Raw genomic sequence first — 254,975 nt, forward strand, 5'->3', positions numbered from 1 at the left:
AGTGCAGTGAGTCCCCCAAGGCTCAGTGTTGAGCCCAGTACTCTTCAACATCTTCATCAGTGATTTGAATGAGGGTGTTAGGTGTGTAAGCTAACATTTGGGATAGCAAAATAAATGCCATGATAGTAGTACTGTTTCTTTAAGAACTGCTGTTATCTCAAGCGGTCATGAGAAGGAGCCAGAATGACTGTTAGCTCTCTGTTTGTTAAATGCTGATGGGGGGGGGGGGGTCATCAGGTTAGCAGGTGACCCCAAGCTAGCAGGAATAGCCAACACTTCAGAATACAGGCTAAAGATACAGAAGGATCTTGGTACCCTTGAACATTGGGCACTACCTAGGGAAATGGGATTCAAAGAGGTAAGGTTCTACCTTTAGGCAACGAAGGTGAAGTGCACAGGTACAGAATACCTTGCTCCACAGTAGTAACTGTGAAGGGGATCTTGGAGTCCTGGTGGACCACCCTTTAATATGAGCCAGCGGTGTGCAATAGCTGCCAGAAAACCTAACACAGTTTTTGGCTGCATAAACAGAGGAATAGAATCAAGCTCCCGTGAAGTGTTCATCCCACCTTATTATTTCCAAGGCCAGATTGGAATTCTGCATTCAATTTGGTCACCATGATGTAGAAAGGATGTGGGGGTTCTAGGGAGAGTGCAGAGAAGAGCAACAGAGGGATCAGGCTGGAGGCTAAAGCCTATGAAGAACGGTTGCAGGAATTGGGCAGGTCTAGTTTACTGAAAGGAAAGACTAGTGGAGACGTGATAGTAGTGTTCCAATATCTCAGGGGTTGCCACAGGGAAGAGGCAACCTGATTATCCTCCAAGGCATCTGAGTGCAGAATTAGAAGTAATGGGTGGAATCTAATAAGGAGAGAAGCAACTTAGAACTGGGGAGAAATTTCCTGACAGTTAGACAATTAATCAGTGGAACAACCTGTCTCCAGACGTTGTGAATGCCCCAACAGTGGAAGATTTTTAAGCAGCTGTTGGATGGTAATAGCAATAGCAGTTAGAATTATATACTGCTTCATAGGGCTTTCAGCCCTCTCTAAGTGGTTTACAGAGTCAGCTGTCAACCATTGAGCTACAGGGCTGACTAGTAATGATAGCCATTTGTCTGAAATGGTGTAGGAATTTCTGCTTAGGCGAGGGGTTGGGCTAGAAGACCTACAAGGTTCCTGCCCCCTCTGCTATTGTATTGCATAGTATTGTATTGTATAGCATTTGCTCTTTGCCTATTCACCCCCACCCTTGCCTAATGCCTCTGCGATGGTTTCTCACCTTTCAAGGGCTCCACAAGCCTCCGGTTGTGGCTGGAGGGCTGAGAGTTGAGGCTCTGCCTGCCTCCTCTGAGCTGCTGGGGGCAGCCATCTTTGGACCATGTGGTTTCAAGATGGCCCCGGCTCCAAATTCAAACGGCTCCTCCTTGCTGGAGCACATGGAAATGGCTTTTGCCTTTGCAGGCTTGCCATGGCTGCAGCTCTCTCCCCTGTCTTCCGCAGCTCTTTTTAAGCCTTTCCGGCTCTCACCTTGTCGGCTGCCAGCACAGGTGTTCCAGGGTATTTTAGCCAGCTTCGTGGCTCAACCCGAGGGGAGCAGAGGAGCGCTTCTGCTCCTGATTAGCCTCTGCATCAAGGGCTGCTTCTAGGAAGCATATTGCCCTCTCCTCCTGCCTGCCCGGCAATTGTCCTCCCTGAGTGACTCCGTCTCACTCAGTGGCCAGGGCAGCGTGCCGCCCCAGGGGGCTTGTGGCAGTCCAGTCCTTGCAGGAGGAGGCTGTGTTCGATGAAGGGAGGCAGGATTCGCCGGATCCAAGTTTATTTTCCTTACTCCTTTGTAAATTACTGGAGTTACTGAGTAGTGCAACTTTTCCTTGAGGAGATGAGTCAGAAGAATGGGTAGTCCTGCTGGCCAGGGGGCGTTACCCAAAGAGCTTATCTGACTCATCCAATCATGAGAGGACAAAGTCAACACCCATTCTGGATACTCCTCCCCCCTCACTATGGAGAAATCCCTACTCCCTGAATTCGCAGCCCCTGAGCAATGATGGGGACATCCACCACTTGAGAGACATCAGCACCTGTGGCGTTGCTGGTACCTTGAGCGTCGAGTTGCTGGAATCAGCCCTCTAATTTGGAAGCAACCTCCATTGGAGCGCCCTGGCATGTAGTCGCGCCCACGGCACCACCTCGATACAGGAGATAAACTTCCCCAGCAAGCTGGAAAGGAAGGCTACGGGAACACAACGATCCTTCCGGATCTGCTTAATTAACTTCAACAAGCAGGACCTGCGATCCGGGGAAAGAAACACTCCCCCCAACAGGGAATCAATAATCGCCCCCAGATGGAGGATTGGAATGGCTGGAAAGAGAGTACTCTTCTCAAAGTTAATTGTGAACCCCCAAGCCTTGGAGGGTGTCAATGACCTGCTGGAGATCTGACCTAGTCTGGGCAGGGTATGCTCCCTGGACAAGAATGTAATCCAGGTAGCAATAAAGCCTGATGGGCATCTCTCTCAGGTGGGCAACTGCTACTGCTAGAACCTTGGTAAAGGTCTTGGCAGCTGAAACCAACCCAAACGGTAGAGCCCTAAACTGATAGTGAACCCCTAAATAGGAGACGGGTAGGAAACGCCTATGTTCTGGAAAAGTGGGGATATGCAGGTAGGCCTCCGTGAGGTTGATGGATGCCATATAGTCCCCCTCCTGAATCCCTGCCAGGATGGACTTGAGAGAGGCCATTTTAAAACATCTGTACACCAAGGATTGGTTCAGGAGCTTTAGATCCAAAATGGTTCTCCATCCCCCCCGATGATTTTGGCACTAGGAAAAGGTTAGAGTAGAAGCCCTTGCCTGCCTGGTCCACTGGGACCCGTTCTAGGGCCGCAATGTCGAGCAGATGCTTATGAACTTTCTTGGCCGGGGGGAACACATGGAAACAATTGGGAGAGGGGAGAGGAATTCCAGACGGAGACCATACATTACAGTACTGAGGACCCAAGCATCAGTAGAAATCTCCGCCCAGGCGTCTGCAGAGTCAGGCGACCACCAATGGGTGGGGTCGCAGGTGACCTACTTGCCCCAGCAATAGGGGCAACCACCACCACCCCAAAAGGTCTGTTTGTTCTGGGGCTGGAAGCGGAATCTGTCCCGACTGAATCACCTGTCGGACAGCCTATCTGCCCTGCCGGAAGGGTACCTGCTCTAGTGAGTTTCCTGCTCCTGTGGTCGCTGTGCTGACCTGCGATAATAAGGCATGGTCCTCTGCTCTGCCTTCTTGGTCTATGTTGGTAGCACCTTCTTCTTGTTCTTGTCCTCCACCAGGATGGGGTCAAGGGAAGTCCCAAACAGGGAGCCCCCTGTGTAGGCTGCTGAAGGTAATTGCCACTTCGCCTTGTTGTCCGCCTGCCAGCCCCGGAGCCACAGAAGGCGACGAGACGCGACGGAGGATGACATAGCCCTGGAAGCAAACTTCATACGGTTTTCATCTGCACTATATTTTTCTTGTTTTGTTGGCTGGTCCACTTGTAGCCCACTTGTCGACGGATGTCCAGGGACCCCAACATCCACCGTGGCCCTTGTTAACCCGTGCGACGACCGATGCGGTATAAATTTTTTATTCGTTTCTTTCACCATATTGTATGGGTTGGCGGGTTTTTTTTATGGGGCCAGGTTGCCAACCTGGCTTCAACCCTCCTCCTTTCTCATCCGGGCTTGGGACCGGCAACGGTGGAGTTGTTGTTGTTGTTATTATTATTATTATTATTAATTAGTTTTGTATGCCGCCCACTCTCGGAAGACTCCGAGCGGCTTCTCCCGGCAATGAGAGCTTTGCGCTCTTCTCCGCGCTCCCTCTGCTCACTGGTGATCCATTTAGGGGTTTAGGGGCTGTTGGGCTGGAAACCAGAGCCCATTAGCCCCCTCCTGTGCCGATCACAAAGGATCAAGGCTCCACGTAGTTGCTAGCTAAAATGGCCGCCGGAGCAGCAACCCAGCCACCGTAGCCTTCCAGATCTGAAATTCAAACCCCAGGCAGCTGGAAAACTGCAGCCACCGACGGGGACTTACAAGAAGGAGGAGGTAGGATCCCAGGAAGGCTGGAAGCCGCGCTGCTTTAAGGAGGGTCCAGTAATGGTGAATATCTTCAGGAGTCAGAATTTTTTAATCTCTACATTGGTCAGACTGGGTTGAAACTGGAGTCAGAGGAGAGGAGCTCAGAAGCATGGCTTCAGCTTCAACCCAGTCTCAAGATCAATTGGCTGTGATAATACAATCAATGGACCATCCTGCAAACCCACTTTGGAAAAATTAAAAATTCTAAACAGAAAGGGGAGAAAATTACAAACCAGTTTTTGATGTCGGTCAGTTGAGATTTACAAAATGACACAAAATATCATTAACAAGGGAAATATTAAAGGAGAGCTTTGAAGAATGAGCTGCAGTGGTACAGTGGTTAGAGTGCAGTACTTCTGCTGATTACAGAGGTTTGGCTGATTGAATCTCACCAGACTCAAGGTTGACTAAGCCTTCCATCCTTTCGAGGTCGGTAAAATGAGGACCCAGATTGTTGGGGGCAATATGCTGACTCTGTAAACTGGCTGTAAAGAACTATGAAGCGATATATAAGTCTAAGTGCTAAGTGTTAAGAACCCAGTGTCAGTAATAATGTCTGATTATTAATGTCTGATTATTAATGTCTGATTATGTCCAAAAGATCTCAATGGGGAATGACAGATATGGAACAATTTTTTCTGACAAGATAAACTACTGAAAATAGAATTACAAATGACAGGCCAAAATAATGATTTGGAAAAGGGTGCTTTATACAGATTTTTAAATACATGTTAAGAAAATATACCCTGATAGACATGGCAACTCCCATTAATGATAATTTCTAATTACCATGCCATGCTACCAGTCTTGAAAGACCATTATAGTGATCTCAAGCCAAATGGGTTGCTGAATGCCCAGTTATAGGAAGAACATATGACCCTACAAAAAAGGTGTTAGGCGTTGAACTACCACGTCAGCAATGGACAATCCTGAATAGGACTTGAACCTCACTCTCTGTATAAATGGGGAAAAGCATCCTCCCCTCAGCGGGACTTCAGGGTCCCACATCAAACTGTAAATCACATTGTGACCGGCTGTGAGCTGAGGGCCTATACCAGCCCAGTAGCAATAGCATTTAATGTCACTTCACAGTGCTTTACAGCACTCTCTAAGACGTTGACAGAGTCAGCCTCTTGCCCCCAACTATCTGGGTCCTCATTTTACCCACCTCAGAAGAATGGAAGGCATTGTCAACCTTGAGCCTGGTGAGATTTGAACTGCCAAATTGCAGGCAGGCAGCAGAAATAGCCTGCAGTACTACATTCTAACCACTGCGCCACCATGGGTCTTATCTGATTTTTTAATTTTATAATTTGGACATAGATCTTTTTAACATTTATTTTTTATTGGCTTCCATTAACCTACCTGAAATGTTAAAAAGATATTGCTAGTCCATGTATAATAGGCCGTACGCTAAATAAATAGTGCTCTCAAGTTGAATGTCACCAGAGCCTAAGGCCAGGTGCTCATGCCAAAAATGAATAGATACTTAGAGTAGACAAGATCTGCACCAAGCTGTGTGTAAGGTTCTCTCTGCATTCTCAGATAGGCTCACAGCTACCAGCCTATGCCAATAAAGGGCATTTTGTGCCATAGAAGCAATTTGGAATTCAAACAACACATAGCATCTTTCCTATCAATATGCATCAATTATGGTCAGATACAAACGTTTGTTCTCCATAGACCAGCATTAACTTGCAAATAATTGGAACCACATTTTTCTCTATGAAGAACCATTTCAATACTCATACTGTATTGCACGCACACTGTATTTATCACAAAGGAAAATAACTCTGAATTAAGACAACCCTCCTGTCTTTAAGTCTTCATTAAGATTAACAAAAAAAGTTATAAATGGATTTTAAAAAATTCTGTACTTTGTTCAATTTCTCGTTAGCTATGGTTCTCAGTACCCAAAGAAACCTACCCTGTATATTTTTGAAACAATTGTGAGCATGTGATCCAGACAGATAGATTGGCGGGCAGGCAAACATGTACATGACTGGCCATTTCACACTTTCACACACACAGACCAAACCCTACCGCCCACCTAAAAAATGACCAAGACCAAAAATCAAAATTAACTGAAATGATGTGACTGAAATAAATTAGCATAAAATAAGGCATGTCATTTGTAAATTAACTGAGCTCCCTTAGCCAATACAAATATTACCTAATATTCAATCTCTCTTTTGAACAGACAAGTTCATGAACAGAGAAACTACTGTGAAAGCAAATATGAAGTTCTGCACTATTGTGTAATAAGTCCCATTGCAACATGTAAATATGCAATTCTCTTGAGGATGAATGCATGCTGGCAATGTAAAAGATCAGTAAAACTGGGGAAGATATCCTTGGGATATCGATCTGGTTTTCCTTTATTCTCCTCCTGTGTTTCTCTTGATACAGCAGATAAATATCCATAATGAAAATGCCCCTATGCCATATTCCAACATTACAAAAAGGGTTAAAAATCACTATGCAAATGAAGTGTTTTTAATTTCAGAAGGTGCCACATTACTTATAGCTGCAGAGTTGATCATGTGCAAAGGAAACAAGTACAAAACTATCTTATTTGTATTTGGGAGCCATGGCATAATCTGGTTTTAGACTCCAAAAAGTTATTTCAGCATTTTCACCTAGATCTATAATGTTCTGAGTGATCCATTTTCAGAATGAATTTATCCTATTGTTTCATATGGTTTCTGATTATTTTTTTTTGCATTTTAGGTGAAAGGAGTTATTTCTTTCTTTCTGAAGAGCTTACCAATGGTTCCTTTGCTCCTCAGAAACATACAAAAACATAGCCATGGTTATGGTTTCTGCATAAGCTTCTCACTTTTCTGATGGATATGCTGAAGCGAAGACCGGCTCTACTGCCTCCCTTGTGATATACCACAGCTAATAGCAACTAATATTATTATTACTACTAATTGGATGTTTAGAACACCTTCCCGCCTAGCAATGTCCCTCATGGCATGTTGAAATGCAGCAAAATTTAATAAAAAATATAATGGACATGATTATGAATAAAAAACTTCAAGCAATAGCTATACTTAAAGAAAAAAATCAATATTGAAGTCAAGGAACATTAATTTCCTGATCAATTCAGGAAACACAAGTATAAGCGACACCCAAATTCTTCCCAGGCACAGTGAAGCATAATAAAAAGTTTAATATGTCTGGAGATATATGCAAGTATACAGAGACAGAATCCAACTGTGTCCAGCCAGGCTAATCCATTCTTCATTTACTTTTAAGAACTACGCCATCACAAAGCCAGCCTATGCTGTAAGCAGATTACTAGGGCAGCTTTTAAACTCAAAACATAAGACAACCGCAGAGCCAAATATAAACCCATCACAATTAAACATTTACGTCAGTTATCAGCACACCTATAAAGTATGGAACTATGTTATCTATATCATATATAAACTTGGTTTAAACATGCACACAAAATTTCTGATTTATTTCAAGCCTGAAATAACACAGGCCACTTCAATATGAGACTTGAAGTCTCAGGAAAATATTTTTTGAGTACAGGAAGTCTTCCACAATTAGGTCCAGAATCTCAGTCACTGAGCAAATTGGACACTAAGTGAGAAACCATGTGACCACTTCGCTTAATGACCACAATCTCAGCTCTTCCAGTTGCACATCCTATGGATGACTAAGCGAAGTTCCAGAGACAGGGCCCAGGCCTCCCAGGCTGGAGTGGGTGGGGAAAGGGCATTTTAGGGAGAATGATCATGAAGACCATCATTCTGGATGGCTCAGGACACAGGCATTTGCTAGCATTTTAGCGAATGCCACTGCTTCCAACTCTCTGAAGGAAGAAACAATAGCAAACAGCTGCATTCCCAGGCTTCCAGAATGCTGGGATTCACTAGTGTTTTTGCCAGATTTCATGTCCCTTCTTCCAGTAGGTGGGAAGAGAAATCCCTCAGCTTGCCGGCGGAACAGACATCAACTCCACCATCCCATCGACTTGCCAACTTTCCCACTGGCTTCTCCACTGACTTTCTGGGGAAGCTAGCAGAGAATTACCTGCCAATTACCTCCCTGCGACCAATAAGATCCCATAGACTAGGCCTCCTCCGTATCCCATCGGCCAGCCAGTGTCGGCTGGCAACCACAAGGAGGAGGGCCTTCTCAGCAGTAGCCCCGGCCCTTTGGAACGAGCTCCCCGTGGAGATTCGTACCCTCTCCACCGTCCAAGCCTTCCGCATAGCCTTGAAGAACTGGCTCGCCCGTCAGGCCTGGGGATAAGGATAGTTACCCCTCCCGAATGATGAATGTATGTTGCCTATTATTTTATTATATGTCTTCTATCTTGATGTTTGTGTTCCCCCCTTCCCAGTTTTATGTGAGCCGCCCTGAGTCCCCTCAGGGAAAAGGGCGGCCTACAAATTCTAATAAAACTATAAACTATAAACTAAACTAGAAGACTGCAAATGGCAAATATATGGTTGATTGAAGGGCACCCAAATGTGGTCATCTGACTAGGGGATGGGGCGGATGTTTTATGACAGCCATAAAAAGGGTGTTGGTACTTACCTGATACACCACTTCTCATAGTGGGGGGAGGAGTATCCAGAATGGGTTGACCTTATCCTCTCATGATTGGATTGAGTCAGATAAGCTCTTTGGGCAATGCCCCCTGGCACCAGGTATTCCCCAGTTTTAATGACGAAGACCTCTATCCAACTCGTTGGACCATTCACTCCAGACTCTCAATTCAGTTCTTAGCTTTTATTGTCTTCAACATCAATATTTATAGAACTTCAGAAACAATGAACATAACACTTAGTCATACAACATAGTCAGGGAGGGACTGGATACTCCTCCCCCCGCTATGAGAAGAGACGTATCAGGTAAGTATCAACGCCCTTTCTCCATAGTGAGAGGGGAGGAGTATCCAGAATGGGACATACCAAAACCTGCACGTCCCTAGAGAGGGAGACCGCTGAGGCCCCATATTCCCCGCTCAAGCCTGTTGAGGCGTGGGCCCCGCCCTGTGAACCTCCTGCAACACCCTGCGGCCAAACGAGGCTTCTGCCGAGGCAAGAGTCCAGTTTATAGTTCCTAACAAAGGGAGAGGGGGAAGCCCACGTGGCTGCCCTGCAAATTTGGTGGATGTGGCTGCGCTCCGTGTGGAGTGAGCTGTGATATGATTTGGTGTCTGTAAGCCCTGCGATTGGTATGCAGTGGCAATGCAGGTTCGCAACCACCTGCCTATAGTGGTGGAAGTTACCTTGTTACTCAGGGACCCTGGTTGGAAGGAGACAAACAGAGCTTCGGATTTCCTGTTTGGCCTGGTTCTCCTGAGGTAAATCCTCAGAGCCCTCCTTACGTCCAGAGTGTGCCACTTCTTCTCCAACGGGTGAGAAGGGTCTGGAAAGAAGTTGGGCAAATCAGTTCCTGGGCTCGATGGAAGCAGGAGCACACCTTGGGGCTGAGGACGGATCCAGTCGTAACCCCACCCTGTCTTGGTGGAAGACGCAGAGATCCTCCCTGGTGGACAGAGCTTGCAGCTCGGATATCTGCCTGGCGGAGGTGATGGCCACCAGGAAAGCCACCTTAAGAGTCAGGAACTTAAGGGAAACTGTTCATAAAGGCTCAAAAGGAGCACCTGTTAGAGAATCCCCTACCCTGTGTAAGTCCCAGGACGGGTACCTGAGTACTGTGGGCGGTTTGGGACTGGAAACCCCCTAGAGGAATTGCCTGACCATAGGATGGTGAGTCAAACTCTGGTTCCTGCCACCCAGGAGAACTGATGAGATGGCTGAAACCTGTCACCTAATCGTGTTAGGAGCTAACCCTCTTTCCAGGCCTGCCTGGAGGAAGTCCAGAACCTGTGGCACCGTGGCCTGGATAGGATTGTACCCTAAGGGGGTTACACCATGAGGCAAAGGCCTGCCACATGGAGCCATAGGTACGCTCCGTTGAGGGTGTGCCGGCAGTCTGGATAGTCTGTATCACCCTGGGGGAGAAGAGGTCTTTCCCCCGGATGCACTGCTCAAGTGCCAAGTGGTCAGCTGGAGCCATTGAGGGTCTGGGTGCTCCAGCAACAGCTGGTTGAGCGATATCGTCTCCTGAGGGATTCTCCAGGGCCTCTCCACTGAAAGCGACTGGAGATCTGCAATCCACAGCCTCCGGGGCCAACAGAGCCCCTTCCGCCACCTCCCGGGAAATTTTCCGTATGACCCTGGGGATAAGGGGTAAGGGCGGAAAGGCATACAGAAGACCCCTGGGCCAGGGGCTTCGCAGAGCGTCTACCCCTTCTGCCCCCCATGTCTGGTGCCTGGAGAAGAACCTTGGGAGCTGAGAGTTGAGGGGTGTGGTGAATAAGTCGACCTCCAGGCGTCCGAAGCACTCCGCCAGCTCCTCGAAGATTGCTGGCTGCAGCTTCCGCTCCAAATTGTCCACCTCGGTCCGGCTGAGGCAGTCGGCTCTGATATTCTCCACCCGCTATATGTTCTGCCCTCAGCGAATGCTGTCTAAGATCATAGGCTATCTGAAGTGCTTCTGCAATTTCTCATAGTCGGACATCCATTCTGAGTTTGTGGTGGGTTCTGGCATGGGGACCGGCCTGTCTGACCCTTTTCCCCTGGCTATAAGGGTGCTATGATTCTATGACTAGGATTAGCCACATTAGAGTGCGTGTGTCAGCCTCTGCTTTGCTGCTGCTTCGGCTGCCATTGAAACGGGGAGGGAGGGCATGGTATTTGGGAGGGGTTTACTAATTGTGCTGGAGGAAGATTCTGGAGTTCTGCTGCCTGTCGGACTGCGCATGCGGAGGAGGTTCCCGCCAAGGCCAACGGCACAGACATTCCATCTTGGTGATGCCTTTCGAAGTTATCTCACACCTGACACTTGGGAGAATTATGATTGGACTGTAACTGGGATGCCAAGGGGTGGGGAATGGGTTATTTTATATATCACTCGCTTTCGCGCCTAAATAATTAGTCTTCGCTTTGCTACGCTTCTGATCATTTATAATTAGTAAAAGTACACTTGATTTCTATCAATGGAGTCTCGTGGTTTCTTCTCAATGAAGGAGTGCTGACAGCGTGTAAAGTGAGGGAAGCTAAGGATCACAATAAAGAAAGGCCTGCCACAAAGGTAAAAATAATAATTAACTCCGCCGTTGCTGGTCCCAAGCCCGGATGAGAAAGGAGGAGGGTTGGGGTCAGGTTGGCAAACTGGCCCCATAAGAAAAAACCCGCCAACCCATACAATATGGTGAAAGAAACGAATAAAAATTTTATACTGCATCGGTCGTCGCGCGGGTTAACAAGGGCTGCAGCGGATGTTGGGGTCCCTGGACATCCGTCGACAAGTGGGCTACAAGTGGACCAGCTAATAAAATGACAAAAATATAATCCTCTATCAAGGTAGATAACTATACGAAATTGCTACAGCAGGTATCTAAAGATCTGACTAATTGGAGTGGTAAACAACTGTCTTTGATGGGCAGGATTGCGACAGTTAAGACATATGTATTACCAAAATTTTTGTTTGTTTCAAACGGCACCAACTAAATTGGACAATTTTTTTTTAAAATCTTTGGAGACAATAGTGGCTCGATTTATATGGCAAGGCAAGAAAGCACGAATTAAAGCCCAAATATTGCAAAAACGTAGAGAACTGGGAGGCTTCGGAGTACCCAACTGGGAAGCATATTATAATGCAGCAATTATGACATGGGTGAAGGATTGGGTGATGTTGAGGAGAAGGCGCCTATTGGCTATAGAGGGACATGACCTCCCTCAGGGATGGCATGCCTCCCTCTGGCAAGAAAGAGACACCCCCCATAGGTACTTCATGGGACATTATATTCGGAAGATTTTGATGGGGGTCTGGGAAAAGATGAGGAAAAAATACTATCTTAGGGTTCCCTGCTGGTTGGCACCGTTAAGAGGCCTTAACGCTTCCCAGTGTATTTAATTGGACAAGAAACATAACATATAAAGACATCATGACAGAAGATGGCAACATGAAAACAAAGATGGAATTAGAGCAGCAGGGCAGGAATCTGGAATGGTGGGAATATTTACAGGTTAGAAACAGGTTTAAAAGCGATAAGGTACGGTTTGGGATCTACCCAAACCCTCAGGGGCTATATAAGATTCTGTTTGGCGGAGACAAGAAAATGTTATCGAAGATTTATCAATTTTTGACCTGCCAAGAGGCTAATGAAGAGATGGATAAAAGCCTTCTAATAGCATGGGAGAGAAACTTTGGCTATGAGATTGAAATGGGCAAATGGTGGGATCTATGGAGTAAGACCATTAAACTTACAATATCTACAGCATTCAAAGAAAACATATACAAGATGGTTTATTGGTGGCACTTCCCCCCAACGAGGTTAGCCAAATGTTTCCTGGGTTATCTCCACTGTGTTGGAAATGTGGAAGAAAGGATGGCACATTCTACCATATTTGGTGGTCCTGTACTGAGGCCATGAAATACTGGAAAAGGATTAAAAAATGGCTAAAAGAGGTTACCAGGGCAAGCATGGAATGGAGACCTGAGAACCTTCTACTAAGCATTAAACCAAAAAACATGAGTAATTCAATATGGCATTTGAGCCTACATATAATTGTGGCCGCAAGAATAACTTATGCACAATTTTGGAAATCCACTACCATACCGTCGGAAGATGCTATAATTAAAAAGATCTATGAATGTGCAGAAATGGACAGAATGAAGGGTTGGCTGAGGGACAAAGGAGAAACAGAACATTACCTTAGCTGGAACTTATGGTATATGTGGGCGACAAGGAGAACAGCAGGGACTTAAAACGGGGAAAGTTAAAAGTGAACATGGGTATTGTAATAGATCCCTGAATTTTGTAATGAGAAGATGTGGCTTAGAGACCTAACAATGAAGAAGGAAAAAAAAGTTGGGCTGTGAATGACTGTTACCACGGTAAGGGGGGGGGTTGTATATTTAAAATTGTATTTGTATTTGTATGTTTTACTCTTTAAAAAATGTATAACTAATAAAGATTACATATATATATATATATATATATATATATATATATATATATATATATATATATATATATATATATATATATCTGCATTATATATATCATCTGCAATATATATATATATATATATATATATATATATATATATATATATATATATATATATATATATATATATATATATATATATATGTGTGTGTTTTTATTTGTGCTGATAAATAAATAAAGGAAGACTAGTATAGATCTATTTCAAGCTATTTAGCTCTCATCAGCTATATATATATAATGCAGATGAAAACCGTACCATAATGGCCTGTTCCTACAACTCAGAGCCAGAAAAAAGAGGTTATTTAAAGCGAATGTATGAATTATGGAAACAACAATATCCAGATTCAAATGTTAGTGAACGACTAGCAGATCAAAGGCGATTTATTATACGGAATAAAGTATTTAGTGAAGTTGAACTTGAGGAAATTCAGACAAATTGCAAAATCAAAAAAACAATATCACAAGCAGAAATAACTGATATTCAAGACACAACTAAAGACATTATAGTAGAACTCCCAGAAGAAGCTCTCGGGGAGGAAATACCACCACCACCACTAGAACCAGTTATCACTGAATCAACTGATGAACTAAGTCAAAAACAAAAAGAATTGAAGGATAAGATCATGGAGCATTTTCTGCTTAATGAGGAAAGGCAATGTTTACCATCACTAAAAACTGTGCCTAAGAAAATTTTGGCCCCTATCATGAAAATGGTTAATGCAGTGTTTTCAACAATTGAATCGGGATCCATCTTGGAAACGAACCAGTTAATGTACAGCGCAGCTGTAATAGTCACTAATGAACTAGGCATTAAAATCAAAGTACCTAGTCACACAACAGAAAAAGCATCAAAGCCAAAGTGGAAAATCCGATTAGAACAAAAAGTCAAAAAATTAAGGGCAGATGCTAGTAACTTAAAGAACATGCATGAGCAACGGCTTAAAAACAACAAAACCATAGATCGGCTAATCAGAAGATATGGATTGGATACAAGAAACATCAATGAAGCTGTAGAGATTGTAAAACAGTAGATAACAGCAACAGCTAGAAAAATTGAAAGATATGAGCCACGAATCATCCAATATAAACAAAATCAGCAATTTTGATCGGACCAACGGCATTTTTATCAAAGTCTTAATGTGAATGGTGACACCAAAAGTGAAAAACCAGAAAAGCAGGCCACAGTTGAATTCTGGAAAGAATTGTGGGAAAATGCAAAGGACTACAATAAGGAAGCAAAGTGGATACATGACTTTGAGAAAAGCATTGGCAACAAACAAATGCAAGTATTAGAAATAACAACTGAGATGGTCAAAAATCGAGTAAAAAAGGTAAAGAATTGGACATCACCTGGAAAGGACCAATTACATGGTTTCTGGCTCAAATATCTGACCAGTTTACATGCAATATTGGCCAGGCAACTGAATGAAATTTTCCAAAGGACCAAATTGATGAATGGTTGACAACTGGAAAAACATACTTGATTCAGAAAGATGCAACTAAAGGAACAACACCTGAAAACTACAGACCAATAATATGCTTGCCAACAACCTTCAAATTACTCACAGGCATTATTGCAGATAACATGATGGATTATTTGGAAACAAACAACATCTTGCCAGTAGAGCAAAAAGGCAACAAAAGAAGGAGCAGGGGCACAAAAGATCAGCTCCTAATTGATAAAATGATATTAGAAAATTGTAAGAACAGAAAAACGAACTTGAATATGGTCTGGATTGATTACAAAAAGGCATTTGACTCACTGCCACACAGTTGGATCATAAAATGCTTTGAAACAACTGGCATTAGCAAAAATATTACGTCCTTTACTGAAAAGGCGATGAAACAATGGAGAACTGAGTTGGCAATAGGAAATGAGATCTACGGAATGGTTAATATCAAGCGAGGAATTTTCCAGGGTGATTCACTTTCACCTCTTCTCTTCATCATCGCAATGATCCCACTATCAGTAATCTTTAAAAAAATGAAATTAGGCTACCAAACAGCCAAAGAAGCTGAAAAAATTTCGCATTAACTATATATGGATGATTTAAAACTCTATGGAAAGTCAGAAATAGAAATCCAATCATTGACAAACACAGTCCGAGTATTCAGCACCGATATTTCAATGCAGTTTGGCATGGAAAAATGTGCCACTGTATCCATAAAAAGGGGCAAAATCACTGCATGTGAGGGAATTGAAATGCCCAATGCCCAACTAATTAAATGCAACGAAAATGAAGCCTACAGTTGGATAACATCAAGCATGGAGAAGTAAAAACTATTGTCAGGCGAGAGTACACCAACAGAGTTAGGAAAATTGTGAAATCTAAATTGAATGGTGGAAATAAAATCAAGGCCATAAATACCTGGGCAATACCAGTTATAAGATACACAGCTGGTATAGTTAACTGGACACAAGCTGATTTGGACATTTTGGACCGAAAAACCAGGAAACTAATGACAATGCACTACAGTTTACATCCCCTTGGTGATACTGATAGATTATACCTGCCCCGAAAATCAGGTGGCAGAGGATTATTACAAGTGAAGCAAACAGTTGAAGAAGAAAAACATGCACTGGCTGATTATTTAAAAGAAAGTCAAGAACATCTATTAATCGAAGTAAAGAACAAAAATCTACTGAAGGCCCAACAGACGAATCAAGAATACAGAAAAGATGTGATAAAATCAAGAATGGAGAATTGGCAGAACAAAGCACTGCATGGCCAATTTCTGGAAAAAATAAAAAATAAAGTTCACAGTGAACAAACTTGGTCATGGTTAACAACAGGTACATTAAAGAAAGAAACAGAGTCACTAATCCTGGCTGCGCAAGAACAAGCTATCCGCACAAATGCCATTAAGGCCAAAATCGAAAAATCCTCTGATGATGCCAAATGCAGACTTTGCAAAGAAGCTGATGAAACTGTAGATCACATACTCAGCTGCTGTAAAAAAATCGCGCAGACAGATTATAAATTGCAGCACAACTCTGTAGCACAAATGATCCATTGGAATTTGTGCAAAAATTATAATATTAAAACAGCAACAAACTGGTGGGAACATCAGCCTGAAAAAGTCACCGAAAATCAGATGGTTAAGATCTTGTGGGACTTCCGTATACAAACGGACAAAATACTGGCGCATAATACACCAGACATCACACTGGTTGAGAAAAATAAGGTCACAATCATAGACATCGCAATACCAGGTGATAGCAGGGTCGCCGAGAAGGAACATGAAAAAAATCGCAAAATACCAGGACTTAAAAATCGAAATTCAACGACTATGGCACAAACCAGCAGTGGTAATTGGCACACTGGGTGCTATTCCAAAAGTACTGGAATTACATTTAAAAGAGTTAAAAATTGACAAAATCACCATCAGTCAAATGCAAAAAGCCGCACTGCTTGGATCTGCATGCATATTATGAAAATACGTTACGACGTCCTAGGCCCCTGGGTGGGGCCTGACTAGTAACCAATGCCAAATCCGGCAAAACAACTGGCCGCTGTGATACAATTGTATAATAATAATAATAATATAAAATAAAATAAAATACAAAAGGGGGCATCTTCCCACATGTTAAAACAAGAAAGATTAAGGAAACGATTGGTTCCTTGCTGGGGGAAAGTGGCGAGAAGGTGACAAGCAGCAGCGGTAAAGCAGGACTATTTTACTCATGTTTGGCATCTGTCTCTACCCAAAGGGATAAAACAGTCTAACCTGTCATGAACAGCACCCCAAAAATCAGATTAGGAACCCAAGTTGAGATAGGGAAGAAAATGGTAAGTGAGCACTGTGTACCCTAGCCAATGTCCAATTCCCAGGACCGGATGGATTACATCCCAGGGATCTGAAGGAACTGGCAGACGAGATCTCCAAACAACTGAACTATATCTTTCAAAGATCCTGGAGTACCGGGGAACTACCATAGGATTGCTGATGTGGTTCCCATCTTCAGAAAGGGAGAAAACAGATAAAGAGCCCAAAGGCAACATGGGTTTGTCAAAAACAGATCATGCCACACTAGCCTTATTGCCTTCTTAGATAAAGTGACAAAACAAGTCACTGCAAGTCCTGATAAGGTAGACCATACCCTACTTCCAGATAAAGTAGAAGAATGTGGGTTAGACGGCATCACACCAGATGGCTTTGTAACTGGTTGACCAACCGCACTCCACGTGTAGTCCTTGATAGAACTGCCTCTTCATGGAGGGAAGTATGCGGTGGAGTAAGGGCGTTGGTACTTACCTGATACGCCTCTTCTCATAGTGGGGGGGGGGGAGTATCCAGGATGGGTTGACTTTATCCTCTCGTTGATTGGACTGAGTCATCAGAGCTCTTGGTATAAGCCTCTGGTCCACCAGGCTCCACCCAGTTTGTAGACGAAGAACTCTATCCGACTCGTTGAACCATCCACTCCAGACCTTGTTAAGGTTTCTACTTTTTATTGAATCCTACTTTGATCATGTTATTACAACCTACAACCTAGTAAATGTTACCTTACCATGACAGGGGGGGTCTGGATACTCCCCCCCCCCCCACTATGAGAAGAGGCGTATCAGGTAAGTACCAACGCCCTTTCTCCATAGTGAGGGGGAGGAGTATCCAGGATGGGACGTACCAAAGCCAAACGTCCCTAGGGTGGGTAATAAGTTGAAGACCCCTGGCCAAACTAAGCCTGGTGAGATGTCTCCCTTGCCCTGTGGACAGCCTGTAGTACCCTGCGCTCAAACAAAGCCTCCACCGAGGCAAAGGTGTCCAGCTTGTAGTTCCTCACGAAGGGTGAGGAAGAAGACCGTGCGGCTGCCCTACATGTCTCCGCCAATGAGGCCTGTGTAGCCCAGGATGCTAAGGTGGCTGCACTTCATGTGGAATGTGCTGTGATGGGGCTTGGTGCCTGCATGCCCTGGGATTGGTAGGCTGTAGTAATGCAAGTCCTCACCACCTGCCTATTGTGCTGGAAGTCACCTTTTTACCCAGAGACCACAGATGGTAGGAGACCAACCGGGCCTCGGACTTTCTCTTTGGACAGGTTCTGTCTAGGGTATGCCACTTCTTCTCTAGGGGGTGAGCAGGGTCCAGACAGAAATTGGGCACACCCAAGTCCTGTAATTTGTGGAAGCATGAACCCACCTTAGGAATGAAGGAAGGGTCCAGCCGTGGCACCTCTCTATCCTGGTGAAAGATGCAGAGGTCGTCCTCCATGGACAGGCCCTGCAGCTGTGATGTCTGCCTGGCAGATTTGATGGCCACTAGGAACACCACCTTAAGGGTTAAAAACTTTAGAGACATTGTTCGCAATGGTTCAAATGGAGCCCCCTTAAAGCATCCAGCCCTTTATGCAGGACCCAGGAGGGGCACCTGTGTATCGTGAGTGGTGTGAGGTTGGATGCCCCCTTCAGAAACTGCCTTGCCAAAGGTTGTTGACTGAGTGCCTGGGCTCTACCGCATAGAAGCGCTGAGAAATGGCCGAGACTTGTCTCCTAAATATGTTAGGGTCTAACCCCTTGTCCAGGCCTGCCTGAAGAAATCTGAGCACTAAGGGCTCTATCCCCTTGATGGAAAGTCTTTCCTCCTTCAGGATGCTCCGCTCAACCGCCAAGTGGTCAATTGGAGCCATTGGGGTTCCTGGTGTTCCAGTGACCCCTGCCTGAGGGAGAGCCTATCCTGAGGAATCCTCTGCGCTCTGTCCCCCAATAGCGACTGAAGGTCTGCCAACCATGGCCTCCTGGGCCAATAGGGGGCAACCAGTACCACCTCCGCCCCCTCCCAAAGAATTTTTGGATGACCCTGGGAATCCGGGGCAAGGGTGAGTAAGCGTAGAGCAGTCCCCGAGGCCAGGGGCCTAGGAGGGCGTCCGCCCCTTCTGACCACAGGCTTTGGTACCTGGCGTAAATCTTGGGAGCTGGGTGTTGTGGGGGGTGGCAAATAGCTCAATTTCCGGGTGGCAGAGGTGGTCCATCGCCTCTCTGAAGATCGCCGGGTGCAATCTCCACTCCGAGTTGTCCACTTCTGCACGGCTGAGCCAATTGGCTCTGATGTTGTCCACCCCCACTATATGTTCCGCCCTTAAGGAGAGAACATTCCTTTCGGCCCACTGACCCAGGCTTTTGGCCTCCCGCATGAGGGCCTTCGACTTGGTCCCCCCGTCTGTTTAAGTGGGCCTTGGATGCAATATTGTCTGTGGGGGGCTGGAATGTGTCTGTCCTTGACAGAGTGGTGAAATTTTTCTAGGGTCAAGCGAACTGCCCTGCGTTCCAACCAGTTGATATTGTGAGTCAGTTCGGTCTGGTTCACTGTCCCTGCACTATCTAGTCTTGTAGGTGGGCGCCCCCCACCCCCCTGAACAGGTTGGCACCCGTGGCTACTGTCACCCGGTCTGAAGTTCTGAAGAATTCGCCCTTGGTTATCACCGGGGACGTCCACCAGATCAGTGAGCGTGGAACTATTGCCGGGAGAAGAACCCTGGCCTGGGAGTAGCTCCTGTGCCTTTGCTGGAATGGCAAGGGAATCCTTGTAGGTCTCTGATGTAGAGACGGGCCCAAGGAATAATGCCAAAGGCTGAGACCATGGTGCCTAACCATCTAGACCATGTGGCTAAAGGCACCCTGTCTCCCTTGATTACCTGGATGACTAGTCGTCTTAGCGAGCACTGTCTTTTGGGTGACAGGAATATCTTACCTGCCACTGAGTCTATCAGAGCCCCTAGGTGAATGAGCCTAGTGGAAGGGTAGAGTTGGCTTTTAACCGGATTCCCCGAGAACCCGTGCTCCCTTAGGAATGGCAAGGTGATATCTAGATCCCCTAATGCCCCTTCAAAGGAGGGTGACTGTATGAGGTGGTCATCTAGGTGGCCTAGAATCCTAACTGGAATCGGCCTCCAGTTCGCTGCTAAGGCAGCCATTACCTTGGTGAATTCTTGCGGGGAGGAATACCGGCCGAAGGGCAAGGCCTGGTTGTGGAAGTGCTGCCCCAGGTAGCTGAACCTGAGAAACCTCCTGTAATCCCTAATGATAGGAATGTGTAAATAGGCCTCTGAGGGGTCTATAAAAGTGCGGAAGTCTCCCTGTCTGATTCCCTCCAAGATGGAGTGGAGGGAATGTATTTTGAACCTCCTGTAACCATTGAAGCGGTCCCGCCACTTCAGATCCAGAATTGCCCTCCATTCCCGAGGTCTTGGGGATTACGAAAGGGATGGTGTAATGCCCTTGGGCCTGCTGTCTAGAGGCACTGGCTGGATGGCTCCATGTCCAGCAGGAGTTGTATAGCCTCCTGCATCAGTAATCTCCGTGCCGGGTTATTTGAAACCGGGCAGCTCTGGAAAAACCCCAGGGGTTTAGACAGGAGTTCCAGAGCCAGACTGTGCCTCATGGTGTTCTGAACCTATTTATCTGATGAGGCACGGTCACAGCAGTCGGTGAAGTATGCCAACCGCCCCCCTAGGAGGGGTGGGGTGACTCAGTTCTGGCCTTAGTTTTTGCGGGAGGGGCATCCCCCCCGCCACATCCTCCGCTCCCTCGGAAGGGTCGCTTCTGCTGCCTGCCCCTCTGCTGCCTATCTTGGCATCTCTGCCTGCCGGAAGAGCCTCCTGGTAATGCCTGGCACCTGAGTACCCCGCCCCTGAACCCCTGAAGGGATCCTAATCCCAGAAGGAGGACCCAAAGTCTTGTCTCCGGGAACAGGGCCGTCTGGAGTAAGGCACCATCCTGAACTGTCCCCTCTTAGGGCCTGTGGGGAGACCCTTCCTCTAGTCCTTATTCTCGACCAGATAGGGGTCCAGAGCGGGTCCAAAAAGGGACATCTCCTGTGAAAGGAGTGGATGCCAGGTGCCACCTGTGGTGAACCTCCGCCTGCCACTGTCTCAGCCACAGCAGCCTGCGAGATGCAACAGTGGAGCAATTGCCCTGGAGGCAAACCTGGCTGCAGACAATGAGGCATCCGCCACAGATTGGATGACCGCCCCCAGCTTATTGATGTCCTGGTGCGCTCTGACCTCGGTAATGGGGATGCGTTGTTGTAGCTCCTGCAGCCAGAGCAGAGGAGACCTGTTGAACAATGAGGCGGTGGTGGTGGCCTTCACCGCCCAGGTGGCTGCCTGATGCCTCTTCGGAGGGTAAGGTCCGCCTTCCTGTCTTCCAACGACAGAGCCTGCTCAGGTTCCCCTGGCAAAATCAGGGGTGTATGCAGAGCCAATGCCGAGGCGCCCCTGGTGGGTGGGATAGCACCCCCTCCATGTCTTGATCCACATTGAAGAAGGCCTTGTCTGTGGATGTGAGCATGGGAGTGGCCCCTTGGCACTTGACCGATTCAAGAAAGGCCCTGGGAGTTGGCACTGTGTCGGTCTCAATGGCCTGCTCCTCAAACCTGGTTTCCGCAGAAAACCCCTGCTGCTGAGGCGGTGCCTCTGCTGTTCTGTTCCCAAGCCTGGCGGCTGCTTAACCCTTAAAAAGGAGTGATTTATATAACAAAGGCTGGAACAACCCGGTGAAGGTCAGCTTAGGAGGGGGCAAGCCTATGTCATCGGATAGGTCATCCTCCCTGACTTCCCCCCTCCTCACAATCCAGCTCACTCTCCTCCCGTGATAAGGCTGAGGAGCTAAAGCTGTCCTCCCTCTGGGTTTCCAGCCCTTCAGGTATCCTAGGTGAGGATGCCACTGAGGCAGCATTTGAGGCTGCTGAAGCAATGTCAGGCATTGCTGGAAGCCCTTCATCATTATGTCTGAAAATTGGGGGGCCCTGTGGGAGCTTGCTGGCTGGGGGCCCCTGCCTGTCTGGGGGGGGGGGTGGCGGCAGAGGCTGATCTCAGGGAGGCAGCATGGGGGAGGGGGATTGCCACCTCTGAGGGAGACCCCCAAGGACTAGGGGTGTCAAAGGGGATTCTTGCCTGCAAATGGTTGTCTCCTCTGCAGTCCCACCTGCTGTAGGGCCTCCAGGAGCCTTTCTTTTCTTTCCCTGGCATGGGATGCATTTGAGGCCAATTGCCCTCTTGCAAATCTGTTCCAGTCTTTAATGCCTCCTCCTTTCCTATTTAGATTGCTTGGGAGGCTTGTGACCCCCACTCTGCTTCCAGCTCTGCCCTGGGGGAGAGGTGCTTCTTTTTGTCTCTGCCTTTCCTCCCCCCCCACCTGCTTCCAGCTCTGCCCTGGGGGAGAGGTGCTTCTTTTTGTCTCTGCCTTTCCTCCCCCACCTTCTCTGGGCCGCCTGAGGGATGGTCACTAACCTGGTGGGACTGCCGGCTGTTGTTGCCAGTACCTGTGTCCTGCCAGTCTCCTGTTGCCTCTGGGCGCCGCCATCTTGGAACACATGGTCCCTTATGGCTTCAAGATGGCACCTTTGCCAGGAGACGAAGGCGGCCCTTTTGAATCTTCTGGCTGGGCGGCTTGTGCTCCGAAGAGCTGCGCGCGTCTCTGCTGCCGTTTTCTTCACTTCCCATGCTGGAGTCCTTGCTCTGCCCGTGAGCCCCCTCCAATGAGGTGGGTCACGTACCAATGGGGCGGGCACTCCGCGTTTGCAAGGCTCCCTTCCAGGGGGCAGGGGGGCTCCGCGCCGTCCTAGCCTGTCCCTTCTCACGATCCGCGGCTCTTGGGAAAGTCTCTGGCGCTGCTGCAGTCCTTGCAGCCGGGCGTGCCTGCCAGAGGCTTCTGCCCTCCGTCTCCTGCTCACCCGGAAAATTCCTTTCTGAGTGTTGCTTGTCTCACTCAGAAGCCTGGGCGGCGGGCTGCCCCCTGAGGGGCTTTTGGCCAATCCTTACAGTCCAGGGAGTTGCCAGCTCGCCTGGGATGCTGTAGGAGGGAGACACTGGAATTTTCCTTCCTTTTCTTTTTTGAATATCTTCGACCTGTTGGAGATCCAGGATGGTCAACTGTCCATTTGAGTGGACTGAGTCTAAAACTGGGTGGAGCCTGGTGGACCAGAGGCTTATACCAAGAGCTTATACCATTTTCCTCAGTGATTTGGATGAGGGTGTTAGGTATGTCAGCTAACAGTTGGGTTAACACTATATATGTCATGATAGTAGTGCTGTTTCTTTAAGTACTGCTGCAAATGTGGTTGGATGCTGTTATCTCAAGAAGGAGCCAGAATGACTGTTGGCTGTCTGTTTATTAAATGCTGATCGGTGGGGGGGCTCATCAAATCTGCAGATGACCCCAAGCTGGCAGGAATAGCCAACACTCCAGAATACAGGCTAAAGATACAGAAGGATCTTGATACACTTGAACATTGGGCAAATTCAATGGTAAGGTTCCACCTTTAGACAATGAAAACAAAATGCACAGGTACAGTATACCTTGCTCCCCAGTAGTAACTGGGAAAGGGATCTTGGAGTCCTAGTGGACAACCCTTTAAATATGAGCCAGCAGTGTGCAGCAGCTACCAGAAAGACCAACATAGGTTTAGGCTGCATAAACAGAGGAATACAATCAAGCTCCTGTGAAGTGTTCATCCCACTTTATAAGGCCTTGGTAAGGCCACACTTGGAATTCTGCATTCAGTTTGGTCACCATGATGTAGAAAGGATGTGGAGACTCTAGGGAGAGTGCAGAGAGGAGCAACAAAGGGGATTAGGGGACTGGAGGCTGAAGCCTATGAAGAAAGGTTGCAGGAACTGGGTATGTCTAGTTTACTGAAGGGAAGGACCAGGAGAGACGTGATAGCAGTGTTCCAATATCTCAAGGTTTGCCACAAAGAAGAGGCAGCCCCACTATCCTCCAAGGAACCGGAGTGCAGAACAAGAAGCAATGGGTGGAAACTAATCAAGGAGAGAAGCAACTTAGAACTGAGGAGAAATTTCCTGACAGTTAGAACAATTAATCAATGGAACAACTTGCCTCCAGAAGTTGTGAATGCCCCAACACTGGGAGTCTTTAAGCTGTTGGATAGCCATTTGTCTGAAATGGTATAGGATTTCCTGCCTAGGCAGAGGGTTGGGCTAGAAGACCTCCAAGGTCCCTTCCCACTCTGCTATTGTATAGTATAGTATTGTATTGTATTTTGCTCTTTGCCTAGTCACCCCCACCCTTGGAAGCGCCTTCAGGGGTAATCTCTAACCTGATTGGAGGCTCTTCTTTTAACCACTGAGCCAAGGTGGCGCAGTGGTTAAAAGCAGCACTGCAGGCTACTGCTAGATCAGCAGGTCAGCGGTTCAAATCTCACCGGCTCAGGGTTGACTCAGCCTTCCATCCTTCCGAGGTGGGTAAAATGAGGACCCAGATTGTTGGGGGCAATATGCTGACTCTCTGTAAACCGCTTAGAGAGGCCTGAAAGGCCTATGAAGCGGTATATAAGTCTACTGCTATTGCTATTGCTATTGCTATATCTTCTGTCCCTCCATTGGAGCTACAGTTGCAGCTGGCTGCCATCTTGGGCCACGTGTGGCCTCTCCTCCCCCTTCTTCCCAAATGGCTCTGCAGGGCAAATACCATAGCCCCGCCCTCAAAACTTAGCAACAAAAAAACACAGCTTGTGCTACTAAGAGCTGCCGGCCTCCTGCTCAGAGGCTTCTCACCCCCCCCCTTACTTAAAGGGGAGTGTTCTTAAAGAAGAAGCCTCTGGAATTCCCCTGCGACTCCGGCAATCAGAAAGGGGCAGAATAGGGCTTGCATAAATCATGATAGCAAGGTTGTTGGAACACCGGATGACTGCCTGAACATAAAAAGACCATTGGTTCTTACCTGAGGGGTCCTTCTCTGCACACTGCGGAAGAGTCCAAGTATGGGTATTATCACAGTCTGCTTGCCCTGGACTGAGAAGTCTTTTCCCTGGCCACGCCTTCTTGCGTGGCCACATCCTCCAGAAAAAATGGAAGTAGTCAAGTCCGTGAGGATGTCACACTAAGGTAGAGTAGTAGTCCGTGAGGATGTCCTGATAAGAGTCAAGATCAAGTCTAGAGGACACACAAGAGTCACAAAATCTGAGTCACTAGATGAAGCCACCATCACCACCACCACCACCCCCGGGACAGCTGGGTGGGTTGGACTCTCCCGCAGTGTGCAGAGAAGGACCCCTCAGGTAAGAACCAATGGTCTTTCTCCTGCACACTGCTTAGAGAGTCCAAGTATGGGACATACCCAAGTTACTGTCCATCAGGGTGGGCAGAAGAATTGTCCCAGGGCTCATCCGTCTGAACAACCGCCTGGAGCACCCTTCTGCCGAAGGCCGCCTCAGCAGAGGCAAAGGCATCAAGCTTGTAGTATCTGACGAACGGAGAAGGTGAAGACCACGCCGCCGCCCGACAGATCTCTTTAATCGAGGCCTCGGAGGCCCAGGCTGCGGAGGTGGTGGCGCTCCTTGTTGAGTGGGCCGTGATGTTTTGAGGGACCGGCCTGGCCTGACTTTCATAAGCGGAGGCGATGCATGCCCTCAGCCAACGTCCCACGGTGGAAAAGGAGACCTTCTTGCCCAGGGAGCCAGGCTGAAAGGAAATGAACAAGGCCTCAGACTTCCAAAATTCCGACATTCGATGAAGGTAGGTCTTCAGCGCTCGCCTAACGTCCAAGGTGTGCCACGAACGCTCCCGAGGATGGGAAGGACGAGGACAGAAACTTAGGAGGATGACCTCCTGCGCCCTATGAAAGAGGGAGTTGACCTTCGGGACGAAGGACGGATCAAGCCGTAAAACGACCCTATCGGGATGGACGATGCAAAGGTCCTGACGCAACGACAAGGCCGCCAGCTCGGAGATGCGACGAGCGGAAGAGATAGCAATCAAGAAGGCTGTCTTCAGCGTCAGATGGCGAAGAGAGATGGATCTGAGAGGCTCGAAGGGTGGTGCGGTGAGTGCCTGGAGCACTACGGACAGCCGCCAGGAGGGATATCGGTGGACGGTGGGTGGGTGTAGATTCGAGGCGCCCTTCAGGAAGATGCGCACCCTAGAAATGTTGCCTAGAGGTAATGAAGGATCCCCGGCCCAGACCGTCGCCAAGGCAGCTACCTGGCGACGCAGAGTGTTGGGGGACAAACCTCTATCCAGGCCCCCCTGCAGAAAATCCAAAACGCGCCTCACGGGTGCAGTGACAGGGTCCAATAGTCGTTCCTCGCACCACCTGGCAAAGGAGGCCCACGTGGCGTCATAAATTCTCGTTGTGGAGGGTCGATGAGCGGCCTGTATGGTACGCACTACCTCAGCCGAAAAACCTTCGCTCCTTAACAGGTCCCCTTCAAGTGCCAGGCGGCCAACTGTAACCACTGGGGGTTGGGATGGACGAAGGGAAACCTGACCCGGAGGGAAGCGCCACGGAGGAGACACCGATGGACTGACCAGGTCGGCGAACCACGATCTCCGGGGCCAATGAGGGGCCACGAGAATCACCTCCGCTTCCTCCTCCATGATCTTGGAGATTACTTGTGGCAGAAGTGGAAGCGGAGGAAAGGCGTATAGCAGGCCCCGGGGCCAGTGGCGCCGCAAAGCGTCAATCCCTTCTGCCCCCTGAGTCTGGAAACGGGAGAGAAACCTCGACAGCTGAGCGTTCTCCCTGGAGGCAAACAGATCCATCAGGGGCAGGCCGAACTTGGCAGTCAGGCGGTGGAAGAGGGCGAGGTCGAGTTGCCACTCGGCAGGGTTGATGGTTTTCCTGCTGAGCCAGTCCGCGCGGGTGTTGTCTACGCCCGAGATGTGGTCTGAGCGGATGGACTCTAGATGACGCTCCGCCCAGCAGCCTAGGGCTTCCGCTTCCGTCATCAGGCGCTTGGACCTGGTGCCACCCTGGCGGTTGATGTGCGCCTTGGTGGCCATGTTGTCCGTCATCAGAAGGATGTGCCGTCGATGAACCGTCCGGTGGAAATGACGGAGAGCCAACCTCACTGCTCTCAGCTCCAGGAGGTTGATGCTGCAGCGGGATTCCGATGCGGACCACTTCCCCTGAACCACGAGGTGGCCCAGGTGCGCTCCCCAGCCGGAGACTGGCGTCAGTGGTGACCACCACCCTGTCGGGTTCCTTGAAGAGGTGGCCTTTGCGTATCGCCGGTGACGTCCACCATCAGAGAGACCTCTTCACAGGCGGAGGAACGGTGATCAACATGCTCGAGTTGCTCCTGTTGGCCCTCTGGTGGGGTAGAAGCAGCCACTGCAGAGTTCTTGAGTGTAGCCTGGCCCAAGGAACAATCGACAGGCAGGATATCATCTTCCTCAGTAACTGCGACAGGAGAATCACCTGAGACTGCCTTGCACGGATCACCTGGTGTGTTAGAGAACGGAGAGCCTCTACTGTCTGGGGAGAGGAAGACCCTGTAACAGGAAGAATCTATCACCGCCCACAGGTGGTTGATTCTGGTGGAGGGGGAAAGGTGGCTCTTTTCCAGATTTAGGGAAAACCCGTGATTTCTGAGGGTCCTCATGGTTATGCGCAGATCCCGCACAGCTTGCGGCCTGGACAACGATTGGATGAGAATGTCGTCCAGGTAGCATTGGAGCCGTATGGGTCTGCGCAGGAGGTGAGCAGCCACTACCGCCAGGACCTTCGTGAAGGTTCTGGGGGCCGACGACAGGCCGAATGGAAGGGGCCGGTATTAGAAGTGTCGGCCGGCGTAAAAGAAGCGCAGGAACCTCCTGTGCTGCGGATGGATGGGAATATGGAGATACGCCTCCTTCAGGTCTATTGATGTCAGGAAGTTCCCCTGGCGGATCCCCGCCAGGATGGATTGGAGGGACTGCATCTTGAACCTCCGATAAGCGATGAACCGATTGAGGTTCTTGAGGTCCAAAATGGCCCTCCACACCCCCCCCGAGCTCTTGGGGACGAGAAAGAGAATGGAGTAGTAACCCCTCCCCTCCTGCCCAGGGGGCACCTGCTCTATGGCGTTTATCTCCAGGAGGTGAAGGACCTCCTGGTCCATCCGCTCCTTCTTTACAGACAGGAAGGAGTTGGGCACCTGATGAAATTCCTGGGAGGGGGGGGAGAGAAACTCCAGAGAGAGCCCCTCCCTGATGGTCTGAAGTACCCAGGCGTCCTCCGCTGTTCGGACCCAATGAGAGGCAAACAGCTGGAGGCGACCCCCTATGGGAGATGACATCGGGGAATCACTTAGACTTGCGAAAGCGCCTGTTGGAAGCCCCGCCACGGTTAAACTTGCGGAACCCGAATTGCTGCCCCCCCTCCTGTCGCGAAAGGAGGATCTATCCTGCACCCTCTCCCCTGACTGACCCGAGGACCGGTTGGCAGGGTTGAAAGCGGTGGAGGTGGAAGGCTCTGAGGCATGAAAGGACTGCCTCCTACGAAAACGAAAAGGCTTGCGATCCTGCTTCTTAACAGTGGAGGGTAAGACTTTCCTATTATCCTTGGATTCGATAAGGAATTTGTCTAGCACCTCCCCAAATAATTTGGCACCCTTGAAGGGAGCTGCAGCTAACTTCCACTTATCCTGCGACTCAACCTCCTCGGCCAACAGAGCTGCGGGATCCTCTCTGGGAGGGGAAGAAGCCAAGGGAACCCCAGGGTTAGAAGGGAGAGCATCCCTCTCCGCCAGGCGCCTGGCTTTCTCAAATTGCTTGTCAAGGGCCCTTTGACGCCTTTCAGCGTCCCTGGCCTCGGCCACCGAGTGGGTCTTGGGGTGTTTACCCTTACTGACCACCCGCACCCTGCCTGAACCATCCTCCATAGTTGGGGGAGAACCCACGTTCAGAACCTGCGGGGGACCCTGTCTACCAGCAAGGGAACCTGAGACAGAGGAATCCATGAGGAAAACACACAGGTTGATCAGGCAATTGGCAGAAAAGGACAGGCAACTCTGACAGACTGCTCTGCAATAGAGAAAAGTGAGAGAAATCATGATTAACACACTCCACAAGTAAAAGGAATGCACAACTAATGAAAAAGGGGAATACATGAGCAGAGCAGAGAAGGAGGAGGCTAATGAGGTTGTAGCTTGTTAGGCCAAAACATCAACCAGGATCTTCAGGGGGCCGCCCAGGAGCCAGCAATGAGGAGGGAAAAAACCTCTCCCATTTTTAAAACTATAGCCAATATGCAGGCCCGGGGCCTCCCTGTGCCAGGACTCAGGCATGGAGGCTCTGAGCCAGCACCGCTTGGAGATCGATGAAGGTGGCCCAGGGGCAGTTGAGGGATGGAGAAGGCCCCCGCTGACCCCGGTGTCCACCCAGCGGCCTCCCGGCAAGACGAGGCTGAAGCAGAGGCCAGGGCCTTAAAAGGGCGCGAAACTCCCAGCCCTAAAATGGCCGCCGCAACAGCGTGAGGGGAAAGAGAGAGAGAGCGTGGGCACGTGCGCTTAAGCCTGCAGGCCCCGCTTGCCTCTGCGGCAACGCTCCTCAAATACTAGGGCCAAGGCGAAAAAACTTCATGGAAAACAATAAAAGTGACAAACGCAGCCTCGCTGCAGTCCCTGGAGCCTCTAGCCGCCCGCTGCGCTTTTAAAGAATCAGCGGCATGCCTCCGAAACCAGCGACAGGCGTGCGGCTTGGAAGCACCCCCCCCCCACTGCCGTCTACCTCCCAGCCTCGCACGAGGCTTCAATAACAGCAATCCAGGCTGCCACAGTAAGAGAAAGGAAGAGAATAAAACGAATAGAATTAAAGGGAAAAGACAGTTGGAGAGTCCAAGTTAGGGAAAAATAAGTCAAAAAAACCTGGAGGTCACAGAAAGACAATCCGATCGGGCTGGACTGAGAATTTTTTCTGGCGGACGTGGCCACGCAAGGAGGCGTGGCCAGGGAAAAGACTTCTCAGTCCAGGGCAAGCAGACTGTGATAATACCCATACTTGGACTCTCCAAGCAGTGTGCAGGAGAACTAGTAATCTTTCCTCAGTTTCCAGGCGCATGGGGAGGGGTGGTTTCAAGATGGCCCCTGGTTCCAAATTCAAAAAGCTCTTTTTTGCTGGAGCACATGGAAATGGCTTCTGCCTTTGCAGGCTGCTATGCGGCTGCCGCTGCCACTGGAGGCTCTCTCTCTCGCCTCCCCCTACCTCCCGCAGCTCTTTCTGAGCCTCTCCGGCTCTCACCTTGTTCTCTGGGGATCGCTGCCAGCGCAGGCCCTCCAGGGCGTTTTAACAAGCCGTGGTTCGTGGCTCAACCCCTGAGGGGAGCAGGGGGAGCGGTCCTGCGCCTGTGAACCCTACAGCAAGGGCTTGCTTCCAGGAAGCTTGTGCCCTATCCTCCTGCTGCCCGGCCAAGGTCCTCACTGAGTGTCTTCAGATTCACTCAGTGGCCAGGGCAGCGTGCCCAAAGAGCTTATCTGACTCAATCCAATCACGAGAGGATAAGGTCAACCCACTCTGGATACTCCTCCCCACTCACTATGGAGAATGCCTGTTCCAAGGCCGCCATAATTGCAAACGGCCATTAACATCCAGCCATAAATCAAGGACTACTTGTATTTATTCCAAGCTCAGAACAAAAGTTCAATTTTTAAGATATTTTAAGATATTTTCTATTATCAACACTGTTGGAATAACACTCTTCAGAACCAAGTTCGTTTTGAGATCATATTCTATTTATAACTTATAATACAGAAAACAGCCCTTATTAGGCACAAATATTTTGAGGTGTTGAACCCTTGATTTTTCTCAATATAGGAATAAAACAACAAACAGCAACAATCCCAAATGCTCTCATTCTTTTATACCTCATGCAAACTGGAAGCATCTGCTTCTAATTTTAAAATTAAATACATCTCAGTGACATTCCAAACTCAAGGAACTGTGATTAATTTAAAGCTAGAATTAGGTAGCACACAGCTATTCTCATGTGAGACAGAACAGAAAACAAACTATACAGTCCTAGAACAATGGATTGCAACAATATGGCTCATTACTAGCCGCAAAATTCCTCCATATAAGACTGCCATCTCCTTCCTGGAATGAATGATTTACAAGTTCATACATAAATACATTAGGTGAAAATGTGGGTTGTCTGGTTTTAGCTTAGTATGCTGTTTAAACTCAGTTCAGCGAGATTTGTAAACCAGAATCTATGGATCAGCATTATGTAAGAAAACAAAAAGCAACTATGGTTTACTAAACCCTATTATGGATAAAACAAACCTAATTCTGAAGTACCGTCTCTTGCCAGTCACATCTACCCGACCCACCACAGCAGGGAGCCAGGGAATGCTGCGGGTCCCATCCCCAAAGAAGATACACCTGGTGGGACCCAGAAGAATGGCCTTCTCCGTGGTGGCTCCCTCTTTCTGAAACATCAGAGATTAAAACAACCCCCACTCTAATACTCTTCTGGAAGGTGCTGAAGACCTGGTTCTGGGGAACCAGGGGAAGACCTGGCCTGGGGAACCCAGAGCAGGATGGAGCCCATTCAATGGCTCTTGTCATCAACTGTTGCCGGGATGGGGGATGGGGAGGATTTTTTAAATGATTTTATTATTATATAAATTTATTTGATTTTTTAAATTAGTTTTATTGTTTTAAATGTGTTTTTTATATTCTGTAAGCCACCCTGAGTCACAATGAGTGAATAGGCACCAATATAAATGTAATAATAAATAAATAAATATTTAAAAAAATCAAAAGTGAAATCCTAAATTGGCTCAAAACATGGTACAAGTTCCCACTTCTGCAAATATCACTAGTGATTTAAATATCAAAAAAGAAGATGGCAACTATGTGCATGATATTTCTAAAGAATCTAGTATGAAATATAAGTGTCAGCTTCTGCCTTGCTGTTGTTTCAGCTGCCATGAAACGGGAAGGGGGGGCTGGTATTTGAGAGGGGTTAATTGATGTGCTGGAGGAATGTTCTAGGATGTACCAGACGTTGGGATTGCGCATGCGTGTGTGTTTCCCGCCTGCATCAACGGCCCCGACATTCCATCTTCGGCCGTCTTTTTGAAGTTATCTCACACCTGACACTTGAAGGACTTATGATTGGACTGGAGCTATGATCCTAAGGGGGGGGGAATGGGCTATTCTATATATCAATTGCTTTCGCGCCTAATTAAGCAGACTTTGCTTCGCTACTGCTCGCTTACCATTTATAATTAGTAAAAGTACTTTTGATTTCCAAGCCATGGAGTCTCTTAGTCTTCTTTCCTAATTATGTAATGGAGCGGTGCTGACAAGAAGCAAAGTCTGAAAAAAAAAAACCTTTCCAGGAGATTTACGTCTACCGAGAAGGGAGATAATGTCTTCTCCGATCAGAGAGGAGGAGGGGGCCGTTGGAGGTGCGGATTCCAGTGGAGTAGGACCTCCCGACCTTTCTCTACACGAGCCCAGCCCGGCCGACCTCTCCTTACACGAAGATTTATTTCAACTGCAAATTTCCAGCCAGCCTGAACCTCCCCCCCCCACCCCGATGGTCAACTTCGGTGGGACAAAGAGAGACAGAGACAAGCTGGAATGCTGGAATCACCCAAAGACCACCCCGACAACCATCGCTGGAGCCGGGTGCCGTGAGAAAACCCCAGACGAGTGAATTCCCTGACGATTGGAACCAAAGGTACTTTGGGGAAAGAAGGGGAGGCGATGAAGGAGACTGGAAAAACTGGCAGCACCAGGGGCCCATGAGAAGACCCCAACGGAGTGAATTACCTGATTATTGGGGTCAAACATTCTTAGGGGAAAGACGGGGGGAGGAGGAAAAGGACTGGAGAAATTGGCAACGTTACCCACGCCCGCCATCTCCCCCTCCCCCTCGGCCTGCTTCACCCCCTGCGGCTAGAAATTTTGCTGACCAAGGAGGGCCTCCCCCCCGAAGACATCGGATGGCTAAAATCCCTCCCTTGCCTGTGCGTTACAATGGTGATTCTGCTAGCCTGGCCTCTTTTCTTATGCAAGTGTTTAATTACATGGAGATTTATGGCCGAGACTTTGAAACTGACATCATGAGGGTCAGAATGGTTCTTTTGTCATTAGATGGTGAAGCGGCTAAATGGTCAACTGCTTTGCATATGTCTGGCTCTCCCCTCTTGGGGAATTTCAACCGCTTCATGGAGGCTTTCCGCCGACGTTTTGATGACCCGTTAACTGAGAAGCGGAGCAAATTGAAGTTTTTAACCTTTGAACAAGACGATAGACCTGTCGCCCAATACATCCAGGAATTTCAGTGTCTTTCACAATACATGAGAGGTTGGGGGGAGGACGCCCTACTGGACAGATTTGCTGAAGGATTAAATGAAGACATTTATCAGCAATGTGTCAATCGTAACCTGCCTAGACGTTTAATCACATGGTTTGAGCATGCAGCGGATGCTGAACTCGACTTAACCCGTCTCCGTTATGCTAAAGAGGAAAGAAGGAAGCGGAAAGAGAGGGCGGCCAAGTCCCTCCCCCCTCCAGCCACTCAATCACTCTTCAAACGACAAGGTGAAGCAAGGGGGCCCCCTTCCGGCCTCTCCAGGCCTTTAACATGCTTTCGTTGTGGCAAATTAGGGCACACCGCCCCCGAATGTCGTGCTAAATTACCCCTCTCTGCTCAACTCCCTCCCAAACGTGAGGAAAAGCCTGGAAGGGGCCCTGAGAAGAAGAAGAAGGAAACGGCTTTCGCTGTGGAATCCAACCCCCCTCCTTTTGCCCAGCCATTAGAGGGAGACGCGGACGCTAACTCCTCTTCTTCGGAGGACTCCGATGACGACACATCGCCTCACTGGGTGAGTGCAAACAAGGGGCCCCTGCTAATCCCTATTGAGTTAAAAGTTCCTCCTGAGGGGAAACCTGCCGCCCTCCTGGCCTTACTTGATTCAGGCTGTTCCCGATCCATGATCAACCCAGCCATGGTGGAAAAATTAGGCCTCAAATTGCGCACTTTGAAAACCCCAATTGTGTTTTGCCAAATAGATGGATCCATTGCGGGGGGGGGCGCCCATTTTTTTACGGAGCCTTTGGAAATGACCATGGGTACCCATACTGAATTAATCTCCTTTGTGGTCGCACCTGGCATGGACAGGCCACTCATTTTGGGCATCGCATGGCTCCGGAAGTGGAACCCTCACATAAATTGGCGGACAGGCCGCTTACGCGTTCGCTCGAAGGTGCCTCCAGTGGGGGAGGGCTCTCCGGACCAACCTATCACTGACGTTCCTGAAGTGGCCGCTAGTGGGCAGGAGAGGATTGCAGGAGAGGAGAAAATTCCGAAAGAATATTTGGATCTTAAGGAGGTCTTCAGCGAAAAATCTTCGGACATTCTGCCCCCCCACAGGCCTACTGATTGCTCCATTGACATTTTACCCGGGGTTAAACTCCCTAAACCCCAGATTTACTCCATGTCGCCCAGGGAAATGGAGGAGATGCGTTCTTTCATTGACAAAAATTTGAAACGTGGTTTCATTGAACCGGCTCGACCCAAGGTGTACTTGTACTGTTTCGTGAAAAAAAAGATGGCTCTCTTCGTCTATGTTGTAACTTTAAAAATCTTAACGCTGTATCAGCTCAGAACCTCTACCCACTCCCATTGATGAAAGACTTGTTGGCACAGCTAGGGAAGGGCCGCATCTTTACTAAATTGGACCTCCGAGAAGCTTACTATAGAGTACGCATTAAGGAAGGGGACGAATGGAAGACTGCTTTCAACTGCCCTCTTGGCTGCTTCCAGTTCCGGGTTATGCCTTTTGGCCTACAGGGGGCTCCTGCTGTTTTCATGCAACTTATTAATGAGATCTTGCACGATCATCTGTACAAGGGCGTTATCGTGTACCTGGACGATATCCTCATTTATACTCGCAGTTATGACCACCACGTCAATCTGGTGCGCACTGTTTTGAAAAAACTCCGTGCCGCTGACCTTTATGCAAAATTGTCTAAGTGTGAGTTTCACCAAACTAAAATTGACTATCTGGGCTATCGCATCTCCCCTGATGGCATTGAAATGGACCCTGAAAAAGTGAAGGCGGTCACTGAATGGGACGCGCCCAAAACTCGTAAACAATTGCAAAAATTTTTGGGTTTCGCTAATTTCTACCGTCAATTCATTCCCTCTTTTGCTAAGATTGCTCTCCCTATTACTAATTTGCTCAAGACGAAAGGCGACCCGAAGCCTAAACCTAATAAGCCTTTGGACTGGAACATGGAATGCCAGGCGGCATTCGAGAAACTTAAACGCCTTTTTGCCGCTGAGCCAGTTCTTAAGCATCCTGATCTCGACCGGCCTTTCGTCGTCCAGGCTGATGCCAGTGATGTCGCCGTCGGAGCCATTCTGCTGCAAGCCAACGACCAAGGTAACTTGCAGCCTTGCGCATACACCTCCCGAAAACTCACTGACACGGAGAGGCGTTGGGCGGTTTGGGAGAAGGAGGCTTTCGCGGTCCGTTGGGCTCTCGCTACTTGGCGCCATTTCCTGGAGGGCGCTAAACACCCATTTGAGGTTTGGACTGACCACAAGAACTTGGAAGCGTTACGAACGCCTCGTCGTCTCTCCCCTAAACAAATGCGATGGGCCCAATATTTCAACCGTTTCAATTTCACTCTAAAGTATATCCCGGGCGGGAAGAACTTCATGGCGGATGCTTTGTCCAGATTACCTCAATACAATTGCTCTAAACTGAGTATCGTCCAACCGCTCCTGGCAGCTCCGGTACTCACACGTCAACAGACCCAGGCTCAGAGGGAAGTGCCTCAAGATCTCCTTTCTGACCTACAAAAAGCTCTTCCTCACGACGACTGGTTTCTGAACCATCGGGACGAGTGCACCATGAGAGACGATCTACCGTGGATTGGTGCTAAATTATACATCCCCGCCTCCCTACGGCTTGTCGTCCTTCGTCGCGCTCATGACTCCAGATTGGCGGGTCATTTTGGGTTCGTAAAAACTTTGCATCTCGTGAAGAGACAATTCTGGTGGCCCTCTTTAAAAAAGGACATTGAACTTTATGTGGCCAGTTGCCCAGTTTGCGCTGTCGCCAAAAAACCGCCGGGGAAACTGCAGGGACTCCTCCAGTCCGTCGCTCGCCCGGTTGCCCCTTGGAAGGAGATTTCTATGGACTTTATTGTTGAGCTTCCCGAAAGCCAGGGGCACACCCTTATCTCTGTGGTCACTGATTTGTTTTCCAAGCAAGTTCATTTCGTGCCTTGTCACAAAATTCCTTCCGCCAAGGCATTAGCTAAACTGTTTATTTCACACATCTACCGTTTGCATGGGGTGCCCGACCGTATTATCTCCGATCGTGGGGTCCAATTCACATCTAATTTTTGGAAGGAATTTCTCAAGTGCATTGGGTCCGCCCAGGGCCTTAGCTCCGCCTACCATCCTCAGACTAATGGCGGCTGTGAACGTACAAATTCCGTCCTTGAGCAATATTTACGTTGTAAATTCTGTAAGCCACCCTGAGTCACAATGAGTGAATAGGCACCAATATAAATGTAATAATAAATAAATAAATATTTAAAAAAATCAAAAGTGAAATCCTAAATTGGCTCAAAACATGGTACAAGTTCCCACTTCTGCAAATATCACTAGTGATTTAAATATCAAAAAAGAAGATGGCAACTATGTGCATGATATTTCTAAAGAATCTAGTATGAAATATAAGCCAGTTTCCCAGATGTTCTTTAAAAAATTGTTTCCATATTTCCCAAGAGTCACTCTGTGCGAGTTGGCTGGCTAAATAAATTTAATAATGAATTAATAATAATAATAATAAATGTAATAAATATTTCAGAAAGCACCATTTTTAGAGAAATTTTAGGGAAAGAGTCCTCAAATCATGTTAATTCCACAATCCACAATATATTTTTATGTGGCATAAAAACAATGCAGGTCATTTATTTCAATATGGTATAGACTTTATACATCCATTTTCAAGAATGACATCATCATCCCACCAGTTACTCCCCACTGATTTAACACCCATACATATCATACATATCAAACCTTTAGTATTTACCTTAATTGATAGTGATTTTTTGCAAGGACAAATCTTGTAAGTTCCTTCTATAAGAACAAAATAAAGAGGAGGAGGAGACCACCACTAAAGGAAGCATAGATGCCTGAAATAACAATCTGGAAGCCAAATGTTTCAACTTATGAACCATTCTGCAGTTTAATATTCTAGTTTACATGACAATATAATAATCTATGAAATCTTTTCTGCCCCTGGCAGGGAGGTCCTCTCTCTCTAAGTATGTTAAATTGAAAAGTAACCAAACAAACTACTTTGCCTATTATGGTTATTTGCTTTCTCCTCCTTAATCAACCCTAATGTCCCATCAGATGAAGTACATGCTTAAGATTTAATACATTAGTAACTTTAAAGGTGTGATAAAATTCTTTTTGCAATAACAGATTTTTAACAGCTTGACGACACCTAAATTGGGCTTACTATGGCGACTACCAACTATAAATCTGTTTTGATGGCAAAGTAAGTATAATTAAAATGCATTTAGGGAGAGTGAAGCAACAATGCATCCAAACACCAATTGCAGGAATCCCCAACCTTTATAGCCTGGTAGGTACACCTGGAATTTTCAAAGCATCTAATTTTATGTATGTGTTTAATTTCAATAGCCACCCATTTCAGAAAATGACTCTGGGAGGCAAGGAACTTATAAAAACTTGCATAAAATGGTTGATATAAGCACTGCCAGCCACAAAACTCCTATTTAGGCAAAACTCCCAAAGGCAAGCTATTGAAGTTGCTCCTCAGGAATGTCTCTAGAGCTTCTCTCTTCTCCAGCTACTGTGTTTCTGGGCAGGTGGGCACCTCCCAAACAAAACTCTAGGCAGCAGCCACTTATCATTTTTATATTTTGTATTTTACATATGGGAGCTGTTACAGGTCCAGAGGAATTCTTGGAGACTGAGATTATGTTAAACTTAGGTTTTGCAGTATACTAGTTTCCATTTTTTGTGTTTTTTAATTAAAAGAATCTGAAAATCAGGTGTGGCAGAGAGCTTGGCAAAAACCCACTGGCATTACATTGCTGTTTAATGCCTTTGTAGCCAAACAGCAATGTAATGAATGCAATACAAGTTACATTTGAGGAGTAGAATGCTTACAGTATTCTATATTTTAGACAATATTCTTCATGCTGGTGAGATGTTCCAAAGTTGGGCTCCAACTACAAGAACCAGATTCAAGCTCACATTGAAACCCAGAAGCTCTCTGGGGGACCTTAGGATTCAGCCTCTCAGCATAAAGTCCCTCACAGGGTGCTCGCAGTACAGGCACAAAATAAGGAGCGTGTATTTTGTGTGCAATTTGTAAGGCATGTTATAAGCTAAAGCACCTTCACTTTTTTAAAACAGCAATTTAAGAGAAACAAAACATTGTTGAGTTTTGACACAATTGTCAGTCTCACGAGGCAGATCGGATCTGACTCCACAGAAAAACTGGATTAGCAGATCGGCGGGGTGGGTGGGGAGTGGCAGGCACCTGCATGAATGTGCACACCTCCATTTGCACAGGGGAACCCACATCACTTGCACAAATTGAGCTTTGTATGCAAGCGCCCACTGCCCAGTTCCGAACAGGCTGCAACACGGTAATGGGCTATGGCCTGAGATTTGGGACCCCTGTTCTAGAATATACTATATTGAGATAGGCTACAGTAACAGAATTTTGCATTCTAGTGTTTACTTTCTGTCCCTCTTAGACCTGACTGAGTCAGGAAGGAACAACCAGAGCCACTTCCTAACGCTAACACCTCAATTCTGCCCTTCTGGTTTCTGTAAGAGCTTCAGAATATTCCCTTCAAGGCCATTTCCATTCCAAATTTATTACAAATCAGAGTTTTAAACAAAACACTATAAAATAAGAATTAAAAATACAAAACAGAACAGGGTTGAAATTGACAGCAGATTAATTGATGTGTAATCAGTGTGCTGATTTTACAAGCCATATAGAAGAATTTGGCTACATCAAGGAAACTAAATCATACTCATCTCATACTAGTAAACAAGCATAAAAATGACCAGAATTCCTGAGGCGTGTTATCAAGAAAGGAGATATAAGGCTGTTCTTAGGATACTTACAGAGGGTATAGTACAGGGGTCTCCAAACTTGGGAACTTTTAAGACTTGTGGACTTCAACTCCCAGAAATCCCCAGCCAGTTGTTTAAAAAATCTCATTGGTTTTTAAGCAAATGGAGTGCCACATAAGGAGGATGGGGTGCCTCAGGGGAATGGAGGAGACCACGGGAAGCCTGGCACAGATTATCTCTCCACTCAGGAGCTGAAAATCGTCCCTCACAAAACCCATGCTTTAGGAGTTTTAGCCCCTAAGTGGAGAGGTGCAAGCAGCGGGCACTGGGCCTCTCTACCCCCTAAGGCACACCATGCCCGTTACCTCATCCCACTGCCTTTCAACTCAGGGATTAAAATCTCTGCTTGGATTTCAACTTTCTCTTATTTCTGGGGGCTGGTTGAAAAAGCGAAGACTGATCATTGAGTTACTTTTTCATCACCATATTAATTGCAAATGATTGCTAAACAAGGCAGTCACTGAATGAAACCTGTGTTTGCTCTAACTGCAGTGGATGTCCTCCTAGAAAAACTGACATTTCTGAGACTCACACAGATTGTCCTTAAATTATGATCAGTGATCATTCAAAATTATGACTGACTTACTTGAGAAATACTTACAATCTGGATTCCAACAGTTGCTCTCCCTCCACAGTCATGTTCTGCACTTCAAGCCTTGACTACAAGGCCACAGATGAGGACAGTCTGCAACATCCCACAATCACATCACAATGTTTTATGATGATTTTGCTGAAATCTGGATTGACTTCTCATTTATGGTGAAGCTGCCTATAGCGAACCAAAGGTTCACTTAACAATTGTGGTGGTTGTTCATAATGACTGCCACAATCATTATCACCAAAAAATGTCATTATGACTCTCATGAGGAGTATGACTCATGATGGGCATACTTCATTATCGGCATAACTCGAGGACTACCTGTAAAACCGTCTCAGTCTGTCCTGATTCTTAACTGTCCTCAATATTCATGTATTTATTTATCAAACACGTATAGCCACTTGTCTCACCAAAACTGACTCTGAGTGACATACAACAATGAAGTAAACCAACAGATATAAAAATATAAAGATTTCCATTATAAAATATATATGCAAACCCTAAGTGGAGAGAGGATCAGAATGGCCTTTTCAACAACAGAGCCATACAAGCAGGTCTCAGGTTTCGTGGGAAGCCCAGGCATGACAACATAACCAGATCTTGAGGGATTTCTGAAATGGCAGAAGGGATGGAACTAATCTCATTTGGGGGGGGAGATGTTCCAGGAGGCAGGTGCTCCTGGGACCCACCAAATGTAGGCAGAGGTCTTCTTGGCCAGATCTAATAGGATGAATTGATGTGACCAAGGCTGGAATATGGAAAGAACTCATCAAAACCTATGAGTTTTTTCAGCCATCTTGTTATGATGTGTGTTCATGCACCCATTTCAACTTAAGTCAATACTGCCTTCCAACTTAATATACTTGGAGCACAAGATACTCGCTGGAACATAAGACTTAGTAATAAAAGAAATGTAAGGTTCCAACTGGGCACTGAACAGTAGTTACACATGAGCTTTATCTATAAAAATATGCCAATAAAAGTTCCAAGGAAAACTTCTGTGTTTTAAGTATGGCATTAACTCAAGGCTGAGTTGCTGGATGTCAATAAGTATCCAGCAACATTGGTTCCACTAGTCTGTCTGAATGGAGATACCCTCCCTCTGAAGGAATTTGTTTACAGTTTGGGAGCCCTCTTGAGAGTCATGTTAAAGGGGTCTTTTGCCCAGGTTCCTCAGGGTGTTAGCAGTGACCCAATCTGCTTCTACCACTACCCAGCTGATTGCTTAATGTATACTGCATAAGGCAGCCCAGAATGGCATCTGATCCAAAAGGTAGCACTGGGATCACTGCAGAGTTAATTGGGAGGTAAATGCCAGTGCAGTGATTTTCTAATATCACTGCACTGACCGTCAGTGGAATTTGGGGTCCAAGAAAAAGTGTCATTATTATCTACAGATCATAAAGCACAGGGATAGATTCAGTACCTCCTGGCCAAGATGGAAACTTCAGAAGGCCCACGATGACTCACCCTCCCAACAGAGTTTGGTAGAGAAGTTGTGGCCCCCACACTTCAGAAATCTCAACTCCCAAGTGACTACCCAGCCCCCTCCCCCCATTCGTCCTATTCCACTGAGCCTTTTACATTCATTTACAGAAACATTGGGGGGAGGTATTTTAGTTTTTATAAAATATTTGTACTCTTTCATATTTGTACTATTAAAAATTTACCCAGAATCCCAATGGTAAATAAATGTTTCATCAAAGTACAAGTAGTCCTTGACTTACAACATTCATTTAGTGACTGTTATAAGTTACAACAGCATTGTAAAAAGTGACATGACCCTTGAAACATCCCCATAGTCATGTGATCAAACTTCAACTGTTTGACAACTGACTCATATTTATGGACAGCTGCAGTGTCCTGGGGTCCTGTGATCCCCTTTTGTGATCTTCCCACAAGCAAAGTCTATGAGGAAGCCAGATCCACTTTACAACTGTATTACTAACTTAACAACTGCAGTGATTCACTAAACAATTGTGGCAAGAAAGGTCGTAAAATGGGGCAAAATTCACTGTCTTGCTTAGCAACAGAAATTTCGGGCTCAAATTTGATCATGTCAAATGTATTGCAGCTTAATACTGAAAGTTGATGACATTCAGCTACTCACATTTGAATCTGCTTCTGTGGTCATTTTCAGTCACATAATAATTTTGACGCAATTTTAAAACAATGTACAAAAATTTCAATAATGAAATGTCCACATTTAACAAACACAAACAAAATCTATTCAGCATAGTTGATTTTCTATAAGAGCTACAGATTTTCAGCAATCTAGAATCAAAATGACAAAGTCCCCATTTTCTGATTTGGAAGGAAGCGTTTTTTTACTGTGGATACAGTAGAAAAACAACAAAAGCAAGTTTCTACAAGGAAATGAGAGAAACTCAAAATCTGAACCTGAACTCTGCAATATATGTCCACAGCTGCCCAATGCAATTTTTAATTAAAAGACCAATTTGAACCACATTTTCTCTGTCCAAAATATCACATTAGTCCTACTATATGTTTGTGAACATATAGCTTGGGAATTCTCACCTCTTGGATCAATTACATCACTGTAAAATTCAGATTGCAGTCTAAGCACACTGACACAAAAATTAGAGAGATTACTAGAGCAGGTCAACTTCATCTAATTTAGCATTCTAGATCACAGAGTGGTCAATCGAGTATTTGAGATCAGCCGATCATGATTTTTGGAAACAGAACATAAAATAATATCAATAATAATTGATTCTCTGTGACTTGATCCAATCCCCTAAACCAGACACAAGCTATCGCATCAGGATACAAGAGCTTCTATACTTTTAACCATGGATTATGTAAACAAATCCTCCCTTTAAATATTGTTGAATTTCCCTATGTTTAATTTTAATAGATAAACCTATGCTTTAATATTGTGAGAGGGAAAATGAATGCTCACATCTTCCATAATTTTCATAATTTTACCTTTATCACCTATGTTCCCTCCCAGGTCACTGCTTTTCTTCACTGGGAAGGTGTTCCAGCCCCCTAATCATTTTGGATGCCTTTGTTGTCTTTTTTCCCTTGATAAAATAGCCCGTTTTTCAAGTATGATGATGACCAGGGTTGCATGTAACATTCCAAGTGTGGTCCAATCATATTATAGTGGCTAGTTAATTTTTGGTTGGAACTTAACTTTTTCAAAGTACCCATAATACTTCTGGCTAATAATTACTATGTCTGTCTTCAAGAACCTTTTCCTTGTCACTCATCACTAGTTTGGATCCCATCATTGTACACATGTGAAATTTTTGAGAAAAAAAATGTGCCAGACACTTTTTGCAATGGGAACCGCATCTTTCATTATTCATCCACTTTGGAGAGATCATTTTGAAGTTCCCAGAGTCTTCTTTTGATTTTACAACTGATACCACTGGCAAATTGGCCAATTCTCTACTCGATTCTAAGTCCAAATAAATTAAAGGTAACTGTCCAAATACTGTGCCCATTTTGAACATCTACGGCAGGACCTGCTCTTTTATTGTATGGTTTTAAGATTTTATAAGAGCTTTGGATGAGGGAAACCAACAAAAGCTTTTTGAAATATCAAATATACAATCTATTGACTATAACCAGTCTACATGCTTGCTGACTTCTTCGTAGAAGCCATGTTGGTTCTTTAGAGCAAACTTTTACTGCCTCTTCAATAATGCTTTTTATCATTTACTTAGAAAGAATATTATAGGCCAGCCAATCCTGCCTCCTCCCTACATCCTTTTAAAACCTGGAGTTAATGATTTTTGAGTTTTCACAAAAAGATGTCAACTGTAGACAGAAACAGAATAACTCTACGAATTTCCAAGTGGATATTGTTGTGACAATATATTTTTTAATTTATCAACTGAGAACCGATTTGGGGTAGTGGTGAAAGCATCAGGCAGGAAACCAGGAGTCCATGATTCCTAGTCCTGCCTTGGACACAAAGTTGTGTGGGTGACCTTGGGCACTTTCTCTCAGCCCTAGGAAGGAGGCAATGGCAAATCACTTCTGAAAAAAACTTGCCAAGAAAACCACAGGGACTTGCTCAGGCAGTTCTCCAAGAATCAGATACAAGAAGAACAAATGAGGGAACCTTAGTGCTCCCTGTGCTTGGTTGCTTGTTTGAATCACCTGATGATGTTAGCTAGACATCTGCAAGAAAAGAAGTTCAGCCCCAAGGGCCCCTCGTTTGAACCCTGATACACAAATATTCTCCTCAGTCGAAGAACAAATGCCATTAGTTAACATGGGAATTTAGGACTGAAATCTCAATTAGGATGTTAGCTACAGGTCATTTTAATTGGTATATAATGGCCAAAACATAATATTTCAAGTCAAATATCAAGTATTTAGTTATCTCAATTTAACTACAATTAACTCTAACAGTTATACTCAGGTCAATGGTATCACTGCCTCACAAGCATCCAACTTTGGAATTAAGCCTACATTGCACTAATTTTCAGACATGTGACATCAGTTTAATTTATTTATTTTTATCAATAACTAAGGCAGCAAACATACCTAATAATCTTTCCTCCACCTATTTTTCCCACAACATCCCTGTGAGGTGAGTTGGGCTAAAAGAGCAGCTGGCCCCAAGTCACTCAGTTTCCATGCCTAAAGCGGGACTACAACTCCCAATCTCCAGGTTTCTATCCTTAACCACTGGGCCAAAATGGCTCTAACCAAATAACTGATTCTAACCTTACAAAAAGATCACCAAAGGAATATGAAAGAACACCACTTAAGACAATAGCCATTCATACTTTTCCATTTACTGCTTTGTGTGAGAATCTTATATAGGAATACCAAATTCCCAACCTTACTTAAAAACATGGTGTAATATTGTGTCCATTCACTTTCAAATAGAGCCCACTAGATCTTAGCAGTTTCCACACATTACACTAAACAATATACCATCATTTACAAAGTACAATGCTTGGGTTTACAGGATCCAATCATCAAAATATATACCTACTGTTTTATCAATTGTTGTGCCATTTATCCAAATTTGATCTTTTAACAGGAATATTCTAAATATTCTAAACCACTGGGAATTTGTTGGACTATAGCAGTCTGTAAGATCAGTAAATAAATAATAAAATTAAGCTACCTTATGGCTTAGAGTGTGAACTGTAGTATGAATCATGCCTCTGCAAGAGTTCATCCTAAGAAGGCATTAACAGAAAGGACAGGGCTGCCTCTTCTCACAATTGCAGATTTCAGGGAGAACAGCCATTGTGAGGCACGGGCAAAGCTGCAGCAGCTCCCCTTTTATTCCCCACCCATCACACAAGCAAAGCAAGGTCTCCCCCACAACTAGACAACTGGCCAGGAGCCCCATCAGCATGACAATAAGAAAGCCCCGCTCTGTGATTAATCCCTTTCCCCTCGGAAAACGGCCTTCATCCACCGCTCAGCCTCTCCTCACAAACCAACCTGTTCCTGGCGGAAGAGCAAGGAGGCACCTCGGAGGCTGCCCAGCCGTTGCCCCGAGAGCCAACGGAGGGACTCGGGGAGCAGCCCGGCGCGAGGCGCCTGCAGGTGGGATGCTCTGCTGCTCCAAGGCCGGAGAGAGGAGACGGTTGCAGCATCCCGGACTTTTATCAGATGTTCGCCCAGCGGGGTTCCCAAGCCTCTCTGGCAACACGGCACACACACACACACACAGAGGCGCGCGCGCGAGGCCTCCTCCTCCATCTTCCACCCCCCCCACTGAGCGCCCCCCAATCGGCCACTTTTTAGGCCAACAACAGGCCCCGAGGCTGGATCTGGGGGGGGGGAAGCGCCCATGACCGAGACCCCCCGCAGACCCCCAGGTGGGCGCCTCCAGGTACGCCCCAGTCCCCACCCCGAGCGCCGGGGCGAGGAGGGGGGGTCGCTCGGCTCCTTTTCCCTCAGGGGGACAAAAGCTCCCAGGCCGGAGGAACCCGGGCCGCCGCCCCCCCCCCGCACAACCGGAGCGCGGCGCCTCAGCAGCTCCGGGCGGCCGAGAAGGGAAGGCTCGAAGCGGGCTCGACCAGCGGGGCTCCCGGGGGCGGCGACGGCGCTCACCAGGAGTAGGTCTGCTCCGCCATGGCGCCAGCCCTTGTCCTCGTCGTCCTCCCGCTGCCGCTCTCGGCTCCCTCCGCGTCTCGCGCTCAGCGGCGGCCCGGCTGCGGCTCCCGGCCCATCCTGGCGGTGATGGCGGCGGCGACTGGGAAGGCGGTCCCCGCCCAGGCGGAGGCGGCGAAGCCTCAGCGGCGGCCGCGCCGCACAGAACCAGCTGCGCTCCAGCGCCGGCGGGCGCGCCTCATAACCGAGCGGGAGAGCGGCGGCGGCGGCGGCGGCGACGGCGGGAACGGAGCGGGCCGGGCGAGCTCCAGAGGGGGAGGCCGCTCGCTCGCTCGCTCGTTCTTGCGCGGAGGGGGCGGGCGCGAGGCGGGGCGGAGGCGCGTCGCACGCACGCACGCACGCTCTCCGCGGGAGCCGGCGGCACGTCACGTGGCCCAAACAGGCTCACGTGCCTCGGCGCCTCGCATCGGGGAAGCCAGCGGCGCCTGGCGGAGAAAGGGACGAGCGAGAAGGCACCGCCCACCCAGCTGCGCGTGCGCACCGTGCGGAGTCGCCTTGGCGGCCTTCTGCGCTTGCGTGGGTTCTTCCAGGCCTGCCCAAGGGGGAACGTGGGGAAGCCGAGTCGGGCCGGTCACCGGGCCGCCCATTGGGCCGCCCAGCGCAAGGAGCACCGGGGTTCCGCTATATCTCGCTTTCCGGGCAGTAGAATCGTCCTTCCTATGTCCAAACAAAGTCCAAGCCGTGTTCCTCACCCTGCTGGTTGGGGAATTCTGGGAGTTGAAGTCCCTCCCCTCTCAGGAGAAATGCGGAGGATGCCCAAAGGGATTTTGGCCGTTTGGAGACAGGCCGGAGAGCTGAGGAAGACCCCACCAGCCCCGGACGTCTCCCTACGCCTTTTCCATTGACTGGCATGTTTTCCTCCCGTTCAGGGTTTTTCAGAAGTGCTTTGCCATTGCCTCCTTCCTAGGGCGGAAAGTGAGTGACTGGCTGGCCCAAGGTCTCCCAGCTCTGCCTGAGGGAGGACTAGAACTCGCGGCCTCCCAGTCTGTAGGCTGACGATGCCTTAAACTGGCTCTCATTTACTGGATTGGTAGTCTGTAGCGAAATGGTACTGAAGGGCTCAGATTTGGCCTCAGGGGCAGTCGATGTGGAGAGCCCATTTGGCGTAATGGTTAAGGCACCAGGCTAGAAACCGGGAGACGGTGAGTTCTAGTCTTCCCTTAGGCACAAAGCCAGGTGGGAGACCTTGGGCCAGTCACTCTCCCTTAGCCTTGGGAAGTAGGTAATGACTCACAATGCTTTTGAAAAATGTTTTCTTGATTAAATGTTTTTAGCCCTTGGTAAACCATTTATAAAGTTGCTGAGAGTCACCATATAAATTTAATAAATTATTATCCTAACATCAGTGGCTCTGCATCAGGCTGGAAGGAAGCGTCAGGTGGCATGCTGCAGGAATCTGTTGTCGGTCTGCAATTTATTACTAAATGACTTGGATGAGTTAGGAAATATGATTTATTTCATTTGCAGATGAACCAAATATTTTTCTTTGAAGTCATCTTTGGTTCATTAGAAGACAGTATCTAGTTTAAACTACAAGTAAACTTTATTTGGTCAATAACCAGCACAAAATAGAGACAAGTAGAAAATAAGTTTAAGATTAAGAGGATCTTGGGTTGTTGGAACAATAAATGGAAACCAGCAAAATGCATAGAAAAAAAAATAAAGGCATGGATATAGCATAGAACCTTTATGGTCAGCTGTACATGTCAAAGGGAATGTGAGTCAAAAGTGTGATCCCAGGAAATAAATACCATCCCAGGCTGTATCAACTGGTACTGATGCATTCCAATCCATACAGGGGTTTAAAACTCAGTATATTAATCCCTGATATTTCAGTCTTTGATAACAGAATAGCAGCAGTGCTGGACTGTGTATAGTGCATCACACAAAAAGCATCTAAGTCAGGAATTCTGCCCATGGAATTCTGCCACAAGGACAGGCCCAGCCTGAGTGGTATCTAATCCAGGGATACAATCCAGCCTGGGGCTATATTTAATTCCTGAGATCACACTTTTGACACATTCTCTGACATCTACAGCTGACCATAAGGTTCCATACTATATCCATGGCTTTATTTCAAGCTTCAAGTCATTGGAAGCTTTCAAGAAGAGACTGGACTGCCATCTGTCAGAAATGGTGTTGGATCTCCTGCTGAGGAGGTTGGACTAGACTAGGCATCCTCAAACTACAGCCGGCAAACTGGATACAGCCTGCCAATGCAAAGTATCTGGCCCATGGAGTTGTGGGATGAAAAGCAGCTGCCAGCTTGTAAAAAAGTGCTTTAAAAGTCTTTAAAAACAACCTTTCAGATGTTTTTCACAGCCATGTGATCCAGGGCCAATGGGAAGGGTTCAGTTCAGTTCAGTTCCTTTATTTGTATGCCGCCCTTTTCCCCGAGGGGACTCAGGGCGGCTCACAAGTCAGGGGAGGGGAGGACAAACAAGTCATGAACAAAATACAATACATTGTTAAAAGATAACAGTCATACCATTCGGGTGGGGGTTAGGTCCTTAGCCCCAGGCCTGCTGGGATAGCCAGATTTTAAGGGCAGTGCGGAAGGTCTGGAGGGTGGTGAGGGTACGAATCTCCACGGGGAGTTCGTTCCAGAGGGTCGGAGCAGCCACCGAGAAGGCCCTCCTCCGTGTAGTTGCCAGATGACATTGGCTCGTTGATGGAATTCGGAGGAGGCCTAATCTATGCGATCTGATCGGTCTGGTGGAGGTAATTGGCAGTAGGCGGTCTCTCAAGTACCCAGACCCAATACCATGAAGGGCTTTGTAGGTGATAAGTAGCACCTTGAAGCGCACCCGGAGAGCAACAGGAAGCCAGTGCAGCTCACGGAGGATAGGTGTTACGTGGGTGAAACGAGGTGCACCCACAATCACTCGCGCGGCCGCATTCTGAGCCAACTGAAGTCGCCGGATACTCTTCAAGGGCAGCCCCATGTAGAGCACATTGCAGTACTCCAGCCTAGAGGTCACAAGGGCACGAGTGACTGTTGTGAGGGCCTCCCGGTTCAGGTAGGGGCGCAACTGGCGCACCAGATGAATCTGGGCAAATGCCCCCCTGGTCACAGCTGACAAGTGATGCTCGAAAGTCAGCTGTGGATCCAGGAGGACTCCCAAGTTGCGGACCCTATCTGAGGGGCGTATAATTTGACCCCCCAGCCTGAGAGATGGAGCACTGGGCCAATTAGTGGGAGGGAAGCACAACAGCCACTCGGTCTTATCTGGATTGAGTACAAGCTTGTTAACCCCCATCCAGTCTCTAATGGCCTCAAGACCCTGGCACATCACGTCCATCACTTCATTGAGTTGGCACGGGGCGGACAGATACAGCTGTGTATCATCAGCATATTGATGGTATTTTATCCCGTGCCATCGAATGATCTCACCCAGCGGTTTCATGTAGATATTAAAAAGAAGGGGGGACAGGACCGAACCCTGCGGCACCCCATACATTAGGGGCCTAGGGGTCGATCTCTGCCCTCCGACTAACACCGACTGTGACCTGTCCGAGAGGTAAGAGGAGAAGCACCGTAGAACATTGCCTCCCACCCCCATCTCCCGCAGTCGTCGCAGAAGGATTCCATGGTCGATGGTATCGAAAGCCGCCGAGAGGTCAAGGAGTACCAGGATGGAGGCGTGGCCTCCATCCCTGGCTCTCCAGAGATCATCGGTCAATGCGACCAAAGCGGTTTCTGTGCTGTAGCCGGGTCTGAAGCCTGACTGGAATGGATCCAGATAACTAGCTTCCTCCAAGGACCGCTGGAGCTGCTTTTAAAGTAGCGCTTTAAAAGTGAGTGGGTGGGTGGGTGGGGGACATCTCCTAGCTTTTTCAAAATCAGCTGAAGTTGGCTAACACTAATTCAAATGCAACTGCAGTATAATGCCTGAAGGAAAATTCACCCACTGCTTTGATTCTTCCCATATATAAAGTACATCAACTAAATTGGTTGCTGAACACATGCCCAAGTTTGGCAAAAAGCAAATAAATTTGTGAATTCTCCTCGAGGCTTAAAAGACCTTTAGCCCTGTAATCCCAAATAAGCAGGCCCACACTTTCCATTGAATTAGTAATATATTTATGTTGGTTAAAATTGTTCTTCATTTTAGATATTGTCTTCTTTCATATTTTTTTGCAATACAAATGAAGAGATGTGCAGTGTTCATAGAAATTTGTTCATGTTTTTTTTCAAATTATAGTCCGGCCCTCCCAACAGTCTGAGGGACCATTATCCCTCCTTAATTCACCCTTGGAGGCTATATGTGTGTATGTGTTGATTCTTGCCTTCTTCAATGTCTCTTAATGCCCATCTTGGGGGGTTTAGTTGCAGTCTTAATTGGTGTAGTTCTCAGTCTGGTTTATTGTGTGGTCATCTGAAACAAGGTCAGGAGTTATTTTGAAGAAAATCCTGTTTGTTTTATTCTTTTTTTAATGACCTATTTTAAGGAGCCTGAAGCTGCTGTTGTAATGAAGTTAGGCAAGTGGCAAGAAAGTTTGTGCTGCTTTTCCCTTTGGGGATGCTTTGCAAAACTTTGGGGTAAAGTGATTCCAAGTTGTTGGTCTTTTCTGATGCTGTATTATGTTGCCTTTGGTTTTGCTCTTATTTGTTTGTATGATTTTAAGTTGGTTAGCCCCCAAAAGTCATATTTGCCATATAAAAAACTTAATTTGCCAAACATTTCAGTGATCAGGCTGCTTAGACTAAATGACTTCTAAAGCATCTTCCAACTGCACAATTCATCCTTGAGCTCACCAGGCCATAACCACAGCTTTGCTTATGTTGTTGCTGTTTGTGAGGAGATCAGAACAATTAACCAGTGGAACAACTTGCCTTTAGAAGTTGAAGGGGCTGGAGAATTTCAAGAAGAGACTGGACAGCCACTTGTGTGAAATGATCTAGGGTCTCCTGCTTGAGCAGGGGGCTGGACTAGAAGACCTCAAAAATCCCTTCCAACTATGTTATTCTATCTTCCATGTTCTAAATCAATTCCTTCCAAGTCCTAGCCAGGTTTTGTTTGCCTTCCTAAATCCCAATAAGGTTGGGGCAAGTCAAATCTTGAGACTATTTCAGAGAATGGAGGCAGTGATTTAAAAAAAAAGACTGCCAACACATTGTAGCTAACATTCTTTAGAAGAGGGATGAAGTCCCTTCTGCAATCTAATAGCACAAGTCAAAGATGACAACCAACTTGAATTTTTCCCCAGAGGTGAACAGGTAAGCCTTGCAAGTCTCAAGCAGTTGTGTTTCATGGACGAATGCGCAGCCAGCTGCAGTTTCCAAGTGATCTTCTGTTAGGCCTAAAGCCAAGAATGATGATGATTCAGTGATGATTCTTCCAAGCTGAATTCTTTATTATTTTGTGACTATAGATAAAATCTTGCCAGATTGAGGATTCTACTTTCTGTATCTACCACATATTCTGGGAAGAGTTTGTAATTAAGTATCTGACAAAATTTTAATAGAATATTTTCTTTTGTCTTACAACATGAGATGTATAATTGTGAACGCAGCAAGATTTTTCAAAATGAGAAAAGAAAGGAAAAGAAAGAATTTCAGCAAATGAAAGGCCACGAGTGGGTTTACCTCTTTGATTAAAAAAAAACCCTAACGTTTGTTTTAAATTGCACACTGTAAAAATATCTAATTTACTATCATGCTTAGAATTTGTATATCTATAAGCCAACAGGTAAACTTAACGTGTCTGAGAAAGATTAGGAAAAATTATTCCCTATTTTGCTATCAACTACCACCCTTATCCCTTGCCACCCCATGAGGTGATCCCTTTGACCAGCTGAGCATATCTCTCAGCAGCCCCAAAATACATCCAGAGAAGTGCAGCCCTCAGCAGATGAAAACATGCTTGTATCTGGCACAGAATACCTGTCTCCTCATGGTCCCATCCAAACATCCATCCCAGTCTGTGAGAACACATGTAGCATGAGTGGAGGGCCTTCATGTTTTTTCCCAAAGAATTAAAGTGATCAGTTGTCATCAGTTAAGCTGAACTGAGGAATGAAGGAAAATTGGATTCAGAATCCAGTAGCTTTGGTTATTTTTTAAATAAATTTAATTTATTTTATGCTTTCACAGTTAACAAAACAATCTTTAATCTTAATGAAAAAATAAAGAATGATCAAGGCAATATATCACAAGCAAATAACAAAGGTGATGGTAAATGGAGATACGACAGAGAACTTTAATATATTAAAAAAGGCACAAGACAAGGATGTCCACTATCCCCTTTACTATTTATATTGACATTGGAAGTGTTAAACATAAATATTAGACAAGACATAGAAATTAAAAGTATGGAAATAAAAAAAGAAAAATATGTTACAGGCATTTACAGATGATTTGTTTTTTATCCTGTAAGATCCACAAGAAACTGGACCCAAAATAATTTTAAAAATAGATAATATGGTGAAGTTGCAGGACTGAAAATAAATAATGAAAACTTAAATATACAGATACACAGAAAAAAGAGCTAATGGAGAGGATAGGCATTCAGATAGTCAAGAAAGTTAAATATTTAGGAATTCAACTAATGGCAAGGTGTGTAACTATTAAAGAAGATAACTACTATAAACTGGTGCAACAAATCAAAACAGATTTGGAGAACTGGAAAAATCTGGAACTGTCGTTGGGAAGAATAGCTACTATAAAATTGAATATCTTGCCGAGATTATTATATTTTTTTCAAACAATACAAATAAAACTGGGAAAAATACTTTGAAGAATTAAATAAAACAATATTAAGATATATTTGGTGAGGGAAAAAAGCAAGGATAAGTTTGAAAATATTGCAAGATTCTAAAAACAGAGGGGGGGTTGGGCTGCCAGGTTGGGAACTGTACTATCAGGCTTTGGTGCTTACCTTGGATAAAAGAATGGATTGGTTTGAGGCACAAAGGATTGTTGACTTCAGAGGGACATGATCTCCAATTGGGCTGGCATGCTTTTTATGGTATGGAAAAAAAACAAAATACATAAGTATTTCCAAAGACATTACATTAGAAACACATTATTATTATGGGAGAAAATGAAAGAACATCACTATTTGAAAATACCAGTCTGGCTCTCCACAATGGAGGCATTGATTCATCCAAATGTTATTGATATGGAAAATATTAATAGATATAAAGACATTCTGAATGAAAAGGGGGAACTTAAAACTAAACAGGAACTAAGTGGTCAAGGGATTGATATAACGTGGCCACAAGTGCAGATACAATCCCGATATGAGGATGCTAAAAGTATGGTTTCTATAAAGAACTAACAGAATTAGATCAGATATTAACAGGGATAGATGAAAAACTAATTAAAAAATATAGCAATTTGTTAAGTATCAAGATGGAAGCTGAGCAAGTAAAGGAGACAATGATAGTATGGGACTAAAATTTTTGGTTATCCAATTGAGTTAGATAAATGGCAGAAACTATGGGATAGAGATTATAAATTAAGGATGTCAACTGCATATAAAGGAAATATTTAGGTTAGCAAAGATTTTTAAGGATATGGCCGCAAAATGTTGGAAATGCTATCAGATACCTAGTATCACATATCATATGTGGTGGACATGCCCAAAAGCAAAGAAATACTGGACAAAAATACATACATGGTTTGAAAAAATTGTAAAGCAACATATTGATCTGAAACCAGAAATATTTTTGTTGGGCATTTTACTGGATAAGTACAGTAAGGGGAATGTATATCTGATTTTACATGCATTGACAGTAGATATAGTTCATACCTTTTTTTAATGAAAATTATCAGTACTTTTGATCAGTGACGTCATCAAAGTAAACAAACCCACGTGCTGATTACGTCACCAGATCATGCCCCCTAAGCGGAAGTGACGTGCACAGCCCCCACCCTCCGGATGTGACGTGCATACCCCTCCTCCCCGGCTGGGGTGTGCATAATTGACCCCACGTGGTGCAAGGTTTCACAAGATCATAACCCTAGCCGAATATGTGTAATGGCCTAACCCCATAATGATGAGTAGCCCTAACAGATAAGTTGTTGTGCAATATCCTAACCCTATGTTTCAGATAGGGTTGAAACTTACAACATCAAGAAAGATGCCAAGACTCTGTGTACATGATTAGTTTAACCCTAAATTAATTCTATGGACATTTGAAACTTACCCCATCAAGAAAGATGCCAAGACTCTGTGTACATGATTAGTTTAACCCTAGATTAATTCTATGGACATTCAAGGGTGGTGGGAGTGGGGTTGTGAAATAAAAAAATGTTTTTTATTTGTAATCAATCTCCTAAGGGCTGCATTTAAACCCACTTTTTTCCCTAGAAGGAATTTATTTCTAAGCAATGTTGGTTTTAATTTTTGTTGAGACATGGGGTCTGCATTTAACCATTTTTTCTCTAAAAGGTATGGGCTGCATTTAAACCCACTTTTTTCCCTAGAAAGAATTTATTTCTAGGCAATGTTGGTTTTAATTTTTGTTGAGACATGGGGTCTGCATTTAACCATTTTTTCTCTAAAAGGTATTTACTTCTAGGTAGGTTGAAGCCAGCCAACAGGAAAAGACAAGGAATATTAACAGGAATTAAAATGTTCACAATAGGCAACCCCGCCAGGTTGCATGCAGTGGATAAGCCTGTTCATTCATGCCTGGGATATGCCCTGACATGCCTTACTCGCCCACCCACCCCACTCCTCTGTGATTCCAGGCATGCGTAAGAGACATGTGTGGGACAGGCCCGGACATGTCTTACCTGCCCCACCCCACCCCTCCCCTGTTATTCTGCGCATGCGCAAGGCACACTTGTCATTAGAAGAGCTGGTTAGTTTGCCTTAATTTCAGCAGTCTCTTGAAGATGGCAACCTCTGATTCCATAGATGTTTTTAAAACAACAGCAAAAGCCACCAATGATGTATTATTTTAATAACACACGCTTTCAGAACTTGCGGCATGCTGACATTTTGGGGCTCCACCATTTCTAAAACAGGAAATAAGGTAGAATTAGATTGGGGGTGTTTCAACTAATCAAAATACTGTTTTCTTAATTTTTATATTGACTTACCATTTGATATTTTGCAGAATCTACAATAACAAAGTTTTATATTCTCTTCAATGAAGCCAGGTCTTTTTCTTATTCTACGCCCATGCTTGGGAGGTTTGGGGATCAAATTTATATCAAACAAATCCCCTTCTGAAGTTGCCATATAGGGTTTGTTGCATTCTGGTGGCAGGGGTCTTGTGTCAGAGCATTCGATGGTGGCTTTTGCAGATAACACACTGTTTAATTGAAAATGGAGTTTTTATATGTTATAAAATAAAAAACTTGATGGGGAAAAAAAAGAAAAAATGCTATCTTTGTTCAGGTAGTCCTTGACACACTTGAACCCAAAATTTCTGTTGCTAAGCAAGACAATTGTTAAGTGAATTTTGCCCCCTTAATGACCCTTCTTGCCACAGTTAAGTGAACCTTGCAGTTGTTAAGTTAGTAATATTGTTAAGTGAATCTCGTATCCCCATTGGCTTTGCTTGTCAGAAGGGATCACCTGATGATGATCCCAAACATGCAACCGTCATAAATATGAACCAGCTGCCACCAGCAGCATCCAAATTTTTATCACATGACAATAGGGATATGCAATGGTCATGTGAAAAACAGCCATAAGTCACTTTTTCCAGTGGTGCCATAATCTTGAAGGGTCACTAAATAAATGGTTGCAAGTCGAGAACTACCTCTATTCAAGTGGTTGGCTTTGCCAACACTAAACTTTGAACTGTGGTGGAACAGTGGTTAGAATGCATTACTACAGTCTACTTCTGCTGTCTGTCAAATACCAGCAGTTTGGCAGTTTGATTCTCACTGGTTCAAGGTTGACTCAGCCTTCCATCTTTCCGAGGTCGGTAAAATGAGGACCCAGATTGTTAGGGGCAAGAGGCTGACTCTGTAAACTGCTTAGAGAGGGGCTGTAAAGCAGTATATAAGTCTAAGTGTTATTGCTATTGTTTTAACTATTTTCTGTGAAACAAGCTCCAAAGATTCATAGAATATTGCCCCATATATGGCAGTTATGAACCCCAAGGAGCAGAAACTAGCACATGTTGTGGTTCTTGTTATGTAGAATGCAGCTGCTGAGTTTAAGAAGGGTGGGGGAGGGGTTTGTACCCTTAGCAACTTTAAGATGGGTTGAATTCCCAAAATTCCCCAGCCGCCATACTGACTGGGAAATTCTGAAGTTCATCCATTTAAAGTTGCCAAGGTTGAGAAATACTGAGTCTGAGTGACAGAGGAAGTCTTGCTAGTTACATTTTGCAATCCTGAGAATTGGCACACACTTACACCAACTGGAACTCTGCAGCAGAGAACTGAACCTGGGGCTTCCAACTTGTCTTCCAGTCCTTCACAATGTTTTTAATATGAAAGAAAGGAACAAATTTGCCAGGATTAGCAGAGATGCTATCCTTTGGGGAGGCATCCAGCAAGGAGCAAATAGCTTGGCAGCATTTAAGTAAATGAGGCAATTCCATTCGTTATGCTTATGATAATAACAGTAATTACATCATTAACCTTTTTACTAACTTTCCCAGGAGAGCTGAGAAGTTCTGCAATGTATAGACATCGTAATGATATGGTGACTTTAGGCTGCAGTCTTCAAACCACTTTCTCTTAAGTAGTCTAATAGGGTCCCTCAGGTACCTTTCGAGAGAAGGAGATGGAGGGGCAGGGGGGAATCAGCTTCTCTGGGTTAGAAATGGCTCTGGTTGCTAAGAAAAAGGATCAAGAATTGGCAGGGAACCACCCACTGCTTGGTACTTGAGAGCCCTGGGTAGGAGCTTTTTTCCAACATGCTTGCAAGATTCCACATGCCGCCTGAGTCTGAGGAAGCGAGGAGGAATCTCTTCTCTTGCAAGATCTTGTGTCAGTCCTGGGAATGGATGGAGACCGCATCTTTCCTCCATTTGCACCTCGGTGTAGGTGGGGCCTTGTATTCAGTTTGGGAAAGTGAGGAGCAGGGAGCTTCTCTCACTCCCATTTGGCCAGGGGAGAGCCTTGCATCTCTTCTACTAGTTCTCAACTCTTTTTTAAAAAAATAATTTTTATTGAACTCATATAAACGTTAAAAAACAAAACACAAATTTCCACTCATTATAGCGAGTCCATATCAGTACCATTAATATTCATATTTACATAAGCTCTATTTCTATGTTCTCTAATATACTCTATATATTATATATATAATAATATATATTATCAGAATATAATAATATTTACAGTTAAATAGTGTTATCATATTTGTTGTAGATAATACTTAATTTTTATACAGTATCTTATGTCTATCTTCCAACCATTTAACTCCGGAGGAGTTAAGCCTGGAAAGAAGAATTTGAGAGGAGCAGGGAACGGTGATTATTAATGAGAAGCTTTCCCTGACAGCCCCATACAGAGCAGCTGTTTGGAATAGCAAGACTGCGAATGGACTTTCCCCCCCCCCTCGGAGGCAATACAGATGACTTGCAGATTAACCAGGTTTGGAGGAAGGAAGGCACCTGGAGTTCCTGAGCTGACTGAGGAGGGGTTGCCTTACTGAGAGACTGCTTTGCTGAAGGGCTGAGAGGGGAACATTGAGAGGAAGATGCTGGCTCTATTGGCACTTTAACATTACTTTAACAAGCACTTTACCATCATTCACTAAGCATTAAGTACCTTAACATCACTTAAGTCAGAGTTGGAAGGCTTAAACTTAATGCTCATCTGCGAGACTAAGATGGCTGTTAGACTTTTTCATCCTGAACTCAGGTGCCCCCATAGCCCTTCCAGACGCCCTTCCCCCTCCCTCCTCCTCCCTCTGCAACTCAGCCCTTGTATTAACTTTATCATCATCTTCTTCAGAACCCTGTTTGGGTGGATTTTTCCCTTGGTGGACTTGAAGAGTTTTTTCTACTGCCTGTTATTGACAGTGGGGAGCCTCAGTTTATCTCCCCCGTCGGCCATTTGGCCCTTTTCCAGCTGGGCCTCTAAACATCTGGGCGTAGGAGGACTCCCGGTTTCACATTACTTTCTTAGACATTTGGGACTTTTTTCAGCTTTACTAGAGGGAGGAAACGTTATCCTCCCCCTCTGTATACCATCTGTGGATTGTGGCTGGATGGGGGAGACACTCCCCCATATATCCTATTTGGACTGCAGCTGGATTCCAGTTATTCTAACCATCCCGAACGCTGAGAGCCAGTTACGTTACCTGAACTTGCACTTTTAACAACTGCGCAATTTATCTTTTCTTCTCTTTTCTTTCTTCTTTTCTTCTTTCTTTTGTATGGGATATGCATGGGATATGTATGTGATTGAGTGAATGTTCCCACTTTTTACTACTTATCACTGTTGTATTTTTTGTGTTTTTAATTACTACGTGGGGATTGCCTGGGTGAGTGAATGAGTATATATGATTCGGAGGACCTGCCGGGGAATGCGGGGGGCACTGGGGTGGCTGGGGGGACCAGAGACACGGGAGAGGGCCGGAGCATTACGGTCGTAACAGGGAGGGGCAGATATGGCGGGGACTTTAGGGCTGGCCATTACCGGGGAAGGAGGGTTCGCTACGTTACAGAGATCCCTCCTTCCGGCCCTATGAGTCCCACTCCGAGGCCAGATGGCGCGAGTAATCAGGACCCTGGTCTCAGGCTGCTGTCGCTAAATGCCAGGTCTGTGGTTCACAAGGCTCCTCTCGTCCGGGACTTAATTTTACACGAGAGGGCAGACCTGGCATGTATTACTGAAACCTGGCTGGGCCCGGAGGGAGGAGTCCCCCTCGTAGAGATGTGCCCAGAAGGATTTCAGGTGCTGCACCAGCCGAGAGCCCAGGGAAGGGGTGGGGGTGTGGCTATCGTTATCTGGGAGTCGTTAGCACCTCGTAGGATCCCTGCTCCGGAGCTTGTCGGGTGTGACTCTCTGCTGGTAAAGTTGGACCTCAAGGGTCAAGTGGGTCTGCTGTTAACGTACCTGCCTCCCAACAGCGTTGCAGCAGCCCTCCCCTCGCTCCTCGAGTCGGTAGCTGAGCTAGCAATTGAGTTCCCTAGACTTATGGTCTTGGGGGACTTCAATTTACCTTCGCTCGGTGAACACTCTGATGGGGCGCAGGAGTTCATGGCTTCCATGACGGCCATGGGCTTGACCCAGGTAATTCGGGGCCCAACTCACTCAGCGGGTCACATGCTCGACCTCATATTTCTCTCGGAGCAGTGGACTTGTGATCTTGGTCTGAGGGGTAATGAGATCATACCCCTGTCGTGGTCAGACCACTGCCTACTGAGGCTCGACTTTCAGAGACCAAACCCCCACTGTAGGGAGGAGGAACCGACCAGGTGGTTCCGCCCCAGGCGACTTATGGAGCCTCTGAGGTTCCAGACGGAGCTTGGGGTTATTCCTGATACTCTCGCCCACAGTCCGGTGGAGACTCTGGTTGCTGCCTGGCACTCGGCAGCATCGGAGACCCTTGACCGGATTGCGCCACTACGGCCCCTCCGAGGCGGCGGATCCCGGAGGCCTCCTTGGTTCACCGAGGAGCTCTGGGAGATGAAGCGCCGGAGGAGACGCCTAGAGCACCTATGGAGGTCCGATAAATCCGAATCGAACCGAGCAATCCTAACAACCAGCACCAAGGAGTACATCAGGGCACTTAGGGCAGCAAAAAGATCTCACATTGCCACCTTGGTTGCGTCTGCTGAGTCCCGCCCAGCCGCCCTGTTTAGGATAACCCCTCCTAAATAGGAGGGATACAGGGGAACCCTTGCAGGGTAGAACTGAGGATTATGCCCAATTCTTAGCGGACAAAATTGCTCGGTTTCGGTCGGATTTGGACTCCATCCCTGCAGTTCCAGCCAAGGCACAAGAGGATGAATTGGTAGACCACCTCTGGGTTGAGTTTCAGGATGTTGCCCCTGGGAATGTGGACAAGGCTATGAGAGTTGTGAGTGCCTCCACCTGTGTACTGGACCCGTGTCCCTCATGGCTGGTTGCTAACAGCAGTGAGGTGACACGAGGCTGGATCCAGGCGGTTGTTACCGCCTCTCTTCGGGAGGGGCACTTCCCCGCCGCACTTAAAGCGGCGGTGGTGAGACCCCTCCTGAAGAAGCCATCCTTGGATCCAGCTGTCCTTAACAACTACCATCCAGTCTCCAACCTCCCTTTTGTTGGGAAGGTTGTCGAGAAGGTGGTGGCCTTCCAGCTTCAATGGTCCTTGGAGGAAGCAAGCTATCTCGACCCCTTCCAGTCAGGCTTCAGACCCGGTTACAGCACAGAAACCGCTTTGGTCGCATTGACCGATGATCTTTGGAGAGCCAGAGATGGAGGCCATGCCTCCATCCTGGTTCTCCTCGACCTCTCGGCGGCTTTCGATACCATCGACCATGGTATCCTTCTGTGACGACTGCGGGAGGTGGGGGTGGGAGGCACTGTGTTACGGTGGTTCTCCTCCTACCTCTCGGACAGGTCGCAGTCGGTGTTAGTGGGGGGGCAGAGATCGACCCCTAGGCCCCTAACATATGGGGTGCTGCAGGGTTCGGTCTTATCCCCCCTACTATTTAACATCTACATGAAACCGCTGGGTGAGATCATTCGGAGGCACGGGATAAGATACCATCAATACGCGGACGATACTCAGTTGTATCTGTCCGCCCCGTGCCAACTCAATGAAGCGGTGGACGTGATGAACCGGGGTCTTGAGGCCGTTATGGACTGGATGAGGGCTAACAAGCTTGTACTCAACCCGGAGAAGACCAAGTGGCTGTTGTGTTTTCCTCCCAATAATTCGATCAGTGTTCCATCGCTCAGGCTGGGGGGTCAAATTTTATACCCCTCAGAGAGGGTTCGCAACTTGGGAGTCCTCCTGGATCCACAGCTGACTTTTGACCACCATCTGACGGCTGTGACCAGGGGGGCATTTGCCCAGGTTCGCCTGGTGCGCCAGTTGCGACCCTACCTGAACCGGGAGGCCCTCACAACAGTCACTCGGGCCCTTGTGACCTCTAGGCTGGCATACTGCAATGTGCTCTACATGGGGCTGCCCTTGAAGAGCATCCGGCGACTTCAGCTAGTCCAGAACGCAGCCGCGCGAGTGATTGTGGGTGCACCTCGGTTCACCCACATAACACCTATCCTCCGCGAGCTGCGCTGGCTACCTGTTGATCTCCGGGTGCGCTTCAGGGTGCTACTTGTCACTCATAAAGCCCTTCATGGTAGTAGGTCTGCGTACTTGAGAGACCGCCTCCTGCCAATTACCTCCCTGCGACCAATTAGATCACATAGATTAGGCCTCCTCCGAGTTCCATCTGCCAGTCAGTGCCGACTGGCAACTACACGGAGGAGAGCCTTTTCAGTAGTAGCTCCGACCCTTTGGAACGATCTCCCCGTGGAGATTCGTACCCTCACCACCATCCAGACCTTCCGCACAGCCCTTAAGACCTGGCTAGCCCGTCAGGCCTGGGGACAAAGATAACTGTCCCCACCCAAATGATGAATGAATGTTGCTTACTATTTTACTTCTATGTATTGTTTGTGTCTATTGTCTGTATACCCCCCCTCATTTTATGTAAGCCGCCCTGAGTCCCCTCAGGGAAAAGGGCGGCCTATAAGTATTAATAAATACTCAAAAATACTCAAAATTTATACCATCTATTCCACACTTTATAATACTCCAATTCTTCTCTATCCTTCAGTTCCATGGTCCATCTAGCCATCTACTGCCCTCATTAAGAAAAAAAAATACTCTTTTTTTTAAAATTATTTTTATTTTTTATTACACAGACAACAATGGGAAAGGGAGAGGATGGAAAAAAGGGGGGGAGGGGAAACCCATCTTCACATACAATATGTCGTTTAATCACAGGTGCATCCCTACTAAGTTTATACATCCCGTATCTCTCTATTGTATATTTAATAAGCACCACAATAAGCTAGGGTTTAAAAAACAAAAAACAACAAAATAAAACAAGAGAGAGAAAAAGAAAAAAAAGGTAGGGGGAGGGGGGGAGGCCAAAAAGGACAAAAAAAGGTCCAAGAAGGAAAGGAAAAGAAAAAAGAAAAAAAAGAAAAAAAAACAGAAAAAAACCATCATCACATGCAGCATGTCATTTGATTACGGTTGTTTTAACATCTACATCTTCAAATAATGTTTACCATCTCAGATATTTCCTCTAATGTAACTAAAGGTCTCATTTTCCTTCTACAATATATATTCAGTTAACATTAGCATTGTTTTCCCCCAGAGAATATACTTCTATTCATTGTTAATCTTGCATTTCATACCTTCAAACAGAGATCTTATTCCTTCATTGTTCAACAAGGCATCGCTGCCTATATATACCAGTTTTCATTTGTTCCCCTATTAGAATTGCCTTATCAGCAGCGAAATATCATTATAATAAGTTCTTAACCTTATACATTATATCACCAGACCTTATATTAGTACTTCCTTATATCATTGTTGAATTATTTCACAGCATAATTATATCATCATTTACTTTTTCCAATTAAGGCATAAGTGTATCATTTTTCATTTCCAAAATTTTGTTTTTTTTCCCTTAGCCATTGATAAAACAAGTCCCATATCTTATAAAATTGTTCATCCTCTTGCTCTCTAATTTCAAATGTCAATTTACTCATTTCGGCACAGTCCATTATTTTTCGAATGATTTCTTCCTCTTTTGGTATTGTTTCATTTTTCCAGTTTTTTGCAAATACAATTCTGGCTGCTGTTAACACATTTACAATCAAATATTTTAAGTCTTTGTTGTAGGTTTCTGGTAAAATTCCCAATAAAAAGACCTCTGGTTTAAAGTCTATTTGTTTGTGTATCATTTTCTCCAACCACATGTGGATTTTAGTCCAGTATCTTTTGGCTTCAGTGCAAGTCCACCACATGTGGTAGTATGAGCCAGGTATTTGGTGACATTTCCAACACTTTTCTGATTTATTCTTGAACATTCTTGCGATTCTGGTCGGGGGTAGATGCCACCTGTAAAACATCTTATACAAGTTTTCTCTATATGCAGTAGACATTGTCATTTTGTAATTTTGAGACCACAATTTCTGCCAATTCTCTAAATCAATCCCATACTTAAATTTTTTCCCCCAAGCAATCATAGTTTCTTTAACTTGTTCTTCATGCAATTTAAACTCCAATAAATATCCATATAGTTTTTTAATTACTTTTTCATCAGTACCTGTTAGAATTTTGTCTAGTTCAGTCATTTTATTATAGAGACCTTTAGTTTTTCTATCTTCATTATATCTAGATTGTATCTGTACATATGAATACCAGTTCATTTCCATCCCTTCTTGCTTCAACTCTTGACTAGATTTGAGCTCACCCTCTGTATTCAATAATTCTATATATCTAACTGTTTGTTCCTTTTTATGTATTATCGGATACGAGAATGCTTCAATTGTTGATGTCCAGACTGGAATTTTTAAATAATGTAATTTTTTAATCTTTTCCCAATTTAACAACAACACCTCCCTTATATAATGTCTTCTAAAATAACCATGTGGTTTAGTTCCCTTATACCATAGGAAGGCATGCCATCCCAACAGCAAATCGTGACCTTCTACGTTCAATAATCTAGAGTTTTTTAATGATATCCACTCCTTAATCCACATCAGGTTTGCTGCCTGATAGTATAGCTCCCAATCGGGTAAACCAAAACCTCCTCTTGATCTAACATCTTGTAGTAATTTAAGCTTTATTCTAGCTTTTTTCCCTTGCCAAATAAATTTCAAAACTATTTTATTTAAGTCTAGAAAAAAATCCTTACCCAGTCTAATTGGGATTGTCTGAAACAGATATAGAATTCTAGGTAGAATGTTCATTTTAATTGTGGAAATTCTTCCCATCATTGATAAATGCAAGTTTTCCCATTTCTCCAAATCGATTGCTATTTGTCGTTTTAATCTGGTATAATTATCCTCTTTAAGAGTGCTACATCTAGGTGATAAATGTATCCCCAAATATTTAATCTTACTTGTGTTTTGAATCTGCAACATTTCTGACAACTGTTCCTTTTGTGTAGCTGGGATATTCTTTGTCATGATCTTTGTTTTATCTTTGTTTATTTTCAAGCCTGCTACTTCTCCATATTCCTCTATTCTTTCTAACAATTTGGGTGCGGTTTCTAATGGATCTTCAAGAATGAAAACTAAGTCGTCTGCGAACGCTTGCAGTTTATACTCTTCTCTCTTAATTTTCATTCCTCTTATTTCTTCTTCTTCTCTGATCTTTCTATTTAAGACCTCTAGTGTTAGGACAAAGAGTAGCGGTGATAGTGGGCAGCCTTGTCTTGTACCTCTCTTTATTTCAATCGGTTCTGTTAGTTCTCCATTTACCATTATCTTTGCTGCTTGTTTCTGGTATATCGTTCGTATACTTTGAGTGAATTTCTTGCCAAAGTTCATCTGCTCCAGTTGCAAAAACATAAACTGCCAATTCACATTATCAAAGGCCTTCTGCGCATCGAGGAACATCAGTGCCAATTGTTTTTCTGGGTGGGCCTCATAGTATTCCAAGGTATTCAAAATTATTCTCATATTGTCTTTGATTTGTCTTTTAGGTAAAAAGCCATTTTGATCTGAATGGATGAAGCCATTTAAGTATTTTTTAAGTCTCTCAGCTAGTATAGATGCAAATAGCTTGTAGTCTGAGTTTAATAAAGAAATTGGTCTATAATTCTTGATTTGTGTTAAATCAGTCTCTTCCTTGGGTAGTAATGTGATATACGCTTCTGACCATGACTTCGGTATTTGGTTCTCAGTCATCACTTCATTCATGACTTGTAGGAGTGGGAGGGTCAATATTTCTTCAAATGTTCTGTAGAATTCCACGGGTAGGCCATCTGGTCCTGGGGCTTTCCCATTATTTTGTTTTTTAAGTGCCTCTGTTAGTTCCATCATTGTTATTTTTCTTTCTAACATTGTTCTAGTTTCATCTGGTACCTGGGGGAGATTGGCATCTTGTAGATACTTTTTGACTCGTCCCTCCTCCACCTTCTCTTGTTCATAGAGTTTAACGTAGTAGTCATGTATAATATATTTTTTTTCGGTATTTCCATATTGAATTTCTCCTTGTTTATCTCTTAGTTGAAGTATTTTCTTTGTTTCTCTCTCTTTTTTCATCTTATATGCTAACCACCTGCCTGGTTTGTTCGCATTTTCAAAATAATTCTGTTTGGCACCTCTAATTTTTTGTGCCAGTTCTTCCTTTTCTAATAGGTCCATTTTGTGTTTAATTATGTCCATTTTTATTTTAACATCTTTTTTTTGTGGTGCTCTCTGTAGGTCTCTTTCAAGTATTTTATAGTCATTGTCTAAAGCTTTATGCATTTGTCTTTTTTTTGAGTTTCTCTTCCTTGTGTAATCTATTGTCAAACCTCTGATAACAGCCTTCATTGTGTCCCAGAGATTCTGCAACGACGTATCTTCTTTCCTATTTTCTTTAAAAAAAAGGACTAGCTCTTTTTCCATTTTTTGTACAAACTCTTTTTCTTTCAATATAGTGTTATTTAGTGTCCATCTAGATCTTGCCCTTTGGCTTTTCCATTTAATTAAAATTGGATTGTGGTCCGCCCAGGTACTTGTTTCAATCTCAATTTCTTTTATGTTGGAGCTCAACTCCGCTGAGACCCATATCATATCTATTCTAGAGAATGAAGAATGTCTATTTGAGTAGAAGGTATATTGTTCTTTTTTAGCGTTTCTTTCTCTCCATATATCTTTTAAATTTAGTTCATCTGTCATCCTAAAAAAAGATTTCGGCAGAGGCTTCCTATTTAATTTTTTTGTTTTATGTGTTTTATAGTCCATATTTTGATTCACAATGCCATTAAAGTCTCCCATCATACAAATATCAGCATAGTCTAGTTCCAAAACTTTTTTGTGTAGTTTTTTGTAGAATTCATCTTGTTTTTCATTGGGGGCGTAGATTCCAATTAGGAGTGTCTTTTTGGTATCCATAATTTCCACAATCAAAATTCTTCCCTCTTCCTCTGCGTATACTACTTTTGTTGGGATGTTGCCTTTAATATAGAAGACCACTCCTCTTTTCTTACAATTTGCCAATGATGAAAACATTTTCCCAAGCTTTGGTTGAGTTAGTAAATGTTCATATTTCTTTTGAATATGTACTTCTTGCGGACAGATTATATCAAGTTGTAATTTCTCTAATTTATGGAATACTTTCTTCCTTTTAGTTACCGAATTGAGTCCATTAATGTTAATTGTAATCATTTTTCTTTCTTCCATGTTTATACTTTATATACAGGGTTTATCGCTCTAGTGGATCTAGGTTCTCGTTTTTCTTTGCGGCTCCCATTCCCTGTCGCCCCTTCTTTCTCACTTCCACCTACTGCTCCTTCTATTTTTTCGGTTGCGGTTACAGGTGGTTCCAGTATTTGTATCACTGCATCGTCTTTCCCAGCTTTCTCCGCCGTTTCTCTAAAGTATTCTTCGTAGAAAGCTTCTGCCTTCTCAGTTGTATCTATCCTGTGTCTTTGTCCTTGCCAAGTACATAATAAACCTTCCGGTATGAGCCATCTGTAGTTAACACCTTTTTTATCAATACTTTGGTCAGAAATTGATATTCTCTTCTCCTCTCTCTCACCTCTCTTGGAACTTGTTTGAGTACTACAATCTCCTTACCTTTATATTCTAATTTTCTATCTCTCATTTTCTGTAAGATTTGTGATTTAATTGTTTTCTTAATAAATCTTACATGCACTTCCCTTGGAAGTGCATTTCTCATTGCATATCTTGTGTATACTCTAAAAGTCTCATCAATTGTTTCTTTTATTTGGTCCTGGGACATCCCCAGAACATCTATCAAAATATTTGAAATTATCTGAACTAAGTCCTCTCCTTTTTCTTCTTCTATGTTTTGAAATCTTAAAAAAAATTCAGACCTGTCCATCTCCCATCTTAATATTCCACTGCTCTCTCTTTCTACATCACTTAGTCTGATCTCTAGCTTTTCAGTTTTCTTCTCTCCTTCTTGAATCTTATTTTCAATTTTTTGAATCCTATTTTCGTATTTCAGCATCCAGTTGTGTATACTTTCTACTTTTCCTTCCATATTATCAACTTTTTGCACTATGCTTTGGTTTTGTTGTTCCATTGCCTCCATTTTTTTTACAAGGGTATCGTTTCCTGCTTGCATTTTCTGCATCATTTGTATAAGTGTTTCAAAGTTGGCTTCCTTCTCTTTTTCCTGATGGGACATCGTCAGTGTTGTCCTCTGGCCTCCCGCAGGTGAGGGGGCAGGGGTTGATGTAAAGCCAGAGGCAGCTGCTTTTCTACTCATAGCCAATTAGTATTAGAGGGTGGAGGGTTATAAGTATGGTGGATTAAGTACGTAAAGTACACAGAGGAGAGGGGGGGAGATAAGAAAAGGGGGAAAAGAGAAAGGGAAGGAAAAGAGAGGGGAGAGAAAAGGAAGGAAAGAAAAGGAAACTTTTTTTTTGTTTCAAAGATGAAATGCAGTAAGAATGCAATAGAAAATATATATATAAATAAGAGAATATGAAATAGTAAAAAAGAAAAGGAAGACACCCCCCCCTCCAAAAAGGGGAGAAGGGGTGCTTCAGATACAAGTGAAAAAAGAAAGAAGCAGAAAAAATGTAAATAGTCAAGAGGTGATCCAAAGGTTAAAAATAATGATCAAAACAGAAAAGAAAAAAAAATGTAAAAGATCAAAAGGTCGATGGTGATGATCAAAAAAGAAAAACTCAATGTCGATGTCTCCACAGCCGGTAATATGAGAATGGTGTTGGGAGATGAAAGGATGCCAACAAGCTAAAACAAATGATTTTTTCCGGACTCTTTTTTTGCCCCCCTAAGATAAGAGTCTCTCCAAGGTCACTCTCAGCTTTGCTGTTTTATCTCACAGGTTCCCAGCTGCGTAAACACGTAAATCAAATGCATTACAGGGGGGATTTTAATAACAAAGTTCGAGTCCACAAGATGGCAGTGTTGGCTTGTAGTTTGTAGTTTACAGCTTGTTTTAGTCCGTTCCGTGGCGTTTGTTAATTACTAATTGTTAAAAAAAAACATCAAAAGGGCTAAAAGGCAACGAAGAAAAAAAAACATCTTCAAAGCACTTTAAGTTTAAGATTTAGTGCCCCATTAGATTCAGAGTTAAAGGTATCGACAACAAAGAGAAGGAACGCAAAAAGCCGATTCAAATTACAGGAAAGTCCAGCCCGGCTTCCAGGAATTAAAAAAAAGGAACAGAAAAATAAACTTCCAAATGGCAAACATTTATCACCGCCGCTTTTCTCACTTATCAGCCTTATTTTAAACTAAGTTTCCAAATTTAGAGTGTTCTCTTTCCAACAAGAAAAAAGGATTTAAAACTCACATCAAACGACATGTTCATATTCAGCTCTCTCTCTGGGCCTTTGCAGTTGCAGCCAGCATCGAGCCGATCCGGAAGTCACTGGATTAGGAGGGCTTTCCTTAGGTTCCCAGAGATTTTGCGAACATCTCTGGGACCACTGGAGTTCCCCTCACGTCACTGTCTCTACGGGACAGCTTAGATTCAAACGAATCGTCCAAAAAAGACTCCGGTATAGATGGTCATTCAGGAAATGCCTGAAAGTCCGTCTTCTCACTGCTAAGCCCAATACTCTTTTTTTTTAAAACAGGAGTTTCTATCTAAAATAAATAGGCAAATGCTTCGTTATTTTGACCAATGGATGACATACATAGCAACAGAACCAATAGGGTCATGTTAGCTTCAAAGAGAATAAATTCAATTAACAAGAAATCACTTGTTCAGTCCAATACAGATAACATATAACATTTCCAAATCTAAACTATAACAAAGATTGAAAGTGAAATGTCTAAGAGAAAAGGGAAAGTTTACTTTTCCACCAGATCCACCCTGTGCCCCTAGCATCCCAGATCTCCTTGCCTCAAGTGGTTCATTGGAAAAGGTGCCACCAGATTCCTTCTGGATTTTCCACGGCAGCTGGAAAATCCTTGTAATAAATTGCTCCTGTTGGAATCAACAGGAGGGTGCATGACAGAGCAGCCAGCCCAGCCTTTAGCCCCATCTGAGTTAAAGGATTTGTGTGCTAGGTTGCAGTCTTTAACCTAAATGTCACACCTGTGTGGCATTTAAAATGAGTTCCCTCTTTATTTTTTTTTACAAATATCTTTATTTCATAAATATTAAAATAGGAATAACAGAACAGATTAAAAAGTAACAAAAAACAAATAAATATAAAAGTGACTTTCCTTTTTGATATAAAGGTAACAGTATAATACAACAACCTCTCTAGTGTAAATGAAATTTCAATATTTAAACTATCTTAAAATATTAATAGTCAACCCTCTTGCGAAACATAATTTTACAGTTGAATTAAAGTCCTTTGTCTGATTATGATACTGCAACATGTTATTTTATAGACCTTAAAGAAAAAATTATAAATATCTTAATCATGTTCTGGAAATATTTCAAATTCAGAGGTAACTCTTTAATATTGTTTTCTTTAAGTTTTATATGTATAAAACTTCAGCAGAAGGAAAATATGCCCCTGTTGTACTTCTGAAGTGGAATTTGTAGGAGCCAAAGAATCCTTCCATTCCTTTGAGGTAATCAGCAGAAAGGGTTTGTTGCTTTGTTGGGGCACAGCCCCTGCCCCCACTTCAGATTTCCTTTCCAATGAACAGGCATTTCTGTTTATATCCCCTTTGCCCATCAAGCTAATCAACAGACCTAAAAAGAGAAGAAGAAGAAGAAGAAGAAGAAGAAGAAGAAGAAGAAGAAGAAGAAGAAGAAGAAGAAGAAGAAGAAGAAGAAGAAGAAGAAGAAACAACAGTCAATACAGGTACCATAAGGTAGAAATTTGACTGTGGATCCCACAGCCAAGGCAGTCCTAGGTTGCATCACCAGGGGGATTTCAGTTTTAAGATCATGTCAAGTGTTAGCACTGTTTTACACTGCACTGGTGAGGCCACAATTGGATTACTGCATCTAGTTTCGGACACCATGATACAGAAAAATTGCTGAGACCCTAAAAAGAGTGCAGAAAAAAGCAACCATGATGACTAGGGAACTAGAAGAGAAAACCTATGATGAATAGTTGCCAGAACCAAGCATGTCTATTCTAACAAAGAGGATGACTAGGGGAACATGATAGCTGTTTTCTGGAACTTGAAAGGCTATCACAAAGAAGAGGGGACTGATACAATGTGCTATCATATTATTAGGGGTGTTATGATAGAAGTATTCCAATATTTGAGAGTCCGCCACAAAAAAGAGGAGGGCAACCTATTCCCCAAAGATCCTGAGGGTAGGACAAGAAGCAATGGATGGAAGCTAATCAAGGAGAGAAGAAACTAGAACTAATGAGAAATTTCTTGACAGTTAGAACAATTCATTAGTGGAACGACTTGTCTCCAGAAGTTGCAGGTGTTCCAACACTGGAGATTTTCAAGAAGAGACTGGGCCACCATTTGACCAGGATGGTATAAGGTCACCTACCAGGAACAGGGTTGGACTAGAAACCTCTGAGGTTTCTTCCAGGCCTATGATTCTATGTTCCATGGCTCCCCCAAATGCTCAGCTCTTTCCTAGTGACAATTTGGCCTCTTCGGACATTCCTTCCACAGCCAATGATTCTATGATTCAAAAGGCAGACTTCAACTAAGCATGATAACAGATACAGAATAAAAGAATAAAAGTTGGAAGGGATCTTGGAAGTCTTCTTCTCTATCTTGTACCTTTTCCAACAAATAAGAGCAATTTGGGAGTAGAGCCAGGGGTGTTCCTTGGACATGTTCAAGTGGAAGCTGAATAGCCATCCACCTGAGGGTACCTTAACACTGGACACCCAGGAAAAACTCTGCCTCATTCTGCCTTCTGCCTTCTGCCTTAATGCTTCTCTCACCAGGATTTCTTCTACTTTCCGTTTCTTCTCTGTTAATGGCCGGCATGTAGAGTCCCAGTGCTTTACTCTGCCTCTATATTTTTTTCTCTTCTGCACCACCCATTCCCTTTGAGAGACAAAGGCCTGGGTTTTTTTTCAGCTGCTTTGTCTGCTTGCCAGTAGCTGCAGAGCCTCCAAAATGAGCACCTCTTCATTCTCCTCCCACACCTGTGTCAAGGTTTCAACTTTATTGGTAACTTTGTCTTGCTGACGCTGGGGAAAATCTCAGACAAAGGAGAGGAAGGGGGGTGCTGCCATTTTTCTAAATTAGTCTGTCTTTCACAAACCTGCAGGACCTCAAAATGCAGCTAAGGTGTCCTTTGCAAGATAGTCATGGCTTAACTCCTCCATCCAATCATGGCTATGCCCACTAAGTTGGAGGTGTGTCATTGTATAAGATGAATGGTTATAATTTCAAGTAGTCAGAATAACAGAATTTTAAGGGATTTGGAGGCCATCTATTCCAAGCCCCTGCTCAAGCAGGAGATCCTACACCATTCTGGACAAATGGCTGTCCAATCTCTTTTTAAAGACCCCCCACTGATGGAGCCCCCACAACTTCTAGAGGTAAGCCATTCCACTGATTAATTGTTCTCACTGTCCGGAAATTTCTCCTTAGTTCCAGGTTGCTTCTCTCATTGATTGGTTTCCATCATTGTTTGTTGTTCTGCCCTCCGGTGCTTTGGAGCATAGGCTGACCTTCTTTGTGGCAGTCCCTCAAATATTGGAACACTGCTATAAGTTCTTGACTTATAACCATTCATTTAGTGACTGTTCAAAGTTATAACAGCAGTGAAAAAATGACTTCTGACTATTTTTTTCGCACTTCAAACCATTGCTGCATCCCCATGGTCACATGCTCAAAATTTGGATGCTTTGCAACTGGCATGCACTTATGACAGTTTTATTATCCTGGGGTCCTGTGATTTCCATTTAGAACCTCCCCAACTGGCTTCTGGCAAGCAAAATCAAGGGGAAAGCCAGATTCGGAGGAGGGCCTTCTCTGTGGCTGCTCTGGCCCTTTGGAACGATCTCCCCGTGGAGATTCGGACCCTCACCACCCTTCAGGCTTTCCGTAAAGCCGTCAAGACCTGGCTGTTCCAGCAGGCCTGGGGCTGCTGAGTCCCATCCCCTACTCGAATGGGTATGCGTGTTGAGACCTTTTAGACTGTTTTGTACTGTTGTTTGTTTTTTTGTGGTTTTCCTTTTTGTATTGTCCTCCCCCCCCCCCTTGGTTTTGTTAGCTGCCCTGAGTCCCTCGGGAATAGAGCGGCATACAAGTCGAATAAAGTCGAATAAACAAGTCAAATAAAACCTTCGCTTAAGGCAGGCATGATTCACTTAATAACTGCAGATATTTATTTAACAACTGGCAAAAAGGTCATAAAATGAGGCACAACTCACTTAACATCTGCCTTGCTTAGCATCAAAAATTTTGGGCTCAGCTGTTCACAAGCCAAGGTTGACAAAGGCCACAGATACAGTTCAAATCATTGGCAGAGAGACCAAAACTTGTCCCTGGCAGCCTTCTTCTCCCAGTGTCACCTTTTTGGTCCCATCCCTCCCTTTCTGAGTCTTATATTGGTAGATTTCAGGGTTATCGTGTTTTCACTTTATGAAGAAAGGGATCAAGCATTGCAGACTGTGTGGTACACAATATCTAGTTACTTGTGGCTTTCTGCAGCAATGAAATAGCAGGTGGCTCTGGAATTCAATTCTTGTTGGTTGTTTCCATCAGGTGGTTTCAAACTCAAAAATGTCCATGTCTAAAAGTCACTGCCTAAATCAGAGGTGTCCAACCTTAGCTTTGCTGGCTGGGGAATTCTGGGAGTTGAAGTCCATAAATCTTAATGTTGCCAAAGTTGGACATCCCTGCCCCAACTTTATGTTGAATTTTCTCTTAAAACATCTCTCTAGTGAACCCCAAGAATTAGTTCTCAAGTGGGACACTACTCTGGAGCTCATGGCCACTTATAGGCCTGTTGGCCACTCCCCTGCACCAATCAGAAGGCAGCCTTCGCCATGCCCACTCCCCCAAATTTACTTATTGCCCCATATAAGCTTCCTGGTGGGTATTATGATTAGTGTGGGTGGATGTGTGACTGCATATTAGAGCTTGGCCACTAGCCTACATTTACAAGAGTTTGGGGTGTCCCATGGTCACATGATGGCACTTTGCTGTAAACATGGGTTTATTTCTGGTTTTCAGCAAAAAGGTCCATAGGGAACAATGACTTTGTTTTATGACCATGGGGTTCCCTTTATGATTCATGCAAAAAAATGTAAAAATGGGTCCAATCATATAATGACCTGCTTTATAGCCATTATGAGTTACTAGGACTAGGGGTGACATGATAGCAGTGTTCCAATATTTGAGGGGCTGCCATAAAGAAGAGGGAGTCAACTTCTTTCCCAAAGCACCAGAAGACAAGACAAGAAGCAACTAAGGAGAGAAGCAACCTAGAACAAAGTAGAAATTTTCTGGCACTGAGAATGATTAATCAGTGGAATGACCTGCCTTCAGAAGTTGTGGGTGCTCCATCACTCAAGAAGAGACTGGATAGCCACTTGTCTGAAATGGTGCAGAGTCTCCTGCTTGAGCAGGGGGTTGGACTAGAAAACCTCCAGCTCTGTTATTCTGGTCAGGCTCTGTTATAGACATAAATCAAAGACTACCCTGTAAATAAAATAACTTTCATTGTTTTCTTTTTCTTTTCGTGGGTGGAGGGAGGCTTATCAATTGTTAAGCCAAATGCCACTACAGATTAAGCCAAATGCCTCTTGCAACTGATTGTTGCACAATTAATTGGTTAACAATAGTAACCGTAACAAAGCCATTGTATAGATACTTAGTAAGAGAAACTAGATCAAAAGAAAAACACAATTATTGAGAAATTCCAGCCAATAATATTAGTTCACAAGTTAATGATTAATCAGTAAAAACCAATATTTTGAACTAAAACAAATCAAACATATCTTCTTACTAGCTTTCAAGGTGCCTTAGGACTATATAATGTGTTTGTTGTTGTTTTATTGCTAGGTTGTTTTTGAGGATAGTAAGAGCACAATTATGCAATTCCATCTGCCACATTTTGTGAGGAAAAAAGTAGTTCAACCCTATGTCTATTCTTCATAGAATTGGAATGGAGAGAAGTGATTTTTCTATCACCCACGACAGAAGTGGAATGAAGCATGATCCATCGGCTGCATTCCTTTCATCCTCATCCCTTATACTGAGGTTAAAGTTGTTTCTTTCCCTTCCTTACAAGAGGAAACAGGGATGTTCCGGCTGAAGTTGGTTGCCAAAGAAGGAAACAGACCAGCAAGGTCTTCAAAGCAGCCTTTTGCTCAAGGGAGAAGGTCCCATGACAAGGCAACTTAGAAAGTCACACCAAGCAGGCAGCAGAGCATGGGACATGCTCCCTGTTGTGCTGCATCTCAACCCTGTCCTGCAACAGGGCCATCTATGCTGGAGATGACCCTCCGTTAACCTAGAGGAGAACGAGAGGAGCTCTGGAGGGCCCATGTGAGATCTCAGTCTTCCATGGAGCTTCTTAGATGAGATCCCTCAACCTCTCGCCTTGATTGGAAACTCCTTTTCCCACAAATGCGAGGGGATCTTGGTGTGGGGTTCTTGTGCGTCCCTGGCCCTTCTCGCCATAAGCCTTTCTCCTCTCTCTTCCTCTCCCACATTTTCCCTCTCCCTCCCTCCCTCCCTCCCTCCCTCCCAACGCACTTTGTGAACTGCTGTCGCAATGCCGAAGTCCAAAGTTCAGCTACTTGCCTAAGCACACAGATAAATATGAACCTTGGAGAATTTGCATTGCTCCAATGTAAACAGAGAGGCGAGGGTCCCTTTATCAGGACTGGCTCAGGACAGTGGTGGGGGGCCTAAAGCAGCTTTTTCTCTCTTTTTTTGGTCTCGGGGAAATTGGGGGTGGGGGGCAAAAGAACATCTACGGCCATTTCTACTCTGCTGACGGCTGGATGGCTGACTTCAGAAGCATGATGTAGCCCCAAAAAAGCAGTTCAGTGGCAAAAGGCGTTGAACACGCAGGCTCCAGGCGAGGCAGACACTCGGGACCATGGTCTCCAAACTGACCCACCTTCAGGTGGAGCTGCTGGGAGCCCTGCTGGAATCGGGGCTCAGCAAGGAGACCCTGATCAAGGCTCTGGCGGAGTCCGAACTGCACCACAGGGAGAGCCAGCCGCTCGGGGGAGCCCTCCAAGTGGAGAAGGGGGAGCCTTGTAGCGAGATGATCCCGCATCTCCCCAATGGAATGGGGGAGTCCAGGATGTCAGAGGAGGAGACCTCGGATGATGGGGAAGACTTCACTCCCCCGATCATGAAGGAACTGGAAAACCTGAGCCCAGAAGAAGCTGCTCACCAGAAAGCCGTGGTGGAGAGATTATTACAGTAAGAGCACTCTAGTCTTCTTCTCACCCTTCCCTCTCCCTTCGTCCCTGGCTCTTTCCCCAATAGGATCCCTCTGAAGGAGGCATTGGCTGGGGATGATGGAAGGTGCAGCCCAATGTGCACGGGCCTGGTGAGAGAAAGATGACCCCCAAAGTAGGTTAGGGATCCCAACTAACCTAAACTTCAGAGGTTTATCCCAAGCTAACAGTGAGATCCAACTTCTACCATTCCATGAAATCCTGAAAGAGGATAGAGGGACAATGGACATTTCAGGCACATCTGAGGGGGGTGGGGGGTGGAATCCTTTCTCAGTCAAAGCAAAAAATAACCTTCCACATTCTTTTTTTTTGTGGGGGGGGGGGCATTTCAAATATTGTTCAGAGGAAACGGTGTGCAGGAACCCCATAGAACCAAGTGGGGAGCAAGCTGTTTGTGAAGGTCGGGTGCTGTAAAGAATTGTGTTGATGGCAGAAGTACCTTTCACCTGTATTAATTGTAACCCATGGCACATGATGAAGCGAGTTGCACAAACACAACTTACAAAGGGGGTTACCCCGCACCTAACCAGCTTAAAAACAAGTAAGTGAATTCTTGGAGGGGGAATAATTCTATACAATTAATTCATTGTATGAGACCCCTCTATTCCTGGGCAACACATTTTGGGGAACACATTTTGCTGCCTGACATTAGCACTGTGCTTGTCCCCACCCCCCCACCCACCCCCGCAGTCATGACTCCTGACAGTTTCTGTACAGGATGGAAGTCCCACACACACACAATGCCTCTTCCCCACCTTATGTTTCCTTCATTATCCTGGATCTTAATGCAGGGGCTGTTTTCTGACTCTGTTTTATGCTGTTTTTAAAATTCTTTTCTAAAGGGCTCAAGACGTTGATAAAGAGTGGGTCGTAGATCTGTCCGAATAAAAAGTGAGGAGTCTCGCACTAGGCATTTAATGAAAGGCTCCCCTGGAAAATGTGAAGCCCACATGAGCCCCTCCAGATCTGTTGGGAGCAGCCATCTCTTTTCCCATGGGGAGGGGGTTGAATGCAAATGCAGACGCCCCTCTTTCAGAAGGAAGGGAATGGAGAGATTGCAAGCTCTTCTGCCCTAGAGATTGAGGGAATGTGCCTCCCTAGTAAAGAACAAGCATGCCCTAGATGGGATCCTTACCTGTGGGGCGAAGCAGACAAGCTTGTGGGCTTCTTCCTTTGCCTCCTCTTCCTCTGTTGCAGCTAGGGAAACCTTCCCTACTCCTCTCCCTTGGCTAATTCCCCTTCTGGGGTTCAGCTTCCAAGCTACCTGCCCTTCAGATGACCTCTTCTTCTCGTCCCCCAAGTCGCCCTGACTCTGCGTGGAGATCTAGGGTCAGCTTGGTTTCCAACGTTTCAGGACTGGACTGGTTACTAATTATCCAGTGGCTTTATTATTTCTCTTTTGTCTTACACATTTATAAACGAAAAGGCTCAGATAAGCCTTTTGATCATTAACTTCTGATGATTTATCAGGTGTCTCTTCTTAGAGGAAAGCGCAGAAGCCAGAGAACACCTGTCCTGCAAGGGGGCCTGGGAAACCAGCAGGGCAGAAGGGGAGAGGGAGGGGAGCAAGGGTCTCGGCCTAGGTCAGCACTAGGCTAGGTGTTAATATATAGAATACTTATTCCATCCTCATGAGCCAACATATTTTAAAACATAACCTATAACTAACTTTTGAATTCCTTGTATGTTACAGAATTGATTACAAGTAGTCCCTGACTTACAACCATTTGTTCAAAGTTACAACGGCACTGAAAAAGTGACCTGATCATTTTTCACACTTACGACCATTGCAGCATCCCCATGGTCATGTGATCAAAATTCAGATGCTTGGCAACTGACTCATGTTTACAACGGTTGCAGAGTCCTGGGGTCACATGATCACCTTTTGTGACCTTCCAACGAGCAAAGTCAGGTTCACTTAACAACCACAGTGCTAACTTAACAACTGTAGTGATTCACGTAACAGCTGTGGCAAGAAAGATTGTAAAAGAGGGCACAAATTCACTGAACAACTATCTCACTTAGCAACAAAAAAATTGGGTTCCATTGTGGTCGCAAATCGAAGGAACTTAAATATTTATATACATATTTCCTTCACACATGTACCATAGTATTATGTGCTTCATTTATATATTTATAGTATTGAGTACTGTATGCCATACAAGATAGATAGATAGATAGATAGATGATAGATAGATAGATAGATGATAGATAGATAGATAGATAGATAGATAGATAGATAGATAGATAGATAGATAGATAGATGATAGATAGATAGAAGAGAGAGGGAGAGGGAGGAAGAGAGGGAGAGAGTTGGCCCAATGACAACAATATTGGCCCTCTGATCTGGCACTATTTCAGAATTCAGAATATAAAATATCTCACATAAATTTACGGAATTAGCTCATTAGGATTTAGCTGAGTTATCATGAAACCATACCAGATGGCTCTGTGGATTAATGAGGCAAACCTTACTGATTGACTTCATTGGGTTTCCCTATAATCAAGTCAGATCCATGATAACTTGGGGTATGGAGTGCAGCAGCCAACCTCAGGGACCTCCCTTCAAAGGTGGGGTCCATCCTCTGCAGAGAACATGAGGTCCTCCATAGTCCCCTCCAGGCCATAGCAACCTCTTGTCTCCCTCCTTTTCTTGCTTTCTTAGAGAACATTCAGAAGAAGCGCCAGAATTATGACACTTTCAGAAGTTCTGGACGGGCCACCTAAAATATAGGTCAGAAAGTGTCTGGAAACACCTTTTAAATCAGTGTTTCTCAACCTTGGCAACCTTAAGTGTGTGGGCTTCAACTTACAGAATTCTCCAGCCAGTTAGGCTTGGTTGAGAACCATTATTTTCTTAGGAGGCACAATATGCCTCGTAAAACCGATAAGCCTTAAAAGGTGTTATTAGCCAAAGGCCTTAGCTAGAGGCTAAGAGGGCTCTATTCCTACAACCTCTTCAAGGGAGCATGGATGTCCTCTGTCCTTCTGGGAAACTCCCTACCAGTTTATGTTTTTTCTCCTTTTTCCCTATGGAGAGCATTTCCTTATCATAAACCATCTGGTCACTTAGTTACAAGAAAAAACACCTTTTCTTTGTCATATTTTCCTCTCTGGGATACCGGGGAAGGAGGGCTTGCTATATCACAGAGATCCCTCCTTCCGGCCCTAGGAGTCCCACTCCAAGGTCAGATGGCGCGAATAATCAGGACCCTGGTCTCAGGCTGCTGTCGCTAAATGCCAGGTCTGTTGTTCATAAGGCTCCCCTCGTCCGGGACTTGATTTTAGACGAGGGGGCAGACCTGGCATGTATTACTGAGACATGGCTGGGCACGGAGGGAGGAGTCCCCCTCGTAGAGATGTGCCCAGACGGATTTCAGGTGCTTCATCAGCCGAGAGCCCAGGGAAGGGGTGGCGGTGTGGCTATTGTAGTCCGGGAGTCTTTAGCACCTCGTAGGATCCCTGCTCCGGAGCTTGTCGGGTGTGAGTCCCTACTGGTGAAGCTGGACCTCAAGGGTCAAGTGGGTCTGCTGCTAACGTACCTGCCTCCCAACTGCGTTGCAGCAGCCCTCCCCTCGCTCCTCGAGTCAGTAGCCGAGCTAGCAATTGAGTTCCCTAGGCTTATGGTTCTGGGGGACTTCAATTTGCCTTCGCTCGGTGAACACTCTGACGGAGCGCAGGAGTTCATGGCTTCCATGACAGCCATGGGCTTGACCCAGGTAATTTGAGGCCCAACCCACTCAGCGGGTCACACACTCGACCTCGTATTCCTCTCGGAGCAGTGGAGTTATGATCTTGGTCTGAGGGGTAATGAGACCATACCCCTGTCGTGGTCAGACCACTGCCTACTGAGGCTAGACTTCCGGAGGCCAAACCCCCACCGTAGGGAGGAGGAACCGACCAGGTGGTTCCGCCCCAGGTGACTTATGGACCCTGTAAGGTTCCAGACGGAGCTTGGGGTTATTCCTGATACTCTCGCCCACAGTTCGGCGGAGACTCTTGCTGCTGCCTGGCACTCGGCAGCATCGGAGTCTCTGGACCAGATTGCGCCACTACGGCCCCTCCGGGTCAGCGGCTCCCGGAGGCCTCCTTGGTTCACCGAGGAGCTCCGGGAGATAAAGCGCCGGAGGAGACGCCTAGAGCACTTGTGGAGATACGATAGGTCCAAATCGAACCGGGCACTTTTGACAGCATGCACCAAGGAATACATTCGGGCATTAAGAACAGCTAAAAGAACACACATTGCCACCTTGGTAGCGTCCGCCGAGTCCCGCCCAGCCGCCCTGTTTAGGATAACCCGCTCCCTCCTAAATAGGAGGGAGACGGGGGACCCCTTACAGGGTAAGGCTGAGGAGTATGTTCAGTTCTTGGCGGACAAAGTTGCTCGGTTTCGGTTGGACCTGGACTCCACTCCCGCAGATCCAGCCGAGACAAAAGGGAATGACTTGGCAGACCATCTCTGGGTTGAGTTTCAGGATGTTGCCTCTGGGGATGTGGACAAGGCTATGCGAGCTGTGAGTGCCTCCACCTGTATACTGGACCTGTGTCCCTCCTGGCTGGTTGCCAACAGCAGTGAGGTGACACGAGGCTGGATCCAGGCGGTTGTTACCGCCTCTCTTCGGGAGGGGTGCTTCCCCACCGTGCTCAAGGCGGCGGTGGTGAGACCCCTCCTGAAGAAACCGTCCTTGGATCCAGCCGTTCTTAATAACTACCGCCCAGTCTCCAACCTCCCCTTCGTGGGGAAGGTTGTTGAGAAGGTGGTGGCCTTCCAGCTTCAGCGTACCTTGGAGGAAGCTAACTATCTTGACCCCTTCCAGTCCGGCTTCAGGCCCGGTTACAGCACAGAAACTGCTTTGGTCGCATTGACCGATGATCTCTGGAGAGCCAGAGATGGAGGCCACGCGTCCATCCTGGTTCTCCTTGACCTCTCAGCGGCTTTCGATACCATCGACCATGGTATCCTTCTGCGACGACTGCGGGAGGTGGGGTTGGGCGGCACTGTTCTGCAGTGGTTCTCCTCCTACCTCTCGGACAGGTCGCAGTCAGTGTTGGTGGGGGGGCAGAGATCGTCCCCGAGGCCCCTAACTTATAGGGTGCCGCAGGGTTCGGTCTTATCCCCCCTACTATTTAACATATACATGAAACCGCTGGGCGAGATCATTCGGAGGCACGGGATAAAATACCATCAATACGTGGACAATACACAGTTGTATCTGTCCACCCCGTGCCAACTCAATGAAGCGGTGGACGTGATGAACCGGGGTCTTGAGGCTGTTAAAGACTGGATGAGAGCTAACAAACTGGTACTCAACCCGGACAAGACTGAGTGGCTGTTGTGTTTTCCTCCCAACAATTTGGCCAACGTTCCATCACTCAGGCTGGGGGGTCAAAATTTATACTCCTCAGACAGGGTCCGCAACTTGGGAGTCCTCCTGGACCCACAGCTGAGTTTCGACCATCACTTGTCAGCTGTGACCAGGGGGGCATTTGCCTAGGTTCGCCTGGTGCGCCAGTTGTGGCCCTACCTGAACCGGGAGGCCCTCACAACAGTCACTCGAGCCCTTGTGAACTCTAGGCTGGAATACTGCAATGTGCTCTACATGGGGCTGCCCTTGAAGAGCATCCGGCGACTTCAGCTAGTCCAGAATGCAGCCGCGCGAGTGATTGTGGGCGCACCACGGTTTGCCCACATAACACCGATCCTCCGTGAGCTGCGCTGGCTACCTGTTGATCTCCGGGTGCACTTCAAGGTCCTACTTACCATTCATAAAGCGCTCCATGGTAGTGGATCTGGCTATTTGAGAGACCGCCTTCTGCCAATTACCTCCCTTCGTCCCATCAGATCGCATAGAGTAGGCCTCCTCCGAATTCCATCCGCCAGTCAGTGCCGACTGGCGACTACACGGAGGAGAGCCTTCTCAGTTGCAGCTCCGACGCTATGGAACAATCTCCCCGTGGAGATCCGCACCCTCACCACCGTCCAGGCCTTCCGCACAGCCCTCAAGATCTGGCTATCCCGTCAGGCCTGGGGATAAGATCCTAATCTCGCCCCTCCCGAATGTTGAGTGAATGTTGTGTTTTACCGCTAATTATTTTTACTCACATTTTCTTTTTGTGTTTTGTCCTGCACTCCCCTCCCCTATTATTGTAAGCCGCCCTGAGTCCCCTCAGGGAAAAGGGCGGCCTATAAATGTTTAATAAAAGTAATAAAAGTAAAAAAAAAAGTAGTTTTCCCACAGTCCAAATCACAATTCATCACCTGTGTTTTAGTCTCAGGCAGAGGATTTGGGAGGAATTAACCAAGCACATGAAACTAACTGAATTCACATGTAACACTAAACCATAGTTTGCTACATCCAGGTTTGTTTAAAGAAGCACAATTTCCAGGTTTAATCCTCATATTAAATGAGGGATAGACAGCTAGTGACTTGAGTGTCATGTGAGCCCTTCAGCTATATTCTTCAGCCCCCAGAGCCCTTAAGACCGGGCTGCTAAAATGCAGCATCGACCAAACAATCTGTTTTCAAAGGATCCTAGAGCTGGATGGGACATTAGTGGTCATTTAATCCAGGAGTCTCCAAGTTTGGCAACTTTAAGACTCGTGAACTTCAATTCCCAGAATTCTCCAGGCATTATACTTGTGGACTTCAATTCTCAGAATTGAGAAATTCTGGGAATTGAAATTCACAAGTTTTAAAAGTTGCAAAGATTGAACCCCCTGATTTAGTCCAAACCCTCCCTGGGCTTGAAAACCTCCAGTGAAAAGAAGACTTCTTCAGGGCTCCATCAAGAGATAAGCCCACTATTAGGAAATAGATTTTCACATTTAACCTGAATCTATTTTTCCGAAGTTTCAGAACTCTGGCCAACATGAATAACATGAATTCGAAGACTGCTATTCCATTTCCCATCAGTCATCTCTTTTGCAGACTCTTTAAATGTGTAGCTTCCAGGGCAAGATCAAAGGAACCCACAATATGAACAAGCTCCAAGACTCATAATGTGGATCTCCACTGATTAACTGCTTGATTAATCAGTGGAACGACTTGTCTCCAACACTGGAAGTTTTTAAGAAGAGATTGGACAACCATTTGTCTGAAATGGTATAGAGTTTACTGCTTGAGCAAGGAATTGGACTAGAAGACCTCCAAGGTCCCTTCCAACTCTGTTATTCTATTCTATTCTGTCTATAGCCCACCGGGAGGGTCCACAGGGTACAGTCAGAAAAGTCAACATGGCAGCCACAACGGAGTCACTGAAGCTCTACTGGTTTTTATAGGCAACAGCATAAAAAATTTCTATCATGCTATCCTGGCCATCATCTTTGCTTCTTTGACTACACCCTGTGGATAGCCCTGTATCCTGCCAAATTGAGCCATTTTGACCCCACGCCACCATTTTGCATTTTGCTCATGCTCTAGCCAGTATTTTGCATCCACCGCTCCTAGAAATAACAGCAGCAACAACAGGGCCCTGGTGCAATACCCAAAGCATGAATGGACTTGACATCCCTCATTTTGCAAAGCACTGTTCTCTTTCTTGGCAATGCATCTGTGGCTATTAGCTCCTTGGTTGAGAACAGAATCACTGGAGTCAAACCCCATTGATTACATAGTCATTTGGATGTCTAGAAAACCATACAATAAAATAAAATCAATCCTGCAAGGCTGAAATTGACCTTTTCCACTCTCTTATCAAAGTGTGGAATGCCAGGAGTCTAATGCAAATCTAGTCTAAGGGCTCTAACGAGCTAAAAAAAAAAGGTGGGCTTTTTAAATGTGTATTTAAGAGCCCCTTTTCAAAACTCTTTAGAGCAGGGGTGTCTTGAAGACTTCAACTCCCAGAATTCCCCGGCCAGCATGCTGGAAAGTTGAAGTCCACAAGTCTTCAAGTTGCCAGGGTTGGACCCCCTTGTTTTAGAGCAGTTGATTGAACTGGTTTTCATTAATTTACACGTTGGTGCAGCTGATTGTAGTAATTGTTCTCTTTCTTGGTGCCTGTTCTCAGCAAAGGGCATTTCTGTGTAAAGGAACTGAAAGAAGAATATTTCCCTTACTCCCCTCCTCTTCCCAGACCATCTCAATGTGACTTCATAAACAACTCCTATTGTTTCTTTCACAACTGCAAATGACTTCTTACAGGAAGATTTTCCCACTTCTTTGGAAAATGGGAGTCTACATTCCCTGGTGCTTTTCTACCCAGGAACCTAAAAGTCCCAATTCTGCTCACTTTCCTTGACTAGCAAGGTGCTTATAGCCACTTTGGTGAGGGGAGGGGGGAAACACCTTGAAATAACTGGCATGGAGAGGGATGGAAGAGGAGCATCATAATCCAGCAGGAAAGACACCACTGCAGCCAACAGAAGCTGGACCCCAAAAGCCTGCCCATCCTTTTGCCTCTGCTGGCATGCCAGGTCTGCCTTGTCGTGTTCCAGGGCCATTTCTGGACCACCTCCAGGCCTTTTTACTGTCCTCTGGGAACACATTGTACTCTTTATCTTGCAAGGGAGGAGAGAGTAAACATGGACTGTTGTTAATTTATCCAGCTTGTGGAAGCACTTCGGACTTTGGCCTTAGGAAAAATACTGGCAACAGCAAAGGCGCAGAAGGTGAGGTGGCTTTTGCACAGCTGAACAGAAACTCTTCCAGCCGAGAGAGAAGGAGGGAGGGAGGGAGGGAGGGAGGGGGAGAGAGAGAGGGAGGGAGGGAGAGGGAGAGGGAGAGGGAGAGGGAGAGAGAGTGGGTGGGTTCTCTCTGGAAGTCCTGGAGAAGATGTGAACAACTCCAGAACCTCCACTGACAGCTTGCTTGCCATTACCATCAGTAACACGGATGTGTTGAGGGCACGAAGCACCCAGGAGGCACCCCTGCCAAATAGCTAAACGGGGGGGGGGGGCAGTAGCCAAGGCTGCGAGGGTTCCCAGAGTTTGAAAAGGGCCTTGTGATAGCTGCCCCCAGATGTTCCACTGAGAGGCAGGGGCTGGAGCCTAGGTTGAGCCTCACTGCTTCTTCCTGAAAGAAAATCCCAAGCCAGATTTCTTTTAAATGGAGAAGAAAGGGTGGATTGGAAATGGAATTCCATTCCAAAAGTAAGAAAACCCATTTAGGCACCTAGAATCACGTCCCGTGGAATAAAAGTAAGCTCTGGGTCCCTCCCTCACTTTTTCTTTGCAGACAGTTGGGCCCATGTCTGACAATTGCAACATCTCTGGTGTTGCCTCAGAGGGCGCAGAATCCAACCTAAGCCAGGAAGGGCCAAATCCACCAAGAAGAATAAAACACAACTGCACACAAGTCTTACCTTTCTTCCTGTCCATCCCCGAATCCCCTGCATTCCACAGAAGCGAGAGAGAAGAACGGTCCCGGGTCAAAGGACAGCAGGGATGGTCGCATCCTTGGCACGCGTGGTGATCTGGCATCCCGTTTGGCCCTCTGCAAGGAGCCTCAGGGAGGTTTCCCAAGAATCCTGGCTGACCTAGGCTAAACTGGGGCTGCCCTAGGCTGGCTTGGCTCAGCACTGAGGGAGGGAAGACTGGAGGGGGACATCTGGACGTGGAGGAGAGTGAAAAGGAGAGAAGGAGATTTCAGCAAGAACGGCGTTGATGGGAGGAACATGGAGTCGTCCCCCCACCTCGAAAGTTGAATTCCCTGTTCTGAGGATTGGGCTTTCTTTTAATGCTAACAACTTGATATTTACTTTCCATTTAAATTTGAGATGCTGCTATAAATTATCAACCAGGCTCTTGTTCCCTTTGAGTTGATAACTAACTACCTGGGTTACTTATTGTTCAGGTAACAAAAGGGAGGTGAGGAAGCCCTTCAGGAATAAGCTCAGGACCAGGCAAGAGAGGAACTTGAACCCCAGGGATGATCCCCATAGGGAGAAGCAGGAGGGCCAAAGGCTGGAGGTCAGGAACTCTGAAGCCATGGGCAGGAAGGGGTCCTCAGCTGTCCCACACCCAGAAGCCCTCCACCAAAGCCTATTTCTCCTGCCCCCAGGAGGGGGGAATGAAGGTGACCTTCTGAATATCTAAGTTTCTTCATACTTTCCTAAGGACCACCTTGGCTCCCCACCTCTGCCCCACATCAGAAGGCCCAGACAGGGCATGGTCTCTAATGCTCCTTTCGGCCTCCCTTCAAGGTATTGGAGAGGAAGTGGTTGCTCCAGGAAATGGTCACACACACACACAAACCCCACATTTCTGATTCTACCAAAGTAGTCTCTTACTCTCTTTACATCAGTGGAGAAATACTGATCTAAGCATTTCAAATTTTCCATCTCTTTGTTCTTTTGTTTGCAGATGTGACAACCATATTTTCTAATCTTTCCTCCAAGTAGTTTATAAATATGTTGAGTGGTAGACAGCCTAGAAAGGATTCCTGCCCCTCCCTGCTTTACCCCTGGCTCAAACCAACTGCTTAGTCATCCGTTCCAGGGTGTTTTCCCCAGGAATAACATCAAGCTAGGTCAGGGGTGTCAAACTCAAGGCCTGCGGGCTGGATTCAGCCTGTGGGGTGCTTAGATCTGGCCCACAGAGCCACCCTGGAAACAGTGAGGGTCTGGCCCCATGGTGCCTCTGCCAGCACAAACGGGCTCCCAAGCTCCATTTTGGGCTGTGACGGCCTCCTGCACCCCTCTGCCAGTAAAAACGGAGCTTGGGAGGCCATTTTCACTAGCAGAGGCACTGCGGGCCGGTCCCTCACTGTTTTCACTGTGGGCATGGCCTGCTCGATGTCACTCATGTCAGGAGTGCTTGTGGCGGCCGAGTACTCAGCCAGCGAAAACGGGCTCCTGAGCTCCGTTTTCGCTGGCAGAGGGTTGTAGGAGGCTGTCGTAGCCAGAAACAGAGCTCAGGAGCCTATTTTCACTGGCAGAATGGTCGGGTTGCCACAGGCGCCGCTGACATGAGTGACATCAAGCAGGCCATACCCGCTCTGGCCACACCCAGCCCAGGCCCCTGAGGTCAGTCACAACCCTGATGTAGCCCTCAATGAAATTGAGTTTGACACCCCTGTGCTAGGTGGTATTTTGCTCTCCATTCTCTCTCCCCCCGCACTTTTTTTTTAATGTGAGGCAGCTTTTTACCTTCTCTGAACTTCTGACATTCTACCTTCCATGGTTCCTCAGATACACCGAAAAGCCCTCCAAGACAACATCCACGGGTCCCTTTGTTCCTTTTGGATGGAACTGACCTGATTTTGGAGCCCTAAATCCATTTGAGGCAGTCAGGACACCTCAACCTTGCTTTACTCTCCTTACTCCCCTTTCTTTCAAAATCCCGTGAAGTGTTAGTACCAATTTATAATGCCTTGATAAGACCACCCTTGAAATATTGCATCCAGTTGCCATGATATAAAAAAGATATTGAGATTCTAGAAAGAATGCAGAGAAGAGCAGCAAAGATGATTAGGGGACTGGAGGTTAAAACATACGAAGAACGGTTGCAGGAATGTCTATTCTAGGGAAAAGAAGGACTAAAGGTGATATGACAGCAATGTTCCAATTCTTGAGGGGCTACTACAAAAAAGAGGGGGGTCAACCTATTTTCCAAAGTTCTTGAATAGCAATAGCAATAGCAGTAGACTTATATACCGCTTCATAGGCCTTTCAGGCCTCTCTAAGCGGTTTACAGAGAGTCAGCATATTGCCCCCAACAATCTGGGTCCTCATTTTACCCACCTCGGAAGGATGGAAGGCTGAGTCAACCCTGAGCCGGTGAGATTTGAACCGCTGACCTGTTGATCTAGCAGTAGCCTGCAGTGCTGCATTTAACCACTGCGCCACCTTGGCTCAAGTGGGCTGATCAAGAAGCAATGGATAGAAACTAATGAAGGAGAGAAGCAACTTAAAACTAAGGAGAAATTTCCTGACAGTCAGAACAATTAATCGGTACAATGGCTTGCCTTCACCAATGGAGACTGGACAACAATTTGCTGGAATGTATAGGGTCTCTTGCTTGTGCAGGGGGTTGGACTAGAAGATCTTTGAGGTTCTGTTATGCTATTCTGTTTTTTGTTTTTTTGCCACTCTCCTTTTGTCCCCCATCCTACTTGCACTTTGAGTGTAATTCCCCTGAGGAGAAGCTGGAAGCCAAGTAGGAATTGGGGCCTCTCCCCATCTTGCCTTCCACTCTTAGCAGCCGCCCACCCCTCCCTCCTCCTGCTTTCACCACCCCTGGAGCCAAAAGGGGCTTTCATTGCTTTCGGCTTCCCTTGTGAGCTCTGCTCCTTTGGCCCTTCAATATAGCAGTAGACTTATATACCGCTTCATAGGCCTTTCAGGCCTCTCTAAGCGGTTTACAGAGAGTCAGCATATTGCCCCCAACAATCTGGGTCCTCATTTTACCCACCTCGGAAGGATGGAAGGCTGAGTCAACCCTGAGCCGGTGAGATTTGAACCGCTGACCTGCTGATCTAGCAGTAGCCTGCAGTGCTGCATTTAACCACTGCGCCACCTTGGCTCTTCAGGGGTCCCCACTTCCTGCGTTAGCTGCTGTCTGACAGGCTTCCGTGGGGATTGACACCCGTCTCCTTGTCCCTTTGGTCAAAAGCTCCTTGGGCTTCTTGGGTGGGTTCCTGAGCTGCTTTTTCCTCCTTAGTCAGCATCTGAGTTTATGAGGCATTCTCTTGCACTCCCTTTAAGAGAAATTTTGTCTGTGGGATTCTGCCTAGTATTTCTCTGAAGTTGTTTTCTTCTTCTTAGTGTTTTTCCCACAAGAGCTGGGTCTGCCTTTTTTGTTTGTTTGTTTGTTTTGCTTTTGATCAACCAAGCGTTGATCAATTGGTTGAGTTGGGAAGAGGATGGACTGGCTTCCCTCTGAGCCTGAGGTCATGGGCTAAGAGAATGGCTCTGGCACAGAGTCACCCACCTGGCTAAGGCAAGACTAGAACTCACCCTCTCCTAGCTGCATCCTTGACTGCTAGCCGGGGTGGACAACCAGAGCAACTTTACGACCTGTGGACTTCAGCTCCCAGAATTCCTGAGCAAGCATGGCCAGTTGACGTCCACAAGTCTTAAAAGTTGCCAAGCATGGAGACTCCTGACCTTGAGGGACAGGAGGAAGACTTGTCAGCAAGACAATAGTCAGAGAGAGAAGAAATCTGAGCCTGGGCCAGAAAGCATCTCAGACAAGATCCTCCTTGGTTTTCTTGAAGATAGTGAGAGGGAGGACAGAAGGAGGGGACTTCAGACTTGCAGGATTCTGTTACTAGGACTTTGGAATAAAAGTTGTCTTCCTAAGCATAAGGCTGGCATGGTCTAATTTAATATCACCGGGCTAAAACAGAATTGTGGGAACTGAGCACAAAGCTGGAGTCTTCACATGTTCCAGGAACCAGAAAATGGAATGTTATTCCTAAAACCTTTACTCATTTGGAGGCAATGTATTGTGTGAACCCAGCAATTCTGAATTGTTTATTCTTGTAAGCTGCTCGGAGTCACCAAGGCTGAGTTGGGTGGCCATATATATTATCTTAAATAAATAAATTCTATCTCAAGATTCGGAGGGGGGCAAGGACCCCTCTCTGAGACAGCCGTTCTCCATCTCTTCCAGGGAGGATCCATGGAGGGTGGCAAAGATGGTGAAATCCTACCTCCAGCAGCACAACATCCCTCAACGGGAGGTGGTGGACACAACGGGCTTGAACCAGTCCCACCTCTCCCAGCATCTCAACAAGGGCACCCCCATGAAGACTCAGAAGAGAGCCGCCCTGTACACCTGGTACGTTCGCAAGCAGCGAGAGGTGGCCCAGCGTAAGTACAGCAACTGGCAGCGATGTGCCCCCTTTCCAAGACCCTTGTAGACCAGGTGCTGGCTCGGATTCTGGGAGGGATCTCTGTTCCAAGATGTCCAGGTTGGGGGCATTGCTCCTCTGAGCAAGCTTTCCCAATTCAGAGGTGGGAGATGGTGCCCTAGGCAGACCCCCACCCCAAGATTCGGGCAGGTCTTCCTCCTTTTGGGTCTGAGGGCTGCTGTGGGCAGAGGGTGAGACGGACTGGGGAAGGCTACTTCTTCCATTGATGAGAGGCTCTGAGTCAGTTCTGAGGCCCCATGGCTCTTTTCTCTTAGTTTCTCATTGACAGTTATCAGCAGGAAATGGTCAGATGTTAGCCACACCTGCCAAAAGGTGGGGAATGTAATATTATTGCCTCTTCCTGGGTTGCAAGCCAAGCAGAAAATGTTTCCTGTGGAAATACAGTAGCATGTCATCCTCTGGATCTGAAATCCTGATCCTTGAAAACTTTGGGAAGGGGGGAATCTGCAAATATCACTCTAGAATCTGTACAAAAAAAGATGATGGGTTCAAGACAAGAGGAATAGGCAGCAAACCCACCACAATTAGGTTTAATTTCATTTAATTAATTGTACATATACATGTAATTAACTTTGTCCTCTTTATCACGTACATAAAATTGCCTAGCATCACTCAGACACTGCAAGAGGTGGGACCTAAATCAGGGCTCCATCAGCTCCCATTATTCCCAATTTCTTATTGGGCTGGGGTGAAATTGTGATTTTTTGAATGTGAATATTTAATGTTCTGCACTGTTGACTTGGGTGGCTATAGAAATGTGCTTAATAAATAAATAATGATGCATAAATTATTTCCCACCATCAATAGCCTTTGGTCTTGGAGGGAACAGATGGGGGGAAGCTAGCTGAAAACAGAAGCCGTCAAGACCCCAAGGAAACCCTCAAAGGAGCAGCTTCTGCTCTCTTTTCCAGAGCTCAGCAACCCTTTGCTTTCCACTCCTGCCCTGTGGATCCCTTCCCAGAGTCTCTTTTTGCCCTTCCAGAATTTACCCACGCCGGCCAGGGCCTCATGGTGGAGGACCCGATGGGGGAGGAACTCCCGGTCAAGAAGGGCCGGAGGAACCGGTTCAAGTGGGGCCCGGCCTCTCAGCAGATCCTCTTCCAAGCCTACGAGAGGCAGAAGAACCCGAGCAAGGAAGAGAGGGAGGCTCTGGTGGAGGAATGCAACAGGTACTGGGGAGGCGGACCCTGTCTCGCACCCGTCCCAGGATGGGCCTCCTTGGGAGGAGACCTTTGGATCCCTCTTGGGAGTCTTAGCTTCTGCCTCAGTTTCCCTTTTCCAATAAGCAACCAAGTTGGAAGAGCATTTAAAAGCAACTTATTAGAGAACTCTATGAGAGGGAACCCCAAGAAATGGATTACATTTATTTTATAGTTAGAACAACAGACAGCTTCAAAGCAAAAGTCCATTGGCTTAGAAAGAGCCGTCTGTTCAGTTACATCACAAGAATCACAGCATACGGAGCCATAGGAAAGAGCATTGTGTTCTCAGTAAAAGTAAAAGAAACATTTGCAAATGCTAAACATCCAAATAGGCTTGGGTAAGATACCTTCTCAGCACTTCTCAAGGATGGGCTTAACTGTTCTCTTTGTTCATGGAGGCTAAAAATGAAACTGTTACCTACAATGTGTTGAAAGCTCTCCTGCCAGTCCCGGTTCCTGAAAGAGAGGCCTTTTCTTGAAGGTTTATGGGAAATTATTAGCAACACCATTGAAAAAGCAAATTTAAAAGAAATACAAGGAACCCCCTGTTAATTACACAGTGCAACAGTATTACAAAGCCATGTTTCAGGTATGATAAAGTTCACCCTCTGTGGCTCTCAGAGCCTCCCACAGGCCACCACCGGAAAGGCCCTGCCAGGCTAACTGCCCCTTGATCCAGCCCCACAAGATGGGAAGAGAATTTCCTCCTCCGTAGGCCAAGTCCGGTCTGCTCCAGACCCCCGTTGGGAGGGAGGGTTGAGATTTCATCAATTTCCCTCAGTCGAGCAAGACCATCAGCTCCGTGAAAAAGGGGTGAATGCTTCTTCAGTCTCCCATCTCTATTTTGTTCCAAGTTAACCTTAAACAACTAAACATCAATTGAGCTTGATGCAAAAAAGAGAGAGAGAACACCGAGAGATTCAGCACAATCATACTTCGATTATAATTAGCAGAGTGCAGAATAAATACACGAGAGCTTCCCTAGGCTATTCATGACAAAAACTTTCAAACTTATCTATTTTTGTTTGTTTGTTTATATCCTGCTTTTATTGTTTTTACAAATAACTCAAGATGGCGAAGCTACCCCACACACCTTCCTATTTTCTCCACAATAACAACCCTGTGAAGTGGATTGGACTGAGAGAGAGGGACTGGCCCAAAGTCACCCAGCTGGCCGTTATTCCTCAGGCAGGACTAGAACTCCTGGTCGCCTGGTGAATGGCCAGAGTTACCCAGCCACCTTTCATGGCTAAGGCAGGACTTGAATTCATGGTTTCCTGCTTTCTAGTCAGGTGCCTTAATGACTAGATCAAACTGGCTCTCTTCCTAACTCTGGAGAAGCAGTTCCGTGACAGTTTGCCTGTTCTGAAGAGCTGAATCTTGCAGAGGATGCTGGGCTCCTACCTAAGCATTTTGAGGTTCATCAGCACCAGCTCTGGCACACAATACTTCTCTGCAATTGCATGTTAGGCTGAATAAGCCATCTTTCGGAATGGTGGTCACCATGGTGTATGTATTCTTTTTGAGGGCTGTTTGAATAGTTTTCCAAAGTGGTGCATCATCTCTCTTGAACCTGGTTCACTTATCAAATGAGCCATAAAGCAGTCTGCTGGGTTTGGTTTGGTTCGATGTGCTAGGTAAATCCAGCAATTGCGGCTGATGGCTCATAATTTATGGTTTAGCAGAAGTGTGGAAACTCTGTTGAAGGAAGCCAATTGTCCTACTCTTGGGTGTGCTTAGCTTGCTCTGAACTGTGATCATTCTGCCTTGAGTACACTAGGAGGATTGCATGAGATACTAACCCAGTTATCAACTTTCCTTCCCTAGAGACAACCACTGCATATTCTTGGAGGTCACTTTAATTTTCCTAAACTTCATCATTATTTCTCAACCTTGGCTACTTGAAGATGTGTGGACTTAAACTCTCAGAATTCCACAACCACAATCTTTAGGTAGCCAAGGTTGAGAAGGTGGAGCTTCCAAAATTCCCAGTTGGTTGCTGAGAACTTCCAGGAATTGTGTTGTGCCATATTGGGAACATATGTGGTTGGGGAGGTTAGGATTGCTCCAGACCTGATCCAACCATGCCCTTCCTTGGCAGGGCAGAGTGCCTTCAGCGTGGAGTCTCTCCATCCCAAGCCCAGGGGCTGGGCTCCAACCTGGTGACCGAGGTGAGGGTTTACAACTGGTTTGCCAACCGCCGTAAAGAGGAAGCCTTCAGGCACAAGCTTGCCATGGACAACTACAATGGCTCCCAGCCCAGCTCCGTGCCCACCTTGGCCTCTCATGGATCCTCCTCTCTCCAACCGGCAACTCCTCTCTCCCCAGGCAAAGTCCATGGTGAGTGCCAGGCAGCGGGTGGCAGGGCAGTGGGAGACCTCCAGGGGCAGGGGCAAATGAAGAACATATGAAGAACTGTGGCAGAAATTGGCTATGTCTAGTCTAACAAAGAGAAAGACTAGAGGTGACATGATAGCAAGTCTTCCAATAGTTGAGCGGCTACCACAAGGAAGAGGGAGTCAAGTTATTCTCCAAATCACCTGAGGGCAAGACAAGAAGCAAGGGTGGAAACGAATCAAATTTCCTGACGGTTAGATCAATTAATCAGTGAAATGACTTGCCTTCAAAAGTTGTAAACGCTCCAACGTTGTAGGTTTTTAAGAAGAGATTGGAGTACCATTTGTCTAAAATGGTACAGAGAGTTGCCTGGAATGCCTGCACAGGGTTGGACTAGAAGATCTCTGTAGTCTAGAAGGTCCCTTCCAATTTTGTTATTCTGTTACTAAGAAGTGTGCATTACTGTATATACATATGTGGGTATGTATCTATATCAATGTGTAGCCCTTGCCTTAAGACCATAATTGGGACCAAAACTTCCATGGCTAAGCAAAGTGGTGGTTAAATGAATCAGATCTGACTTTGCAATCTTCTTTTTGCCATGGTTGGGTAGGGACGAAACTCCCATTTAATGATTAAATGAATCTTGAGCGAATCCAGCTTCCCCCCCCCCCACCCTTGACTTTGCTTCTCGGAAACTGGCTGGGAATGTGGCAGATGGCAATCACAAGACCCCAGGACACTGCAACTGTCCTAAATACATAGCATTCAATACTGTATCTGAAATTTTTTTTTGATAATTTTTTAAATTTTATTTCCAAAGTTAAAATACAAACTTCAACAACAAAAAATAAAATAACAACAAAGCAAAAACTAAACAAGACCCCAAAAGTGACCTAAAATAATGCACCTATATTGTCCCCCCTAGTCGAGTATTGATAATAGCAATAGCTCTTAGACTTATATACCCCTTCACAATGCTTTTCAGCCCTCTCTAAGCAGGTTTACGGAGTCAGCCTCTTGCCCCCAACAATCTGGGTCCTAATTTTACTGACCTTGGAAGGATGGAAGGCTAAGTCAACCTTGAGTCTGGTGAGATTTGAACTGCCAAACTGCAGCAGCCAGCAGTCAGCAGAAGTAGCCTGCAGTACTGCACTCTAACCACTGCGCCACCATGGTTCTAAATATAAGCATCTGAATTTTTATCACCCATGTGACCCCTGGGATGCTGGGATAGAAACATGATTAAGCCGTTTTTTTCAATGCCGTTGTAACTTTCCACTGCAATGAAATGGATGCCTGTAAGCTGAGAACTACCCTATTTTTAGAAGTGTAAGATGCACCGGAGTATAAGACATACCAAAGTTTTAAAGAGGCAAATTTAAAAAAAGCATTTGCACTCTGCAAACCTCCCCAAAACGGCCCGTTTTTTGCGAAAACGAGCCTGTTTCCCCCCCAAAAAAGGGCATGAACAGCCCTTAGGAGGCTTATAGAGTGCTCCTGGGGGGTTGGGGGGTACAATTGAGCAAAAAACAGCCCATCTTTTGCTCATTTCTGCCCTCCCCAGCCCCCAGGAGCACTCTGAAAGCCTCCTAAAGGCTATGCACGGCCATTTTGGTGAAGGGGGAGGGGTTTCGGGAGGCAAAAATGCTGTATTCAATGTACAAAATGCACCCAGATTTTCACCCTCTTTTTTGAGGGATAAATGTCCGTTTTGTACTCCGAAAAATACGGTACCTATATATTCATATGTAAAGTTCTGTTTCTAAGCAGGAAGATGTGGGAGCTTTGCTAAGTTGGAGCATCGGTCTCCTAAGGCAGGGTCCCCAAACCCTCAGTCCGTGGTCTGCTACTGGTATGCAGCCTGTTGTGAACTGGTCCACCCAAACATCCGGCAATGAGCAAAGCTCCTTTTGCACATGCACAGGATTAGGTTGCACACGTGAAACCATCCCCTCCTCTGCCAGTCATAGAGCCAGAAAAGTTGGGGCCCATTGTCCTACGGGGACTGAAACACTTCCTGTACCCCTCCCCCCACCCTGTGCTTAGTTACCAAATACAAACATTTGCCCCTGGCTGAGCAAGAGGATGCAGGCAGCATAACAGAGAGTTATTCTGGGGGCGAAAGCTTGTGGCATGGAAATCCCCTCCCAAGTTTGTGGCACGGGGTTTTTGTCCCTGCCCATCCTCACCATTGAAGCTTTCTCGTTGCTGTTGTCATTTCAGAGCCTTCCCCTCTCCATCAGCAGCAGCAGCAGCAGCCACAAGGCCTCTCCTTCTCGGACCCAGGCATGAGGTATGGCCAGCCACCGGTCAGTGAGACCTCCAACAACAGCCAGCACAATTCCATCACAACCACCCAGACCATCCTGCACCAAGTTTCCTCCCCCAGTCTCTGCTCCACCAGCTCAGGACCAGACACCAAGCTGGTGAGTGAAAAGTGCCTGAGACCCTGGTGGGGAGACTCTGTGGCTACATTCTCAGAGCATGCCAGTGGGAGGGATGCTGCCCATCGAGATGGGGGTGGGTGGGAGCTGGGATGATGGGATCTTTAGGGCTTCCCCCTCCTGGTATGTGGTGTCTACAGACGGCACTAGAGATCGACCTTACACTCTGATCACCCAGCCCATTTATGTCCAAGCTGGGTGTTGAACCTCGCAGGAGAAGCGAAGGACCAGCCAGATCAAGCCAAGGATGGCAGAGACTTTTGACTTAAAGATCACTGGGCTCTACTGTGGTCCCCAGACACCTGCCAGGATCCAATGGGTCCTTAGACCTCCTGGCTTCCTTCCTGTCCCACAGATCTCTGCTCCAGGGGGCTCGCTCCCCCCCGTCAGCACCCTGACAGCGCTGCACAGCCTGGAGCCCAACCCACACGCCCTGAGTCATCAAACACAGAACCTTATCATGGCGTCCCTCCCGGGGGTCATGACCATTGGCCCTGGAGACACACCTTCGCTTGCACCAACCTTCACCAACACGGGGGCCTCCACCTTAGTCATTGGTAAGTGAGGCGGCATTGGGTGTGGAGAGAGGGCTCATTATAGGCAGCATGAAATGAGCTGGCACCCAGGAATATGCAGGGCAGCTCCCTCTTCAGGAGCCATGCCCTCTGCTGCCCCTCTGCTGGGCATTCCTTTCTTATTGGCAGGGGCTGCCCGTAGCTCGAGGCCATCCAGCCGAGATGACATCTTTGGGTGGAAAATATTATGGCCGGAGCTCAGCCTTCACCCAAAGGAACCGAAGAAGTAGCCAAAGGGGCCACACTGAGATTTGTGCTCCAGGTTAACAGGGCTGCAAATGTGGGTGGCTTCATACATTCCAGGAAGCCCCAATTCACCTTAACCAGCATTTAAGTCCATGTATACAACAGAATCCTATAAACCATAGTTTGCCAATCAAAAACATGGCACACCATGAAAAGCCATATCTTTCAGCTCAGTGGCTGGACTCTTAAACTACATTAAGCCAATTTGCACGGTTGATTGTACAAGCCACCCCGTGGCCAGTAAGCTAGTCATCCCATTTTGCACAAAAGAATCTGCTAGGACGAAACCAAGGAAACTGGTTAGCTTGGGTTAGCAGACTGGTGAACTCATCCAATGGTGTGGCGGGGTGCATGGGGGCTGTGGGCTCATGTCAAGGGGGAGCCACTGAGGGTTTGACAGTCAGGCCCCCGGATGCCACAGCCCAGCAAGCTCTGGGTGCTGCTGCAGCCCAGCCTGACGAAGGCTCTCCTGTCTCCAGGTCTGGCTTCCACCCAAGGGCAGAGCGTCCCTATGATCAACAACATGGGCAGCAGCCTCACCACCCTCCAACCGGTCCAGTTCTCCCAGCAGTTGCACCCGTCCTACCAGCAGCCCATCATGCAGCAGGTCCAGGGCCACCTCAACCAGAGCCCCTTCATGGCCACCATGGCCCAGATCCAGGCTCCTCACAGTAGGTTGGGAAGGGAGGACGGCCATTCTGGGAATGCTCCACGCCAGGCAGCCTTCCTGCACCTTGGAGCTGATGGAAAGGAGACCTTCTGTCCTGTCCCACAAGGCCTCCGTTGCTCATGGCGCCTTCTTCACCTCCATTGTTCCCAGCTCTCTACAGCCACAAGCCAGAGGTGACCCAATATGCACATACCAGCCTTCTACCCCAGACCATGGTCATCACAGACACAGCGAACCTCAGTACTTTGGCCAGCCTGACACCAACCAAACAGGTGAGGGGGGGCGGGGGGGGGGTGAGGGGAGCCCAAGGGGCCAGCACCCATGTGGTCCAAGTGTCAACAGAGAACAAGCTGAGCTGAACCTCATGGGAGCTGCTTCTGCATCCACAGCAGACCAAGCCTGGGCCCAAGGGGCAAGTCCTGCAGTTTCTTCTGCGGAACAAGAGACTAGTGTGTAAACCTAGAGCAAACCCCACTCCCTCTCTGGCAGCTTTTTCATCCCTGGAGGCTTTCAAGAAGAGGCTGGATGGCCATCGGTCAGAAATGGTGCAGGGCCAGGATGGCGAACCTATGGCACACAGGCCACAGGGAGCACCTGGAGCCATTTCTAAGAGCACGCGAGGCATTGCCCTGTCAGCTCCAGCTTGTGTGCATGCGCGCACTGGCCAGCTGGTTTTTGGGCGTGATTTCCGCCCGTTTTCTGCCCTCTGGAGGCTTCCCTGAATGTGCAAACCAGAAGTTTGGAAAGAGACGTTTGGTTTGCGCGTTGGGCTGTTTTCCACCCTCCGGACGCTTCAGGGAGGGCAAAAAACAGACCTACCGGGCACACCGGAAGTTGGAAAACAGGCTATTCCGGCCTCTGGAGGGTCTGGGGGGGGGAGCAGGGGAGGCCGTTTCACCCTCCCCGGGCTTCAAGAAAGCCATGTGCATGCATGGGGCAGCAGGTGTGTGTGTATGACACACATGCATGCGCAGGGGGCACAGTGCAGGGCAGCATTAAATTATGGGGGTGGGCACACGAGTGCGCGCAATAGCACACAGACGCATGCTTTTGGCACCTGAGGTGAAAAAGGTTCGCCCTCACTGGTGTAGGGTCTCCTGCTTGAGCGGGGGTGTGTGGGGTGTGTGGAGTAGATAACCTACAAGGTCCCTTTCAACTTTGTTAAACTGTCAATCTCTTCTAGCACTGATAATATGACCTCGTGGGGTAACAAAACGTCTGCAAGAAAACAAACTCAGAGAGCACTAAAGACCCAATAGCTGCAAATACTCTTTTATAAGAAAGTGGTGATTTGCAAAAACAATTAGATAAAACTGCTAGCCAAACACAAGTGTGAGTTTTACAACCAGAAATTAAATCTCTTGTTCCTGCTAAATTTTGCATCCCAAGTTTCAAATGGCAGAACTTGGGGTCATTTCTGGAGGTTTTCTTAGGGGATGAAGGCAGAGGTCCTGCTCTCCTTCCCACCTTTAAGGTTAAACATCCTCCCCGTCCCCTATTGGCCCTGCAGGCAAGGTAACTTTGTTCCCGCAAGGTATCCTCCGGTTCTTTTGTTGGCAAGGAGAGCAGGTTGCATTTTATTCATTTATTAAATGTATCTGCTGCCCGTCTCCTTGTTAAGTCACTCTGCACCCTCCAATTAACAAAAGGTGGCCCACTCTTGCTTAAACGGGCTGTGTGAGCACAGGAAAGTTGCCCAGGGCAGGTTTTCCTTGGCCGTAAAAAGCTGAGATATTTGCCAGAGGGAAGACAAGAGAAAACGGGGCCTCCTCTGTCATGCCATCTAGTTACTTCCTGTCTTTGAAAGGTTTCAGAGCGGAGTCACTCGTTCTTTTCTAGCTTTATGGCCAGTTTGTGCCTTTGATCTTCTCCTCCAACGTTTTCAAGATTAGAAGATCAAAGGCCAAGGGTGGCAAGATTGGCTTTTTTTACTGATTTTATGGTATTGTGAAGTTTAATTTGCTTTTTAAAGATTTAAGGTCTGTGCACGCTTTGAAAATGACTCAGGAGGCCTTTGGACCTCCCGTAAGTAGAAGCAAAACTTCTCCTGATTATTTATTTGAGCAGCCTGTCTTTTTCAGGCTGCAGTCAACTCTTTAAAGCAGGTGCTGCTCCCCTCCTCCCCACAGAAGCTGGGGGTGAGTGGGTGGGAGAACCCAGCTGCTTTAAAGAAGGGGAAGGAACTGGTTGAAGAAACAGGAAAAAAATAAGGGGAGCTTGCCTGCAAAGTTTGGGGCCAGCAAATTGTAAGAAAGAAGAGGGAGTCAAGCTATTTTCCAAAGCCCCCGAGGGCAGGACAAGAAGCAATGGGTGGAAACTAATCAAGGAGAGAAGCAACCTAGAACTAAGGAGAAATTTCCTGACAGTTAGGACAATTCATTAGTGGAACGACTTGCCTCCAGAAGTTGTGAATGCTCCAACACTGGAAGTTGTTAAGAAGATGTTGGATAATCATTTGTCTGGTGTAGGGTTTCCTGCCTATGCAGAGGGTTGGAGTAGATGACCTCCAAGGTCCCTTCCAATTCTGTTATTCTATTCTATTCTAATCCTATTTGCACCTTGCCAGTTGCAGAGGCACCAAAGGCCATTGATGGAAGCTCCAACATCTCTTGACCCTTCCAAGACATTCCCAGCTTCTCTTGCTGACCATTTACTCCAAGCGAGAATCCAGGAAGGCAGAAGAGGTTCACAGCTGTGCTGGGCTGCATGCTAACCAATAGGAAGTTTAGCTGAGGAAATGGAAGCAGCAGGAAAATTAATGGAAATGGACCAGTGAATGCCGGTTCCTGATTTTAACAAATAATAAGTCTGAGCGTAGGCATATGTGTCCTGCACTTTAATGAATTTGAACTTTGTTCAAAATAAAACAATGATAAATAGAACAGGTAGCAGGAGAAATGGGGGGGAGGACTTCAGGATGGGTAGCTGCTCCTAAAGGAGGAGATTTTGAAAGCGCCCTTAACAAATAAATCAAATGAAGGAAATGGAACACAGGAGTAGAGCCCCACAAAAAGGCCGAGTGAAGGTCTAAAGAGGGGGGGGGAGGCACTTTCAGGAAACGGAGAGGCAAGCGGTTCTCATGGAAGAGCAGAGCTGGGAAGCCTCTGACTTTAGAGAGAGGAAAGGGAAACACTGCAGAAAAGAGGAGCTTTGGGGAAGGAGGCAAAGGACAAAAAAGGCTCCTTTGGGTATGCTGGAAATAAAGGAACTGGGTAAGGATAAATTTAACAGCTGCCTCAAACCCTGGTAAACAATGAAAAGCTTTGGTTCAGTCTTCTCCCACAAACAGCCTGAGGGGCAGGAGGGGTCATAAAGGGGCAGGAGGAAGCCCATACAACCTAGGGAAACATTACTACATGAACTGCAGTCTCTAGGACCAAAGACCCTGGATACCGAGCAGCCAAAGGTCAAAGCATTTCTTCTGAACGTCTTGGATCGATGTTAGTTTCTAAGCCTGGCTAGAACAATCCTGCTGTTTAACAAAAATGTCCAACTTCTGCTGTGCTGCGTCTTGCAAGTAGCACGGGCAAGCTTTGTAACTGTCTTTGGGTTGGCCTGTGGTTTCCCCCCAGATCTTCACATCAGATGCAGAGACTCCCACGGAATCTGGGATCCCAACGCCCACCAGCCAACCTTCGGTCCACCTGCAGGGACAGGAAGGCTCCATCCAGTCGCACCTTCAGTCCGGACCCCGCTTGACTTCCAGCCCTGCTGGTAAGCTGCAACTTTTCACTATATGTTCTGTCCCTTAGTAGGTCCTGGAACATTTTATTCAAAGCCGCCATTTGCACTTATGACCACTGGGTTGGCTTAATAACCCCTGCAAAAAAGTTATAAAATTTTACGATCATTATGATTCATGGCCATAATGGACAATCTCCATTATGGTCATAACCTGAGGACTACCTGTATGCCTCCATAATGGAGCCAGAAAAGTTTCCATTTCATAGGTAATGAAAGGGTCCCCCAGGCTAAAATGTGTTTTAAAGCTCTGTGCTTTTAATCTCTTCTCAATTGAACGTAATACCTTAAAGTGTAGCCGTTCAGCAGCCACCTTCAGAGAAATGCTCCATTTGGTTATCTGTAATCTTGGCAAATGAATTGTGGCTAACCATGCAGAACCCCAGCCTACACACAGCCACTCCATCTTGTCCAAGTGTACACAAACCCATGCAGACAGCTGGAGGAGGTCTGCTGAGGTGAGGCACCCCCTCCCCTGGGGTGTTCAGACTTTGAGATACTGGCAGCCCTCTCCCTTCAAAATGCTCTCCCCAGCCCTAAAAGAAAGGGAAAGCTTTGCCTTCAGCGGCCTGGGATGACTGATGGAGACAGAGGCCCTCCTTTGTTCCTTGGGGATCCACTTAGCAATGGGGCATCATCTAATAAGAGTCCCTGTCACCTGCCAGAATGGGAGCTTCGGCTCTTCTGATGTCCCCAACAGTCAGCCATAAACTCTCTAGGAATAAAACATGCTGTCGGTTATTTTAAAAATAATCCCTTCCGTGTTTTTTAATTAGCTGATGAAATAGGGCTTGGATACTTTGGCGGGTAGGGCCTATTAGCCCCTCTGGATTGTGAAGAGCGAAAAGCTCCTTGTGCAATGGGCTCACCTCTTGTTTCTGCTCCCCCCCAAACAGTCTCGTCCGGCAGTTTGGTCCTTTACCAGAGCTCCGACTCTTCCAACGGCCACTTGCTGCCCTCTGCCCACAGCGTGATAGAGACCTTCATCTCCACCCACATGGCTTCTTCCACACAATAACTGGACATTTGGGAGCCCTTGCCTGCACCCCGAGGGACTTCTCCTGCACCCCATCCCTGCTCCTGGGAGGGAAGGCCAGGCTGTGCCCCTGGCTGCCTCCTCTGCCAGGATTTGTATGGCTCTTTCCCCCACCCCACCCTCCATCTCCAACTCACACTGCTATTTCAAAACTCCAAGCAAAACTATGCACCAAGCAAGCAGGAGGCTGAGGTGGAGCTTTTGCACAGCTAAGAAAAGCTAGAGAAAGCAGGCAGGCAGGGTCTGTGGTGGACAATGTTCTTTGATGTGGGGCTGGCTGCCGAGGGGTGAGGGATGGTGGAGTAGAACAACGAGGCTCCTTCTGCTCTTCAGATGGGCCTCCAGAGCAAGGACAAGGCAGAGTTGGAACAAGGAACAAAACAAGGGAGCACTCTTCCTCTGTAAAGGATGTAGAAGAGGCACTCACCTGGGGCACTGCAGGAGCCTGGGGAGAACTTGCTCTCCAGCCAGACTCAAGTGGGCTCTGGTTGCAGTGAGGCCCTGGCTGGTTCTCAGCCCACAAGCAGCCCCTCAGGCTTGGCCCCAGGTGGAAACTGCCAGGAGAGCAGTTCTGCTGCCAAAGGTCTGAACCACGCAGGGGATACTTCCTGGAACCTCTGCATGCTCCTGCATTAGTGCAAGGCACCAGGAATCTGCTCTGGCAGCAATCAAGTGCGACAGCTGCACCCTACATCATAAAAGAGAATACTGTTTTCAAAGTTAAATTAAAAGGAACACTCGTAATAGAGTTAAGAGCCTAAGTAAAATATGGACCTTGAGTTGAGATGCAGAAGGCTGAGTCTTGTCTCCCATTTTAGAGATAAGCAAACCAAATAGCTTGTCCTCAAAATAGTAAAAATTATTTGTAAATAGTAAAAATAGCAATAAATCCCCAAAGAGGGTGAGCATCATTTCTATAAATTGCTTAGCAACAAAGGGATTCTGTTGTTGCTACCCCAAGTCAAAGAATTTGAGACCACCTGCATTCCATCAGCTTTTCCCCCCTCTGTATCTGAACTGCCTCAACTCTCCCTTCCTGGATTCGGACAACACCCCCAAGTGCCAGGTTAGTTATGTACCACAGCCTCTGACTGGACATAATTTGAACCAGTTGCAGAAACAGGCATTTTTTTCCACAAGGGGTTTATTTTTGAAGCACAGAATACTAGCTGTGTTTTTTCCACTAGTGGTTGCTCATTTTAGGATCAGGCTTTGGAGACACCTGCACTGTGGCCAGAGGCAGAGCTGAAGCTGAAGTGTGTCTGCTATCACTGGCAACAACTTAGCCAATTAGACCACTACTCAAAACTTCCCTCACAGTGAACCTCTGGGGATATGCTGGCTTACTCTTGGCCTCGCTGGAGATCAGTGTCTCCACACAGAATGGGCAAAGCCAAGGTCTTTCTCTTGTTAGGAGAACCACAAATTGTTCACACGGAAGAAGCAAGAAGAAAATAGCCAGAGGGGAAATCACTGGTCAAGTCCAAGTGAAAAGGAAAGTCAGAAATGAACTAGGCATAAGTCTAGTCTATGCATCACACTGTACTTATTTCAGGCTCAAAATATTATTCACTGAGTTTTTGAATCATGTAAATCAGTAGCCAAATTTATCCATTTGGAGGTTTCAAGCTCCAGGTGCTGCTCTCAGGCCCCAGAGCACGCTGGAGATTTCCCTTGCAGAATCAAGGGCCTCCTCAGCTCTGTTTTGTAAATATATTTAACTTTTGGTCAATAAAACAAAGGAGACTCTGTACCTAAAATATTGTTTTGTATATTGACTATTCACAAAATGACCATCTCATAGAGACTGGAACCATATCTGCAAAAGCAGAGTCACATCATTCTTCAGATGGACCAGGTAAGAAAACAGAAATTGCTCTGGCTGCTCCCCCAGGTTTCCCACAAAGCTGGTCATCCATGCCCTCTCACCGTCTTCACTGCCCCTCCCTGATGTCCTGCAGCTCCAAGAGCCACTGGGGCTCACTGGAGAAAGCAGCAGTTGGGGTGCCCACTTTGACAGGCTGGCATGCAAACTCCCCTGGCAAATTAAATATTGGGGGGAGGGTCATTCTGTTCCTGCTTCTGTTTTCCTCCTTTTCCTCTTCCTCTTCCTCTGCATTATCTCTGTCCAACTGACAGCCTCTGGACTGATGGGACATGAGGGCTCCTTGTTCTGGCTATTACTTGCTGCTCCGATGGCCTCTGGCTGGCCACTTTCCTCTCTTTTCCCTTTCTTCTTCTTCTTCTTGACTTTTTTCCATCTGGCCTCTATTGTTTGGCCGGAGTCCTGGGCCACTGTTGGTGGCAGACCACTGTGCTTCAGAATGTCTGCTGCTGTCACTGCAGCTTCTTGGCATCTCTGCCACTCTGGGTCACTTTCCAGGCTGCTGGAAGAATCACAAGCAATGCTGGGGAGGAAAGCAGAGTTACATTTTTGCCCATAGTTGGCTAATACATACGTAAATATGCTTATTAATTGTTTACAATTATGAGACTGAAACGGCCCACTATTATGAAAGATACAGATACACATGGGAGTGAGGGGGGTATATTAATGAAGCCATATTAACAGCTGGAAAACCAGGTGTTTCTTTCCTTTATGAGTGAGTCATGCTGACTTATCTTTAATCACGTCATTCAACCAATATTCTTTATACTTCAGCCAACTTTACGTGCTGAGTTTGCACGAGATGCTTGGCTAAAATGTGCTTGTTATCCTGGGTGGACACAATCACCATGTTATGCAAACTGAGTCCATTGATGGTGCTGCATGCTGTGCTATGAGAGGTAACATTTGACTGGCATCAATTAAAATCTACTGCCTTGGTCCATCTCTAAGCCATGGCTTAAAGATGACCAAGGCTATCTCCATTTAATTAAAGACTGTTGCTTGACACAGTATATGAATCAGTTTGGTTTAGTGGTCAAGGCACCAGGACAGAAACCAGGAGAAGGTGAGTTCTAGTTCTATCTTAAGCACGAAAACTGGCTGGGCGATCCTGGGCCAATCATTAGGAGACCGTGAGTTTTACTCCCTCCTTAGGCATGAAGGATGCCTGGAAGACTTTGGGCCAGAAGACAGTGACTTCTAGTCCTGCCTCAGGCGTGAAAGCCGCCTGGATATCTGGGCCAGCCATTCTCTCTCAGCCCAACCCACCTCACAGGGTTGTTGTGGGGAAAACAGGAGGAGGAAGGAGTATTAGTATACTTGCCACCTTGAGTTGAATGAGATATAAATAAATGAAATAAAAGGCACCCAGGAGGGCAAGGCTGCCAGAGCCCAGATCCTGAGCCACCCTCAGAGACTGACTGAAGCCCATTTGCAAGCCAGAAGGCTTCAGTGCATTACATTAGCAGCCGAGGCCGTTGTCTGTTGCCCCTTTTCATGGCAGAGACCCCCCCCCCTCCCATTCCTCACCTGGAGTTGGAACGCTGCAACGCTGACTGTTTCCGAGGGGCAGCTTCTGGTTCCCCACCGTCTCCTGGGACAGAGGAGGAAAAGAGGCGAAAGCCTGCACCATTTCAAGAGGAAAAAGAGGGAAGGTGCTATGTGAGTCAGCTGCTCAGACTGGGCCAGGCAACTCTCAGGCTGCTTCCTAGAATTAAAAGCTAGGGCCTGAAAGGAGGAAGAAGAGGCTCATAGGAGCTGAGTTTCCTACAGCCCACATTGCAAACATCAATTCTGGTGCCGAAAGACGGACCCTTTGAAAGGAATGAACCTCTCACACACACAGCCCATCAATCCCGTGCAGCTCAAGCATCCATCTAGAACAGGGGTGTCCAACCTTGGCACCTTTAAGACCTGGGGACTTCAACTCCCAGGATTCCCCAGCCAGCACAGCATCCCTGTTCTAGAGCCCCAGCAGGCTGAACGAACAGGACACATCTTCCCCCAGGCAGGCGGCTCACCACTGTCTTCTTCCAGGAAGACGCTGTTCTCGTCTCGCGGGAGTCGCAACAGGCATGTCGAGAGAGTTATCGTACTGAAAGAAAAAGCAGGATCAGCACAATGGAGGGAGAGAGGAAGCCAGGGCTGCCACTCTGCATGGTGCCAAGGGTGGCTTGCAGGGAGTTTTCTTGTAGCCTCTCATGCCTGAAAAAAACACAGGCTAAATCTGCAACCAAGAGCTTGCTGATCATTTAACACTCCCAGCTGGCCCAAGTTCCCAGGAGAGCAAAAGCCCCAAAATCTGGGCCCCTCAAACCAGAGATATGGCCCCGACCAGCAGAACAGATTCTGTCCAAATGACTTCAGGGGACACTGGCCAAAGCAGGAATGCAGATGGAAGGAGAAAAAGAGCATAGCCAGAGCATCCAGAGAGGTCTTCCCCTCCCACACACCTAGAGAAAGGCACTGAGAAATCTAGGACTTTAGCACAGCTGATGGGGGAAGCAATGGACCTTTTCACCTTTTGACATCAGTTGTTATTCGATTAGTTTCAAGGAAGGAAAGTCAGGTTAATCATCTCTCATCTTGTTTCAACACATCCAGGCCACTTAACGGAATATTTTAAGTGCTCAGAGTTGCCGGATAGGGAGATGGAGGGCATATAAAAACTTTCCCTTTGATGACATTTATTCAGAATGTTGCACATTTTGTCAGCAAATTCATCTCTGGTTCTTCTGTTATCCTGTCACTGAGGTGTGTCACATGCAAACGCCTCCTGCCTGTCGGTCCCTCCTTTCACCTGCAACCTTCATCACGAGATAAACCTCATGCCTGCTTTCTGACCTGCGTTTTAGCTCTCCTGTTAATAAAACTTCACGTCATCCACTCCAGTCCAAAGGCCTCACATTCTTTCAGATTGATCCTCTCTTATTTTCTCTTAGCTTCATAGACCTGAGTTTTATTTATTTATTTATTTATTTATTTATTTGACTTATATACCGCTTCATAGGGCTTTCAGCCCTCTCTAAGCGGTTTACAGAATCAGCATATCGCCCCCACAGTCTGGGTCCTCATTTCACCCACCTTGGAAGAGTGACCACAATGGGAACCCACAACTCAGTCATCAAACAAAGTGGCCGCTAAGAAGAACTGTCATTGGGCTGATGATTTCATTTCAACTTTTCTATGATCTGCAAAGGCATAAATGCAAGGATTGGATGGAAAGTTACTTCTTCATCATAACTGCAGAGTCACTAAACAAGGTAGTTAATAAACGAGGGGACACACGCAATATATATATGTATGTATGTGTGTATGTATGTAAAATGTATATATTGACCTCTGCTGTCCATCAAGATTTTCAAGGAACATGATTGGAAAGAAGTGAATGTAGAAGTCGGACAACCAGCCTCGGTTGTATCCATGCAACATGAAGCATTCCCTGCCAAGGACCATACCAACCAGGTTGGCACATTTGGGTTAGAAGCACATCATGGAGTTTTATCCCAAGGATGTTCATGTGATTCTGTGCAGATCAGGATGTCTAATTTAGAAACAGCTTTGCAAGCAACAATACTGATACCTGCATATTACCAACCAAGAGGTATCTGCAGTATATCGATAAGTCCCTTGTAGTGGGAATGTGATAGCACAGTGGTTAGAATGCAGTATTGCAGGCTAATTCTGCCAAGTGCCACCAGTTCAATTCTCAGTGGCTCAAGGTAGACTCAATCTATAGAGGGGGCTGTAAAGCTCTGTGAAGGGTATACAAGTCTAGGTGTATTGCTATTGCTATTCAGGATTCTCTATGAAAAGCTCTCACCAGGCCATGCCTAAAGGGAAATGTTAATAAAATGCTTGTGCCTACTTGTCCAGGATGGTGTCCAGTTTTTTTGCAACGTGTGCTCGGAATTCTGGTGTGGTCTGCAGTTCATTTCCATCCTGCTCATGATTGCAGATCTTATCTCTGTTTCAGGAGAAAGAAGATTCAGTTATTTTCTGGTATTCCTTTCGCCATAGGAGTAATCTCTAGAAGATGTCCATCAAACACTTGCCATTTGGATAGTTTACTTTGAACAGAATCACTTGGATGGATTTGGGCATCCCTGAGAATGCTGGCACAACTGCAGTTCATGCCATCCAGGACAGATAATTCATATGAACTACAGTTTCCAGCAGTCTCTGCAATGATTTTGATTGCTGGGAGATGAAGTCCATGCACTTGAGTGGATGTCCCTGGGAAGCTGTGGGAGAAGAAACACTGTACCCGGTCTGATTTGGGATTCCTCTGCTTTCAGTGTAGTAGATCTCTAATTTCTAAATGTGACTTGCAGGAAATGATCCCCCATTCAGTAAAGAAACAGACTCCTCCTAAGTTAAGTACTGCCTACAGGATTTCTCTTCCGGGGCTGTGGTCTCTCCACAACCCTGGTTTTTGGAGGGGGATTACAGTAGGGAAGTGGCTGAACATTTTGATTCTTGACTTTGGGAAGCTGGCATGCCGAGAGACAAGGACTTCAGTCTTCTCTCCTCAAGTGTTCTTCATCCACAAACATATGTTTCTCTTACTTGTAGAGGGGCCACTGTTTAAAAGTAGATTTATGTCTAGTACAGGGGTGTCAAACTCAAGACCCGGTGGGCGGATCAGGCCCACGGGATGCTTAGATCTGGCCCGCAGGGCTGCCCTAGAAACAGCAAAGGACTGGCCTGCAGTGCCTTTGCCAGTGAAAACGGGGCCACGTGTGACCCTCCTGAGCTCCATTTTCACTGGCAGAGGGTTGCAGGAGGCCTTCACAGCCAGAAATGGGAGCTTGGGAGACTGCTGCCGCTTGCAGAGCACTTGGACCAAAGGCACCCCTGACATGAGTGACATTGAGCCCCCCCCCCCCCCCCCCGCCGGTCAAATACCATCCTGATGCGGCCCTCAATGAAATGGAGTTTGCCACCCCTGCTCTAGTAGATGCAGTTGGGGACAGCTCAATTACCTGATGCTGCGTTCACTTGCTCGCTGGTTCCAAGAATTCCAAGAATTCTCTGAAAAGAAAACTCCAAGTTAAAAAAAAAACTTCCAACATGAATTCACAAGAGTTGTGACTAAAGAATGTGGAAATATAGAAAACTGACAGCCGAAAGAGCCCTAGTGGTCCATTGACAGAATTTGACAGAAAGACCGGTTTAACTGACCACAGGAATGCAGCGCACAGCCTCTGCTTGAGCTTCATCAAAGCACTTGACAAAAGTCTCCCTTGAGAGCCAAGTAGAGAAGAAGTCATAAAGCAGAGGTCAGGCGATGCTACCTCCGAGTAGGTGCAGAGCTGGTTACCCCTGAGTAGATGCAGAGCTGGTTGAACTGCTATAACCAGAGAAGGCCCAATGGCTCTGTGCTGAGCTGGAGGGGAGCATCAAGGGGAGGATGGCAGGCTCTGTTTGATAAATGGCTTTGACAAGCAAATAGGTAAATGGTGACCAGTTTACAGACAGCAGACAGCTCGACTGCCTCGAGCAAAACCCAGAAGCATGAATGTAAACTGAGACAAAAGCAAGGAAAAAATAAAGGTATTTTTAAAAAATGCAGGGCGGATGAACCAGACACGTGAAAAACACCTGGATGTCTCAATGGATCACAAGGTGAATAGAAGCCAACTGTAGGATAGTGAAACAAGAAAGGCAGATATAGGTAGTCCTCGACTTACAAGTTCATTTAGTACTATTTGAAGTTACAACGGCACTGAAGAAAGTGACATGACCATTTCTCACAATTATTGCAGCCTCCCCATGTTCACATGATCTACATTCAGATGCTTGATGACTGACTTGTATTGACGATGGTTGCATTATCCTGGGGTCACATGATCCCCTTTTGAGACCTTCTGACAAGCAAAGCCAATGGGGAGACCAGGTTCACTTAACAGCAGCTGTTAAGTGAATCTGGTTTCCCCATTGGCTTTGCTTGTGGGGCTCAATTGTAGTCTACCGAGGACTACCTGTACAATTTTAAGCAGCATCAATAGATAAAGATCAAGAGGCTTCCTGGGAGGAGCTTGCTGATGGTGGCAGCTTAAAATAGCTGCCCCCGAATTCCTGGTCACGTATCTGTTTAGATGATCATCTATCTGACGTCTTAACAGGTTTCTTATCCTTCAGGCAAGAAGGGAAGAAGATATAGTTTTGCTGGCAAATGCCCTTCGATTTTTGCAGCTTCTGTGTCTGCAGAGAGAGGGGGGCCAGCCCAAGGCAGAACGGCGTCCCTGCTGGGAACTTCAAACTGCCTTGTGCAGTACAAAGTAAGATCTCTCCCACTCAGTTCACAGCTTTGATTTATTTGATTTTAATACGAGCTGAATCCGTTTACGAGGACATTAATTGTTTACCAAGATCCTAGCTTCTCTTTTTTTTTACAAGATCTTCTTCTGAAAATCTATTTACTCAGAGGCTTTTAAAATGGCGCCGAGCCAGCTGGATTCTCCTGTAACAATGATTATTTTCTTAATCTCCTTGTTAAACGCTACAGAATTCTAAAACTTCAAAGGAGTGTCTTATCACCCTGCCTCACAATCGGCCAGAAGAAACTTTTTAATTAGTTTCATTTTTACAAGACTTCCTTTCTCTCATTAATCTTGCTTATCTGGAATTTAAATGGTGATGAATCTGCTGAACTGTCTTGTTACAATGCTTATTTTCTGAAATCCTTGGTAAAGCTTTGCAAAGCCTCAAATTTCAAAACAAAGGGAGAAATTCAGCATCTTTTCTTATAGCTGCACAGTCAGCCAGTAGAGTTTTATTAACTGCTGGAAGATAAAATTTGGAATGGCCTCAAAACCAAATCCTAATCTGAAACCGTCGCCCTCTATTCCCAGGGGCACATCCCCAGTGCCTGGCACAAGGTTGCAGCCTCTGCTCCCTACGCCCCCTGCTGGAGATTTGTTAACGAAAGAATTCTTCTTGAGTGAATTAAGTGTGGCTCTCAACGCTCAGACAATTAAAATGGAAGATAAACTTAGAGATCTTAAAGAGGAGATAAAACAGGAGGGAAAAGAAGAAATAAAAGAAATAAAAGGGGAAATAAAAGGACTTAAACAGGAGTTGTATGATAAAATCGATGCCAGGGTTGTTAAAATTAAAGATGAAATGCTGGGACTTGTAACTGTATTGACAGAACATGTTTCCAGAATTGAAGATAGTTTAGAGGATCTTAATGAGGCTAATACCAACTTGACATTGAAAACAGAGGTGGTGGAACAAAAAGTTGAAAATGCTGAAAAAGAAATTATTATGATACAGTATAGACAAATGGAACTGGCATTAAGAGTAAGGGGGCTGCGTGAGGAGAAACAGGAGAACCTGAAACAGATCCTATCAGAAGCCTTTGACCGCCTGGTGGGAAGACCAGGGACTAAGCTCGACTGGCAGATCGACAAAGTTTATCGCGTTAACTCCTGAGTGGCAAAGCAGAAACAGCTTCCTTGAGACATCGTTATATGCTTCACTACAAGAGAGCTCAGAAACATGATACTACAAGAGTCTTATAACACTAAGCTCCAAATTGGCAGTCAAGACCTGATTGTTTTGAAAGAGATACCACCTCAAATGTTAAGAGCCAGGAAAGACTACGCTTTTTTAGTCGAAGAACTCAGAAACTGTCAGATACAGTATAGATGGGACGCACCATTTGGTATTATACTTACATTTGATAGGCAAAGATATCGCCTCAACTCTGTATGGAAAGCCCGAGATTTTTACCATAATATTTTGAAGGCTGGATATCCTGCATCATCTGGACCTGGAGAAAGACCACAAGAAGGACAGGACAGACAGCAAACTACACAACTATCAGATAAGATGGAGCATCTCTCTCTTCTAGCAGCGCAAGGTGTTATGGAACAAAGACCTAGCCGTATGATTACTAGACGAATGGAGAAACAAGCTAAAAGGCAACAACCTCAACAATCACCGGCCATCGATCAAGGAGCTACAATAACAAGTCTGGAAGCAGTGGGAGGAGCTAGGCCTAAGGTTAAACAGGCCATGCAGGAAGCTCTAAAAAAGCTTCAGCCAACCAAAGATGACAACTAAGATCTTAACATGGAATGTCAATGGATTGAATTCTCCACAGAAGAGAAAGAAAATACTTCATTATCTCAAACAGTTTAAGAATGACATAATTTGTTTGCAAGAAACTCATATCAAATCAACTGATCAAAAATATCTGATTAACTCAAAACTTGGTCAACATTTTGTAGCTTCTGCTATGGAAAAGAAGAATGGTACAGTTGTATACTTAAGAAAAGACATGAAAGCTGAATTAATTGAAGCAGATCCCTTCGGAAGATATATCGCGTTAGACCTAATCCTAGAAGGGAAAAAGACATTACTTTTGGGAATTTATGCTCCTAATCAACAACAAGATGGATTCTATAGAAATCTTCATGCCAAATTAGTACAATGGGACTATAGGTCCTGTATACTATTGGGTGATTGGAATGGTGTGATAGACACTAAGAGAGATAAGAAGACTTCTCGCCCAAATACTAAGATGCGAGCAAAGCTACCCAAACCTTTTTTTGACATGATGGACGACTTTGAATTGAGAGATATTTGGCGAGAAAGAAACACAGAGGAATATGATTTCACTTTCTTCTCTGATAGACATCAATCCCTTTCAAGGATTGATTTTATACTAATCACTAATGATTTGCTTTCTAGGGTCAAGAAGACAAAGATTGCGGCTAGGGTCCTTTCGGATCATAACCCAGTTTGGATGGAATTGGGAAGGGTAGTGCAGGCAAGAAGGTCTTGGAGATTGAATGAAAACTTATTTAGATATGAAAAGTATATTAATGATTGTAAAAAATTGTTATCTGAATATTTTGTTTTGAATATGAATAAGGGTACATCTATGGAATTCGTATGGGATGCAAGCAAAGCGTATATGAGAGGAGTGTTGATGAACATAAATAAAACACATAGATATAAACAAGGGCTAAAACGAACAGAATTGGAAGAGGAAATTAAGAGAAAAGATTTGGAGTTAACAACGAATCCAGGCGATACAAAGGTTAAGGAAGCTATCACCATATTAAAATCTCAATTTGACATGTTGATCTCTGACCAGGTAGCCACTAATTTATTATATGCAAAACCTTTTGTAACGCAAACAAACCTGGCAGATGGTTAGCTTATCAGATTAGGAAAAAAAGGAAAACTCGAAATATATCTAAACTGATTTACAGAGGGAAGGAGGTGTTTCAACAGGAAGAGATTCAAAAGGCTTTTCGGGAATTTTTTACAGAATTGTATAAAGGGTATAAATTTTTTTTTAAAATTTTTAATTTAAAACAAGTACAACATCCTTTTTTACATGCTATAGAAATTGTATCAGTCAGTCACAAATAAACTTTGGTATATCTCCTCCACAGTCAACGAACATAACTCCTGTTAACTCAAGTGTTTTAACTCAGATATTCATACATATCACCATCGTCATATATCCATTTTCATTTGACTGTAATTATTTTAAAATATTAATAATAATAATAATACTCTTAAACAATACATGCCCACACTAGTGGGAAAAAAGAAAATAAAAAAAAAAACCCTAACAAAAAGAAAAAACAAAAAAGACAAAGGAACAAAAAGAACAAGGCAGGGAAGAAAAAACAAAAAACACTGGTTGTTTTTTTTTAAAGGGGATAAAATTAATGGTCTAGATATAGACAAATATTTAGATAAAGAGAAAATACCTTCAGTTAGAGAAGAGCACAGGCAAAAATTGAATCAACCAATAACCTCGAGGGAAATTTTGCAGGTAATTAAGCAATTAAAGTTAGGGAAAGCACCAGGTACAGACGGTTTGACAGCGGTTTACTATAAAAATTTACAGTTAGAAATGGTAGAACCTCTAAGAGAATTATTTAATAAGATTCAAACGGAAGGTAAAGTGCCTCCATCTTGGAATACAGCATTTATATCTTTGATACCCAAAGAAGATCAAGATACTACCCAACCAAAAAATTATAGACCTATCTCATTACTTAATGTAGATTATAAAACTTTTCCTAAAATACTAGCAAATAGGTTAATGCTGGTTATTCAACAATTGATACACACCGACCAAACAGGTTTTATACAGGGGAGACAGATGAAAAGTAATGTCAGATTAATTATTAATGCATTAGAATATTTGGGAAAGAATAACCAGATCCCTGCTGCGTTTATATTCTTGGATGCTGAGAAGGCCTTTGATCGAGTTAACTGGCAATTCTGTTGAAGATATTGCAAAAAATGCAGATAGGAGATAATTTTTTACAGTCAATTAAAGCAATATACCAACAGCAAACAGCACAAATTATAGTCAATGGAAGTTTAACAGACTCTTTTCAAATTGGAAAAGGTACTTTGTCCCCGCTATTGTTTATTATAACTTTGGAAGTATTGTTGAATAAAATACGGGGCTTGGATGGTCTAAAAGGGATCAAGATTAGGCAGCAAGAATATAGAGTGCGTGCTTTTGCGGATGATTTGGTCATAATATTGGAACAACCGCAGGAATCCAGTATGGTTTTAATGAATACGATTAATCAATATGGTCAAGTATCTGGTTTTAAAATAAATTTAGGAAAAACCAAAATATTAGCTATAAATATGAATACTAAACAAAAGGAAGAACTAGGAGGGATGCTAGGATGTGAGGTAGTCAAAAAAGTCAAATATCTTGGAGTCAATATTTTAACCTCAAACAGGAAATTATATAAGCATAATTATGAACCACTTTGGCATAGTATACAGATAGAGATGAAAAAATGAGAGAAATTGCACTTATCTTTGCTGGGTAGGATAGCGGCAGTGAAAATGAACATTTTACCAAAAATTTTATTTCTCTTCCAAATGTTACCTATACTTAAAAAAGATGCGAATCTTTTAGAATGGCAGAAGGGTATCAACAAATTTGTATGGGCAGGAAAGAAGCCGAGGGTAAAGATGAAAATAATGCAAGATGTACGTGAGAGAGGAGGCTTGAAATTACCTAACCTAAAATTATATTATGATGCAGTGGCGCTATCTGTAATTAGTGATTGGACTCATTTAACTAATGATAGAATACTGAATATCGAGGGACACGATCTGGTATATGGTTGGCATGCTTACCTGTTATTCAACAAAAAATTGGATAAGAAGTTTAAAAGTCATATTTTAAGAAATGCTTTACTGCGGGTCTGGAAAAAATACCAATATAAATTAAATGACAAGATACCCATGTGGGCAATTCCTAGACATGCAATTGAAAATATGAACATAGCACAAAAACAGGATAAAACTACCTATAGACAGCTTCTCATTTTGGAAAGGGGGGTACTACAACTAAAATCTTTAGAGGTATTAAAAGAGAAGGTAGTTCAAACATGGTTCCAGTATGGGCAATTACAGGCCAGGTGGAAAATAGATCAAAAAATTGGTTTTATCCAAGCTGAAGATAATTTGTTTAAACAAATAAGAGATCAAAGCTTAATGCATATAAAGAGGATATATAATGTATTAATACAGATGGATTCGGAAACAGAATTAGTTAAAGATTGTATGATAAAGTGGGCTCAAAATATTGAAGAACCAATAATATTGGATACATGGGAAAGAATATGGGTAACAAATGTGAAATTCACACAAGCTCAAAACCTGAGAGAAAATTTTTATAAGATGTTCTATAGATGGCATTTAGATCCTAAAAAGCTGGCTTCTATGTATCCGAATGTACAGCCTAAATGTTGGAGGTGTGGTTCTCTCGATGCTACATATTATCATATATGGTGGACCTGCCAAAAGGTTAAGGCATTCTGGATAAAAATATGGTGGATTATGCAAAATATCTTTAAAAGAAGGATAAAGTTTACTCCTCAGTTATTCTTACTAGGTATATGTACTGACTTTACAGCGGTAGAGACTAACTTGATTCTGCACCTAATAACGGCAGCAAGACTGTTGGTAGCGCAATACTGGAAGAAGGAAGACTTGCCTACAACTCAAGAATGGACATTGAAAGTTACAAACTTAGCCGAGATGGCTAAAATATCGGCATATCTTAAAGATCACTCAAATGAGAGATATAAACGAGACTGGAAAAAATGGATTGACTATATACAAAATAAATACGGGACCAAGAAATTCCAGTTAGCCTATGCTTAAGATCAGAAATGATTTAAATTGTTTAAAGTTAGCTCAGCAAGAAGAAGCTAAGATCAATGTGGAGATGTCATTAATTTCTTTATTTCTTTTTTCTCAATAGATTTTAGACTGTGTTTGTTAAAAATCCATACCGTGTACGGGTTGATTTGATTTGATTTGATTGTATTTATAAGCCACCCTTTTCCCACGAAGGGGACTCAGGGCGGCTCACAATTCAAATCAGGGAAGGGGGTACAGACAAAAGTAAAAATGAAACATAACAGTGCATAATTTAAAAACACACAACAGTCATACCATTCGAGACGGGGGCAACAGCTCTTTAGCCCCAGGCCTGTCGGAACAGCCAGGTTTTAAGGGCTTTGCGGAAGGCCTGGAGGGTGGTGAGGGTTCGAATCTCCATAGGGAGTTCGTTCCAGAGGGTCGGAGCAGCCACAGAGAAGGCTCTCCTCCGGGTAGTCGACAGTCGACACTGGCCGGCGGATGGAATTCGGAGGAGCCCTAATCTGTGGGATCTAATCGGTCTAGTGGAGGTGATTGGCAGCAGGCGGTCTCTCAAGTACCCAGGTCCAATACCATGAAGGGCTTTATAAGTGACGACTAGCGCCTTGAAGCGTATCCGGAGACCAATAGGCAGCCAGTGCAGCTCGCGGAGGACAGGTGTTACGTGGGTGAACCGAGGTGCACCCACGATCGCTCGCGCGGCCGCATTCTGGACAAGCTGAAGTCTCCGAATGCTCTTCAAGGGCTGCCCCATGTAGAGCACGTTGCAGTAATCCAGTCTAGAGGTCACAAGGGCGCGAGTGACTGTTGTGAGGGCCTCCCGGTTCAGGTAGGGACACAACTGGTGCACCAGGCGAACCTGGGCAAATTCCCCCCTGGTCACAGCCGACAAGTAGTGTTCAAAAGTCAGCTGTGGGTCCAGGACTCCCAAATTGCGAACCCTGTCTGAGGGGCGTACTGTTTGACCCCCCAGCCTGAGAGATGGAACACTTGGCCAATTAGTAGGAGGGAAACACACCAGCCACTCGGTCTTATCCGGATTGAGTACAAGCTTGTTAACCCCCATCCAGTCCGTAACAGCCTCGAGGCCCTGGCACATCACGTCAACCGCTTCACTGAGTTGGCACGGGGCGGACAGATACAGCTGCGTATCGTCCGCATACTGATGGTATTTTATCCCGTGCTGTCGAATGATCTCACCCAGCGGCTTCATGTAGATATTAAACAGGAGGGGGGACAGGACCGAACCCTGCGGCACCCCATAATTCAGGGGCCTAGGGGTCGATCTCTGCCCTCCGACCAACACCGACTGCAACCTGTCCGAGAGGTAAGAGGAGAACCACCGTAGGACAGTTCCTCCCACCCCCACCTCCCGCAGTCGTCGCAGAAGGATACCATGGTCGATGGTATCGAAGGCCGCTGAGAGGTCAAGGAGCACTAGGACGGAGGCATAACCTCCATCCCTGGCTCTCCAGAGATCATCGATCAATGCGACCAAAGCGGTTTCCGTGCTGTAGCCAGGCCTAAATCCCGACTGGAAGGGATCTAGATAATCGGTTTCTTCTAAGGACCGCCAGAGCTGAAAGGCCACCACTTTCTCAACAACCTTCCCCACAAAGGGGAGGTTGGAGACTGGACGATAGTTGTTTAAAACGGCTGGATCCAAAGATGGCTTTTTCAGAAGGGGTCTCACCACCGCCGCCTTTAGAGCGGGGGGAAAGAACCCCTCCCGAAGGGAGGCGGTAACAACCGCCTGGATCCAGCCCCGTGTCACCTCCCTGCTGTTAGCGACCAGCCAGGAGGGGCACGGGTCCAGTACACATGTGGAGGCACTTACAGCTCCCATGGCCTTGTCCACGTTCTCAGGGGTAACAGCTTGAAAATCAATCCAGTGATGTCCTACCAGATTCTCCCCTGGTGCCTCAGCTGGCTCTGCGCAATTGGAGTCCAGGTCCGTCCGAAGCCGAGCAACTTTATCCGTGAGGAATTGGACGTAATCCTCAGCTCTGCCTTGCAAAGGGTCGCTCGTATCCCTCCTATTTAGGAGGGAACAGGTTATCCTGAACAAGGCGGCTGGACGTGACTCAGCGGAAGCAATCAGAGAGGCAATGTGTGTTCTTTTTGTCGTCCTAATTGCCCGAAGGTAGGCTCTGATGCTGGATGTTAAAAGCGCTCGGTCTGACTCAGACTTACTGGATCTCCATTGTTGCTCTAGGCGTCTCTTTCGGCGCTTCATCTCCCGGAGTTCCTCAGTAAACCAAGGAGCCCTCCTGGATCCACTGCCTCGGATCGGCCGTAAAGGCGCAATCCGGTTAAGAGCCCCTGCCGCTGCTGAATTCCAAGCAGCAACCAGAGTCTCCGCCGGGCTGCAGGCGAAGGTATCAGGAACAACACCAAGCTCCGTCTGAAAGCCCAAAGGGTCCATAAGGCGCCTGGGGTGGAACCACCTAATCGGTTCCTCCTCCCTACAGTGGGGGTTTTTGGTCTCCAAAAGTCAAGCCTCAGTAGGTAGTGGTCCAACCATGACAGGGGTAAGATCTCGCTACCCCTCAAACCAAGATCACAATTCCACTGCTCCGAGAGGAATACGAGGTCGAGCATGTGACCCGCCGAGTGAGTCGGACCCCGAATTACTTGGGCCAAGCCCATGGCTGTCATGGAAGCCATGAACTCCTGCGCTCCATCAGAGTGTTCACCGAGCGAAGGCAAATTGAAATTCCCCAGAACCATAAGCCTGGGAAACTCAATTGCCAGCTCAGCTACTGACTCGAGGAGCGAGGGGAGGGCTGCTGCAACGGGTTCTGGGAAGTCGGGGGGGGGGGGGGGAAGGAGGAGGGGGGTTGGGGGGAGGGTGGAGGGGTATACATTAGGCTAGACAAGAATTTGGTGGTATACTAGAACTATTTTGACACACAAAAAATTGTACTCCGATGTCTTACTGATTGAGGAATGATGAAATGTTTGTTTTAAAATAAAATAAAATTTTTGAATACAGAGTCAAAAAAAATAAAAAATAAAGATCAAGATAAAATAAGTAATCATTTCTTTCTGTCCTACGCTGATCAAATGGCACCTGATATATGAATTCCAGTCCTGGATACTGTACAGGTAGTCCTTGCTTACTGACTACTCATTTAGCAACCATCTGAAATTACGACAGCCCCGAAAAGATGATTTACAATTGTTCTTGAAGTTGTGGCCATCACAGCATCCAAACAGCCATGTGACCATCACCGCAACCTCTGCTGTCATTTCTGACAAGCAAAGACTATGGAAAGCTGGCTGGAAGTCACAAAATGTCATACTTAATGACTGCAGATGATTCACTTAACAACCACATCACTTAGCAACGGACTGTCCCAACTGCAGCCAGCAAATGAGGACTACTTGTACTGCATTTTAGGAGAGGCATTTGCCTAGGGGAGGAGGGACGTAATTGAGACAAGGTGCTTGGAAGTTGAGGAATAGAAGGTTGGTGGCTTTTGGCACATTTAGTCTGGAGAAGAGAACTCTGACCCCAATTTCTCTCCACCATTTAATGCTGAATTCTTTGTCCTTAAGACCTTTCCTTGAAGTGATACATGAAGACAGGCGAAACCTGCAGGTGCTGGGAAAGGCTTTCTCAACAAGTGATGCCGAAACAAGCTCTGCATAGGAATTTTTCCCACTTGGGAGGCAACACCACCAATTCCTGTTTTTTAAATCCCTCTGGAGCTACATTCACTTGCATTCCACCTGTTGCACAAAGATCTGCTCACGTGAGGCAGCTCTCTTCACTCTGTCAGTTGATCCACTTTCATAAAATGTCAGCACATAATAAGGGAAGGCTGGATTGTTTTTGCATGCCAGCCATTTTCTCATCGCTCCCAGTCAACATAAGGAAGAGTGTTGCTTCCTGCCCCAAGTTTTTCTTTTAACCAGACAGAGCATAAATATCTAAAAACATCAGCAACACACACAGGATCAGAATTACTGCAAAACAAGTCTTGGCCACAGAGGGATATATAAGCACCACTACTACCAATTTCTGCCCGTTTTCCAATGCTCCTCCACTTGTCTGAGGGTGTCTGGCTGGACTTTGCTTGTCAGAAGGTCGCAAAAGGTGGATTTCATTAGCCCAGGATGTGGCAACCGTCATAAATATGAACCAGTTTGCCAAAGATGTGAATCCCGACCATGGGTTCCCTCAACGGTAGTTGTGTGGAAAATTGTCGTAAATCTCCTCTTTCAGTGCCGTTGTAACTTCGAATGGTCACTATACGAACCGTTTTAAGTCGAGGGTTACCTGTTTAAATGTTTGTGTGTGTGTACATGTGTTTGTATATAAAACATAGGTATATTTTATGATACACATAACCCCTCAAGACTGCATCGTGGCAGCAAACGAAGCGCCCGCCTAAGAGAAAGGCCGCCGCGGGTGCTAATTCTTCAGGCCCCAAGTCGCCGGGAAAGGCTCGGGCTGCCTCTCGGGGACGCCCAGGGCCGGCGTGGGCACACAGCTCTCTTGGTAACCGGGGCGCCGTCGCCACCAGACGGATCGAGATACCTTCCCGGAGGCCGCAGAGGAGGCCCGGCGCGCTCGGCACTCGCAAGCCAAGAAGCCCTACCGATTGGAGACACGGCTGCCGCTCGGCCGAGCGCCGGATCCCAGGCCGCCTCCCGCAGGCGCTGCCAGGCCGCCGCGTCTTCCTCGCTGTCGCTTGCCTCAAGCGCCGCCATCCCCGAACTGTGCTGGTCGCGGATCACTCTGGGAGTCGTAGTCCGGTGCCGCTGAGGCGCGCCGGCGGTGGGGAGGGAGGGCCTGAGGCCTCCCGCGGGATCTGGATCAGGAAAGGCCGCTGCTCCCTGAACCGCCTCCAGGCCGCGCGGACGGATCCCTCGCGCCGGACCTTTCGCCGCCGAAACCTTCGTCGCGGCGGTTGACGGCGCAGGGGCGAAAGGCGCTTCCGGTGAAGGCCCCACTTCCGGCTGGGAGGGGAGAGAAGCGTACGCCGTCCGGGGAGAAAAGCTGCGGCTGTGGCCCCTTCCGGTGAGCTGAGGAGCGGGCGGGGGTCCGGGCGGGCGCCGAGTCCAGAGTCGGGGCCGGGGGGCTCCGGGAGGAGTCTGGAGCGCTCGCCTGAAGCCTCCGGGGAGAAAGAAGCCGCCCCCATCCACCCACCGGCCCTGAGCGGGGTGTGGGTGGGGGGCCTCCGCCGGGAGGGCCCGGGGGGGGGGCTCGAGGCGGCTCTCCTGAGGTGAGGCTGCCGTGGGAAAGGAGAGGGGGCGCCTTTTGGGGGGGCGGGGCAGGGAAAGATCGGGGGTTGATCCGGAGTTGGGGCTGGTTGTTGATCTCGGGGAGGGAAGGCCGGGAAACGGGGCGCCTGCGTGGGGTTCCTTTTATGCTCTTGCCTCAGAGGAGGCGGCGGCGGCGAGTTCTGGCCCCAAAGGCCCCTGGGCGACTTCGGGACGGGCAGCCGAGGGTCAGCCTCCAGGGGCCAGCCGCTTAGTCCGTCCCTGGGGCAGTCAGTGGGTCGACAGCCGCTGGACCCGAAACAAGAAAACAAACCCTTTCACCTGTGGGGTGGAAATGCTAGGAAGAAGATAATATATATCACGATGAAACACCTTACCGTCTCCATCTCTATCTTACACTTCAAACAAGGAAGCATTTCATCCCACCGGCCACAAGCATCGACCGCATTGTGCTGGTGAAAATCACTTTTCTGAACTTCTAGGACTCAAATTGTCTCACGGGGGCGGGGTATGTGTGATGGACTCTTCACTGCCCAGAGCTCATTGCCTCGAGATGCGGCTTTGCATTTGAAGCTGTTTGTGACTATTTGTCTTGAGGGATGACTGTGCGTGGACTTCCATGGGCATCGCTTCCTGCCCTGACAGGCTTTTGAACTTGATCCAGGGTAGCCCTTCATGGAGTGGGAAGCAGTTTATAGGCCTTGTCTCCTTACTGCTTAATTTTCCAGGTTAACATTTAGAATAGTTTCGCAAGTAAACATATTAGGGTTTTTTAAGAATATAGTACAATTTATAACAAAGTGGAAGGATATTTGAATTTCTAAGATTCACTTTAAAAATCCAATTGCTGTTTATGTAAATCATTATGTTGGTTTTTTTTATTTGTATTGTAAGCTATCCAGAGTCAGGTGGTGCCTAAATATTTCAGCACCAAATACTTTAAGAATAAGAATTGCAGACCCTTGTGTGCCATCTAAGATTTTTCCAGTCTTATTCTAAAATTAGTTGGCTTGCTTCTAGTGAGTTGTACAAGGTTCGCCTAAGAGAATAGAATAAAATTGAATTGAATTGAATTTTTATTGGCCAAGTGTGATTGGACACACAAGGAATTTGTCTTTGGTGCATATGCAATCAGTGTATATAAGGAGAATAAAACAATGTTTTACTGCTGGTATATAAGTAAGTGATCATATTACTGTACATTAATTATTGCTAATGTAAAGATTACACTTAAGGAATAATGCCACTTCTCTTCTCTTCCTTGTTTGTTTTTAAAAACTAAGCTCCAATGCAAATTGAATTTATTTCCAAATACATATCATAGGCTTGCATAGAAAATAGTTTTATGACTCATTGCCTGAATAGCTATCATTTATTTATTCATTCAGTTTTTATAGCTGCCCATCTCAACTGAGGCTTGCAATAATTATTGTACCAAAGAGTCAAATAATAGTAAAATGGATGTAGATATTTCATATTGGGAGCTTCAATTTAAATTAAAAAAAAAAATCTCCCATATTTAAATTTAGAGAATATTTTTTCTGTGGGGAGGAAGCACAAGATGTCATGAATGTTGGCGCTAACATTTTCCTACAGTATTGGCTTTTTCCCATTCAAATTGCACACTTTGATGTCACTAAAGAGAGCTCCGAGCTGTCAAAGCCGGGTCTGTTAGATGCTTGCTGGCAGATTGTGATGCTGTCCTTTGGGGACATTCTGTTGCAATGTTGCATGATGTAATTGAATGAAAAAAATCTGTTGAAATAGAGATCTTCTCTTTCCCCACTTGTGTTTGGATACTGTGGGCATGAAGTCTCCCTGGATTCCTTGTGGCTGGTTGTGTGTGGACATTTTCATCAGAGCTGAGAGAAGATATAGATGTCTTCTTTGCTGCTTTTGTTTTTCTTGGAAATATTTGCATAGGAGGTGAGCAGAGATTGCTTCAGGTGAGTCAGGCCAGAGTTTATTGTTATTACTGTATTTATTTGAATGTATTAGCTAAGATGAAGGAAGTTGTCCATATCCCCAAGTATTTTATGACTTTAAAAGGCTGAAGGTTTGGATGTTACTTGGCTAAGATTTGATCAGTATTTCTGAGCAGCAGCAGCTTTGTTTCAGGTGATGTAGCAACAGCTGATGGCACCCTTCTTTAACTAGGTTTTGGTGTGTTTCCGTAAGGGAGATTGGAAGTACACTTGTTTTTTTCTGTGTGAAAACTAAAAGTAATATATTTTGCAATTCTTCCTGCATTGAGCAGGATTACCTAATGCAATCTACAGGTCAGAAAAGTAAAACACTTCGTAAAACTTAGTAACTTAATAAAACGTTTACTTAGTACACTAAGTAAAACTTAGAGTAAAATTGTCTTATGATGGCCTCATCCCAGCTCACATTTCCCATTAGTGGGTGAACAGTCCAACTGTAGCTCTGTGCCAGTGATCCTTTACATTGTCATGCTGTTGAATTGAGAAACACAATACAAAACTAGTTTCCAAAATCCAGCTTTCCTCTGTAGACAGACAAAACAGTTGATTTAAGCAGTAATACATTTATAAAAAAAACAACCATTAGCAGCATTTTGGCTTTTTTCATTGTTTATTTAATTTATATGCTGCCCATATCACAGTTACAGAGGGATTTGTTAGTCTGTTCTTGAGCATTTTTTTTTGCCTTTCACATTTTATTAAAAGGAAGAAGTTTGGTGAGCTGCAGCTGCCTTTGTTAGAGGCGTTGAGTACGTAAGACAATATTCTGTTATCAGTCAGCTGCCCTTTGGAAATTATGAAGGGAGGTGCAGCTTACCAAAGCTTCTGCCCTGTAATACAGGGCCGTGCAGTCACTAGAGGCAAGGGAGGCGGAGCCTCCCCAGTCTCCTGAGAGAAAGGAAAGAGTTTTAAATATATTTTTTTAATGAATTAAAGCCAGGATAGTTGCTACCAGATTTCAAGTCACAGTGGCTTGGTGTCTGCTCTCAGTGTTAACTAGGAGGAGGCGAGAGAATTCGGGGCCTCTTTTCCTTAAGGAATTTTTCGCCTTTTAAAAGTTAAGGCGGAGTTAAAAAGCAAAAGATTTAATATGCAAAAGAGGCACTGATTCTCCCGCCTCCTGATCTGGGAGCAGCGAATCATGTCTTGCACTTGAGCGACTGCGCAAGTGCAAGGGTGATTCTGGAGAGGTTTTTCTTTCACCAGCCACCATTTCTTCTGCAGCCAGCCCAGCACCGAGCGGGGAGGACGAGGAGGAGAAGAGCGGTGAGCCCTTGTGGCTGGCTGGGGAGAGACTCACCGCTCTTTTCCTCCCAGCCAGCCAGCCAGCCACCCCCACCCGACCTGCTCCCTGCCTGGCCGGCCAGCCGGCACAAAGACAAACCGCTCTTCTCCTCCCAGCCAGCCAGCCACCCGACCTGCTCCCAAGAATGTCAGCGGGGACGGAGGAGACGGGAGGCGAGGCGGCAGAGCGCGGCAGTGGCGAGAAGCAACACCCCCGCCGCTGTGTCCGACAGGCATCTCGCGTTTATGTCCATCATAAACGAGAGACGCCTGTCGGACACAGCGGCGGGGACGTTGCTTCTCGCCGCTGCCGCGCTCTTGCCTCACCAACGGTATCCCTCACCGCACGTCACTGCTGTAATAAGATGTGCTGCTTGGGAAAGGGGCTCTGAGGCCTCTCCTGATTTCTTAATATAGGGAGTCCTCGACTTACAACCATTTAGTGACTGTTCAAAGTTACAGTGGCATTGAAAAAAGTGACTTATCACCGTTTTTCGCTGCTAATGTCCTTTGCAGCATCCCCATGGTCGTGTGATCAAAATTCAGGTGCTTGACAAGTGGCTTATATTTAGGATGGTGGTTGTGTCCTGGAATCATGTGATCACCTTTTGCGATCTTTTGAAAAGTCAGTGTGGAATACAGATTCATTTAACAAATTTTGCTAACTTAACTGCAGTGACTCACTTAACAACTTTGGCAAGAAAGGTTGTAAAATGTAGCAAAATTCACTTAGCCTCTGTCTTGCTTAGCAACAAAAAAGTTGGGTTCAATTGTTGTTGCAAATTGAGGACTACTTATATTTACCATCAACTTAAGCCCCTGCCCCAGGATTGCTGTGTTGCAGGATTTTCAAAGGCTTTGCACTCGATCGCTTATAACAAATTGGGGGAGGGGAGGAGCTTGCCAGAGTAATATATAGATATCGGCCTAGAATTTTTTTTTAAAAAGCTATTAATTAACTAATGTTAATGCAGGTAGTGAAGGGGCCTTAAAGCTATGTTAATTCTGTATCAAGTGTATTCTTAAGAATGCAATGTTTCTCAATGCCACTACTTCAGAAATAGTTATTAGAAATTCTTGGCTTTCAGGTTCTTTCAGTCCTTCTAGATGGAACTCAGATCTGTCAGTTGCCTCTGTGACTGAAGAAATCCCTGTGAGGAATTTCCTCAAGCCAGAAAAATACAAAAAAAGAGTAGCCTATAATTTAGTGCCACATTCTTCTCAATTTAGTCCATTTTCTCCTATTTAAAGATCTATTTACTGCTAGAAAAATGTTGAGACCTGATTGCAGCCCTGTGTGAATTTAAAATAATTCTAACATTCATCTTGGGTCAAGAGACTGCGGCTTCCTTTTTTACAACTGGTAATTCCATCTCTGCTCTTCCCATTTTCTGAATTAAAACAGAAAAGGTGGAAAAATACCTGATGCAGGTGTTTGTCTAGTAGTAGTTATCAAAAGATTTTCTGAGCTACGGTTAGTACTATTTGCAGTTCTGTTCCATCCCTGGAGCCAAGAACTGCTGTATTCTGGCTGCTCAGATTTAGCATCCTGAAACTCCTTCAGGCCTTCAAAATGCAGACTTGCTTCATGACATTCCCAGTGAAAGTCAAGTTCAGACCATTTTAGAAGGTAGAAGACATCTCAGAGTTTCAGCCTATCTATCTACCCTCAGGACAAACAGGAAATACAGAAGGGAGAACCACCACAACTTTCCTAGTCTGTTAGGGCACAGATTTTTGGGAACTGTGGATTTATAGATGGCTGCTACATATAAGCTTGGTTGACAAAATCAGAAATGAGATGATAGGCTGCCTGGGAAAACCAAGGGAGATCATCAAAACCATTAAAAAGCAAAAGTTAGAATATGTTGGACACGGGATGCAACACCTGGAAAAATACGGCATCCTTCTCTTAATCCTCCAGGGAAAGACTGAAGGCAAAGGAGGTCAACTTCATGGCTTCAAAATCTTAAGGGTTTTGATTTGGACAAAACTCAGCAGCACTTTTTTGTGCGGCTGTTGATAAAAATAGAATCACCAAGATGATCGCCACCGTCCGATGACGGATATGGCACAAGAAGAAGAAGAACTGTTTAACAGGAGTTGGCTCCTTCCTGTGTGAACTGTTCTGAATGGGGGAATTTGGGCTGTTCCTCCAGCAATCCAAGGAGCCATCCCTAAGTTTTCTTTCCGCCTCTGATGATCAAGAGCTCTTTCCTGTTATCCTGCCACCCTTCTTTCAGCTGCTGATAGTCTCTCTGCCTAACAAGTTATTTACCAGACTGTTTCTCTAAAGATTTGTACATATCTTACTGAACACTAGACATGCTAGAGAATTTATCTATTTTTCATGCTACTTAGTTAAATCTATATTTCAGCTTTGTTCTGTCACAGATAAGCTCTGCTGGGCTCTCTGGAAAGGGCAGCATGTGGATATGTAATTATTATTATTATTATGTGGTTAATCTTTGGTGGGATTCACAGCCTTTGGGGCTGGTTGGTAGCTCAACAGCTCGAGTCCTAACCAAGTACCTAGGAACTGTTAAGGTAACGTCAGAGGATATAAGTTGTTCCAAGTAGGGTGGTTTTTTGTAGAATCAGAATGTTCAAGTCAGGTAAATTTAGAACGTCCAAATAGCGAGGTAGCCCTTTAAGTATTGCTCCAAGGGCTCCAATTGCAATGGGGACAACACATGCTTTCTTTTTCCACTGTCACTCCACTTCAATTTAAAAGTCTTGGTACTTTGTGATTTTTTCTTGCTGTTTATCTTCAATTCGTGCATCACCAGGTATTGCAATGTGAATGAACCAAACTTTTTTTCTTTTCAACTATTGTTATGTCAGGTGTGTTGTGGGTCAAGTCAGTCTGAATTCTGAAGTCCCACAAGATCTTGACTTTCTCATTCTCTAAAACCTTCTCAATCTGATGGTCCCAGTGGTTTTTGCTGTACTCAAATCAAAACTTTTGGCACAATTTCCAGTGAATGATAGCAACGTAGTCATGGCGTTGTAAGTAGTCAGTTTGTGAAATTTTGCTGCACCCACTTATCAAGTGGTCGACTGTCTCGTCTTTCTCATTACAGAGGCGACATTTGATGTTGGTGGTAACATGTTGAATTTTTGCCTTCATGTAGTTTGTGTAGGCTTGTTCTTGAGCTGCCAAAATAAAGCCTTCTGTTTCTTTTTTCAGTTATTATTATTATTATTATTCGCAACAACAGAATTGTATCACAGCGGCCAGTTGTTTTGCCGGATTTGGCATTGATTACTAGTCGGGCCCCACCCAGGGGCCTAGGATGTCATAACGTATTTTCGTAATATCCGTGCGGATCCAAGCAGTGTGGCTTTTTGCATTTGACTGATGGTGATTTTGTCAATTTTTAACTGTTTCAAATGTAATTCCAGTGCTTTTGGAATAGCACCCAGCGTGCCGATTACCACTGGAATGACCACTGCTGGTTTGTGCCATAATCGTTGAATTTCGATTTTTAAATCCAGGTATGTCACGATTTTTTCATGTTCCTTCTCGTCAACCCTACTATCACCTGGTATTGTGATGTCTATGATTGTAACCTTATTTTTCTCAACCAGTGTGATGTCTGGTGTATTATGCGCCAGTATTTTGTCCGTTTGTATGCGGAAATCCCACAAGATCTTGACCACCTGATTTTCGGTGACTTTTTCAGGCTTATATTCCCACCAGTTTGTTGCTGTTTTAATATTATAATTTTTGCACAAATTCCAATGGATCATTTGTGCCACTGAATTGTGCCGCAATTTATAATCAGTCTGCGTGATTTTTTTACAGCAGCTGAGTATGTGATCAACAGTTTCATCAGCTTCTTTGCAAAGTCTGCATTTGGCATCATCAGAGGATTTTTCAATTTTGGCCTTAATGGCATTTGTGCGGATAGCTTGTTCTTGTGCAGCCAGGATTAGTGACTCGGTTTCTTTCTCTGTTGTTAACCATAACCAAGTTTTTTCACTGTCCACTTTATCTTTTATTTTTCCCAGAAATTGGCCATGCAATGCTTTGTTCTGCCAACTCTCCATTCTTGATTTTATCACATCTTTTCTGTATTCTTGTTTTGTCTGTTGGACCTTCAGTAGATTTTTGTTCTTTACTTCGATTAATAGATGTTCTTGATTTTCTTTTAAATAATCAGCCAGTGCATGTTTTTCTTCTTCAACTATTTGCTTCACTTGTAATAATCCTCTGCCACCTGATTTTCGGGGCAGGTATAGTCTATCAGTGTCACCATGCGGATGTAAACTGTAGTGCATTGTCATTAGTTTTCTGGTTTTTCGGTTCAAAATGTCCAAATCAGCTTGTGTCTGGTTAACTATACCAGTTGTGTATCTTATAACTGGTATTGCCCATGGCTTTGATTGTATTTCCACCATTCAATTTAGATTTTAAAATTTTCCTAACTCTGTTGGTGTACTCTCTCCTGACAATAGTTTTTACTTCTCCATGTTTGATGTTATCCAACTGCAGAATGCCTAAGTATTTGTAAGCTTCCTTTTCGTTGCATTTAATTAGTTGGCCATTAGGCATTTCAATTCCCTCACATGTAGTGATTTTGCCCCTTTTTATGGATACAGTGGCACATTTTTCCAGGGCGCTGCTCAGGAGAGTCCAAGCAAGGGTTAAATACAGCCAAACTGACCAGAACTGAATGGAAACTAAGCTACGCCTCTGGTGCTGAATATCCCCAGATTTTTTTCAATTCAGCTAGCCCAGTAGGACGCGTTTAGAGTTTCTCTTCATTTCTATTACTTTGCTTGGACTCTCTTGAGCTTTTTATTGTAAGTAATGCTTAGTTTAGAGTGTGAACAGGCTGAGTGAGTGTGTTTGAGGTTAATTTAGTCCGTTTACTCTCTGGGCTCACTCTTCGTTCCTCCAGTGTCCTGCTTATCACCCAGGCACTGCTCGGAACTCAGGCAGCTGCTGGGGGAAGTGCGCGGGTCGGAGTTCCAATGCTAGCGCTGCTGTGACCCCCGCTGCGGGGGGGAGTCCCCGCTGAGGCTCTTGTGGTTGGCGTTCGTGCCTTTGGTGGCCAGCATGCAGGTGCGGTGCCTCAGAGCTCCGGATTACTTGGCGGCAACTTTTAAATTAGTTAGTTCTCTTTTGCCCGCCATTTTGGAGCTATTTGCGGTTTTGGTTTCTAATTAAACCGCGTGCTGCAGCTGCCTGCAGCCTAACTCACGGCAGGAGCCGCAAGGTGCCTTCTTTGTCCTGCCTGGCTGGCAATTTGGCCTGTTTCCCTTCCACCTGAGCGGCAAGGATTGGGGCCGCTGGTCACAAGCCTTCATTCCTGCAAGCGCTGGAAGCTGTTAATGCTCGCACTTTACTTCAACTGACTGGATATTGGTGCTGCTACACCTCCCCCCACGTCTCTTCGGAGTGCCTGTTTGGTCTTCAGGGCTTTTGCAAAGTGGTGAGTGGAGGTAGCCCCTGGTTATCAATTGGGCCACAGTTTACCTTATGGCTGAGCAGGTTCCCGAAGATTCCACCCAGGCAGGGGGTCCTTCCAGGGCTTTCTCCAGGCAGGCTGGCATGGCTGCCAGGGAGGCCATCAGGAGCTCCAAACCATACTCCAAGCCCGGGCCTAAGCAGGGATCAGGGCCAAACAAGGACGCATTGCGTCGCCAAAAGGCCCTTGAAAAGGCCCTAAGGAGCCCGCCATGGAGGTTCCTCCGGCCCAGCCAAGGCCTGTTTCAGACAGTGAGGATGAGGGCTGGGAGTTTTCACCCATGGCCTCCATGTCTAGGGCAGTATCTCCAGGGCTTTCAATGGTAGACCAGGCTGATCTTTTCGCTTGCCCTTCAGATCTGGAGGAAGGCCCTGCTCCAGGTCCCTTGGCCCCTCAACATCCACTTCCCATTGAAATTATGATAGCTTGGGGGGAAAACCTTGGATATGGGATTGATTTAGAGAAATTGCAGAAACTGTGGTCTCAAAATTATAAAATGACAATGTCTACTGCATATAGAGAAAATTTGTATAAGATGTTTTACAGGTGGCATCTACCCCAACCAGAATTGCAAGAATGTCCAAGAATAAATCAGAAAAGTGTTGGAAATGTCATCAGATACTGGGCTCATATCACCACATGTGGTGGACTTGCATTGAAGCTAAAAGATACTGGACTAAAATCCACATGTGGTTGGAGAAAATGACACACAAACAAATAGACTTCAAATCAGAGGTCTATTTATTGGGGATCATACCAGAAATATATAACAAAGACTTAAAATATCTGATTGTAAATGTGTTAACAGCAGCCAGAATCGTATTTGCAAAAAACTGGAAAAATGAAACAATACCAAAACAGGAAGAAGTTATTCGAAAAATAATGGACTCTGCTGAAATGAGTAAATTGACACTTGAAATTAGAGAACAAGAGGACAAGCAATTTTATAAGATATGGGACTTGTTTTATCAGTAGCTGGGGGAAAAAACCTGGAAATGAAAAATGTTTTAACTGAAGGAGTTAAATGATAACACAACCATGCTGTGAAATAGATTAAAAACGATACAATGAAAAACTGATATATCTATGAATTGAATATTTTAGAACTTTTTGCTTTAAAAAGGATAAGGATAACAACGATTTTATGTATATTTGATAGAGGTTTGGTGATATAATGTATAACCTTAAGAACATATTACAATGATATCTTGTTGTTGATAAATAATTTTAATGGAATAATTAAAAAATTGGTATATATATATGAAGCGATCACTTAGAATATTTTGTTGAAAAATGAAGGAATAAGATTTCCGTTTGAAGGTATGAGGTACAAGGATAACAATTAACATAAGCATACCTGATAGTTGATTGGTGGAATTATGTATAATGGAAAATAGTGATATATAAATATAAATGGTTGGTAAAAAGAAAAGAAAAGAAATCTTTTTTTTTCCACATGGGGATAATATAAAGATATACTGTTATTAAATAGATAATCAAGAATGTAAGGGAACTATGATTTATTGGGGAAAAAATACTTCATAATTGAATGTATACTGTACAATGAAAGTGAGGTATTTAGTTATACTAAATGAAAAATCTGTGATGGTAAATGTTATTCGAGAATATGGATGTTAAAACACCTATAACCAAACAACATGTTGTATGTGTTGATGCTTTTTGTGTGTGTGTGTATTTTCTTTTTCTTTTTTCTTTTTTTGTGTTTTTTTTTGTTGTCTGTATGTATTGTTTATGTAATAAAAATAAAAATTTATTATAAGAAAAAAAACATCTACCTCCCAGGCCCAAACCCAGGGCTCGCCCCATGGAGGATCTTGGGCCTGACCTTTCAGTTGAGATGCAGGAGGTTATTAACAGGGCCATTTCCCAGGGCATCGAAGTGGGCATGTTGCACAAGGGCAAACGCACCCACAAGACTAAGCATCTAGAGCCCCAGCCAGTTACCAGGGGCGAATCTCCCCCACGTACCTTGCATTCCCCCCATTCCTCTTCGGGTTCCGAGGATTCGGACTGGGAGGAGAGGGAGGATATTCTTCCTGTTCAGGAGGCTGAATTCTCGGGGGAGGAAGGTGCTGGGGCTCAAAAGCCCACTTCTTTGGAGCTGTTTAACATTGCCAATTTCAAAACCATTTTGGACAAGGCCAAGCTGGCTACCCATATGGGCTCCACTCCACCTGTTCAAGCTCCTGCTGAACTGGATGATTTGTCTGGGGATTTGTTTGTGGAACCTGTCTCGGTCCAGGAGATTATTCCTATTCCCAAACTTTTTCTTAATTTGGTTCAGAAACAATGGGCCCAGCCAGCTACCATGGCTACCCCCAGTAGCAATGATAAGAAGCTATACACTGCGGATGCCAGCCTGGAGGATTTGCTTAAGCTGCCACCTATCGATCCTCCGGTCGCGGCCCTCACCTCAACGTCAGTGCTTCTGCCCGATCTCTTAGAGGGTCTTAAAGCTGAGGATAAGAAATCTGAGAATGCCTGTCATAAAATGCACCAGGCAGCTGCATGGGTGATTAAGACATCAGTCTCTGCTTCCTTTATTTCCAGGGCCGCCTTCCTCTGGTTGAGGCAGTTAATGGCGAGGGTTCCAGTTAAGGATACCAAGTTGAGGCAAGAGATTAACAAAATCATGGCGGCCACTGAGTATACAACCGATGCCACCCTCAGTGCGGCTAAGTTCGCTTCTCGGGCCCTGGCTTCTGATGTTACCACCAGGCGTCTCTTGTGGCTGAGGCACTGGAACGTAGACATGCGTTCCAAGTGGAAGTTGGTTTCTGCCCCTTTCCAAAGGGGTCAAGCTTTTTGGGGAGGTCCTGGATCCAGTCCTAGTTGAAAATAAGGACAAAAAGAAGGTGATGCCATTGGTTTCTAAGAAATCCGACAAGAAGGGCTTCTACTACAGGAGGCAGTCCTTTCGGAACACAGAACCTTCCTCCAGTTCCGCTCCATCGCATCGGCCATTCAACTAGCAGGCGGACAGGTCCCAGGACCGTCAGTCCTTTCGGGACAGGGGTCGCCAACAGTACTACTCCAGAAGTCCCTTTCGTGGGGGATCTGGTTCCCGTCCTTTCAGAAAGTATAAGTGACTGTCGGGAGTCAGCTCCCATAGGAGGGCGGCTCCAATTGTTCCACGCCCAATGGGAGCAGGTCACGTCGGACCAGTGGGTCTTACAAACGATCTGGCTGGGTCTCACCCTAGAGTTCCTCTCTCTTCCTCCCCATCATTTCATCAAGTGCCCCGTTCCCTCGTGTCCAGTCAAAAGATCTCTCATGGAACAGGAAGTAAGACATCTCAGGGATATCAGGGCCATAGAACCGGTTCCACCTGGTCAGGAGGGGACAGGGTTCTACTCCATCCTGTTTCTGGTCCCCAAAACCTCCGGAGGGTGGAGGGGGATCTTAGATCTAAAAAGGTTAAATTATCAAGATGCAGTCCCTCCAGTCTATCCTGGGCTGCATCAGGCCGGGAGACATCTTGACCTCCATAGACCTAAAAGAGGCCTACCTCCACGTACCCATCCACAAAGCCCATCGCAGATACCTGAGGTTCACTTACGCCGGTCAGCACTACCAGTACCAGGTCCTGCCATCCGGCCTATTATTGGCCCCCAGGACATTCACGAAGGTCCTCGCAGCTGTGGCAGCTTTCCTCAGGTCGTGAACAGTGCGGCTGCACTGCTACCTGGACGATGTGCTCATCCTGTCATCCCCCCAGCAGGCGGTCAGGGGCCTGCATTACACGATGCATGTTCTTCGGAGTCACAGGTTTTCCATCAACTTGGAAAAGAGCCATCTTCACCCATTGACCAGGCTTCAGCATCTAGGGGCCATCATCAACACCGTCGCCTGCCAGGTCTTCCTCTCACCGGAGCGGGTGGCGAGCCTCAGGGTCATGCAGTTACAGCGATTTCCTCGTGCCAAGATCGTTCAGCTATCACAGCTCCTGGGCAAGATGATCTCGTGTCTGTCCATCGTTCCATGGGCACGTCTTCACTCTCATCCCCTCCAGTGGCTCCTCCTTCCTTATCAGAGGGCCAACGAGAGCAGCTCACCAAGGCTCATACCGGTTTCCGTGACAGGGCGTCGCTCGCTCAGGTGGTGGTTGTCCCCTGCCCTGAAGAGGGAGTCTCCGTTCAAGGAGCCGACCCGGCTCACCATCACGACGGATGCCAGTTTGTATGGTTGGGGGGCTCACTTCCGCAACCAGATAGCTCAGGGCAGGTGGTCCTCGGCCGAGGCATCGCACAGCATCAACTGGCTAGAGCTGAGAGTGGTCCGGTTGGCCCTGATTTGTTTTCAGATGGGCATTCAGGGTCGTCACGTGAGGGTGCTGACAGACAACGTCGCGACGAAGGCGCACATCAACCGCCAGGGGGGCACACGGTCCAGGTTTTTGATGTCGGAAGCCGACGATCTAGGTTGGTGGGTGGAGATCCATCTGTTGTCCATACAGGCAGAGCATATCTCCGGCACGGTGAATACCCAGGCGGACTGGTTAAGCAGGGCGACTGTCGACCACTCGGAGTGGTGCCTGCACCCGCATCTGTTCCAGTACATAGTTCAGAAGTTTGGTTGCCTCCAGGTGGATCTGTTCGCCACAGCGGTCAACTCTCATCTTCCCAGGTTTTTCACCAGATTTCAAGACCCAAGGGCCGAGGGGGTGAACGCTCTGCACATCCCTTGGCCGAAAGAGCTGCTCTACGCCTTTCCACCATTACTTCTCCTTCCCAGAGTCATCAGGAAGATCCTGGCGGAGGCAGCGGAGGTCCTTCTGGTAACTCCCTTTTGGCCCAGGAGGACCTGGTTTGCCGATCTGATGAGTGATTCTTCCACACAAGATCTCTCTCTGCCAGGGGGCCCTTCAACATCCAGAGCCCCAGTGTCTGCAACTAGCTGTCTGGCACTTGAGAGGGATCTCTTGAGCAAGGACAACCTTTCCACCAAGGTGATCTGCACCATCCAGGCGTCACGTCGCCCTTCCACGACCCGGATCTACAACGCTACCTGGAAAGGTTTCGTTGGCTGGTGTTCTTCCAGAGGTGTTTCAGCTTCTTCAGCTTCGATTCCTGTCATTCTGGACTTTCTGCAAGACGGCCTTGACAAGGGTTTGGCGCCTAACACTCTTTGTCGTCAGGTGGCTGCGCTTTCCACCATCCTGCCCTGGTAGGTCAGTTTTCTCATCGTCATCCCACCATTCGCAGTTTTCTCAGGGGGGTGACTAATCTGAGTCCCCGGATGGTTCACAGATACCTGACTTGGGACCTTAATGTCGTTTTGCGGACTCTGGTCGAACCTCCGTTGGAGCCTATCCAATCGGCCAGTTTGAAACACCTGACATTTAAGACCGTTTTTCTCATTGCCATCACTTCGGCTAGACGTATCTCTAAGCTGTTTGCCTTGTCTGTTCGTGAGGACTTGTGTTTGATTCATTAAGACAGAGTGGTCCTTAGACTGGATCCTTCTTTCGTGCCTAAAATTAACTCCTGGTTCCACCGAGCCCAGGAGGTTATCCTTCCTGACTTCTGTCCGCATCTGAGGCATCCTTGCAAGGAGCGCTGGCACAAGCTGGATGTACGCAGGACGCTGCACAGGTATATCAAGCGTACGGCCAGTTTTCGACGTTCTGAGTCGCTCTTTGTATCCTTCCAGCTATCGTCTCAGGGCAAGAAGCTTTCCTTGTCTACGAGTGGCGGGTGGCTTAGGGCCTGCATCGCCCTTGCTCACGTTCTGCAGTCTTGGCCATTTCCCAGTCGCATCACGGCGCATTCGACCAGAAGTGCTGCCACCACCGCGGCCTGGGCAACTCGGGCTCCCATCGAGGAGATTTGCAGAGCGGCCACATGGACTTCCTTATCTCCGTTTGTGCAGAATTACAAGTTGGACAAGTTTGCTTCAGCGGAAGGGGCCTTTGGGAGGCGAGTGCTGCAGTGTATTCATTCCAGCGGAGAGACCCTGTCTGCTTCTGCTTCCCCGCCCTAGTGACATTTAGCTTGGGTATGTCCTTTGCTTGGACTCTCCTGAGCAGCGCCCTGGAAAAGGACCATTGGACTTACCTGAAGGGTCGTTTTCAGGGCGCTACGAAGGAGAGTCCACCCCACCCTGGGGTCTGGCTCCGCTGTTATCACGTTTTCTCCTTGGATGTTCCGGTTGGACTTGTTCCTGTTCTGTTTGTTGTTGATCCAATGTTGGACTTCTCAGCGCGCAACAGTTCCACGTCTTCATTGAAAAATCTGGAGATATTCAGCACCAGAGTCGTGGCTTAAAATTTCAATTCAGTTCTGGGCAGTTTGGCTATATTTAACCCTTGCTTGGACTCTCCTTCGCAGCGCCCTGAAAACGATCCTTCAGGTAAGTCCAATGGTTCTTTTCCATGCCAAACTGCATTGAAATATCGTTGCTGAATACTCGGACTGTGTTTGTCAGTGATTGGATTTCTATTTCTGACTTTCCATAGAGTTTCAAATCATCCATATATAATAAATGCAAAATTTTTCAGCTTCTTTGGCTGTTTGATAGCCTAATTTCATATTTTTTTAAGATTACTGATAGTGGGATCAGTAGTAGGGTGTTCCAAGTAGGGTTGTTTTTTGTAGCATCAGAATGTTCAAGTCAGGTCCACATATATATATGTGTGTGTGTGTGTGTGTGTGTGTGTGTGTGTGTGTGTGTCTTGATGCATACATGAACTTTAATAAGCATTTAGAAACGTGTTCAGTGTTGTGGCAGAAATTTATCTTGAATAAAAAGCATACACGGGATTCTTATTCTCATATTAAGATTTGCTTGTTTCTTAATCTGTCAGGATTTCTGTCTGTTCTAAATTCCTAATATCTGTCATCAGTGCTTTTATTGTACAACTAGCCTCTGGTGGTATCTTTTCCTTGTAGGCATAATTAGCAAAATAATGTTGGTTTTGAATTATTATTATGGTTGGTTGCACAGCCAGCCAGATGTTCAGACTGGATTTGGCATTTTTATCCACCTATTGAGTCCCCCCAGGGACCTTGGATAGGCAAATATTGTTTTCTGATGGTGTTTGTGGTATCTTCACAGGATGTTAGCTACTCCAAGTAAAACTTCCTTTTGCAATTGACTAGCCGGCCGCTGTTGGGCCACAACAGTACCCAATAGTGATAAGTGCCTTGAGGGCAATCCCAAAACATCATTTTCTATTCTACTTTCCTTTGATATTGCCCCATTAATTATCCACACAATTATAGTTAACTCTGGAGTATTATGAGCCAAGACTTTATCAGTTTGAATTTGAAATCTCACAATATTTTATTCTCATCATTTTTGACTACTTTTTCAACTACTAGTTCCCACCATTTTTTCATTACTGGCAAATGAAAATTCTTACTGGTGCTCCAGCGAATCATTTTGGCAACTGTGTTGTGTTGTTGCTTATAAGCCAAGTACATAATCTACTGTTTCTTTGCACAAAATCTGCACTTTGAATCATTTGATGATTTTTTCCCCAGTTTTGGCTCTAACTCTTACTTATTATTATTATTTGCTCTGCCAGGATTCAGCTTCCCACAGACTTCCTAATTGGAAGCCAAAAATGGCCAGCAAAGGACCTGCAGCTTCAGCTTCCACAGAAAGTTCCAGTGCAGGTGGAACCAGTGGGAACAACAGCAACGGGGAGAGTACAGGTCAGGACAGCACATTTGAATGCAACATCTGTTTGGACACCGCCAAGGATGCTGTGATCAGTCTGTGTGGCCACCTGTTCTGGTCAGTATCACTCCCAATTTTCAGCAGGCAAATACTTAAAATCAGGGCTCTTAATGGCTCTGCCCCCCACTTGCTTCTTCTTTCCCCATATCATCCTTATCAGGCAAGTGAGAATTTTAAAGCTCAAGTCTGAAACTCATTGTTGATTCTACATTAGGGGTGTCTAAACTTGCCCACTTTGAAACTTGTGGACTTCATCTCCTAGAATTCCCCAGCTAGCATGGGGAATTCTGGGAGTTGAATCCATAAGCCTTAAAGTGGGCAAGGTTGGACATCTCTGCTCTATATTGAGTAGTCGACTTGCTCCCCGTAGGGTTGGATGACACCATTCAATCCTTGAGAACGCATCAAGGGGTGGAACTGGGAAAGGAATGGACTTAAGGGAAGAGAAATGGTTTCTGGGATCAATCCCAGTTGTGGTTCAGAATGTAGCCCATTTCTGGTGTCCAAGCAACCAACAGAATCCTGTCTCCATTCTAGCCCACCTATTAGTCTTGGAATTGCTTTAAGGATTGGATGCTACAGAGTTCCAATCTTTAGGCAATCATCCTGGCTCAAGAACCCTTGATCAGCAACTTTTGCTGCTGAATGGCTGAGTGTCAGTTGTTGCAAAGAGAGCTTAGGCTAAAATGCCAGGATTAGCAATAGCAATAGCAATAGCAGTAGACTTATATACCGCTTCATAGGGCTTTCAGCCCTCTCTAAGCGGTTTACAGAGAGTCAGCATATTGCCCCCAACAATCTGGGTCCTCATTTTACCCACCTCGGAAGGATGGAAGGCTGAGTCAACCCTGAGCCGGTGAGATTTGAACCGCTGAACTGCTGATCTAGCAGTAGCCTGCAGTGCTGCATTTAACCACTGCGCCACCTTGGCTCTTAGGGGTGAGGCAGGCACAGATATGTGCAGGTATGAACCTTCCTGTCCATGGCTAGAGGTGCTGCTTGGCTTCTAGGAGGCCCTCAACTCAATCTCATTCAGCATAATCTAATTCTTCAAGGCTCTTGGCAAATGGTGGCTTTCTGCTTGCAAAGCCTGCCTTCCATCAGTAAGCTGTGAGCTGCCATCCCGTGTTCTTGATAAACTATTCTATTGGCTGCTTTAATTAGTAGCTGGATTTGCACATTATGCCAAAGCATAACGTGACTTGATTGGGTTTGACTTTGCATATTATGCAAATCTAGCTGTTGTTACACATGGTTTGTAAACTATATATAAGAACATCTAATTACTGTTCACGCAACCAAATTTAAACTGAGTAAATTAATTATGAAATTGGGGCAGCATTGACAGTAGTTGTAAGTGATAAGCCAGTAGCTGAAATTAGAAAAAGAGGGCTTCCTGCATTATTTATTTGTATTTATCACATTTAGATATTGCCTGTCTCATTCTTGGCATTTCTTTTTTGTCACATCCTTACCAATAGCTTTGTTGGGAGCCTGAATTTCAGATGTTGCTTAGTTTGCAGCCAAGAAACTTTTGACAGCATCCATACAATTGTGATTGTATTTGTTCACTCTGAATTAATATTCCAGTTTAAAATTCTCTCTTACCTTTTCTAAAACAAAACTTGTTGAATTTAAAGCAGATAGAACACACCATCTTGTCTTTTACCCAAGCTCCAAATCCAGCCACGTCATCTAGACTTTCTTGTTTTCTCTCGGTATAATGGCCAGAAGCCGCAGCCACTGTTATGAAAGTGAGGAAAAGACAATGAGCCAAACTCTGGGTTACAAAACAGGAGTTCCTGGAGGGCATTTTAAATATGTACAGGTTCTGCCAGAGTATAACATTTCACATCAGTATAAAAACACCCAATCTTAACTAATCCTGGGTTTCCAGAAGTAGTACCTGCAGTTAACAGGGGTGGAAATATCTTAGGAGCTGAGGTGGCGCAGTGGTTAAATGCAGCACTGCAGGCTACTTCAGCTGACTGCAGTTCTGCAGTTCGGCTGTTCAAATCTCACCGGCTCAGGGTTGACTCAGCCTTCCATCCTTCTGAGGTGGGTAAAATGAGGACCCGGATTGTTGTTGGGGACAATATGCTGACTCTGTAAACCGCTTAGAGAGGGCTGAAAGGCCTATGAAGCGGTATATAAGTCTAACTGCTATTGCTATTGCTAGTGACATTAGTACAACAGCTGTGGGTAATGTGAGAATGCATTCAAGAATCTTCCCAGCCGATGATCCGAGATTTGGGGCCACCTCTCTTCTGAGACTTGGCAGAGCAAATAATCCTGCTCTCTTTTTCTGTGCGTGCTCTCATTTAGTTATTCAGGCTGTGAATCACTTTGCATTTCCTAGGGATGGACTATTCTTTTCCTTATTCTGCAGAATTCAGTTAATTTAGAATTCAATTATGCTTTCGTAGTAAGGGGAGTTCCACTTTAGAGTCCCTTAGTTCAAGAAATCTCTACACCAGTTTGTATAAGTGGGAAGACCAGTTATTAAAAAAGCAGGAAAATCCTGCTTTTCTGCTACCTTTTAAAATACTGTGATTGCATTACCCAAGAATTGAATCTGCAGAGCCGGATTCCAGATTTCTGATTGCCCACATCTAACGTGTACGTGTTGGTCTTTCTCCCCACTGCCACCTCTGCGGACCTTCTCCAAATCACTTTGGGAATCCCTGCAGTTGGCCTTGTTTACACCAGGTAAGGCTAGTTCTGCTTTACTTTGTCTTTCATCAGCTTTGGTTACCCAATCCACCTCCTTGGTTTCCCAAGGGACTCTGGGAAGGTGCAATATGCCTTTCCAATTCTAAATGGATTGTGCGTCCTCCCCAAGGCAACTCCGTTTAGTAATTAGCGTTCACCATGCAATTGTTGGCAATCTACTGTTTGGGGGCTTTTATGAGGGATGAGCAGCAATGAGATGCCGCTGTTTAGTAACAATGAGCATCCAGGATATATTCTGGCTATCCTTGCTGTCATTCTGTCAGGTAGGTTAGATTAATACCTCAGATGGCAGTTAGATGGTTTTAGGAGACCCCTTTTAGAATTTATGGGGGGCTTAAATCACATTTTCCAACCACACAAGAGAAGATAACATTCTGTTTTAAAAGACATTGGATCTTTGGTGAAATTTTGGTGCTCTCCCATAAGGATCTTGTGATCTTTCACATTAGGAAGGTGAGATATTGTGGTGGATTGTGGCTACCAAGGGGGAGGGGTGTGATGGGCTATGGAAGCAGCAGCTTAACAGGAAGGAGGGAACACATTCAGTTGAGAAAAGAGGCAACACAGCCCAGCGATGGATAAGAGATGGGGGAAGAGTCGGTCCTAGGAATCTTCCAGGGTTCATCCGCTCGGGTGAGAGTGGCAAAAGTTTAGTCTGACAAGATTCTGCCTATTTGGTGTGAACAAATAAAGAAAGTTCTATGTCGTTCCTGGGCTGGGCCTGACAGACATTGAGATGGTTGGTGTCTCTTGATATTTAATTTTTAATGTCTGAAAAGGTGCTGACCCATCTCCCACTGGGTGAAAGGCTTGAGGTTGCTCTCCAGAATCCTCCTCTCCAAAATCCCACAGTGTAAAATTATGGATGTGCCAAGGCTCTGTCCAGACCAGGATTATTTTACAGTGTTGGGAGCTCTGTGAGAGGGGAAACAGCTGGACACTTTGGGCTCTGCAAAAAATACTGGTAGTCCTCATCAAGCGACTGCCTCGGATAGTGACCATTCAGTTACAATGTAAATAATTTTGCGACCAAAGCCCACATTTATGATGTTTGCAGCATCTCTCAGTCCCTATTCACCATTACAATCTGGTGGTACCTATTGTCCTATGCCTGACCCATTTTTTTCTTTCCCTCAACCCCGAGAGATTGCCTAAAGGAGCTCCTGAGCTGCTTTTCTCTGCAGTGCAGCGAGTTAACAAGCTCAGCTGTGACCTTGGTTAGAATGGTTAGAATTCCAAAATGACTCTGGGTGGCTCCTAAGTGATTATGCTTAAAATAGAAAAACGAAGAAAAAGAATTCAGGTGTCCAGACAAAGTCACATAACTAGCAACCACCCCAGAGTTCCACAGACTCCCTGCCCTGAGGCCTGGGAGATGCAAGGCATTCTTCTGTTGTCGTCCAGGTTTTCACCAGATGCCGTTCCCCTTTTCTGCCTTTCAGTGGCTAGAGACCAGGCCAAACAGACAGGTGTGTCCTGTATGTAAAGCAGGAATCAGCCGTGATAAAGTTATACCGCTTTATGGAAGGGGCAGCACCGGACAACAGGACCCCAGGTAAGACGGCCTCCCCTGGGAACAGCCTTTTGCTTTCAAGTTCTCCTCAAGTGGAATTTATGGAAGAAAACCTGTCTGGCTACTCTTGACTCAGATCAGTCTTCAGGTTTCGGCAACTTTTTCTTACTTGTAAGAATCGCACTATTCAAATATTTGTTACTGGTAATAGATTGCTCCATGTGCTGCTCGTCCCCGGCTGCAGCATTCTGGGTGGCTTCACACAATGCAGCTGGAGACGGGAAATATAGTGTTCCACATCTTCCTTTTGGTGTGTCAACCCAGAAGGCTCACAGGCCAAGAATCAACAAATAAGATTGTCAGGCTTGATTCTGGGGGTTTCTCCTCCCATCCTCTCCCTATCTTAGTAGGATAGGCGAGAAAGAATCTGAAGGAAGGACAAATTTAGCATTAGGTAAGCTTCTCAAGTCGTAGTCCAAATCTGCCATAGGCAGCTGCTTTACTGAACAGTGGAAGGCTTCTCTGGAACTTAGAAATAATATTTTAAAAACCCGATATCCAAGAGGATTTTGTCTTTTTGGGACTTGATGCGGATTCTTTCAGAAGACAGATAGTAACAGTAGAGGCTTTTTCTTGAATGGCTGTTTGCTAGCTCTGCTCATACATGACTCATACCAGCCTATGTGGGGTTCTCATGACCAGGGTCTGCTAAAACATGGAGGACTTGGGAGCTGCTTCTGCATCCCTGGGGTGAACCTTGCTGGGTTTCTTATTCTCCAATAAAGCCATTTTCAGGCTGTGGGTGTCCACTCTGCCCCTGGGTCTCCTTGTGATTGGCACTGTGGCAGCTAGGCCTGCAGCTCTCTTGCATGTCCCAAAGGTGCTTTTTCAAGAGGCATAACTGGACTTTCTTGGTTTTTCTTTGAAGACATTTTGCTTCTCACCCAAGGAGCTTCTTCAGCTCTGACTGGATGGTGGGGAATGGAAGGATTTATACTCCTTGCAGACAGCTGGTCATTTGCATCCTTTTAGAGAGTTGTTGAGGCCACTTGGAGGTTTATTTGTGTCCTCACTGTTGCAGCAACCCTGGGTGGCTTATGAAATGATAAAAAGGTAAAGAATACAAAACAATTGAAATTAAGATTAAACAAATAACTAAAAACCAAGAAGACAGGTGACATAGAGGCGGAGACCTTCTCTGTGCACTGACTGATGCTTTCTCACCACAGGAGTAGAAATGCTGCAACAGGTTGGCTCTTAAGATGAAAAGGAGGGGCTGAGGCCCAGAGGGAGGGAGAGAGAGGCTCTGGGCCTCAGCAATATTTATTTATTAAATTTGTTTGTTGCCCATCTCACTGCAAGGAGATTCTGGGCAGCTTGCAACGTCAAAATAAAGTGTGCTTTCTCTCTCTCTCTTTGGAAGAGAATGTATAGGGGAGAGGTGGGATCTGCTACTCTCCCATTGGGGCCTCCAGCCAATTGCTAAATATCCTCATAATGGATTGTATCTTGCAGGGAGAAAACACCACCTCGACCTCAAGGCCAGAGACCTGAGCCAGAAAACAGAGGGGTGAGTACGGAGAATATGGGAGAGGCTTGTGCTTCTCATAAATGCCGAGTGAGAATGCAGCAAAGCTGGTCCATTGGTGGTGGGAAACTTTTCAGACTTGTCTATTTCGGGTCTTTGTAAGCCAAATTGAACCAGGCAAATCTTGGATGACCACTTATGTAGAGAGAGTTAAATTGCTGATAGAAATAATGCTCTGGTGTAGATTCCTGTCAGGTTTTCAAGCAATACCCCTAAGGAAAGGAGTCTCCGAGGCTTGAATTTCCTCAAAGTTCCATTTTATTAGAGGTGGCATATTGGCACATCTGGGAAAACCCGAATCTGAAAGTGTGACTGCAGTGTGTACTCAGCTGCAGTGTGACTACCCTTAAAACAGGAGTTCCCCATCTTGGCAACCTTAAGGCTTGTGGACTTCAATTCCCAGAATTCACCAGCAAACAAAGCAATTCTGGGAGTTGAAGTCCATAAGTCTTAAAAATGGCAAAGGCTGGACACCTCCGATTTAGGCAGTGACTTTTAGACAGTGATTTCAGAATTCTGGGAGTTGAAGTCACAACTTTTAAACTTGTCAAGGTTGGAAACTCAGCTTTAAAATATAGTGGGTATCAACTTAGCCTGCATTACATGAGGTGCAGCATGTTCTGTCCAAAGAGATTGTGAAGGCTGATTTTATAACTAGCAGACTCTGGAGAAAATGGGCCGTTTTAACCTTTCGTAGCCCTGAGTGGCGGAGTGTGCCTGACCTGATGAAAGAGTTGCCTGTTTCCATGCAAGTCGGGGAGCCTCCAGAGGCTCCTCTCGGGTTTCTTTTCATCAAACAAACAGCTCTGCTGGGGGTGATTAAGGAGCACTTTGGTCTTCTTCTTCCCGGAGAGCAAAAGCCTTATTGAATCAGGTCCTGGGGATGGAGGGCACCTTTTCGGCATGGCTTCTGCCTGAAGCTCCCATGGCAAAGCACACAGGCTGCCTTGCCCAGCCTGGAGGTGCTTTCTGATCTTTCGGCTCTTTTTGCTATGAGGATAAGCTCAGGTTGCTCAGGCATGTTTTGCCGCCTCTGACTAGCAAAGACCCATCGTGCTTATCTCTTAAAGTCTTGGGAAAGCTAGCATGCGATCAACTTGTCCAATTTAAATTGGAAACACGCTGCATTCTTGCACCCAAAACAATCGCATGAGAACACACTAACAAAGCCCTGAAAACCAGGACTCCGGTAGCCCCTTTTACAGCTAACGAATTCTGTTAAAGGCATCAACGTTCATGATCTGTAGCTCAAGCATCGGGAATCTGCAGCACCTTTTCAGATGGACCCATTTAATGAACTGAAATGTAATTATACGTTTGTTGAACAAGGGATTACACAGTCGGATGTTTTACTCCCATGGACTAATGTGACTCTCTTACAAAACCTTGAATGAATCTCCTGTCACTGTATTTCTGCGGAGGTCCCTTACTGCTTCTCTTAGGGAGCCCCCCCCTCTTATTGAAAAGTTTCAGAATAATAGTAAAGGCAATAAAGGATTGCCACCTGAATGGAAGGAGGCAAGGCCAAAGAAGCATGGATGATGTTCCCTAGTTGGGTAATGAAACGTCTACACGCAAACCACTAAGCTTGAAGAGCAGCAAGGATTTCACAGTTCATCCCTGAGCTATGTTTATTCTCTTCTGTTGGAAGGGAAATGGAGCGAAGTCCATCAAGTAGTTCGGTCTGGGATGCTACTCTCAGCACATAATGTTCTCACAGCAGCGCACACTGCGAAGTCCCTCTAATCTACTGAAGGAGACTGCAACCAGCCAGGTTTTAGTCTATAAACTAGGACATATATACACGTTGATCATTTTTTTGTTTCTAGGGTTTCCAGGGTTTTGGGTTTGGCGATGGAGGCTTCCAAATGTCATTTGGAATTGGAGCATTTCCATTTGGCATATTTGCTACAGCCTTCAATATAAACGATGGGCGGCCCCCTCCAGGTAAGGAATTAAATAAAGTTACCCTGGCTAATCGTGACTGGGCATTGCTTCATTGAGCTTCAGTTGTTGTGCAATCAAGTATTCTGATCTGGTTTGCTTAACTATTCGTCCCTGAATCAATACTCATCTGCTCACCTTGCCCAATGAGCATCTGTACTGTATATGACCCTCTTCAGAGTCATTATCTGATCAATTGTAGCAGGCTCTAGAGCAGGGGTCTCCAACTGTGGCAACTTTAAAACTTTTGGACTTCAACTCCCAGAATTCCTCAGGCAGTGAAGCGAAGCTGCTAAGGAACTCTGGGTGTTGTAGTCCATAAGTCTTAGAGTTGCCAAGGTTGAAGACCCCTGCCCTAGAGAACAGGGACATCTCCTTTGGGAGATCTTTGCGATACCTGGAAGAACACAGAATAACAGAGTTGGAAAGAACTTTGGAGGTCCTCGACTCCAACCTCCTGCCCAAGCTGGAGACCATACACCATTCCGGAGAACTGGCTGTCCAATCTTTTCTGTAAAAACTTCTAATGCTGGAGCACCCACTCCTTTTGGAGACAAACTGTTGCACTGATAGTTTTTATGGCCTTCCTGAACAGCTAATGCGCAAAAGCCTTGCATTGGGATGGCCTCTTCAGTGCAGCTTCTGCCATGGCAGGGATCCACAATAAAGCACTCTCATCTGATGTCCATCCAGTTTCCCCTTGGATATATCCAGGGAAGGGATGCTCATTGTCTCTCTGGGTCATTGGCTAAACTCTTTAATGGACTTGTAGATATTTTCTCATATTTAATTGAAATCTACTTCCAGTGATTTAATAATTTTTTACAATGCAGGTTATCCTTGACTTAACTATAGTTTGTTTACTGACCATTTGAAGTTACAACAGCATTGAAAAAAGTGACTTATGACAGTTTTTCACACAACCATTGCAGCCTATCCATGGTCACACGACCAGCATTTGGATGCTTGGCAAGTGGTTCATATTTATGACAGTTGCAGTGTCCTTGGGTCACGTGATCACCTTTTGCAACCTTCTCAATGGGGAAACCAAATTCATTTAACAACTGTATTACTAACACAACAAGTATAATGACTAAATAAGCAGGGAACCTATAGATCCTTTGGAAGAAGTTCTTCCTTCCAAAATGCATCTATTTCTAAGAAGACAAGACAGTTGTAGGGACTGCCCATTTTAAGGACTCTGGGAAGCCGCCTAATAAAACAGCTTTAGAGGCTGATTCCACACCTAGAACTCCAACTCTCGGAAAACATAGTTTCATTTGTAAATTCTAACAATCAGGTGATAACTGTGGGCTTTGTTTTCGCTTTCCTTAGCTGTTCCAGGGACTCCTCAGTATGTGGATGAACAGTTTCTTTCTCGCCTCTTCCTGTTCGTGGCCCTCGTCATCATGTTCTGGCTCCTGATAGCTTAACTTTGCTTCATACCTTGCGGAACTCTGAACCAGCCACAGACTGCTGCTTGTCTCTCTGTCTGCCTCTTGGTGTCCAATTCTTCAGCTAATGATGGGCTCCTGAAAGCCACTGGTGTCTTCGTGTGAGGAGGAGTCTCTCTTATTTTTCCAGAGCTACCGAATTAACAATTTAAAAAGTTTTCTGAAGCTCAGCCATAACTCACACAGCAAGGATCTGGCTGGAACTGTGACCCTAGCTTTAAGCTCCGCATCTCAACGAGGAGCATTTGAATCTTGTGCCAAACATCTGGAAGAGATGCTGCCCCAAAGGGAATCAGGCATGGTGGCTAGCAGTAGAGCCTCTTGTCATATACCCCACTATCTTGTGTCTCAAGAGCAGTGAGAAGAAGATCAGTGGACTTCAGAACCCAGCTGTACATCTTGCCCAAAAGCCAACTGACTCCAGGTAATATCTTCTTTAGAAGGCAATATCTTCTATCTGGTTGAAGAGGATTGTGTCCCATTCCTGCTGTTACATACCCAATTGATAAAAGACTATATTTGTTTTTCCAGCAATCACAAAAATGAAAGGATAAAAGACTCTAATCTAAAACGGTAGCATATCTAAATTTACTGGAATCGGGGAGGGGGGAGAATCTCTCATCTCAGGGTTTTGAAGGGGCTGTTAGCTGTCATGCAGCACACTTCCTCACTGATAAAAGCAGTGTTTTAAAGAGTTTGTAGCAGCTATCAACTTTTAATTTAAGTAGACATAATTCCAGCTGCTGTTCTTATATATCTACATCTCTCCTTCCTGAAATGTACATTTTTTTTGCCATATTTGGAATAGGTTAACTGAGACGGGGATAATTTGCTGAGTATTTTATGCCTCCCCACCTCACAATTATGATTATTACACAAATGGGAATCTGTACACTTTTGACAAAGTAAGGAATTCTGCTTAAGCGCTTTGTGTGTGGTCAAGGGGCCATTGGTGTGTGAGCTTTTTCAAATTACCAAAGACATGATTTTTTTTTGAAGGGTAATCATGGGCCCAATGCAGCAGTGGTTTGAACAGTGCTTTAGCCACAGAGCATCTCACATGATGGTACTGGGTGCATTTGGAGAACTCTTTACAGAAGGGGCGGAGGAGGAATCATGCTTTAAAAACATTGCAGTTGAATCTTTTGGGATGCGACACTCGCTTGACCGACTGCCAATACTCTTGTAAGACGTATTTATTTTGTGATTCTTTTGGATGTTAACCAAGGCTTGCTGGTCAGACCCCAGTGACGTTGAGGCTTATTTTTCCTGTAGCTGTGATGTGGGGGGTGAGGTTGGAAATCTCAAGAGCAAGATGCATGTCACCACCATTTCCTTTCACAGAAGAAGCAAGATACCAAATGTGAATTTTCTTGTGGTCCAATTTCTATCCTGGCTCTTGGTCTTTCAGGACAGGAGGCAGACCTAGCTTGATAAGTCAGGCTTGGTAACAAGAAGGCTCCATTCCTTGAAAATCAGCGCCACCTACTGTCAACAAAAAAAAAAACCATTCAGTTGCATTGTAACATAAACAAATATATTTTATTTTTCCCTTTGCTAGAAATTTTTATCACACTGGAAAAGCCAGATTTCTAAAATCAATCTTATACAAATGGTCAAATGGGTGTGATGGTGGGATAGTGTTGAATTGTCAGACATTGACGGTTGGATTGGCTATGCTGGCCAAAGTCCATTGTCTTTGGGGGTGGGGGATTTCGGTCTTGCCTGCTTTTGAGGGGAACAGAATTGCCCGGCATCTGAAAAAGTTTCTGGCAGCCGATTGTGGCAGATTCTGGGCTTCCTTGGCTTCAGGGAGCCACTAGCCCCTCTGGTCATGTTTGCTTGATAAGCAGATCCCCCCCCCCCAACTTCCTCTAGTCTTAAAGACCTTCCCTGCCTCACACTCTTTGTAACCCCCCCCTTTTTTTTTTCTCCACATCATCTATCCAGATTCCTCTTGGCTTGTGGTTAGCAAAGTATGGTACCACTGTGCAACACTGCTGTTCACTAATTTTCACTGTTGTGAAAGTCAGAATAAACACCTTTTTACATTATCCAACTGCTGTGTGGAGTTCATTTCCTAACAAATGGCTTGGAGAGGCGCTTCTACTACGGAAGAGGAGCCCCATCCCAAGGCTGGGGATGCAATTGTTGGATCATCGGAGTCCCAGGGTTTTCCCACTGATTCTCTCGGAGCCTGCCTTCTTCCTAGGACCACCAGCCTAGCCTGACTTCACCCGAGGGCCTGGACCGCAGAACAAGGTATACTATGCTGCCTTACTGGGTCGCATAGCTTCTGCGGCGCTGCATTCCGTTCTGTCCCTTCCCTCCCCTCTTGCTCTCTCCCAGTCAAGCAGGGCCCTCTTCGGTGGCAGAGGCGAAAGCAACCAGCGCTGCTTCGTGGCTGGGGCACGGCCGTTTCAAGGGAGCCTTTCCGGCACGAACTTGGACTTCCCGGATTCGGGAAGGCGCGCCAGCAGCCCCGTTGTCTCCCAAGCTCCGGGCATCCGTTCTCACGACGCGGGCAATCGCAAACGCCAAGCCATGCAGCGTTCTATGACTTTGCCGGGAGCATCTCCGGGACTGAAGCGAGCCCCGGGCTCTACCTCCACGCCCTCCGTCCGAGGAAAACCGGGTGAGGCTGGCAGAGCACTGCAGCCTGGAGAGGATTCCCGCTCCAGCATGTAAGACGGGCGCCCGCTCGCACCCGCAGCCACGTGCGACGGAGGGAGGGGAGCGGCAGGCGTCGATTGCCTGCCCGGCTGAACTAGGGGCGTGGATAGAACGCCGCAGAGAGCAGTTGAAAAGGAGGAGGCGGGCGTCCAAGTCTCGTTCCGCGGCCCCATTGGTCGGAACCAGCGGGCGGGGAAAAGGGGAGGAGCCGGTGTGGGCCCGGTCATTGGCCGCGTGAAGGCAGGGGCGGGGCGTGGCCGGAGGTCCAGGTGCGACGTCGCTCACGGTCTCCGCTGTGCTGGCGAGCGCGGGGGGAGGGGGCGGCGTGTTTGTGGGAGGCTCCCGCCTTCGCCCCGGCGGTGACGTCACGCGCGTGCGGGGTGGCCGAGGCGGTGCTCGGAGACCATGGACGGCGGGGTGACCATGCCGGCGGGTAAGGAGGCAGCCGCGGGGGGAGCCGGCTGGCCCGGCGCCAGGTGTTCGACAGGGCGCGTGGCCGAGCCCCGCTCAGGTTTCCCGGGAGCCGCATCCTCGGGGGGGGGGCGGGCTCTGGTGCGACCCTGAGGGGCCCTCCTCGCTCGGCTGAAGGAGGAGAGGGGGTGACCCGGGAGAGGCCCCGGAGGACCCCCTCCCCCGACAGAGAGCGGGTCCTTTCTGGTTCCCTGCCGGGGGGGGGTCCTTGGAGGAGGCCACGCCGGGGAGCCTGTGAGCAGCGGGGGCGATGAGGGCTTCCTTCGTGGCCCCTTGTGGGGGGAACCCTTTGCCCGGCCAGCCTGAAGGCGTCCAGTCCCAGCAGATGCAGCCCTCCTGGTTGGGGATTCTGGGAGGGAAAAGTCCTCCCGTGTTGAGGAATTGCCGTGGCTGAGAAGCTCTTCCAGGGAAAACACACCTGCAGCCCAAGCGGAGCGCTTGGGGTCTTTAACGATAGGCAAAACCTCTCTAGCTCTTAGGTGTTAAAAAGAAAAAAAAGATTGTGTGGCTCCTGAGTTGAACATGATTGTTCAGACTTCTTTGGAAAGTTGATTGAAAGTCTGAAATGTTTTCATGCTCCGGAATTGCATTTTGCCTTAGCCAGGCTCTATATTATTGGGCGACTCAAGCCAGCTGGCCATTTTTGCAGCTGTGCCGTGTGGGCTTTTGCCTCTGATTTGAATTTTGAGGCTGGAAATCGAATTATTCTAGACGCTTTGCAATGTCTTGGTGTTTTGTTTTCTTTGAGGGTTCATGCAAACCCTCCAGGGATGGGACAGAGCCAGCCAAAGAGGGAGCATTAACAGAGTTGGGTAGCTCTAAACAAGTGCAGAAGAGGAAGGAACGAGGACTAGGCATGCTCTACTCTGAGTAAGCCCACATCTGAATACGATGGGGAAGGGGATGCCTTTGATTCCCTACTGTGAGTGATTAAATGACTGCTTCCTGCTGAGGAAGCGGAGGCCATTGGAAAGGGTGCAGGGGGAATATAAAGTAGCCCGTTTCCAAGAAATGAGCTCACCAAGTGAGTGAATCAAAAATCTTAAAAGGGTTTGGGCAGGGGAGGTCCAAAAGGATGTGTTTAACTAAGTTGCAAAGCTGAGAAGGAAGCAAGAAGAAATAAATATGTCTCACAGAGGCTCTTAACCAGATTGCGCCTTTACGGCTGCTCCGAGGCAGTGGATCCAGGAGGGCCCCTTGGTTTACTGAGGAACTCCGGGAGATGAAGCGCCGAAAGAGACGCCTAGAGCACCGATGGAGATCCAGAAAATCCGAGTCGGACCGAGCACTTTTAACATCCAGCGTCAGAGTCTACATCCGGGCAATTAGGACGTCAAAAAGAACATACATTGCCTCTCTGATTGCTTCCGCTGAGTCGCACCCAGCCGCCTTGTTCAGGATAACCCGTTCCCTCCTAAATAGGAGGGATACGAATGATCCTGTGCAGGGCAGAGCTGAGGACTACATCCAATTCCTCGCGGACAAAGTTGCTCGGTTTCGGATGGACCTGGACTCCAATCCCGCAGAACCAGCTGAGGCACCAAGGGATAATCTGGTAGGACATCACTGGATTGATTTTCAGGCTGTTACCCCTGAGGACGTGGACAAGGCCATGAGAGCTGTAAGTGCCTCCACATGTGTACTGGACCCGTGCCCCTCCTGGCTGGTTGTTAACAGCAGGGAGGTGACATGGGGCTGGATCCAGGCGGTTGTTGCCGCCTCCCTTCGGGAGGGGGTCTTTCCCCCCGCATTAAAGGCGGCGGTGGTGAGACCCCTCCTGAAGAAACCATCTTTGGATCCAGCCATCCTAAACAACTATCGTCCAGTCTCCAACCTCCCCTTTGTGGGGAAGGTTGTTGAGAAGGTGGTGGCCTTTCAGCTCCAGCGGTCCTTGGAGGAAACCAGTTATCTAGATCCCTTCCAGTCGGGTTTCAGGCCTGGCTACAGCACGGAAACCGCTTTGGTCGCGTTGATCGATGATCTCTGGAGAGCCAGGGATGGAGGTCATGCCTCCATCCTAGTACTCCTTGACCTCTCTGCGGCTTTCGATACCATCGACCATGGTATCCTTCTGCGACGACTGCGGGAGGTGGGGGTGGGAGGCACTGTCTTACGGTGGTTCTCCTCTTACCTCTCGGACAGGTCGCAGTCGGTGTTAGTTGGAGGGCAGAGATCGACCCCTAGGCCCCTAATGTATGGGGTGCCGCAGGGTTCGGTCCTGTCTCCCCTCCTTTTTAATATCTACATGAAACCGCTGGGTGAGATCATTCGACGGCACGGGATAAAATACCACCAGTATGCGGACGATACACAGCTGTATCTGTCCGCCCCGTTTCAACTCAAGCCAGGGCCTCGAGGCTGTTAGGGACTGGATGGGGGTTAACAAGCTTGTACTCAATCCAGATAAGACCGAGTGGCTGCTGTGCTTCCCTCCTACTAATTGGCCAAGTGTTCCATCTCTCAGGCTGGGGGGTCAAACAGTACGCCCCTCAGACAGGGTCCGCAACTTGGGAGTCCTCCTGGACCCACAGCTGACTTTTGAACACCATTTGTCAGCTGTGACCAGGGGGGCATTTGCCCAGGTTCGTCTGGTGCACCAGTTGCGTCCCTACCTGAACCGGGAGGCTCTCACAACAGTCACTCATGCCCTTGTGACCTTTAGGCTGGAGTACTGCAACGTGCTCTACATGGGGCAGCCCTTGAAGAGTATTCGGCGACTTCAGCTTGTCCAGAATGCAGCCGCGCGAGCGATTGTGGGTGCGCCTCAATTCACCCACGTAACACCTATCCTCCGCGAGCTGCACTGGCTGCCTGTTGGTCTCCGGATTCGCTTCAAGGTGCTAGTTGTCACCTACAAAGCCCTTCATGGTATTGGATCTGGGTACTTGAGAGACCGCCTACTGCCAATTACCTCCACTAGACCAATAAGATCCCACAGACTAGGCCTCCTCCAAATTCCATCAGCCGCCCAGTGTCGACTGGCGACTACCCGGAGGAGGGCCTTCTCTGTGGCTGCTCCGACCCTGTGGAACGAACTCCCCGTGGAGATTCGTACCCTCACCACCCTCCAGGCCTTCCGCATAGCCCTTAAAACCTGGCTGTTCCGACAGGCCTGGGGCTAAAGACTTGCAGCCCCACTTCGAATGGTATGATTGTTGTGTTTTTTAACTGTGTGTGGTCTTTATATTTTGTAACTTTGTTTGTTTTTCCCCTCCCTTGAATTGTGAGCTGCCCTGAGTCCCTTTCAGGGAAAAGGGCGGCATACAAATAAAGTAAATTCAATTCAAATTCAAATTCTCCTGGTATACCTTAAGAAACTGAAATAACAGGGAACCTGTCACGGCAACCATGGTCTCTAATGCTCATGGCATGTTTCTTTTCCTTCCTGAACACAGTCTGGTATGTGTCTTGTGGCAAATGCAACTTTATAGTAGTTTGGGAGCAAAAAATGATATCAGGATTGGAACAGTGAACAAAGAGTCTATATAGTTATAGAGTTCCATAAATGATAGCTGGAGGCGGAAACAACTCTTTCCGTAAGCTACACCGAGGAACGAAGACATTTCTATACTGGTGGGACCTAGAAAGAGTTCATACAGAAAGGATCATACATGAAAAACCAGCTTTCGGTCTGTGGGGAAAGAAAAACCCTGAATGACAGTTGCTGCCTACAGAGCACAGGGCCTATTACTGATCTGTGCCCAGAGAAGAGTGGTGGTGTTAACAATTACCTACTACAAGGCACAGAAACAAATGTGTGCCAATCATATGTCGACTCATGAATTCATCCATGATCATGGGTTAGGGGTGTTGGACAGGTAATGTCCAAGTCCATCAACAATTCTCCAGATGCTAATCCATCAGTACAGATGATGTTAGCAGAGCAGATACAATGACATTCCAGTTGCACAGCATGAGAAACTCTGCAGTTCCCGGCTGTTCATCACTGGAGACCTTCCTTTTCCATCCTTTGGTTTTTTTAAAAAATCTTTGCTAAATTTATTTGTACAGTCTCACTATCTGCTCCTCTCTCCCATTTTCTGTTTACCAGGAATTGTTTGCAATTGCGCTTTTTATATTTCCTGTTTGGGGAATGCCTTCTTATTTTGAGTTCCTTTTCCTGCCATGAAACTCTACTTATTATTGCTCTCAATTGATCAGCAAATGCTTTCTTGGAGCACCTAGGATGATGTTGCCAAGATGGCCAAGCTCTTTGGGCAGGACGTTGGCTAAGAGGTTTAACAGGGAAGGTAGACTTTTTTGACTGAATGCTTGGGAAGGCTTTGAGAGGTCAGCAGCTGAGGCATCCTCTGAGGGAGAGGATGTGCTGCTCTTTTTTGGCTGTTTTTAATTCCATGACGAGCATCTCTTGCAGATGCATTCATTTGAACTTCTCTTTCAAGTATCAGGTTTTTTTTTCCCAACCAAACAAGAAGGAATGGCTATCTCATTCTGAAAAGTACATTTGCTTCTATGGAGGTATGTCAAAATGTAATCCCAAAGTACCTCCAGGTATTCATACAAAATATTTGTGCCGTATCACAGAGCATTAGTATCATTCTTTAGGAACAGAGAAGAGAAAGTAGAGAATAAGTATAATAAGAAAGAAAAAGCAATAATTACAGGGAAAAGACCACCCTGCTAAGACTATCCTTTGGGCTGGACATTCTGATTGCGCTTAAATGGCCTGCCCAGTGCTTTCAAGAGTGACCCATCCATGGGATCACACCATACCTCTCATGGTCTTGATGTCCATCCTGCCTCCCTCAGATCTCCCCTACCCCGCTGTTCTCATCTTGGTCAAGGCAGCCAGTCACCCCCACTTAATCACCCCAATGCTCACCCCCATGCTTGCATTCTCCCCAGTCTTCATTGCAGCTCAATCACCTTAAGCTGCCCTCGGAACTCAGTGGCCCAAGGAGGGAAATCCAGCTACTGAAGGTTCAGTGGTTGCAACTTAACCTTTCTCCCTCTTGGGGGGGGGGGCTACTAGAGACTGCCTTGTGAGGCAGGAACATGACTGAAGCCCCCAACTGCTGCTTTTGCAAGAGTTATAAGTCCCAGCACTCTTGTCCCAGAAGGGGCCCTATTCATGTGTGCCCTGAGTAAGATCTCTAGGTTGATTTGTTCTATGATCCATTGTTCCTTTTCTTGGTTGTCCAATGGCATTCTCAGAAGTCTTGTCCAGAGCCAAAATTCAAAATGATCTGTGCTGTTTCTCCAGAGATCCATTCCCATCCATGAAATCTCGCAAGGAAAATCACCGGCTGCACGATTCCGATCTTTGTAAGTGTAAACACATCCTGAATATTTTTTCTGAGGCCTTCATTGTACTAAGTGCTAGACTCTGACATATTTCTTGACTGCTGATTCATTTGCTATTGACGATCCTAACAGACAATGCTACCTGCCGTTTCAGTATTTTCGTTGTTAATGTTAAGGTTGGTTGTTGGTTAGGTTGGTTTTCTGTTTATTTAATCTTAGCCTCCCTTTTTTCACTATGTTCTCAAGGGTCATCACTGGAGTTTGTAGATTGTTTTGCATTTCTAGCTATCAGATAATTTTCAGCATCGCATAGATTATTAATGCTTTTTCCTCCAGTTTTAAAAGCTACTCATCTTCCAATTCAACCTCCTTCAATATGTTTTCAGCATATAATATCTAGTCTATGGAAGGTAATTGACATGGTATTGTAAGCCCCTTTCTTCTGTATGCCTCCCAATCTTTATCATCTCAAGATACCTTTCAGCGTTTTGACCGGACACTCAATAGCATCTCCCAAGTTTTGATTTATCTCTAAGGCTGGCTGTTGCCATCTTCAGCAATTCGGCAGAGGAATTGATCTTCCACTGTATTAGATTGATACCCTCCTTGCTATAAAGAGGATTTTCTCTCTCCCCACCTCCAGTGAACCCTTCTCTGTCTTAACTGTGGATTCAGGGCCTTCTAAGGTTTCTGTTATACTGACTGTATCTATTCTTGCATTTCCAACCAAGTAACCAACTTTCCTTCTAATCTGAGACCTAAAGCAGTGTTGGGGCATCATTATCTTGATTACAAGCCACCGAGATGTTATCAAATCTAAATCCTGCAGAAGAAAAGCCACATTGGGATACTTGATTTTTCACTTACAAATTGAAACAAAATCAGAGACGGTGCCCTCTGTAGCTGGTAATTTTCTCCAGACAGTTTCTGTCGATTAAATAAAAGGCTGCACAAAAATAAGTCGTATAAAGAGGGATGAACTTACACATTTATGAGCCGAATTACGCAATATTAAAAAGAGGCCTAATGTGGGAGTTTGATTCATTGAATTCAGTGTCATTTTAGTCAGAATATTCTGTTTCACAAGGCCAGCTTTTCAGGTTATGTAACAGTTGTTCAGAGCTGCAGTATTAATGATGAATTGGTCTATAGCTTAAAAGGAAGCTTGCATTTCCCCTTATGAAAAAATGGTCTACTAGTATTCCAACTCTAGGGAACACCCCTAGTTGAACTCATATAATCCAGCCCAAGTGGGTAATGAGCTTTTAACATTGTATGGCAGAAAATACTTTTCTTCTGAAACTGCGCTTGGGCTGAAATCTCAGGGCTGCCTCTGGCACAGTCAGGGTTCTTTGGATGAATGTAGGGCATAACAAAGGATTTCATGGGGCTTCCTGTTTCACGGCTCTTCCTCCCATTCACTCTCATGCATGGCAGGAGAGGGCCTGGAGGGAGCCCAGCAGAAGCCCTTTGTCTGAACCAGCAAAGCAAGCTGGCATGATGAGAAATAATTGGTAGACATAGGTATTTTAGGAATTCATTGTTGAACTGATGTTCCCCTGCAGGTCCATCAGCCGATTAGCCAAAATGCATTTATTGGCTGAAAGCAAGTGAGAGCCATCTGCAGTGAACTCCATTTTAATGCCCCCCTTAACATTCTTGACAGTGTTATTGAGCTCAAACAGTGCCTTGTGTTGGGTTTCAGGGTTAGTGACCATGGTTTAAAAAAACTTTTCCTGATACTTCACTGGTAACCATGGCTGGCATCTTCTGAGGGAGGGAATCTCTTCTGTAGACCAGAGTCATTATACCCTGAGGCCCAGCACTGCTCAACAGCTACCAGCCATGAAAACCCCCACCAGTATAGTGTCCATAAAAACTGTGTAGGCTAGGCGCGCAGCCAGTACATACATGTGAAACTTCGGGAATCACAACTTTGATACCAGCAGTTTTGTCAACAATATTTTTCTTTTGGCAGTTTTGTGTTCAGTAGGGAGCATTTAGTTCCATCTGCTAACCATGGGCCAAAGCAGTGGTGGGATTCAAATAATTTAATAACCAGTTCTCTGCCCTAATGATTTCTTCCAACAACCAGTTCACCAAGCTGCTCAGAAACCTAACAACTGGTTCTTCCAAAGTGGTGTGAACTGGCTGAATCCCACCACTGGGCTAAAGTAGTTCAAGACTGCAGATCCCCCACCCCCAATCCCTTGGCTTGAGAGTAGAGTTGACCAGGGATTTATTGTAAGCCACCCTGACTTTTATTGTAAGCCGCCCTGAGTCTCTTCTGAGAGTGGGCGGCATACAAAATTTAATAAATAAATAATAAAATAAATGGGCATTTCAACTGAAGTTGGGGATTGCCAAGAGGTTGTGTTGAGAGGAGACAATCAATCCAAGCCATTGTTAAGAGAGAAGCTATTTCCTTCTTTTGAAGAACCTGTGAAGCCTCTCATTGACGGAGAAAGTCTTTCTTAGCTGCCTGATTGTTTAAGCAACTCTTTTTTTGTTGTGCTGTCTTGTGACGCAGCAAGGATAGTATGGATAGATTTCGGCCGAGTTCCTCAAATCCAATGATTCGCCTATAATTTAGCCTATGCAGCTGTGCTCCTTAGAGACCCAACTGTGGTGAGTATTAGCTGTTAGAAATGGACTTCTTGCCTTCACCTTCTGCTTTCGGTCTTCCTAGGAACATGTGGCCGACTATAGAGGAAACAGGTTGTAGAAGAGCCCCAAATAGAGTATTGGTCTTTTCCTAATGCTGGGCTTTCTGGATATCCTGTTCCCATATACCTGCCGGTGAAAGAGCATCTGCTGAAGTGTCCATTCTTTGTGCTCCATGTAGGTGAAGAAGACTGGAAGTGCCTGGGATGTGGCAATAGCATCACAACTGGTCAACGTCTCTTCAAGACTGTTAATGAAACTTGGCATATTTCCTGTTTCCGGTAGGTCAGAGGGGTCCTGTTGTCGCCTCTGGGTAGCCTGGGAGGGCTGCAAATCCTGTGCTGCTGGATGGTGGAAATTCAGAATATGCAGCTCATTAGGCGTGTTACAGCATCTATCAATATCTACCCGTCTCATGTGACATGACTCGTGACAGATCATAAAAGATTATTTTGAAAACCTGTAAAAACACAAATATTAACAATGTCATAAAAGGGCTAAGAGAGAGGTCAAATTATATACAGGGGAGCCAGCTCATCAGATTATCATTCCTTTGAGACACCCTCCCCTCCTCCTAGTCTGGGCTCCTCCCCCAATAAAATAAAACCTCACTTTAAAGAGGAGACAGATATCTGGTACATCTGAAGTTAAGTGATTGAGGTCACCTTTGTAAATCTGGGTAATTTGCAGAGTTGCCTACTTTGCTGTCTATGTCATCGCTTAATTTTCAGTGGCGCAAATGATGTAAAAATGCTGATTGCAGAATTACAAATAGAGGCAAAGTCAATTATGTAACTATGGTAAATGACATCATTCGGATGGCTTTGAAGACAAAAGAGCTATTGTTTGGTGGTGAAGCCTGGAGCAAATGATGTCTGTGGCATCTGAAGTCTGGAGAATGGATTTTTATTTTCTCTCTCCCTTTATTCTTCATGAAAAATGAAAGTCAATCTAAACATTTATGGAGATTTTGGTTTTACTTTTCTGTTCCTTACCTTGTCCTTACGCTGCATTATTGTACTGATTAAGTACTGGTTCTATTTGGAGAAAATTTAATGTCTGCTGTTTTGATAATTTTTCATTGCATAGTGAGAAAAATCACAGGATTTATTATTTGTTTCATTACTAAAGTCAATTTGGTGTGATGGTCAGGTCCCATCTTGGGTGCTGTATTTTCTTCTGGGTACCACTGTGTAAGAAGAATTCAGATCAACTGGAATGAGTTTAGACAAGGGAAGTAAGGATAATGGGGAAATAGAAGCGAAGCCCGGTGAAGAAAGATGGACAGAATAGATATATAAATCTGTCTTGAAGAAAGACAACTGAGTGGCACTTGGTAAGACTGAAGTATTTGAAGATGAAGCCCTCTTCTCTATCAAGCAAAGCTCCATGATCTGGAAAACATTTTGAAGTTAGATGCAAAGCACAGCCTGATTAAATACGGAGAGAGAAAAATCCCCAGGCATTTAACTACTTGAGCCTCTGAGCCAGAGGGCTTAATGAGCTCCCTTCTCTGGATGGTTTTGAGCAGAAGGCAGCAGGTGTTGTTGGGATGCCTGCATCTGGGCCCCCACCCTGACCTGGGACCTCAGTGGCCTCTTCTGAGTCTGTGAATTACAAAGCAGGACAAATGGCCATGGCAGAGAAGGGTCTGGCTGAGCCAGTCAAGCAAGGAATGGCGGTGTTGTAGCCTTCCTTTCTGATGCTCGCTGCATGCTGCCTTCAGTGCTTCTGCTTGGCCCAGCAAGTCAACTCATGGAACAGAAGTTGCCTTCAGAAGTTGTGGTAGCTTCATCCCTGGAGGCTTTCAAGAAAAGATTGGATTGTCATCTGCCATCTGTCAGGAATGGTGTAGGGTCTTCTGCTTGGGTAGGGGGCTGGACTAGATGACCTCCAAGGTCCCTTCCAATTCTTGTTAATCTGGCAGTTTCAACTGGGCTCCTTCGTTGGTGCCCCGAGTGATGGCTCTGAAGGCCATTTTGGCTTTCAAGGGTTTGGAATGGGGAGAAATGAGAGTGTCTGCAGGGCACAGCCCCTCCCCCGCAATTTAAGATAGCAGCTACAAATGATTGTCGCTCCTGTGTTTTGTGTGGCAGTTATGAAGGGTCGATTCCAAGGCCCTAGTGGGTGACCTTGTCAGAGATTTACGGCTCCTCCTGCAGACGGGAGCTTGGAAGGGATTCCCCCATGAAAGGTTGGGGGGCTCTTTCAGAGGGGTGCCCCCTTGCTGCCCGGGGAAAGGTTTTCCCTGACAGGAAAGGTTTTCCCTGCCTTTTTTTCATCAGGAAATGTTTCTTCCTGAGACTTGGATCCGGTTATAGTTTTGCTGGTTTTGTCTGTTGCTGTTTTAAATAGGATGTGTGTCGCCTCTGACATCTGATGCAGATTAATAGGCCGAAGGAGGAAGAAGGAGGTGGCCCAGGTGTCATGCAGGGGGCCAGGTCTATTCATGGGAGCTCCCTGAGTGACTTTGGGCCCATCATCCTTAGCCCAGCCGACCTGACGGGGCTATGGGGAAAATTGGAGCAGGGAGCTTTGGGGAAGCTGCCCAACACACCAAGGAGCAAACTGAGGCTCCATGATGGCCTGTTTGCCCGGAGCTGATTGAATTGGCTTGTCAGATGAGCTGGAAGCGGCTTCATCTGTCCCAGACAATCTCCCCCTCTGTGCATGACCCTCTGCCCCACCCAGGACAGCTTCCCGGGTTTAAGGCTGGTTCTGCCCTCTTACTTGTCCTGCACTGCCTCTGCTCCTGGGTGGAAATGGCTTGAGTTTTACTCTGCCAGGCTTTACAGGTAAGGTCCTCGACTTACAACAGTTCATTTAGTGACCATTCAAAGTTACATCATCACTGGAAAAAAGTGACATGATGATTTTCCACATTTATGACCATTGCGACATACCCATGGCCATGTGATTTACATTCAGGTGCTTGACAACCGGTTCGTATTTATGACAGCCCCAGTGTCCTGGGGTCACATGATCTCCTTTTGCGACCTTCTGACAAGCAGAGCCAATGGGGAGCCAGATTCACTTAACAACCGTGTTACCAACTTAACAAGTGCAGTGATTCACTTAACAACTATGGCAATAAAAGCTGTAAAATGGGGGGAAACTCACTTAACAAATTTTTCACTTAGCAACATAAATTCTGGGCTCAACTGTGGTTGTAGGTCAAGGACTACCTGTATTGTGGAGGGTCAGCATCCAGCCTCAGCTCCCTTTAAAAAACAAAGAACTGGATGCCCAGCGCTTGCATCCAAGGCTGGGAGCCCTGAAGTTGGACCTGTCAGCATTTTCTTTCTGGCCAACTATCCAAGCCAGGACACTCACGATCCACATTTGAAACTGCAGTTGAACCCAAATGTGCCTCTCTCTCTCTCTCTTCCTCTCTACCTGCCTTCCCAGGAGCAAAATGTTTTTCTTCCAGAAGAAGCCCTCTTTTTTTAAAAAAAAATGCCCCAATTGCTCCTGAAAGGTGAGGGCGTGGGGGAACCCCTGCAGGGAAGAGCTGAGGAATTTGTTCAGTTTCTGTCGGATAAAATCACTCAGTTTCGGACAGACCTTGACTCTGCTTGGGCAATACCAGCCGAGATGCTGAGGGTAGGTCTAAGTCGGATTTCCTGGGATGAGTTCGAATTTGTCACCCCTGAGGAAGTGGACAAGGCCATGGGAGCGATGAGCACCTCCACCTGCTTACTGGACCCGTGCCCCTCCTGGCTGGTTTCGACCAGCAGGGAGGTGACACGAGGCTGGATCCAGGCGATTACCAATGCATCTTTGCAGGAGGGGTCTTTCCCGCAACCACTAAAGGAAGTGGTGGTGAGACCCCTCCTCAAGAAGCCTTCCCTGGATCCAGCCGTCCTGAAAAACTACCGTCCTGTCTCCAACCTTCCTTTTCTGCGGAAGGTTGTTGAGAAGGTGGTGGCGCTTCAACTCCGACGGACCTTGAATGAAGCGGATTATCTGGATTCCTTTCAGTCTGGTTTCAGGCCTGGGTACAGCACTGAAACCGCTTTGGTCGCACTGATCGATGATCTCTGGTGGGCCAGGGATAGAGGGCATTCCTCTATCCTGGTGCTTCTTGACCTCTCAGCGGCTTTCGATACCATCGACCACGGTATCCTTCTGCGATGTCTGGAGGAGGTGGGAGTGGGAGGCACCGTTCTACGGTGGTTCTCCTCTTACCTCTCTGATAGGTCGCAGTCGGTGTTGTTCGGGGGACAGAGGTCGACCTCCAGGCCCCTCAAATGTGGGGTGCCGCAGGGTTCGGTCCTGTCCCCCCTCCTATTCAACATCTACATGAAGCCGCTGGGTGAGATCATACGACGGCACGGGATAAAGTACCATCAATATGCAGATGATACTCAATTGTATCTATCTGCCCCGTGCCAGCTCAGTGTAGCGGCAGACGTGATGTGCCGATGCCTGAAAGCTGTCAGGATCTGGATGGGGATGAACAAATTGGTACTCAATCCTGACAAGACCGAGTGGCTTTGGATGTTGCCCCTGAGGGACAGTTCAGACAGTCCGTCCCTGAACCTGGGGGGTGAAAATTTACACCCCTCAGAGAGGGCCCGCAATTTGGGGGTCCTCCTGGATTCGCAGCTGACACTGGAACACCATTTGTCGGCTGTGACCAGGGGGGGCTTTGCCCAGGTTCACCTGGTGCACCAATTGCAGCCCTACTTGGACAGGGGGACACTTCAGACGGTCACTCAGGTCCTCGTCACTTCAGGGCTTGATTATTGCAATGCACTCTACATGGGGCTACCCTTGAAAAGCGTTCGGAGACTGCAGCTAGTCCAGAATGCAGCCGCGCGAGCGATATTGGGTATACCGAGATAAACCCATATTACACCTGTCCTCCGCGAGCTGCACTGGCTGCCAATTGGTCTCCGGACGCAATTCAATGTGTTGGTTATTACCTTTAAAGCTCTACATGGCTTAGGACCAGCCTATCTGCGAGACTGCCTACTGCCATACACCTCCCAACGGCCAATAAGATCCCACAGGGTGGGCCTCCTTCGGATACCATCAGCCGGACAGTGTCGGCTGGCGGGCACCCGGAGAAGAGCCTTCTCTGTGGCTGCTCCGACCCTGTGGAATCAGCTACCCCCAAAGGTCCGGACCTTACCCACTCTCATGGTCTTCAGGAAAGCCGTTAAAACCTTGCTGTTCCGGCAGGCCTGGGGCTGTTGACCTTAGTGTTAAGGTCCAGCCCCGATTAGAACGTATGTGTGTTGTGAATTTTAAACTCTTTTTTTACTTATTTTGCTTTTCTTTTTTCTTCTTTCGTTGTAAGCCGCCCATAGTCCTCCGGGATTGGGCGGCCTATAAATTTAATGAATGAATTAATGAATGAATGAATGCTTCTGCGGCTCCTGAGCCAAATTTCTAAGAGGCTGCTGTGGGTGAGAAAAGCCTTTGGCCGCCTGTTCCAGCAGAGGGAAGGCTGTTGACAGGCATCCTGCGGATTAGCCGACTCCTTGGCCTGCCGTTGTGCTGCTGTGTAGCTGGCCATCCTCCAGGCAGGCATAACTCTTGGCTGGGCCGAGGAGGCAGCTCTCGGACAGTTGGGGCGGAATCTCCCAGCCGCTCCTTTGGCCCAGGTTTTTCTCCCTTTGTCTCTTGACAGAGGCTGTCAAACCTGACGTAAGAGGACCTCACAGCCGTTGTGCGAGGCTGCTGCTATGACCTGCAGACACTCCAGTGCAGCTCCGCAAGTCCTAGAGCCTTTTTAGCCACTGCAGCATGCAGCCCTGAGCCCCCATTGCGTTTAAGCTCGGGGTGGAGGTGCCTAATGAGGGGATGTTGGTGGGAAGGAAACAGTTCCTGCCTACTGAGCTCTGGCTCACCATTGCTCCACACCGGATGGGACCTGGCTGAGAGAGGATCTGGCCTGGAGCAAGTAGCAGGACTGTTGCCAGTTGATGGAGGGCTGGTGAAGGGCTGTTAGCACAGCCTGCGGTTGAAACCAGCAATGACTTGGTGACCCTCCCCAGCCTGATCCAAAGAGAGGTTCACTCTCTCCCCTCAGAGGGAGGATGAGTGTCATTTTAGTCTAGACAGACCTTTGGGTCATTTTTGGCTTAGTTTAGGCATGCTCAACCTGTGGCCCATGGGCCACACGCAGCCCTCTTGTGCCTGAGGAGGGCCAGAGATGCCTAGATGGCCATCTTCCATATCTTCCAAAGCATCATTTTTCTCTTGGACAATGTAAGTGGGTTACAAACATGCCAAGGGGCCAGTGATGCCCCAGGACTTGTTCTTCGGGGGAGGTGTTACCCTCTGCTTGCCTCCCTTTTCTCACTCTGAGAGCACTTGCTGTACCCTGACCAAGAAATGTCCTTATGTCCTTTCTCTTGAGGAAGGAGGACTGCAGGTGCATGGTGGAGCCCCCGGGCTTTGGTCTGTCCTGCTTTCCCCCCACTCCAGTCTCCCCCTGCTCAAAGAAAACAATCTCCCTCCCCTCAAGAAAATGTTAGTGCCCCGTTTCTGTTTCTCACACCATTAAGCAAAGCTACAGAACGTGAGAGCATAACCTCAAACTGACAGGAGGGAAGTTCAAAGATAATATGAGAAGGTCTTATTTCACAGAAAAGGAGAGTAGAAGCTTGGAACCAGCTTCCAGTGGAAGTAGTGGTTCAGTCATCAGTAATTGAGGGAGATAAACATATAGCAACAGCACTTAGACTTATATACCGCTTCACAGTGCTTTACAACCCCCTCTAAGCGGTTTACAGAGTCAGCCTGCTGCCCCCAACAATCTGGCTCCTCATTTTACCCACCCCGGAAGGACGGAAGGCTGAGTCAACCCTGAACTGGTGGGACTTGAACTGCCAAACTGCAGGCAGCCGGAGGGCAGTAGAAGTACCTTGCAGTACTGCATTCTAACCACTGCGCCACTGCAACTCTTGTCCATCATTTGACAAAGACTAAAAATAAATAACAACAACAACAACAACAACAACAAAGCACTGCATGGCCAATTTCTGGAAAAAATAAAAGATAAAGTGGACAGTGAACAAACTTGGTTATGGTTAACAACAGGTACATTAAAGAAAGAAACAGAGTCATTAATCCTGGCTGCGCAAGAACAAGCTATCCGCACAAATGTCATTAAGGCCAAAATCGAAATATCCTGTGATGATGCCAAATGCAGACTTTGCAAAGAAGCTGATGAAACTATTGATCACATACTCAGCTGCTGTAAAAAAATCACGCAGACTGATTATAAATTGCGGCACAATTCAGTAGCACAAATGATCCATTGGAATTTGTGCAAAAATTATAATATTAAAACAGCAACAAACTGGTGGGAACATCAGCCTGAAAAAGTCACCGAAAACCAGATGGTCAAGATCTTGTGAGATTTCGGCATACAAACGGACAAAATACTGGCCCATAATACACCAGACATCACACTGGTTGAGAAAAATAAGGTCACAATCATAGACATCACAATACCAGGTGATAGCAGGGTCGCCAAGAAGGAACATGAAAAAATCGCAAAATACCAGGACTTAAAAATCGAAATTCAACGACTATGGCACAAACCAGCAGTGGTAATTGGCACACTGGGTGCTATTCCAAAAGCACTGGAAATACATTTAAAAGAGTTAAAAATTGACAAAATCACCATCAGTCAAATGCAAAAAGCCGCACTGCTTGGATCCGCACACATATTACGAAAATACGTTACGACGTCCTAGGCCCCTGGGTGGGGCCCGACTAGTAACCAATGCCAAATCCGGCGAAACAACTGGCCGCTGTGATACAATTGTATAATAATAATAATAAATGATTTTTTAAAAAAAACAAGCTCCAAGGGCAGATTTGATGGGCCACTAGATCTTTTTCCTACCATCCGCTTTCTATGTTCCTATGATTGGCTTTAAAGTCGAGACTTGTCCCTTGAAGATTGGAAGACCCCCTCTTTCTTCTGGATGTCAAGTGAAGTAGAAGGGTTGTGCTTTGTTTTTGCTGACACATGAGGGGGACAGAATTTGTTTGGGCTCTGACTCCTCAGTTCCCCTTTGCTTTTGCTGTTTTTGTTCCTGTGACCTGGACCTATGCTGGGTGGGGCAGACCTCCAGCTCTGTGGAAACGACCATCGGAGGCCTCTGGATGGTTTCCTTCCCACCCTGTCCTCCCCCACGGCTGCTGCAGGCAGTAGGCTCCCTCCCATCTGGCCCCTTCTGACCAGTTAATGTGTCACCAAAGGCCTGCCAGGAATGTGCCCGGGTCTCTGTGTCAGGCGTTCTCCGGGGCCAGCCCTCTCCCAGGAGTGGCGCAACCTGCCTAATCTCAGCACAGTCCCTGGAAGAGGCACGTCGCTTTCCTCTTCCCTCCTTGGCTGAGCCCAGAGGGCAGGAAGGGCATGAAAAGGAAGACGCCTTGTTCATGAACTCTGCAGCTAAGCGCCAGGTTTGTTCTGTCTTGGGAGGATGTTGTGATTCACATATTTGGGTGGTTCTGAAGTGGCTGAACGCGTGCTGGCTGTGGGGATTCTGGGAGATGAAGTCAACAAATCTTAAAAATGATGTAGCACAATGGTGTGCAGCCATCTTTGTGCTGAGCAGGGCCCTGAAGCTGCCTTGTAAATACCAATTTGGATTCCATTGCACTAAATTGTGTTTAAATGATTTTTCTTCTTCCACGGCATTAAGTGCTCACGTTGGATTCCTTCTGCGTTCGAGTTCAGAGTCCAGCCCTCGCCAGGCTGGATGGTCTCAGAATTCTCAGGAATGGCCAAGCTGTCTGTCTACAGCTGAAGCCTACACTTCGGGTTGCGCAGCCTGGAGAAAGGACCCAGTTTTCCCAGACAGGGCAGTTCCAGAGACAGGCATTCTTTTCTGCTGTCATTGGACTGCAGTGCCCAAAAGTCTTTGGGAGAGACCCATTTCCTTTGTAATGGGGAAGTTGCCTTTCAAAGGAGAATGGAATGAGCTGGAAGGGACCTTGGAGGTGTTCTAGTCCATCCCCCTGCTCAAGCAGGAAACCCTATACCATTTCAGATAAGTGACTGTGTCTAGACTCTTCTTAAAAACCTCTAGTGATGGAGCATCCACGATTTCTGGAGGCCAGCTGTTCCACTGGTTAATTGTCCTCATCGTTAGGAAGTTTCCCCTTAATTTTTAGCATAGCATCACTTTATTTTCCATTATCTGGATGTCTTCTGAATGGGTTGCTAAATATGTTTGTAAATACACTAAATAAATACTCAGCCACGGTTGCCCTGGCGTTGAAGTGCACATCCCTGGGAAGGATCCACATTGCACAAGACGGATTCAAACATTTCATTGAAAAAATGTGTGATTAGGCAAATGTCTGTGGAGATTCTCAATCATCCAGGCCATGGTTGTTCCAAAGGGGTTGCTCAAAAAGAAATTAGGCATTTTCTTGAAATGTTTTGCATCTCACCCAAGAAGCGTCAAGCCAGGACGAAAGAAGCTTCTTGGATGAGAACCAAAACATTTTCAAGAAAAAAAACCAAGAAAGTCCAGTTCTCATCCAAGAAAGCCTTTTGAAGAGCATTTTTGGAATTGTGACTAGGCAGTCCCTCTGTCTCTAGCTAGCTAGCTATCTAGCTATCTATCTCCGTCCATCCATCCATCCATCCATCTCAAATTTCTGCACCATTTTATCAGGACTGTCGTATTCCTGTCTGAGCAGTGAACTCTTTATGCTGTGAAATATCTTCTGCTGGAAAGAATATAACTTTTCTTGATTCCTTGTCAGACTCTTACTTAGAAGCAGACCTGGGTTTCATAAGGCATTTCCTGTGTAAAGGAGTGTCCTGAATCCCTAGTTTGGCTTTAAAGGAGTGTCCAGATGGAAGGCCTTAGCATTGGTTGATTTGGTTGGGCCTTTTGAACTTTTATGCTTGCATAATAGCATGGTGGAAACAGAGGTAGAAGACTTGACTCACATACTAATTGATTGTTGTTTGTATAAGGGGGGTGAGAGGGTCAGATATTAAATGAAGGACCCATTGGGAACCCCATGTCAAAACAACAAACCTTCTGTGCAGCCAGAATTTGAAAGCAACATTTGATAAGGTTCAGTATTTGAGTAAAATGGTTCGGTTGAGATCAGATCGACATATGTGGAACTGATTGGGATAGATTGAAGGGGTGATACTGAAATATAATTTTATGTTATTTTACTTATCTATATATTAAATTGTGTTTTATTTCATTTTCATTTTAAATTGTTTTTATAGGATTTTATTAATAATTGGTGTTTGGAACTTTGTATTTTGATATGGCCTATGGGCTAATAAAAAGGGCTCAGTGGCTAAGATGCTGAGCTTGTTGATCAGAAAGGTCGGCAGTTCAGCAGTTCGAATCCCTAGCGCCGTGTAACAGAATGAGCTCCCATTACTTTCCCCAGCTTCTGCCAACCTAGCAGTTCGAAAGCGCGTAAAAAATGCAAGTAGAAAAATAGGGACCACCTTTGGTGGGAAGGTAACAGCATTCTGCGCGCCTTCGACTTTGAGTCATGCCGGCCACCTGACCATGGAGATGTCTTCGGACAGCACTGGCTCTTCAACTTTGAAACGGAGATGAGCACTGCCCCCTAGAGTTGGGAACGACTAGCACATATGAGCAAGGAGAACTTCTGCCTTTACCTATGGGCTAATCAATATACTAAACTAACTAATCTCAGATCCCGTGTCTGTCCTATGCAGCTACTACACAATATTGGGAAAATACAGGTAATACTACAGGGTTCCCACATACACTGAAACATCTTTTTGAATGTGAAGCACAGCCCTTCTGCTGGAGGGGTTGAAGATTACTTGAATGTAATAACATGGAGAAATAAGTTAGCGTCATTGCATCTTGATAATACCAGGATGATCTCACTCGGCAGTTTCATATCAATGACAAAGTGGCACCCGGAGGGACTTCATGTAAATTTTGAGAAGTGACTGTGTCGCCAAGCATCCGTTGCATTCTACCCAAAGGATGGGAATGGAACAAGTGCAATTCTTCAATCCCAAATTCCTTAGTCTGTAGATCTAGAAGTTACCTTCCAAATCCAGAAGTTAAGAAAAGATTCAGAAAAACCCAACAGTGATATTCTCTGAACTAGTCAGGGTCATCTGTCAGGCTGACCAAGGCCATTTAAAGCCCAAAGCCAACTTTGGAGCCTGCTTAAAATGGGTCTAGAGGTGATCTGTTTCCTCCAAAACACTTGAAGCTGCTTGCCGACACCTTCTCCGTCATCTCTCCCAACCAAGGGAAGTTGAAGACTGGCCTATAATTTTTCCTCACCAGGATAGGTTTCTTAAGAAAAGGCCCAAATGTTGCCAGCTGCCATGCTGTTCCTCCGTGAGGCTTCGTGGTACACAGCAAGACCAGTTCCCATAGCAAACTTGCACAATTAAATCTCTTGTGTTGGGCAGCTGTCCAAAGAGCAGAATCAATACCAAAAGGACAATAGTTTTGGTGCAGCTCTTGAGCTCGGGAGTAGCATGTAACACCCAGTTGGTCAACACACCATTCCGTGTCTGCTTTGTCTCTCCTCACTATTGGGGGGTTGTTGCCAAAGCATACATTCCTATCATTCTTGTGTCGCACCTCAGAGCGAGCCATTTTGTGAACTCTGGGCAAAGCTGAAACTCCCATTTCCTTTTAGAGCACTGCAAAATGCACCTTTGCATCCTTGCTGGGAGGAGGGGTGACTTGCCCTGTGATGAATTTCTACCCTTTGAAAACTTAAAGGAAGGGTAACACTTTTTTTTTTGCCTCCCCCTTTATCTGATATTTTTAAATTTCTCCCATGCAAGGGTTATGTCACAGCTCCTTTTCGAATTGAGGATCAGCAGTCACCATCTTGTTTTCATGCTTGGGTTGGTCTATAGGTCCTTAAGATGCCATTTTTGACTTCCCCAGAATTCTTCATCATCCAGTAATGTAGAAACTGGGGACAGGGAAGAACTGGAAATGCCAACATTTGACCAGATGTTTCAACTGTAAGGTCTTCAGTTCAAAATCTGCCTGAAAGTGGAAACTGTAGACTGTATGTTGTCGTTGGTGATAGGTGGTGCATGGGCCAGATTCCTTCCTGCCTCCAGAGTCAAAGAAAATGGCTGGTTCCCAGCTGGGAGAACCTGAAGGCCGCAGTCTTATTCCTTCTGCTTTAAGGGATACCCTGGCAGTCCTCTTCACAGAGAGTCCTTGGCTTAAAAGCACAATGTAGCCCAAAATTTCTCTTGCTAAGCAAAGCCATTGTTTTGCCCCATTTTATGACTCTTTTTTGCCACAGTTGTGAAGCGCATCACTATGTCAGGGTTCCAAGTAATAGACCTATAGTAAGCAAAACTCGGAGGCGGACGAATTCCTCAAAGAATAGCTTTATTGGAGATACCATATTGGCACAAATCTGGTGAAAACCGACTCTGAAGGTTCCCACGGTTTTCACCTAATTAAAAGAGAAAGTTTTCCCACAACCCCAGTCAGTCAGTCGCATGGCCCAATCAAGACACTGTCGGGTTGCCTGGTGACCTCACTCCTCCTGCCACAGTCCAGGTGTGAGAATATCCTTGGTTCCCAAGGGAAAGTATTTTATTTTGGCTACAAACCCCAGCTATCTCTAATTTCCCCCTCCCTATCCCTCAGCTTCATTGGGGCAACACTGAAGCTGGGTTGGTCAACCAAGATAGTCAGGTCAGCTTCAGGGTTGACAGACTGAAGTTGTTAAGAGAATCACGTAGTAGTTAAGTAAATCCAGCTTCCCTCATTGCCTTTGCTTGTTGGAAGCCAGTGGGAAGATCACCTGAGCTCAGAACAAATGTGACTGTTATGAATACGTGACCATTGCCAAGTGCCTGGATTTTGATCACATGGGGATGCTTGCAATGGTCGTAAATGTGAAAAAGTCATAAGCCACTTTTTTCAGAGCTGCTGTAACTTCAGACAGTCTCTAAACAATTGCAAGTCCCGGAATACCTGCATTTACATTGTGTGTTGCCTTTCGAGGAAGCTCTCAGCGACAACATATACATAAAAGTCTGACCCAGCCTGCACTGCAGGGGTGATGTGCGGTGTTGGTGCTGTACAGCAGAGAAGCTCCTTCCCATCTCAGAAGAGAAGCAGGACCCAAATCCAGGGAGGAGGTGCAAACTCAGCAGAACATCCCAACCGGGCCAGCCTGATAGGCCGGTTGTCTCCTGGAATGGCACAATCGACCTGGTCCAGGGTGAAAAAACACAGCATTTAATTATATCCCAGGACTGAATTCTATGTGTAACAATTACCTAATTGTACTATTATATTATTATTTCCTGACAGCTAGAACAATAAATCAGTGGAACAGCGTGCCTCCAGAAGTTGTGAATGCCCCAACACTGGAAGTCTTTAAGAAGATGTTGGATAACCATTTGTCTGGAACGGTATAGGGTTTCCTGCCTAGGCAGGGGGTTGGACTAGAAGACCTCCAAGGTCCCTTCCAACTCTGTTATTGTATTGTATACTGAAAAGCAGGAGATTCCAGGCATCAATAAATCCTGATCCATATATCCACACAGATAATCTCCGAAATCCATTACTAGCAGAAGTTGTGATGGGCATGGACGACTTTCAAAAAAAGAAGGCTGATTTCTTGAAGATGAGAATATTTGTGGCCACTGGTGGTTCTATTTTCCTTCCATAGTTGGAGATGGCAGTTGAGAAGGTTGTGTATTTGTGTTGGTGTTTCCTGGAGGGCATCTGATTGGCCTCTGTGACTGGGCCTTGCATGAATTTGGACTGATGCCCTGGGGTATGAACTAAAGACTACCTCCACAATGGTCTACCCCTGCTTGGCAATGTTCTGTGTTAATAGAGCAGCTAAAAGTCTATACACACCGATATTGCATTCCTCAAGGCCAAAAACTACAAAGGTAGCAATTAGACTCCAACATTTGCATATTAGTGATTGCATGACCTCTGTAGATGTCACATGCTAAATAAATAAAGTAGCTGCCCTCAGCCTTTGTTTAGCACTAAGAGGAATCTGGTCCAGGACGCGTGACGACAGAGGACTAATAAAACATATGGGTTTTTACATAGAATTCAAGCAGACACTAAATAGTTGGAAGTTTCCAATTTTGCTGTCCCTGAGATACCATTTAACAGAGGAAATGGAGATGTGGGGTGTGGATCTCAAAGCCCTCAAGACCCTGTTCCTATAGCAAAGTCCCCTGAGTTGCTCACAACAAGAGATAAGTGTTGTATCTTATGATTCATGATGAATGTACTTATGATGGCTATGATCATGATTTATCACTTATATCTTTTATGTGCACCAAAGACAAATTCCTTGCATGTCCAATCACACTTGGTCAATAAAGAATTCTATAAATCAAGCAGAATTTCAATAATAATTTTTTAAAAGCAGTCACCACAGCAAAGGAAAGTCTTGAGGCATAAAAATAGCCTAAAGCTAAGGCAGATTCAGAAACCTGCAAAGCAAACATACCGTAGACAAGACTAATCTAGGTGCTAATGGTATTCTCCTCTGGAGAAGATACTGCAGAACTGGGACACCATGGGACTGAAAAGACCCTTACCAATAGCCAGGAGGGCCTTAAGAAGACCCCTGAAAAGCTCCCAGCCAGTTTGGGTGAATGCAAGCAGGGGGGGGGGGGAAGCCTGTGCTATGAAGAACCTTAACAATTTTCGTGGAAAAGACATTCTAGAATTCCATGCAGTTGGAGGAGCCCTGAAATCAGGCTCTGATCTCTCATTCCAAGTGAGCTGCCTCAGCCCTACTCTGACCTCATTGCAAATTGGGAATGGTTTTGAAAACTGGTTCCAAATACAAATGCATTGCGGCATTCAAGATAGGAAATTCCCAACACAAGGAGCATCAAAATAGTAGTACAGTATCCCTGTCCCAGGAGTCCTGTAGCTGGAATTTCCACTTGTTCTAATAAAGGGTTCTTAGGTCCATCAGGCTCTCACAGATGCTCCAACAATGAGGACAATTCATGAGTGCTTTCTAGATTATGTGCTTCATGAAGATTATTTTTCAAGAAGTGGGGTCTGCAGCCTTCCATAGATTTATCACCAGTTGTTAGGCAAATAAGCTGTCTACTAAATACTTTCCACTCCAAGTATGAACACAAAGAAGTTAAATTAAATAATATTGGAAATAATATTCCAAATTATATTGGAACCATCCAAAAGTACTTCCTACGGCTCCAACTTCAATGTAAAGGAGAATCCTTGTAGCCCAGGGTTGAAATGAGGGCTCCTTGGGTTAACCAAGCTCAGAGAGCGCCAAGGACCCCTTGCTTAACTTTCCAGAAGGGTCTTTTGGTTGATAGTCAAAAGCTACTGAGAAGCCCAGGGAGAGCTAGCAGCATTATGTTTCCTCTGCCTGCCTCCTAGCAACCCTTTCACCCTTGAGACAACAGGATAAAGAGTTGAAAGAAATCTCATCTGATGCTGAGATATAAAGAAATAACTCTTGAGAATATAAAGAAATATTGTTGAAATGCTGGGGGGAAATATGGGGAATTACAAAGTAAGGATAACAGTTAGTGGAAATACAGATGATAAGCCAAGAGAATGACCTGGAAAATGATGGAATTCTGGATTTATGAAAGAGGATTGATAAATCCCAGAAACTTTTAAGATGGGAAAAAGAAAAACTGAAGAGAGATTGAATTCTGTGACGGCGTCTGAATAATGATCAAGGTTGCTAGAAGCAAAAGGAGTAGAAAGTTGGTTTCTTTGACCAAACTTAAACTAGGACATATTAGTGTAAAACCCTGAGAACCCTTATGGACGTTTTACTGATACTAGACTGAAATGATAATGATTTATGGGTTTGCATATGAATAAAGGATGGGCTATGGAAAGAAGAGAGATACGTGCATGTAGCAGGCCTGTCTGTATTTTTATCAGAAGCACCTACAAAGCTAACCAAAGTTATTAAATTTGTGCTTATTGTGAAGATTGAAAGTCACTATTTTTTCATATTTTTCCCCTTTTTTCTTTTATTTGGCACTTTGTATTCTCTCTTTATTTTTCTTGTCTTCTGAGTTTGTATAGTCTTCTACTGTTGTTTTCTTAAAGACTTTCAGCAACATTAAAAAGGGGGGGAAAATAATGCTAAGTATCATAGCAAACTTTGGCTGTCGGCTTGATTTGGCCTCTATTTTCTTGGAGGCAACTTTCTCCTTTGCCCTCAGGGTTTCCGCAGCTGTAATCCCATCCTTTGCAGATCGGCTGTTACCTCCCAATCGTTCAGGTATCCACCTCTCTCTTCTGGAGGAAGCTCCTCCTCCTCTTCCACCCTCGCGGGAGAACTGCAAAGGGAGGGAACGTGGTGCCTCAGCCAGTCTTGACTTCCTTGGGTGGCCCCTCTGCAAGTACCTTGGCCCTCCTGCACAATTCCAAGCTGAGCTGCCCTTTGGGTAGTTCTGAGGAAGGAGACCATGAGAGCTGGGGCAAGCCCACCGAGGAGCCCCTGCTGGCCCAGCATCTGGCATTCCCGTGCGAATACTTTAGGAGCTGAAGGGCACCCTTGCTGGGGCTGAATAGACGCAGTTGGACAGGTTTGCTGCTGAGCTGGTTTGGCCAGTGCTCTGGAGATGGGAAGCTACTTGTCTGCCTGGGCTTATGTCACTCCAAGGAAGCCCTTTTGGTAAGTGTGCCTTCCCGCTTCCTTGTCTGCCTAGTAGATCTTGTTCCCAAAGAGAGGCAACCATTTGGGAACACAGCGATGTCAGAGCCTGGAAGCCCTTCCCTCCATCAGCCGTCCTCCTACTTAGCTCGGAAGCCAGGTGAAGGGAGGATAACTGCAGGTGTCTTTTCCCTGCTTCAATCTGTTGTAGGGTTTTCTGTCCATAGAGCAGATGCAAAGATGAGAAGAGAAGGACCAGGGAGGCCCAATAGCAATCTTGCAGTATTTGAGGGGCTGCCACAGAGAGGAGGGGGTTAAGCTATTTTCCCAGGCGCCTGAAGGTAGGACAAGAAGCAATGGATGGAAATTAACCAAGGAGAGAAGCAATCTAGGACTAAGAAATTTTCTGACAGTGAGAGCAATCAACCTGTGGAAAAGAAGTTGCCTTCATACTTTGGGGAGCTTCATCGCTGGAGGCTATCAAGAAGAGACTGGACTGCCATTTGTCAAAAATGGTGTAGGGTCTCCTGCTTGGGCGGGGGTTTGGACTAGATGACCTACAAGATCCCTTCCAACTCTGTTAATCTGTAAATCTGTAAAGTGGAAAGTAATAATTTATTCCTGAAGAGACGGTTGCAACTTTATACATGAACTCCATACTTGATTGAACTCAATATGTTATTGGAATATAGCACTGATCCATTATTCCTGGCCCAGACATTAGTGGTTGGTGGGACGTAGCATCTGTGAATATTAGCGTCCATAAATGCCTCCCTTTGTATTCCCCATGAGCCCCAGATTGTTAGGAGGCAAAATGGGTGGGAAACCCCCTCTCTTTCAAAGTGTTCCTAACAATCTGGAAAAAGGCTTGAGGTGAGTTGAGAAGGTGAAGAGCATTTTTGATACTGAAGGGGGCGACAGTAAGCAGGTTTACTAGTGGACTTTGAGGTAACCATTTGTTATCGATGTTTCCAACATGGCAGCCTTTTCAGTGAAGGCAGCAATGTCTTATTCTCCAAATTCTCTCTCTTCTTGCCCATCTCAAAAGGTGCAGGGAAGAATATAAAGAACTCATAAAGAAGTGCTGATACTCAGAAGCTGTCAATCAGCTACTAAGCAACCACCAAATTATCCACTGGTTTTCTTTAGGTGCAGAGTGCTTTGAATCTGGGCTTGGAACGTAACATGCTGTTTTGTCAGTTCAGTTGAGATTGCAAAACACGTAAAGATTTGAATCCGTTCATTACATCTGCTAGAGTAGACAGAAGTGATTTTCTCTTTTACGCAGCAATAGAACCTTGTTTTAAAGTAAATTAAAAAATGTCCCTGAACATAAGGAAAAGTGATACCAGAGGCCCATCTCCCAAAACACCTTCCTTGGAAACCTCAGGTAAATGTAGAAGGACCAGAATAATGGGATGCCTCCTTCAGTGAATTTGCTGTCTATTCCAGGAGGAGTAGAAAGGACGGTGTGGGGCAGGATAATAATTTCTTTCCTCCGTGGAAATTCCAAACTCATTCGGTAGGCACATATATACTATATGGAAAACTGTGCCGGGGAACTCCTGCATCAAAATGTTTTGGTAGATCAAAGCTACTTTAAAGGCCCTTCCCCCTGTTTGCCCTGAAACTGGATCCAGTTCCCAGTTCTTGGACCAGCCGGAGCCAAAAACAAAAAGGGTTTCAGAGGGATAGACTTCTGACGGGGATCAGATTTCATGTTCAGTGGCACGATGAAGGAGTTGGGGGAGTGGAGCTCTCTGTGGGAAAGCATGCCTAGTGAGTGAAACATTGTGATCTGGCCAGCATCGGCCTGTTTCCTCTTGGGAAGGTTTCAAGAGTCTAGCTACAAGCCAAAGTACTTCCCCCCCCTCTCCCCATGGAACAGATGGGTCTTTGCTGCAAAGCTAATGAATTGGGGGTGGGGGGGACAGCTTTGCAATCTTGCCAAGGATCTTGGGCCTAAGTGTTTGTCGCAAAGTGTTCAGAGTCACTGCAAGAATTTATTTTTTTGTTTCCATTCTGGGTTTCTTTGGTATTTTCTTGCTCCATGAGAGCTTAGAGTTTTCCAGTCTCATTCCTTGCTGCTCAGGCGTGACAGCAGCTGCTCCAGGTTTTTTTTTAATAGAGCTCAGGTTCTGAGCCATTTTCCTCATGGCCTATCTTCCAAAAGATGCTTCTTCTTTGGTTGGGGGTATTCCTTGGATCCCTGGCAGCTTCTTAGTCCCCAGCAGATGGAAAGAAGCCCTGATTGTTCAGGAAGGCTCACTTTGCCTCTAGCCTGGGCTTTCTTGTTAGATTCTCCTTCATTGTCTCTTTCCCAGGTTAAAGAGATGGGAAGAACTGCAGGCCTTTCTTTCTTTCTTTCTTTCTTTCTTTATTTATTTATTTATTTATTTATTTATTTATTTATTTATTTATTATCGTTTATTGAATTTATATTGCCTCCTATTCACACATGGCAACTCAGGGCGGCTTACACAATATAAAACATCATATAAAACTAATCAAGAAGAGTCATATAATAAATTACTATAATAAAATCACCCCCCACTAAAATCAAGCAACATTGGGGATTGAATTAGTACATAAGATCTGTCTGTCTGTCTATCTCATTCCATCCATCATATTTAGAAACTGTCCATCTCCTTCATAGAGGGATCATGGGTCATATGTACAAATAAAATGTTAAAAACATTTAAGCTGAATGTAAAAAAAATTAAAAGAGGGTAAGAGTAATTTAAAATGTGACTTTAAAAGGGTGTCCAGCAAATAAAACATCCAGCCCTCTTCCCCCCCCCCCCCCGCCAGCTGCTCAGAGTGCCAGGACCTCCTCACCAACTGGTACTACGAGAAAGATGCCAAGCTGTACTGTCCCAAGGACTACTGGCGGAAGTTTGGGGAGTCTTGCCATGGCTGCTCGCTGCTGATGACGGGGCCCGTCATGGTAAGTCTTGTTCCTCAGCATGGCCAGCTAGCACTCCTGACTTCCCTTCGGGAGAGGCGAATTGCCTTTCTTAGCCACAGAGATGGGATCGATGGGCTTCTCCATGATTGGTATATAAACACGTATCTTCCAGAAAGTAGGTGCTGTCTTTCAGGAAATAGCACATGAGGAGGCATCCTCTCCACATGTCTACTGAGATTCTCAGTCATCCAGGTCATAGTTCAGTGGTGGGTTTCAAAAATTGTTCGAACCTACTCTGTGGGTGTGGCCTCCTTTGTGGGAGTGGCTTGCTGCCCATGTGACCGGATATGAAGATGCTGACGACACTTGTCAGAACCACCTTAAATTACCTCACACACAGCACTGGCATGCATAAGAATATGATGTAAACTTGTTTTTTAAAAGGCATCTTTGGTTTGCGTTAAAACAACTTCAACACACGCAATGTTCTGATTGCACCACAAACGCAGTAGTCATCCTTACCTTTCACAGAGGCACTGAGTTTTATAAATATGAGCATGATAGTGTAGAATAATCATATCCAAGGACCAGTGGTGGGTTTTAAAAAAATTTGGAACCTCTTCTGTAGGTGTGGCCTGCTTTCCGGGTCCACTGTGGAACCTCTTCTAACCGGTTCGGTAGATTTGACGAACCGGTTCTACCGAATAGTTGCGAACTGGTAGGAACCCACCTCTGTCATAGTTGTCTCAAAGCTGCTTTTTCAAAAGGCAACTGGACTGTTGTTTCCTTGAGGAAGAAGAAGACACTTCTCTTCTCATCCAAGGAGCATCCTCAGTTGTGACTGGATGGTGCAGGGATGGGAGGAGAGATAGATTCTGGCAGGATGGGTGTGTGCGGAAGGATTGCATTTCTTTGCAGTCTCTCTCCCTCTCTCTCTCTCTCTCTCTGAGAGCCATTGAGGGCACTTGGGGGATTGGATCACCTGAATCACTCTAACCCTCTCAACCAGGGGTGATTTCCATCAGGCACTACTTCTGGTTTGCTCATGGGTGTGCCACTCATGCGCTTCATGTATGCTGTGTGCGCATGCACAGTGCAATAAAAACTGCTCTACGCATGCGCAAAAGTGAAAAACAAGATGGCACATGGCAGGCCTGGGTCGCTGCTGTTTCCAGCAACCCAGATGCCAAACCACTACCAGTTCGGCTGAACTGGTCCAAACCGGTAGGAACCCACCACTGCTCTCAACATTGAATTTTAAAACCCCAAATTGCTTCAAGTGATGAGTGACAGCTTCAAATGCTTGGCCCTTTCCAGGATTGGGTGCCAGATTGGAGGAAGGGACACTTGGGGGGAGGGGGGAGGGTGAAGGAGTGGCACATTCATTACATCCCTTAAGCTACTGTTTCTCAACCTTGGCAATGTTAAGGTATGTGGACTTTAACTCCCAGAATTCCTCAGCCTTAACCCCACCCATTAAAAGCCAGAGGGCCTCTGGGTGGGAAGAATGGCTTTTGAGTCTCCTGGAATCAGGTTTCCTATTTGGGTCGGGGTGGAGGACTCTTCTGGGGGGAAACATGAAGTTAGGGAGCATGGCAAGCCACATCACTTGCATGGTGGAAGGCATGTTTTCTTATGTTTTCCTAGGTTTAGGAAAACTTTTATTTTAATAGCAGTAGCATGTAGACTTACATGCTGCTTCACAGTGCTTTCCAGCCTCTCTAAGTGGTTTACAGAGCCAGCCTCTTGCCCCCAACAATCTGGGACCTCATTTGACCCAACTCTGAAGGAGGGAAGGCTGAGTCAACCTTGAGCCTGGTGGGATTCAATCTGCCAAATTGCAGGCAGCCGGCAGTCAGCAGAAGTAGCCTGCAGTAACTGCACTGTAACCACTGCCAGTCTCATCAGAGGGCTTTAGTTATTGTCTCCGGTCTCAAAAGTGATGAGAAGCAGCCCATTTCAGGCCTGGGGAACCTAGGGCAGTGATGGCACAGGATGGAAACCTAAAAGTTTGGGTGCCAGTGCGTGTATGTACACTAGAATGCTGCTCTTCTAGGTTTCAGTGGACTTGCACACACAAAGGTCAACTGACCAGTGCACGTGTGTGCACAGGAACATGGAAGAGGAACTAGTGAGGCTGCGCATCCCATGTGGGATGGCTTTCCGTGCCGCTTCTGGCACGCATGTCATATGTTCGCCCCCAGTGGCCTAGGGGTTTGAATTCACAGAGGACACTGGCTGAGGGCTGAAATCTGGTTGTGGCCACCAGAGGGCCCTCTTGGGCCGGGGGGGAGAGGTGAGCTAGAGTTTGCTTCCATGCTGCCCTTGCCCAGAGCACATGACGGGGCAGATGCCTCCAGGGGAGAAGAGAGCAAGGGGCTGGTTGGTGACCCCTTGGTAAACTCTGGTTCTTCATGGTGGGGGGTTGAGACCATCGTCTCCTGCTTGGGGGCAAGCTGCAGTATGGAGGAAGCCCTCCTCCCTCTCCATATAGCAGGTGGATGCTTTAGCTGGGTAGACGAGTCTCTTGGCGTTGTTTCTTTTTTCAAAGTGGCTCGAAGCTACACAACAATTTTAGGCAGTTGAGGGAGAAGGTGAGGCGGGAAGCAGCCCCAGGTCCTCTTCCCCTTCCCTTTCCCAGGGTTTTCTAGCTTTGCTTTGCTCCTGGGATCGAGGGCGGCTTCCCTGCTGCCTTCACAAGGGCACATCCTGGAGACACAGTGCGAGGCGGGGAAGAAAGGCTGCCAAGGGCAGGTCAGTTTACAGCCTCCCTCCCAGATCCCAGCAGGATCCGTAGGAGGCTACTTAGTGAGCAAGAAGCTTGATGAAAGCCAAGGAGGGCCTGGAAGGTAGTTTCCCCCAGACAGTTCCTGAGATTTCCCTTCCTGGAATCAGCCACCCGTCCATGGTTCTTGTGCTGGCTTGTTAATCCTGCCTTTTCCCCCCAAGAGCAGCAGCCGCCCTGAGGTTCAGCTCCTCGTTTCCTGCTCTCCGTTGCGATGGCCCCTCCGCCTCAGCCCAGCCTCTCCTTGCCAGCTGCCTTCCAGCCCCACCATGAAGAACCAGAGTTTACCAAGGGGTCACCAACCAGCCCCTTGCTCTCTTCTCCCCTGGAGGCATCTGCCCCGTCGTGTGCTCTGGGCAACAGCGGGCAAGGACTGGTCCTCAGACACCTGGGATTTGTGGCAAAATTCTGGCTCGACAGCAACTGCTAAGGCTGCATTCAGGAAAAGGGCAAAGCCTCCTCTGGGGTTTCACTCCATCTTTCTAGAGCATCCTCACGTTTCTTCCTGCTGACCATCCTGCACGTCCCTTTTCCTGGCAGGTGGCTGGGGAGTACAAGTACCACCCCGAGTGCTTTGCGTGCATGCAATGTAAAGTGATCATTGAAGATGGCGACAGCTACGCTTTGGTGCAGCACTCAGCTCTTTACTGGTAAGGAGAAGCGGCCATGCTCAGCCGTGGGTCTGGGTGACTCTCTGGGACAAGGAACGTCTTCTGCCCTGCGCTTGGCCCTCCCTCCTCTGCCCTGACACCAAGAAGGGAGAATGGCAGGAAAGGGTTGTGTGTCCACCCCCACCCCCCTTGCATTCACCAGAGGGGGGAGGCACCTGGAGAGTCCTCCACCCCTCTGGGTGGGCATTAGGGGCATGGAGAGCCACCAAGTAAGGAAAGGCTGCATGAGACAGTCCTGCTCTTCATGTCCCTGTGCCAGGATTGAAGAAGCCAAGCTGCCCCTTGGATCTGTAGCCTTGAAATCTTATGCTTTCCCTCTTCCTGGCCACCGTGGTCCTATGTGGGGTGATAACCCTCAGGGCAGGGAAGGAATGTTGGAAGCAATGCCGTCTGAATGTAGACCTTGTCTTTGTAACCAGCAGCACCATAGCAATGGGCTGCTTCCTAGCTGACAGCATGGAAAGCACACACGGCCTTTTCTGTCCTCTGGTCTAAACTAACAGCAGAATTCTGTTCTCCTTTTTCAGTGGTAAATGCCATAACCAGTTTGTGCTGACGCCAATGCTAGAAAGACTCTCGGCGGAGCCTCTCTGTGAGCAGCTGCCCTACACTTTGACCCTTCTCTCCATGCCTGCAGCTACCAACGGCGAAAGGGGGTTTGCTGTGGCTGTGGAAGGGGGCTGCTCCCCCTATGCTGCTACAGTGGAAGTGAAGGAGTGAGTAGGAAGCTCTGTTAACTGCATGGGGTTTTGCTCTGGTCGAGGTGTTGAGAGATCCAAATTCATAGTTGTGGGGCTTTGCATTTTCATTCCAGCTTCTGCCATGCCTGTGGCTCCTGTTACCTTGAGCGATGACCTTCATTGAGAAAGCAGCCCCTTTTGATCTCCTCAGTGGTACTAATGCCATTCACGGCCAAAGCCTTGGACCTTGGAAATCGGAGGCATTGTGCTGAAAGCATTCTGCCCGGGAATTCTTCCAAGAGGATCCCTCAAAAGGACTAAAATACTACACATTTCCAACAGGTCGCCATTGTTAACTGAGAAGGCGCCTGTGTCCTGTCTCACCTGCCTCTGCATAATCTTTGCCTCACCCCAGTTTCACTCTTACATCAGTCTGATACCAGCAGATGCAACGCAGTCTGGCATCCACCTTTGAGAAAAAAATTCTTAGTTGGAAGAAGTGATGCCACACTCCTCCTCACAAAAGACTTTCAAAGTAGTTTCAGGGAAAGGTAACAAAGATGATCAAGGGATTGCAAAACTGATCACAATTTATTTGCTGCCCATCTCACTGTGGGGCTACTCTGGGCTGCTTATAACAATTTAAGGCCAGAGGATGCACTTCGCCTCCCCCACCCCATCTGGGAGCATCTTTGCCCTTTTGGCTGCCTGGCACTTCCATCACTGCCCTCCCCCTGCCACCCCCTTTACTACCATCTTTCTCCAAGCTGCTCCAACTGCTGCCCCTCCCAGTAGCAGGAGGGCAGGAGGAAGATGATAACAAAAGTCAGCTGGGCGTGGCAGGGGTAGGTGGTGATGGAGTGTGGGGTGTCCCCAAAGATAGGGAGAGAGGTAGGGAAGTATCAGGGAGGAGGCTTGAAGCCTACCCTGCAGTCATAATAAATACAGTGGGCTGTGAAGCATCCAAATGTTGATCTTGTGTCTCTGAAGGCCCTGCAAGAGCTGTAACCGGGGACTGTTCCTAAACACCATTTTCCATCGCTATTGTAACTGTCACTGAAAAAGAGGTCATTAAGCAAGGACTACCTATGCTTGTTCCTAGGAGGAAATGGCTTCAGAGGTGGCTTGCATGGCTTTTTTCTCTCTCCCCATTGCTATGTGGCCCCTCATAGAGACTCACGGAGGAGGCAGATTCTTCTGATCTCAAGTCATGTTTTTGCTCTCGTGTGCAGAGTCAACCGAAGGCACATCAGCCCTGATGTCCAAAATGCCATCCACCCCGGGGACAAAATCTTGGAGATCAATGGAAACCCAGTCCGCACACTACAAACCAAAGAGGTATGTTCTGAACAGCCTTTCCTATTCCCTGCTGCCTCGTAACGGAGATGGCGCCTAAGGCCTCTTGGGGCAGGAGCTGGGTTTGGGACATCCCCCGCTATGTCCTCAGCCTCTCTAAGTAATTGTGAAAGGCCTTCTTTCCTCTGAAAAATTGAAGAGGTGCTGAGAGAGACGAGAAGAGCAGGCTGGCTGAAGGGCCTTGTGGGATTTGCCTGAGGCTTCAGAAGATTTCTTCCTTGAGATGGTGTTTTAAAACAACAATAGGATGTCTGTATTTTTTTGTCTTCCTGAGTGCCAGTCGAAAAACTTGCATACGCTATTTTGATTTTCAGCTCAGATTTATATGACATAAATAGAGGAGCCCTGATCAGGAAAAGTGGCTTAAACAGCCAAGACATGCTTTTAATTAAACTCAGCCCAGCTGCTTCTTAAGAATGAGCAGCCAAAGAAATGCCTCCTTCATCCAACCTTCCCCATCCCAGGTTGATGGAGGAAGATTGTGGCTATGTTGTTTTGGAAGCCTTTTCCCCAGCACGGCCCAATTCCCTCTTTACTTCTCAGGTCAAAGAACTGATTCACAAGACGAATCAAACCCTTCAGCTGTTAATTGAACATGACCCAGTCTCTCAGCGCTTGGACCGGTTGCGCCTGGACTCCCGGCTGTCCGGGGGCAATAAGAAGCCCTCCACCCCTTGTATTTCTGCCTTGGAGCTCAAGAAGAACCTGGAAGGGAGCCTGCGGCGACGCTCCCTCAGGTAACATCCCCGGACTGCAGAATGGCCTGCTAATCTCCAGCTGCTAAGTGGAGCACAAGCAAGCGCTGCCCTCCAGCCATAACCGTCCTTGGAGGTGGCCATAGGCAGGGAACTGACCCTGCCAGTTAGGCTGGAATGCAGCTTCAATGACCTGAGCTCTAGTAACAGATTCTCCAAAGACTGATTGGGTTTGCCCTTCCCTCCCTCCCTCCCCTCCTACAGCTCAGGGTGGACTCAGTCTGAGTTGCTTCCTGGTGTTCATTTCTCAGGCTTTAATCATGTTGCTGAACATGTTGGAACTGTCTCCACTGGGTAGTTTCCGCAAGGCTGTATGATACAGTATCTCTGGCTCTCTAGAGCAGGGGTCTCCAACCTTGGCCACTTTAAGACTTGTGGACTTCAACTCCCAGAGTTGATTGGTCATGAGGTATATAATCAATATCAATATTAAGAAAGGAAAAATGTATAACAATTACTTTATTTGTACATCTGGTCATTTGTAAAAACAATTGGAGGTACAAGAAATTTAAAAATGCTGTTTGAATCCCAAATTTGACCTTTAAGGGATTCCTTATGAATTTAGTTATAATTGCGATATATCTTATATTATGTTATAAGATATAATATGTGATAAATCTACTGCTCGGAGATCCCAAGAAGCATCAAACTTAGGATCTCACTTATAGTAAACTTCAGAGATAATAGCCATAGTACCTAGACTTATATATCGCTCCACAGTGTTTTCCAGCCTTCTCTAAGCAGTTTACAAGGTCAGCATTTTACCCCCAACAATCTGGGCCCTCATTTTACCGACCTCAGAAGAATGGAAGGCTGAGTCAACCTTGAGCCTGTCGGGATCAAACTGCCAAATTGTAGTCAGCCGGCAGTCAGCAGAAGTAGCCTGCGGTACTGCACTCTAACCACAGTGTCACCGTGGCTCCTAACTAATTAGCACATAGAAAATAAAGGAAATAATAGATAATCAGCTACTAGAATTCCCCAGTCAGCATCTGAACCACTGCCATGAAGGTCAAATTTCTTTGGGTAGAAATGACTTGAATGCCAGAGACCTGAGTCATAATGGGGGGAGGCCGAGTTACCTGAAGACCCAGCAGGAATAGTGGGGTACCTTAAGTGTTTGAATAAGACTAGAAAGCTTTCAGTCCATCTGCAAGCTCTGTGGGGGATTCTGGGCCCACTTAAAATCTTTCAACTCAACTTGCCCCACTCGGTTATTGTAAGAAATTTTGGAAGAAGGATGCTGTATAGCAGGAGATGAAATCCACAGACTCCCATAATTCCTCAGCCAACCGTGTTGAGTTCAAGTTCCCAACTTTTAAAGTAACCAAGGTTGGACCCCTTTGCTGGGTAGAGCAATTGGTTGTGCACAAAGTATACAGTTGTGTATTATCTCATACAGGACAGAATACCAAACAGAGTAACAGAATACTATTGGTTGGTGGTCACCTGCATTTCATAGCTCAAACCACTCAAACCCATGAATACTGCACCAGAGTCATACCTGACCATAACCCTGCCCTTTCACAGGTCCTAAGTGTCAGGCCCACACTTGCATGCAGAGCACCACACAGCCGGAAGCAGATTCTCACCAGCAACAAGAAACAACAAGAAGTTAACACGACCCTCCAATAAATCCAGGTCTCCATTTACACCACCAGCCCCATCCCAGAGCCCAGCAACCTTACAAATAAGACTAGATGCCCACAGGATCACCTACTCTTCTAATGCCAACTTTTGCTGGCAGTTCTCCTCTGGGTTCTGTGTAGGAGAAACAGGACAGCTATTTTGGAAATAGAAATTTGGCCAGAACAATTGACCAAAAGACAAGTTTCAATCTACGTTGGAAAGTCTTTCAACAAACATAATTATTTTTAAGACTTCACATCTGTTGACTGATACAGTTCTTGTAATCTGTCTCTGATGTAATCTGCCCAACCATTCTTCCCTCCACCTCATCCCAATTTAAACCCTACATCAACTGAGCCAGTCTATGCATACAATGAAGGGAGCGGCAGCTGGTGAAAGTTTATATGTTTTGTTAGTCTAAAAAGGTGCTACCAGATTGTCTGACTTTTGGCTACTACAGGCTAATGTGATTCTCTTCCTTTTAAGGAACAACAGAAAATCCTAAAGTAAATTGCCGTTAAGGAGGAAGAACCTTCCTAGTCTACTTTTTCTGGGCTGAAAGAGATATTTAGTATCAATTCATTAATTGGATTAATTGTGTGTTTATCTCTCTTTGTCATAATTTCCTCCTGGGCTAAATAAAGAAACAATTGATCTAATCCTCCTGTAGAGGCCAGTTTAAGGAAAGGATTAGGGCAAAATGACCCTTATTCAAAGGATTAAAAGGAGGGGGATCCTGGTCTGGCTCAAGAATGTCTATCCTGCTCCTGTATGGAGCCAGTTCTCCATGTTGTTTGTGAAGGTGCTCTTCTTGTCTGGAAGTCTGCTCCGAGCACTGAGGCTGCAGATGGTACCTGGAGTCCCCTCCTAAATGTGTGTTGTATTCCAGGCGAAGCAACAGCATCTCCAAGTCCCCTGGGCCCAGCTCCCCCAAGGAACCGCTCATCCTGAGCCGTGACATCAGCCGATCAGAATCCCTTCGCTCCTCCACCAGCGGTTCCCAGCAGATCTTCCGCCCCTGTGACTTGATCCACGGGGAGGTGTTGGGCAAAGGTTTCTTCGGCCAAGCAATCAAGGTAAGAGAGCCAGCCCCATTCCCCCCGCCCCCAGGCTTCACATGTGAATTTCATCCCCTTCCACCCACCCCTCAAATCCTCAAGAGCCTTGCAGGGGACCCTGGAGTTTGATGAATTATAGAATTCAATAGATAGAGAATTATACATGGAGAGCAGGAGTGGTAAGCTCAAGGCCCAGGGGCGGATCTGGCGCGCAGGGTGCTTAGATCTGGCCCACGGGACCACCATGGAAACAGTGAACGACTGGCCCAGGGTGCCTCTGCCAGCAAAAATGGAGCTTGGGAGGGCTGTGGATGGCCATCACAGCCAAAAATGAAGCTTGGGGGCTCATTTTCACTGGCAAAGCACTTGGGCCACCACAGGCGCCCCAACACAAGTGACATCGAGTTGACACCCCCCCCCCCCCGAGGTCAAACACAACCCTGATGCGGTGCTCAATGAAATCGAGTTTGGCATCCCTGATGTAGAGTTTGCCTGTTCCACCTGCTTCCTGTGCATCAGCAGAGTTCTGCCACTTCACCTGGATGGCCATACATGTAGCCCTTGACCTGTGACCATTTCTTTAACGATGATTCAACGTTACAAAGTTCAGTGGCCTTGACAAGGGACTTACGACCCATTCGCAAAGTTGCAGCCTTTCTATGCACCATCATGTGATTGCAATTCAGGCACCCACATTTTACACTTCTTGTAGTATTGTACAGTCACATGACCCCAATTTGCAACCCTCCCAGCCAGTATCCGACAAGCAAATTCAATGGAAGGGGGGGGGTGGAGTAGTCAGATTCCTTTAACAACCATGTAATTCATTTAACGCCCCAGTGAGTTGCTTAATGACAGTAGTAAAAGAAATACCTGCAAAATTGGGTTTGGCCACTTTGTGACTCACTGAATGGCCGCATTGCAACTAAAATTTCTTTTAAAAAAAAGTTTTTTTATTTTAATTGAACAAAAACACAAAAAAATAATCATCCTTCATTACATCTTGTAGAAAGCATGTCGATTGGTTACAGATAACTTTCGTGCATTTCTTCCACAGTCATTACTTATAGTTCATATTAAATTATACACTTTAAATCAAAAATCTTTGTATATCTTACTACCAATGTACCACAATTCTCATTGACTACAATTATTTGAATGTGCTTTTACCTCAAATCATTCATAAAGACACAACCACATAATGGCATTCATTAGCTATTTCAAAAAATCCTCCAATAACATTACACCTTTATGACATCTTCTAAGTACAAGTCAATTAATAAAGTTTCTAAACCTTCCCCCCCCCTTCTCCCCCTCCACAACTCACTGTTTAGGATTTGTATCCAAGTTACTTTTGTCAATACCATAGCATGTATATATTGTTAAACAATGTCCATTGACATTTCCTTGTTATTATAATTGGCTAAAAATCATTTACTATTTATGTCCCATCTCCTCTCGTCAGACCCCCTCCCCCCCAAAAAAACCTTACACCTTTATGACAAGATCTAAATAAAAATTTGTTAATAAAATTTATAGGTCTTTTTCCCAGATCTCAATTTACAATTTATATCCAAATTTCTTTTACTAGTTTGCCAGTACATGTATATATCATTAAGCTGTATTCATTATCATTCCATTATTGTTATTATAGTATCTTTCCAGTAACAAAACAGTCTTATCTCTCTTGCCAATTGTGGTGTCAGTCTTCTTTTTATCTCCTTTATAAGGTTTTTATAGACTTCTCTCCGCACTTTGTTGCTTGAAGGATCTCTTAGGTAATCTTGTTGCCCTCCAGCTGTTACTAAAATTAGCTTGTCTTTGTTTGTCAATCTTGCATCTGAAAAGATTTCTATTCTTAAGTCCATCATCATTACCATTTTTTTTCCTTCTGTATCTTGGAATCTGGGGTAGAGCTCCAATTCGTTGAATTCCCTTTTTCATATTCCCTTCTTTCCACTTTCACCCACATTTGCTCCATTAATAAATTCATCTATTGTCTTGACTTTAACTTCTATGTCTTCATTCTCCCCTTTACTTTTTGGGGCTCAAATCCCTTCATCTTTTGCTGTGAGGAAGACTAGTCTTTCCAACCTCTTCTCAATTCTCCCATATCCTTCCAATAGCAACTAAAATTTCTTGTGGTTGTAAGTTGAGGACTTCCTCTAGGTAGGGCGGATTGAATGATGGTTGAGGCAGGAGCTTTTCAGGATGGAGGGATGTAGCATTTAGGGTCCCGAGGCTGGAGATGAAAAGAATGTAATCCACTCACAGATAGCTGAATCAACCAAAGTTTATTGAGCATCCAGAATTAACATAAGAATCAACAGCAAAATTATTAATCATGAAACTTCATTCTTATAGTGTTTTCAGCTTCTTTGAGCTCTACCTACTTTACGTGTTATATCATTATTGGCTAACAAGTCTCCAAGGCACAATAATTGGTTAGTCCTTACATTATTGGTGTTCTTGAGAATGTGCATGTTCTCACACACTGAATGAATCAAGTGTTATCAAATGAGTGAATGTTACAAATTATACTTTGTATCATCCCGTGCCCTTGATACCTGGGAACACTGCAAGCAAAGAATAGCTGACAGGGAAATATTTTCTGCAGATCGCTGCAGTTTTTGCTTACACGTGTAACCTCAGTTCCAAGGACCATTCAGATGATTCACTGTAAAAACCCTACAGAGGGAAGCCTACAAGAAAAATGATTGATGGGAAGAGCTGTGGTGGGATCATAAATATCGAGGAGCCTCATTGCTGGGGAATTCTGGGAGTTGAAGTCCACAAACCTTGGACTTCAGAGTAGCCAAAGTTGGAGACCCCTGCTCTAGATCAGCAGGGGTTCTGTTTTGAAAACCACACCAACACCTGAAAACTGACATGATATTGTGCTTTGTGTGCATTTGCATGCATTTGATATCTAAAAGCATATCGACTGCTAGAGAACTTGTGGTTCAAGAGGGGGTGGGATCCACAACTCAGGGAGACCAGCTGATCTCACTTTTAGGAAATCCCTTCTTATTTCCAGGTTAGGTCTCTCTAATGGCTTCCACCCTTTGCTTCTTGTTCTCTTGCCTAGGAAGAATAAATTGATCTCTGTGAAAACCCCTTCAAGGATTGGACAGTGGTTATCAGGTCTCCCCTCAGGCTTTTTTTAGCCATTTTTCATAGTATTTAGACCTCTTGTTATTATTGTTCTTCTTTGCACTCTTTCTAGGATCTCAGCATCTTTTTTGTATTATGATGATCAGAACTAAACATAGTATTCCAAGTGTGGCCTCACCAGTGCACTATAGAGTGGTACTATCACTTCTCATGAGCTTGACACTAAGGTGTGGCCCATTAGGACACCCAGATCTCTCTCACAGTTACTACTGTTCATCCCGGGGCTGCCTAGTCTTATACCTGTGTGTTTGGTTTTTCGTGCCTAAGTGCAAGAGTTAAATTTTTCTCACCACTGAACTACACCTCGTTGGATAGGACCCAGTGCTCAAGTCTGTCAGGATACTTTTGAATGTATCTTCCAAAATGTTAGCAATTTCCCCAACCTTTGTGTTATCCTGTCAGGCCCAAAGCAAAGAATGACACATATTGATTATTCCAAGCAGCATTCTTTATGGTTTCACACCTGTAGACAAAATCTCGCCAGACTAAGGACTCTACTATCTGCGTCTACCATACACTGTGGGAACTATTAGGGAGGGACCGCATTCACCCTCTTTCTCTCACATAAGGTATGTGGGCTGTGTTGCCTTTTATTTCCCTTGAATGCACCGTCTCCCTCTTACACCCCACATCCACAGAATTAGAATTTAGAATAGAATAGAATAGAGCTGGAAGGGACCTTGGGGGTCTTCTATTCCCACCCCCTGCTCAAGCAGGAGACCCCTAGACTATTTCAGACAAGTGGCTGTCTAGTCTCTTCTTAAAAACTTCCAGAGATGGAGCATCCACAATTTCTGAAGGTAACTTCTGTTCCACTGGTTAATGGTTACAAAGTTCCTCCTTACCGTATTTTTCTGAGTATAAGATGCAGCTTTTTTCCTCAAAAAAAAAAGGCTGAAAATCTGGGTGCATTTTATACACCGAATACAGCATTTTTTGCCTCCATAACCCCGCCCCCTTCACTATAATGGCCATGCATAACATTATGGAGGCTTTCAGAGAGCTCCTGGGGGCTGGGGAGGGCAGAAATGAGCAAAAAACTGGCTGTTTTTTGCCCCCAGCAGCACTCTATAAGCTTCCTAAAGGCTATCCATGCAATTTGTTTGACACAAAATGGGCCCATTTTTTGCTTGTTTTTGCCCCCCCCCCCCCCAAGCACTCTGCAAGCCCCCCCAAGGCTATTCATGCCTTTTTTAAAAACGGGCCCATTTTCGCAAAAAGCAGGCTGTTTTTGGGAGGTTTGCAGAGTGCAAAAAGTTTTTTTCCCCTTTTGGAAAGCTCTTTAACTGATTGATGAGAATTACATTGATCAAATGCTGTGCCAGCAGAAACAAAGTCTTAGGTGCTGCAGATTGTCAGCGATTTCCTTCTCCAGCACATGGATAAATACACCTGGAAACATCTACCTACCTACCTACCTACCTACCTACCTACCTACCTACCTCTCTCTCTCTCTCTCTCTCTCTCTCTCTCTCTCCCTACCTACTGTATTTCTCTCTGTCTCTCTCCCCCCCCTCTATCTACATACGTACCTACCTACACCCTCTCTCTTCCTACCTACCTACTATATTTCTCTCTCTCTCTATCCCTTTCTCTATCTACCTACCTAACTACTCTCTCTCTCTCCCTACCTACTGTAGTTCTCTCTCTTTCTCTCCCTCTCTATCCCTCTATCTACCTAGCTTCTTTTTAAAAATTTGCCTCTTCAAAACCTTGTTTCATCTTATACTTCAGTGCGTCTTATATTCCGAAAAATACATTAATTCCATGTTGCTTCTAGTCCTGCTCTCTGGTGCTTTGGAGAAAAATTTTACCCCCTATTCTTTGTGGCAGCCCCTCAAATACTGGAATACTGCTATCATGTCCCCCCTAACTCTTCTTTTTTTTTAGACTACCCAGACCCCAATCCTGCAACCATTCTTCGTATGTTTTAGTCTCCAGGCCTTTAATCATCTTAGTTGCTCTTCTCGGAACTTTTTCCAAAATCTCAACATCTTTTTTGAAGTATGGGACCAAAATTGATTGCAGTATGATGAGCATCTCTTCAACCCCATCATCATTCATGAAGACGTTGAAGAGCCCTGGGACCATTAAACTTTGAAGAGTGCTTAAGCCAGAGGTCCCCAAACTCGGCAAGTTTAAGACATGTGGACTTCAACTCCCAGAATTCTCCAGCCAGCTGGACCCCTGGCTTAAGCCCTTCAAACTTTGCCTCGCTTTGCATTTTGCAATCATTCCTTTGATTGTATCCCTTTAAATGAATGGCACCCAGCTAATTGGTCTGCTGTAGCACATTCCACCCTGAAGTCTCTAACAAGTGAAATTAGCTTGTCAGCCTAAGGCAAACAGATGTTATCCCTTGTAGCTTGTAATCTAAATAGGGCAGACCCTGGTTCTAGAGAAGGCCTGTCAAAGCGTGGGGGCTCATCTGCTATGGCTAACATTGGAGGTACCTCTTGCCTCCTATCCGGTAAATCAGAGTCTCTAAAATAAACTCTTAGATAAGAAGCTTCCAACTGATATAGTTGGATAATTTCCCCAGAGGGTCTTTGGTGAAATCAGATGTAACCCGTATATATATATATACACACATGAGGGTGATTTAGTTAAGAGGTTGTATCTAATCTTCTCATCACAAATGCTTTGTTCAAGCTGGAGAACAGGCTTTGGTGGGGAATCTTCATGCACATTGGGTCCTCGATCCTTTGTAAGGAATTTTGAGATGAGTTTATACTTGTCTATATCGTCTGGAGTGGAGCCTCAACACAGGTTGTAAGAAGAACATCCGTCCCCTTTGGTGGTAGTGTTAGGAGGGGTTATTTGGGGTCCTTGACTTGGTTCCCAATTTCCCCAAGGGCCTTCCCCATCTGTAGACCATGGTCCAGAGGAGAGGTTCGGCAGCTTTCTTTCCTTTGACTTTAAAACTCCATTCTGGATTGACTCAAGAGCTATTTTGTGAGCCTGCTAGAGCTGACAGAGGTTTTGCTGACTCCCAAATCTGTAACGTTGCAAGTCTGAGATTTTCTCTCCTGGACAATACATCTTCTGTTCCCCTTGTGAAATCTGGCTGTAGGTGTTTATCGATCCTGGCTCAAAGGGACCAGCACAGGTTATTCAGACCGCAGCAGAAGGAGAGAGCTGATTGGCATCTATCCCCTATTAGAAGTTTTGTGGAAATCCTGGAGAAAACCCCAACTTCCATTTGAGAGAGTTGTCGCATTGCATAGACTCTCATAGAGATATTTCCAAAGGACCCCAGACAGATTCTCATCCCTAGGAAGATTGTTGGAACAGCCAGGTGGTTCATCCCCTTTCTGCCCTTATAGCTGGGAAGCTTCTTGCCATCAATTGCTTGCAGTTGGCAATGAAGTTGGCTTAAATCAAGTGTAGTGGAGAATGTTTCCTAGCATTTATTCTGTTACTTGCTGTGTATAAGAACAGTTTCCTTGTATTGATATGATAGGTAGAGAGCACAGTCTCTATTTTTGCCAGTAGTTTAGGTTAAAGTCAAATGATATGACTGTATTTTAGCAATGTTTTTATTAAGCCCATCAAAGAAACTCACTAACTTCTATTTTTGTTGAAATTGCAGTTCTTTATGGATTTTGCAGTTTGGGCTGTTGGAAACAGTTTTTAGGCACTGTGTTAGGAATTGTAATATTAAGAGATATTTGTTTCATCACACAGTAAGACAGAGGTTCAGACCGGATTTGCCATTTTTGTCTGCCTATCAAGTCCTTCCTAAGGACCCGGGATAGGCAGGTGTGGAAGTTTTACGGTTTTAAAAGTATTGTTGCAGGATGTAAGCTGTTCCAAATTAAGCTGCCTTTTGTAATTGACTGAGGTGAAATTGTCAATGCTGATAATGTTCAAATGGTGTTCCAGTTGTTTTAAGATTGCACCCAGTGTGCCTATGACTGCTGGTACTACCTTTGTTTCTCTTGCCAAGGTGGCGCAGTGGTTAAATGCAGCACTGCAGGCTACTGCTAGATCAGCAGTTCAGCGGTTCAAATCTCACCGGCTCAGGGTTGACTCAGCCTTCCATCCTTCCGAGGTGGGTAAAATGAGGACCCAGATTGTTGGGGGCAATATGCTGACTCTCTGTAAAACCGCTTAGAGAGGGCTGAAAGCCCTATGAAGCGGTATATAAGTCTACTGCTAAGTCTACTGCTATTGCCACAGTCGCTCTGTTTCTATTTGCAGGTCTTTGTATTTTGTGATCTTCCCCAGTTCCTTCTCTTCTCTTCTGCTGTCTTCAGGTATTGTCCATTATTCAGAGTTCAGACAGACAAGTCGGTCACCTGATGCGTAACATGCCGGACTTACAATTGTCAGTGAGAAAGACAAAAAAGAGAAATATTATCTAAAGTATTACAGTCTGAGAAATGTATACTATTTTTAATATAAAGAGATGGTTTACTGCTTGTTGTATTGTCTCAGAGGTATTTCTCCTGAATTTGCTTTTCTTCTGTATTTGGTGAAATGTAGTTTAAGAAATTCAAGCAAATAAGTTGTTTTAAGACTAGTCTTCTTAAAGCAGGGCCCTTTTATTACTTGTGGACTTCAACTCCCAGAATTCCTGAGCCAGCCGTAAAAGGGCCATGCTGGCTCAGGAATTCTGGGAGCTGAAGTCCACAAATCATAAAATGGCCATGGTTCCCATCCTGTCTTAAAGGGAACAAGGGAGGTCCTTTGCATCTGGAGAGATTCAAGTCAACGAGATCCCTCATTCTTTATTTCTAGGCTTTGAGGAGGTTATGACATCTATCATTGTTTTTTCAGCTCTTGGAGATGAGCTACATTCCTATGTAATTCCTGGCCCTGGATCACAAAGTCCATCTCTGGGACTATGTTAATTCCCTGAAAGGGAGTTAAGGTGTGGTTGTGGGGCCAAGTAACCTGATGGACATGGGATGATGTAGTAACCTTGAGGTTTCGGGCTTAATGTCATGAAACACTAGAAAGATCTGTGCCTAATTAAAGCACCTGCCTTTGATCATCTAAGAGGGCAGAGGAGGAGGGGGTGGTGGTGGTGGTGGTTGGGAGTGCTTTTTGAATGGTGTGAATTGGTAGTATTGTGTGTTAACAAGGAGGATGCTTTTGGAATTGGCAACCCAACAGGAGCACGAAGGGCTTGGGAGAATGATATGCTGAGCAAAAGGGTTGATGGAAAGGCTGCTTTTCCTGGCAATCCTACTCTCAAAGCAGCTTTAGCCTTTCGGGGGAATTGATTTCCTGGTCTGGTCTGCCTGGAGGGACAGGATGAATTCCTGGGCTATTGACCTGGAAGCCTCCATGTTACTGGCCTGTCCCCGGATGCCTATTGCTGGCACAGAGCTCTGTGGGAGGAGGGGGTTGGCCATCTCCTGCTGGTGGACACCCCAGGGATTCTGGTCAGCCATAATGAAAAACAGGATGCTGGCCTAACAGGGTCCTTGGCCTGATCCAGTGAAACTGTTCTTAGCTTCTGAAGCACCCCATATGTGGTGACAGTTTGCCCTAGAGCAGGGCTCTCCAAACTTGGCAACTTTTAGACATCTGGACTTCTAGAATTCCTGGGAGCATAGCTGGCTGAGGAATTCTGGGTGTTGAAGTCCGCAAGGCTTAAAGTTGCCACAGTTGGAGACCCCTACTCTAGCGCATGTTTCATGCCAGCCCTTCTGCTTAACCCTGGACAGGCCACATGTTAGAGATGAAATCTTAAATCTTGGGTTGGACATACATACATACATACATACATACATACACACACACACACACACACACACACACACACACACACACACACATACATACGTTGCCCAGACTGGGCGTAGTGGGGTGGCAGGTGGGTGCTGCCGTTGGTCAGGACTCGGGGCTGCTGGGCCGGGCGAGGCTGGTTGGGGGAGATGGCGCCGGGGCTGTTGACCTTGTGGAAGTTGTTGAGCATCTCCTCAGAGGAGCTGCGCTCGGGCTCCCCCAAGTCGGTGGGTCAGGAGAGTGAGATGTCCAGGATCTTGGAGGAGGAGAAGTCCTCAGTGTGCCGCCTCACCAGGCACCCAGGGGCCGCCCCAGCCCTGCTGCACCTCAGGCTGACACTGCCACCACTGCCCCGTTGGAGCTGGCTTGGCGAGGCCATAGCTGGCTCACTGTGAGAGGAGGTGGAGAGTGCGCGTGGCCAGCCTTGCTGAGGAGACGCTCCGCCTCCTCTGGAGCTCCGCTGGGCTGGCCGGGGGTGGGCCGGCTTAAGGCCGGGGGGGAGGCAACCGAGGGATGGCGTAGGTGGTGCCCCACTGCAGATAGCAAAGGCCCGGTGGGAGGGGAGGGGGAGGATCCCCTTGGTGGAAATGGCCGAAGCTCGTCAGAGGAGGGGCGGAAAGGGGAAAGGGTGCGGCTGCAGCCCAGCCACACATATAAAGGGACCGTCGGGACGAACCTGGAGAGAGGCCGAACTGTTCCGAATATATTATACTCACTAAATGAATGCTATGATAAACGACACAGCTCAATTCCAACGCAATGTCACACAAAATAATTAAATCAAAATGAAAATAAATTGAAATCTATGAAAATAACAATGCAATCGGAAACATTGAAATGGAATGGTTTGGTTTAGGTTTGGTTTATTGGATTTATATGCCGCCCTTCTCCCAAGGACTCAGGGCGGCGTACAACATTAAAAAAACATATTACAAAATAATGAAATATTTAGTATAGCGTGTGTTGCTTTTACGTCCACCAGATGGCGCTGGAAACATTGAAATGGAATCATGAAATATTTAGTATAGCGTGTTGCTTTTACGTCCACCAGATGGTGCTGGTTTTAAAAAAAGCACGTTTTTACAAAAAATCATGTTTTTACCTGTCACAAATGTGACATCTATATAATATATGTATATAAAAACATTCATGTATTCGAATGCAACATTGTGTCAAAATTTCAAAGCAATCGGCGAAGAACTTTCGGAGATTAGCGATTTTGAACAAACAACCATTACATTTTTATTTATATAGATATAAGCCATGATTGAAATAATGTATCTGCCACTTTAAATGCTCAAGTGAGATACGATTGGATGCTGTTGCTTTAATCAGCCATAAAAGGGAGTAGGAACTACTACTGTTTGTTCCTGGTTGTTCCTGTATGTTCTCCGTGCTTGTTACTGGAGTTGAATACTGTATATTGGATGGTGGCTACACTGTATGTTAGTTACCTGTCTGCATGGTGAATTGTGAGTTGAGCATCTGTAAACCAACGTGTTGTATCATAGACTGTGTATATAATTCAAGACTACTTATCACTTGTTTTGGAGAATGTTTATCCTACTTTATTTTTGTTAAAACAAGTAAAGTTATCCTTGTTTTAACTTTGGCGGCTGTGCTTGATAGTGTGACTATTCAGTGGCACATTCCTTGCTACCTTCTGCTACTCAACTCTAACACCACCGTGATTTGATAGGGCCTCTACCGCCATCCTCACCTTAGGTGTTCTTATCCTGATTTGGAATGCCTCCAGGCAATCTACATCTTGTTTGTGTAGGCTGTTGTCGGTAAGACTGCAATGTGAAAACAAAGCGGAACAAGGTGCAGCCTATTCCCAGGTCCCCTCCCCTCCCTGGGCTGTCGGTGCTTGCCTGCCTTGTTGACTCCAAGGCTGCTGGGGGGGCCTGGCTTGCAAGATTTGGGACTTGAAAGCACAACTGAATTCTGCCTCACAGGGTTTGCAGTTTGAGCAGAGTCTTCGACCTTCTCGTCAGTTTTGAAAGGTTTCTGAAGCTGTGCAGAGCCAACTTTTGGTCTCCATCAGCTTCATATTTCCTATCCAAAAAATGTTGCTGTTGCTGAAGCTAGATGATTAAGAGCAGAGCACAAGGAAGAGTTCCTTCCTGACTCTTCCAAAAAATTTCCCAGCTTGTGTTACAGGGACATTTTTATTTTTTAAGAAAAAGTGCATAGCCACATAGGCCCTGTGGATGCAAAGAACATTAGCAAGAAGCTACTGGATAAAAGGTTACAGATTTCTCTCCCAGGTGCTAGGAAAATTCTTCTGGCTAATGAAATTTGTGGAATGTCTTGGTGCGTAACATTGCTTGAATCAAAGGCTTCCTTTCACATGGTTGTTTCTACTCACTTGGAAAGCCCTTGGCTTTCCCCACAGCATTCTGGGGGCAGGAAAGAGGGAGAGAAGCAAGTGCAGAGAACTCAAGTAGCCCGATGTCCATGGAGATTCTCCATCACCCAGGTCCCAAAGTTGCTTTTTCAAGAGGCAACTGGACTTTCTTGGTTTTCCTTTGAAGACGTTTCGCTTCTCATCCTTTAGCTTCTTGGATGAGGAGCGAAACGTCTTCAAAGGAAAAAACACCTTTGGAACACGAGTAGCCAGGTATAGATTGTCCCTAGATTGTCAGGGCTTATTACAAAGGCTGCTTTCAAACGGCAAATGCCATCCATGCAGCTCTTGATCTTCTGCAGAGCTCTTACTAGCTGGAGCTTTCTGGCCAGTCGGCCTCCTAGATGAGCAGAACCGGCCAACCCAACAGAAAACAGAGGAGCACAATAATAATGCTCTAGGTATAAACGTCTTTCCATGCTTCTGTTATGAGTGCCACCAGTCCTGGGATCCTACTGTGAAAAGTACCCCCATGTGTAATTGGTAGAAAGGAGAGTTTTTAAGCAAACGATTTCTTCCTTTGTGTCCATGAAGGCATTTAAAAGTCTTCCAGTGCACCACACGAGCTGAGGATCTGTAAAGCCTCCCTGTGCCCAGAGTCGTGGGGAAACAGTTCTAGTGAAACACAGGTACTGGTGAAGCTCCTTGGAAGGAAGCACAGAACCTGTTTTATTTTCAGCTTGAAAAGAGAAAAGTTGCCTTTGCTCATTCAGGGCAACCTGTGGTTGAAGAGCAGAAAGGAAGAAGTTCTCCCCAGTGCTGTCGAATCTCTCCCTTGCTTGTTGTTTTGCCTGCAGCCGTCGCAGAGATCTTGACTCCACCATGGAGCAACCCTTTCAAATCTTGGTGGAGCCGAAGGAAACCTGAGTTGCAGCAGGAAATAATGTGCTTAGCCATGGATGGGAGGGAAGAACCTCCTCACCTTCCAAGCTTGGCTCCGTTCCTTTCCCTCGTCAATTCTGTGGTTGGGCTTTTCTTTCAGGCCTCCAGGCAGAATTACAGGGAATTAAAAGTGATTCAACAGGGCCAAGACAGAAGAGCCCCTGTTCCCCTCTTAAAAGGTGTGATGATCTTCTGTTCCTCAGGTGACTCATAAAGCCACAGGAAAGGTGATGGTGATGAAGGAACTGATCCGCTGTGATGAAGAAACGCAGAAGACCTTCCTAACCGAGGTGAGTCTCCTTTCTGAAGAGGGCTGCCTTGAAGATGTCCCGGCAGCGGAGAGCCCTTCCTTTCAGCAGCCTGGTGGCTTAAGGCCCCACCAGAGGAAAAGGACTCTTGGACATTAGCTGATTTCTTTTGGTACACCAGAATTAGTTATTTTGGTTTTCAAAGGAGGGTCCCTGGGGGAGAAGCAACGGCCTCTGTTTATGCCAAGCATGGGAAACATCCATCTCTCTTGCAGGTGAAGGTGATGCGCAGCCTGGAGCATCCCAACGTCCTAAAGTTCATCGGAGTCTTGTACAAAGACAAGAAGCTGAATCTTCTCACCGAGTACATTGAAGGGGGGACTCTGAAGGACTTCCTCCGGAATGCAGTGGGTTCCATCTCTTGCGGCATCATTAGGCTGGGCCAGGGGGAAGAAGGTCCTTGTGCAAAAAGCAGCTAAAACATCCCAAAATGCAGTCCCACTCCATGGCTGGCTCCTGAAAGAAAAAAGAGTTTGGTTTCTGGCTTAAACATGGCAGTGGGGACTTTTTCAAGAAACCTGGGCTTAGCATGGTGTGTGAAGCTCACCAGCACCTGATATTACTTTGCTCCCTTTCAAATTCCTCATTTTAGAGCAAGGGAAGCCCTTCTGGGTTGTGTGAAATTTCTGGACCTTTTACAAGATGGGTGACAGTCACAAAATGCCCACTTCCTAAAGGTAAAGGGAGTCGCTTGTCCTCTTCACCGCAAAGCCACTGCATCTGGCCCTGGGCCTTCCGTGTGCCCTTATGGAGACTAGGGGGAGATGGCCTTGGTGGAGCTGCGCAAAAGGGGCTGAAGTCCATTGGAAGTCCAGAACAGCAACATAACCTCCAGAAGTGGCTCAGGGAGACAAACCGCTCTCATTCACTGGGAAGGTTCTGTTATTGGAACCCATTTCAATAAAAATAGTTGTAACCTTCCAAGGAGTTGATTTCCTGGCTGGTCGACCTAGTGGGGTTAGCGTCAGTCTTGCAATTCTGATGGGACCTTCACCACTTCCTTAAAATCCAGTGAATTAAGGAGACACCTGCCTGAGCTGCTTTCAAATGTTATTTTGTTCTTTTCAACTTAAAAAAAGTGTTCCAGCTTCTTTTACCCACCTAAAGCTTCCTGGGTTTTTTTCCCATCAAGGTGGAAGGTGTTCTTGTTTTTCTAAAACGCTCGTTTGAGGGTTCATTTGGAGCCCCAAACATTCCTGGGGAAAAAAAGTGATTCTGAACATACATTTTTGCTTTGCAACATGCCAGGTTATCATTATGAAATTCCTTCAGTGCACACCAGGATTTTCCTCCTCTTCCTCAGAGATATTTAAGAGGAGGAAATTCCTGGCCTGCACTGAAGGAATTTTCTGCAGGCACCTTGGGAAGGACAGTTTGGCATCAATCCTGTTTCATGTCTTATCTGCATTCTGCTCTACACATTAGTAAATATTTGTCAGTTTTTATGTGCCCATCACTGCTGTGATGGCAAAACCCTTGGCATCCCTGCCTGCCTTGCAGACAATTGAATGAAGGGACCCTTTTTTCCTTGCAGGATCCGTTTCCTTGGGAGCAGAAGGTCAGCTTTGCCAAAGGAATTGCCTATGGAATGGTGAGCCCCCTTCCTGGTCCCCCTTCTGGCCTTGCGAAGGGATGGGACTAAGGGCAAAGGTGCACTGCCTAGAGGAGAGAGTGCAGATCGTCAGTTCACTCAGTTGCGGAGGTTTCCTGAAACCGGTGTAGAGTCACAGAATGTCCTGAGGCAGCACCTGAGGTTTAGTTAGTCGTGTTTTCCAAAGCCAAGATGACAAAGCAAGAGCTGATTGCTTTATGGTACCTTTCTTGGAAGTTCAAAGGATGAGCTCTGCCTGCATTTTAGCCCTACTGTAATCTGATGAGGAAGGTTGGGTCCAGTGAGGACTAGAATCCCAGTCCTCAGTCCATCCCCCAACCTCACAGTTTCTCCCCGCAGCTCTTGGGGCTCTTCTTGGCTCCCTCCCCTGACTCTCCAGCAGCCTGGCCTCCAGGCATCGGCCCTTCCCAGGGGCCAAAGTAGCCCTTGGATTGGGCTGTCCCCTGTCCCTTGGGCTGCTCAGCTGCCAGCAGAGGAAGCACCAGAGGCTCCCAGGACAGCAGCCGAGGCTGAACATTGAGACTAATGGCGCCTCCTCTTCATCTCTGGCTTCTCCCTCTTGCAGGCTTACCTGCACTCCATGCGCATCATTCACCGAGATCTGAACTCCCACAACTGCCTGATCAAACTGGTAAGTGCTTGACTGCTTGGGGTGCCCTTGGCCAGATCTGCTTCCTGCTCACCTGCTGAAGTCATAGGAGGGATTGGCTCTCCTGCTTCTCTGTCCCTCCTCACCCCCGCCTCTTTCCCTGGGAAGCCCACCCAGCCTCAGGTAGGACTGGCACAAAGGTTTCCCAGTCAGAAAACTCAGCTAACAATGCAGCAGCCATTAGAGTAGAGCCCAGGACGGTGTTATTAGGGTTAGGGTCAGCAAGTTGCACAGCAAGTCGGCTTCTTCTCTTGCTGTTAATAGCAAAGAGCCTCAAAGAAGGGTCAGCTGAGATCTTTCATGGGGCTGAGCCCAAACGAAGCGTTTGACAACTGATAAGGAATGTGGGGATCCCTGTCTCCAGAAATGAAGAAGACCCTCTGTAATAGGGTGTTTTAGACTTTGAGAAGCATGAATGCCAATCAGTATGACAGATTGTTTGACCATGGATCCCACTGTGAATGGGAGAATTGCAAGCACACCCTCCATCCCTTTCCTTGAGACTATGGTGTCTTGTGGAACATAGTTTATGTATCAAAGCCTGTTCATTAATGTACCAACTCAAGGAATATATAAATCAGGGGTCTCCAAACCTGGCAACCTTTAAGACTTGTGGACTTCATCTTCCAGAATTCCTCAGCCAACATAGCTCAGCATAGCTGGCTGAGGAACTCTGGGAGTTGAAGTCCACAGACTTAAAGCTGCCGAGTTTGGAGACCCCTGAAAAAACGATGAATGTCAGAGGTCATTCTTTGCTATTTCAGGGTCCCAGACATTTATTCCCCTTTTGTTTTGCTTTTTTTAAGGCAAGCCAAACGTGTAAAATCCTTTGAGGGGCAATTAATTGCAGAAGGCCTAAACTGGAGGTTTTTCACTGTTTTGTGTGCATTTGGATAAAACAAATCCAATTTTAATACAGTTGGGAAACCTTCACGCTTGAGAACCCAAAAACTGCTGGCAGTTGGTGAAGGCCAGAAGGGACATGGGGAGCTTTGGCTCCCCAGGAGGAGCTGCCTGGAGAAGGGCCAGGGACGCTCCAGTGCCCCTGAGCGGAGCTGATGCCACGTGTACGAAATGGGCCCCTAGAAAGTGGCACAGTGGTGCCTGCCCTCAGCATCAGGGCTTCCTCTCTCCTGATCTGTCCAGGCCTTTCCTAGATGGCTTGCTAATTCTTGCGGGGTTTGCTTCACCTTTGGCCCAGGACAACACGGTGGTCGTGGCAGACTTTGGCCTCTCTCGGCTGATTGTGGAGGAGAGGAAGAAGCCCTCCCTGGAAAAGCCCCTGGCCAAGAAGCGGACGCTGCGCAAGAGCGACCGGAGGAAGCGCTACACCGTGGTCGGGAGCCCATACTGGATGGCCCCAGAAATGCTCAACGGTAGGAACCCCCCTACTCCTGGGGCCATGGTGGAGCCTGCGGAACTCACCATTGCAGAGCCCGTCCACTGGGCTAAGGCCACCCTTTGGGTTGTGGGCCTTTGGCAACAGTTAGTCTGTTCTCTTGTGGGCTCCACACAGGTGCCTTAAGACTGGATTGGAGCCTGAGATTCTAGGACCTTTTTTGTGGTGGTCCTTAAGTGAACTAGGGATTTGCTATGGGTGCAGTTTTGGCAAAACCATTGTAAAACACAGCCACGTGAATGTGGAATGCTGCAAAGAACCGTAAATGGAACCTGGTTGCTGAGGGGCCAAAGTTCACTCAGAGGGGTGGAGGGAGGGGGCGACTGTTGGAACTTCAAATCCAGGTCATAAGTAGCCCCAAGGTAGGTCCGTCCTAACATGAAACTGTTGCTAAGGAATCGGTCGTAGGTCGAGGACTACCTAGGGGTATGCAGCAATGAGCTTGGGAGCGAGAGCCACAGTCAGGATAGCGGGTCTGACAAGTGTCACCTCAGCCCAGGGAAGGCCTGGGGGGCAAATCAAGCATCTTGGAAGGGAGCCTCCCTAGTTCTTTGGAAGGGAAAAGGAAGGGAGGAAATGTGCTGTCCAACTTGCAAGATTGTTACTATGACCTTACAATGAAAGCAGCATTTGTGTTCATGGGGCTCCTTCTCTGGATCACCTCAAAGGCTGACCGGCCCTGACCCCCTTCTCCTAATTCCCACCCCTCCCCCTTTGGTGGGGGAAAGGCATCCACCTTTGGGCCTGACGTCCTTTCGGGGAGTGGGAGTTCCGGAGGGGCTGCCCTGATGCTGACAGGGAAGCTCTCTCTCCGCTTCCTCCCCTGGCAGGCTGAGGGGGGATTGTCCCCTGGAGGCTTCCAAGGCTCCTTGGCGGTTAGACACAAACAAGATACTTGCCCCCACCCTGCAGGGCAGGACTCCCCCGTTTTTCCAGGCTCCCTTCCGTGCCTGGTCATCCCTACCCCTGCGTAGGTTTTCATCCATATTGTCTCCCTTTTAATGATGCGGCTTCCCCTCCTGGCTGTTTTCCCTTCTTGCAGGACAGAGCTACGATGAGACGGTCGATATCTTCTCCTTTGGGATTGTGCTCTGTGAGGTAAGCCTAGTCCATTGAGGGGATTAGGGGTGGGGTAGGGGGCTTGAGGATCAATCCTCTCCAGGAAAATGCCAGGGACTGCACCTGGGAACCTGAGGCTTTGTGCCCCTTAGGATTTCACCAGTCAGCCCCCTGCAAAGGCTGCACTGCCAGGGCTGGAGATAAAAAGTGAGGGTGGGCTTAGACCGCCTTTTGGACTGTCCAGAGAAAGATTCAGTGGTTGACCACCAAAGTGAATTTGTCTCTGACTGCAGCCACCCCAGCTGCCCAATGATTGCTTGGGGTCTTTTGGCACACCTGGCTGACCATCGGGGTTTTCCAAATAGGCTGGCCATTCAGGCCCTTTTGGTCAGTGGACTCGGCCTCTGGACTGCAGGAGGGGAAGCCCGTCTGGGAGTTGAGGGTAGCTGTCCTCTTGCTGATTTGTTGTGAGTTCTCTGAAAGATCATGTGGAAGTCTTAGCAGCACATAGTTCTTCCGTTTCAACATTTTTCTTAGAAAGAGATTATAAAAAATTATAATTTTTATCATCTAATCCACTGCCTAGCAACTCTATAACTTTTTATAAATAGCACGTTTCTTCCCACGTTAGAGATAATGAACCCCGGGATAACAAACCAACAATTTTGACTGCAATTTATTTTTCTTCACTAAGTTTGCCATGTGTCCAAAAAAAGTGGTTTAGATTGTCCTTTTCAAGAGTATAACAAAGGACCAGTTTTTCTACCCTCAGGATCAATCAAAGCTGTTTGTTTATTTATTTATATTTTGTATTTTTTAACTGCCCATCTCCCTGAGAGACAGTCTGGGCAGCATACCATATATTGCAGTACTCATTGCGGACTTCCAATTTTTCTACAGTGGCTTATTTCAAATAAAGCTAGCAGTAAATCCATTCTGAATTCCTGATTAACATTTTTTGTAAATATTGACCATTCCTTCCCTGCAATTTCTAAGGTTTGAGCATATCCACCGTAAGTGAAAACCTACTCCTGTTTTTCTGGTTGTTACTCCAGCAAAGCAACAATATAATTTTATCTTATTTTGGGGGAAAGACAAGAGCAGGCCTGGAAATCCAAATCTTGTCATAGTTTCAAGGTTGTTTTCTCCAACGAAGTCCAATCCATCTCATCCTGCAGCAGGAGTCTTCCACTGTAGGGAGGATGTGTGGTCCCTTAGCCCTACCTTTCAGTGGGGACTAGTGTGGCAGCTGATCTGCTTCACAGAAGCCAGGCTAGCAGGCATGAATACCGAGGCACCCAATGAAGGTTGCCAAGAAGGCAGCCTGCTGTTCCCATCAGGGCCTCTTGGGCTACCTGGGTGCCTGCAGTTGCCTCCTGCTTAGGCCTGTGGCTCCTCTCTTGAAGGAACCTTTGAGTCAGCAGAAGCAGCAGCTGGCTGAGCCACCCATCCTGCTTTAGCTGCCTGGAGGGAATGACGGGTAATTGCTCTGCTCCAGATCATAGGACAAGTGTATGCGGACCCGGACTGTCTCCCTCGCACCCTGGATTTTGGCCTCAACGTGAAGCTGTTCTGGGAGAAGTTTGTTCCGGTGGACTGTCCTCCAGCCTTCTTCCCTCTGGCGGCCATCTGCTGCAGGCTGGAGCCAGAGAGTAGGTCAGTCTGTGGGGTCTCTGTGTGTGTGTGTGTGTGTGCGGTGTGGCAGAGGTGGGTTGCTCCCGGCTTGGTCTAGATCGGCTGAACCGGTAGTAGCGGTGGCGGGAGGCTCCGCCCACCCGCACAAGTGAAACAGTAGCACCGGGATTTGAAACCCACCTCTGGTGTGTGGGCCTCCTCCCTTTGGGGGCTGAAAGCAAGGTGTTTAGACGAGAGGATGGTAGGCAAGACAGCCCCCTGACTGATCCTCTGCTGGGCTTCTCAACCGCTTGAGAGGCTGGGCAGAAGCCATCACTACTTCGGCACAGAAAGGGCCAGCTCCGTTTTGGAGAAAGGCTTGCAGTTCTCCAGGGAGGTCAGCTAAGGCCACATTTCCTTCCCTCCGCTCTCTCCTAGGCCCCCCTTTTCCAAACTGGAGGATTCCTTTGAAGCCCTTTCTTTGTACCTGGGAGAACTGGGCATTCCTCTCCCTTCAGAATTGGAGGAACTGGACCACAGCGTGAGCGTAGAGTTTGGCCTGATTCGGGACAAGCACTCTGGCGACCTGACATAACTCCGCCACTCGGCCATCGTTGGGCAGCTTCTTTCCATGGATTGTCCTGGAGGCGGCCGAAAAAGTCTCCATCCCGGCTGTTTTGGGAGGGAAACAGGAAGGCGGCCTCTTCAGCCTCATTGCTTCTCTCCACCACCCTCACCTGGGCACTTCCTGAAAGCATCGTCGTCCTCTTCACGCCACTCGCTTCTCCGTACAGATGAATGCAACTCTCAAGAGTCGGGGTGCAGACCTGCCTGCCAACACAATACACTACAAGTTGTGAAGCAGAGACCCGCTAGGACACAAACCTTGGGGTTGCTTTTGACTGGGACTCCCTGTTCTGCTAGATCAGGCAGAGGGCGGGCAACCTGGACTGCTTGCACTCACCTCTAGAGACAGCTGGATTTTGCAGTTTGTCTCCCAGAAACAGCTCCGAACCACCATCTGCCTGGCCAAAGAACTCTTCATGCCCTAGGTGGCATTTCACAGTCTACTCTGTGGCCCAGGCACTGTAGGGCCAATCATGGGTTGAGGGCAGCTTCTCCATTGGAGGGAGGGGCCGGTGGATCCATACAAAGGAAGTGCTTCTATTCCCAAAGTGGCCAGGAGTGAAGCGATCCACTTGGGCCACAAATCTGCACCTTGCAGTCACTACCTCCGTCCTCCATTTCAGCCCCTCAGAGAAACACTTGGCTGGCCCCACCTTTCCCCTCCCTCTTCCAGATGGAGAGAGGAAGCTGCGCTGGTTGCATCTCTCCCCTCTCTGCAAAATACATTAAGGGCTACTTAAAGGTTGGCAACATTGGGACCCCTGGATGTTGACCATCCCCCAGCAGGTCTGGCCACACATCCCGAGATTGTGGAATGCTGTGGGTTGTAGTTCACTGGTATCTGGAGGGTCTCCCCACCACCACCACCACCCCCTTTCACACTACAAGAACTCAAAATGCTGGCCTAGGTGATTGTGCCAGATCCGATGCATTTTAGACCAGATTTCACTTCATTTCATTCTTAAAAGGGGTGTCCACGCACAGGCACTATAAACGGGCCAGCTGCAGGAAACACGGCTCATGTCTTCAAGAAAGGTCACACAGCAGTTGTAAGCGCACAGATTTTTGTCTAAATTAAAAGCAATAAATGATGTTGTACAAAGATGAACATAGGTGGCATTTCTTGAAGCCTGGCTTGGAGCCAACCGCCGAGGGCATTTTGTGGGCCTGGTCCATTTCCTACTCCGGATTGACAATACTTTCATTGCAAAGAACAAGAGCACCAAACTCCTGCAATGCAACCGTTGAGTTTGTGGTTGTGCTGCCAGGGCTTGTGCTGTTGCACAGGTTCACTTGCTTTTCTTTGGAATGCCCGGTGGGGGGAGCTGCTTTTAATAGGGCATTAAAAGGGGAGAAAACAGACCTCATCTTGAACAGGAAAGCTGGGGGTGGTGGGGAGGTTCCCCTTTGCTGACTATTTAGAGTGTCTGCCAGAAGAGACTGAGGAGGAGGGAGTTGGTGGAGCAAATCCTAAACCTTTTGATGGGGTGGGATGGGTTTTGGCAACCGGAGAGCAGCCTGGCCTTGGGGAGGAGGGAGGGGCGGTGTGTGCCCCCAGGTGCAGGAGGTGAATCCCACCAAACAAGACACTTACAACCTGAATCATTTTATTTTTAGGTATGAGGTATTCAAAACACTTAGAAATAAACAGTATCCAAAGGCATTTAAAAGATTTTAAAAAACGGCTAAATCTGCAGAAACAGAACTTGTAAGAAACCTCAGCTTTTGGCATCCAAGTCCCAGTCGTCGTCCCCCCAGTGGTAAAAGGGTTTTTTAAAAAAAGCACAGCTGGAGTGGCTTCCTTGCTGGCACAAGAGGCATCATCAGCCTGCCATGCCAGCCCTACCCAAAACGCTTCTGGGGCAATTCTCCATCTCCAAGCCTTTCTTTTAGTTCTCCCCCCCCCTCCCCTTTGCTCAGACAGGCCTGGCCACTTGCACCCCAGGGATGGGATGGGGGGGGGTGATCCGTCTGGCTCCAGATTGGAGGGCTGGCAAGGCTGTGGCGGCTTTGAAGGGAAGTGCCATATTATGTGCAGCCTTTTCAGCAGCAGGGTCAGATCCTTGCACAAACATTCATACTCTTTCCTTTCGCTAAAGCTCCCCCACTCCAGCATGGTGTTGCTCAGAGGACGTGCAGGCTCCATGAGGGGAGAGCCAGAGACAGGGGGCCCTCCCAAAGTCCAACCCCGCCCCTTGCGTCAAACAGGCCACCTGCAGAGCTGCTGCTGGCTGGGGGGGAAGCCACGCCGCTCTGCGGAGCGAGCACCGGTCACTTTTCTGTCCAGGTGGCCTGTTTTTCAAGCGGAAAAACAAAATACAAATGGATCCTCGGGGTAAATGGAGAGGCAAAGAGGCGGCCGCCTCAGAGGTCCAGCAGGTGAGGGGGGGTGCCTCTTCCTCAAGCTCCCGGAGTGCCAGCCTGGCCCATGAGTGGAGTGTTTCCCCCCTGAATCTCCTCCACCGGAGTGGGGTTGGTGTGCACCACAATGACATTCTCCTCCACAAGCTCGCAGGCCGGGTTGCTGAAGGCTGAGAGGGGCAAAGTGATGCGCTGCATTTCTCGCTCGTTGACTTTCTGCTGGTGTCGCTCTTTGAGGTCTTTGCCCCTGGAACAGAGGGAAGAGGTGGGGGGTCTTTGTGTGAGCGCACCTACAACTGCAGGTGTTTAGTGTATTTTAATCAGGGCAACCTGGTCTACCCAACTGTGGGACGGAGCATACTGCTCCCGCTTTTGCCTTTCAGCCCCAATCCGGGAGCCCTCACAGGCAAAATATTTTTGTGCTAAATTTATATTTACATTTCTTTGTCGGTAAATATAAATTTTCAGCAGGTGGTGTTTTTCCCAGGGCAGGGTAGGAAACCTGAACTGTCCCGTGGCACTGGTGCACCAAGAGGTGTGTTAGGGGTGCAGAGCCACCGCAGCCGATCCAATTGCCTCCATGTCTCTGGCAAAGTGCCCCAGAGCAGTGGGGCAGGGTGGGGGGAGTATTTGGCCTTCGATGGTCCCCAAGAAACAACAGAAGCTGGAGGCCACAGGCTGAGTTGGGAAAGTTTTTCTCTGCTCCACAAATGCCATTCTAGAAACCTCTCCATCACCACTTATGAACCTCAAAATGCTTCAAGCAACTCTCCTAGGTAGTTGAGAAATGAGAGAAGCCCCACATTGGCAGGAATAAGCCATGGACAGGTCCCCCAAACCCATTCCTGCATAGTAAATAGGGTGCACACAAGGGGTGGGTTCTGGCTGGCGTTCCTGCCGGTATGCTTGTGGAAATAGTTCGGTGCATACGCAGAACTCAAAAAACAAGATGGTGATGACGGTGGCTACCGGGGAATTGGTTCAGGGGCGTGTCTAACCTGGGCCACTGCTGGTTCTGCGACCCAGGCCAGTATACCACTACTGGTTCAGCTGAACCGGTAGGAACCCACCTCCGATGCACCCACACAATCCAGCCAATTTAATGGAGAATGAATTTTCATTTGCTACCAACTATAATAGTTGTCTCCCATGGCCCTCTGCCCTCTGTGGGGCAGTGCCCCAAATACAGAGATCCCCCTCCAGGACAGACTCTGGACACATTTCAGATTCTGAGGGCAGGTTTTAGTTGCACTCACAAAACTAACCAAGGAGAGAAGCAAGCTAGAGTAAGGAGAACTTTCTGACAGTGAGAACAATTAATCATTGGAAGGGCTTGCCTTCAGAAGTTGTGGGTGCTCCAACACTGGAAGTTTTTAAGAAGAGACTGAACAGCCATTTGTCCAGCATGGTAAAGGGTCTCCTGCTTCAGCAGGGGGGTGGACTAGAAGGCCTCTAAGGTCCCTTCCAACTCTGTTATTCTGTTAATGGCTGCAGGAGCAGTGGGTGATTAATTCACAAAAGTTCTGCCTCAAGAGAACAACCCCCCCCCCTAAGAATCTGCCTAAAACCAAGCTCCAAAGCATGGGAGAGCACTAAGAATAAGGCCAAAGTGGGTCTGAGCACCACGTGCAAAACCTCAGAGACCTCAAAGAAATTATTTAACCAAAGACAAGTTTTGCCTAGAGAGAGATGCACACAGGCACAACAGACTTTAAGATAGGAAAGAAAACACACAGAGATACACAACCTCAACCCTCACACACTTCCTTTCCAGGCAAGATGGAAGCTGAAGCTGGGGATCTGCAGGAAGCCAAGGGGAGGATAAGAGGTCCATTCATTAACCATACCCCCATCCCTAACCTCCTGGGCATAAAGGGCTACTCCCCAGTACTTGCCTCTTGTACAGGTAGCCCAGCACAATCCCCACTCCGATGCCAATGAGGACTACCACCATGATAATGCCCAACACGTAGCCTGTGGGGAGGTGGGGGGAGAGAAAGCAGCAAGGAGGTTAGTAATACCCCTGCTCCCAATCTGAGCCTGGGCACCTTCTAGGCTGTTCCCTCCCAAAGGAACCTGGGTTAGTTGCCAGCCTTTGCAAAAGGGGCCTCCCCAGCCGCTGCTCCCAGGGACAAAGGAACAGCGGTGCCCCTTTGCAGGGGGATGTGGGGGTGGTCGTGTCCCTTCCCTCCCTGCACAACCCCCATTGCCAATGCAGGAGCTGGGAAAGAGAGCGGGAGACTCTCACGGGGGTCCCTGCAGGGGCGACTCACCCAGCGTGCCCAGATCCTTCTTCTCGCCTGGCCTCATCTTCACCCTCTGGCTGATGCCCACCACCGGCTGCACCGCGGCCGACTCACCCCGGACGGGCTGGAAGGCTTCGGGCGGCTCCTGGGAGGCGGGCGTCTGGGCGGGAAGGGCCGGCGAGGGGGTGGCGGTGGCATCTGCCGAGGAAGCGAACGAGGACAGAGTTGGAAGGGACCTCGGAGGTCTTCTAGTCGAACCCCTGGCTCAAGGAGGGAGACCCTCCACCATGTCGGGCCAAGGGCCGTCCAGGGGCGGCGGAGGCCGTGGGGGGGGGGGAGGAGGGGAGCGGGAGTCTGGCCGGGCCAGAAGCGCCTCGGGCCCCTCCAGCCCCCGAAGGAGGAAGGGCCGCCCCCCCCGAAGGAGCCCGGCTCACTTCAGGCAGCCAAAAGGGCGATGGAGGCCACCTGGTCCGCAGGGCTGGGAGTGATGGGAGTTGTAGTTCAAGACACCCGGACGAAGGGCGGGGCTTCGGCGAGGGGCAGGGCAGGCCACGTGCCGGGGGCGGGGCCACGTTGTTTACTCCGCGGAGCAATGCGGCTGGGATGACATCAGCCTGGAGGGGCCCGTCGCTACACCGAGAGCGAGCCAATCCGGAGCCGAGGAAGGCGGGGACTCGGCAGAAAAACACGACGTCATCCTAGCCGCCGAGCCCCGCGCGGAGGGCCGCGCATGCGTATTTGGGAGCAATCATCACGGGGGGGGGGTCGTCGTGTGCCTTCCGCGCGTGCTGTCGTAGCCTCTGAGCACGTGCAGAGTGCAGCCGTTCTTTCCTCAGCCGCTTGGGCCGCCGCCCCCTGAGCGCTGCCCGAAAGTCAGCCGTCCCGGGCCGAGCAGCCCACCGCCCCATCTGGGAATCGCCCCGCTGCCAGCCGCCAGAGCCCTGCAAAGTGCACGTGCGGACGGAGGACACGGCGCCTCCTCCCGGCCCCGCCCTCCCCCCGCGGGCCCCGCTCTTTCCCCCGTCCAGTCCCGCTCCGCGCAAGCCACGCACCTTCGGCGGCGGAGCAGAGGTGCTGCAGCGCCAGCAGCAGCAACGCCAGCAGCCGGGCAGCCTCCATCGGGCGGCGAGGCGAGCTGCGTGCGAGGCCCCTCGGCCAGCCCACCCCGCGGCTCCTGCTCGTGCTCGGCAGCGCGCAGCCGCCTCGCAGCTTCCAGCCCCGCAGGCCGCCCTCCCGGCGCACAGCAGGCAGCCGACTGGGGGCGCGGACCGGGGCTCCCATCCTCCGCAGCCGCCCAGGGCCGTCCCATCTGGAAGGGCGGACGGGGAGGCGCTCCGCAGCGGCTCCGCCTCGCGCGGGAGGGAGGGAAGGAGCGCGGGCGGGTTGGCTCGGCTGCTGGGCTCGGGAGGGTCGCGCTGCGCGGTCCCCTCGCCTGACCTTCCCGGGCGGAGCGGGTGGGCGGCGGAGCCTGGCTCGACCCCGCCAGCAGAGCGGCTCCCGACTCCCCCGCAGAGCTCAGCGGCGGGTCCAGCCCGGGTGGGACAGGAGGGCCAAGACGGCAAACGGGCGGCGCTCGCTCCCGGTGCTGGGCGCGCGCGGGGGGGGTGGTCCCTTGTGCCCGCAGACCCCGACTGGAAGCCGCCTCCTCGGCTCTTTCACCGCCCGCAAAAGCGGCGTTGGTGGCAGAATTAGAAGCCCTTTGAAAGGCTGCTGACCTCGGAGGCTGCGAACTCGCTTTGCATTCACGCGCGAGGCTGCCTTGAAGTTTGACTTTATGTAATGGCGTTCTTGCTTCGTTTGCATTAAGCTGCTCCCTGGGTTGTGTCAACTACAGTTTCTAGCACAACAGGATGTGGGGTGTGGGGTGTGTGACAGGTCTGCCCCTTCAGTAAGAGAAAATGGGGGCTTAGTTCACGATGTCCAAACTTGGCTTTGTGAACATCTGCCCAGAAGCATCCCAGGAACCCTGGTTTGGAAAGCAGAGGAGCTGCCTGGCTTCCACAGAGTCACTCCTGTTTCTCCACATTGGTGCACCAAGATGTGCAGGTCTGTGGCAAAGACTTGGGGAGAAGGGTGTGAGCCGATTGTGAAAATCGACAAGACCTGTTTCTGGGCTGCTGTGGCCGATGCTCAAGCCAGTAAGAGGGAAGCGGAATGAACAGCAGAGGGCTTCAGGATGTGGTAGGATCCTAAGAACTGGAGCTTGGCACAAACATAATTTGGGGACATGATCATTACCAGCCCAGGGATGCTGCCATTTCAACTCATACTATTTTTCTCTGTGTTGATTTGTGGGAGGTGCGTATGTCGTCCTCCTTGCTGGGCACAAAGACTTCAGCGCCTTCAAGGCTTGCCTCCATCTCCTCCCCAGCCTCCTCCTTCTGAGGCAGCCCAAGATGGCTCAGCTGTTCTAGTGTGGAAATGTTTCCTTCTACCAGCGCAAGACCTTCGGTGTGGACCCTCCGGGTCGCATGGAAGTCTGGGATGCTATTTCTGGGACTGAGCCTGTTCTGTAGGCAAGCAATACATTACAAGTTATCCCCACAAAGTTGGATGCTTTTAGACATCGGGGTGGTGGACAAAGTCAAGGCAGTTGCTAGTCTGGTAGCTAATTTTTACCCACGCATCAGTGCAGGACAAATGCCAGGAGGGCATTAGCACCCATAGCTTGCTGGGTGCCAACCCCCAGATGCCAGGACTCCGATCCAGCAGCATTCTTGCTCAAGGTCTGATCAGGATGTTCCTTTAGTGCTTGAGATGGGGAGGGGGCATTCTGCATGGCAGTCATCAGTGCAGATCAGGGGTCGACATGGTCTGAATTGACTGATTTCACTTCTCTGCCCATAAGTTCCATGGAGGTTATCAAATGCCTTTTTGGGCAGCCCTTGGAGGTGGCAGTAGAAACTTGGGGGAGGAAGCAGGAGCAGGTCAAGGAGAGAGTGCCCGGTGCTCAAGCTTTGTGCCAAGAGCCAGCTGTGTGCACTCCCAGCTCTTGTTTGGATGCCCTGGAGGAGCAAGGCCTTGGCTCACCACATTAAAAGCTCAGCTCTCCCCAAAGAGCTATTTTTTGAAAGCCGATGACAGATGCCTGAATATCCACCCCCACTTGGCTCCTTGTTTCTGCCACAACTGCTCAGGCAGCCTCATCCTGGAAGCCAAGTTGCAGCCTTGGGCACTCTAAACAGAAGTACCTTCCCTGTGCCAAGCAAGCTTTTAGCCTTTCAGCTCAGAGTAGCCACAGGACTCTCTCCCCGCCCCACTTAGGGACAGAATCTGCAGTGTTTTTGAATGCCAAGCAGATGTTCTGCAACCTTTCTGGGGTTGCCAAGACCTCGGGTGCAGGGCAAGGACAAACAGGTTTTGGTAGTTTGGCTGGGTCGGCAGTGGCTTTCAGGCTCCCTCCCCTGAGGATTTCCTGCTGTCCTTCACTGACCACAACCCTCCCCTTTTCCCCTTCCTAGCTTAACTGAAATCCTGACCAAGTTTTCAGAGTGCCCCAAGATGTCCCACACCTTAAGGGCGCAACAGGATGGGGCCTATTTAGGGCTCTTCCACGGGGCCTGCTTGGCCTGGCAGCAGTCCCTCTTTCTGCTGAGGGCAAGACAGTGCCTGTCCACCCCTGCAGAGTAGCCTGTTGCCCTTCCTCCTTTAGGGGTTTCTCAATTCTACCTGCACAATCTGTGCAAAGGTGCATTTAGGGCAGTGGTGGGATTCAAATAATTTAACCGGTTCTCTGCCCTAATGATTTCTTCCAACAACCAAACTGCTCAGAAAGTTAACAACCAGTTCTCCCAAAGTGGTGCCAACTGGCTGAATCCCACCCCCGATTTACGGGTGGGCTTAAATTCTTAAATTCCAGATTGTTGGCAAATCCAAGAGGCTAGAACCACAAGCGCTTCCAAAAAGTGCCTTAAATTCCAGTCAAGATAGAAATATTGAAAGCAGCAAGCAGATTTCCAGACAGACTTCCAGAGAGATAATTGAGGCAGCAATTTTGAAATGTTTGTGTGTCCCAAGGCTGCCTCTTCTCACCCCTTGAATTTGGCCCCCTCCCGCAGTCTCTACTGCACTGCAGAGTCCTCCCCCCTCTTTGGTTGGGGTGGGGGTGGGGTTCAGGGCCATTTGTCTTTCACAGCAGGATGTTGAGGGGCCTCCCCCAGGCCAGAAAGCCCCCCTTTCTTTTGCCACGTCCCTAGGGGTGCAGAAGGGGGGGGAATGATTCTTTGGGGTGCCACTTTCCCCAGAGTGGCTGAAAAGCATGCTCTGGCTTTACAGGAAAGGGCAACGGGGTGGAAACGTTTATTTGTCCCCACCCGAGTGGTAAAATTAGGGGGGGGGGGAATGCCAAGCTAGAGCTGAGCCTCTCCTTGAAGAATTGCAGCTCTGAAGGGGTGGGGTCAGCATATGCACAGGGCTCCCCTCTGGGATACCTCTGGCTATGTGTCCCCCCCCCCTCCGAAGCACCGGGTGTACAGCTGCCCACCAAGGGAGGGAAAGTTTTGGGGAGGGGGTCGCTCTTGACGGGGTCTCAAGGTCTGCCAGAGCAAATCGAACGCCCGCAGGAGCCCCTGACTCGCCGCGTCCCCTCCCGACCTCCACAACGGAGGGCCGAGAAGGCTCCTTTTGGCCGGGGGCTTCGCGGGGTGCCTGGCCCGGCTTGCTCGTACAGGCGTTGCCGGACCGAAACGGCGAGATGCGCTTCCATAAGGAGGAAAAGGGGGCTGCCCCTCCCCGCCGCTCTGCCTGCCTGGGACGCCCCCGAGACCCCACGGCCAGCTTTGCTCCGGAGAGGCGCAGGGCCGCCCCCCGCTTAGCCCGGCTCGCCCGAGAAAGGCGCCCCCTGCCCGCCCCTGCGCTCTGCCCGCCTGCGAGGCTGCGGAGGGAGGGGAGCGGCTCGGCCTTTGTGGAAGCGGCGGGACCCGTCCTGCAACCGGGCTTGAAGGCGGGGGGGCTCGGTGGACGCCGGAAGGGCCCAGCGCCCTCGAGGACAGGAGCGGCGCTCCAGCTCGGCTGCTCCGACGCTAAGGGAGCCGAAGGACGCCGGAGCTGAGGCGGGCGGCCTGCGAGGGGCAGACGGGACGATCCCCGCCGAGAACCCGCGGCGCTTCCCGTCTCCCTGCCTCGATGCGGGTCTGGGTTCCTGAGGGGCAGGAGGGCGATCTCCGACTTATGGGGACGGGGCGGGAACCTCGGGCGCTCTTCCTACTTCGAAGTCCTCCCCGCCCACACCCTTAGCTTGGTAAGGAGCAGCCTTCGCCCATCAAGGCCCCCAGGGACCGGACCGACCCACATCCTCGGCCTTTCCCGTGACCCCCAAGAAGGGCTGATGGAGGCAGCCGCCTTTTGCAGGAATGGCCCTCAAAAGCATGGGTGGGGGAGAGATGCTCCAGCTGCTTCCTTCCAAGGGCCAACTCGGGGGTCTTTGCCTGGAGAATCCGTCCAGCGGCGGCTTCTGCGGGCTCTCCATTTTGGAGGCAGCAGACAGAAACTGTGACCTTTCCTCCCTTTTCTTGCCCAGCACAGCAGCCTCCCTCAGCTCGGCTCTTCCAGAAACTCTCATTTTCCATCCTCTTGGTGGCATCGACCCTTTGAGGTGGGGAACCCTTCAAAACCCCTGGCCAGCCATCCTGGCTTGTGCTTCCCGTTGCTCTGGGACCCTTCCTGGGGTTTCAGAGGGGTACACCCCCAGCCCAGTTGCAAGGATCGGGGTGCGGGGAGATGTTTTTCCAAGATCAACTCTAGAAAGAATTTCCAAAGTGAATTTTGGTGGCATCGCTTGGACCTTTTTCCTGCTGAAGGATCAAGCTGGATTTGGGGGCTTCTGAGCACCCGGAGTCCCACAGGGAAGCCTTGGGAGCAAAATGCCGGCTGTGGGGGGTGGGGGTGGAAGGGCTCTCCCACCTCTTAAAATCCCCACTTCCTTCATCAGTTCCCCAAAGAAGCAGGGATGGTCCTCTCACTTCCAACAGCTGCTGTAGTTTCCGCAGAACCCTTTTTTGACCAGCTTCTTTAACCTGATTAAGGAATAATAGAAGGAGAGCATGGTCTTCACTAGGGGAGCAGGGGAAGGGACTCCTTGCCAGCAAAGCATTCTTTCCTTCTAAAATGGGAGTTATTTATGCTACAACAGGATTGTGTAACTTTGGGGCCTAAAGGAAGCATTGAATGCCAGTCTCTTTTGCATTCCTCTCTCTCTCTCTCTCTCTCTCTCTCTCTCTCTCTCTCTCTCTCTCTCTCTCTCTCTCTCTCTCTCTCTCTCTCTCTCTCACACACACACACACACACACACACACACACACACACACACACACACACACACACACACACACACACAGATTGCTTCTGCTGTCAAAGCATCACAGAATGAATTTTGCACATCATGCTTGATTTGGCTGTAACTTGTTAGGTTTGGGATAAATGTACATTGCTCAGTGGAAACTTCCTTGGGGTATTAAATGCAGGATTTAAAATGGAAACACTTCAATTGCTCATCAAATTTTATTCACCTAAACAAGCTCTGGGCCTGAAGGTCATGGGAATGGATCAGCTTGCAATGCATCCTATCAGGATCACTAGAAGCTCTGATGGAGGACTCTGCAAGTGGCCCCTCTTAAGCTGGGTGGGATGATGCTACCCAAGAAGGAGCAGATGCACAAGATTGGGTGGGATTACCACAAGGACTGCCCTGGGAGAAGGTTCAGAAACTAGGGTGTGTGTGTGTGTGTGAGAGAGAGAGAGAGAGAGAGAGATTCAGCAATCTACTTGCCAACAGATGGAAGTTGGCACAGCAGAAGGGCACCAATCCTGTGGGAGATGCTCCACTTGCTGCTTGGCTTCTGGGTTCCCTTGTTCAGGGAACTGATGAAGCAGCTCCTTGCTTCTTCCGGAGCATCGACTCAAAGACCCCACCCACTCAGAAAATGCTGGCTGAGAGGGGAGGATGGGTGCCGCCTCTCCCTAGGAATAGAGGAGACCCTGATCAATGGTGGCTGGGAGATGCTGCAGTGAGGAGCAGCCCCTCCCCCCAAGGCAGCCTGGGAGTCTCTTCTTCCAAAGCTGGGGGTGGGGGCATAACAAGAGGCAGCTCTCGTGAACAATGGCAACGGGATGAGTTGTGGATCTATGCAGTGGTGCTTTTGTGACCTGCAAGCTGCTTGGAATCCTTTGAGGCAGCACACAAAGGGGTGCACAAATATGTGTTTGTGTGTATTCTCCCTCTATATTTTTGCATCTGAAGAAATGAATTTGTTGGCAACTACGTTAAATAGCACCGAATGTAAGATCAGCCGAAGAGGCCAAAAGCAGACGGCATCTCAAGTTGTGGCTTTGCTGTTTTCAGAAAGTTCTATAAACTGCTGCCTCATCCTCATGAAAAGGAGAAGTGTCATATCTGCCCACACCTACCTTGTGCATTTTCTGGCCTTCTCCTCCCTGCCCCAGCTTCACCTTTGCTTCAGAGCTCCATGCTTGACATGCCACCTCCAAAGGACGTCCTTGCAGGGAGAACATCAAACACTCTAGTTCCCTGCATCACCACATTCCCTTGTGCTGCTCCTCAACCTGTGGCAGCCCACATGTTCCTCACCCAAAGGAAGACCCTCTGGATGGGCTCACAGCATGCTCATGCAGCATTCATTTGGCCTGGTTGTATGCACCCGACTGCTGCACCTTGTTTCATCTCATCTCTTAGGATCCAGATCAAGGATCTCCACTAACTTGGGAATTCAGTGGCTGAATTGCTGTTGGTCCCTGGGCAGCTTCCTCTAAGCTATAGCGCACACACGCACACACACGCACACACACGCACACTTTTTTATTGAAAATTTTATATTTTGCAAATATATACCTCCCCCCACCAACCAAACTCCCCCCCCCAGCCTCCCAGAGCAAATACAGGGTATAAACATTAACATCCATATTCTAAGATAAGCTAACAGACTTTAGCATCATCCCTCACTTGTACTTTAACTCCCCTTTTGTAAAGCTAACTTTAAGCAAATTGTATCCTTGCTTGTTCATTCATTCATAACCTATCTGGAGTTTCTTAGTCCCATATTTATTCTGAATATAATCAATCCATCTTCTCCATTCCAGTTTGTATTTCTCATCTGAAAGGTCCTTAAGATATGCTGATATTTTAGCCATCTCTACTAAGTTTGTTACTTTTAGTGTCCATTCTTGAATAGTAGGTAATTCTTCCTTCTTCCAGTACTGCGCCACCAAGTCTTGCTGCCGTTGTAAGGTTCAAAATCATATTAGTCTCTATAACTGTACAGTCTGTAATTATACCTAACAGGAATAACTGAGGCCTTCAGTACTGTCACCCCCTGGCCCGCAATCTACAACTTGGTTTTATAGGACTCTTGTAGTATCAGGTTCCTTATGTTCCTTGTGGCAAAGTAGACTACAATATCTCTTGGAAGTTGTTACTGTCTGGCAATCCATGAATTAATGCGGTATATTTTGTCTATTTGCCAGTCATAGTCCATTCTTGATTGACCTACTAATTGATCAAAGGCTTCTGAAAGAATCTCCTTTAGGTTTTCTTGATTATTCTCTTTAAGGCCCCTTATTCTCAGAGCAAGCTCCATCTGTTTATATTGTAACATTGTAATTTCTGCTTCTGTATTGTCAAACTTTATTTACACTTTATTTACTAAATTGAGATTAGACTGATTAATTTCTTCCACTTTACCATCCAATAAAGATACATAGCCAGACAAGCCTTTAAAGGCTTCCACAATATCTTCTCTGATCTCTTGGTTGCGAATCTGGATTAGCTCTTTAATCCCCCAAATTTCCTCCGTGACCTCCTTGAAGGCAGCTGAAACATTTTCCTGTATTTTGAGTTCTAAAGCAGCTGCCTGGTCTTTTAAAGTGTCTTTTAGGACTCTTTGCAGCACATCTTGGGTTAAAACTTCTGCACCAGGAACAGGAGAGGGAGGTAATAATGACTGTAATTTATTTGTCGGGGCTGGAGAGCTACCAGCACTCTTTGAGGTCGTTGTTGTTTTAAATTGTTTTGAAGCCATTTCTAACCTTCAATTAAGCTTATCTTCCACCAAATTATTAAGTCCAAACAAACCGCTTATTCCATTACTCTTGTAACTTGTTAATAAATCAATGCTGTTTTAAGTGATCTTAAGCTCTGTAGTAGTTTGTTAAATTACGATTCAGCCCCGCCTTCAACACTCTGATGCCATTTTATCTTCTGTCTCGTTAGTTTTAATAGAAGGGATTTTTAGAAAACGGAGCTAAAGTTTAAATATACCTACAGTTGTAGATTCTCCAGTATTTGCTCTGCCTGCTTTTTGCTCAGATGTAAATCAAACATTGTGCAGGGGTGGACGTGAGCCTTGGTTTCTGCGGAAAAGCAGAATGAGTTGCGGGCGCAAAGTGTGCCAAGCTGCAGGGGGGCTCACACCTTCCACACCACAGAATTATCTCCTGGGGGGGGGATTAATGGAGCTCTACCCAAGCTCAGCAGCTCTCCCCCTTCCTCTTCACCCGAGGAAAGAGTTATCAAACTGTCAGACGGCCCACGCACACTCACTCTCAATCCATTCTCAGCCAAACTGGTTATTCATGGCTGCAATTTGATGCAGTTCATCTTGGAGTAAATCAGAGAAGCCACATTCGCAAAATAAACTCACCCAAGATTAGCTTAACCATGATTTCCCATAACACAGTCAAAGATTGCTAGCTAGTTTCTGGCTTGGTATAAAAAAGGACTCTTTAATTTTGCAGGATTCACCTTTCTGGAAGAGGCACCAAAGATGGTGCAGCAAACAAGCAACCCCTTGGCATTCAGCCCTGCAGAGACGGTGCCTGAGCATCTGGAAGAGAGGGAGCAGCAGTTGACGTTCCCCCAGCCTCCTGTGCTCTGCCTGGACTCCAAAATCCCTCTGGGACTTGGGCAGCCTGGCTCTCCTCCGAGTCGCCCAAGCCAAGATGGCAGTGCCACACACCAAATAAAAGCCAGGACCGCTTCCACACCTCTCGTTCCCACTCAGTGAGGCAAAACCAGCAGTAACCTGGGCCACCATCACGTGGACTCCATGAGGGTTTTCTGGAAGGTCCACAAAGGTCCACTCAGAGGGAGATGTGGCTGGGCTCCTATCCTAACTGTTGGCACCATTGTGCTGCTGACATGTCTTTCCCGGCTGCCTGCCTGCCAGTGCCATTGTCACTGCTACCACCCAGCTTCACCGAGAGGCGGCAGGGGGAGGGGCTGTTGGTGTTCCTCTGAATGAACGAGATCCTGACTCTCCTAAGGCTCCTTCCCACCAGAAGGCCCTGCACTCCCAGCCCGAGCAAATCTTATCCTGCTCAGCAGAGGTTGGGGAGCATGTGCCCCCCCCAACCTCTTGTCCGTCTCCCAGAGCCTCATGCCATTCTCCCCTTCCCTCCCCAGCAATAGTACAATTGCCTTGTGGTGTGATTGGAAGCAGGCTTGCAAGCCGCAATTAAAACTAATCTGCTGCTGTTGACCTCAAGTGATGTGGAAGGAAACCAGGTTAGGCGATGGAACTGCAGAGTGGGCAACTCAGTTATTTATTTATTTTTAAAGGAGGGGGCATTGTTGATGACTGGGCTCTTTGGGGCAACCTGTTTGGAGGGCTGCCTATATTCCTGTGGAATCACAGGGGAAAGGGACAGACGGGCCTTTAGTCTGATCTAAGAAGGTTTATGTTTCCAGAGACAAAGCTCAGCACATAGAGCAGGGGTGTCAAACGCGAGGCCCTAGGGCCGGATACAGCCTATGGGGCGCTTAACGTGGTTGCCTGGAAAAAGCAGACCGGCCCGTGGTGCCTCTGCCAATAAAAACAGAGCTTGGGAGGGTTGCATTTCCCCCCCCCCCAGCTCCTTTTTCATTCTCAGAGGGCTGCAGGAGATTGTTGCAGCCGAAAACACAGCTCGGGAGCCCATTTTCGCTGGCAGAGCGCTTGGGCCACAAGTGCCCCCAACACAAGTGATGGCAAGCTGGCCATGCCCCCTGGCTATGCCCCCAGAGGTCAAACACAACCCTGATGCGTCCCTCAATGAAATCAAGTTTAACACCCCTGATACAGAGGGAGGGTGCACCCACAAAGGTGGCAATCAGAAATGGCATCTTCCCACCAGAACAATCTCTCTTCTGCCATCAAAGCACAGAAACACCTTTCAATCCCTGCGCCAAACAAATAAAAATAAATTTAAAAAATCAAAAAAGACAAAAGAAAGTTTAAAAAGTAACATTCTAACTTCTTTAATGCAGTCCAATTCAATAATTATTTTCTGCTTTGAAATCACTCTGTGAACTCTCTATTTATTTGCACAGGAGGTTGGTGGCACAAAAAAACATTATCATCTAATTGAAAATGTTAAACATCTGGAGGTCTTTATGCATCAACCAACCAAGAGTGCCCTCTTACCTTCTTTTAAAGTTTAAGCTTATTTCTCCCACCCCCAACTTTCTTTCCCTTTGCATAACTATATTATCCCGTAGACTTAAAAACAATCAACTAGGCAAGGTTTTAATTATGATACATCTAAAAAAAATTAATCCTATCCTAACATGACTGCTGCTTTAAGAGCTTTCTGTATAATTGCCCTGGAAGGCATTTCAGTAGCAAATCACTACAACAGGTCCTAAAATCATAAATGTAATAATAATAATAACCATAATTATAAGAGAGAGAGAGAGAGAGAGAGAGAGAAAGAGACAGGAAACAATGGCTGAGTATTGAGGGTCAGAAAAACAAGCCAACCACACAACTGAGGCGTCCCTGCACAAGGTCCTCCGGGAAGCCACTGCTATGCCCGCCGGGGGGGTCTCGGACAGCCTTCTGGTCAGCTCAGGAATCTGGTAGCATCTCCTCCTTGGGGCATCTCTCTGCTTCTTGCCAACTGCCCTGTCTTCTTGAAAGGAAATCGATGGCTGGCTTTGAGAAGCTGGCCTCCCGTGGATTTTCTTTTCCAAGGAAACAGCCACGCTAACTACTGGGTGCCACAGGAAGGGGGGGGGATGGGGAACGTGATGGTTGAGAAGATGTGAATCCTGAGCAGAGAGGAAGGCTGAAGGACAGAGCGCCAAGCTCTTTGCCAGCTGAAGCGGGACATCTCCAAATTCTGGATCCAGCTTTGGGGTATCTCTTTTGTTCACAGGATCTCCAAGCCAGGGCTCTGCCAGCCTTCTGCTCAAGATCTCCCATCCCCTCCATCTCCACCCTCCTACAGGGACTCTGCAGATGCTTAGCTGAAAACTGTCTCCATCCGGGGAAGGGCTTGGAGAAAAAAGAAAGAGGGGGAGGGGGGCACCTCAAGGGAATTTAAGTCAACCTCTCCCCACTCTAAAACTGCACCTCACAGCCACCTTCTCTAGAAAATAAACACTGACTGCTGCTGCTGCTTAAGAGCCAAGGCGCCTCACTTAGCATCTGGCCCCATCGGTTGCTGGTCAGCTTCTGGATCCACCAGAGACGAGGCAAATGCGGACTGCACAATCTGAAACCCAAATGACTCCAGGAGAGACATGTTCTGTTGGGGGGAAAAGGGGGACCCCAAGGCAGAGGCCAAGTCCCCCAGGGGGGCCCCCAAGGAGCGGACATGAACTTTCTGTATGTGTTTGTTGAGATAGGACTTGGATCTGAAAAAGCTGCCACATTCGGGGCAGGGGTACTTCTTATCCCCCTCTGACTCCAATTTGTTTTTGGTGACCACCATGTCACAGGAGAAGGAACCGTTGGCATTCTGTTTTTCGGGCGTCTTGAGGTCGCTGGCGTCAGAGAGGTCTCCGTAGGAATCTGAACTCTCAATCTGGTCCGAATGTGAGCATTTCTGGCCTTCTAGGAAGAGAAAGAAAATGGCGGTTTTCAAATCCAACAGTGGCGACCCGTTTCCCAGGGACGCCCCTTCTATTCCTTCTATCCCATGCAGTGGGAAGTCTAGCTGGGAAGTGCAGGCACAACTACCTTAAGGCCCACAAAGCATTAGGCCAGGAAGGTCCAACCTTGGCAACATTTCAGTCTCCTGGGCTTCTACTCTCAGGATTCCCCAAACAACCATGGGCGGCTGGGGGATTCTGGCAGTTGAGCCCCACAAGTCTTAAAAGTGGACCATCCCTCATTGGGCCCTGAGGGATACACGCCATGGCCCCAAGAGGCGCCTAGCTAAACTGGCCCAACTGAGGCCCAAGGCTGATTCCAAACCTGGGCTAATCGTCCTTCAAGACGGCAACATCATCAACGTGCGACAAAATGTCCCACGCCCTGTTTCAATCGGTCTCTGAAAGTCTCGTCCCCTGGGCTTATCCACTGCAGCTGCTGGTACCTTTATGGGCAAAGAGGACGTGTCCACGGTGTGAAAGTGCAACGGAAAACAAGAACAACTCCCCTCACTTGCCAATTCACAGGAGAGGAGCCGACGTCTGCCAGAGAGGTTTAGCATCCCAGGCCAAGGTATGAAGAGAAGCCGTATGGGAGAATCTGGCTGCAGCTGCAGGGGATGTTGCCTGCAGACACCCCCCCCCCCCCAGGCTCAGCCGCTTCTCTGGCTGGAAGTCAAGCACATTGAGAGGTGCAGCAGATGGGCCTCCCTCTAGGCTCTACCCGCTCCCCCATCTCCGTAGCCCATAAAATAGAGAAGAGGCCTAACTGCCCATCCGGCCTCTACCTGCCTCCCTTTGCCATGTCACTAAAGGCCCGGACAGCCCCCCCCCCCCCCGCCAAAGGTTTTCTTTCCTCTGCCCAGACACAACCCAAAGCTGGGCTCCTCCACTCAGCTGTCTGGGCTCAGGGGATTCGTCTCTTTGGGATCCAGCCACTGTCTTCATATGTGGGCTGAATCAGGCCCTGCAGTGAAGCCTCCTAGAGCCTATTTCTTTGGGCACAGCATGTGATGTGTGAATGCAGCATCTGCCTTGTGTGAACTCTGGCTTATGATTTATCATTTTGAATGAGCCCAACTGGGAAGCAGCTACTCTACGTTGCCACACCCTGCATTTGGGGGGGGGGGGAGGGTTGCAGAGGCCCTGCAAGGCTGCTCCAATACTGCTGACAGACCTGAGGGTAGAGCTGTGCCAGGGGCAGCAGGTCTGCACAACAGCACAATTTGTGCACCGAAAGGAAAGCACCACACATGAACGAAACCTCGCGACAGGCTCAATCAAGTCCCATTTTGGCCTGAGCCAGAAGACAACCTCAAAGCCAGTGGGGGTGATGGGCAGTGACACCGTGCCGGCCAGAAACGATTTAGAGCCCGGCTCCACCTGGGGGGACACGGGGGAGGCAACTGAGGAGGCACAGAAGAGAACAAGGAGTCGAGAAGAAGAACGTCCCTCAACTTCTAATTACTTTCCTCAGCAAACAAAAGCAGATCCTCCCAGCAGACCAACAGAACGGGCTCGATGCAAGCATGACAAAGGGGTGGAGAGGAAGGGCCCCTCTCACCCCCAAGGAATAAAAGCCCTGAGGGGCAGCCATGCCTGGAAGCTCTGAGGGCCTCTCCAAGCATGATGCAAGTGTCTTCTTCAGCCTTCAGAAGCCAGGACCCTATGTCCACTCCCACTGGGCAAGACTGCCTCCAATTGCTAGCAGGGTCTGCACCCAGGAGCCCCTTTGCATGCTAACACGAGATCAGCTGGAGCTGCACCGCCTCCCTGACCTCCATGGCTGACCACCTGTCTGGAGGCCATCAGAAGGCTGAGCTGTCCTCACACTGAGCAGCCTGCCCACACCTTGTCTTCTGCCCACAGGTGTGCCAGGCTAGGGCTCTCCGGATTCCCTGCCATAATGGGAAGGCTGCCATGGCATGAAGGCAGGAGGGGGAGAATTAAGCCCCCCTACCCCGTCCAGGAGGCAGTCTGGGCTACGGCACTAAAATGGATGCCAGAGGTCAGCCAGAGGCTTTGGAGGCTCCAATCTACCTATTGAGAAAATGCAGTTTCTCCAGGAGATCCTGGGCTACCAGTCTAGGATTGGGGGGTGGGTGGGTGGGGACAGGGACACACCCTTCTCTGGAAAATGCCAGCCATTCATAGTGAGGAAAACACTGATTTGAGGGTCAGAAAGACAACATCAGAACACGGGCTTCAAAAAAACTGCTCTCCAAGTGGAACACAATCCCAGAGGGGGCAGGGATGCCCAGAGCCCTGAGTGGATTTAAGAATGGGAGCAGCTCATCTGTGTGTCTTCAGCATGACAGTGAGGCAGACTCCCCCCGCCCCCCAGGCAGCAGAATCTCAGGATCCCAGCCGGGCCTCCCTTCGCAGAGCTGGGGGGTGCCCTGGAGGGCCTGGGCAAGGCCTTCCCTTGCTCCCTAAGTCCTTTGCTCAGCCCTGTGACGGGCCCTGGCCACCCACCTGTCCCCCCCCCCCACACCAGAGTCCTAGGCCGAGATCGGGGGAGGGGTCGCTTGCCTTTGATGCCATAGGTCCTGACGCTGTGGAACGCCGCTCCCCCATTCGGAATGGGCTCCGGGTGCCTGGAGACCTGGGGAAGGGGAACACCGTGGTGGGTTTTAACATGGACCTTTAAGTAGGAGGCAGAGGAGAAACCTAAACAAGACAAAAGGAGATGAGATCCTGCCACCAGCACCGACGCGCCTCTGCCTGTCTCCCCTCGGACCTCTCCAGCCGCTCCCAGGACTGGCGCGGCGGGTTTTGGAAGAGGCAACAACCTGCAGACGGTGCCTCTCCTTTGTGCCCCTCCGTTGGGGGAAAACTGCCCAGGCATGATGGAGCCAAGAAAGGACAATATTTGTCGCTCCAGGCTGAAATGAGGATCCTTGGTGCTCTCTGAGCTTGATTGTTTCCTTGCAGACGTTTCATGACCCAACTAGGTAATGTCATCAATGTTAGCACTAGCACTGATGATGTTATTTTCATTACAACCTATGACCACAACAGAGCCCAGAATTTCCATTGCTAAGCAAAGTGGTTGTTAAGTGAATTTCGTCCTATTTTATCATCGTTTTTGCCACGGTTGTTAAGTGAACCACTGCAAGCAAGCAGCCAAGCCCAGAGAGCCGAGGGGAGCTTCCAGGCCCAGCCGATGCTGCGGCAAGATGCGCCAGGGCTCTAGAATCCCTTCATGGCCGTGTCCCTTCCAGAAAATCACATACCAGGAATATCTTGAAACACTCAGGTCTGCTCTGCTCTAATATCCGATTGGCAGTCTGGAACAGGCCAAAGTGAGAAACTTTGGCCGAGAGGAGAACAATCCTCTGGAGAAGGGAGGTCTACTAACTCCAGTCCCATCAGACAGGACAGGACAACCTCTCCAGAACTCCCCACCAGCAAAACTGCAACTCTTGACACAGCAGGGCTGTCAGGTGAGGAATGGCAGGGATGGAGACTCCGCAGGCGACACAAACCCACCTTCTCCAGACAGCTGTTGGTCAAACACCACTAGACCCCCCAGGAAGAGCCAGGGGGCCTTTGAAAACTAAAGTCCACTCCCATCTCTCCTGCTGACAGGGTCCTCCTCAGGTCAGCAGGATCTCAGATGACGTCTTGCTGGCATTTCCTGCACGTCCAGGGAGTCTCTTCTCTATGCCAAGGCCCGAGACCCTTAAGCAGAGGGGCAAAGCCAGGTCCTTCTACCCCGTAGCCCTATTTCTCAACCTTGGCAACTTTCTCAACCTTGGCAACTTTCTCAACCTTGGCAACTTTCTCAACCTTGGCAACTTTACGATGGGTGGACTTCAATTCCCAGAATTCCCCAGCCAGCAAAGCACGGTCCTAACCCAAGAAGCTCATGGCTCACATGCCATTCTCATGTCTTTATGTTTCATTTTTCCTTAATGGAGGAAACCAGGCTGAGCCCCACATTTAGAAGATTAAGGGGGGAAGAGTTTCTCTTGTTTTCCCAAGAGAGAAAAACCACATAAGGTTACTTTGGGTAGAGTAGTTGTTGCAAAACTTTCAGGACACCAGAAACCTCTGCACCAGTCGCAGAACTTCTGGATTAAACAAGAGTGTGTTTCCTAGTAGTTTTTACCCCGATTTCTGGCTCTGAAAAGCACAGAAAGTCTCCAGACGGCTGCAGTTTCAGGGGCCCAGGGTGAAATAGGTCTGCGAAGGCTCCCCTTTGCTGGGATCACTTCCCAAATTCTGGGTTGGGCTGGAGCTCCTCAGAAACGGAATTTTCCTTCAAGGGAGCCCAACACTTATATCACATAGCAGTTGTTAAGTGGGTTTTGCTCCATTTTATGACTATTCTTGCCAGTTACTAAGCACATCACTGCAATTGTTTAGTGAATTTGCGATCCACCAGGGACTGAGACAGCTGTGGCGGTTGTGGAGGAGTTCCTGAGAGGGGGTGGGGGTGCTGTGCGCAGGACTCCTTTTGCCCCCACAGCCTGCTTGTTTAAAGGGACTGTCTCGTCCTCAGAAATGTCCAACAGCCCCATTTTCCTGACTCTTCCCCCCCTATTTAAAATTGATGGCTGTTTAAGGCTTTCTGGTTCCGGGCCTTCACGCTTCCTGTGCAAAACATTGCTTCTGCAGATGCGCTAAATATAGCAAGCAAATAAAACTACCCCTCGACTTATGACCTGAATTGAGCCCAAAATTTCTGTTGCTAAGCAAGATAGTTGTTAAGTCAATTTTGCACCACTTTTCCTGCCACAGTCACCAGGGCTGATTTCATTATATTAATTTATTATATGACTCTTATTAGTTTTATATGAGGTTTTATGTTCTGTAAGCTGCCTTGAGTCGCCAGGTGCAAATCAGCAGCAACATAAATTCCCTAAATAAAATAAAATAAATATGGTTCTCGAGTGAATCGGCTTCCCCATTGACTTTGCTTGTCAGAGGGTGGCAAAGGGAAATCCCATAACCCGGGACACTGCAACCGTCATACATATTAATCAGTTGCCAAGTGGCTGAATTTTGATCACATGGTCATGGGCCGCTGCAACAGTCGTTAAGTGTGAAAAATGGTCATGTCACTTTTTTCAGTGCCATTCTAACTGGTCACTAAATGAATGGTTGTATGTCGAGGACCCCTTGTACAGAAATAAGCTGTTGCTTCTCGCTCTGCAAGAAAACCCGTTTCATCTGCGGAAACCCTTGTGCCCGCTCAGGGCAGCTGCAGCCATGGCACCCAGGGGCCTCAGAAAGAAGAGCTTGGCCTTGCCCCCTGGATTGGGGGGGGGGGAGGGCAAGAGGGGCCTGGAAATCCCAGCCAGCCAGTCCAGCTGAATGCAGGAGGCCCCTGTCCCGTTCTGGGCCTTTGCAAACCTGCTTCTGAATGCCAGGGGGGAGTGCAGGGCTGCCAAGGGGTTGGGCGGGGCCAACTTCAGGACATTTTTTGCTTTCAACCTCAGCTTCTCCATTTTAGGGCTTCCACTGCAGTTTTCCTCTAATTCTGAGCTGGAAATGGAGGGAAGCCATGCCACCCATAAGTTGCTCGCAAATGGGAGGATTGCGGGTTGTCAGGCCCAGATAACTGGCAGCCTCCCCCTTTCCCAGGGCATGTGGCTGGGCTCAAGGTCTGTCGGTATCCCCTCAGGGCTGGCAGAATCCAAGTAGGTAAAGACAACAGGCTCTGGCTGGGCTTCTGGGTGTCCAAGGGGGCACCCAGAAGAACCCGCCTCAGCCTTCCTCTACCAGAAAACCAGAGTGGCAAGAGGCTGGGCAGATCGAAAATGACCAACATGCTATCTGGATGTCCACCAAGCAACCTACCCTTTTCCCACCCCAGATCAGCCTCCCAAACCCCATTTCAGCTACCGTTTCCTCCCTTCTCAGCCTCAGCAGCCTCCTCAGATGGACTTTCCTCGGGCTGCCTGCACGTTAACCTCAAATATTGAACACTATCAGCAAATAGATGCATCCAACCAGAAGGTGCATCTTAAGACAAGGATGCCCAGCCTCACTCAGAGTGGTGGCACCGTGGCTGAAACACCCCCCCCCCCAATCTCCAGTTCCACTCTTGAATGGGTCTTATGCCTAGGAAGCTCTTGCTGAGATCAGCCACCACCAGTTTCCCTGCAATTTCAATCTATGAATCTGTGTCCTCTACAACAGGAGTCTCCAAACGTGGCCACTTTAAGGCTCGTGGACTTCAACTCCCAGAATTCACCAAGCATCTGCTCTACAATAGTCTCCTCTGCTTTTTTGTAGAATGCTGTCCTTCTCCTTCTCTGGCATGTTTCCTCAAGGCTACACATCCCAATTCCTTCATAGGACTGATGCTTTTAGCCCCCTCCTCGTTTCCCCGGCCTTCCACCCCAATCCTCTGCTTCAGTGCAGGATCTCTGACAGACAACCATCCGGTCTCTGCCTGAAAGCCTGCAGCGAGGAGAACTCTCCACTTCATTTACTGGCTGACAGTTTCTGCACTTAGGAAGGGCCTCCTGACGTCTAACCTGAACCTCCTTCCTTTAACACACTGGTCTGGGTCTTAACTGCTGGGGCAACAAAATCTACTCATTCCTCTAAGTGAGAAGCCTTCAGAGGTTTCCAGAACTTCCCCCTGAACTGGATCCATATGCCAGAGCCCTTTTTCAATCGTGGTGCCCAAAATTGGACACAACACTTCGAGTGGGATCTGATCAGGACTGGGTAGAAGAGAGCAATTAGGTCCCATGACCTTGACCCTCTGCTCCTATTAACACATCATGTGTGCTTCTTTAGCATCTGCATGGCACTTCTGAATCATCTTAGATCCTAGAATGCCCTGGATAGATCTTTTTGAATTGTTATCTTCAATGCCTTTTATCCCTCCCTCCCGGTTCTGTGTCATCTACAAACTTTTCAAGTCCCGCCTCAAGTCTCCCATCCAAGTCCTTGATAAATGCTGCACAGGGCCTGGGGCAGTCCACTCCAAGTGTCCCTCAACTGAAGGGGATCCATTAAGTACAATCACCTGTGTCACAGTGGTATGGTTCAGCTCATCCATTGCCATTTTATTATGGAGAAAATTATGAGAGACTTCCTGACTGCTTTGCTCATCTCCTGATCTACTAAAACTATAGCTCCCTATTTTTCTTGCCTTCCACACTCCCACAAATGGAGCAGGTTTCTCATAGAAAGATCATTTTGCCCCGCCTGGAGTCTAAAGAATATATTACCACTGATATCACTCGCAGTCATTATTTGCGACATCCAAACCGAGCCATCTAAGAATGAAACAGCTTTAGCCCTTCCATCGTTTCTTTTTTGGCTACAGCTGCAATCTCACGCATCCTCCCAGAGGGACTCCCCATGGAAATAAAGGGGAAGGATCATGGAGCAGAGCCAACGCCGGTTCACATGTTTGGAAACTTAGGCCACAGCCCAGAGGCTGCAATGGGAAAGATCCTTCAGGGCTCAGGGAGGCTTTTCTGAGTAAGAGAAAGACACGCCTTGCAGAGTGACGCACCCAGTCATTGCGGAGGGACACTGCTGCCATGCCCTCATTTGGCAGAAGGGCTCATTTGCCCTGCACACTAGGAGGAATGTGCGGGTGGCTCCCCCCCACCATCCCAACCTCATCCCCCTTCTTGGAAATGCTGGGCTCTGGGATTCCTGGTGTTTCTGCTTGGGAGAATGGGAGCAGCTTCAGCCAGAGAAAGTGAGAAGTCAGAGGCAGAGCCCGGAGTCCTCCCCCTTGCCCAGGTTGGAGGTGATTCAGAGAGCAAGACGGGGTGCTGGTTCATGCATAGGTTATGCACCTACTCTACGCCCAGAGCTTCATGTTGGACCCCTGGTGCCTGGAAGGAACATCCAGAATGACCGTCCAGAAGCACCAGGGCTGCAGCAATGGAAGATGGGGTGCAGGGCCAGATCTGGGGGTCTTTTGTGTCTGAGAGTCAACAAAAAACAGGCTCAGGAGGAACATCCTTCTGTTGAATGGAAGAGTTGCTCTCCTCCTCCTCTGGAGACCCAATTGGCTTGAATCAAGCCACCTTCCCACCCGCTTAGCCCGCCAGCAGCAGGAGGCCCATTACCTCTGTTGCAGATGGTGCAGAAGTTGCTTGGTCCTTCGCTGTGTTTCTTCAAGTGATCCGCCATGTACGCGGCCCGCAAGTACTTCCCGCAGACCTGGCAGGGAACTTTGTCTTCGTGGCAAGCCAGGTGAGAGCGCAGCCGGTCCCGGGTGGCAAAGGAAGCGTTGCAGGTCTGTGGACGGCAACAAAGGGACATTATCCAGGTAGGGGCAGAAAGGGACTAAGCTTTGCTGGGGTTGCTTGACCACAGAGTTTTGAGTCAGGCATTTGGCTGAGCCGTAATTCACCCTTAGCTACAGCTCCACAAGGGCAGGGTTGTTGTGCCCAAACCCAACCTACGTCATAGCCCTCTTTCTGCCTCATCTGCCTAGGGGGCTGCAGCTCCAAACTCACAGACACCCCCCCCCGCCCCACCATTCAATTGTTACGGTCAAAGGATGACCAGGACTGCCCTAAGCCAGAAGAGCCAAATCTGAGCCCTTGCACTGAGATCCGGCGGCATCACGGCTGACCCAACAGAAGCCCCTCTGAGGGCTCCTCGCTAGCAAGAGATGGTCACTCAATGTTCAGGTTTTTTTTTTTTTTCTGTTCAGAGAGGAAAGATACAGCTGGGGAAGCCAAGAAGCAAATGGCTGTGAAGGAAACATCTCCAAACCATTTCCCATGGGGACACAACCGACAGCCGCCTTTTTCTTCATTGCTTCCATAAAGTTGCCAAGAAAACAACAGGGGTGCCTTCCTATACTTGAGGGGAAAGGATAGCCTAACATCTCGATACCAATGTGTCCCGATCTGGGTGGCCACAGTGGCAATCCCTTTGCAGTCGCTCGGGACTTTTTGCCCCACCAACTAGGGTGGCCTCAACAATGCAAGAGGTTCTTGGAGGAACCCCAGGATGATCCTGCAGCTCCTCTCCTTCGTATCAAAATGTCTCCTTTAGGGATCTTTGTTGGGCAAATAATTTTGCCCCTGGAGGAGCTGCACTACCAGCCATGCCCATGTTGTGGCCCACAATGGGATGACCAAAAAAAAGGGAAGGGCTGTGCAGCTAAGCCTGGTAGCTGGGCATCGAAGGGATCCCTCGGGACCTTCTGATGATCAGCTGAGGGTGCTGAGCTGCTCCTGGAGAACCGAGGAGGCGTATTTAATAGCATTTGTGTCTGCAACACAAGGGGGTGCAACGTGGATGGCTAATGTTGCACGAGGAAAGGATGCTGGGATTTCAAATGATGAAAGCCAAAAGGTGACCTATTTTTCAGGTAAGTGAAGCGAAGACCTGGCACTGAGCAAAAGAGCACACGGGAGAAAACGCCAAGAGGAGCCGAAAGCAGAAGCCTCAGGGAGAATGCTGAGGGCTCTACAGTCCCATTCAAAGTGCTGTTTCACAATCAATGGAAGTGGAGCCCTTTGGAGCTGAAGACTTTTGAGGGTTGGGGGGCATAGGGCTGTTCTCCTCAAAGCATCCCTTTTGATTCGCATGCAAAAGCTATTCCCCCTCTTCACGATCGCTTCCCATGCCCAGCAATGTCACCCGTGAAAAATAAAAGGCAATTTTTATGACTCCAGTGGGAAGTTACCAGTCAATTGGCCATTAAAAAAGCCCATCAGTTATGGGTTGCAGAGCTCCATGATAGCTATCTTCGTGGCCATACGGGGAATCCTCAACTAGCAACCACAATCGGAACGGGAAAATGAGTCACTAAATGGTGTGGTCATCAAATGACCACATCCAATTTCACAACTTTTTCTGCAGTCATTATGTTAACCGAGACACCAGGTGATCCTGATCTGTGGCCTTTTCTGCCGGATTCCCTGTGGCCTGGGCTTCTCAAAGCCGACTGAGAGGTTGCAAATGGAGATCCTGGGATCGGGGGGTCCTGCAGCCATTGTGAATGAAAGCTGATCGCCGGACATGATCGATCATGTGACTGTGGGGACGAGGCAACAGTTGTAGGTGCCAGGACCTCACTTAAAAATATCACTTAAGAACCGTCCTAATTCTAACAGTCATCAAACGAATGGTAATACAGTATGTTGGGAACTATTTGTAAAAGGAAGAAAAGAATCACTTTATTTATTTATGTATTAAATTTATATGCTGCCCGTCTCCTTGATTGACTTTTCTCCTACACTTGTAAGCAATTCCACCCCTCTCGGGAGGGTTCAGGATGTCCCACCAACTTATTCCCCCCTCTCCTTCAAGAGAAATTCCCAGTAACCGGTGCTTGACAACATTTAATTTGCTCATCTCTCTTGGTGCCAAATGACAGCTTATTCCCAGTCAAAATTAAAGGACTGGAAGGTAAAATAAAAATCATTTTAAGAGAAGCCAAAATATAAGATCCAAAATGCAGAGGTCAGCTTATCAAGCAAGACCCAGAAAGTTTAAAATAAACCACATATTGTTAATGCTTTTTAAAGAAGGGTAAAACATTACAGGAGACCACTGTTCTTAACAACAGTGGTAAATAAGTAAAAGGTCGAGTAGTTTCCTGTCAAGCATGGCAAATATAGTAAGCAAAGAGAAGTGTGTTTATATTGAAACAATAAACAGTGTTTAAGAAATACCTCTTGAAGTTTCAACTGTTCTATGGATGTAGAGGTCTCTGAGTTTATCCCCTGGAAGCTGGAATTTTCCTGCTAATAGGCAGGAAGTAAGAAAGATTAGAAAATGAAGACTAATTCCTACATCAACATCAGTGGGGAAGACAATCAGTCTTCACAACCCACCCACTCCAGACTCTCCCCAATGGCTAGAGGGGAAGAGGGGCACTTGGAGGGCAGTGAGAAGGAGAAGACCACCCACAGGAAACTCCTGCGTTACGTCCCCATTTCTCTAGCCACTTTGGGGGGCTCCACCCTTGGATAGGTTTACCCCGAAGCAGGTTTTGCGGTTCCACCACAAAAGCGCGTAGGACAAAATCGCGCTCGACAAAAGCGCGCTGTGACGTCATCACAGCGCGACGAAAAAGATCGAAAAAATGTAAAAATAAAGCTAAAATCTTCCCCTAACCCCCCCAAACCTAACCCTAAACCTAACCCTAACCCTAACTCTTAACCTAACCCTAAACCTAACCCTAAACCTAACCGTTAAAGTAACGAAAAACGTAACGCTAACCCTTATCCTAACCCTAACGCTAACGCTAACGCTCTAAAGCTAACCCTAACCCTTACCCTAACCCTAACCCTAACCTTAACCCTAACCCTTACCTTTATGTGAATCGGCTTGCTTTAATTTAATTTTTATTAATTTTTATTTGAATTTTTCGATCTTTTTCGTCGCGCTGTGATGACGTCAAAGGCGCGATTTTGTCGATCGCGCTTTTGCCGTCCGCGCTTTTGACGGGTCACGGGTTTTGCTGCAATGTCTGAACCAGCCCCCCACCCCCCAAAAGCTTCTGTTCTCAGGTCCACAGTCCTCAGGAGGATTGGACTGTGATTGGCATCTGGGCTCATCCACCCTCCACAACAGCCAGCAACTCTGGGAACTGCTTGGCCTCTCAACAAGGGAACAACGGCCAAGCGGATTGAAAGCAAGCTGGAAGCGCCTGTGTTTTGATCTCGGCTCCTCTTATTAAAGGGAGCAGAGTTTCCTAAACTGTGGTTGTACTTTTCGTTCCTGGGGGCATCTTCCCTGCAGAAGAGAACCAAAGTGCTCTGGATAGAAACTGCAGCTGGAGAGATTCGGCTACCTGAAATCAAGACAGTTCCTGAGGATGGGAGGGGGAATCGAGTCCTAACGATGATGCCACGTTTCTTTCCTAAGGTGCCGATTATGAGGCATAAAATTATGACGACATAAATAAATTCATCAAGTGCAAGTACACTTACTAATCACCAAAAACTTCCATTCAGGAGACATTTCCTATGTTGAAAGTATAATTTGCAATTTAATGTACTTGTTGCTTCTTAAGAGAAGCAAACTTCTATTATTTCTTTTTGTTTGTTTGTTTGCATACCTTGTTACCCCAGAACAAGGTATTCTGGTAAAGAAGCAAAAAAAGAATAACGATGATATATATAGGTTTTCGCGGGTGTTAGTATGTAGGTCTCTAGTTGTTTGGGTTTTCTCCCGCGTAGAATTGGAGATGTCTTGGCGACGTTTCGACGAAGTCTCATTCGTCATCTTCAGGCGGCTTCAGACTACTTCAGGTTTGGTGTTTCCAGGAGTAGGTCCTGGAGGTCCTACTCCTGGAAACACCAAACCTGAAGTAGGTCCTACTCCTGGAAACACCAAACCTGAAGTAGTCTGAAGCCGCCTGGGTCCCATTGTGAGACTCCCCAGGCCAGGCTATATGGCCATTTCTGTCTTCTCCAACCCAGCGACTTCCAGACCCAGCCCACCTGGTGCTAACGGCTATGGCAAGGTTGCTTACACTTGCTTCTTCTTCTGCAAACAGCTCGGTTGCCTTCTATATTAAGCAGAGAAGTGCTGCTCACATCTCGGTGCGAGGCCACAAGGAAAAAAACATAGTAACAGGGGCTGCTGATTAGCAGACTTTGAGGGGGGTGCTTCCCAATATTGGGAGGGAAAAGGGGAGTCTGGTAAGCAGAGCTTGCCTTTTGCTCATCAACTGGACAATAGAATACAGAATAACAAAGTTGGAAGGGACCTTGGAGGTCTTCTAGTCCAAACCCCTGCTCAAGCGGGAGATCCTAGACCATTCTGGGCAAAAGGCTGTCCAACCTCTCCTTAAAAACCTCCAGTGATGGAGAACCCACAAGAGCCAAAAAGGATCCCTGACTAAAGCAGGCAATAAAACCCTTGTTAAAGAAAACTTCCCTTGGCTTGGAGAATCTCATGGCTGATCCCAAACATCCGATTACTGGCTAAGTGACCAAGAATGCAGAGGCCCTAAAGCTGTGGTGGTGAACTTATGGCATGCCTGCCAGAGGTGTCACACAGAGCCCTCTCTGTGGGCACGCACGCCATCGCCAGCTGCTCTTCTGGTTATAGCTTCAGGGCAGCTGAAGGATCCTGCATCTACTCAGTCAGGGATTTCCATGTGAGACTTCAGCTCTATCTGTTCCTGGACCTCCTAAAATGTCAGTCCCATCAAGCAGGGGATCCTGCCTCCCAGCCCCCTGGCGACTGGGGCACTGTTTTACAACCAGTCCATCTCGCCTGTTGGATGAGGAGACCCCCTACTGGAAATTGGCACTAACAGCTTGTTCCCAGCACTTGTGAACATCTGCATGAGACCAGAGGAGCCCTGAGGCTGTGTGTCCCTTTTGAATGGGGCGAGACCCAGCTGTGTTCCTATTTTCCCACATCTGAATGGAAGCAGCTGGGTTTATGTTTTGTTGCTGCCGAAGTCTGCCAGGGCTGGACAAAGGCAAATAAACGGAGCTTAAGTCCAGATAAGACGGAGATGCTGCTAGGATTGGGGTTCAGCTTGTTCTGGACTCCCTCGAAAGAGCAGATCCACATCTAGAGACCCCTTGGCTGTCGCTGGATTTACAGCCGATGACGACGGCAAGGAAGAGCTCCTGCACAGCTCCTGCATGCCTAAGGTGCTGGCCGTGATGGCAATTGGCAATTCCTAGAAACACCCAAACAGGCTAACCTGGGAAACAACTGAGTCTAGCCCTGACACCCCCCTCCCCCTCCCAAACTCATGCTAGCTTCAGCATCTTTCAAGGCCAAACAAACCCACTTCCCTTCCTGGTGAACATTCACCACTTCCAGCACGTAAAAGTCTGCAGAGCATTCCCACAGCAATTTCCTCCCCAAAGAAACCTGCTAACATTTAACTTTGCCAATCTTCTTGGAGCCAAATTAAAATATTTTTTTTCCACTTGCAGGATTACTGGGGACGATTTCCTCTCCCCCTTAATCCTGGATGATTCCAGAAGACTGATTGAGGCTGCGACATCAGATGGCTGCCACCCATTTCTAAAGTGAATATGCTACGAACCCCACAGCTTAAAATACCCACCCCCCCTTTCTAACTTTATTCAGTTCAGGCTCTTTTGAGGACACTCCCCCCCCCCAAAAAAAAAAACACCTTCAGCCTGTAGTCCTCCCAATCTTGGTTTGGGATCTATTACAGCTAGTCCTCAATTTATGACAATTGGGACCAGAAATTGCATCACTAAGCAGTGTAGCTACTAAGAAGGTCATCGCTTGACTGGAACCAATTTTATGATCATTTCTTTACCATGGTCATTAAGTGAATCTGCTTCATTTGCTGACTTTTTTGGTCAGAAGCCAACAGGAAGATCACAAATTGTGATAATGAGATTGCAAGACACTGCAACCCTTGTAAATGCAAGCCAGGCACCCGAAGTGCAACCACATGACCACAGGGTGGTACTACGGACATAATTTTGAGGACAGGCCATAAATCACACTTTTAAGTATTGTTGCAACTTCAGACCATTGTTAAATGAGTGGTCGTAAATCAAAGACTACCTGTATTACTAATTCTGCTAACAAATCCTGAAACGCAACCCATCTTCAGAGGATGCTTAATCCCCTTTAATCCCAGTTAATTTCCACCAGAGTTCTGGGGCTCAACCAGCCTTACCTTCCCCAGCACCCAGTCAATGTGTGTGCCCCTTCCCCAAACTCGCAGCAGCAACAACACTGGGGTATTATGAAAGCTGAAGACCACCCACCTGAGAGTATCCAGGCTGGAAAGGCTGGCCCAACATGCTTGAAATGGGGGAAAGGAAATGGGGTGAGTGGGTTGTACAATTATGGACAAGAGGAAAAAAGACCCCCATAGCCACAGTAAGGCCCTACAGCATCCTGAGAGTTTGACAGGAGTTTCACCGTTTCTAAATTGCTTGGTTTTAGTGCAAAGGGGAAAGAGTTTTTTCTTCAAATCCTATTAAAATTCCATTTTCAGTGGATTATCTCTGTGCTTTAAACTTCAACTGCAAACAAATGTAGTTTGCAAGTATGGAAGGAAAACTCTGCACATGCTTTGCTTTCTCTTGTTCTGCTTCAGCCACAAGAAGCCTCAAGAGAGAGCAAAGAAGAAGCAACCGATTCCCAAGGTCATGTTCTGAAGGCTGCTCAGGCAGGGAGGGATCATCCAGGAAATGGGGTTCAGGGGCTAGTTAGTGTTGCCCCCAAGCTATGGCCAGTTCTTGTTGAACAGGCAGAAGAAGAGGCACAGGAAGGGAGAAGCCCAGTGTCTGATAGGGGAAAGCCAAGCTGTAAAGAAAGAGATCCAAGGCTGGGGAGGAGGAAGGGTCTTCCAGGGAAGAAGAAGGCAGCTGGAGAAGCCAAAGACGACATCAGGAAGCGGCCAGGAGGTCCAACGGCCTCTGGACTCTACTGCAAGCAATGACCACCCAAGAGCTCCAACTCCACTGCAAAGGCATGCTTTGTTTTAATCTAATGAACACCTCCACCCCATCCCAGGATACTTACCTGACATTTGTGAGGCCTCTCTGATGTGTGCACCTGCTTGATATGCCCATTCAGGTGGTCAGGCCTTGAAAAAAAAACAACGACGACAAGCATGACTCCATCTGCAGGCTTACTCCTTGGACACACAGTTCAGCCACATACTCTCAAGGGACCTCCAGAGGTGTGGAAGTGCCACAGCTCCACAGACCCCACCCACCCACCAATCTCCTGAAGAGCCAGGAGGCCCTCATGCCACAAGTGAAGATGGTCTGCACAGGCTTCCAAGACCCCAGTGGCCTCCAGGTGGGGCTGCAGCCAGAAATGTCCTAGAGGAGACCTCTGGGCCACCTGAGCTGGGCCTGCTTGTCCAAAGACCAACATCACAATCTAATGGTCCAGCCCCGGATCCCTTACAGAACCCTCGTCCCCTTGATATTGAGCAAGAGGATCTCATGGACAAGGCCCATCTGCCTACTGCCTGGTTTTGCTCTCCTCTAGGCAGGAGAGTGGATGGAGAGGAGGCAGCCCTGCTTATCATCCAGCAGACATACGTATACATGCACACACACCCACAAAACACACACCCACAAACACTTTTCTAGACTCCCCATCTCCCTCAAGGTGGGATTTTGTACAGTATATGTCCACATTTTAGTGTGAAATGTGAATACATGTTGGAGGTCCATTATGCCATATGCTAAATAACTTCTACATCTGAGGAGTGCAGGGGTTGAAGGCCACCTTCAGGGAGGCATTTTCTCCCTTCTCCCACTTTTACGGCAGGGATCTCCAACCTTTGCAACTTTAAGACTTGTGGACTTCAACTCCCAGGATTCCTTAGCCAGCGTGACCTTAAAATTGCCAAAGTTGGAGAGCACTGCCGTAAAAGTGTACCCCACAGTGAGCTTCATTCACTTTCATTCTTTTTGGAATGAATGAGCTGGGAGGAACCTCGGAGGTCTTCTGATCCAGCCCCCTGCTCAAGCAGGAGAACCTATACTACAGCTCTTCAGGGGCCGTGTGCCATCAGACAATATCTCACACAAGCATTAAAGGCAGGAATCTCACCATCAAGATCGCAGGTAGTCTCAAATACAAACGCCCAAATCAGGTGCCTCCAAACTTGGCAATTTTAAGACTTGTGAACTTCAACTCCCAGAATCCCCCAGCCAGTATAGCTTAGCCAGAGTTGAAGTTCACAAGTTTTCAAGTTGCCAAATTCAGCCCAAATCCCGAGGCCTTGCCTATCATGCAAGAATATGGAAAGCTCAAGAGACGTGGTCACCTCATGCAGGTTCTACCCACTTTGGGTTAAAAAAACAGCCTGGCTGGCATTGCGTGGGATCTTCTGGGCTGTTGTGGGCAGAGCTGCTGTACTCTGGCTGATGCCAACTCCCCCCATGCCTTTCTTCTAAAGCCAGCAACCCTCAACCCACTTACCTGGATGGAAGCCTTGCTAAACTCAGTGGCACTTACTTTCATCTATAGGGCTGTCCTAAGGAGCCCTCCTGTGGTCATCCAAACAGCCTAAGAGGAGCATTCCCCTTCTTCAGAGAGCTGCAAAGATGCCAGGCCACAAGGCACAGGGCTGCTCCCATCTCAGTTCTCCGCACAGTGGCTGACTCAAAGAGTAGTGCCCCTTGCCACCAAGCCTTTGGGGATGCCCCTGCCACTTCTGAGGAAAGCAGCCCAAATCCAGGCTAATTTCAGGGGCTCATTTGGTCAAAGGAAGGAAAAGGGACCCTTCGCTCCATAAAGGCCAGGGGCTTGCCAGGAAAGGAAGAAGACGTCCATCTCTGTGGCTGTCGTGTCGTGAAGGGCGGGTCTGGGAAGAGATGCCACTCAGGCTGAGGCCGGAGGGGCGCCAGGCCCTTTCTGAGGCGCTGAGACTCTTCAGAAAGGGGAGCCTTGCATATGCGCGTCACAGGGTGCCCCAGTTGCCATCTTTCCTCCAGCTCCTCTGTGCCAAGGCAGCTCAGGCACGCCAGAAGGAAAAATAGCGTCTGGGCCACCTGGAAAAGGTTCCTAAGGCCGCCGGCTGCCAAGCAGGGCTATGGCATGGATTCTGACCGCCTGCTCCTAGGCAGATGCACACAAGACTCTTGCCAGGCTCAACGAGGCTCTTTTGTCCCTAAAGGGGAGGGTCCTGAATGGGGGGGGGGCTTTGTTGCCCTGTCTGGACAGGTGGCATTCAAAAAAATTTCAGCAAAGTGAGGTCCTTGGATCAAGCAGGAAAGGAGGACATTAATTAAAGGGAGCCTCCAAAGCCACATTTCTTTCAGGCAATCCAGAATTGCCAGGATACGGCCACCCCTTAGCTTGTCAGCAGTCCTGACTCAGGGCTGTTTGGGGACAGGGCAAGGGGTCTACTGTGGCCCACCCCTCACCCTAAAGTGGAAGAGAAGGACACTGTGATTGGCTGCCTGCATAACTCAAGCCAAGCCCCACATCCGATCTGGCTCAGTCTATAATGTGAACTTAGTCACAGTCATTTTCTCCCTTTAGACCAGGGGTCTCCAACCTTGGCAGCTTTAAGACTTGTGGACTTCAACTCCCAGAATTCCTCAGTCAGATGGCTGAATAACTCTGGGAGTTGAAGTCCACAACTCTTAAAGTTGCCAAGGTTGGAGACCCCTGCTTTAGACACTAGGAAAAGTCAGCCCTGCAAAGCTTCCTACCAGGCTGGTCCTCCTGCCCAGGCCGCCCCCACTTCTATCTGCTCTCATCACCTTAATGGGGCTGAGGGCCCAGGAATCTCCCAAGCCTGAAAGCAGTAATTTAAGAACAGGATCTCATTGTTAAAAATACGATCGATTCCCCCAATCAGGGGAATCTGGATCTATATTTTTACTCAGGAGAAACCATTGGGAACTGTGACCTTCAAGTCAATGTGTGTAAACCATAATAATACCTTTGGGGGGGAAAAGGAAAGAAACAGGAAGGATGGGGGAGCAGCAGCAATGACAATCACCCCCCCCCCACTTTTCCCCAGTAAACTAGAACTGGCAACTTTAAGACTTGTGAACTTAATTCCAAACCTCCCAGAATTCCAGAGCTGGCTGGGGAATTCTGGGAGTGGGAAGTCCACAAGTCTTAAAGTGGCCACGGCTGGACATCCCTGCAGTGAACCATCTGCAATCCTGAAGCTGCTTCCCTCCTCTTTAGGCTGCAACCCAAACCGTGGAAGCCACTAAGGGCAAAGCACGGAGATATCCAAGAGGCTAGAAGTGGCTGAACTTTGGGTGCCCTTCTGAAAAGGAGCCTTGTATAGGTGGGGCCCGAGAGTCTGTCTCCATAAACAGAAGCCAAAGCATGAAATCCCCAATCCTAGGTGGACACAACAGCCCCACCTGTCATAAATAAAGGGCCCAGGAGACCCAAGTTGTGGTCCCTGAAGAGGCCAGGTCCCTCTGCACACCTGGATGGCTTCACCCCTTCTTGAAGAGCTGGGCGGGGTTACAATCTCTTTCCTGCTGCCCCACTGAGAATGTCCTGAGGCAGGGGTGGGAGAGCGGTTGGAGGGGTGGGCTAGAGACTGCCTGCCTGCCTGCCTTTCTCCCTCAACCTGCTGCCCCCAGGGGGCTGGGGGGGGGGGCGCTGGACCTCAGCCTCTCTGAACCCAGCAGCGCCTCTCTCTTACCTAGAGAAACCTTTTCCACAGCTCTGGCAAATGTAAGGCTTCCCCACCGAACCGTCATGGGAACGGACGTGGTAGGACATGCGGTCTTTCCTCTTGAAGCGGAGGCCGCAGACGGGGCACGAGTAGGGCTTCTCGCCGGAATGGGACAGCTTGTGCCGGTTTAGGTGGTAAACATCCCGGAAGATCTTGCCGCAGATCTCGCAGGCCACCTGCTTCCTCGTCCGGCTGCGCTTGCGGGGCGCCTCGGGATCCTCCAGGCCGGGCAAGCCGTTCTCGCTCAGCCGCGGCGGGGGCAGGTCGATGTAGCCCAGCTGCAGGCTGGTCACCCCGTGCTGCGCTTCGTGCTGCCGGAGCCGGTTGGCGTCAGTGAAGACCTTCCCGCAGAGGCCGCAGGGCAGGATGCCGGCGTCGCGGAGCCCTCCCGGGGCGCTGAACATCACCGAGTCCAGGAGGTTGGCCTTGCGGGGGCGCCCCCGGCCGCGCTTGCTGCCCAGCGAGGGGCCGGCGCCGCCCACGCTCTGGAAGGGCGAGGCCAGCAGGGGCGGCGAGAGGGGCCCGGCCACCATGGGCAGCCGGTCCACGCCCTGCAGCATGGGCAGCGAGGCCTGGGCGGCGGCCGAGAGCACCGCCCGCGTGGCCTCGTCCTCGGGCATGCCGGCGATCCCGTTGCCGTTGGGCGCCAGGCCGGCGCCGTTGGTCATGTCCAGCGGGAAGCCCAGCTCGGCGGCGGATGCGGCGCCGGGGCGGAAGAGCATGACGTCGGGGCGGGCGGCGGGCGGCACCAGGATCTGCACGTTGGACTGCTTGATGACCTCCTGGCAGATGTCGATCACGGAGCGCATCAGCAGGAACTTGGCGGCCGTCATCAGCTCCGGGAAGCTCTCCAGTCGCACCACGATGCGCGACGTGTAGGCGAAGTCCAGGATGTCCCCGAAGACCTTGGAGCTGATAGTGTGCATCTCCAACTCGCGTGCCCCGCCGCCGCCAGGACCGGGCCCCCCACCGGGGCCGCCCCCCGCCTCGCCGGCGCCCCCCTCCGGCGCCCCGGCGCCCTCGCCGCCCAGCCCCTGCGCGCTGAAGACCGACTCGAAGTACTCGCTGCAGGCGGCCAGCACGGCCCGGTGCGCCGGGAAGCTCTCGTCGCCCACGCGCAGCAGCACGTCGCAGAAGCGCCCGCCGTTCTTGCGCTGCTGGTTCAGGCTGTGCAGCAGGTCGGCGCTGTGCCGGCTCACCTGGTAGGTGTAGCAGCTCGGCGGGGTCGCGCCGCAAGGGTTACTGGCGGCGGCGGCCGCCTCGTTCACCCGCTCCATCGGGGCGGCCGCGGCGCCGCGCTTACCTGCCTGCTGTGCCCGGCGGCGGCCGGCAGGAGGCGCGCGCCCGCCTCCCCGTCGAGGGGTCGGGGCGCGCGCCCGTCAGGAGGCCGCCCGCGCGCCGCCCGCGCCCTCCAACAGCCCCGGGCCCGGCCGGGAGCGCGCGCGCGCCGTCCGCCCGCGAGTCCGGCGGCTGCGAGGAGGAACAAAGGCCCGGCCGACGCCGGCAGAAGAGCGCGGCAGGGCGCGAGGGGGGTGCAGCAGGCCCCGGCGGGTGGCTTCTCCACGGGCCCAGACGGCGTGGCGCGGCGAGCCGCGGGCGGCGGCAGCAGGCTGGGCCGGGGTCTCTCGAAGGCCGTCGGCGCGGCGGGCGCGGCGCGGGGGGGCTCCCTCCCTTCCTGGGTGTGCGTGCGTGCGAGTGTGTGTGTTTGCAGAGGAGGAAAGATGGCAGCGGCTGCACTTCCTCTTGCACTTTCACCTCTGGGGGGGGAGGAAGGGGAGGGGGGGCTGTCCCCCACCCCCCCGCCGCAAAAGTAGGCCGGCCGCCGCTCTGGGGTCTCCGCCGGGCCGCCCCTCGCCGCCGCCCGACCCCCCCGCGCTGCCCCCCGTGTCAAGACCCCCCCCGCGAAGCGCCCCCCCCGCGCCGTTGCCGCCTCCCCTGCCGCCCGAGCGGTGCCCCCTCCCCGCTTCCTGCCCCCTCCCCTCCCCGCGCCTCCGCCAATGCCAGCGCGGCCACGGGCGCCGCCGCCCCCCGCCCCTCGGCCTGGCTCCCAGCGGCCCCCCCCCGGCAGCCCCGCCCAGCCGTCCTCGCCCCCCTTTCCTCCCCCCCCCCGCCGCGGGTCCTCCTGGACTCCCTCGCCGGTGCTGGGCGAGCCAAGTTCCCTCGGCGGCACGCGGGCCGGGCGGTCGCTCGTCCTCCCGGAATCCCCCTTGGCAGGCCGCCGCTTCTGCCCTCCACGACCCCCAGGCAGCCCCTCTGCTCTTGGGCGGCATGAGACCCTGGGAGCCTGTTTTGTCCCCTGGAGCGTCTCTGCAGCAGAAGCTGGTTGGGCTTAAAGGTGTGTTTCAAACAGACTGAAGGAGAGAGCCCCCTCCCTCCTGGCACCCCTTCCATTTTCCTGCCCCCCAGACAGCCAGTCGCCCCGAGTTTTGCTCCCCGATTCAGTGGCTTCCTTCCTCCTCCTCCTTCCTCTTCCAGGGCATCTACTTAAAGCATCTGTTGCCATGGTACCAGCATTCACATCTCCAACTTCTTGGAGAGCCCAGTGGAGGAGGCTGCCCTAAAGTTGCCAGAGAGCACAAGAGGGCCCAGGCCTCCAGGAAGCCTGCCCTGCCTATCAGCCTGTCCGGGCACCCTTGCTCTGTGGGATGTTTGGCCAGCTAAGAGCCTGCCAGCCTCAGGGTCTCCCATGGGGAAATCAGCCTCCGGGTGGATTTGCTGCATCCCTGGGCATCCCTGTGTGTCCCAAGTAACTGGGGGGTCCCTTTTGTAAGGTTTTGTAAGGTTAAAATACAATGCATGGGTGAATTTAAAAAAAACAAAATTGCACAGTCCCATTGATGCTCTGTCGGGAGGGGGGCTGGTTTCCTTGCACTCCCAAGTCATACAGAGCTGGGACCCTCTGGGAGTGACTTTCAAGTGGCTGGTGCTGTTCCCAGGGTTGTCCTTTGGCATCAGCATATGTAGTCAGTACAGCCGTCAAACTCTAAGCACCCCTTCAGTCCCAAGGATGTTGCACCTGCAGAAAAACCAGCTGCCACACGCAAAGGGGGACAGCAGAGTCTCCCAGGGGGCTAATACCTTTGCAAGGGGATCCCGGGAACCCCCCTCCCAAGGAATGGCAGCAGGAAGAAGGCCCAAATAAGCAGAGGCCAGGACCTGCCTGCCCCTCATCCCTTGGGTCACAGGCCTTTTGACTGCACAACATGCAGTCAACTTTCTCTGCCACTTCGTGTGATTCTGGGCCATCAGTTGGTGGCGTAATATGCACAATAAAATCATATTAGTGTAAACAAATGTAAGTCGGCAGAGTTTTGCATCACTTTAAGGCAGAGAGTAAACAGACGCATCATGGTTTCTTAACCATGGTTTGTGGACTAAACTATGGCCCTTCTGGAGAAAGATTTGGCTGTGATTTCCTATTAAATGATTTTAAATTTTAGTTGTATTTGTTTATTTTGCTTTATTTTTATTTATTATATGCCATCTGGAATTGCTATGTCTGAGTTGGGTGCTCACATGGATTCTTTAAGTAAATCCCAAGTGATACTCTTAGCAATATCTACCCCAGTGGAGGTGTATCTGGAAATGCATCAGAACAGGTTACAATTCTCCCTCATTCCTAGTTGGGTTGCTGGAATTAAGAGGATTGGATCTGGAAAACCAGGACTCCTGGATCCTGAATCAGGGAATTTCCAGAGAATTGAACAGTCAAGTGACATCCAAAGTAGCTGGAAAACTTAAAAGATACCCCCCCCCCCATCCTTCCCAGAATTGTAAGCATTAGCACTCTTCATTTATTGTGTGCCTCTGAAATAAGTAGGATTTAAACTATTTGTTTAAAATATGCTGCTTTATGTATATATAGGGTTCACTCATGAATAGCAAGGGCCATTTTCAAAACAACATCCTAAAGTCACTGGACTAAGCCAGCTGGCAGAAGCAACTTCCTCCCATGCTGGAAATGTGTCCAGTTTTCCAGTTTTCCTTGAAAGCCCATTTCTGGGTTACTCCTTTTTGTTCCAGGGAAGGAGTGAAGTTTTGTGCCACATTTGAACACCACGATCAGTTTATGAAATGAATGTGGAGATGGGACTTGGCTCTTGGTCATCGCAGACTCAGTGTTTGAAGGGGAGGCAGTGTGGCTGAGGCCTCCTGCTTACACTCCTCTCTGGGTTTGGGAGACCTGGGAAAACCTGCACTGAGCAGCCACCAAGGCACTCCAGCAGATACCTCTCCCTTGCCCTCTGCTGATGCTCCCTCCTGGAGGTCAACTGCCCAGTAACATGGGCCTTGGTGTTCTTGGCAGGTGGGAGCTGGATCTAGGAGCCGATGTTGCAACCCCTAAAGTGCAGATAACCGATGAGGGCGTTAACACCAGATGTCCCCGTCAGGCACGAGCTGACTGGCACTACGCCCACTCTCCTCCTTCCCCCTTGCAGCACCGGGGGCGGGTTTGTAGCCCCGGGGTTAGCGAGCCCCAAACTGCTCCCCCTCTGGAAGATGGTGGGACACCCTCCACCTCTGGGGAAACTAGCCCGGGGGCAGTTTTCTGGCTTCGCACACACGGAGCCGGCCTCACTCGTAGGGTTGACCCGGGACTCCGCGGTTGGCGGAGACTGCGCAGCAGAACCTGAATTCTGCCTGCCGATGAGGCGCCCTCCGTCCCCGGCCCAAGGGGGGCTCCAGCGGCAGCGCAGCGCAGGATCGGGCTGGAGGGGAGATGGACACTTGGCGCGGGTCCTCCGTGCCCCAAACCTGCCCGGCGCCCCCCATGCTTCGGCCGTACGGGAACTGCAGTGGCGTATCGCGGGGAGAGGGGGCGCCTGCCCCATTTTTCGCTGGAGGACACCGAGCAAGACGAAGTAGCGGAGACGGCGGTGGCCGCGGCTCTCGTCTCCAGGGGGCGCCCACAAGTAGCAGAGGAGGAATGCTCTGGACGGACGAGTGCTGCTCTGGCATCCACGCTCTATGGTACTTTCCCGCCCTCCGTCAGGGGAGGAGCGCGGAGAAGTCGCGCGCAAGGCCGGCGTGTCAATTCTCGTTCTTTTTTTGCTCCGCCCCCGTAGGGCTTTTGTCGGAAGCCCCGCGCGAGTTGCCTTCTGCGCCTGCGCGGCTGCAGCCTGAGGGGACCCATCTCTGAGGAGACGCCGCCGCCGCCGCCATGGCTACGACGTTGGCCAAGATCGCCGAGATCGAGGCGGAGGTAACGGGGGAGCGACGGGCTGCTGGCTCCTGGGGGGGGGGGAGGGGAGGGGGAGCCGTGGCGTGGCGGTGGAACCTTCCGCACAGGTGCAGTCTACCGGCCAGATGTGGGCAGGGCGGTGACGACGGGGAGCCCTCTCAGCTCTTCTTCGCCGCCCCGGGGAGCCTCCGGACAGGAGTCCCGAAGGGCCTTGCGGCCTCCGGGTGCCAGCAATGGGGATCCGGGGGACGCCGCTGAAGATGTCGGTCAACGAGGCAGGGCGGAGGATGCGCTGCTGCCACTTTCACTCGGGGAGCCGCAAAAAAGGCCGAAGCGGCGGCGACGATGAGGTCTCCGTCCCTCCTTTGAGGATCAACTCGGGGCAGCGAACTGTCCCCAAATCCCTCAGCCGGCTGTCGTGCCGAACGCAGAACTAGAACCCAGACCCTCCGGCTTCTAGGCCAGCAGCCGCACCACATCGGTGCTTCCCCGGGCAGAAAACGCCTCGCCCGGCCCCCAGGTTGCCTGCTGACCCTGACCCCCCCTCTTTTCCAGATGGCTCGCACCCAAAAGAATAAAGCCACGGCCCACCACTTGGGGCTGTTGAAAGCCCGCCTGGCCAAGCTGCGTCGAGAGCTGATCACCCCAAAAGGAGGCGGAGGGAGCGGAACTGGAGAAGGTGCGTGGGCCCTTTCAGAAGGAAGGAGCAAGAGCATGGCGTCCCTGGCTAGGGATGTGAATACTCTTCCCGAGGCCTTTTTGGTAACCAGGGCAGAATCAGCCACATGGCACCTGTGTGACCCTAAGATCTAAAAGAAACGGAAGGCATGCCCAATTTTGTGAGGTGGGCTGACCGTGTTTCTAACAGTCCCAACTATCAATCTACCAATCTCTCTATTGGTAAAAAGAGACTAAACCAAAATCGAAGTAGTTGATGGCCTGTCTATTGGTATAGGGAATAACTGCCTCTACGGAACAGCCAATTCTTTCCTTTTCAGTTGAATGTGTCAAAATGTCCATTGTGTCCACATATAAATACATTCAGATTCAGGTGTGTCATGTCCACACAATTCTATTGTTAGCTGAAGTGTAAAATTATTGTCAGCCATATTATGCTAGTATAAATTGTAGTAACACACGTAAACTGAATTGAGCACATTCCTGTTGGTTTATTTGAAAAACGTAAGTGAAGGGTGTAGAATTTTAAACAATTTGGTTAATATAGGATCAGGCTCTCCTTTGGGGATAGATTTGAGAAGTGGGCCCCAAATTGCTGGAGGGAGGGACAGCTGTGGGCCTTCCTCTTGCCCAAGATGATGCCAAGGTGGCACAGTTTCTCTGCTTTGACTTTTCTGATAGAGGCTTTCTGGGGCCAATCGATTACTCTGAATTAATGATCACTTGGTAGGTTTTGATGTGGCAAAGACTGGCGATGCCCGGATTGGTTTTGTGGGCTTCCCTTCGGTGGGAAAATCTACTCTGCTGAGCAATCTTGCTGGTGTTTACTCAGAAGTAGCTGCGTACGAGTTTACAACTCTAACCACAGTTCCAGGAGTGATCCGGTACAAAGGAGCCAAAATACAGGTGAGGCCTATGAAGCCAAGACTTGTGCCTGTACATGCCTTTTATTTCACACAGAAGTGTATGTATCCTTAGCAAATCCAGAGCAGTAGAGATGCATATAACTGTCGAATAGCTTTCTTTGCTGATTGACAATTCTAGGAACTTGCTTTCTAGGTATGTAAGCCAGACAGTGGTGTATTGCAAGGTAGGCAACTTATAGCTCTCTGATTTTTCATGAACTATGAAGCTAACTTTAGCTGATCTTAAAGACAATGATAAAGCATGTTTGACAAATAGGTAGAAAGATGATTCCAAAATTCCACGACTTGTAAACTAAGCTGACTGTCCAGTATTGGCCAGAGGTGTTTGGCATCATCTGTGGGGTATGTTTCCAAACAGAATTGCAAGCAGTGTCTTTGAGAAACTGAGAGCCTTTCAAACCTGATCTAGTGGGATTTTAATTGAATCTGTGAAGGGAGGAGATCACCTTCCCCCATACATAGTGTGATCCCTGGAGTTACAAGAAGTAGTCAGAATGCAGAGGTTGCCAATAAGGACTGGAAGGAATAGATCAAGTCACATGATCCATTGGTAGGTTCTGCATGCAGACTAGGAAACCATTCTGATGCTATGAATTATAAGGGCTGTTCTAGATAGAAGATGGGTGCAATCTCACAGAAAGTTAAGGTTCCAGTGCAAAAGGAACTTAGGTTTAGGGCTCTTCTGTCAGCAGAAAAGGAAGGGAAACTCGGGTTTCAGCGTTACTGCTAAGAGAAGATGGTAAAACAGGAACGGGGTACATCAGCTTGTGTACCCTTTTAAATGTTCAATATTTCTGATAAATATGACCTAAAACATGATCTGTTTTCCACACAAGTCCCAAACTAAATAAAGAAAATGCAAGCAAATGAATTTAAAATATTGTACTTGCTTGTTGATTTATTGGGAAAAATGATCCAAAGCTATGTATTTGTATGTGGCAAAAATATGTGACCCTTTGATTTCAGGCTCTCCTGTGCTCACCCCCTACCCCCCCGGGCAGCAATAACTGCAACTGAATGTTTCTGATAATTGTTGTCCAGTCTTGTACATCATCTTGGAACTGGAGCCCCTTTCTCCTTACAGAACAGCTTCAGCTCAGAAATGCTGCTGGGCTTCCTCATGTAAATTGCCCACCTTCAGGGCCTCTCATAACACTTTCATAAGACTAAAGATCAGCACTTTGACTTGGCCACTTCAAAACCTCAACTTCTGCTTTAAGCAGAAAAAAAATTGTAAACCACTTAGAGAGGGCTGAAAGCCCTATGAAGCGGTATATAAGTCTAATAAATAAATAAATAAATAAATTATTTGGTCCTGTGACCGTGTTTTGGATCACTGCCTTCCTGCATGACCCACTTTCTCTTGCGCTTCAGTTCATGGCAGATGTTTTCATTTAGAATTTACTGGTACAATTTGGAATTAATTGTTCCATCAATGATGGTACGCCATCCTGGTCCAAAGGCAGCAGAATAGGCCCAAAGTACGATATCGTTACCACCATATTTCACAGATGAGATAAAATTCTTATGCTGGAATGTAGCGCTTGCCTTGCTCCATGTAATACTTTTCATTCAAGGCAGAACATTCTGTTTTAGTCTCGTCCGTTCACAGAAATTCTTCCAACAGCCTTTTGTGTTATATGGTTTTCACAAACTGTAGATGGAGCAGTGTTGTTTTTGGAGAGTAGAGATTTCTGCCTAACAGTAAACTATCGGGGGTCCAAAACGTTTGGAAATAGTTTCTTAATCTTTTCCAACCTGTCGAGTATCAACTGTTTTTGAAGGTCCTCAGAAATCTCTTTTATTCAAGCAATGACATCCCTGTGTGGAGATGAGACTTCTAGTGAATATCCAGAATTCTGTTCTTTAGATAAGGCAGGACTTCTTCTCCCTCTTACACTTCACTATCATCCCATTGATTGAAACACCTGACTCTTAATTTCCTCTTCAAATGAACTGATAATCCTAGAGGTTTGCACATGTTTGCCACACACCAATATGTAGCTTTGGATCATTTTCCTCAATAAATCAATGAACAAATAGAATTTTTAGCCTCATGTTTTTAACTATATTCTTTATCTAGTTTTAGGACATGTTGTGAACAGGTCACATTTATGCAGAAATATTAAAAATTCAAACTGTCAGCAAACTTTTTTTTTTAAAGTATTCCTCTCTTCTGCTGTGGTCAGAATAGTGTGGCCAGTTCTGAGACTGTATTTTATAAAAAAACATTAATAAATAATGTTGTCCAGAAGAAAGTAGCCAAGATGAAAACCCTGGATGGAAAAAGTTAACAGGAATGGTGGGAAGTGTTGTTTTTCAATGTGTTTAATCAATATTTGTCCCTTGCTTGGTTTGTTCACGTACATTTGTCAGATACATACGTCAAATTCATTTTTAACAGCTTCAGGTGCTTAGTCTTTTCATGGTATTCCAAAAATATTGAAGATCATCTTCAGATCATCAATCCATCCAAGAAGATTTGCTTTTGACAATAGTAGAACAGAATTACTTTGCATTTGCTCCCAGATCATCTCCAAAGCAGATAATTAGCTAGGATTTCAACATGCTTTTTCACATTGTTGCAGTGAGGTTGTAGAGTAGAATTTTGGAATCCAATCCTGGGTGGAGAATAATGCAATGGATGCTGAAAAGATCAGCGGGAGGAGATGGCCAGAAATTCTGATGGTCAGCAAAGCATGCTGAAGTATCACAGAACAGAGGGAAACAGGTTAACAGCTGGTTAAGGTGCAGTGTCTGGCTTCTCTACATCTCTCTTATTTGTTTTTTCCACAAACGTTGCAGCTTCTTGATTTACCAGGAATTATCGAGGGTGCCAAAGATGGGAAAGGCAGAGGTCGCCAGGTCATTGCTGGTGAGTGCTGGTGGTCCCAAGGCAAAAGGGACTGGCTGGCAAAGAGAAGAGAAGAGACGTGTGCTTGGTTTTTTTTCAGTTGCCCGAACCTGCAACCTCATCCTGATTGTTCTGGATGTTCTGAAACCTTTGGGACATAAGAAGATAATTGAGAGTGAGTTGGAGGGCTTCGGGATACGTTTGAACAGCAAACCTCCCAATATTGGCTTTAAGAAAAAGGACAAAGGAGGCATTAACCTCACGGCCACAGTAAGTAGAGGTACGGGTAGGATGTTTCCTACCTTGCTGTGCATAAGAAATCTGATCTGATAAATTTGTACTTGTGGCCATTTGCTATCTGTGAAGGAATGTCTGAAAGGGATCTGTGGCAACAGTCCCTGAGTCCCAGCAAGGGCTCCCTTTGAAATAAGAGCTCAAGAGTTTTGTTCAGTCATGACAGCAGTGAGATGGGAAGAGAAGCAGGCCCTTCTCTTTGGTCAGGACACTCTTTTAGGGTTCTGTGAAGGGCTTCTGAGGAGACCTTCTGCTCCAGGTTAGCTACTGAGACGTTTGTTTAGCATTCCTGCCACCTGGGTGTGTTGTGGCCAACTCCTATCCTGGTGTGTGAAGCTCATTAAGCTAAGCCTACAAGTCCATGTGCTTCAGCCCTGATCCAGTCCCTGTTGTGGTCTGAAAGGTTCTGTGTATCACCATATTTTGATTGATCAGTGTCCGCAGAGTGAGCTGGATATCGAAACTGTGAAGAGCATTTTGGCAGAATATAAAATCCACAATGCTGATATCACCCTGAGGAGCGATGTAACTGCAGATGACCTCATTGATGTGGTTGAAGGAAACAGGTAGTTTTCATGGGCTGATAAAGAAGGGTGGGTCGGAGGGGGGAGTTCTCTTGTTGCATGGCAGAGAACTGGGGTATCTTACAACATCGCAGCTTTTTTGCTCTAAGCTCAAAGGGGCCTTCCCTGCAGTGAAAGTAGCAGGGGCCTCTCTTGGCTTCCTAACAGCTGATTGGTTAGTAGGACTATAGTAAATAGGCTGGATGTAACTTACAGGCAGAATCTCTTGCTCTACCAACTTGGTTATTGTAACTACCTAGAATTGGAAGTCTCCTACCTCTCAAGATAGGAGATAGGAAGCACCCCTGTCTCTTACATTTTTTGCTCACTTCTTCATCCTTGCAGAGTTTACATCCCATGCATTTATGTGTTGAACAAAATTGATCAAATCTCCATTGAGGAACTAGACATAATTTACAAAGTGCCCCACTGCGTTCCCATCTCTGCTCATCATCGGTGGAATTTTGATGACCTGCTGGAGAAAATCTGGGATTACCTTAAACTTGTGCGGATGTAAGTCTTGGTTTGTCAGAGCTCAAAATCTCGGTCATTCCAGTTCCTTTAAAAACGTTCCCTAGTGCCAATTTCCCCTCAACTCTGAAATCTCAACTGTGTTCTCTTGACCCTCAAAGTTCCTGGTAATTCTCTGGGGGCCAAAATTTCAGCAGTTTTTCAGATATGCAGGATTGTAGTCAGAAAAAAAAGTTTGTGTTGGAATCATTCAATTCTGTTCTGTAAAAAGGTCCATGATATTTTTAGGATTCAGAATGATTTTTTTTTCATAAGACGGAGGACATGCTCCAGCACTTATTTATATATAGAAAATGAATGTGTTACAGAGAAGACCAGCTCAAATCTTTTTCGCTGACATGTAGTTGTTTGGCAGGTGAAAATTATTCTGGTAGAGGGGCCTTTCTTCCTGCTCGGTCACTTGTTGGGGTACGCTTTGGGTTAACCTCTATTTGTAATAATAATTATAAAGAGTAATCTTGATTAGAAAGGGGGCTTATCTGAAAGCATAAATGCTTGATAAAGGAACGTTTCATTATGTTTAATTGCAGTTACACTAAACCCAAAGGGCAGCTCCCAGATTATACTTCTCCAGTGGTCCTGCCTGACTCTCGGACCACCGTGGAGGATTTCTGCATGAAGATTCATAAAAACCTAATTAAAGATTTCAAATAGTAAGTATGGTCTGCAAACAGCCAATTCAGTTTCTTTAGTACTGATGATGTTCATCCATCGTGTCTGAAGAGGACCGTGACATCTATCAGGTTGTGGGCTGTCCACGATGTGTCCGCCGGGGGCTGGTAAGGCCTATATGGGCATGAAATGTTCTGCCACATTATAGTAGAGGTGGGAGTTGTAGTCCTGCTTGGGGAGGTGTTCAGTGTCAGAGGGGGCAGCCGCTGCCCAGAGACCCTTAGACCAATTGTGATGCAGGAGAAGGTATTGAAAGGCAAGCCAAGCCATCCATCCATCCATCCATCCAAATGCTTAAGTCAAGATAAATCAAGATTATCTACCATATTCTCCTAATCTATGAAGGAAGTTACTTGATTAAAATATAAGATTAATGCAATAACAAATCCATGCCATTAACTCTGTGCTAACTCTTTCCTTCCAGTGCTCTTGTATGGGGCTCGTCTGTCAAGCACAACCCTCAGAAAGTGGGAAAAGATCATACTATGGAGGATGAAGATGTCATTCAGATAGTCAAGAAATAAAATCAAAAAATTCCTCTGGCCCATCAATCACGATTCCTTTAAAAAAAGACTTAACTATGGAACTTCCTGGCCTACCAAATGGTTGAGTGAATGCGAACACAACTGTGGAAATTTGTGGACTGATTAAATTATTTTTCCTGAGGTGGGCAGGAGAGCATTGCAAACAGGTGGCTTTGAATGCTGTTTAATTGAATCCACATTTTTGCCCTAGGAAGAGTTCAGTCAATGGAGCTTTTATGCTGCCGACGTAAATTAGGATGCAAATGTAAAACTTTCCCTCATTATCACTTGGGGATTTGTATACAAAAGTGATGGTCCTGTCCTTGTTAATGTAAATAAAATCTACAGGCAAAAGCTCAGAGAGGATGTTCTTGTCAAAAGGGCTTAGGTGATGCTTAAAAATAGGCAGCCTTGTCATTTAATTCTTTGAGCATGTTAAGATTCTGCAAAATTGCAGTTGACATCAAGAAAATCAGTCCCTAAAGGGATTTGAAAGAAATTGCTGAAAGGAAGATCAAATATTTCTGGATTACAAAGAATTACTACAACGGATCATAAGAAGTTTCACCAAGTCTAGCAGTTCACCAGCATTGACTTTCTTACACATTTCATCCAAATACGAAGGGGGGAAAACCCCCTGAACACTCTTAACTGGAATAGACCAAGAGGATATAAAAAAGGACTGATTGGTTGGTGTTCCTGTGAAATATCACTTGAGAAAGATACAAATACTCCAGTAGACCTGAGTTGCCCTCATTTGTCCACATGCCCTCTGCCACTGTGGAAAATCAGTGAGTTGCCTTAGAATTACCTTGATTGATTTTTTTTTAAAGAACTCCCAGACAGTGAGGCAAATGGTGAACGACAAATGAAGTTAAGTCTCGGTGAGAAATTGAAATGAAACCCAAGAAAATAAATGATTGTCAATTGGTCCTACCTGAACTGCATGACTCG

General features: G+C 47.2%; 8 protein-coding genes and 1 long non-coding RNA gene across 23 annotated transcripts in view; 4 read left to right on the forward strand and 5 right to left on the reverse strand.

Annotated features, from left to right (window-relative positions):
- The window catches only part of SPPL3 (signal peptide peptidase like 3), a 159,482-nt gene extending 113,436 nt beyond the window's left edge, over nt 1-46,046 (reverse strand). Inside the window, exon 1 of the mRNA XM_087705870.1 lies at nt 45,700-46,046. Within this exon, the coding sequence (XP_087561996.1) occupies nt 45,700-45,722 (23 nt within the window). The 5' untranslated portion in view covers nt 45,723-46,046. The remainder of the gene's footprint in view (nt 1-45,699) is intronic.
- Nucleotides 46,047-69,249: 23,203 nt separating this feature from the next.
- LOC106541225 (uncharacterized) lies at nt 69,250-84,826 on the reverse strand. Of its 2 annotated transcripts, none has more exons than XR_015695542.1 (2): nt 84,475-84,826; nt 69,250-69,506 (listed from the first exon to the last, which is right to left on the reverse strand). It is a non-coding gene; the product is annotated as an uncharacterized LOC106541225 (long non-coding RNA). The 2 variants fall into 2 exon arrangements; XR_001312949.2 differs by lacking the exon at nt 84,475-84,826 and adding an exon at nt 76,310-77,326.
- Nucleotides 74,603-102,995, forward strand: HNF1A (HNF1 homeobox A). Of its 2 annotated transcripts, none has more exons than XM_087705871.1 (10): nt 74,603-75,136; nt 88,727-88,926; nt 89,971-90,157; nt 92,292-92,530; nt 94,754-94,956; nt 95,330-95,531; nt 96,275-96,466; nt 96,616-96,737; nt 100,038-100,179; nt 101,103-102,995. In XM_087705871.1, the coding sequence occupies exons 1-10, from the start codon at nt 74,805-74,807 to the stop codon at nt 101,222-101,224; spliced, it is 1,941 nt and encodes a 646-aa protein (XP_087561997.1). In that variant the 5' UTR covers nt 74,603-74,804; the 3' UTR covers nt 101,225-102,995. The 2 variants fall into 2 exon arrangements, with proteins under 2 accessions (XP_087561997.1, XP_087561998.1); XM_087705872.1 differs by lacking the exon at nt 74,603-75,136 and adding an exon at nt 83,634-83,782.
- CUNH12orf43 (chromosome unknown C12orf43 homolog) lies at nt 102,994-120,192 on the reverse strand. The gene is made up of 6 exons (XM_087705874.1): nt 119,915-120,192; nt 108,116-108,164; nt 106,999-107,097; nt 105,152-105,225; nt 104,661-104,754; nt 102,994-103,650 (listed from the first exon to the last, which is right to left on the reverse strand). Exons 1-6 carry the CDS (start codon nt 120,024-120,026, stop codon nt 103,308-103,310), a joined length of 771 nt encoding a protein of 256 aa, XP_087562000.1. The 5' UTR covers nt 120,027-120,192; the 3' UTR covers nt 102,994-103,307.
- Nucleotides 120,193-120,214: 22 nt separating this feature from the next.
- RNF185 (ring finger protein 185) lies at nt 120,215-146,818 on the forward strand. 3 transcript variants are annotated; one of them, XM_014067434.2, is made up of 7 exons: nt 120,215-120,336; nt 136,835-137,046; nt 139,680-139,698; nt 141,165-141,277; nt 142,751-142,805; nt 144,653-144,770; nt 146,103-146,818. In XM_014067434.2, the coding sequence occupies exons 2-7, from the start codon at nt 136,874-136,876 to the stop codon at nt 146,198-146,200; spliced, it is 576 nt and encodes a 191-aa protein (XP_013922909.1). In that variant the 5' UTR covers nt 120,215-120,336; nt 136,835-136,873; the 3' UTR covers nt 146,201-146,818. The 3 variants fall into 3 exon arrangements, with proteins under 3 accessions (XP_013922909.1, XP_087562001.1, XP_087562002.1); XM_087705875.1 differs by lacking the exon at nt 120,215-120,336 and adding an exon at nt 120,360-120,541; XM_087705876.1 differs by lacking the exon at nt 120,215-120,336 and adding an exon at nt 120,974-120,994.
- A 2,369-nt stretch (nt 146,819-149,187) lies between these two features.
- LIMK2 (LIM domain kinase 2) lies at nt 149,188-206,343 on the forward strand. Of its 6 annotated transcripts, XM_087705877.1 has the most exons (16): nt 149,188-149,327; nt 157,476-157,575; nt 176,732-176,867; nt 180,154-180,263; nt 180,812-181,000; nt 182,197-182,302; nt 182,864-183,057; nt 185,594-185,780; nt 198,171-198,257; nt 198,491-198,622; nt 199,810-199,866; nt 200,453-200,518; nt 201,738-201,912; nt 202,978-203,033; nt 204,493-204,650; nt 205,047-206,343. In XM_087705877.1, the coding sequence occupies exons 1-16, from the start codon at nt 149,300-149,302 to the stop codon at nt 205,201-205,203; spliced, it is 1,938 nt and encodes a 645-aa protein (XP_087562003.1). In that variant the 5' UTR covers nt 149,188-149,299; the 3' UTR covers nt 205,204-206,343. The 6 variants fall into 6 exon arrangements, with proteins under 6 accessions (XP_087562003.1, XP_087562005.1, XP_087562008.1 ...); XM_087705879.1 differs by lacking the exon at nt 198,171-198,257; XM_087705881.1 differs by lacking the exons at nt 149,188-149,327; nt 157,476-157,575 and adding an exon at nt 165,477-165,724.
- A 1,141-nt stretch (nt 206,344-207,484) lies between these two features.
- Nucleotides 207,485-211,157, reverse strand: PIK3IP1 (phosphoinositide-3-kinase interacting protein 1). Its single transcript, XM_014067424.2, has 4 exons — nt 210,895-211,157; nt 209,870-210,040; nt 209,492-209,570; nt 207,485-207,843 (listed from the first exon to the last, which is right to left on the reverse strand). Exons 1-4 carry the CDS (start codon nt 211,121-211,123, stop codon nt 207,636-207,638), a joined length of 687 nt encoding a protein of 228 aa, XP_013922899.2. The 5' UTR covers nt 211,124-211,157; the 3' UTR covers nt 207,485-207,635.
- Nucleotides 211,158-221,065: 9,908 nt separating this feature from the next.
- Nucleotides 221,066-243,568, reverse strand: PATZ1 (POZ/BTB and AT hook containing zinc finger 1). Of its 6 annotated transcripts, none has more exons than XM_014067426.2 (6): nt 241,765-243,556; nt 238,146-238,209; nt 233,330-233,401; nt 230,762-230,933; nt 225,240-225,377; nt 221,066-222,666 (listed from the first exon to the last, which is right to left on the reverse strand). In XM_014067426.2, the coding sequence occupies exons 1-6, from the start codon at nt 243,072-243,074 to the stop codon at nt 222,251-222,253; spliced, it is 2,172 nt and encodes a 723-aa protein (XP_013922901.2). In that variant the 5' UTR covers nt 243,075-243,556; the 3' UTR covers nt 221,066-222,250. The 6 variants fall into 6 exon arrangements, with proteins under 6 accessions (XP_013922901.2, XP_013922900.2, XP_087562019.1 ...); XM_014067425.2 differs by having other exon boundaries at nt 221,066-222,669; nt 241,765-243,555; XM_087705893.1 differs by lacking the exon at nt 225,240-225,377 and having other exon boundaries at nt 221,066-222,669; nt 241,765-243,563.
- A 3,289-nt stretch (nt 243,569-246,857) lies between these two features.
- Nucleotides 246,858-254,380, forward strand: DRG1 (developmentally regulated GTP binding protein 1). The gene is made up of 9 exons (XM_014067436.2): nt 246,858-247,000; nt 247,535-247,658; nt 248,388-248,563; nt 251,389-251,458; nt 251,538-251,707; nt 252,167-252,297; nt 252,640-252,807; nt 253,356-253,478; nt 253,922-254,380. Exons 1-9 carry the CDS (start codon nt 246,959-246,961, stop codon nt 254,019-254,021), a joined length of 1,104 nt encoding a protein of 367 aa, XP_013922911.1. The 5' UTR covers nt 246,858-246,958; the 3' UTR covers nt 254,022-254,380.
- Nucleotides 254,381-254,975: the final 595 nt, after the last annotated feature.

This window comes from Thamnophis sirtalis, unplaced genomic scaffold (assembly GCF_051295495.1).
Source record: "Thamnophis sirtalis isolate CommonGarterSnake01/CBP01778 unplaced genomic scaffold, rThaSir2_p1.2 scaffold_2, whole genome shotgun sequence".
Classification (NCBI taxonomy): domain Eukaryota; kingdom Metazoa; phylum Chordata; class Lepidosauria; order Squamata; family Natricidae; genus Thamnophis; species Thamnophis sirtalis.

What these genes read in the sequence shown, in the direction of transcription:
- HNF1A (XM_087705871.1), top strand. Translation starts at nt 74,805, where the DNA reads ATGGTCTCCAAACTGACCCACCTTCAGGTGGAGCTGCTGGGAGCCCTG. An exon ending in GTGGTGGAGAGATTATTACA is followed by an intron (nt 75,137 to 88,726) that starts GTAAGAGCACTC and finishes CATCTCTTCCAG; the next exon opens with GGAGGATCCATGGAGGGTGG. An exon ending in CAGGACCAGACACCAAGCTG is followed by an intron (nt 94,957 to 95,329) that starts GTGAGTGAAAAG and finishes CCTGTCCCACAG; the next exon opens with ATCTCTGCTCCAGGGGGCTC.
- CUNH12orf43 (XM_087705874.1), bottom strand. Translation starts at nt 120,026, where the DNA reads ATGGCGGCGCTTGAGGCAAGCGACAGCGAGGAAGACGCGGCGGCCTGG. An exon ending in GGCAGCCGTGTCTCCAATCG is followed by an intron (nt 108,165 to 119,914) that starts GTAGGGCTTCTT and finishes TTTTCTTTTCAG; the next exon opens with AGAATTCTTGGAATTCTTGG. An exon ending in CTTCCTGGAAGAAGACAGTG is followed by an intron (nt 104,755 to 105,151) that starts GTGAGCCGCCTG and finishes GAAATGGTGCAG; the next exon opens with GCTTTCGCCTCTTTTCCTCC.
- RNF185 (XM_014067434.2), top strand. Translation starts at nt 136,874, where the DNA reads ATGGCCAGCAAAGGACCTGCAGCTTCAGCTTCCACAGAAAGTTCCAGT. An exon ending in ACCGGACAACAGGACCCCAG is followed by an intron (nt 141,278 to 142,750) that starts GTAAGACGGCCT and finishes TGTATCTTGCAG; the next exon opens with GGAGAAAACACCACCTCGAC. An exon ending in CGATGGGCGGCCCCCTCCAG is followed by an intron (nt 144,771 to 146,102) that starts GTAAGGAATTAA and finishes CGCTTTCCTTAG; the next exon opens with CTGTTCCAGGGACTCCTCAG.
- LIMK2 (XM_087705877.1), top strand. Translation starts at nt 149,300, where the DNA reads ATGGACGGCGGGGTGACCATGCCGGCGG. An exon ending in GGCCCCAGAAATGCTCAACG is followed by an intron (nt 201,913 to 202,977) that starts GTAGGAACCCCC and finishes CCCTTCTTGCAG; the next exon opens with GACAGAGCTACGATGAGACG. An exon ending in TTGGGATTGTGCTCTGTGAG is followed by an intron (nt 203,034 to 204,492) that starts GTAAGCCTAGTC and finishes GCTCTGCTCCAG; the next exon opens with ATCATAGGACAAGTGTATGC.
- PIK3IP1 (XM_014067424.2), bottom strand. Translation starts at nt 211,123, where the DNA reads ATGGGAGCCCCGGTCCGCGCCCCCAGTCGGCTGCCTGCTGTGCGCCGG. An exon ending in GAAGGATCTGGGCACGCTGG is followed by an intron (nt 209,571 to 209,869) that starts GTGAGTCGCCCC and finishes ACCTCCCCACAG; the next exon opens with GCTACGTGTTGGGCATTATC. An exon ending in CTGGGCTACCTGTACAAGAG is followed by an intron (nt 207,844 to 209,491) that starts GCAAGTACTGGG and finishes CCTCTGTTCCAG; the next exon opens with GGGCAAAGACCTCAAAGAGC.
- PATZ1 (XM_014067425.2), bottom strand. Translation starts at nt 243,074, where the DNA reads ATGGAGCGGGTGAACGAGGCGGCCGCCGCCGCCAGTAACCCTTGCGGC. An exon ending in TGTGGAAAAGGTTTCTCTAG is followed by an intron (nt 238,210 to 241,764) that starts GTAAGAGAGAGG and finishes TTTTTTTTCAAG; the next exon opens with GCCTGACCACCTGAATGGGC. An exon ending in AGAGGCCTCACAAATGTCAG is followed by an intron (nt 233,402 to 238,145) that starts GTAAGTATCCTG and finishes CCTGCCTATTAG; the next exon opens with CAGGAAAATTCCAGCTTCCA.
- DRG1 (XM_014067436.2), top strand. Translation starts at nt 246,959, where the DNA reads ATGGCTACGACGTTGGCCAAGATCGCCGAGATCGAGGCGGAG. An exon ending in AGGGAGCGGAACTGGAGAAG is followed by an intron (nt 247,659 to 248,387) that starts GTGCGTGGGCCC and finishes ATCACTTGGTAG; the next exon opens with GTTTTGATGTGGCAAAGACT. An exon ending in ACAAAGGAGCCAAAATACAG is followed by an intron (nt 248,564 to 251,388) that starts GTGAGGCCTATG and finishes CAAACGTTGCAG; the next exon opens with CTTCTTGATTTACCAGGAAT.